The sequence below is a fragment of the Panthera leo genome, chromosome F3 (assembly GCF_018350215.1).
Source record: "Panthera leo isolate Ple1 chromosome F3, P.leo_Ple1_pat1.1, whole genome shotgun sequence".
Taxonomy (NCBI): domain Eukaryota; kingdom Metazoa; phylum Chordata; class Mammalia; order Carnivora; family Felidae; genus Panthera; species Panthera leo.
In genome coordinates this window covers 12,979,160-13,267,517 of record NC_056696.1, presented here as the reverse complement: position 1 = coordinate 13,267,517, position 288,358 = coordinate 12,979,160, and the positions used below count along the sequence as shown (strand labels likewise).

General features: G+C 37.8%; 2 protein-coding genes, 2 long non-coding RNA genes and 2 pseudogenes across 9 annotated transcripts; 1 reads left to right on the top strand and 5 right to left on the bottom strand.

Annotated features, from left to right (window-relative positions):
* Nucleotides 1-17,507: 17,507 nt before the first annotated feature.
* Nucleotides 17,508-37,053, bottom strand: LOC122212154. 2 transcript variants are annotated; one of them, XR_006199037.1, is made up of 3 exons: nucleotides 36,809-37,053; nucleotides 19,220-19,347; nucleotides 17,508-18,636 (listed from the first exon to the last, which is right to left on the bottom strand). It is a non-coding gene; the product is annotated as an uncharacterized LOC122212154 (long non-coding RNA). The 2 variants fall into 2 exon arrangements; XR_006199036.1 differs by lacking the exons at nucleotides 17,508-18,636; nucleotides 19,220-19,347 and adding an exon at nucleotides 30,627-31,097.
* LOC122212526 lies at nucleotides 20,855-20,980 on the bottom strand (annotated as a pseudogene).
* An 11,090-nt stretch (nucleotides 37,054-48,143) lies between the features above and the next one.
* LOC122212153 lies at nucleotides 48,144-50,325 on the bottom strand. Its single transcript, XR_006199035.1, has 2 exons — nucleotides 50,281-50,325; nucleotides 48,144-49,054 (listed from the first exon to the last, which is right to left on the bottom strand). It is a non-coding gene; the product is annotated as an uncharacterized LOC122212153 (long non-coding RNA).
* A 7,659-nt stretch (nucleotides 50,326-57,984) lies between these two features.
* NTMT2 (N-terminal Xaa-Pro-Lys N-methyltransferase 2) lies at nucleotides 57,985-76,160 on the bottom strand. The gene is made up of 4 exons (XM_042926212.1): nucleotides 76,007-76,160; nucleotides 65,383-65,558; nucleotides 59,120-59,369; nucleotides 57,985-58,319 (listed from the first exon to the last, which is right to left on the bottom strand). Exons 1-4 carry the CDS (start codon nucleotides 76,158-76,160, stop codon nucleotides 58,048-58,050), a joined length of 852 nt encoding a protein of 283 aa, XP_042782146.1. The 3' UTR covers nucleotides 57,985-58,047.
* A 29,677-nt stretch (nucleotides 76,161-105,837) lies between these two features.
* KIFAP3 (kinesin associated protein 3) lies at nucleotides 105,838-287,141 on the top strand. 5 transcript variants are annotated; one of them, XM_042924555.1, is made up of 21 exons: nucleotides 105,838-106,104; nucleotides 114,249-114,368; nucleotides 138,290-138,421; nucleotides 141,198-141,352; nucleotides 143,397-143,452; nucleotides 144,001-144,142; nucleotides 152,179-152,278; nucleotides 153,334-153,458; nucleotides 155,388-155,486; nucleotides 179,484-179,662; nucleotides 190,779-190,941; nucleotides 215,917-216,017; nucleotides 223,668-223,776; nucleotides 225,258-225,370; nucleotides 225,896-226,061; nucleotides 226,689-226,814; nucleotides 230,852-230,950; nucleotides 236,196-236,281; nucleotides 249,475-249,664; nucleotides 255,432-255,531; nucleotides 286,940-287,141. In XM_042924555.1, exons 2-21 carry the CDS (start codon nucleotides 114,289-114,291, stop codon nucleotides 287,046-287,048), a joined length of 2,430 nt encoding a protein of 809 aa, XP_042780489.1. In that variant the 5' UTR covers nucleotides 105,838-106,104; nucleotides 114,249-114,288; the 3' UTR covers nucleotides 287,049-287,141. The 5 variants fall into 5 exon arrangements, with proteins under 5 accessions (XP_042780489.1, XP_042780488.1, XP_042780490.1 ...); XM_042924554.1 differs by lacking the exon at nucleotides 105,838-106,104 and adding an exon at nucleotides 112,915-112,994; XM_042924556.1 differs by lacking the exons at nucleotides 105,838-106,104; nucleotides 286,940-287,141 and adding exons at nucleotides 112,915-112,994; nucleotides 272,935-273,052.
* On the bottom strand, nucleotides 109,334-110,253 carry LOC122211431 (annotated as a pseudogene).
* Nucleotides 287,142-288,358: the final 1,217 nt, after the last annotated feature.

Below are 288,358 nucleotides of genomic sequence, written 5' to 3'. Positions count from 1 at the left end.
TATCCAGAATTGGGTCACATGACCACCTGTAATTGCAAAGGAGTCGGGGAAAACGAGGAACACGTTACTTACGAGCGTCTTAGATCAAACATGATTCATCACCTGGGCCTAGGTGTTGTCACCCTGAATGAAGTCAGGACTATGTCCAGAAAAAATTTAAATGTTGGAAAAATTGATCAGAAAAATAAGAAGGGTAAGAATACTGGCTTTGAGTCCAAAAATGCCCAAGCCGTCTCAGGAAAATTTTAAAAGGTGCAGTTACTGACAGTTATCTGTACAATCAATATTGATAGTACATGACATGAGACAGTTACATGGTTTTGAAATAAAAGTAGAATAAATACCACTGTCAAAAAAAAAATTAGGGCTGTGTTATCAAGGAAAAAGAAAATAAAGCTATTGGGAGGGTAACAGATAATGTCTGTCACAATAACTTACCACTTACTGACAACTTATAGGCACAGGCCTAGCCACTTGACATGCATAATGTCCTGTAATTTTCAAAAACACTGCAAAATAGTCATTTGTAAATGCTGGCTATTCTCTGTTCCTTTAAATAAGGAAAACGAGCCTCATTAAAGTTGTAAGTACTTGCCCAAGGTCGAACAACTAGTAAGTGGCAGGCTGGAATTTGAGCTCAGGTCTGATTCCAAGTTCATATTCTTTCTATAGTGTCACATTGCCCGTAATTTTATACGTTGTTCCCTGGCCATCCCTAATTCTATCTGGCTACAACACATACCCTTGACTTCATGCTGTCTCGATCACAAAACTACCCTTCTAAGTCATCTCAATCTTGATTTAGAAGATGGCGTTTTGTCTTTAACTATGTCAAAATGTTGGAAATATAACAGCGAAGAGAACACACAGGTTCCCTATCTTTGAATTTCCATTTTGTAGGGAAGAAAGGCATTTGACATCTAAACCAAGGTAACTCCAGATAGAGTCTTACAGAGAAAATGAAACAAGATAAATGTGGTAGTCGATGTATCTGTGGGCTACATTTGATGTGATGGCTAGAATGGAGCCCTGATTGCTAGAAGGAGATAGTCTGGTCAAATTGGGGGAAAAGAGAACTCTAGGCAGCTGGCTTACGGTGTGCAAAGGCCCTGAGGTGGGAATGTTCCACGGTACCGCAACCTGTGGAATAATGATTGGAGAAAGACATGGTAAGAAATCGGATTTGAGAGGATCTGTATTTTATTCAAAGTGCAATGGGAATTTTGCCGAGTTTGAAATAAGCAGGGCTAACGAGACCTAAATTTGTTTTGATCACCATGGTAGCTGTGAGAAGGTAGCTTGACGAAGTGCATCAAGGAAGTGGGAAAATTTGTTTGCTCATTCAGTCTATTTTACTTGGCTTTGCAGTACCACTGCGTTTTGTCACCTTCTCGTGTTTGAGCTCCGATGAACTGTGGCCACTATTTCCTCCTTAAATGCTTGTAAAATACGTGCCTTAACACGCTGGCAAAATTCGCCGATATTCCTCATCTCCTCCTACGGGAACGGACTGTATCCACAAGGCAGTCCTGAATCATCAGTTCATTCGGCCTCCGCATCCAGAGCTCCCCCACCCTTCCAGAAAAGAAAGAAATAACGGTCAGTCGCCTATCTTTTTGTAGATACAGCCTGTCAGAGGTTTAGCTTGGTATCATTTGCCATGATAAATTACAAGCCCCCCCCCCACCCGCCTTTTTCTCTGGGTTCATGAAATTAGCATAATAGAAGTAAGATTCTCCCAGAAACTGTGTTCTGGGGTTTGACGGTGTGTTCCTAATTGAAATTATGAGTGGAGAAAGCGAGGAGAAACACATGTCCCTTTTGGAAGCCTCCACTGTAAATGTACTATGGTTGAATGCTAACTCCTTCTGGAAAAACCATCTTAATTTAGTTGCAAACTGACATTAGTGCTAGTGTTCCTTCGAGAGAAATCTAAATGCCTATGACCCCGCCTGTCCCGGTCTGTTCTTTCGGTGTCTAAGCCCTTCAACAAAGACTTGCCAGCCATCCTCAGGACGTGCTTTGGGTATCAAGTTTAAGCTTCTCAAATTCTGGTGGAAGGGAGATACGGAGCAGCAGAATGAATTCTTCGTAAATAATTTAAATTTTCGCTTTCATTGATTTGGGTGAAGTTGACTTTATCCACCGATCACAAGATGAAACTGGGGTCTGGCCGTTAGATGGAGACTCGAACGATGGGCGAAGCTAAACCAGGCGACTGAGGACAGAAGGACTCCAAGCAGGAAATCTCGGGCTCATGGATCTTTACGGTCTGAACGATCCTGCTTTAAAGACTTTTAAGGGGGGGGGGGGGCGCCTGGGTGGCTCAGTTGGTTAAGCGTCTGACTTCGGCTCAGGTCATGATCTCACGGTCTGTGGGTTCGAGCCCCACGTCGGGCTCTGTGCTGACAGCTCAGAGCCTGGAGCCTGCTTCACATTCTGTGTCTGCCTCTCTCTCTGACCCTCCCCTGTTCATGCTCTGTCTCTCTCTGTCTCAAAAATAAATAAACATTAAAAAAAAAAAAGATATAAAGACTTTTAAGGGGAAGGCCTGCTTTCGGGAATCTTCAGAGGGTTGAAAACAGACCTCCAGGTGATCAGTGCAGAGAGTGAAGGTTTTCAGTCACAATATCCCTCCCATTCAAGCATTTGTGCACATTTGAAGGAAAGAAAAGAAACCACACAATATTTAGTGCCTTTTAAGCCCAGATCAGTGGAAGCATAATAAAAACACACACCAACCCCTCAACTTTCTGGCCTAATACGCCTCGGGTATGGTTGTAAAGCCTGGTCCAAACTGTAGGAACAATGAACCAGGAAGCCTTGGTGCAATTGCAGGGTTTCTGTAGGTCCCCGATTGTGAGTTAGTCTCAGCGGCCAAAACGGTGATTTATAAAACGTTGGGGGAAATGGGTTTTTTATTCCATTCTCTGGATTCCGAATAAATCCTGGCTATTAGGGATTGCTGACCAGTACTTGGCTTATCTACATCACCTCCTGTTAATTAAACAAACACAAGATTAAGGCAGCTGCGGTTGGTTATCCCACGCATTTTCGCTTTCCTTTATTTGCTTATTTATTTTTAAGAGAGCGCAAGTGGGGGAGGGGCAGAGAGAAGGGGACAGGGGATCCGAAGCGGGCTCTGCCTGGACAGCGGGGAGCCCTCTGTGGGGCTCAAACTCACAAACCGTGGGATCATGACCCGAGCCCAAGTCGGACGCTCAACCAACTGAGCCACCCAGATGCCCCCTATGCATTTTCAATGGCAACGGACTATATTAGTTGCTGTTTTAGGTCTTACTGGTTTGATAAATATATTGGGAGCGCTCAGAATCTTACTGGTTTGATAAATATATTGGGAGCGCTTAGGATCTCATTCCCCACCCATCTGGCTATTATTCGTCTCATCCTTCATCCTGCAACCTCTCCTTCCTCCCCACCCACACACAGCCACGCTGCTTATGTGTTTTGTCGATCTGAAGGCAATAACACTTGTGATCTAACCATGTGACTTTCTCTTTTTGGCAAGCCAAACAAATCACTGCCTATTTCTGTACTTCCCTCTCCTTTTATCAGTGATCGGGCCGGGGGCAGGGGTGGGTGGTAATCATCCTGGCCGCCTACTTTGTTTTCATGGGTTTGGAGAGGACTGACATTCGTGGAACATTGGGAACAAAGAAGAAAGCTGCTTATAAGTGCCTCGAATTACTATTTTCACATGTCTTAACTGCCATAACGAGAAGGAAAATCTTCCCAATTGGGAAGGCTTTCTGAAAATTAGCCCCACTGCACCAAACCTTTGATCCCCTGGTCAAACTGTCAATCTCTTGAGAACTCAGCTTTCTTGTGAAATTTCCAGGCTGTTCCCCAAACAATTGGTTGCATAAGTTTGAGAGCCAGACCCACAGAGCTTCTCTGCGTTTTGGAAAGTTCCCTAAACAGACCTAGGTAACGATAGCACAAGCACGGAGACCAGGGAGTGGGGCCGCCCTGCCCTCCCCAGCACACAGCTCGCTTTTTGCTTTGCCTTGCCACCTCTTGTTTTTATTTTCTCCTCCTACCCTTCTTTCTCCAGTCCCCTCTTCTCTTCTATCTTTTGTTTCTTTTTCAGGCCCTGGACCAGGCTCTGACATCACCTGCTTTGCTTTGGCGGGTCTGCCCCTTGACATGGGGATGAAAGATGTTTCCGCCATCAACGAAAACCCAGATGGGACACCATGTACGACACCTGGAGGTGAAGTTCTTGGTGGCCAGCTGCTCCAAGGACATTTTTTTTTTTCACAATGTTTCTGAACTTTTGCCTCCCCAAGGAGTTAAAAACGGGGCTAACATTATGTAAAGTGCCATGCCAAATAACTGAAAATAAACAGTTGGTTTACCGTCGGACCGTGCTAGTTTTCACTTTTCTGAAGTGGGAGGTCAAAAGTCTGATTCCTTTGTGTTGAAAGCAGGGTTTGTTTGCTAAATTGGAATACATATAAATGGAAAATAGATTGGACAAATAAATTTTAAAAATGTGTAACAAATTATACATTTAACTTTATTATACATTTATAATTTACTTTGGTGTAGACTCCCTCTTGATTTAATAATAAAAGTCACTATGCATGCTATTCTGTGTGTTTTTTATATCAGTAAATAAGCTTATAGCTTGCCAGTTTTATGTACAATTAAGAAGTGTATAAAACTGACTTTTTGCGGTATTTTTGCACTGTTTCCTTTCGATTTTATAGTGTCTTATTTAGACATCAGTCCTAATTGCATGTTCCTTATATTTTCTCCGCCCTTGTCATTGCTGTAAAATGTCTTATATGTGACTACAAACGTGAGATCTTTATTCTAGCCTTTTTTATAAAAGATTATCCATTGATTTCCATATGCAAGAAGCCATTTTAGAGGAAAAAATCATAAATCCCAAAAAAACCATAAATAACAATTATAAATAAATTTTAATAATTACCATAAATAATAATAATAAATATAAAATAATATACATTTTTATTAAATATAAAATCAATAAGAAACATAGGTAAGCAATTATAAATTTAGGAATTGAAAAAATAGATTCAAATATGCAAATTGAGATAAATGGTATTATTGAGACTTTTCATCTATTAAAAGCTTTTGAAATAAATCATAAACTGATTTCAAGGAGCAATCTTAAGTGAGTGATGTTTATCAATATAAATTAACTTAGCGCCTCTTGTTTGGGAGGTTCTTATATGTTCTCTCTTTTTTTTTTTATTTTTTTTAACGTTTATTCATTTTTTAAGAGACAGAGCATGAGTGGGGGAGGGGCAGAGAGAGGGAGACACAGAATCCGAAGCAGGCTCCAGGCTCTGAGCTGTCAGCACAGAGCCCGACGCAGGGCTTGAACTCACGGACCATGAGATCATGACCTGAGCCGAAGTAAGACACTCAACCGTCTGAGCCACCCAGGCGCCCCAATATATTCTCTCATTTGTAAGTGATAGTCTTTGACATTTCATAATTAGTAGGACCTCCTGTATGAGCATAAATGAGAAGCTATATATATACATATAATTGGATCAGAATTCCTGAAGATTAAAACATTTCTAAAAAGAACTCTCCCAATGAGCTCATCCCCACACCAAAGGTTTTAAAGAGGTGTCTATAATTGTTCTGTCACCTCCTGCTGCACTCACCTCTTTCGACTCTGGGAGAAGGCTCCATGGACTAGGTTAAGAACCATATACATCAGCCTGTTCAAATAATTATACTTACTCTTTGCAGACACAGTTTTAAGGAAACCAATTCCAGAGATTTGATTTCTATATCACTCTTCCCTAAAAGCACTTTGCCTACAGAGGTGTCTTCAATGAGATCTTCGTTGGCCTTCTCTTTCCCACGTCCCTTTGTCCGTAGCCTGTCACCCACTGGGCAAAAGAAAGGTACAGCTGTCCCCCATCCCTGTTGGTGCCATGCATCGTTCTCAGGTAGAATAATCTCGGGGGTCCCAAATAAAGCAACAATTTTAAATATTTGTGTCACTTCATTTAACCAAAACACCATAAACTATCACCACCTATCACACTAAGAAATGCAGTATTTCTTTTTCCCAGCACAATTTTATTTTTATATACACTAATTATAAAAAATTATAATTTATGGAGATCGACCTGATCATTTGCATATGAAAAATAGCTGTAGGGATAATACAGAAGAAAATTTGGGCTCTTAGAACTGTAGGGTTACAGAAATCTTATCTTTTCTTTTGCTGGGCTAAGATAACAAAGGGAATTTAAATTTAGACATGAAATTCTTGACAACGGAGATGATAAAAAAATGGAAAAATTTTAATGTTTGTTGCACAGGCATAGGAAAGGGTAATCAATAAAAGATATTTAAATATAAAATTATGTTACAGTGGTATAAAATTCTGAGGAAGAGGTAGCATGGAAATACAATTTTAAGGAGAAAAGAGACTGATGAAAAATATCTAATTATTAAAGAGATTTGTATGCCTTTAAAATTAGATGATGGTTGGGGCGCCTGGGTGGCTCAGTCGGTTGAGGGTCCGACTTTGGCTCAGGTCATGGTCTCGAGGTCTGTGAGTTCAAGCCCCGCGTCGGGCTCTGTGCTGATAGCTCGGAGCCTGGAGCCTGCTTCGGATTCTGTGTCTCCCTCTCTCTCTGCCCCTCCCCTGCTCATGCTCTGTGTCTCTCTCTGCTAAAAGTAAATAAACATTAAAATAAAAATTTTTTAAATTTAAAAAAAAATAGATGATGGTTGGGGCACCTGAGTGGCTCAGTCAGTCAGTCAGGTGTCAGTTCAGCTTGGGTCATGATCTTGTTGTTCATGGGTTTGAGCCCCTCATCGGGCTCTCTGCTTGTGGTGGGGAGCCTGCTTGGGATTGTCTCTCTCCCTCTCCCTCTACCCCTCCCCTGCTGGCTCTCTCTCCCTCTCAAAATAAATAAACAAACTTTAAAAAAATAAATAAATAAAAATAGATGATGGCGTACATAATATTGCTGAGATATATTTAAAAAGAAGACTAATGGTTTTACTTTAAAATTCAATTTGAATGTGCCAGCAACTATATCTTTTGAAACTATATACATTTATGATTGAGCATTTTAGTTTTGAACTTTAAAATGTGCAAAGGGAAACTATAATCTGTCAAAATTATCTTAAGATACATGAGAGAAACAAAGAAGGTCCCTTATAAAGAGAATGGGCTCTGCCTTGTGAAGCTTACATTCCCAGCTGAAAGAAGCCAGACAGGCAGGGAGGGTAAGCACCAGGTGGCATTTTGTGTTCTTTCAGGAAATACATCCTGTCCTTTCTCCTCCCACCTGGAGGCGCCCACCAGGCTAAGAAAAAAGAAAAAAAAAAAAAAAACTCAAGGTAGACTATTTCCCTTCTTTAAAAAAAATAAATAATGTTTATTCATTTTGAGAGAGAGAGAGAGAGAGAGAGAGAGAGAGAACGAGTGGGGAAGGGGCAGAGAGAGAGGGAGACACAGAATCTGAAGTAGGCTCCAATCTCCGAGCGGTCAGCACAGAGCCCGACGCGGGGCTCGAACTCACAAACTGTGAGACCATGACCCGAGCCGAACTCAGATGCTTAACCGACTGAGCCACCCAGGCGCCCCGAGACTATTTCCCTTCTAATCTAAATGGAGTTTAATTTATTAAATGGCAAGAAAATACAAATGGATCCCATAGGTTCCTCTATGTCAAGAGCTTCCAGTATTTCCAAGTGACTAGACTAACCTTGTGCTTCTCCTATGTCCAACCACATGCCATTAGCCAACAAAATACAATGCCTAGCAGCAACATACTAACATTTTATCTAAATGAAATCAGGTTATAAATGTCCACCAACTGACGAATGGATAAAGAAGATGTGGTTTATATATACAATGGAATACTACTTGGCAGTGAGAAAGAATGAAATCCTGCCATTTGTAGCAACGTGGATGGAACTGGAAGGTTTTATGCTGAGTGAAATAAGTCAGTCAGAGAAGGACAGATATCATATGTTTTCACTCACATGTGGATCTTGAGAGACTTAACAGAAGACCATGGGGGAAGGAGAAAAAAAAACAGTTACAAACAGAGAGGGAGAGAGGCAAACCACAAGAAACTCTTAAATACGGAGTACAAACTGAGGGTGGACGGAAGGGGGAGTGGGGGAGCAGGAAAATGGGTGACAGGCACTGGGTGTTGTATGTAAGCCAATTTGACAATAAACTATATTAAAAAAAAATAAATGAAATCAAGTAAAAAGTACATCACAGAGAGATTTGAATGAGAAAGAAAAACACAGAAAGTATTCAAAAGGGAACCATGGAAGAAAGACTACGATCCTGCTATGACAGTATAAAGATCTGGGAACTGATTGGATGTGTATGTTACCTAGAGATGTGTGTGTGTGTGTGTGTGTGTGTGTGTGTGTGTGTGTGTGTGTGTTGGGGGCAATTTTTCCCTGTGCTGCTACCTATTTGCAGTGGACTGAATGGCTGAGTCCCCCAGAATTCAAATGATGAAGCCTTAATCCCCAGTGGGCTTTTATTTGGAGATGGGGCATTTGGGAGTTAATTAAGTCAGGTAGGTGGAGCCCTCACCATTGGGTTAGTGCCCTTATAAGAAGACAAACACGAGGGATGGTCTGTCTCTCTCTTTCTCCGTCTCTCCCCCTCTGTCTCTCCCAGATGAGGGTACAGCAAGAAGGCAACTAACCATTTGCAAGCCCAGAAGAGAGCGCTCACCGGAACCCAGCCATGTTGTGACACCGATCTTGAACTTCCAGCCTCCAGAACCATAAGAAATAAGTGATTATTGTTGCAGGCCCCCAGCGTGTGATGCTTTGTTACAGCAGCTGGGACCAGCTAAGACCTTGACCTCTGCAGTGAAGCATACCCCAAGTCTGCCTGACTTGTTCTTCCCTACCACACGCCTTTCTCTATCTCTCAGGGACAGAAAGCCAAGAGCTAATTCAGAGTGTGTTTCTGCGCCAAAGCCATTGCTAAGAACACCTAATGCCTGAGAAGAGAACAGGGAGAAATGAAGATAAGAGAAAAAAATCTTAAAGGAAAAGGATGCAAAGAAAAAAAGATGAAACCTGGGGAAAAGTGGGAAAAATCAAAACTAAAACCATGAGAGCATATTATCCAGTCTCATTGGAAAGGAATTCTATCCTTAGTTGGATACAAAGCAAATTAATTTTACCCTTCTTGGCATTATTTTAATGCAGTCATTCAATGCTCCCTAAATATCACATTGGAAAAGCCACCTATTGAGTTTTCTGAAGAAACTGCCGGGATGGAGTTTTGGACGATGTCTGATTGCATTAGCTAATTGGAAGGGTTGTGAACTAACTTTCAGTGGAGAACTAATTTTGAGTAGAGTTAGCTCTTTCTAGTGCTCTTGTAAAGATAAAGGGAGAGAGTAAAACCCTTTTCTTAGGTTTCACCCCAGAGGAAGATTTACAGTGAAGTTAATGACACTTAAGCTTCTAGGTCTTCAGCTACATGGACTCTATCCAAGGCCCTGAGAGGCCACATCTGTTTTTGTAAATTTTCAGAAGTAAGATATTTGAGCCACAATCAGTTAAGACTGCCGTCTCTTTACATTCTCACTTTCCTGTCCACACATTTCCATACATTCCATAATTACGGGGTTTGCGGTCATTTCCGTGTGTACACAGTGATGACTGGCCAGGCTGGTGTAGAAATGGCATCCAGGCCAACTTCTGTGGCCACCTGTGCTTTCTGACCATTGTCACTACACAAAGGTGTGGGGCCAGAGGGCATACTGAAATGGGAGCACGTCCTTGGTCCCGGTGTTGGGAGTACATAGGCAGTTGGGAGAGAAGGAAGCTTGCGACTTAAGAAGCCAGAAGCCAGTCTGAAGAACGTTCCTCCAGTCGTCAGTGGTGTAAACCTTCAGATGTGTCACCAATGATGTGCTTTTCATAGATCAAGACAGACCTTCTTCCCTGACAGGGGTATAATGCAGCATGTAGAGTTATAACACGTCGCACATTACCTTTTCCATTGTGATGGGAGTTGTGAGAAATGGAATGTTAGAATTATCAGAGTGCCTATGTTTCTAGAGCACACACTGGGAGCAGTGGTACAAACAGTGAGCGCGACTGCGTTTGAAGCCACAATTGTGTTCATCTAACCCAAAAGGAGTAAAACGACAAATTTCAATTGACTATGCTAAAGGAGAGACTCAGCTATCTTTGTAGTCTCTCTGTAGAAAATATTACAAAAATGTTTTAATGTGAAAAGGCAATCAAAAAGTACGCAGTCAAAAAATGTAGGAAGACAACATCGCCATAGGTCAGGCGGTCAATTAGTAAAAATATTATGTTATTTTCTTGGTTTTGTGATGTTCGCAGTATGGGTCGAAAAAATTTTTTTGAGAGAGAGAAAGAGAGGGTGCAAGTGAGGGAGGGGCACAGAGAGAGAGAGAGAGCAAAAGAGAGAGAAGCAGGGTTCACCGGAAGCGGGTCTCCAGCTCACCTGATGTAGGATTCGAACTGGCGAACCATGAGTTCATGGCTTAATGACAGAGCCATCCAAGCACCCTGTTACATTTTTTCAAGTTATTTTTGGGAATCTCTTTTCTCTTCCTAAATTCTTGTTTCTGCCTACGTCCTTAAATTGCAGAATCTTCAGGCTTCACGAAACCCCATTTGCTCTGCTCCTGAATCCATGCCTCATGGATAGAGGTAAGTGAACGTGCCTCCTCTTGTCTCTGTTCCAAATGACATCATGAGCTTCGCCTCCTGCACTTGAGGAGCGATGGTACAATCGCCCTAAGAATAGGTAGGAGTTATTAACATGCATTTCTTTTTCTTCAACAGAGTGAAACAAGGGCTTACTCTCTGGATTTCCAGATGCACTTAAAATGAAATAATAATGTTGGGCCAGTCTTGCCCTGCTTTAAATTAATCACTCCAGGAAGAGACATTAAAGCTTTCAGACCACCAGTGTGCATAAATGCTTTAGTGCCCCAGACCATACACCCTCTCTTGATTATTCAGGACACAAGGAAAGTTAAGCGCAGTAAATGAGGCTGTTTTATGATCCATTTAAATAATCTGAAAAGGAAATTAATACTTTTATTACTCTTTATAAGTGAAAAACTTCCTTAAAAATCTATAAGAGTTCTTTATGTTAGAGTGGTTAGGACTACTCAAACCAAAACATGGATCCAGAGAAATAATGGAAGGTTAGGGAGAGGATGCATGGCCACACAAATCAAAACGGAATAAACAAGAGAGGCTGGAAAGTAATTTGGGGCTAAAAAAAAAAAAAATCACCTCAAACAGAGCCAAGAAAAGTCACTCGATTAGAAATCAGGTTGTAATTTAAACATAAAATATTTCTTAGTCTTTTTGAATAATATGAATTTTTTCTAGGGCTATGGCACTTTGGAAGGGGATTCTGGAGAAAATGTGGAAATAGTTTGTGACTCTCTGCCCACATTGGTCCCTTCAATACTTCTTTATGTGAGAAACAACCTCTTAGTCACTTTGCAAACACTCATCCCAAACTTTAAGTGCCCACAACAGTCCAGTAGAGAAAGTAAACATGTCCTAACGGGATAGAAAAGTTTACTTCTCTGATGTCATCTTTTATCTACGTCTGCCTCAGTCAGTTCCAGCCATCCTGGCTGTTGCTCTGTTTTTGAAATACGCCTCGCACACTCCAGTCTCAAAGCCTTTGAATTAACTGTTCCCTCTGCCTAGATTCTACTCTCTGCTAGATTCTACAGGGCTTCCTCCTTTACTGGATTTAGATATCTGTTCAAATGTCACCTTCTCTGAGAGCCCCTACCCCGTAATTCTTTGTCGCGTTAGCTTGCTTTATTTTTCTTCTGAGCGTGTCACAGATTTTCAGTTCTCTAAAAGTCCTTAAGAGCTAATAAGCATTGGGAGATGGAACTTAATCGTTGCATAGCTGAAAAGGAACACGGAAAGTAACTTTGCTCTACAAATGTGTCACACAAATGCCAGCTTCTAATCTGAAGCTCCAGCTAGATTTTAGCTGGTTACACCTTGTCAAACTCTTCTGTTAGCTGGACATTATCTCAATAATTTATTTCCTTTTATAGAGGCATTTAGACCACTCACGTTCCCGATAGGCATCAGCTGATGGGACTCAAGCTAAGAAAACTCTAGGAATGTTAAGTGAGGGACTATTTACATGGTGTATTAATTTCCTAGGGCCACTGCACAACAAATTAGCAGGGCTTAAACAGAAGAAATTTATTGCCTCGCCGTTCCAGAGGCCAAAAGTCTAAGATCAAGATGCCAGTGGGGTTGCTTCTTTTTGAGGCCTGTGAAGGAGAATCTGTTCCTGCCTTCTCTCTTAGCTTCTGATGGTTTCCTGGCAATCTTTGACATCCCTTGACTTGTAGATGCTTTGCCCCCAATCTCTACCTTCACTTTTACATGGCATCTCATGTGTGTGTGTGTGTGTGTGTGTGTGTCCAAATTCCCCCTTTTTTCTTTTTTTTAAAATTATTTATTTTTATTTTAAGAGAGAGAGAGAGAGAGCACACAGGGGAGGGGCAAAGAGAGGGAGAGGGAGAATCCCAAGCAGGCTCTGCTCTGTCAACGCAGAACCCGGCTCTGGGCTTGCACACACCAGTGGAACCATGAGATCATGACTTGAACCAAAGCCAAGAGTCGGCCATTTAAATGACTGAGCCACCCAGACACTCCTCTCCTTTTTTTCTAAAAACACAGTCATGCTGGATTAGGGCCCACCCTAACAACTTTATGGTAACTTGATCATCTATAAAGGTCATGTTTTCAAATAAGGTCATGGTTAGAAGCACTGAAGGTAGAGACTGAATCCTCTTTGGGGAAGGACATGATTCAACTCACAACACACAGTATAGATGGGATGTGGGAGAATTGCAGTGTGCAGTGTAGTTAAGACAGGACTCTTTCTGCCTCTGGGCCTCAAAGGGTAAAGGAAGGACACGGATACGAGAAGAGGGAGGAGAAAGTTGTGTATAGAAGCTGCCTCAGGAAAAGCAGTGAATTTTGGTTGAGCAACAGAGCCCACTTTGGATGATCCATGAGAGAGGGAGCCGAGGGATTGATGTCCTGACTTCATTCTCCTCCCTCTTTCCAATCTTCTACCAGGGCTCCTGCTGGGCCAACCCAACCAGAAGCCAGAGAGCAGGGAATCCTTTTGAAATAATCAACATAAATCGATGCTTTAGAAACATTCCTGGGGCACCTGGGTGGCTCAGTTGGTTGAGCGACTCTTGATTTCAGCTCAGATCATGATCTCACAGTTCGTGGGATCAAGCCCTGAGTTGGGCTCTGCACTGACACCATGAAGCCTGCTTGGGGTTCTCTCTTCCTCTCTGTCTGTCCCTCTCCTGCTCATGCTTTTTTATTCTCTTTCTCTCTCTCAAAATAAATAAATACCCCCCCCAAAAGAAAAGAAACACTTCTAACTGTTAGCGTAATCTGATTATTTTTAATTTGGTCTTTTGCATTTTTAAGAGAAACGTATTTGCAGATTAGTTTACATTAGCTTAGAAGATTCCTGTCTTATTTTTCTTTTATAGTGGGGAGAAAATGCAGAGCTTAAGAGGAATGCGTCGATGGATGAAGACGTTTCTTTCCTCACTTGCACTGGCTTGATCAGACCATCTACCAACAGGATCTTGCCTGGAGTCTTGGCTCTACCATTTACTAAATGGTTGGAAACGGTGTGTTTGCCAGGCATGTTTGCTGTTGTGTAAAATGAGGAGGACTGGAGCTGAAGTCAGGAAGTCAGTGATGTTATATGTGATGTGACTTCCCCCATAACCGCAAAGGTCTTCAGTAAAACAGCTAAACTAATAACGGATTTAGGAAAAGCAGGCTTTATGTTTGGACAACACAGGATGAATGCAAAACAAGGAAGAGAAAACTAAGAAGAAGGAAACCATCAGGAATTGACAGAAATTACAGGCATAGTTCCAAACCTGCACAGGCATCAAGTTGGAATCTTAAGCCAAGTTGTTCTAAGTCTGCAAGGGAGAGTAGAACCTCAGCTGACAGTCCGAATACCCCTAAACTTCTCCAAGGATTTTTATGCTTTAAAATTTTTCATTCCACTTCTTTTAATAATCCCTCTAGTCCAGAACTTCACGTCTAAATTTAAGGTCTTATTTCTGTAATTTCAGCTGAGTCTCATAGTTGTAGCAATAACCATAATAGCTGCCAGGTACCAGCAATGGAGTCAGGCTGTCTGGATTTGAGGTCTCAGCTATGCGACTTACGAGCTCAAGCAAATTACTCACACTCTTAACACTATACAGTCTTTTCAACCATAAAATGGGACTATGATGTCTGCATCTATCATAAGGCAGTGGTGACTCTCAAATACATTAACATATACAAAAAACCTAACAGAGTATGTAGCACTGAGGAAGTACTCGATAATGTTTGTTATTAATATCATTTCCATATGTTGAGCGCTGTTTAAATAAATCATCATATTTAATGCTCATAAATAATACCCCTCAGAATTAGCTGTTTTGGTCGTCAGTTCACAGATAAGGAAATTAAAAGTCAGAAAACCTAAATAATAATTAAAAAATAGCTACTTTATCCATATCCTGCTACATTTATTTATTCCTGTGTCAATGTGATCACAGAGAAATAAATGTTTGAATGAATCAATGAATGAATACATTTCCTCCTCTGACCTTTTGTGGACCCAGAGAAGGGAAAGAAATAATTTGTCTCTTAATTCTGCCATTTTTTTTTACTGCTCACTCACACTCTAAAACCAAGGATTTAAGTGCCAATTTCATTAATGTTCTATTTTCTTTTTCTTCCAGAGAAGCAATAAAAATATTTATATGAAAGAGATGTAAACCATATTGCTTCCCAAGCTCTGACACCTTGACGTTTTTCTTTCTTGATTCTTCTACAAGCTGCCTTTGGAACATAATCTATGCCAATTGAAACTATCAAAATAAATTAAAAGTATAATTTTGCAATTTCTGAACCAAACATTCTATAAAAACTCTAATGAATAACATGTACTTTTCCTTTTTCTCGCTAATATAAATTTATTCTCCCAAAAAAGTAATCTAATCTTCTTGGTACAATTTTTCCTACAGAAATCCATACTCTTTATGGCTCATGATTTCCCTACTCTTTCCCAATCTCTCTTCTCAGAATGTAATTTGTGAGTCTTTGAAACTGACATTAAATGATCTAAATGGTCCTGACTACCAGCACTTTCTTACTCTATTTTGGAGTTGGATATGTAACTGAGGTTAGTATTAAGTCCTACCGAATAGAGACAGTCCTTCTTCTAGATATAGAATGCTCTACTGAGGGGCGCCTGGGTGGCTCAGTTGGTTGAGCGTCCAACTTCGGCTCAGGTCGCGATCTCACAGTTCGTGAGTTCCAGCCCCGCGTCAGGCTCTGTGTTGACAGCTCAGCTTCCTCTCTCTCTGCCCCTCCCCTGCTCTCTCAAAAATTAAACATTAAAAAATTCCTTAGAAAAGAATGCTCTGCTGTGACAGTCATTGGAACATAATGACCATCAAATGTCTACAGTTTCCATTTGTCACCTACTGCTGATTCTAATCTTCCACTGGTTTTGCAAGTAATTCTTTACTTGCAAAGCAAGTAAATTTCAGTTCAATTTCTTCCTTTCATTTGATTTAAGGATGTAATGAGAAGTATGCCTATGGAGGCACGTACATACGTACATCAGTCCCCAAACTACGCTCTGCCGGCTCCTAGACTACTCTGTCCACTATTAGTAGGAGTCAACATGTACAATATGGACCCGAGGGCATGGGAACTAAAAGGGCAAAGTATAGATCTGACACCTGTCTACTATTGTGTAGCATTTAGTAAAAGACGGACTTCTTCAAAATTCAGTGGATTCAGTCTTCTGTGATAGTGCAGTGTCCTCTTCTCTAGACATCATAGGCAAGTAAAGAACTGTAACTTCATTACGTAAAAGTGACTGACCATCGATGGCTCCCAGTGAAGGGCTTTTGGTTCAGACTCTTTGCCTACTTGTGACATTGGACACTGGCGGTGCCTTGCTCTCTGATTTGCCTGTCAGTGTGCTCTCAGTTTGCTACCTCCCTTGTACCAAGGGATAGGTCCCTTCCAGAGAGCTATCCATCCTCACGAGTATTCCCTAACTTTTGAACCTTCATTCCCACACTCAACAAACAGGCACAGAAGGGGAGATAGAGAGATGAACAGCACCGTCTTTGTCCTCAAGAGGCTTTTAGGCTTCTATGCAGACATGAACAAGACATTAGATAGTGAACTAATATGTTATCAGTGACTCTGAGTTCCCTGAAGTATGGAATTATTTAACTTTCCCTCAAAGTCTTTGGGGGAGAAAAGGCTGTTGTGTATCTGTGGTTACAATACCTCCGAGCAGGAATTGTCTTTCCCTCTGTCACCGACTGGGCTGCTTTCACAAAATCAGGGGATTTCAGAGCCAACTCTCCTTTCACAGATAAGTGACCTGAACCGAGAGAGGGAAAGCAAGTGGCCCGTGGCCGCGAGGTTTATAGGGGGCGAAGCTGGGCCAGAACCAGACCTCCCCGCGCCCGCTGCTCCTGCTGTCGAGCCTCATAGCAGCTCTTTCGGGGCTGAATTTTCCCTGTGAATCTGTAAATAACCCCATCCTCGGTGACATAACGGGTTGGTATTTCCCTCCAGTTCCACAGCAAGGCCTGCAGATCTGAACAGGGGCAAAAATTCACACCTCTCTGGATGGAACAAACAAATTCTTCAGATTCCATGTCAGTTTGTGGAAGATTCGCTGTGAAAGCCAGCGACCTCTGGCCTGCAGGCTGGAGAAGTGGTTCTAAGCCCATTAAAATTCATGCTTAGAGCCTGATAGATCATATGGGAGCTGCTATAACAGAAATCATTCCTGAGGTCACACGGTGCGTTAACCCCCGTGCTCCCCGACACAGTGATGACGGCTCAGATAAACAATCCTGGATTTAATGAATCCTCAGATAGACAAGTTTATCCGGGAAAAGGGTGAGTGGTCTCCCCCAAGGCTGCCTGATGCAGGATACAGCACAGAAGATCAAACAGTGACAGAAACCTGATGATATTTGCTTTCCCAGTGGTAAAGATGACACACAGATATCCTGTGACCAAGTAGGAAGAGGGGAGAAGTAAACAAGGAAGGGAGGGGAGGGAAGTGGGGAAGGGGAGGATACAGGAGGGAAGGGAGGACAGGGAAGGCAAGGAAAGAAAAGGGAGAGAAGGGGAGGGGAGGGTTCTAGAGGGGAGGGGGGAAAAGAGGAAGGAAGGAGAGAAGGAAGGAAGGAAGGAAGGAAGGAAGGAAAAGAAAGAAAGAGAGAAAGAAAAAGAGAGAAAGGGAAGGAAGGAAGAAAGGAAGAAAGAACGAGAAGGAAGAAAGGAGGGAGAAAATGGCAAGAAGGAATATTGTGTCACCAAACTGACGCCTGTCAGATAAAAGAGACTGGAGCCATAATTCTTCCCAGCGTTTCTAATGGGATTTTAATACAGCATTTGGCCATCATATTTTTTTCATTCCTTCAATGACATACATGCCTGAAGTGTAGCCACGGAGCCTCTGAACTCTGTATATTTCTGTAATACACAAAGAAAACAGCCGTCACATCCATTTTAAGGAACTTTTAAATACATTACAGTGAGGTCCATAGGCCCCGGATCCGAAGGGAACTGCACAAAGCCTGTCTGTACATCATCTGTGACGGGCCTGAATTCCAGCCAAGGCAGGGTTTTTTTCTAAATAATAAAATAAAATACTGTGTTTTTTTAAAGGAACATTATATTTTTAAACTGGAAATCATTGTATTTTGTATCTTATGTGGCATCTGAAAGTGATTTAGTTGAACAATGTGGTTTCTGATTGGTATTTGAATTGGTTCCAGAACATTTTTCATAATAACCATCTTAAAGATCCCAATTATCTGATCCTCTTTCCCCCTTTCACATGGTTTCGTAGGAGGTTTCCAGAGAAAAAGAGAAACCTGCAAGGGCAGGCAAGCCAACTCACATCTAGCTAACCCGTGTTTGCCTGCTAGGTTCAAAGGAAAGGGATTGCTAGTTATTCTGAGTTGTCCAGGATGCATTTATGACTCAATAAAGGAGGCCTTGGCATTACCAGAATAATTACTTACTCAAACAAGCCTATAAAACCAAAGGGTTGCCCCAACTAAAAGGTAAGCAGAGAACTTTTTCCTTTTAGTGCTAACATGTAAACCTAGTAAACTGTATTTAGATTTCTATAAAATCAGCTCTGGATGCAAAATGGCTGCTTGATTTACCAGGTGGGCAGCTGAGTCAATTCCCCAGGGTTCCATAGGGGCTGAGAGAAGGCAGTCCTATTAAATATGAAAGAACGCTCATTCATAAAGGGACCCAGCCTCATTTGCGGCTTGCAGAAATTGTGGCGTGGAGGTTAAGAAAGCAGGTCCTGGAGTCAGCTGCATCTGGGGCTGCCTCCACCGCTATCACCCGGTATCACCCGGGAGCGGTGATCCATATTCTTTGGGTCTCAGCTGTACGGTAGAGATCGCGTGATGCCTGTTTTACGGGATCGTTGGAAGAAATCAATAGAACGCTTCCTGTGACGGGCTTAGAACGACACCTTGCCTAGAGTGGGACACACAATAAACGGTAGCTCATATTATTGGATGTAACAGAATCTTATTGCAATAAACAGAAGCTTTTATTATGACATACATTAATGACAAGAATAAATAGTTCTTGACCACTAACTGTCAACACATAGTGCCCGACGCCATGCTAAGCATTTCAGGTATGGTGCTTCACACAGTCGTCTCCAGGTAAAGTTCTTATTTTAGGTGAGGTTTCTGTTAAGCGGCAGAACTGAAAATAGAGCTATACAACTATAGGATAGAGTACATACAACTATAAATAGTAAACACAACTATAGGATACTCAGCTAAATTTGATTTCAGATAAACAGGAAGTAATTTTTTGGAATGAGTGTGTCCCAAATACCGCATGAGACATGCGCATGGGTGTGGCCACCCTAACTAGAACTCAAGCCCCCAGATCGATTTTATCAAGCTCGTACCTTTTTGTTCCCCGTCACACAAAAGGTTCTATCTAGAATGTCACTTATGCCTTGCGTGTTTTATTCTCTAGCATTTTCCCCCAACCAGAGGGTTCTTAGATTAAAAAAAACAATCCAGGAATTGCGTGTGCTTACCAACTACGAGGAAAAGTGAGATGTTCAAGACGAAGAAGCTGAGGCAGGTCCAGAGTATAAAGCTGGTGCGTCAAGCCCCGTGTCCTCGAGACGATGATCTCAAAGCACATCCGCGGTTACTGAAAGCACTTAAAAACAAAGTGGCAAAATAACATTTTATATTGAGAAAAAATATTTTTTGCATCATAATTTGCAACTACATACGACACTTACCATGGCTTTTTTTTTTTTCCTTTAATGGTATGGATTCATAATCTGATTCACTCATTCAATAAAAATTATGGTCTTTATGTCAAGTTACCGTGCAGATGCTGACGGAAAAAAAAACCAGACACTGTCCCGGGCTTCACGAACTATACACTTTAGTGAAGAGACGTTAAGTAACTAAGTAAGCACAAAAACAAATGCAAAGTTGCAGTCATCACAAGATCTATGAAAGAGGAGTACATGGAGAGATGAGCCTAGAAGAGGGGCGCTGGAGTCCAGAAAAGTTTTCCATGAAGTAGGAAGATGCCCTGATTACCTGAGCTAAGATCTGAAGAATGAACAAGATTTGACCAAAAAGCGTCAATGGAACGATTAATAGCATATTCAAAGTGCCACAGAAGAAGGGAGCATGGAAAATATGAGGAAATGACAGAATATCTCTTCAGCTGGTGTGGAAACGTGGGGCGTGGGCAATATTGGGGGTAGATGGGGCAGGAAATGTAACATACTGGTTACAGAAGACCAGTCCACGGCAACAAATAGACCTAACCCCACCATGGCTCAAGACAATAAGTGTTTATTTGTCTCTCCTATAACATTCCAAGGCAATTCCAGGTTAAAGGTTGTGATGAGGGATCCTAGGGAATCCACTGGCAGAGACTCTGTCATCTTTCAAAGTCAACATGAATATCGCCATCCCAGCCACCTGGTTAGGGTCATGAAGATGCCTCCCAGAGGTTCTTGGAGCCTGGGCCCGAAAAGCACAATTACCACCATTGCTCACATTCCATTAGCGAAACTCGGTCACGTGCTCACGCCTAACAGTAAGGGAGTAAGGGATGCTGGGATATATAAATCATCTATGTCGCAGGAGGAAGGGGAATGGGTATTATTAATGGCCTGCAGTGTCTGCCAGAAGCAGGTAGAGCCAGATGATGCGGAATTTTAGTTTTGTCTCAAGGCCGATGCAAATCCATCGAGGGGATTTAAGCAAAAAGGAGTGCGGTGATCAGATATGTATTTCCAAGAGATGACTCTGGCGACAAAGTGGAGAACAGATCGGAAGGCTGTCAGAACGGCTGTAGGGAGATCATATCTTTGAGGAGGGTGTTCTAGGCCAGAAATCACGACAGCATGGAATGGAGTCATTGGTGGTGCTAGAAACAGGGAACAGGAGACAGACGCGACAGCACCAGGCGACAAAGCAGTGGCTAGGGAACAACAGGCAAATATGTAATAAGCCTGTTGTCTTTGCTTAACGATTTTCTACTTCCTGTTATCCCCTGCCTCTCCTTTTGTACCACTAGTCTCCTTGATCAGCATCAGTAACAGCGGAGGTATAAGAATCATCAGAAGGGATTCCTCGAATTTGGACAGACCTATCAAAAGGGCTTTACGGAACCTCAGGACAGAGTCCCTAGGGTGCAAATTGGTTCAGCACAGCCTGGCCTTTTGTTGTTGTTGTTTTGTTTTAAATACCAGGCGTGAAAAATGTTTTTAAACTGATAAGAACAGATACTACACTTGATCTTAGCCAAAAGGCCGAGAAGCGATTGAAAAATGTTTTTAAAAACAGACACCAAGGGGCGCCTGGGTGGCTCAGTCGGTTGAGCGTCCGACTTCGGCTCAGGTCACGATCTCACGGTCCGTGAGTTCGAGCCCCGCATCGGGCTCTGGGCTGATGGCTCAGAGCCTGGAGCCTGCTTCCGATTCTGTGTCTCCCTCTCTCTCTGCCCCTCCCCCGTTCATGCTTTGTCTCTCTCTGTCTCAAAAATAAATAAACGTTAAAAAAAAAAATAAAATAAAAAAAAATAAAAACAGACACCGAGAATGAGCATAGGACAGGAATCAGAAAACAGAGGACTCTTATCTCTGTTTGATTGTTTTCTGATACGTAAAACGGGGACGATAGTACCTATACCTCCTACTCCTTAAGCTCTGGATGTTGTGGGAGTCAAATGCCATGGAAATCGCATGTACCGGGGCACACAGTGGTTCGTGTTAATGGGGTTCCCTGGTGTTTGAAGTTTCTGTAATTGCTCGCTCAGACTCTGGAAGGAGGCATTCATCAAAGTATTTGCACATAAAATAAAGGGTTGCCTGTTCAAAAGCCTGTTCATTCTTTTCTGGTTTTTACTGCGACCTAATATAACAGTAAGTGAAAGTTATTTGCCTAGTATAACGGCCTACGCAAACACAAGACATATACGAGTGTCGTTCAGCGTGTGGTTTAATTGAAGATCTGGGAGCTCGTTGGTTGAATTTACTGGTGTGAAAGAGGGAGCTGCCCAGCTGGATCTTCCTCAGGACTCCTGAACCTTGGTTTCTCCCTTAGTCATCTAGTAAGCTGAAAAGAGCAATAGGCACACTTATTAACTACAAAGCACTGTTCTAAGTAACGTGTGTGTGTGAATAAATATACACACGTACGCATGCATACGTATCGGTATAAATTCGCCTCTCGCCACAATCCTGTCTAGAAGATCCTGTCATCGCCACCTCCATTTTACAGGTGAGGAAACTGAGGCACTTAGAATCTAAGAAACTTGCCCAGAGTCACAAAACTAGTAAATAGCTGAGCCGGAATTCAAACTTTGGCACCTCGACTCCAGGGTCCCTGCTCCTGAATCCCATGGCGCTGCATCTCTGTAACAGTCTAAATGCTGAGTGAAGGGCTATATTCTACCCCTATTAAGATTATCCTCATTCTAGTTATTGCATTGTTTTCTCGAGAGGTATTTTCACTGACAGTCATCTGACTAAATTACTCCAAGAATTACCACTTGGCCCCACAGCTATTTCAGTGAGGCTGCTAAGATAATCCCAGATGGGTGGGGGAACTGGAAAATTCCACAACGGACTACAGCCAGCTAAAGTCTTGCCCAGCAAGGAGCAAGTTGCCATCACAGAGTTGCTATGTCTGCATGACACATTCCAGGGCCTTCCTTTTCTAGTGTCCACTGCCTTGGGGGAGGGTTATAGAGAAGGCAGTACTTGAACTGAATCTTGGAAGTTCAGTAGATGCTCATCGACTTGACAAAGGAAAAGGGATTTCAACTAGAGCAAAGAAAGAGAGAAATCACCCAGAAGGGACCAGCAAAGGACTAGCAAGAACGGGGAGAGTAGAGGTCAAGTACAAGAGGAGGCTGCCAGAAGCCAGGTCACGCAGGGCTTCATGGAATTAAGTAACCTTATTCTGTGTAGCTCCAGGAATCCACTGCAGGGTTTGGAGCAGATGGGTGATAAGTTTAGAATATCAGAGAAAGTATTAGGTTTAGGGGAACGAGCATGGTGTCAGCTTTGGACTTTCTGGGATCGAGAAAGTCAACGTGAGCGACATTCGGCGGCTGTGTTCTGTGGACAAATGGGCACGAAGGGGACAGTTTAGAAGAGAGATACGGGCAGGAAACAGATTTGAGACATGACACCCTCCCCGCCCCCACCGCCCCCCAGTTCTCTGGCAATTGAAACCAGGAGAGTAAATGACATCTTGCAGGTGAATATATACAAAGAGGCAGAGGACAGAGACTGGGACCCTACGGTCCACATTTGAGGGCGGTGGACAGACGAAGAATGGGCGTGGGGAGAGGCAACGAGTCAGGGGAAATCACATGCTCAGGGCATAAGCCAAGGGAGGAGGGAGCGTTACTGAAAAGGGCGTGGGCAAAAATGTCAGATGTCTCAGAGGGGGTCAAATGAGGTGAGGGCTGAGAAACCCTTCCTACGTCCATGGAGTGACAGGGCCAGCTCCTAACAGCAGGAGGTGGAAAGTGACTGCGAGGTTAGGAAACGAAAGGAGAGAACAGGTGGAGAGGCTTCTGAGGAAGGAGAGCAGAGACAGCAAGTTAACAGCCATCCTACGTTCTGCTTCTCGGTCGCCTGGTGTCTTCAAGAGCCTGGGAACGACACCGCCCTTGTCTCCCCCCTGTCAGCCTCGTAGAACAGATCGGGGCTGCAGACACCTTCCCAGCTGCAGTTTCACGTGGGATTCCAGCCCTCAATTTTTAGGGTCATTTTCCAAATCCCTCAGCCGTGCAACATGAGACACTAGACGCTCCTTTGAGACCCAGTCGCCTAAAATATAATGAGAATGTGTGACCGTCTCCGAATGCAGGGCCTTTCGGTGTGCCACAGGGCACGCTGCCTGGACGGAGTCTGTCTCTTGTCACAAAGCCCAGGTAATTTCACAGGCTTAAAGGACTTTTCGCTGAGCATTTTTATTTTCCTCTAGGGTTTATTAAGTAAGTTTCGTTCATAATGATCATGTCATCTCGGGGGTGTTATTTAAGACAAAAATATTCAAAGGAGCCCGGCCCTGTAGAGGTGTCCCCACTCTCCTTTCACCGTGTTTAAAATGCCCCGCTTTGTTACTTTGACCCCTCCCCTTACTTGTTGCCTCATGTGGGACACGTCAGTTAACCTCTCAGGATCTCAGTGGGTTCGTCTGTGTGGAAAGGGGACTGGACAAGATGCTCAACAAAACCATATCATTCTACACCAGGGGTCAGCAACCCTTTTCTGTAAAGCACCAAATAATAAACACGTTTGGCTTTGCGGGCCACGTGGGCTCTGTGGCAACCACTCAATTCTCCGCTCATAATATGAAAGCAGCTGCAGACACAATGTATACACAAATGAACATGGCTGCGTTCTGATAAACCTTTATTTACAAAAACAAACAGTGGGCCGGATTTGGTCTTCAGCTTGTAGTTTGTCAACTCTTGTTCTAAACTTTAAACGTTAAGTCTTTTAAGAGGTGCCTGGGTGGCTCAGATGGTTAAGTAGCTAACTCGTGATCTCAGCTCAGGTCTTGATCTCTGAGTCACGAGTTCAGGCTCCATGTTGGGCACGAAGACTACGTAAAAGAAAAACCAAAATGAGTCTTCCAATTTACTAAGCTAGACCTCTTAGACTCACCTATTAAAATATTCAGGGGCACCTGAATATTCAGCCACGTGGGTGGCTCAGTCAGTTAAGCGTCCAGCTTTGGCTCAGGTCGTGATCTCGCGGTTTGTGAGTTCGGGCCCGCGTCGGGCTCTGTGCTGACAGCTCGGAGCCTGGAGCCTGCTCTGGATTCTGTGTCTCCCTCTCTCTCTGCCCCTTCCCCATTCATGCTCTGTCTCTCTCTCTCTCTCTTTCTTAAAAATAAATCAACACTAAAAATATTCATATCCCAGGGACACAGGTAGCTCAGTTAAGTGTCCGACTCTTGATTTCAGCTCAGGTCATGATTTCATGGTTCATGAGGTCAAACCCCATGCCAGGTTTCTCACTATCAACGCTTGGGATTCTCTTTCTCCCTCTTTCTCTACCCCTCCCCCCAACTTGCATTTTCTTCTCTCTCTCTCAAAATAAATAAATAAATTTTTAAAATATATTCATATCCCAGAAAAGGCAAATTATTCAGTTACTGTCAGCCATTATGTGACGGGAATCACAATATTTATCTCGCACACTGCAAATAAGAAAAAGCAGAGTCATAGAAGGTTTAGCACTTCATTGGTAAACAATCTAGTCTGCCTCAAAGGGTGGGTGAGAAAAACTAATGATGCTAATAATCCAGTCACACTTAAAATTCAGCTTGATCCTATAATTTAAATCGTCTATTTAAGAAGTATGTAATGTCTTTTTTTGTTGTTGTTAAAAACTCCCAATCTCAGACCACGTGGGTGGCTCAGCCAGTTGAGCGTCCAACTCTTGATTTTGACTCAGGTCATGATCCCAGGGTCATGGGATCGAGTCCCATGCTGGGCTCCATTCTGAGTGTGGAGCCTGCTTAGGATTCTTTCTCTCTCCCTCTGCCCCTCTCCTCAGCTCGCTCCCTCTCTCTCTCTGTCTCTCTGTCTCTCTCTCTCTCTCAAAAAATAAAAATACATTAATTTAAAAAACCTTTTTTTAATCTCAAACCTCTTTGAAAGCCTTCCTTCCCCCTGCTTAAAGGTAGTGATGCACAAATGAATGAGGAGGTTGAAGAGGAGGGAGGTGACTGTGGGACCTCGAGGGCCATAGGGAAAGGCAGGGTCTTTGGAAGCATTGCCCCCTCCTTCCAGCTCTGGGATACCGTCCTTGTCAACAAGGTGCTGTGTACCTTGCTGGCATTCCACAGCTAAGGTCTGTGGTCAGGGTCATTTGCCATCTAGTTGGTCTCCGCTCAGCAGTAACCTTTGGCTGACGCTGCCTCACCTCCACGTCTGTCGGTGGCAGAGACCCCACGGAGGTCCCATTCATTAGGCCTTGGTTTGACATACGTGTGCCTTGCAATCCTCCCCGTGGAACCACTTCAACCCCTCCCCCAGGGCAGTGACACCCCCTCTGCCAGGTTCCATAGGGAGATTCTCAGCTCCTTCTGAAATCTATGCAACCATGGCTCATGAAAATGTCAACTGCAGACCCTTTCTCTGCCTGAGTTTTCTGCATGATCAGGTCGGTGTGACTGTGACCCAGCTTGGTTTAAGGGCAGCCACTAAGCTGGCCTCCGCCCGTGTCAACCTGTTTCTTGGAGTTCTCTTTGACTTACCTACAGGCAAACGAAGTGAGAAATGTCTGATGCCTTCACTGCTTTACTCTCTCCCCTACTCTCCTCCTCCAATCTCCAGAGCCAAAAAAAGAGGATTGGCTTCTTTTTTTTTTTAACTACCCATCCATTGTCCCCCGGCTGCCTGGGAGCTGCCTAGACCTCAAAGGAGAAGAGCTGTCTTATCAACCCTGGAGGAGTCCCAGAGCACAAGCCCACCAGGCTGAGTTGTTCAAACGTTAAAGACAGCAGTGAGGGAGTTCGGGAAAACTTTCCTATTAATGCCTGCTTGGCTCTCCAGACCGTTGTTCAAAACCTATTTTGTGTCCTAGAAGCTGACTCTTTCCTATCTTCCTTCATTGAATTCTTTGTGCAACAAATCATAATCTTTCCCTAGGTTGAGGGATGGATGAATGCATTTGGAGCCCTAAAATGAAGATCTTACACTCTAAGAGGTCAAATAAGGAGTGTATATTTCCAAAGTATTATGTCATTGCAATCAATCTCTTAATTTATTCAATAGGTTTTTTGCCTTTTTCATGAAGACAGCTGCATAAGGGGAAGCTTCTGAGGGAAATAATCTTAGGATGGGTTGGTATTAATGCAGAAGAACATTGAGAGGCAGCTGTCGGTACATCAGGAGAGGCATGCTGGGTGTCCAGGATTCAAAGCATGGCCACGAGGCAGAGGAAAGAGGAGGAAAGTTGTAGAAATGCATTTCATGAATGCGTCCAGGATTAACATAGCCCAATATTACAATGGGAGTAAAAGACCTGATGTCTGCAATCCAGGAAGAAGGTCTGGAGAGAAGATTGGAGTAATAAGCTAGAGCGATGACTTTGCATTATCTGAGCCCTGGGACCTCAAGAGTCAGTACTTTGGGGAAAATGGTGCCAGGGGGTGTAGAACCTTGTTTAGAAACAGAGCAAATTTATTTGATTGTCTATGTGCAGTTCCCTTGACTTTGGGACCAGACTCCAAATTCAGGAGGTGTTGATGGTGAAGGATCCGATAGAATGCCCCAGGGAGAAAAAAGGGAACAGCTCAGGGAAAGCATCCAAATATTTAGTAACTGAATAGATACTTTATATTAACAAATGGATGATTGCTTATGGTCAGAAATGTATACCTACAATTTAAATGCCATCTTGCTACCTACAAAGCCATGGAACATCCATAGGTAATTTACTCTTGACTTTGAAGTGTATTATATAATTTTAGAATTGTATTTTTTTTTCATAATTATGCCATCCCACGGCTCACATCGGCATTTCTTGAGCATGTGCTGACTAGTAAAGGGATGGAAGAAGAAGTTAGGAAAACAAGCCAACCTCACATTAAAACGTTCCTCGGAGAGTGCATTGATTGACTACACATAGGATTCACGAAACAATCCCAGGCACTTGTGTATATGGAATAAAGATTGCGCTGATTCCTATCCTCAAAGAGATTAAGGTCTAATGGGAGGGAAATAAAATACATAAAATTAACATAAATACAGGCAGATGTGCACGGCAATTTTAAGAGTGAGGTGGTCATGTGGAATCAAGAATTAGGCTGATTAGTTGGGGGATGATTAGGTAAACCTCAAAAATATACGTAAAGAAAATAGGCATGCAGTATTCAAGGTGGTTATCAAGGTACATGGTATTCCTTAACTCTGTACCTGTAGCATGGAATCCCCAGCATCTAAGAGACTTTATTTCTAGGACTTGTTTACTACCCAATACCCAAAATACCTGCAGGGTTTAAGGATCTGTTACCAACCCTCCAAATTACTATTCCTCTAACAACAACACCGAAACTAAATATGAGAGCTTGCTATAGGGTGATCGCAGATATATGTATGAAGATACGTATCAGCAACTCAACCTTGTCAGGCACCCACAGTGGGGGCGTGGATAGTGTAGAATATTCTCTTGGCAGGTTGTCTGCGATCGCAGCCCCCAAAACACTTCTTTGGCCCTGCTTCTCTTCACCAACACACTGTGCATCCCAGTGAGTATGTATCTGTGCCCTGGGGCAGCTGAAGAAGAGAATATATTATGACCTATTTTGCAGCTGGGTGTAAACAGGTTTTTAACGAGCTGTTCTTCTCCAGGCCAGAGGAATCAGGAAGAGGATCTATTTTCTGTTTATGAGCAACGCTTAAGACATAATTTCAAAGCAAGGAAGGAATTAAAAGCAGAAGCAAATGAGAAATCACACTCCTTTCCCAAAGGGGGATCCAGAAAAGACATCCCATTAGGAAAGAAAAGAACCAGAAATTTTTGAAAAAAAAACATCAGTATAGCAGAGTCTAGAAAGAGCTTCGAAAGGCTCTGGAATCCTACAGGCTGTGCAGTCATTTGCCAAAAACCACCCAGCAGTTCTCTGGGAAAAAAAAAAAAAAAGCCCATAGGGACTGAAAACATTGACTAATAATTCTTGAATCCATTTCCACAATATTATTCATCTCTGCCAAGGTCAAGTTTGGTCACTGCATGGCTGGAGGTCTGGGCATGCTGTTCCCAGTTTTATTTTTACAGTAGTTATGGAGCCCTTTATATTTCCAAGGGCCCTCCTGTCACTTATTACCCACCCGTCCAGACCACCCACCCACGCTCCCACACACAATATGTCCAGACACACCCACAAATACCCAGATTCTTTAAACCTTATGGTGATTCAGTCTACAGGAATATTGTTTGCCCCAAATGACTTTGTTCTACATACTTGGAGTTTCCCAAAATACATCCGTTTCCCTCTCTGGAGACCAATCTGTGGATCTTTCCACTCCACAAACATTTACAGAGCACCTACTGTGTGTAGGGCACAGATGGATGTAGGAGCTAGAAAAGGCTCGCCAGGGGGCCAGGAAGTGACTGTGACTTCCATCCTGTGAGGAGGTGGCCTCGGTTCCCATAACCAACCGGGTGTGGGGGTGGCGGTGGGAGGCCCTATCTGAATGGAAACCATTTCTCTCACCCACCCTTCCTTCTCCCTCCTTCCTTTTCCTTCCCCTTTAATTCATTTCTGCGTCTTTTGTGTCCTTCTCACTCTGTCCTCTCCTTCCTTCCCCTTTTCTTTCTTCCTTAGAAAATGGGAGGCTTCTAAAACTACTTCAGAGGTTCTGTCAGCCTCGGGAGACGTCACCATGCTTTTCCTGCCTCCTTCACAAACTACCCGTGGAATAGGCCCTGTGGCCATACAAACTCTAAATACATAAAAGGAGGGGGAAATACTTGTCCTAACTCAGAAGAAACTGACTTTGAGGAAACTACTTTCCTCCACACCCTAACACGGGTGCCTGCCTGTCAGAAAGGCCAGAAGGAAGGCCTGTGCTCAGGGCTGACAGCAGCCTGAACCTGCAGCCTTCCCAAGCCCCACCCCCACCCCCCAGGCCCTGAGCCCTTAGGATAATTTATGAGGTGTCAGGATATTCCTGCCACAAGGTCAGAACAGAATGGTTTTTACACTTCAGCTGCCATGAAAGAGAAACAATTTAATTCTGTTTTACTCTGGCACTGTCTGTTTTCACAATGAACAGGGGATTTAGAGCTCCTCGAGATTATTTGTCTAAGCAGAGACCAAGCCTCTTGCTGACTCTCGAGAGGTCTGATTCGACTCTGGCTGCCTTCTCCTTCCTTGCCAGCGAGGGAAAGAGGCACTCGCCTTTCCTGCTGTACCAGAATGAGGTGGGAATCCATCTCACCCAGGCAAGTGAATAGACCAGATACCTTGAGCCAGCCCATCCTCTCAGGGTTAGTGGGAAAGAGTGGTTCGGGCATGGAAGAGGTAGGAGAGGGCCCTCTCCTAAATTCAGCCGGCCCCAGAGTCTCTGCCAAGTCGTGGTCTTGAGTCTGGAGTGGTGTTTCCCTTGGCCCGGAAGCACAGCCTCCTGGCTCCTCCTGTAGCTACAGATACAAAGACATTCCGCTGAGCGGCCTGGAGGCCTGCCTGCCAGCAAAACCCAATGTCTCCTCGGAGAGATCTCCCAGTACGGTCTCCATACTCCCGCGCGGCCGGAGCAGCCAAGAAGACAAATGCAGGGCAAGCCAGCTTCTCAAGACTCCACCCACCCCCTTCTCCAAGCCGCACCAGGAAGGTCATCTGAGAATCAGAGCAGGACAGATGATCCCATTACGGGACAGTCGCCCCGGGTGTTTACGTGGTGGAGAGGGGGCTCCTGGATTCTGGGGCCTAGAAGCATCAGGCCCTCTGGGACCAGTCCATGAGATCTGCTAGGTTAAACTCACCGCTTAGGGTTTGGCCACGTGGCAGGCTCTAGAAAGACAGGAACCGTAATAGGGTGGCCTAGAATTCATCGACCTTTTAAAGCAATTGATGGGAATGAGATAAATCTCTACATGCTGATCGGTAATAATCTTTGAAAAACATGAAGCGAGACAAGCAGAGGTACAATACAGTGAGATAGGTATGCCAACGTGCGTATACAAAGAGTCCATTTTCTATTAATATACACTTACAGGAAACCAGAAGAAGCTTCTGGGGGGTTTTGTCTTTAGAAAAGAGATCTAGAAGCCTCAGAGTCAAAATTCAGGTGGAGATTCTCTTCTCGCTTACATATTCTTTTGGATTTCACAAAAACTTTTTAACCAGGAACTCATATTACCTTTACAGAACAAGTTTTTATTTAAAAAAAAAAAAAAAAGAGTAAAACCCCAGAGAACGGCAAGCAAAGGATTGAAATTTACAATGCCACTTTATGTCGGGCCGGCCAATTCTCCAAAAAAACCACTCCCCTCAATTAAAGTAGTGAATTCTTGGTGGGAAGGGTAAAGGAGCTATTTGGTAAATGACCTCTCCAAGTTCCCTGAATAGTAGTACTTAAATGTGCACGGCGGAGTTCTTCACTTTCTTGTGGGCGAGGAGATTAATCCCCCAAAACAGGGCTCAGTCCATGCATGTAATCTCCTGCAATTTAGCATCCAGGAAGCCTCAGGTTCAAGCAACGTGCCGAGTCAAACTGGCTTGCCCTTGTCACAGTTTCTAATGTCCCTTCTCTATACTACTTGCCACAGTAATAGTTATCCGTTGCATTTCCAGAATGTCATTCATCCAAGGCAGGAGTGTGTATGGCAAAGAGCCTTGGATCCTAGGTCTCGGGCGTAGCTTGGTAAATCTTCTCATCTCTCTGGGCTTCAGTTTTCTTATCTGTGAAGAGAAAGATTTGAGAGGCCCTTGGGTGGCTCACTTGATTAAGCGGCGGACTTCGGCTCAGGTCACGATCTTCTGGTTCGTGAGTTCGAGCCCCGCATCGGACTCGGTGCTGACATCTCAGAGCCTGGAGCTGCTCTGCATTCTGTCTCTCTCTCTCTCTCTCTCTCTCTCTCTCTGCCCCTCCCCCACTCACACTCTGTCTCCGTCTCTGTCTCTCTCTCTCTCTCAAAAATAAATAAGCATTAAAAAACATTTAAAGAGAAATATTTGCATGAGATGCAGTACCTTAAGATGCCCTAAGTGCTACAGGTTCCTCACTCCTTGAAAATACAGTTGTCAAGCTGCTGGAAGCTGGTGGCTGGGACACACGGCAAGCCTGTCACGGGGGTCCACGCCTCCATCTGACCTTCAGACGAATACATGCAGGAAAGTATCTTCTGACGTGCTTCTTTGCTAACTAGAGATCATGAAATTGCTGTCCCAAAGATTCTGTCCACTGGGGCACCTGAGTGGCTCAGTTGGTTAAGCGTTGGACTCTTGGTTTTGGCTTGGGTCACGATCTCACGGTTTGGGAGTTCGAGCCCCGCATCGGGCTCCGTGCTGACAGCGTGGAGCCTGCCTGGGATTCTCCCTCTCCCTCTCTGTCTCTCTGCTCCTCCCCCACTTGTGCTCACTCTCTCTCTTTACCTCGCTCTCTCAAAAATAAATAAGTAAAACTAAAAAAAAAAAAAAAAAAAGATGGTGTCCACCACCAGACCAGGAAAACAAGGTTCTGGAAGTCCATTCCGCCCTTCCACGTGACAGAAGAAACTACTACATTGTGAAGTAAGGCCTCAAGACTTTGGATGGCTGGCCCACTGCCGGCCACGTCAATCATCTGATAATCGCAAGTGGCCACTGAGGCCTCCATCCCTGGGTAGACAAGACTTGCTCCCTAGATGAAGGCCCCTCTTCCCAATCTCCATCCACTGCGGCTGGTCTGGGATATTGGAAAGTACTTTCTCCATGTCAGGACGAGGAACTCTGGTACAGCAGCCTGGTACCGCTGTCACGGTCCCCAGGAGGCAGAGAGGTCGAGGGACGGTGAGAAAGGAGTAAAAGAACCCTTCGGACGGCAGCCCCCAGCGGCCCCCTCTGCTCTAACCTCAGATGGGAAACTTAAAAGAACTCGGTTAAGGCAACACCTGGGTGGTTCAGTCGGTCAGGCGTCGGACTTCAGCTCAGGTCGTGATCTCGCGGTTCGTGAGTTCGAGCCCCGCGTGGGGCTCTGAGCTGACAGCTCAGAGCCTGGAGCCCGCTTCAGATTCTCTGTCTCCCTCTCTGTCTGCCCCTCCCCGGCTCACGATCTATCTTTCCCTCTCTCTCAAAAATAAATAAACATTAAAAAGAAATTTTAATTCAAAAATTTAAAAAAAATAAAGAGCTCAGTTACCAGCCAACCTAAAACGCATCTAATTCGTTCTCTACAAATTTCTCCTCCCCCCACGTTGTTCCCTTTCCAAATAGAACTATTCCTCATTTCTTTCCCCAAATATTCCAATTTATCCTTGCCCTGTGAGACCTATTCTCCTCACCCCTATAACACAGTCTTGATTGGTCTTTCCCATTAGTTGTGCTCTTGAATTTATAACCTTGCCACAACTTCTGTACTCTAATATAGTGGTGAGAAACACAGATTCTAAAGGGATAATAGAGGCTAAGGGTTAAGAACATGAACTCTGGAGCTAGAATGCCTGGTTTAAATTCTAGCCTTGGCCTTGACAAGATAGCAGCAGCCAGATGGACCATCAGTGGCTTTCAACCTGCTTGTCATGGAGGACTGGGCCCTGCCCCTCACAAAAGGGCTGCTGGTCCTTTAGAAAAATCTAACAATGGGGGCGCCTGGGTGGCGCAGTCGGTTAAGCGTCCGACTTCAGCCAGGTCACGATCTCACGGTCCGTGAGTTCGAGCCCCGCGTCAGGCTCTGGGCTGATGGCTCGGAGCCTGGAGCCTGTTTCCGATTCTGGGTCTCCCTCTCTCTCTGCCCCTCCCCCGTTCATGCCCTGTCTCTCTCTGTCCCAAAAATAAATAAACGTTGAAAAAAAAAAAAAAAAAAGAAAAATCTAACAATGAACAGTTTGTGACAAGACATCCAAAAATGTTTGAGCTAGACTGGTGAATGCTCTAGCTGGTAATAATGTAATGAAATTATGGATTCCAGGGGAGGAAAAAGGCAAACTTATGGCTGCCAGCTTTAAGATATTTGGCTGCGGTTCTGAAAATGACCCAAGTTCATTAGCCATTGAGTAAGTTACAGGAAAATAGTTGAAGAATCTATACCAATCAAAAGCATAGACATTCCCAAGGAACTGTACCTTCCTCCCAAGGAGGCTGCATTGCACCACACTAACCGGAGATCACAGTGGCCTTGGTAAACTATAAACTGGAAAAGAATTGTCAAGAGATGAGAGAAAGAGGGGCACCTGGGTGGTTCAGTCTGTTAAGCTTCTGACTCTTGGTTTCAGCTCAGGTCATGATCTCATGGTTTGTGGGTTCGAGCCCCATATCAGGCTCTGTGCTGACAGCTCGGAGACTGCTTGGGATTCTCTCTCTCTCTCTCTCTCTCTCTCTCTCTCTCTCTGCCCACCCCCGCCCGGGCTCACGCACATGCACATGCACTCTCCCTCTCTCTCTCAAAATAAATAAATAAACTTAAAAAAACACTGAAAAAGAAGAAGAAGAAGAAGAAATGAGAGTTAGAGAAGAAATGAGCCAATGGGCAAACGTCCATTGGATCTAGCTCTCCATGCAGCTGCCTTAAATGTCAAAAAGCCTGTGATACTGCAGTTAAGGAGCCATGGGACACATACAACATTCTGCCACTTATAAATCATTGCTCTAATGCAGGTGACAGCTAAAGGACTTAACATAGGTACAGTGCTAAGAAAGATGCCTGACCATAGGAACTATATATCAAAAAAAATTTTTTAATGTTTATTTATTTCTGAGAGAGAGAGAGAAAGAGAGAGCGAGCATGGGTGGGGGAGGGGCAGAGAGAGAGGGAGACACAGAATCGGAAGCAGGTTCCAGGCTCCAAGCTGTCGGCACAGGGCCCAATGCGGGGCTCGAACCCACGAGCCACAAGATCGTGACCTGAGCCAAAGTCTGATGCTTAACCGACCGAGCCACCCAGGTGCCCCTATATTATTGTTATCATCATTCTTATTATTAGCTCTCTAGGATATTAGAGTGTCCTTGCGGACCTTGACACACTGGGCCAGGCTCACCCAAAAAAGTAAGAATGCTATTTCTGAATCTTTCAGCCCTTTCCAGAGCCCCCGACCACTTCATCCCTTCGTCATGACTAGAGTTCGCCCTGTTTCTTCATGCGCCACATGGAAAGCCTCATCCATCTTAAGCGACACGTGTTTACTTACTTACATACCTACCCCTCACTTGTCCATTCCCTCTCAAAAACACAAACCTTGTCTTGCTCTTTATTTTTGAACCATTCTCCTCCACTTTCCTGCTCAAAGTTCTAGTATTTAGATTAGAATGCTAACAGAATATCGAAAAGTTTGAAAGGAGCAGTCAAACTAATGATAATATTTCATGGGATTCTGGTTTCCTCACCATCTTTTTTGCCTGAAAGCAAAATATCCCAGATGTGTCTGCCTTCAGTTGAGGGAAACCGAGGAAGGCATTTTCCCCTGTGAAATGAATAAACTGGTGTAGCAGACGCTGTTCATCATCTACCCAACAGCCATCTGCCCCTCTTACTTACTAATAAACCTCCAAATGTATTTCGGTAGCAAGCCCAGGCTTCCTACTTTTGGGGAAGTTTAGCCCCTTCTCCGGCCCCACCTGCCATTACATTCCCTTAGCCAGCAGTCAGAGGTTGGCATATGACCCAGATCTGGCTAATAAAACAGAAGAGAGAGTCTGCTGGGGGAGCCGGGTGGGACAAGCTTGTAACTATGTTATTGCTTTAAAAAAAGAAAAAACCATCCCACACAGAAAAAGTTGTTTTCCTCCATCCCTAAATGTAACGAGGTGAAAATATGGTGCTGCAGCAGCTATTTCAGCATAATGAGGTACAAGTGTAAGGACAAAAGCCAATATGCTGACGATGGTAGAGTAAAAAAAGAGAATGAAATGAACCACTGTGATCTCCAGACTTCTTTTTAACTTTTTTAATTATTTTAATGTTTACTTATTTTTGAGAGAGAGAGAGAGAATGAGAGAGAGCACAAGTGCAGGAGGGGCAGAGAGCGGGAGACATAGAATCCAAGCAGGCTCCAGGCTCTGAGCTGTCAGCTCAGAGCCCAACGCAGGGCTCCAAACCACGAACTGTGAGATCCTGACCTGAGTCGCAGCTGGACGACTAACCGACTGAGCCACCTAGGCGCCCCTCCAGACTTCTTTTGGTAAAATGTAAAGCAACTGTAATTTGGTCCTCTGTTACTTGATAGCTGATCCTAACTAATACATATGCATTTCACAATATGCATTTCACGAGGAATGTTGAGTCCTTTGCAACAGCACATTCGTTCCTCCTTGACGATCTTCAGGGAGATCTAATAAATAAGTATTTATTCTCACAAAGATCTTTCTATATTTCAAATTATTGTCTTGCCTCTATTATTTTTCTTTATAGATTTTTCCATTAAAAATGATTGCTTATAACATGATGTTATAGTTATCTCACCCCAATTAATTCCAAATTTTCACAAGTACAAAATCATTTCCTTCTCTCAGGCTCCGCGTTTAAATAATTATAATTTTATTTGACTCTTTCTGCCCCCTATATTTATTATTGTCTTCCTAGAGAGGCTTTTATTAAAAGCATGGATTTGGAATCAGAGACCCAGCCATGTGAATGGATAAATTACTTATTTTTTCTGATACTAAACATCCTAAAAATATTGAGGGGGCACATGGGTGACTCAGTTGGTTGAGTGTCCAACTTTTGATTTGGGCTCAGGTCATGATCTCACAGTCATGGGATCTAGCCCCTTGTCAGGCTCTGAACTGAGCATGAAGCCTGCTCTCTCTCTCTCTCTCTCTCTCTCTCTCTTTCTCTCTGCCAATGCCCCTCTCCCCTACTTGTGCTCTGTTTCAAAAAAACTTTTTTAACAAATATCTAGGGCTGAAACCAAGGTGAAACGAGATGGCATAAGAAAAACACTTCCCTAAGTCTTGGCACAGCCTGAAAAGTCAAAACAAAATGTGGAGAAAAAAAGAAAAGGAGGGATCAGGGATGGGGAAGAAGAAAGTGAAGGGGGAAACATAAAAGAAAATGAAGAGGAAAAGGAAGATATCAAGAGAAGAAGAAAAAGAAGGGAAGAGGAAGGAAGAGGAACCGAAGAAAGGGAAAAAAGAGGAAGAGAGGAAAGAGGCAAGAAAAAGAAAAAGGGAAAAAGGAAGTTGAAGTCAGAAAGAAAGGAAAAGAGGAGAATAGGAGGAAAAGACAAGGAAGAAGGACAAGAAGATGAGAGGTAGGGTGCTGATGATGGCGATGGTTTGAGCCCAGAGAAGAACTCTGAGAAACAGGTTAAGGCTAAGGTTAAATGTTAGAACCCAGACAAAGCCCTGACCATCTACACCTTCCTACAGTGCAACTTTTCCCCCTAGAGCTTTGGTATTTATGTGTGACTGACTCTCATGCAGTTCGAATCTAGTTACTCCAAACATCACTACAAAGAAAATTACAAAGGATTACAAACCTTGGGCAATAGTCCTCGTATTTCAAAGAAGAGGTTGATTCATCAAGATTCCAGTGCAATCAAAGAACTTGGAGAAGTCCCTGGAGTCTGTTTCCAGCAAATGCGAGGTACGGCTCAATTAAACCAGCAAAAAATTAAATGAGCGATTCATTGGGCTTCTTCTGTAATGACCAGGTGTCCTCCTTCTTCCGTGATGACAGGACAAGAGAAAAGAGGCTTTTTTTTTTCTGATACAAGGCGGGGGGGGGGGGTCTTCCTGACGGTGAGGGCTGGTAAAAGCCCCATTGGTTACAAGTTATTTCTTACAGAGAGTCTACAAACACTGGACTGATTTCATGCCACTGGGGTCAAGTGGAACACAGAATGAGGATAGGTAAAAGACTAGAAAAAATCTCTAAGGACCTTCTAGACCCACACTTCTGTAGATCGGCCCGTGCTTCTCTGTTTTCCATAATGGAGAATTGGGGGAGGGGTCTCCCCATCACTTCCTTAGGTTTGTCTGTATCAGCTCTCTCCTTGCCTTCCAGTCTCCCTCAAGGGCTGCCATGGGCCCCGTGTCTACAGCCCTGTCCTCCCTGCGATGAGAAGCACGTGCACCCTTCCCATTTTGTCTGTGCTTCCGGCTTTCAGTGGTCTGCTTTCTGAGCCCGAGCCTCTGTGACTTTCCCTAGTGCTGCATTCCCACAAGATCCCTCTCCGTTTCAGGTTGTGTTATCGTCAGCAACGATTTCTCCCACCATCCACGGCTAGAAGCCCCGGCTCTCTTCTCCCCGCTACAAGGTTCGAGCTTGGTCCAGTGCTGTCCCTCAAGGCCCTCAGCCTAACCCCCACCCTCTGGCCCTGACGCCTTCCCTCCCACGCTCAAGTTTTCACTCGAGAACTTGTTACCTCCGACCACAGTTCCAGTAGGGTGACGTCACCCGAGAAAGGCAAAGGAAGGAAACTCTGGCATTGGCCTGAATTAATAACGGAGAAAGGGGAGAAGCCTAATCTTTCCAGTGCAGAAGATGTGTGCATTGTTTGTTGAGAGTAGCCCTCAGGGAGGCCGAGATTTCAAGCTCGGCATTGACGTGGCGCATTTTTCAATTAGACAATATACTGCATGGCATGTCCCTTCCTCCCCCAGCCCCTTGTCTTTTATTACCACATGACTTCATCTCCCCGTGTGACTGACAGAGCCCATTGGGCTCAACACTGATAAAAAACATCTGGGGGAGAAAAATTGCAATTTAGAAAACAATTAAGGACATCAATTTCAATTCATTTAGTTGCCCGGAGAAAGAAAAGTGCTTTCAAAGGCGTAACTTGATCTCCAGGGGTCATGGATTAAAGGGCACGCAGACCCGTTGTTCTCCAGTTGTCGTGCGGAGGAGGGCATCTTAGTTCGGAGGTCCAAACGCAGACATCAGCTCCTATGTTGCAATTTTTAACAAAGGGTAAACCACAGAGAGCTTCCCTAATTTTCTCATTTCTTCTCCTTTTTAAGACATTCTTTCCCTTTTCTTCCTAAATTCCCTTCGAGGAAGGATGCGTTCTCTCTCTCAAATGCTCACCATATGCTCATTTGTTATGGGAGCTCTGTAAGTGAACCTAGGTTTACTGTTAAAGACCCCATCCGTGGGCCTGATTGGGTGTGTGTGTGTCCGCGTGGCTGTGCGTCTGTGTGTTACCGACTTTTCCTTCCATTTTTCCCCACTAGCTCTGTGAGCACCCGCGGCTCCGTTGCTTTAAAGGGCTCGGAACCTTTATGAATCCAGGTGATAACTTTGCATTCGCAAAACCTTAAATAAAGAACTTTATTATGTTTTCCAGCTTCATCGAGGAACAATTGACGTACGTCACTGCAAAGCTTAAAGAGCAAGGCATGATGGTTCGGTTTATGGATACTGTGAAATGATTACCACAGGAGGCCCAGGTGACATCTGTCTTCTCATATAGACACAATAAAAAGAAAAGAAAGAAGAAAAGAAGGAAAAAAATTCTCCTTGTGGTGAAAACTCTTAGGATCCCGTCTAAACTTTCCTACCTATTGCAGAGCAGTGTTATACACAATATATATATATACACGTGTGTGTATGTATATATATACACAGGTGTATATATATATATATATATATATGTGTGTGTGTATATATATATATATACATGGGTGTATATATATGTGTATATATATATATATATACACACAGTACAACTCCTTTACTTTACCCATTTATTCATCGATGGACACAGATTATTTCCCTGTCTTGGCTATTGTGAATAATGTGATGGACAAGGGGTTTCCAAGTCAGTGTTTTTATTTCCTTTGGATATATTCCCAGAAGTGGAGTGGCTGGGTCGTAGAGTAGTTCTGTTTTTAATTATTTTTTGAGGATTCTCCACACTGTCTTCCATAGGGGCTGCACCAATTTGCAGTCTCAACAGCAGTGCAGGAACCAACTTACATTCCCACCAACAGTGCACAGGGGTTCCCTTTTCTCCACGTCCATGCCGGCGTTTGTTATCTTTGGTTTTTTGATGACTGGTAACGAACGGGCATGAGGTGATGTCTCACGGTGGTTTCAATTTGCATTTCCCTAACGCCCAGTGATGTTGAGCAGCTATTCCTGTACCTGTTGGCCTTTCATATATCTTCTTTGGAGAAACGCCTACTCCTCTCCTTTGCCTATTTTGTAACGGGTGGTTTTTGTGCTATACACGTTACTTAGGTAAAATTGGAACCGCTGCTCTCGTGTCTTGAGCACCTGCTGTAGGATAGCCACTATCATCCCACCCGAAACCTAACATCTACTCTACTTGCCTCAGAAGGTGAAGGAGGGACAGTGAAGTAGCCCCCAAACTGAGAAGGCATCTTGAGAGTGGGAAACGAAGCAGGGGACTCCATACGGTTTACAGAGTTGTAGCCAGGGTAGCTTACTGGTGGTGGGGCAGGGGTCCATGGCAGCTGCACAGTTACTGTCCCCAAGTCCGGACATCAGTCCGCAGATTTTATAGAGCAAAGGGACACGCAGAGGGGCACCGTGGTGAGATCAAAAGGCTCGCATGTGCCTAGTTGACAGCTAGGTCTTGTACTACCTGTACGACAGAAAGGGGAAAGACTAAGTTATCTCTAAAAGATTCGTGGGAGGCCAAAGCGAGCTTTGGGAGGCCCCCCAAGCTTTGGCAGGCATTTGTAAGGCATATATGTTAATCTCCAAGGGGCCCAGAAGACGTAGCTCCCAAAGAGGCCATTGATCTGACATGGAAACGATGGAGGGCCAAAGATGGAGTCAGTGTTATCAGCACTCCTGCAACTTGTCACATCAATGCCATTAACCAGGTATTATCATTCCTACATTTTACTTGATTCTCTCATTTTAAAGCATTAAGATTTGTGCCCACACAGGGGCGCGCCTGGGTGGCTCAGTTGGTTAAGCCTCCACCGTGGCTCAGGTCGTGATCTCACGGTCCGTGGGTTCAAGCCCCCCGTCGGGCGCTGTGCTGACAGCTCGGAGCCCGGAGCCTGCTTCCGATTCTGTGTCTCCCTCTCTGTCTGCCCTTCCCCCACTCATTCTCTCCCTCTCTCTTTCTCTCCATCTCTCTCTGATATAAATAAACTTGAAAAAAAAAGATTTTTTTTCTTTAAAAAGATTTGCACCCACGTAAAAAAAAAGGAAAGACGTGAAGCCAGATTTGTCAGCTCCTAGATCACATGCAGAGGAACAACAGACTAGGAAATAAACTCTGGAAGGTAGGATCTAGTAATAGCTCTGAATTGAAAGTCTCCAGCGATGTTTAATTAAGAGAACATATACAAAATAACTAGTTAGTACTTGGCGCAACGTAGTTCCTGAATAAATGATAGCTCTAATTATTACGTGAAACCATCTCCACTTATCCCCCTGCCCTTATCCTCAATTTCCCTCCAACTTCCTGGTACACACTGCTGAAGTTTTCTTACAGTCCCCACTTAAAATCGTCACCTATGCAGTCTAAAGACCTAAGAGCAAGGTCCAGAAGCAGGCATTTGATGTTATCTGACTGCGAAGTAGTAACTGTCAGGAAATCCTACTCCCGGAAGCAGCCAATAGGTGGAAACAGTCCTACAGGAGACCTCGCTCACTTTTTATTAGTCTGCCTCGGCAATCAGCTTAAAACACAGCCACTGCCACAGCATGTGTTTCATTTTGCCCACTGCAGAGAATATAATTACAATAATATATCGTGAGGCCATATGGAAGCGTGAGGTTAGGGCCTACACAGTTTGTAATGAGCCAGAGTTGACTGACGGGATCACTCAACAAGTGGACCACGTTGGCACCGGGAGGGCTCGGGGCCGGGAAACATGAACGAAGAACGGATCTGGTGTCAGAGAATGGATGGTAAAGGAAAGAGAATAAGGACACGTGGGTTAGATGGCATGAAAAGGCAGAGGGGGCTGGCAGAGGAGCCACTGGGGGAGTCGTTCCTTGGTTGAGCCAGGGAGCCTACGGGCTACTGAAACTGAAGGATCTGGGCTCCTGGGTAGGGAATCCAGAGGTGATCTTTCAGCTTAGGAGAGTCAGAAGGTTGCAAGGAAGAATTCATTTGACTTAATGGTAGGGTAAAGGGATAGAAGGAAAAAAAAAAACCAATTCTAGCTGTAGAGTATTTGGGACCCTGGAAAATCTTCACAGTCGAGCGGCGGGGAGATCGCTGTGAACTGGAATGTTTAAGGCACACCTGCTAAGGAAGGTCTCTTGATAGGATGTGGGGAGATGAGGAGAAATCTGGATGACCAGCTGGTTAGAGGTGAACAACTGAACAATATCAGGAAGACAAGAGCGGGCAGGGTAACAGCAAGGAAAAGATTGAACTGAAAATGTGTCTAAAGACCATCCCCTACCCCCTCACCCTCCCCTACGCCCACCCCAAGTCTTGTGTTTGGTTTCTTGATGACAGTAGGAATAAGAGAGCTGTTCCTCCTGGAACCGATGGGCTTGCAGAGAAAGACAAAAGTTGCTCATGTTATGTTGGTTTGGGGTTCGTTTTTATTTTTTGTTTGTTTCCATTTGGTTTGGTTCTCCACCTCTCCAGGTCAGCTCAGGACAAAAAGTCAATTCAAATCCAAAGGTATCGCTGAACTTATCAGAACCATTTGTCTTCCTTGACTTTAAAACGCAGGCAGAAAATGTTGCAAAATAAGATTTCCAGTCCTTCTGGCCCCTGCGGGTGCCAAGAATGCCCCATGACTGCCCTCTGAGAGGCAACAGCCCTTCAGATCATCAGGAAACCCTGGAGCTTGCTAATAAAAAGAAAGTGATTTTCCATACAAAGTAAACAGATCCCTCCTGCACATCTAAATGGACTTGGCTTCAGATGCGGGTGAAGGCTTGGGGTGGAGTTTTAATTTTCATATTACAGAAGCTCATTCTGAGCTTGAATTTTCCCGTAATTCTTCAAAGCACAACAGAACCCCCTGTCAGGATATATCCAGCAACTGCATTCTTGGAGCAGCTATAAATTAGCTTGCCTTCCCTTTTCCCTCTTGACCTTGAGGCTCCTTTCGGGGACCCAACAGAAGCCCTTTAGGAAGCAGGAAGTGAAGCTTAGAGGATCCATTATCTAGAAGGATCTTTCCTGTAGAATGTAGTCTTCTTCAGTTTCCCCCCAAATGGAAGCCTGCTCTCCAGTATCGGCCTATCATAATCGATTCCAAACCCAAAGCATCATCTCTCTGGGCTGAATTGCTTTGTCATTGCACAGCTGAGCAGAAGATTTCTACACTAAAATTTTCCGTGTGAATTAGAAGACAAAAAGAAAGAGAGAACTCTTTTCCCTAACATCATCTTTTTATTTATGAAACACTTCTGAGCTTATTGGCACAAAGGCACAACCTAACGTAGCCTACAGGGTGGTCCATTTAAAACAGTCCCCTTTAAAGAGGATGGCTTTAAGTGTGGCCCATTGTAAGTGGGTCACCAGATGTAATTGTTGTGTCAGTCCTTCCTGGCATTGTAAAAATAGGGAAGACTTTCAGGGGTTGGGAGTGTATGTGGAAAACACAGAGAGGCTGGGGGAGCTGTAGAACCGTGAGAATAAAGGAATCTACCAGGAGGCTTGATAACTGGGAAATAAAATACAAGTAAACAAACGGGAAATGGGTTCAATCTCGATGCTAATATCTTTGTGGTCACAGGTAAGGTTTCTGTTTTTTCTTTTGTTTTCTTTTGTTTTGGATGTTTTTAACCACCCTGATGGTTGTATTTGTGTTGTATTACTCATTCAGTATATATTTACCCAGCATCCACCATGTGATAGCACTCGACTGAAGGCTGGGAATATGATAACAAAAAGGTAAAGGCAATGCCTTCCAGAGCTTATATTCCAGAGAAGAGAGATAAATGTATATATATATATATATAATATATATAATATATAATATATAATATATATAATATATATTATATATATAAATAATAATAATATTATATAATATTATTATATATATAATATATATTATATATGTATATAATATATATTATATATATATATATAATATATATATATGATGTGTTGCTGACGTAACATCAGATACTCATAACGTTTTGGAGAAAAACTCAGAAAGTGAGGAGGGAAGGGTAGAAAGAGGAGAATTGGGGAAGTCCCCTTTAATAAAGGACACAAAAGGGACAAAGTATTTTATTCAGTGTTCCCTCTACTCCTCCTCCCTCCACCCACCCGAACCTGACTCATTGTCTCTCCAGAGCTGGTCAGGTCTCACCTCACTTTCAAAGGCAGTGATGGCAGGCGGAGAGCGGGTCCCAGCCCCCTGAGAAGGCCTGGACCAGTGTTAGTAAGGCTGAAAGAAAAGGCTGGACTGGCAGAGACCTACTGCCTCATCGCAAACTTTAGGCCTCGAATGATGGTTCTCTTTCCTTCCTACTGGTCTTTGACGTCTGCCTTCAGGACCTTTTTCTGGTATTGTCTACCAGTTGTTCATATATTCTCTCGGGCATAAAGGCCCAGTGTGGGATTTACGAGCTGACTCCAACTCCCAAAGTTTGGCCTGCCTCTTACTTCCAGCTTGGTGCTAATCCACTCAAACAGAAAGAGAGAAGCAGAGAAATGTCAGCGTTTCAGTTATTCATTTACTCAATGGACATTCGTTGAACACCTATTACAAGCTAGTCATTGTGCTGGAAATGAGGCTGTGAACCACACAGATCTGACTTCCATAGGCTGTGGGAGGATGTACAGAAAAGATGGAAGTTTCTTCCCCTACGAAATCCACCTTTATCTCCTGATTTTTATGGGGACCCCATTGAGAGAATCTTGTCACAGCCCTCATTTCTTAAATCACCGGTGAGTGAAACCCCAAAGAATCCAGGATGTATGAACCAGGAAAAATCTTCCTAGATCCTCAAATAGAGAGTAGACATCCCACCCCCATTATTCTCTTTCTTGTATATTTGCTTCATGGCTTTTATTACAATGAAGATTACAGTTTATTTGAGTACATGCTCATTTCACATCTGTCCTTGACCAAATTGAAAGTTATTTAAGTCTATTTCCCTCCCCATTGTGTCCCCAGTGCCCGGCACGGTGTTTGGAGTGTATTAGGTGCCAAACAGATACTTGTCAGCTCGGCGAATGAGTGAAGGGTTGGGCAAATGAACCAAGCCCTTCTTATTCATTGGAAGAATTTGGAGTTAACACGAAAGATTAAAACTTATCTTTTATATATTTCTCTGCAAGAGGGATCATGGTCATCACATTCCAGATTAAAAGCAATCCATCATAATTTCTGTCGGAAATGAAAATTTAAATATGCCCCTTTGTACACCTAGTCTCCTGGCCTCACCATCCTTCCTCATCACCATGGGTTAAACCTGACTTGAGTATCACACACCAGACCCCAGACCAAGGACTGTGTGATGAGAGCTCATCTGTCCTTTGCCAAGATTCTAATGTTCCACTCTAGACAATCTGGGCTCCTGGCGCCCAAAACTGCTTCTTCTGTGGCCAGGCCTTGAGGCCCCAGGATCTGCCCACATTCCAGAGAGGGTTAGGGTTTCTCATTAATCTCTGTCTGGACCCTGTCCTCAGATTAGCAGCCACTGAAATGCAATCCCTGTAATGAGAAATGAACAGCCTGACCCATGTTGTTTCTCTGAGACCCGTTGTCTCCAACTTCTCACCTCTCCCAGGCACAGCACGTTGACTGAAAGAAGCCATTACTGTGTTCTCACTGCCGAGCGATCGCCCATCACTCCAGAAAGTGTGCAAAGGAGTCCTTCCTTCACAGCTTGACATCTCTGCCCACATTTGGCACGAACCGAGGAAGCCTCCCAGGGTAGAGAAAGGGGATGCGCTTAGGTTCTAGAGAGCAGAGCTGACACTCTTTCCCAGAGCGAAAATAAAAGAGCAGGGTCTAGAAAGGATTGATTCTTTAACAATTTACCATTTTATAGCTTGTGCTCATTTATTGCCAGAATGTCATACGGTGGCGTTTGAGGGTAGAGGAGGAAAGGGTTATCCAAGGCAGAATATGGGAACATCAGAAAGAATCCAGACATCACACAGGCTTTGGGGTTGGTAAGGGCAGAGGTAACCTCTTCTAGATCATCTTTGATAGTTATTCTACACTATTGTATGGTACTGAAGAGCTTAGAGCTCAACTCTAGCTGTGTAACCTCAGGTAACTTACTTATATCCTTTATGCCTCATATGCCTTATACACTGTTCTGTTAAATGGGAATAAATATGGTACTGACTACCTAGGAACATTATGAGGGCCAAGTGAATTAATACATCTAAAGTGTTTATAGGAATGCTTAGGAAATAGCATCAAATACTTGCTATTATTATTTAACATCAAAAGTATGAATGAGATGTTGGATTGGAAACTTCCAAAGTCAGTTCCACCTCTAAGATTCCAGTATACAAGGGCTCCTTCTTCAGACACACACGTATTTAAAAAAATGAAGGAATCTGTTGAGATGAATCTTAAGCCTGGAGAAGAGACTCAATCTAAATGGAGATAGTTTAACCACTATTATAATTTTTACTATAGCACTTCTCTTGAAGCGATGTGTAAAATTCTTTGCATATGGGTGCATACGTACAGAAAAAGGGCTCATAACTGTTATCAAATTTCAAACTTCAAAAATTTGGTTTACTGAAACACACTGTATAAATCAGAATAATCTGAAATGCAAGTTACTTGTGTGGGTAATTACCCTGTGTGTTTCCTATATGTAAACAAACAAAAAATAAAGGAATTACATTGGAAACATTTCTAAAACGTGCTGAAGTTGGTTAAATGGATTGTAAATCATGATAAAGCAATAAAAGCTTGCCCAGGGCCTCCTTGCTGTAGATTTGGAGCACTGATCTAATAATACACTGTAATAACAAAGAAGAGATGAAAAATCTCATGAAAACAAGCAGAGAGAGCCAAAGCCCAAGGACAAGTCTAGAGTTTGACCAGTGGAGGGTTAGCAGTTCTTTTTGGACAGTCATCTGATGTAGTGAATGTCTGCCTGCGGCCTCTTCTAGAAGGCGTGGGGCGGGGCCCCTCTGGATTATCCTTTTCTCTATAGATCCATTTCTCCAAACCAGGAATCAATGGCAGTAAGAGCATCTTGGGAGCAAGCTCCAAGGCCAGTCCTCTCCAGAGTGGCCACGCCTCTAAAAAATAATCTGAAGGGGAGGGGGAGGAGGGGGGCAGGCACCTGGTGGGCTCAGTGGGTTAAGCGTCCAACTTCGGGTCATGATCTCATGGTTTGTGGGTTCAAGCCCCGTGTCAGGCGCTGTGCTGACAGCTCGGAGCCCGGAACCTGCTTCGGATTCTGTGTCTCCCTCTCTTTCTGCCCCTCCCCCACTCCTGCTCTGTCTCCCTCAAAAATAAATATTGAAACAACTTTTTCAAAAATAATCTGAAGAATCTTCTGACATCATACGTGAGTGGGACAAGGATTTTCTGGAGGCTGGGAAGAAAAAGTCGTTACTCTCACCCAGGCATAGGTGGGAAAATTATTAAATCAAGTTTAGGAAACTCTACTCGCTAACTTACTTACGAGTTTTCCTCATGTAGAACACAATATCTAGATCTATCTACGTAGAGGAACAAACGACATAAATGTATACTTATTATAAACATAATACTTTTATGTTCCCAGACATCATCCCTACAGATTATATCAAGAGCACAGACTTAGCTATCAGGCAGGCCTGGGTTCCCAATTGTGTTTGGTCCTTTAACCAGCCACTGATCTTGGGCTATTCTCTTAAACTCTTAAAACCAGGGGCGCCTGGGTGGCTCAGTCGATTAAGTGTCCAACTTGGGTTCTGGTCACGATATCATAGCTTTGTCGGGCTCTGTGCTGATAGCTCAGAGCCTGGAACCTGCTTCAGATCCTGTGTCTCCCTCTCTCTCTGCCCCTCCCCACTCACACACAAACTCTCTCTCTCTCAAAAAAAAAAACTAAACTCCGTTTCCAAACTTAAAAATAGGAAATCTACATAAAAACATGTAAAACATGTATCTCACGGGGCTATTGAAAAAGTTAAATCGCATCATTGATGTAAAGAACTTAGCATTCGCTGAGTGCTTACTACTATTAATACCCTACATTTGAAAGGAAATTCCCAAAGTGGGAGTGAGGAGGAAACAGAAAAAAGTACTCCTCCTTCTAACTCTGGAGCCAGGGAAATGGGCAAAGGGCTAATTATTCCAGAGACACCCTAACATTTCAAGTCAAGAAATGGTGGCTTGACTGAGAACCACACCCAGAAAGGACTAATGAATGAATGGGACTCAAAATGCCTCTGGCTATTTCATCGTTTGGCGGCCCTGGCTCTCATAATTTAAATTTCAGTTTAACAAGAAGTATTGTCGCAGAACATCTGGCAGACACAGAGGGCCTGTCTGTCGCATTCCTTTTTCTTTCTTGACAAATATTCCTAGAGTGGGTGAGATCCAGACATTCTTCCTTGACATCCTTTTGTTCTTACAATAACCCAGATCCTTTCTGTAAGCATGTTTAATCCAGGGGTACGGGAAAATTGTAGCCTACTTATTCTTGCTAAGGTCCCAAGGGCAGGTGTTGGCTGCCTTTCCAAAACACTTTTTTTTTAATGTTTTTAAATGTTTATTTATTTTTGAGAGACAGAGACAGAGTGCAAGCGGGGGAGGGGCAGAGAGAGAGGGAGACACAGAATCCGAAGCAGCCTCCAGGCTCCGAACTGTCAGCCCAGAGCCCGACGCGGGGCTCGAACAGTGAGATCATGACCTGAGCCGACGTCGGACGCTTAACAAACTGAGCCACCCAGGCGCCCCCCCAAGACACTATTTTAAAGAGTTCCTACCAAGTGACTGCTTAATTGCATTTTATTGCATGGCATAAACATGCTACGTGATTGGAAATTTCCTGAATATTTCCTGATCTCAGTCACCGAAAACACTCAGACGCCGAAGACAATTTTGGAGTATCTTCTCAGCTCACTTCCTTGAACCGCGTCGGACGCAGCCCACAGTGGGGCGGGGTGGGGGCGGGATCTGATATACACAGCCACCCAGCACAGGGGAGTGGACAAGAAACGAGGCTCTGACTTAGGCCAGGCCAGCTGGTGACCCTTTCCTGCGAAATGAGAACGGAGAACAAGATCAAGGGCTACTGGGAAAGAGTCAGTCACTCTGTGAGGCACTCTCTGGGGCTGAATCCAGAACAGGCAAACCACGAAGCCCTGCTCGTCTTTGTTTTCTGTTAAGGAGATGAGGGAACAAAGAAAGGCAAAGAGAAAAGGGAAGCAGGTGCTCCGGGAGAAGCCAAGACTTGAGATGAAGAGGGTCTATTTCCTGGGTTCCCATGGCTTCCTTGACTCTTGTCCCACCCTGAGGCCCAGCTGCACTCTCGCCCTTGAGTTTTATAAGGCACTCTTGCCTCCATGTACTAAATGTTGCCCCTTTGGCCCAGCTAGACCAGTAATCCGGCGTATTTCCCTACCTTCTGTTTCCCTCGGCGCCCTGGCCCTGCACATTGTACACAAGAAGGCGTATTTCCTATTTAGGGCCTCCATATGATTAGGCCGCTTTACCTGAGTTTGTATTTCTACTTTGCCTGCGTCTAACAGAGGCCCTGTCATCAGTAGGGGAAATGCTCCTTACGCTGTTCCTCAGTTTCTGGAGAGAGGCACGGATTTTCTTTCCACTTCCAGGAGAGATCAAAAGGAGAAAGGAGGAAGGAGCGCTTCTCTTTTATCTTCCTTCTCGCTGTAGTTTCACTGGGGAAAGAAAGCATAGATGCCGGACAAGCTTTTCTCGCCGCCCTTCCATCCTCGCTGGGTCAGGAGAGATTGCAGATCTCGGCAAATATGTCTCGGCAAATATGAACCCTTCAGACCTGAGTCTCTCCTGCTGGGGGTGGGGTGGGGGCAGTCAAGCCCCAAGATCTAGACTTGTGGGGTAGCGGGGAGACGGGCACGGGAAGAAGTCTTATTTGGGCTCCGGCCTTGCTTTATAGTTAATTACATTAACATTTCATCTTTGATCTCTGAGTCCATGTCTAAACTGGCTAAACTATTTAGAGGGAAAAATATGATCGGTCCCTGAGTATCCTCACCAGGCTTGAAGATACTTTAAGGAATGTTGAGTTCCGCAAAAGAAACAAATATCTAACTACAGAATAAGGTACTCATTAAGCCTCTGCTGAGTGATTGCCTGTTAAAAGGTGGGTCATCTGCCAAGGTATCTTAGTTATTCTCATTTATTCCCTAAACTCTAACACTTAAAAGTCACTCCTCCCAGTGACTGTGGTTGAAAATCTTCAAGTACTTCATTGATTCCTTTCTTTCTCTCCCTAACCACACCCAAACCATTGCCATCCCTGTTGATTTCACTTCCCCTGAATTTCCCCTGCTCCTTTGGGCACTGCCTGAGTTCAGGCCCTTTGATCTGTGGTTTTAACCACTGCTGTAGCTTTCTGGTTATCTTCCTTGTCCCCAGCCACTTTCTACATTGTAGCAGAGTTCACCTTTGTGAAATAAACCTGGTGACTTCATGCCCTGTCTAAAAACCCTTAGTAGCCCCTTTAGCTAATAGGAAAACCTTAATCTAGAGGATCTATCACAATCTGCCCCAACCCACAAATTTCAGCAACTTCGTCTTCTTCCATCACTGTCATACCTCAGGGTTTCTGCAAAACAGCCACTGTGGTCCAGTCTGATGCCCCGGCCAGATTCATCTACTCACCATTTCTTAAATTCTGTGTCTTGGTACATGCTATCAAATGCCCAACCATTTCACTATGTCTGGAATATTCTTTCCCAGATTCTCCACATTAAGAACAACCACTTATCCTTGGAGTCTTATATAAAATTTAAATCATATATGAGATAGGTTACCCTCCATACCCCTCATTGCTGTTTTCAAACCATTGTCCCTTCCCCCTCTGTCTTCCCTAGACATTCTCGGGATTGAATCTCTTATAACTAAATCATACTGGGGGCACCTGGGTGGCTCAGTTGGTTAAGTGTCCGACTTCGGCTCAGGTCATGATCTCGCGGTTTGTGAGTTCGAGCCCCAGGTCGCACTCTGTGCTGACAGCTAGGAGCCTGGCGCCTGCTTCGGATTCTGTGTCTCCCTCTCTCTGCCCCACCCCTGCTCACGCTCTGTCTCTCTCTGCCTCTCAATAATAAATAAACTTTAAAAAAAAAATCATACTGCCCACTATCCCTCATTGTGATGTCACCAACCAACCCCCCAGTTATGCCCCTTCACTTCCCACTGGTTTTACTTCCTGGTTCACTTTGACTGTCTCCAGTCCTGCTAACGTCTCCATTCCTGGATGATCACCATGTACACAGTAGATGATTCAGTAGACTCTCCATTCCTAGAACTCCTCTCTTCCAGCGATCTGACCCTCCATACTACCTCCACCATTTATCTGTATGTTCAGAGCCCTAGACCTTCTCTTTACCAATAATCCTTCCATAACACCAATTTAATTCATTCCATTCTCTGACCGTAACATCCATCTATCCCTCCATCTCCTCTAGTGACCCAGTTCCAACTTCACCAGGAGCTCCAACCCATTGATCTATCTTTTCATTATCTCTAACCTTCGTGAAATTCTCTCTCACCACCATACTCATCTTAAAGTCCGTGACTAATCAATAGACTCAACCTCTTTGTATATACCCTTAATTCCTTGGTGTACTCACTCGGCAAAACTACAACCCTGGCTAATTTTACCTAATTTGTGCCTTCGTTCCTGCCAAAGAATGAGCCAAAGGCCAACGCTTTTGATCATGAACCTCCAGTGAACCTAAATGTTGCTTGATGATCATATTCTACTTTTCTGGCCTATTCACTCTACCACAAATGCGATGGCTACCTTGTTCGTTCTTATCTCTCCTCAGACCCACAGCACACCGCCTCAGTCTTCATTCTCGGATGACGGTCGTCTTTCCCACTTCACTGACAAAGTTAACGCCAATTCTATAAATTTCGGATTCTGTGTCGGAATCCGAAATTCTATAAATTTCCGTAACCATCACCACCTTTCCGCCAGAATCTATACACATAAACCCTTACCTCCCACCTGCAGCTGAAGAGGACTTAACCACGCACCTATCAAAAGTCAATCTCCCCACTTGCAAATGAGATCCCATCTTTACTCAGTGACAATGCTCTAGAAATCCTCCCATTTCTTTTCCTGAATCACAAATGTCTCCGTCTCTCTACCAAATCCTTCCCATCAATGTACAAACACATAATTTATTTCTCCCATCTTAAAAACAAAAACAAAACCCTTCACTTACCCTTACTTCCCTTGCCTGATACTGCCTTGTTTGCAAATTTGTACTCCTTCCTGGCAAAACTCTTTGAACAAGTTGTCTATATCCATTCTCTATAATTCCTTTCCCCCCATAGTCACTTATAATCACTGCAAGCCAGTTTTTTTTTTTCCTACTCACCCTACCAAAGCTGTTTGTTCGCAGTTTTCCTCTTACTTGACTTATTACAAAGATTCAATGTAGTCAAGCCCTCTGTCCTTGATATTTTCTTCACACGGCTTCCAGAACACTCAACCCTTGGTTTACTTTATTGGTCACTCCTTAGTCTCTTTTGCTGCCTTTTCCCTCTTCTTCCTAAGCTCTTAATGATTACACACTTTCGGGCTCACTCTTTGTTCTCTTCGCTATTTTCACTCATTCTTTCAGTAAACTCATCCAGAATCACAACGCTGATTACCACCTCCATGCTAATTTTCCATCTCCAGCCCAGACTTCTCTCCTGAACTTCAGACTTGCACATTCACTCCACTTCTCAACATCTTCTCTTGGTGTCATCTAAAACCTCAGAAATGTTGAGTTTAAGCTCTTCTGATTCCTGATCTCTCACCATGAAAACTGCGTTGTCACCCACTTTTCATACCTCAAATGATAGCAACTATGTTCTTCCGGTGGTTCCGATCAAAAATTTTAGACTCATCTTTGACTTCTGTCTTTATTACACTCCCACACATACCATTCAGCAAATCCAGTTGGCTTTCATTTCAAACATATCCAGAATCCAAACACTTCTCACTACCTTCAGTGCTATCCCCCTGGCCTGAGCCACCGTTACTTTTCTCCTGAATTACTGCAATGTTCTCATTTAGGAATCAGCAAAGTGATTTTGTAAAGGGCCATGTAGCAAATATTTTCTGCTTTGTAGGCCATACAGTCATTGGGGCAACCAGTCATCTCTGCTGTTATAACGCAAATGGGCATGGCTGTGTTCCAACATAAGTTTGTTTCCAAAAAAAAGCAATGAGCTGAATTTGGACCCCAAGCCATAGTTTACCAACTCCTAATCTATCGGGCCTCTTTGTTTCCATCCACTATGATCTTTTCTCAAGTCAGATCATGTCACTTCTCTGCTCAAAACTCTGCAATGGTTCTCCTTCTGGATCAGAGTAAAAACCAGAATCTTCAATAATCTTCAAGCCCCTACATGATCCTGCCACAGTCATATCCCTAAATCTCATACCCATTGCACTCTCTCCTTAATCCACCCTGCTGCAGCTGCACGGATCCCCTCACTGGTCCTCAAATAGGCCAGGCACACTCAAGACTTGGGGCATCAGCACTGGTTGTCCCCTCCTCCCCCAGATATCCACACGGCCCCTGCCCTCACCCTCTTCACTTCTCTGCTCAAATGTCACCCTCATCAAGGAGGCCAATGCTGGCCACTATTTGAAATTACAGCCTTCCTCCATGACTCTCATGCCCCCTTACTCTTCTCTATTTTTCCCTTTTTCCCCCCCCAAACTTACCACTTTCTAACATCAATAATAATTTACTAATTTACATTTACTGCATCCCTAACCTTCCTGGAATACAAGCTCCACGAGGCCAGGGAACTTTGGATTTTATTCCCTGGTGTATCCTGAGACCCTAGAGCCATGGATGACACATAGGAGGCATTCCCAAAAGGTGGGATGAATGGAATCCGTGTGGCATCCCTCAAATCCCAGAGATGTAGTGGGTCACTCAAGTCTCTATATTACTTTAATTCTTTTTCCGTGTTATTCTTATAGTCCTTTTTGTCCTGACTCATTACTATGTAGGTAACCGCCTTTCCTATCACAACACCATGATCTTCTTGGACATTTGCTATATGTTTGTTTGCCTGTCATGTAGCAAAAGGTCAGTCATGCCAACGTAATGAACCTACAAAGGTGCCACATATGCGTGGTTCTCTGTCACTAAGTCACTCACTCCACGAGCCAGTATTTGAAAGGTCTCTCCCCATACCCCACTCTCGATACATCTATACACACACACCGCTAATTGAGATCCTTTAAAACTCTTTTTCACATATTTGCTTAATTAGCTTGCATTGACCTCTGCAAAAACACTGGCCTCTGACGATCCTAAGAGGTAGTTTCCTGGCATGGACACCAGAGCATCAAAGAGTCAGCTGGAACGAAGGAAAGCATAACACAGCTGGATTTAATTATTCATGACAGGCAGCCGAATATATCTGACACAGGTCTTCTCCCTAACACATCACTCAAAACAGGCCGGTTTCAGGAAACGGTAGAGAGAGAGAGAGAAAAAAAAAAAAACCAGGATCAGGCCAAAATGTGTCCATAATACAAAGCAGATCATCTTTCACACGGATGACCTTATGCATTTTGTTTTATATTTTTATGATGGTCCCACATCTATAAGACTGCTGACCCTTTAAGACTCGGCGTGCTCCTATGCTGGGGCTTAGCAGTGGTGGCTCAGGTTCTTGGAAGAGGAGGTGGGTGAAGATCACACCCATTCGTGAATCATCCTACGAGCCAAGGGTCCTCCAGGGTTCACGTAGAAGTGCGGGCATGTTTGCAATTAATTCATCTGGGAAGCACAGGTGAGCACTTTCTACTTGCCTTCGACATTCACAGAAGGATTAACTATATCTACAATCCAGTTTGTTTCTTTGGGCTTTTGCTTAGCAGGAAACGGGTGAGGATTTTAGGCGTTGCTTTGTTACGACCTACCCATAATTTTAATATTTCTCTTGTATGAAATCACCCTCTCACCTGATGAAACGATGGGCTTTGGGTTGGCCATGCCCTTGGGTTGGCTCCTATTAAAAGAAGAAATTTCCGGGGCACCTGGGTGGCTCAGTCGGTTAAGCGTCCGACTTCAGCTCAGGTCAGGATCTCGCGGTCGGTGAGTTCGAGCCCCGCGTAGGGCTCTGGGCTGATGGCTCAGAGCCTGGAGCCTGCTTCCGATTCTGTGTCTCCCTCTCCCTCTGCCCCTCCCCCGTTCATGCTTTGTCTCTCTCTGTCTCAAAAATAAATAAATGTTAAAAAAAAAGAAAATTTAAAAGAAGAGATTTCCTAATTAGGCAGAACTCAATTTTCTTGCTGCAGTCTCCTCCCAGATGCTCGATCCCTGAAGTCACTGCCTTCTTGTTTCTGTGCGTTTCCCGGTCCTGGTGAGCTTGCATTGTTGGATCACGGTTTTGACCAGTCTTGCACATCCCAGTGCTCGTACAACGGCAGAAACCCTTGTGGTTTTTTTCCTGCTGCTTTGCTCTGATTTACGTTTGAAGCCAGAGACGTAGACTTCCCCTGAGTCTTTTTGCTCGGAACGTCACCTTTTATAAGTTCAACAAAAACTTGGGTTTCAGCTGTACTAGGGCTTACGCCTGTGACTGAGACTCTAACCATGAATGCTCCATTAAAGGGCGCAGAATTTAACAGAGAAAATAGCAAGGAGACTTGATTAGAATGCCACATGATTAGAGCTGTGATATGTTAAGCAGGGAGTGTGAGGGTAGCACGGAATGAGGGCACCTAACCCAGCACCTAGGGGCCGAGGGAAGCTCTCCTAGACTCAGCAACGTCTAAGCAGTCTGTGCCAGATGAAAAAGAATGAGAGATGTTCTGTACTAAGGAGGTAATATCTATAAATGCTGTGAGCTACGAATCATACCAACTTTAGGGAACGCAAGTAGTTAAGTACAGGTGCAGGCGATGTGGCAAATCTGAGGCTGCGGAGGGAAGGCAGGGCTAGATCACAAAAGGCTTTATATGTCATTCTAAGGAGGTGAGGATTCATGCTATCAGTGACGGGGAGTCACCGAAAGCTTACACATGACACGGTCAGGTTTATATTTCAGAAAGACTGGCATCAGTGCGGAGAATAGATTTCGCTCTGTAGCTACTCCCCTGAAACTGGCCCCTACGCCCGCCTTCTCTACCTAATCTTCCTGTGGCTCTGAACAGCTCAGCTCCACACCCCTTTTCCCGTCAGTATTCTCAAACAAAACTAATGATCAGAATCACTTTAAGAGCTTATAGAAATACAGATAATCTGAGCCCACTTTTTCGAACTGGATCCTCATGGGAACGGAGCCTGTCAATCTCTGTTTTATAAAATCTTCCCGTGTGATTCTGAGGCGGTTGGACTAGGGACAGAATTAGGGGACTAACAGAGACTGCTACTTGCACTGCAACACAGATATGTCGATGAACATCAACAGTGAGTTTGGCTTGTTGCGTTAGATTAAAGATGGCTGCCACTCTAAATAGCTTCCTTCTACATGATCTACACCTCTACTCCCAGGACTAGGAAAATCAATCCCTTACTTAAACCCTCCAGAACGTTCTCTTGTTGTTTAAATAACATGTCTAAACCTTAACACAACCCATTAGGCAGCGTAGTCTGGCTCCAATGATCTCTCCTCTCCAACCACCCTTCCCTTTACCTTGTACTTGTTATTTGCGGGGGGGGGGGGGGGGGGGGGGGGGGGCGGGGTGGATATTGATGCAATTTACACCCCAACTTCTACTTTGTCAATTAAATTAAGGGTAGTTATGGAGTTGAGAAATTGTGTAAATCAGTAAAGATCTGAAAACTGTCTGAAAAAGGGGTGCCTGGGAGGTTCAGTCGGTTGAGCATCTGACTTCGGCTCAGGTCCTGATCTCGTGGTTGGTGAGTTCGAGCCCTGCATCAGGCTCTGTGCTGAAAGCTCAGAGCCTGGAGCCTGCTTCGGATTCTGTGTCTCCCTCTCTTTCTTCCCCTCCCTGACTCATGCTCTGTGTCTCTCTCCCTCTCTCTCTCTCTCAAAATAAATACACATTAAGAAAAACTGTCTGAAAAGAATTGGAAAGTGACTTGACTTAGGAAGAGAAAGGGACTGCTGGTCAATCTTCAAGACTCATCTGAGTTAAAGAGCAAATTTCCACATCCACATTATTTCCATATTATTTCCATGTTATTTCCTCCCAAGCTCAAGAACCCAGGGGCAGAGAATATTGATAACTTGTCAACTACCATTTGAGTATTGGCAAAGCAGAAAGCCAAGAGATAAGAGAATTAAGGGTGCTGGTGTAAAAGAAACAGAAAATTTCTGGAACGGGCCTAAAAAGATGATTTGGCTAATTTGTCCCAAGGCACAGAGGATTAAAACGTGAATGCCCGTGTTTAGCCATATGCGGTCTGGTTGGCAATGGTTCACCATTTGATTTAGTTCTGGTCTTAGGCTTGTTCTCCAGTGGCTCTACTGACATTCTGTCGTGTTACCCTAGAGCATGGTGAGTAACAACAGTTAGAAGGTTCCAGAAGCAAAGTAAATCACTTCCCAGGACATAAATGAAACCACCAAGGTAATCCTATAATGAGGTAGCAAATGCTTCATAATGATTGTTTTCCTCCTAAGTTAGAACTCTGACTTACAAACATGATTTTTATGGTTACAGCATATCCATGCGGTAGACCTTCTTTAATTAAACTGATGTGTTGCATTTCGCACAAGACTGTCTCAAAACACAATATATGTCAATATACAAATATATGCCTCAACATGAAGATATTGGAATGCTTCGAAGATAGGAACAGTGACATTTAAACATTCTGCTAATAAAAATGAAATGCTGTGCTTGAATGGTGTTAGATTATTTTTAATTAAACCAATGCCTTAAATTAATCCCATTAGTTCAGTTTTCAGGTTTATCATTTCCCTTCTCTTCCCAACGTACATTCACATCAATGAAAGCAACGGGGCCAGACGCGATGAGGCAAGCGGTGTCGGAGGCCAGTGGCTAAAATTAGATTATCAATGACATTTACTTATCTGTTCACAGCTGAAATTTCAACGGTACAACATTTTCTCCTGAAACGAGACACTTCCTCATCACTGAAATGCAGGCTTTTATCAAATTACACCCATATTACATCACTGGGTGGTGAAACTGACCCCAAATAGAAAGCGAAACCATATATACTTTTTCTGTGAAGAGAAAAGCTAAAGACAAGATTAAGCAATGGGTTTGTTTTCATAAGATTATTTTGACCCGTGCCTTTCTTAATTAGGGGGAGCTTTTACTTCTAAGAGAAATAGTCGTCCCGGAGAGGAAGGGAATAGAATGCATCTAACATGAGGGCAGAGAAAGGGGGGCCTAGACTTTACCCCACCCATCCCGGAATACTCCATAATGCAAATCTTCAGGGACCAGGGCAGTTTTGTGTACAATGTACAGTTTGGGTGTATACGGCAGTCTCTTAAAGCAGTTTTCCTGATGTTTCACTCCATTTATCTGCCGGGAAATCCACCGAATGTGTGCACGTACTTATAAAATTAGTGGAAACTTGTACATACTACATTGAGCATTTCCAGACATGCATTGGATCCCTTCTCTCCATCCCGCCACCCCCCGCCATGAATTATGAGGAGCGTACTTCTGTCCCAAAGCGCCCCTGTGCAGTCCGACCCCATTCCCACCTGCTGGTCAGGACTGTCCATCACTGTGCAGTGCGAACATCCACACCGGGATGCACTGTTCTGGAAAGCCATCCTGCTTCTTCTGGCCCAGCACCACCAGCCCGCTCTTCCTAATGAGGCTCCGGAGGATGTCCACGTCCCGAGTCACACTGCTGTCCGAGAGATCGAAGATACAGCCCTCCCGAGCCACGTTGTCCTTCAGTATGATGACACCGTTTTCCTTCAGGCCAGCTCGGCACCGGGAAAGAAACACAAGAAGGTCTTTGTCGGTCAGGTACCCTACAGGTGAGGCCAAGTAGATGGGGAAACAGGATGGAATATGGTGGGGGGTGGGGAGGGAGGGGAGTAGGAAGGTAGGAAAGATCACAAGGCTAAGAATCAGGAGACCATTGGTTCACTCATTCATGAATTATTTAATAGCCTGAATTGTTCTGGTTGTGGGAGGCTTCATAGGAGGATAGGTATCCTCTCTGAGGAGGCTCAGTGTCCCATCTATAAACTAGATATTATGCCACCTGTTCTATCTACCTCATAGGCCCGAAATAAACTATTGCCTTTCCCATGAATCCCCGCCATCGTCCCCAGACAACCCAACTTTGTCATTACTGCTCTGTCTGTCTGTGTGTCTGTCCCCTAGACACACACACTGAGACCAATATCTAACTCACTGCTGTCTCGCTTCCTGGGAATTTAAATCTAAGGAAGTCCGGTTTTGCCCCTACATGGGGATAAACTCTTTTTGACCCCACTTTTTCAAGTTTTTCAAGTATTTGGTTTTCTTTGCAGGGTTAGGTTGGTCCAAAGGCACTCCATCTCCAAGGACAGGAATTTTCAGGCTCGTGACAGAGGATGTTAGGGGGAGACGGTGGGAGGACCAGAGCTGCGGGGGGAGTTTCCATGACGCCTAAGGCTGCCTAACTATCCTTAGCACAACTACAACTACATCTCCCCGAACGTCCTTGCTCCCTCTCCGCAAATCCTCAAATTAGCCCCAAGTATTGTCTCCTCTCTCTCTCTCTCTCTCTCTCTCTCTCTCTCGGAAGGGGGCAAAGGCAGACGCCATGCCATGCAGGACTGACCAGAGACCCACTGAATCCAGATGACATCATATCTCCCCAGTGGGGGTGCAAATTCCTGCAGGCTGTAGCAGTGGTAGCTTTCTACCTTGTCCCCGTTGACCTGCAGGTAGTTCTGGGCTTCGACGAGGAACGATTCCATCATGTCCACCAGTTCCACGCTTTTGAAAACCGGCAACAAGACATGCTTGCTGACCCTTCCTATTCCAGAGCCACAATCCAAGGCACAGTCTGTCCCAGCTCTCCCGGGGCCCTGCAGAAAGGGACCTTGTGGGATGCTTCGAGTACAGACACGTACCCTGAGTCTCCGGTTAGGATACTCCGGTTACCTCTTTGAACCAACTTTATTTAGGTCAATTTTCATATAATAAAATGTACCATTTTAAGTGTACCATTCAATGCATCCAGGCACGTACCGACTACCATGAACAAGTTATAGAACATCCAATGGCCTCTTTCAAGAAATAGCCAACACTGCTAGTTTTTACTTTCTTTGTTTTATCCAAATAGAGGTCTTGAAAAGAATTACAAAGTAAGATTTTAGAAAATAATGTTTTAGGTCTAAAAACTCAGTAATTTCCTCTAAGAAATGGGTCACAGAAAGCCCTATAAAGTAGAACGTTATTAACTGTAAATTTGGGTCAAGCCCACAGCTAAATGGACGTGCATGGTAGCTTATTGCTTTGTGAAAGAGAGAAAGAAAGAAAGAAAGAAAGAAAGAAAGAAAGAAAGAAAGAGGAAAGAAAGAAAAGGGGAAAGGACAGGGAGGAGAGGGGAGAGAGGAAGGGAGGGTAGGAAAGGGGAAGGAAGGGAAGGGGAGGGAAGGGAAGGGAAGGGAAGGGGAGGGGAGGGAAGGGGAGGGAAGGGAAGGGAAGGGGAGGGGAGGGGAGGGGAGGGGAGGGGAGGGGAGGGAAGGGAAGGGAAGGGAAGGGAAGGGAAGGGAAGGGAAGGGAAGGGAAGGGAAGGGAGAGAGGAGAGGTGAGGTGAAATGAAGCGAAGGCAGAAAACCTTACAGACAGAATTTTACTTCAAACCCACCCCTATGGCACACAGCACATTCACATGGATAGAAGGTGTTTGTGGCAAAGTCTCCTTATCTCTTTTAATGTTAGAAATTGTTTCCTGCCTTTGTAAGAGAAACTGTATGATGTACTGTGCACAAAACCCCCTAAAATTGTTTTTATAAAGTAGGTCTCGGGGACCCTGGGTGGCTCAGTCAGTTGAGCGTCCAACTTTTTATCTTGGCTCAGGTCATGATCTCATGGTTCATGAGATCGAGCCCTGCATGGGGTTCGGTGCTGATGGTGCAGATCCTGCTTGGGATTCTCTCTCTCCCTTTCTCTCTAACCACCCCCCTCTTTCTCAAGATAGAAAAATAAAAAATCAACTTTAAAAAAGTAATAAAAATAAAGTAGGTCTGTACACTAAATTAACCGGAGGTGAAGGATGGATAGATGGTGGAGGAGGAAATCAGCCAATGAAAACTTTCTCAAACTTGCTTCTGTAAAGTAGTATATTCATATGCACATATGCATATATATATATATGGCCAGCTGCACATATGCATATATATATATATATGTATATATATATATATATATATATATATATATATATATACGGCCAGCTGAAACTCTGAGATATATATTATTTGGCCTCTCTATATTATCTGGTCTAAATTATTTGTCCATAATTGGGATGACTGCTAAATAGATTTTGTGCTAGAAATTATAATAATAAGATCTTGCCAATCAAGATCTTAAGGAGAAAGCCTACTCTTGTTTTCTCAGGAACTAAGGATTTAAGAAAAGAGTTGAGCAGAAGGAAACATCAGAAATGCTGCTTTCTAGTCCACTCAAAGGGCCTTCTGTACAGCAATAAAGGCACAGTGAAGAACAAAAAGTGAAGACATTTTGGCTTCTTTTCAAATGGAATCATAATAAGCATGATTTATCATGTGCTTATATATAGAAGCTCTTTGCATCTGTAATAACTAACATCAAAACAACTCCACAAGATAATGATTACCCCCCAGTTTGAAGCTGAGGAATCTTGGGTTTCCACAGCTAATGGCAGACCTAGAACTTGAACAGGGAACTGTGTGAATCCAAAGGCAGTTCTACCTTAGAGCCGTCCCCTCAAGCGCCAACTCCGATTCCCTTGATAGTATCTGTCCGCTGCTACGTTGAAAAATATTTTAAGGCTTCACCGAGACTGAGCAGGAAAGAGCTCTGTGATTGACTAGTGATGTCCCCCTTGAGTATGGGAAGGGGGACGTGGTGGTACCCATACCATGTATTTGCCATTTCCACTTACACGATGCCACCTCCCTCATTCAGATATTATAACGTAAACTAAACTCATTCAGAGAAAAAGAAGACCTAGGCTAAAGGCTTATGCTGTGAGCGCCATAAAGAAAACATCCCTTAAGTAAATCCACAACATAAACACGATGGGTGGGATAAGTATAGGAACGTTATTGTAAGCTGTCGAAATGATCTTAGTAGAAACGTGTATACTCAGAGATTACTACAAATTTTTCTTACCATTACTTGGCCTTCAAGTCTCTACAGATCATGTTGCTCACATTATTGTAGCAAGTGGCCTTAGAATTAGAACCATAGAAGGATAAAGCAAAGAGGGCTCGGAGACCTATGCCAGAGATGTCAGATTAAAATCGCTGACCTCCTTTTTCTCATTGAACAAATAAACCTGAAGCTGCTCTTGTTAAAGTGAGGCAGAGCCTCACCCGCTCGCCCTTCCTGTCATTCTCCCAGTAGGACCTTGAAGGATCTCAGCAAAACCCTAGAGTGCTTAAAGCACTCCTGTCTAATTTCCCTACTTTTTTATACCAAGAAATTGAGGCTCAGAGAGGTGAAATGTTTGAAATAGAATTCCCTTGAAAATTCTCACTCTCTGATTTATATTTTTCACCAACGGAGACGTGCGATATTTGACTATAATTACTTTCGAAACAATGGTCATTTACAAATACAGAAAGGTACCTTTCACCCAAATTGTGTGTACTGCTCACCTCTCACCACTGTGGCTTAGTTGTATTTATTATATTTCACTGCATATGGCTGCCACTGCCTCCCATATTCTTTCTCTCTTTCACATGCAGCTCGTATGGGAAGGGGTATTTAAAGCCCATTCTCGGGGCGCCTGGGTGGCTCAGTCGGTTAAGCGTCCGACTTCGGCTCAGGTCATGATCTCACGGTCCGTGAGTTCGAGCCCCGCGTCGGGCTCTGTGCTGACAGCTCAGAGCCTGGAGCCTGCTTCGGATTCTGTGTCTCCCTCTCTCTCTGCCCCTCCCCCACTCGTGCTCTGTCTCTGTCTCAGAAATAAACAGACATTAAAAAAAAATTTTTTAAGACCATTCTCAGGGACATCTCCTGCCTCCTGGACACCAAGGCTGCCTGTATTGAAATCTGATGTCCTTCCATGAATGTGACTGGACCTATATACAAGGTGTGATTTCAAAGCAAGATGTTTTGTTAATTTCATTCTCATTTATGGTATTGTCTTCACACTTATGGATTCATATAAAATAGTAAAATACTTTTGGGAATTTGGTTTTAGTTTTGATCCTGCCTACATGTTTTGTTTTCAAGGACATCATTGTAAGTTCATTCCTGTGGGATTTAAAACTCAAAAGGAAGTGCTGAATGCCACTGTATAGAAACCGTGAAATATAACAAGTGAGACCCAGAGTTTTTAATCATCCAATCTCTGAGAAATGTCAATAGATAAATACCATCAAATACTGATTACTTTTTACAAATTGCCACTTTTCCCCACTAGAAAGCTAAAATGAGGACCGTTATCAGCTGTGCCATTGACATCACCTTGGTATCATTTGTTTATTTGCTAAAGTAAACATAAACGCAGCAAGTTTAAACAACTCACTGTCCCGTGTCACTAAGTGTTGAAAGGAAAGCAAAACTTTAAATTAAACAATCTGCCTTTTCCCAGTTGACATAAGGATAAATCATGTCAGATACTCATATTCCATAACTCCTTGTATCTTGACCTGGATACTAATTTAGCAGATTATTGAGGTCAAAGTACAAAAATATCATTTCTTTAAAAAGACTGTTTATACTCAGTTAGAGGTCACGGTTTCACAATGAGCCTTGTCTCCTAAGAAGGACTCCTTATATTTGTTTGAAAAGAGCAGGCTCCTCTTTTCCAACACAAATATGCGAGCACAAGGCTGTTTCCTTTCCCAGGTCCATGGGCGTTGTATGGGCTCTGTCTGCCCAGCATCCCTGTGGTCAGCTTGGCACTCCACATGGAGTGACAAGACAGCTGGATTACTAACTAAGCTTCTGAAATGCACTGGGATCAAAGTCAGCCTCACCACGAGGCAGGCAGAAGGGAGAGCTTTCGGCCAGGCCGGAGGAGAATTGAGGTCTGTGGTACACACACACACACACACACACACACACCCCAAGGATTTTTCTGCTTCATGAGACAAATGGAAAAAATATGTCACGGTTAAGAGTAGAGAGTCTGGTGTCAGACAGGCCTGGCTGGACTTCAGTCCCTGCTCTGTCTCTTACCGGCTGCATAACCTTGACGACTTAGCTAACGTCTCCAAACCTCGGTTTCTACAACTGTAAAAAATACAGATGATAATAGTACTTACCTTCTAGAATCCTTTTGAAAGGTAATCAAGACGATACTTCTAAAGTGCTTAGCAGAGGGACTATTGCAGGAAAAGCACTCCGTGAAATCAGTCAGTGATACTGATTTCGAAATACTCCGGGTTATCCTGACCTACAAACATTCATGGACGTCATCTCCAGCTTCATGGTCCTTCGTGGCCACAGCTGATGTTCAGACACGTCGGCCCCGATGGATGCTCCATCCTGATTTAACTTCTCTGCTCAGACACTTGGTGCTCCACGGAGGTTGGATGTGAAGTGAACCTCACCTCAACACTAGGGATATTCTTGATAGTGCACTTGAAAACCTAACTCAGATATTTATAATATTGATAATGCTTCCCTTATCAGGATACAATGGGCTCCAAATTTCAAACAGATGACTTCCAAATGAATTGGAACGAAACCTGGTTGCCAGTTAGGACTTTGTCTTCAGTAGGACCAACAACAGCTTTGTGGTGTCGGCAGCTTTATTAAATCTATTCTAGCAACTAAATGAAGTTCCTGAAACTCTAATGGATGCATTTTATGAAAGCCTGTTATTACTTTTTTTAATTTTTTAATGTTTATTTTTTTTTGAGAGAGAGACAGAGATAGGGACAGAGCATGAGCAGGGGAGGGGCAGAGAGAGAGGGAGACACAGAATCGGAAACGGTCTCCAGGCTCCGAGCCGTCAGCACAGAGCCCCATGCAGGGCTCGAACTCACGGACCGTGAGATCATGACCTGAGCCGAAGTCAGACGCTTAACTGACTAAGCCACCCAGGCACCCCAAAGCCTGTTATTATTAGTAGTAGCAATAAATTAGATTTATTGGGTAATAATTATGCACAACAAAGCAAGCACATTGCTTTGCACATTGGCTCATTGGATCTTCGTATTATCCTCTGAGGTAGGTTCGATGGTTAATGCCCTAGTCACAGGTGAGAAAACTGAAGCTTACAGCATTTAAGGAACCATTCCAAGGTTGCTTGTACATTAAATAGAAGAACCTAATGACTATAGAGCTGAAGATTATTGTCCCTACCCTCTACTGTCTTGTCTCCATCTGACAGGGAAGTGAGGAAGCAGTTTCACCCAACCCCGGGGCTACAAAGAGACCACATGCTTTCAAGGCGAAGTCTGAACGACGTATTAAATAATATAAAGAGATTCTACTGTACTTCTCATTTTCAAGCCAAACATAGGCATGCACTTCCTTACTATATTGCATTTGTATTGCAGGAAATCAGTAAATCGCCCCAAGATCCCAAATGGCATGATCTCTCATCAGTCATCTGGGTGTGAACGGTTTCATCTGGAAGACTATAAAAGAGATGTCTTCTTAATCCCCCAATCGTAGTATTAGCACTGCTAGTTCCCTTTCCCCTGAAGCATGAGAGATTAGCTGAGGCTATAGGATGGTGAAAGGCCAAGGGGGATAAGCCAGTGGTTTGATGCGACCCATCCCTTCTGAACATTTTAAAAGAGGCTTTCGGGCTCAACTCTTGGCTGAGCCATATGGCTTTAATACGACTTAAATGACCACACAGAAGCATGTGAGCTCAATGTTTGTGAGGACTTTGCTTCCTCATCAAGCTGCAGTTGCATAACTCACCCCAACAAACTTCCGAAGAAAGTCCCGAGAAGCCTGGATATCTGAGATGGACAGTTCAATGAAATTTCCCATCATACCCTCTTCTGTAGCTGGTACTTCTTGATAGAAAAGTTTAGCTCTGGCATAGAACTGCATCTCCCCATTGATGATTTGACTTGTTAAAGCATACAATTTCACTACAAATGAAATATTAATATTTATCAATATGTATATGACAGAACAAGTTCAATCTTATCACACATGGAATTGTTTCTCAGAAGCCTGCCCATTTGTCATGTGGAGGAAAGGGCACAGTCAGAAGATCTGGGTCTGAGTTCTGGCTCAGTGACTTACTCGATATGTAGCCTTGAGAAAACTTCTTAACCCCTCTGATCTTTGGGTAGCTCATGCACTGTGGCATTTTCATGACTTAATGACCCTATAGTTTAATGAAACTGTAGCTTATTACTGTATATTTTTTTTAAGTTTGGCAGTATTTATTATCGTAGAATAAAGAATGTCACAAGGACGCCTGGGTGGCTCAGTGGGTTAAGCTTCTGAGTCTTGATTTTTGGCTCAGGTCATGATCTCAGATCATGGTTCATGGGCTCAAGCCCCACTATGGGCTCCTTGCGGAGTGTGGAGACTGCTTGGGATTCTCACTCTCCCTCTCTCTCTGCCCCTCCTGTGCTCTCTCTCTCAAAATAAACTTAAAAAAAAAACCACAGCATGTCACAAGTTTCACAGTGAGTTTTATCTTTGAGCTCCAAGTGTTTTATGAGGATTTAACTGTTAATCTTTACTTCTAATCACAAAGTACATTTGGGGTAGCTATTTTTCACCTCTTTTTTAAGCAACTCACACTGAAATATCTCTTTGTATCAACATTACAGAAAATGTGCTTAAGCTCTATCTTCTGAAAATAAAATAATTAAAAAATGTTTATTTTATTTTTATTTATTTATTTTATTTATTTTATTTATTATTTTATTTATTTATGTTATGTTTATTTTAAAATGTATATTTATTGCGCAACTCTTCTGTAGCAGGCAGTGTGCTAGGCACATTCTCATATACTACGTCACTTCGTTATTTTAGACACTGCATGAGGTATTATTTTAACACATTTATTTTTTGAAAAACATATGTTCCAACTTCTGAGAGGCAAATTTGCATGCATTTAAGTGATCTTTGTAGGTGAAAATACACCTCTTCAGGTATAAAATAGCATTTTATACCTCTTCAGGTATAAAATACAAAAGGGTTGCCATATTAGAGGACATTCAGGAGGAAATGGTAGAGAGTGAATGAAAGGAAGGAATTTCTTGTTCAAGAATGTAAACTGAATGCATTTGTCTTTCCTCCTTCCCCATATTCCCCCCAAATTGTTTTAATAACCTCAACACGTAACTGAAGAAAATGAGAAGGGGGGCCACCGATGGATTCATGACTTCAACAAATGTCTGGAAGACAAAAAAGCAGATGGAACAAAGCTAAAAAATTTGCAGCCTCAGATAGTTGCAAAAGGAAATAAGAGTTAATAAAAAAAAACAGTGAAAGGACAAATGCACCCTCCCAAAAGCAACTGATAGCACAACTGTAATCCTGGGCAGGGAAGTATCTTCTCTTTAAAAAAATTTTTTTTTTAATTAATCGCCTAAGGAGACCTAAACCAGTTAGTATAGGATCCTGGAATACCACTTATTTTGTCATAGAGAGGACTCTAAGCATCACATCTGCTCACACAGGTGAGACTTTAGTAAGATCTACTAAAGACATATATACCAGAAGAAACATTCTCCGTTACCTAGAATCATTGACCCTGTTCTTTATTCCTAACTGTGGATGAACAATGATTTCCAAACACATGGGGCTAAAGTGGCAGTCTGAAAGAAAAAATAGAGATAAACAATCAGAAATGACCCCAAAGGAAATAGAACTAACTCAAGAAATGGATGAGAATTTGGACCAAAACTAAACAGAAAATTCACATATCCTTGGAGAGATATGAGAACTGGTGCATCCATAAATCAATGATAAAAGATGCCAAGAAAGCGATAATTCAACGAATAATAAAGACTTCTTAGAAATTAAAGTTTTGATTACCAAAAACTTTGGAATACAACTTTGAGTAAATTTGTCAGGACGGAAACAAAAAGACAGATGTGGAAAACAGAGGTAAAAAGATAAGAGCTATAAAGACTTAATTCAGGAGGCTCAAACATCAAACCAATTAGGATTTTTAAGAACAGAGAAACAGAAGGAAGAAAATTATCAAAGAAATAATAGAAGAAAATTTCCCAGAGCTAAAAGTGATTGTAGGATCGAACAAGTTCTGAGCAGCATGGATATAGAAAAATAATAATAATGAAATAAATGCCACATTTACACAAATCCTTAGGAAATTTCAAAATGCAAAGAGTAAGAATTAGAAGATTCTAAAGTTATTTAGAGGGGAAAAGGTGGTTGACCCTCAAGGGTTGCCAGATTTAGCAAATAAAAATATGAGACACACAATTAGCTTTTAATTTCAGTTAAACAAACAATTTCATAGTATAAATATACTTGAAATGTTGCATATCACATGAGACATACTTACACTAAAGATTATTTTTTGATTATTTGAAATTCAAATGTATTTGGAGTTTTATATTTTATCTGGTAACTCTATACTCAAAGGACTAGAGTCAGGCTTATAACACAAGTCTCATTAGAAACACTAGAAACAGGGGCACCTGTCTGGCTCAGCCAGTAGATCATGTGGCTCTTGATCTCACGATTGCGAGTTCAAGTCCTATGTTGGGTGAAGAGATTACTTACAAATAAAATCTTTAAAAACAAAGAAGCAATGCCATCAATATTCTTAGGGAAAAGTATTTTGAAGCTAAAACTTAATACCCCATCAAACTGTGAAAGAATATTTACCTACCATGGATTCATTCTTCAGAAGTTTGTTGAAGCAATATTCCAGCCCAATGAGCGTTCAAATCAAGAGAAGATACATGTTAAAAGACAATGAAAGTAATCCAAGAATCCAAAGAAAACAAATTCGCAAATGACAGATACTTATCAGGTCTAGAAAGTTGTTATTACAACAGAAACTATAGGCCTCAGAAACATAAGTTCATCCAGAAGTAGAATGAATTGGATTCGGGCAATAGACAGAGTAGATAAGAAGCAAGGAGACATTAGTGATATTCTAAAGAAGACATATTTTTAATCTCAACCATCACAAATAAAAGATAGGTGGAAACTCCAAGCAAAATACACAACAGTACAATATGTTCTGATCAGGATGTAAAGCAAACCAAAATAGACATAATTGCCAGTAGAAAGAAAAGACACAATAAGAGAGAAAAGAGAGTCTATTTAACCTTCACTAGAAATCATTTTTCTTCAGGTAACACCAAGATTGTGAAATTGGACTAATGTACTATTTGTCTCTGGATTAAATAACAATGACATAGTCCCAAATTGTGATTTTAGAAGTTAAAAATCCAACAAACACCACTTATATTAAAATATTCCATCATAATACATTCCATCTATGGAGTTACATCAGTATTTTCCAACTCAAAGACTTTGGAGCCACTGTTTGCATCTTTTAATGGTCATGAACTTACTGAAAGGGATATAAGAATCAGTTCGATCTACATCATTTCTAGAGACTAACAATATTATATACTATATCTCCCATATATACTATTACACATTGATTGTTTTTAAAATATCTTCTAAAAGTATTAAATATATAGATGCTTTTTGCCATCTTATACACATATTAGCAACCGACTGGGGAAATACAACATTAAAAGGAGAGTCTTCATGTTGAGAACATTGGGAACCACTCATCTACACCAATCTCCCTTCTCTAGCACTTGGTAAAGTGCTGTGTAAACAGCAGGTGGCTCAATAAATTCAACAGGGATGACAAAAATCAAGCATAACTGTCCCCATAGCATGACTGCTCCAAATTCTTCAGTATGTCTCGGAAAACCAGGCTAGGAAATCACAGTTCATAGTCTTCCCCGAGCTCCATGCTCCCCGGGATCACAAGCGAGCCACAGCCCAGGAGTTTCCTTGATCCAACCAAAGCAGCAAAGCAGCCACACTCATCATCACCTTAAGTCAACTAGTTGGTGAAGTCCATTAAAAACCTTAATCTGGAAATGAGAATGGTCCATTATGCCAGCAACGTTTAGACCACAAGTGAATGCCAAGCCCAGCAGGGGTCAGTCTCAATAGGTAGGTTTTTATGGTTATGGGCTTGAGTTCTCATTTTCACCTAATTGACAGGAGCATTTCACTAAAACGATATATGAGGTGTCATGGCCAGCCCAGGTTCTCCCCTCCTGATAGCTCCTGCAATGGTGCAAGTTGACTCAGATAAGGTAATCAGTCATCAGCCTGTGCCTTTTTACTACAGAAACACACCTTGTCGCTCATTCTTGTAGGACTGCAAGATCTCTGTGAAACGTGGGGTAGTCTAAGACGGAGTTCTTGATATAGTTCTATTCGTTCTTGATATGATATGGTGCTTATTTCTTGACCTACCTTATGGGCTGACCTCCCAAGAACCTTGCAATAGTTTATTTGTTACAAAAAAGAAAGTAGAATACTAGTTGATTTGCCCTGAAGAATCTAGATCCTATGAACTCTCTGAGGAAAATGTTGTAAATAGCTAAGTGCTTACATCTGCTGAATATCTTCTTGTCTTTTCATTTCCTTTCTATTCCTTTTTGTTTTTCTAAATGGTTGGTTATAGTTAGTTTAGACTTTATTCCAGACGTTAGAACTGTTTGTCAACTGAAAATTTATCTGAGAGGATGGGTAGGCTAAGTTTAGACGTTTAGTTTGAAATGATTTGTGATAGGATATTGGATCATGCTAACCTTTTATTTATAAGCGAAAGAAAGAAAGAAAGAAAGAAAGAAAGAAAGAAAAAAGAAAAGTTAAAAAAGAAAAGCCCAATTAGGACATGCCCTTATGAAGGATAAGACCTTCCATAAGAGAAATTTGCAGATGAGCCCTTCCCAATTTAGCTATTAAATAATTAATGATAAAAATGAAAGGAAGGAAAGGAGGGAGGGAGGGAGGGAGAAAGATCTAGGTACCATAGAATATTATTCAGCCAAAAAAACGAAGGAATTCCTGCCATTTAAAACAACATGGAGGGGCGCCTGGGTGGCGCAGTCGGTTAAGCGTCCGACTTCAGCCAGGTCACGATCTCACGGTCCGTGAGTTCGAGCCCCGCGTCAGGCTCTGGGCTGATGGCTCAGAGCCTGGAGCCTGTTTCCAATTCTGTGTCTCCCTCTCTCTCTGTCCCTCCCCCGTTCATGCTCTGTCTCTCTCTGTCCCAAAAAATAAAATAAACGTTGAAAAAAAAAAAAAAAAAAAAACAACATGGATACATGGATAGACCCTGAGGGTATCATGCTAAGTGAAATCCATCACCGCAGAAAGACAAATACCATATGATCTCACTTGTACGTGAAATCTTAAAAAAACTGAACTCATATCCATTTTTTTCACCAGCAGGGCTGGGGAGTAGAACTTTATCAATATTTCTGGTGGAATCCAAAGGTCTGGTGTGCCAGAATGCTAGAGTTATCATTATCAAGTCTCAGAATTGCCCTGAGGCGCCCTGTAGGTTTGATTTGCTCCCTGAATGCCTTAGCCATCTGGTGTTTCTTGTCTCTAAAATAATGCACTGCCTACCCTAAAAAAGTTTTAGAGGGATGTTTCCTTTTCAGCTGAAGACGAGTTCAGTGTTTCCTAATTCTTTTCAGGCTTTAACACCAATGAGGTAACAAAAGGGAGGGCGGGAGGGACAACACACTTTTCCCACCACACATCACATCCCCTACTCACTTGGCTGACGTCTTCCCAACTCTCTATTTCTACTTGAGCGTCCTACCTCACCTACTATCAAATTTTAGAAGGCCAGAAGTCAGGCCGAGATAGTGGGGACAGATTTCTGGTGAGAATATCATCGGAAGGGTCAGAAGCTGATTCAGCAAGTCGCCATGCCTCGTCTGCACCTGTGCGGCATCGTGTGGGGGTCTCTGTCACTCTGTTTCCACTTTCCATGAAAACCGCCAGTGTGGGTCTCCCTACACTGAATTCCTCACGAGAAGGCGATATCTTACTTGTCTGTGCCACCCCAAGACTTACCATTATGCTTAACCCATAGCAGACGTCCTTTGACTATTCGCTGACTAAATGAATATTGTCTTGCGTTTTGTTCTTCGAGTAACATACAGGTTCAACAAAATGGAGAGTGGCTATAGGGAAAAGCTGACATAAGTGACACAAGTTACAGTTTTCATATAGTTTGTAAGATATCTATCCTCCTAATTAGGCATACCCATGTAATAAGAAAATAGTAAATATCATTGATCGCACATGGATGTACGCCCTACCTATGCTAAGCATTTATATTAACTGAATAGGTGAGAGATGGTATTATCCATGGAAGAACACGAGGCAGCAAGAACACGACGACGCGGGGCTCAAACTCCCGAACCACGAGATCATGACCCGAGCCCAAGTCGGACGCTTAACCACCTAAGCCACCCAGGCGTCCCTAAACCTAGGTCTATTTAAATCCCAAACCTGTATCTCATCCGTCTCATGCTGTGTATCTGAAAGTCTGCTAAATAAAAAGGGGAGTTATCTGGTTCTCCATTTCTTTAAAGAGAAAAATAATCTTGCAGCTTTGCGAAGGGAACAGTAAACATTTGAACAAAGCATCACTGTTCAGGGAGTTGTACAGCAACACCGGCCACGGGGGTGAAATCAATTTGAAAAATGCCAATGGTTATACACTGAGTTTTATTTGGCAGTCCCACGTGTCTTACAGGAAGTGTTTTTATTAACTCTGGCTTTTAATTGTGATGGCAAAAAGGTGACCATTGTTATCAATTTCCTCCTCAGAGACTTACTCTTCTAGAAAGAGTCAAGTAAAGGGTGGGTACTAAGAACTTGTGGGAACAGTACACCGGGCATTGTACTAAACACTTTCTTACCATCTCTTCACATTTTCTCTTTTACTCCTCACCATGAGAACTCAAAACTGGGATTATGCGCATCATTTTGCAGATGAGTGATGGGTGACGCAGAATGATTTAGTAACTTGATATCACACAGAAACGAAGGGTCATGGCCAGGTCCCGCCCCACCCCGATTCTGCTGAACTCTGTGGAACCATTGTTCTAAAGGTGAAGTTAGACTAAGACTTTAACGAAGTCCGGGAGTGCTAGACTCTTGCTCAATATATAACTAATAAATATTCATTGACTTCTGCGTACTTGGAAATACACGGTGGATAGTGCTAGAAGAATTACTGACTGGTTAACTTACAGGAACGTCTCCATCAGGCCTTGCATGAGCCCCTTTGAGCCCTGGTATATAAACTGGAGATGTATATAATTGTTTTCCTGTTTACTTCCTATCTGTGCACAAACAGCCACCTTTGACAATTTTCATTGGGAGGCAGCAGGATTTTGAGGTTCAAAAAAGGCAGATTTGGAGTCAGACCGCCCGGGTCGAACCCCGCTCCACCACCCAAAGCCACGTGACCCGCAGCAGGTTACTTAACTCCTGCCTGAAGAGGGGATGTATTCAGTGGCACAGCTGAGCCTTCACTGGAGATTTTTAGGATGCACGCTCTTGCTTTTCTATGAATTTCTGAAGCTAGCCGAGGATATTTGAGCAAAGGTCCCCATGACTGAATGTCCCTGCAGAGCGTGCTGTAAGGGACTGGCTACCCAATGCAGGCAGTTAGCAGGAGGGAGGAAGGAAAGAAGGAATCAAAGAGTCTGGTTAGCCACATCCTTCCCATAATTACCCTAAACAACAAACTCTCTGTGTATACCCTGCAGTAGCCATTCCTTAACCTTTTTTTTTTAAGGGCTTTATTTTCATTTCTGTGAAGTTTTGAAATCATCAAAAGGCGGGGGAAGCCAATTCTAAAACACCTGAGTGGAGCTGGGGAGGGAGAACTACTGGCTTAGTTTTGGGTTCAGACTAAAAAGCGTTAACACCCGCGGCTGCTTGGGAAGTCCCATAGAGGGAGCTGAGCTTAACATCTTTGGTGACGCCTATTCTAAGGAAGACCTACATGGTGACATTAAAAGAGGCCTGGTTCTGAGGAAGGAAAAGGAAAAACAAAAACAAAAACAAAACAAAAAAAAAAAAACGAGTCCTTATTGAGCCTTGACTGTTTTCACATATGTAACTGCATTTAATCCTTCCGATTGCCCTGTGGTTTTAGGGAAAATGATGTTCAGAGACTTCAGGAATTTGCATTAACTTTGGTGACTGTTCTATCAGCAGCAGTGCCAGAAGTCGCACTCAAGACTTTAGCGATGTGCAACTGATTATTACTAAGGGATCACTTAATCTGTTGCGAGCAGGTATTGATCGAGTTCTTTCTATGGGCCAAGAACCATGGTAAATGCTAACTATATAGATAAAGAAGAGGAAAAGTAAATGAGTCTCTATTGTCATGGGAGCTAGAGCCACTGATGAGGCCAGGCAGATAGAGCAGAGAATAGACCCTGTCCCCAACCCTAAGCAGAAAATTTACACTGTTTCCTGTTTAACTTTGGGCTTGCATGGAAGACTTTGTCAAAATGTTTGTCTTTTATTAATAATATCTAAGAGATTGGAAATCATTGATAGACTATCAGCACATTCACAGAAGAGAAAAATAGGTAAAATCAGAATGACTCTATTGGGTGAAAAAAGGGATATAGGCAAAATATAAATTATAGCCTACTTGTCCCAGTCAATTTTCATCTGATTTTCAGATGATACGGAAAAGATTCCTTTCCGATTCACCTTCAGCTACTTTTAGGGGTGTGTTCCTTTTCCTCTCTAGTAATTTGGTTAAATTTTTTTAAATGTTAATTTATTTTTGAGAGACAGAGCACGAGCAGGGCAGGGGCAGAGAGAGAGAGGGAGACACAGAATCCAAAGCAGGCTCCAGGCTCCGAGCTGTGAGCACAGAGCCCGACGCGGGGCTCGAACCCACGGACAGTGAGATCATGACCTGAGCCGAAGTCGGACACTCAACTGACTGAGCCACCCAGGCGCCCCTCTAGTAATTATTTTTAAAATCTGGCAGCCATCTGCCCTTAGTGAGTATCCTAGTAATTGTAATTGATATCTTTCCCCTGATATCTTTCTCTTGATAGCTAAGGCCACCAGGCTACCGTTATCGAGATGGGGTGCACACAAGATACTCAAGAATTAGTTCTGGAAAAGCAATGCTCTGCTGGTGTGTGGAGCAACCAGAACATCCTCACCTTCCAAATGGACTGCTCTAGTGTTCTCCAGTTGGATACAAATGAGATGCATGACACATCCTACAAGAATTACTTGTGGGCGGTGTGATCTACCAGAAAGAACCCTGGTCTTGGGTTCTTGCTTTGGTATCTAGATGAGATCTGTCTAGATTAGATCTCATCATCTCTGATTTTCTTTTCCCTGCTTGAAGAAACAAGATGGGGCGGGGGGGGGGGGCGGGAGGGGGAGCGGAGGTGCACAGGTAAGAGGAAAAAAATAATGCTACTTTCCTTTCTATCCCATAATATGGCTGTGAGGATCAAATAAACTTACAAATACGGAAAAATTTTAAGAAACATTGTCTAAGTATGAGATGAATGTATTTGTATGTCGAGAATTAAATATCCCTTCAGGAATGGATTTATGAAAAGAAAATTTCGTGGGCTGCTGGTATCTAGTTTCTTGAACGCAATACAAAGAATTATTAGTTCCTACGACGTCTGGAAAGCCTGGCTACATCAAGGGCACAATGAGGCTTTGAGACAGCCTTAAGAAAACAGACTGGGGCTGATACATACTGTTTCTGCTTTCATTGGGGGAAAATATAAATCAAAGGGGGACACTTCACTCTTTAATCGCCAGTTATTTCCTCTTCAGTGCTGTTAAGAGTTCCTTGAAGTAACCACTTTCACAGAGGCTGAGAAAAGTAGTGGAGACAAACCCGATAAGCTTTTTATTGCCCATTGTCTAATTCCCTGAAAGCTACAGGAAATAACGAAAATGGAGACAGACCACTGCCCCCAGTTTTTTTCTTAAAATTCAAAGACCAAAGTAAAATTTTGCTCCTTTTCGGCTCTCTATTATTGTGACTCAGGGAAGCCAGAAAGGATTGTGTGTGGAGTGTGGGCTCACACACACACACACACACACACACACACACCTTGCTGTATTATGGTTTAGTTTTTTTTCTTTTTTTGGACCCTTAGTTGATATACTACTGCATTAATACTCTCACCTTTGTGTTACCTAACCTGCCCCCCGTCTCGATTTTTGCAGATATTAAAAATGTCCTCTAAAACACAGGAATTGAATTTCTGTGAACAAACCAACACCCTGGGAAGCAAATCACAGTGGCTGAGGGTGCGTGGAAATCCCAAAGCGGAGGCCTGACCTGCCAGGCAGCACCCGGCCTTTGCGCCCTGCAAGAAAGAATGCCATTGAAACATTTAAGCCCACTGACATTGGTCATGGGTTCTTTTTATCTGAAAAGAGTCCTTGTTCTAACTCCTCTTGCGCGACCTCGCCACGGTTCCCCCCTTTCTGGTCCCTTCTCTAGTAGCTCTGACTCACTTACCCAGGGGAATTTTTTCCAGCAGGTAGAGATAGCTCTGAAAGAAGTCATTGCGAATGGCTCTGTGAAGGATGAAGGACATGCTATGTCGACAGAGTTCGTCGTCGGTCTTCTGCCAGCGGGATCGAAAGGCAAAATGGGCTCCCAGGTGGGCCATGGTGAAGGGGGATGAAAATTATTCCTACAGAGGCAGGAAGCTTGCCTGGCCGTTTCTTTGAATTAGCCTTCCCTTCCTACACGAACTTGAGACTGTCATTTTAAACCGGCCCCTGTCCATCCATATCAGGAGAGGCTGTCATGGGGCGTGGGGGAGGGGCAGCAGACACAGGAGGTCAAGCTCCTGGCGCATGTCTCCGTCTGATTGCTTGGGCGACACCGCTCCAAGCCAGCAGGTGCTAAGTAAAGATGAAAACAGGCTGAGTGGGATCCTGCTTCATCCAGGAAAAAGCAGCGTCCGTCTGTAACTTCAAACAGGGAAGAGCACAACCCACTAACACCCTGACTGGTTGCTCTAATTCGATTCCTAAATTGGAATTAGCCTAATTTCCATTTCAAAGCGCTGGGAACATTTTGCAGGAGATCCTGTTTCCTGATTTCCATCACTCCCCCTGGAACACAGAATCCTCAAGTTACAAGGACCCTTCAAAGTCATCCTCGCCACCCAGGCTCCTCTCATCAGTCAGTGCAAGTTTGCCCAAATCGTTTCGTAGAGGCGGATATGGGTTTCCCACTTTTAAGGATTCTCCAAGAGACGCAGTTATATGAAAACCTGTTTTGATGTTCGCTACCCACCTCTGTCAGCAAATCTTTCCTTCTAGATTGCTCTAAACAACACCTCATCAGGTTAGCCTGTTTCTTCCTCTCTGTCTATCGTGGCGATGGTTTTCCTCCTAAGTATTCACTTAGTTTCTGTACCTCTGATAGGCCCTTTACCCTTCCCACATACTTTGTACCCTGGAGGCTGACCTGTATTGAGATCAGCGGACTCTCTTGCCTTCTGGATTCTAGTTGGGTCCAGCCAATGGGTGGTGCCAGCAGGAGACTGGAGGAGAATAAGCCGATGTATTTATTCCCCTGGCACCTTCCCTGTGGAGATGCCATAGGCTGACTTCTTCCTTTGGTGGAAAGTCATAGCTCCTGGCTGGCATCTTCTCATACAGATATCCTGTCCTACTTCTCATAACTGCTCCCTCCTTTACTGCCTCACCCCTCCGGGTAGTGACGTGCCATCCTGTCACAAGCCCGGGAGTGATGCACTATTCCTTGCAATTTTGCTATGCTTACCTATTACCTTTTTAAATAGTCCCTTTATTTTTTTTTAATTTTTTAATTAAAAATTTTTGTTAATGTCTATCTATTTTTGAGAGAGAAAGAGAGAGAGAGAGAGAGAGAGAGAGAGAGAGAGAGAGAACGCAAGCGGGCGAGGGGCAGAGAGAGAGGGAGACACAGAATCCAAAGCAGCCTCCAGGCTCCGAGCTGTCAGTGTAGAACCTGGAACGGGGCTCAAACCCAAGAATGAGAGATCATGACCTGAGCCAAAGTCAGATGCTTAACCAACTGAGCCACCCTGGTGCCCCCTTTTTAATTATTTTAATGTTTATTATTTATTTTTTAGAGAGAGAGAGAGGACACAAGTGGAGGAGGGGCAGAGAGCGAGGGGGGCAGAGGATGCGAAGCAGGTTCTGTGCTGACAGCAGAGCCCGATGTGGGGCTCGAACTGACCAACCGTGAGATCATGTCCTGAGCCAAAGTCAGACGCTTAACTGACTGAGCCACCCCAGAGCCCCATAAATAATCCCTTTATTAAACCGGCTCAAACTCTCAACTTGTGAAGGCTGTCTCTTTCCTATAGGCACCATGACTACCCTTTGATCCCTCTAATGTTCCTAACAGGAGAGTCCATAAGAACTCAGTGCTCCATTGGACCCATATCATGTGGGACCACAGACCACCCACCAACCCCAAACATAAGCGCACACACAGATGCACCGACGCGCACATTATGCTTTATGGTAGGCAGCATCTAAGATGGCCGCCGAAGATCCCCTGCTCCTTCCTGATAGTCACACATCTGTGTCTTCCTCTTTCCTGAAAGTGGGGTAGACTTACTGACTCACTTCTAAAGAATAAAATATGGCAGACACGAGAGGGTATCGCTTCCAAGATTAGGTTGTGAAAAAGACTGTCTTGGACATTTTCCTTTGCTCCGTTGCTTGTTTGCTCTGAGGGAAGCCAGTGCCTGTGGTGAGCTGTCCTGTGGAGAGGCCCACATGGCAAGGAAACTGTCTCAGTGCCACAGGCCTGGAGTCCAACAGGAGGAGCTAGATTCTACCAACAATCCTGAGTGAGCTTGGAAGGTCTTCCCCCAGCCAACCTAATAAATGACCCCGAGCCAGCTAAGCTCTACCCAAGTTACCAGCCTACAGAAATAAATGTCTCATCTTTTAAGCACCTAAATTTTGGAATAATTTGTCTCAATGCAGCGATAGATAGCTAATTCACAAATCATCAGTGGAAGTTTTCTAAGATGTGGAAGATACCTAGTCATGATCCTTCTTTATGTTTAATTGACATGTTAATCTTACTGGCCAAGAAAGTAAGGGTTCTATTTCTTTGACTCTGACTTATTTTCCTTCCTTTTCCTCTGCTTCTATTTTCCCATTTTCCTCACCCTACCTCAAGGGGCAGCTATTCAATTTTGATGGAAGTGTCCCCATCCCTGGCTTCAGGAATTGCCCAAACTGTAATCCAGGTTACCATTTCCTTTGCTGCAGCGTGTGGTTCATGAAGGGGTAAGTCATCCCGCCCTGAGCCAATCAACACACGGTGTTCTCTCAGGTCCAGTTTTCATTTGGAAGATGGTACATTTATCTAAATCTGTTGTTAATTCCAGCTCGGGTTGGGTTTTCTGTGCTAGCCACCCGGAGTCTCATCTAACACAAATACCATCCTGCTTTATTTACACTCAATTTTCATGAGGATGGAGAGAAAGCAGCTGATATCAAACAGAACAGGGAAACCACAGGAGCATTTCATGGTGTTAAGAAGAAAGACTTAAAGCAAATTTCTTTTTCATGTTTATTTATTTTTGAGAGAGAAAGAGTGTGAGCAGGGCAGGGGCAGAGAGGGAGACACAGAATCAGAAGCAGCCTCCAGCCTCTGAGCTGTCAGCCCAGAGCCCGACATGAGGCTTGAACTCACAAACCGGGAGATCACGACCCGAGCCAAAGCTGAAGGCCTAACCAGCTGAGCCACCCACGCACCCCAAGAAGAAAGACTCTTAACTTAAACAGATTTGATGAAGTCAGAAACTCATTTCCACCACTTACATACTGAGCAACCTTGACAAATTCTGGGTCTCTGAGCCTTACTTTCATCTTCTGTAATACGAAGATAATGATAATAGTATATGTCTCATATAATTTTCGTGAGGACTAAATATACTCCAAGTAGAACACCACGTGCCTGGCACACAGTCCATGTTCAATAAGTGGTAGGTATTCTCGTTACAATCTTTGGAAGAAGGCTGATGATAAATTACAGGTCCTGAAAATACTTAGTACCTGTGGCTCTTCTTGGGTTGTTTTCAGTGTGACGCTGTCCCTTCCCATGAAATTTCACCACCTACGCAGGAGATTATTCTCACTGGACACATTGCGAAGTTGAAGAGAAAAGACATCCAAATGAACTGTGCTATTAGAGCTCATTCATCTATCCTTCAGAATTTTCTATTGCTGGAGGGAAAACTAAGCAGCGGCCGAGGAAAACGAAAGGATCCTCTTGTGTTACCTGTATTTGTCAATGCATCTAACAGGAGGCACATTCTTAACCTCAACATCCGTAATGTTTTGACAACCTTTCCTAGGCTGAAAAAAGTCAGGATGTTTGGTCCCGGGAGACAGACTGGCAGCCACTGACTCCAACTGCTCCCCATTCTCTGGCAGTCGATACTGGCAGGTGTCTCGGTTTTTACAGAACTAATTTCTTTCGCTCTAAAATGGACATGAATTACTTATGTTTGGAGAAGGATCATTAAATGCTCTCAGATCTCTATACTGCAGACCCGTATTCCTGAGTGGGGAGGAAAGGCTCACTGGTTTATACAAAATGCTTTTGTCAGCTTTTGTTTATCTCTGTGGGTCGTCTTAGATTTCGCGACTATTTCTCATACGGGTATAGCTTGCACCAGTTTCTGGCTCGTTGCGTTTGTTTCCTTATGCGAATAATTTTTCTCGCCCAGCTGAGACGTTCTGTTTGTTACCCCCTCACAGCACTCACTTACATTCACAGAGTGAGTGAGGTTATGATATAGATCTCCAGTCTACCACAGGCATCTAATTTCCAGGCAGGAAAGGAAAGCAATGAATGTAGAGGAGAGAAATACAACAGTAGCAACAGAAGGTGGGAACTCTTAAGTTTATTCAGATTGGTTTGCCTTGTCACAAGGGATCACTTGGTGAGGAATAAACCACTGTTAAACAGTAAATTAGCAGGAAGAGAGACTCAGAAGTAAAAAAAGGATACAGGGAAAAAAATCTATAGAGAACATATTCATTCAGTAGTGTGATAAGTTAAATACTTGGAAAAATGCACTCAATGTAAACTACCTATCAAATTAAGATTCCATTATACTTTAAAGTGAAAATTCAACAAAGAGGATAAAATAAAGATATTTTCAGGCCAAGATGGAGTTTACCATTCATAGGCATTCAATGAAAGATTAACTATATATATATATAATCATATATCATAAATCATATGATATATATCATCATATATATATATATATATATATATATATATGATGATATATATAATTAACTAAGGCTAAAACGATAAGCCAAAATCAGTGAAATTAAATTTAGGATAAAATCATCAATGTATATTCTTGTATACAGGTTTCAGTGAAAATCAGTGGTGAGAATACAGAATGAGTAATTCTGCTTGATAAACTCAATGTGCCTTTCTGCTAAAATGGGCATGGAAATAGACTTTAAGCTAGGTGAAACATCGCTATGAAAAATAGTGCAAAAAAAGAGCAACTCAAACAGATCACCAGGCCTCAATTTACCTTGTACTTAGAGTATCTGCCTCTTTCTTTATGTTGTTTTGTTTAAGGAAGAGGCACCCAATCAAAATCACCCCTGATTATAACTTAGAAGTCATTGATAAAGCCCATTACCTGATATGTGATTGGAATATATGGCCCAAGAGGAGATTTAGATGACTACTTTCACCCACTGTAGAGCCTCATAGAAAACAGAAAGGCTGTGTGTTAGGTATACGAAGCCATCAGATTCAATGTTAGCAGTCAGGTTTCAACTTCACGTTCACTATTAAATGAAAATGGGGCTTGAGGCAAATGACCCTTTGCAGCTGAAGAAATATTTAAGCCCATAATGTTCAGGTGAAGTCATTCAATTCAACAGACGGGAAGGCTGGAGCAGCCCTTGAAGGACCCCTTCCCGTCTTACTGAGGAGGAGAGAAATCAGTTGGGCTGCCTAGTTCTCATTAGGGGGTTTGATTCCCCAGCATTTAAAAATATATATATTCACATCTCTAATGAAGGGAATAATGTCCCGGCCTAAAGCATCTGTTTGGTGTGTGTATATGTGCATGTATGTGTGTGTGTTTGTACTTATCTCATTTCCCTCATGTTAGTTGATGAAATTATAAACTATAAAATTATAAAACATTACACATAAATTGTACATAGTACATATAAATTATATATTATATATAATTGTATTATTGTGTATTTATTATATTATCTATTCTTAAAATATATTATATATAATACATTATATTACATGTATATTTTATAACATGTTATATATAACATTATAATAAAATATAATATAATAAATATAATAATGTAAGTTATAAAACACTCAACTTCTTATCACACTCTCCTTTAAAATATAATTAAGCTTGATTTCACATAATTTCCATAATCTAATATTTCAATAGGACTTTGGATGGGTAAAAGTGCAAAGAACACTATCCAGGCAAATTAATCTTCACACATTTTCCTTAACCAAAAAAATTAGATAAGTATTAATAAAAGAAAATAAAAGTATACCTCTTTTCTTGATCATACTTAAAGAGTTCAGAAATACGATGAAGTCTCAGGTTGACGTCCTCATATTTCAGTTCTCAACCCTTTTTTCTCCTTTCAGTAGGAAGGCAAGTTGAAAGAAGAAGTAGAAATGTGGGTTGGAATGTGAAAAAGATCTGCCTTATCAGGAGTTATGGGTCTTCTTTATGGATTAGGGACCGAGCACAATGAGATGGGCAAGCAAGTGGGCCTTGGCCTCCCTACCCTCTCATTGGCCAGAGGAGCCGAATTTAATTTTTATATATGAGAATTCCGCGTAGACTTGCCCTTGAAAACGGCGTTGTGCTCCCATCACAATACTTCTCGTGTACCTGATATCCTGGCTCCTACTTAATTTGTCCCTAGTGTTTTACTCAACAATATCTTCATAAGTATATGAGCCTCCCTACTTATCCTACTGTGCATTTAGCCAACTAAGTTTGGAGCTAAGCACTCTATTTAAATTAGCCTCTGATATTGTGAAATTGAACATATGTCAGGACCAAATATCAATTTTTAGGAGCCCTAAATACTGAAAAGAATATGCTGCAAAGAATCTGAAAAGAATATATATATATATATATATATACACACACACACACACACACACATATGTATATATGTATATATATGTATATGTATATATATATATACATATATACATACATATATATATACATATACATACATATATATATGTGTATATATATGTATGTATATATATATCAGCTAATCCTGTGGGACACCATAGTATCAGCTCCAACCTTACATTCTCACTTCGAGTCCCCTTTTTGTTTCTGGGACTTTGAAATTTCCCCATTAATTTTAAGCACAAGAAAGTATTCACAAATTTTAATTGTTGTCAGGCTACTATAACAAAATACCATTGACTGGGCGGCTTAAACATAGACATTTATTTCTCACAGTTCTGGAGGTTGGGAAGTCCAAGATGAAGGAGCAAACCGGTAGACCTATTCTTTATCCCCAATACCTAGTATTCCGTCATGATTTAATCTATTGAAAAGAACTACCTATAAAGGGGGGGGGGGCAGTAATGGTTAAAAAAAAACTGTATATTAGCAGTAAAGCAGCAAGAAATTCTTGCTGTTGCAATTTTCCATCTCAAATTATTTTAATGAGGCTCTTCAGTGGGAGAGGGGAAAAAATATCTTCCATTGTACAAGCCGTACGGGGCCCTGGGAAACCAGACATGAAATAGTTGAGATGGCCAGGTTGTCACCAGGGACTAGGGATTAGAACCTGGTCAAAGCAGCAAATAAAAAAAATTTAAAAAGCTCTTAAAAGAACCTGACAAGGGAAGCTTAAATCTTATTTAAAGGGTTGGGTTGTACTAAGCCTTAAAAAATTCAATCCTCTGGAGGACTATATCTCACTAAGAAAGCTCCATGTAAGTTTATCATGTATCCAACACCTACACATTGGACCTTGGAGACCGCTAGGATAATATTTCCTCTGGATTAGCACTGAAGCTTGGAAGTGACATTCGTACGAGGCACACTTTAAACTCTAGGGATTTTCTGATTACGGAATGATAATTCTGAGGGGGGAAAAAGTGCTTACTGCAGACAGAAGTTGCCATGATTTATATGTGTTGGACAATCTTCCTTTTTCGCACAAGGTAACTTATTAGACCAAGGATGTTTTGCTTTTCCTTTTGTTTTTAACTAACGTTGTCTTTTGATCGATATTAAGGATAGAGCAGATTTGTCTCCGTGTTTTTATTTTTGTAGTTCCAGCACGTCCAGAAGAATGATTGTATAAATCCTAGTTACAGGTGACATCAGCTATTAAATTGTACACATAGCACAGAAGCATTAGCATGAAATGCCAACGTCAGGCCAGGGTAAGCACTGAAGCTTCACTGACTGGCCCTTCTCTGCACAGGCTCAGTGGACCACTCTCCAACGCTGGCTCTGACGAAAGCCAGACAATAACGAAGTGAGGCTGAAAAGCTGTCCCCCCTTTGCTCTTGGCGCATCTATCAAGATCTCTGGGATCACTGTGAAATCTCCTATCTTTCCAGTTATAAAGGTACTTTGGATGAATTCAAAACCTAGTGACAACCAAAGTCATAAATTACTTGACTCCCTGGGGTCGTTTTTTTCCAGGCTGATTTTAACAGTGCTTTGGCCAGCATGTATATTTTGTGCAGTTGGGAACACTGACGGGTTCAGGGACGTCATTTAAAATAACCGGTCTCTCTGCGCACATTTGTACGCATACATCCAGGGTATCTAGAGGATAAGCAAGGCAGACTTGCATTTGAAGCCAAATTAAGCCTTCTAACTTTTGTTCCACTTTATAACCACAGACTGGATTCCTAATTGACTCATCTCTTTTATAAATCTGTGAAACCTGCCAGTGGTAGGACTGAATAACAGATTATGGCCAGATCACAGCACATCCATCACCTCTGGTAGAAAACAACTCCTAGATTTACTGACTAGGTCAGTAAAATAATCATTATACAGAGAATTCTTCCCTCTCAACACGAAAATGAGTCTTGAAGCCAACAGTCATAAGCCAACCATCAGAAGACTTCTTTCTTTCTTTCTTTACACTTCCACATATTCTAAAGAATAAGGAGTAGAAACCTAGTGCAAAAAAATTCCTGGCTGTAATTCACTTATCCACTCTGTCCTCTCTTTGCCTTTTCTTTTTCCCATTGCTCATTCCCTGCTCCTCTCCTCATCGCCTATACTTCCTTTATCTGAACTCTGGAGGTTTTATCACGGCCCAAAACCCATCGTTGGTTTTTGAGGTGTGTGAAAGTTCTGTACATACTCGGAACAGTTTTACCAAATGTTTAAAAAATTAGGACGTGCACATTTTTAGGAAACCATGAAAACTGGTGGGTTTATTTTTTAATTAGTTTTCTTTAGTTTTGAGAGGCAGAGAGAGACAGAGCGTGTGTGGGGGAGGGGCAGAGAGAGAGGGAGACACAGAATGTGAAGCAAGCTCCAGGCTCTGAGCTGTCAGCACAGAGCCTGAGGCGGGGCCCGAACTCATGAACCGTGAGATCATGACCTGAGCCGAAGTCGGACGCTCAACCGACTGAGCCACCCAGGCGCCCCTTAAAGTTAGGCAACTCTAGAACCACATTTAAAATCAGCATTAGCCAAAGAGGGACCAGAATAATAGAAAATTAATCGCAATTTTAATATTAATTAATGTTAATATTCAATACAGTGATTGAAAGCAAAATTCCAGATTTGAAGAGCCACGCGAAGCCGCTGTGAACAAAAGGAGGACCAACGGAAGAGCAGGTGGGCAGATCAGTAATGACTTTTGTAGACTGTATGGCACATCATCTGAGGGAAAGGGAGCAAACCCCAAAGGTTAGAATAGTTGTTTGGGAAAATCACGGAACACTGGCAGTCGGAATGAAAGTTGGTGTCTAAAACTATTCTACACCTGTGTATTCTTTTAAAAATAGTTTTTTTGATCATCTACCATTTTAAAAGGTAAGTAACATAAGTAAAACACTCACCCTGCTGCTATGTGGAGAACAAGCTATCTGGCAAGACAAGAAGGGAAGCAAGGAGACCAGTTAGAAGGTCTCTATAGTAAGCCAGGTGAGGGATGACCGTGGTTCTGACTGTCAGCACTGGCCTTGTGAATGGTAGCAGAGACAGCTAGAAGAAATCATAGGAGATCTTCAAAATTATGAGAAAAAAGTTATTTCAGTACTAAAATGCTGCTACTCAGCTGAACTATCGATTATGAAGAATTTTTTGACATGGAAGAAGGCACCAAAAATTACCTGCCATGCACCATTTTGCAGGAAGTTACTAAAAAATGTGCTACATTGGATTGTTAATTCTAAATGACACAGAGCCCTTAGCATTTTATTTGAGTAGAGAACACAGGAAAGTCATGGAGTTTTTTTTAGTTTATAGTCCTTTTCTAGCTCAACAAATAAACCTCAGATGCATTTATAATTTTTCACCAAAAAAAAAGAGAGACATACCATTTGAATATGTTGTCATGGCAGCAAATTGTTAAGTAAAACAGCCAGTCAGATTTACAGATTTCAGAAGTAACATCCCTAGCTGTGCTATGTTCAGAAGTAGATTTCAGGGGCGCCTGGGTGGCTCAGTCGGTTAAGCGTCCAACTTCAGCTGAGGTCACGATCTCGCGATCCATGAGTTCGAGCCCCGCGTCAGGCTCTGGGCTGATGGCTCAGAGCCTGGAGCCTGCTTCCGATTCTGTGTCTCCCTCTCTCTCTGCCCCTCCCCCGTTCATGCTCTGTCTCTCTCTGTCTCAAAAATAAATAAACTTAAAAAAAAAAAAAAAAAAGAAGTAGATTTCAAAGGACATAGCCACAAATTCTAATGTCCGGGGTCTAAAAGTTTCCCTTGTGCAAATAATGGTTCCTAAACAGTTTTGAACAACTAACACGATAATCAAACCTATTTTTACACAAATCTTAAGACTGCAATCCTTAAGACTCAAGACTTCTATAGGCTTTTCCAAATCATCATTTTATCAAGGTGAATGATAACTTTCCCTGATATGTTTCAGTCAGGGATATACAGTTTTATTGTTGCAGGATTTTCCCGAGTAAATGAAGCAGCCTTCAGTTGTGTAAATTTCAATGGCCTCAAAATGTATTTGCTATATTTTGCTGTTGTTTGAAGTAAGACCTCTTAACCTTCTTTTGTTAATTTTTTTTCATTTTGTCTTATAGTCCAGTTTTCCAAGATAAACTCAGTCTTTTTTCAATGCCACCTTTTTTACCAATACTTTTTCATGAAGTTATGAAACCTGTAAAAAAAAATCAGTTAATTGATTAAGAAAAATGGATTTATGCAACTGAAAAGAATGAGGAAATGGTTGTTCCCCCCCCCCCCCCTCTTTTGATCTTTCTCATATTTCTTTCACCAGCTGTTTGGAAGTTCTTGAGATTGTTAAAGCTAAGAATTGGAATCCTATTAGATAACATTGAGACAAAAAAAAAAAAAACCCTCGTAGCTCAAAGTTCACATTATGAAATAAAAGGATAGAATGTAATTATTTAAAAAGGGACTACAGGGCATGTAGTAGTTTTGGATTTACAAAATCTGGGAAAATGGGGAATCTGTCATTGAAGAAGAAGAACATCCCTAAGATGAAAATGTTGACGAAAAATCTCCCTAATGTCAGGCATGCAGCAGTTTTAAAAACTCACTGGTCCAGTTTAGAACAAGAGGATGGAAGTCTCCAGGAGGAACCGAATCAACTACCTGATGTGTTGGATATAGTGGGAGAGATGAGAAGCGTAAGATGGTGGGGCACCTGAGTGGCTCAGCCAGTTAAGTGTCCAACGGCTCAGGTCATGCTCGCAGTCAGTGAGTTCGAGCCCCGTGTCGGGCTCTGTGCTGACAGCTCAGACCCCAGAGCCTGCTTCGGATTCTGTGTCTCTGTCTCCCTCTCAGCTCCTCCCCGACTCATGCTCTGGCTCTCTCTCTCTCTCTTAAAAATAAGTAAACATTAAACAAAATAATAAATAAATAAATAAATAAATAAATAAATAAATGTTTAAAAAAAGTGTGAGGCAAAATTTGTGATAGGTGGGTATAAACCTTAAGAGACTTATAAAAGGAGGGATTTAGTGATTCCAGAGAAAGCTAAACATCATAAAAGAATAAAAATTGAAATAATAATGACATGGCCCAGCTATGAATGTTACTTATACAATTATAATATTGCAAATAGTGAATATGAATTTAACAAAAACATTGCAATTTAACACCTTGAAAAAAAACAAGAGTAAAGTATGGATAAGAGACAGGGGTGTGAGAAACCTGAACCTTCATTGTCCACTATAAGGATGTCAACAGGTAATATCTAGAGCTGAAAAATAATGACAAGCGGTAGTAGAAGCATGTTATTTAGAGGTCATCTAGAAAGTGCAGAAGAAACAGCCAAAAGAGTTGCCTCTAGAAAGCACTACTCAGAAATAGGTGGCTGGGCTGGGGCAGGAGACTAATGGACCTTTGGTGAACCCTGTTATCACTACCATTAGAATATATCGACCCTCAGGGTCTAAAATAGTGCAAACAATTTATTTATTTCGAGAGATAGAGAGTGAGCAGGAGAGAAGCAGAGAGAGAGGGAGAGACAGAAAATCCCAAGCAGAGAATGCACACTGTCAGCACAGAGCCCCATCGCAGGGCTCAATCTCACAAACTGTGAGATCATGACCTGAGCCAAAATTAAGAGTTAGACACTTAACCGACTGAACCACCAGGCACCCCTAAGATGGTGCGATAATTTAAAGGCAATGGGGGGGGGGGGGTGCTCTAGGTTTCACCAATGCAACAAAGATACCTAGGATTGGAGAGGAGATTAGCAAAGTAGGACAGGCGCTTGATGGCCTTACTTCTGTTCCTTTTCCATGAAGCTTCAGGGGGAAAGGCAGATTAGAAACAAGGCAGGATAAGGGGCAGACAGCATTACTTCCGGGTGTAGCCAAGTATTTAAGGCTCTGAGGCATTCTTCATCTTACTGATGACCTACCTCCTTGATACTATGCCGTCCTTGATGGGAGACTGGATCAATAGACTTTTTGATGTTGACCCTGATGTTGACCTAAAGAGTTCCAGACCTGGGCTTAACAATCTACCTCAGTTGTCCTGTTTTCTGATTTTTCCACAGTCCCCTTCTTGCCTTAACCATCTGACGCTTATTGCTAATGTTCCTATCTGTGGCCCAGAAATCTGATGTTAATTCTCTGCATTCTTGATCTTCTTGCAGTTTGCTGCATCTGTTATGTCCTTCATGCTAATCTGTTTCTCTGGCCAACCTGGTCGCCTAACCTTGATCTTTGGCTGCCACGGTTGACAGAAGATTTGGTTTAGTACTCATGATACGATTTCTGATTAATACTGCCATACGGTCCAAAGCTTTTCTCCTGACAGTGTTGTAACTGTGCCAGCATTGGTTGGCTTCAAATGAAAAGGGGTGGTGGCCAAACCATATATACGCAGTTAAACCAGAAGCCTGGACAGGTTAGATCAGATACTGACAACGAAGAAATTGAAATTTGCTCCTGGGATGAACAAGTCACAATAGGAGATTCTTGGACAAAGAATCTTGGACAAAGAAACCTGCTCTTCAGGCCCTTTTTCCCAGAGAAGGAAAAGAGTCCAAAGAAAGAGCTGGAAAGGTCATACAGGAACGTCAGCTCTCACAGGAATTCCCTGAGTATACTTTAGCGTTGGAAGGCTTGCCTTTCAGCACTCCCACAATGTCTGTAAACCTAATTTCATGTTGGAATTGTTAAAGACAAAGAATGTTTAGGCCTCTGGATAATGCACAGTCTGTAAATATCAGCAACCACCTCCAAGTGGATAAAATAGTTCTTGCCTGATTAAATTTCAGTAGATTAATACTGACACACTCATATTTGACTCTCCGAATTCTTTTTTGGCTTTCTTTTGCCCTTTTGTTCAATAGCCCCTGAGTAAATTAATTGAGATGGGACCAAGAAAAGAAGAAAGTAAAGAGGGAATTTAATAATATACTGGGTCTGGAGGACAGAAATATGTGTAATTTCTTGTTCCTTCTTAGAAAGCCCTTTTAATGGATAGTAACTCTCTTCCTTTCTTGGAAAAACAACAAGGAAGGCATCAAAAAGTAGTGAAAACAATATTTTCCTTGTATTTAATATATATTAGGCTCTGGGTCTTTGTACACACTAATTCAGTTAATTCTTACACCAACTCAATGAGATAAATATTTAATGAATAAGGAAAATGAGATTCTGAGTCGTTAAGTAATTTGCCCAAGGTCATTCGGCTACTAGTTGAGGAGATGGGACACTGAACAGACTATATAAGCCCAGAGACCATGATCATAACTTCAAAGACATATGACATTCCCATCAACACTAGGAATGGAAGGAGATGATAATTCAAAATGTTAGAGGAATGACTAGGGTTTAGATGGTGCTGTTCAAATCCAAAAAGAAGTGCTCTCCTTCCTTTATCATTCAGCCAAGAACCCAAAATATCTCCCAGGAAATCAAGCGAGAATTTCAATTCCACTCAACAGTTATTTTCTTGAGTGCCTACTAATCCCAGTCTCTACAGTACGGTCTGGGGTATATAACAGTGAGTTAATAAAGGCATAATATCTGTCTTCAAGAAAGCTCCAGACATTTTGGAGTAAGATAGCTATTATAAACAGGGAAGGGGAGCAAAAACCTGTGGGAGGGAAAAGCAAGGGTGTTTTATGGTCTAGAACACAGCAACTCTCACTTAAGAAATGAAGGTTGAGCTAAAATGTAAGTGATAATATGAGTTAACTAGGCAAAGACTTCGGTCAGATCTCATAAGGTAGCCTAATGAACTAGACCCAGACGGGTGGAAAGCTCCTCTCAAGAGAGACACGGCTGTTTCCCTTTGACAGAGCAGCAGGATGGAAAGGAAGTTACCACAGCCATGAGTAAGACAAAACAGTGGAAATTTTAAGTGTCAAAAGGCCACATGTGAGCTGGCATGGCATTACAGGATCTCGAGAGTTCCGGACATGAGGAGGGTCTGCAATGTTCGTCCACTCTTTTCATGGTGTTTATAACTGAGAGGTCATGAAATGACTGAGAACAAGGCAGGAGGATAGAAAGTCATCTGCTTTGTCACAGGTATGCAGGGCATGCCAAAACCTGAGGACAGAGTGGGAAAAGTGAGCGAAGCCTCTCTGTGCTCTGGACCCTGCACGGAGTATAAGACAGTGGCTGTCTGCCACTGGAGAAGAAAAACGAGACTTGAAAGAGATTCCCTCTGAGGGTCTTGCAAGTAAGGGCTGCTTAAGTCCAAGGGCAGAGGTGGAAAACAAGATGGAATCCCCTCTACCTCCCCTCTGTCCCTCCTCTGCCCCCACACACACCCCAAGCCTTGCACCAAGCACTAGGCAACAACAGTCTGATGCTAAGGGAAGCAAAGGAGGGTTGAGAGAGACCCCACTCTAAAGACACAAGAACACAAATCTCTCCAAATTTAAGGGATGAGCAGCAGAATTGAGAAAACCCTCCTGCATCCTGGGCACTGACAAATATGAGACAATAGCAGTCTAATCCTAGAGAAGAGGAAAGAAGAGCATTGAGAGAGACCCATCTTTTGGCACAGATGCACAGGCCTGTTAAATTCTGAGGCCAGAGAAGGACAACTGAGATATGTGTCTGGCACTCCAGGTTTTATAGCAAGTACAAGAGAACAATAGCCCACCATGGGGAAAATGCAAAGCCCACGGTGCCCTGAACATAATTAAAGCAACCACTAGACCCAGACCCAGTTCAATTACAGACTACTTTAACTTCATTCTGTAATTAATGACCTCACAGAAAAAGAGAAACACCCTATTCAGAGAGGGAATGTTATTTACCTCATTACAAAGTACACTTCTACTCAGCATCTTCCATTCAATCAACAGTTCAAGACTGGCAAAAATCAAGGAAATATGTCCCATCATGGAACTATAAAATGGAACAAACCGAGAGATGGCCCAGATGTTGGAATTATCAGACAAGAACTTTAAAATAATCATGATAAAAATGTTTTTAAAATCTAATGGAAAAATGGACAACCTACATGAAGAGATGGGAAATTATAGCAAAGAGATTATATAAAATATTCAAATGGGAAATCTAGAAATGAAAAAATATAATACCCGAGATAGATAATACTCTCAATAAGTTAGAAACAGCAGAAAATAGAATCTTTGAACAAACCCAGAAGGATATACTGGTGGATTCTATAAAACATTTTAAAAAGAAATACTATGAATATTGTACAAACAGTTCAAAAAAAGAGGAGGAGGGACACTTAGCAGCGGGTCTCATGAGAATGTATTACCCTGATGCTAAAATCAAAGAAAAGAAAAACAAAAAAGGAATGAAAATTGCAGACCAATATACCTTATGAACATAGATGCAAAATTCTTTAGCAAACATTAGCAAACTAAACCCAGCAATACATAAAAAGGATAGCACACCATGACAAATTGGATTTAGCACCAGAATACAAAGTTTTTTGTTTTTTGTTTTTTTTATTTTTTTTTTCAACGTTTTTTATTTATTTTTGGGACAGAGAGAGACAGAGCATGAACGGGGGAGGGGCAGAGAGAGAGGGAGACACAGAATCGGAAACAGGCTCCAGGCTCCGAGCCATCAGCCCAGAGCCTGACGCGGGGCTCGAACTCACGGACCGCGAGATCGTGACCTGGCTGAAGTCGGACGCTTAACCGACTGCGCCACCCAGGCGCCCCCTAAGTTTTTTTAACATTTGAAAAATACTCAGTATAACTCTCCACATCAACAACTTAAGGAAGAAAAGTATTATGGTTGTTTCAGTAGATGCAGAAAAAGGATTTCACACATTTATGATACAAAAATTTTTCAAGGTGTCCAACTCTTGATTTCGGCTCAGGTCATGATCTCACCATTCGTGAGTTCAAACCCCAGTCAGGCTCTGCACTGACAACACGGATCCTGCCTGGGATTCTCTGTCTCTCTCCCCCCTTCCCTGTTCTACCTTTCAAAAATAAATGAATAAACATTTTTTAATTTCATCAACATAATTACAGAAGAAAACATGTGCAACCTTATAAAAGACATCTACAAAAACCTTGCTATTAATATTATGCCTGATAGTGAAATAGTGAATGCTTTTCCCCTAAGACTGGGAAGAAAATAAAGATGTCCACTCTAATCACAGGAGATCTAGCTTGTACACTAAACCAAAATAAAAATAGCATTAAAATATAAAAAGGAAAAATTGTACATGCAGATGACAGGATTACATGCATAAAAACTCCTAAGGTACTAGAGGCACCTGGGTGGCTCATTTGGTTGAGCATCTGACTCTTGGTTTCTAGTTCAGGTCAAGATCATGGTTTCAGCTCACATCATGGTTTCAGATATCAGGTCATGATCTCCCATGATCGGCTCTGTGCTGACAGTGCAGAGCCTGCTTGGGATTCTCTCTCCTCTCTGTCTGCCCCTTCCCTGATTTTGTTCTCTCTCTCTCTCTCTCTCTCTCTCTCTCTCTCAAAAATAAATAAACTTTAAAAAATCCCAGAAGGCGATAGATAGATAGATAGATAGATAGATAGATAGATAGATAGATATAAGCTGACTATAATATGTATATGAAAATCTAAGGACATTAGAATAGTCAAAAAGATCATGAAAACAAAGAACAACGTTGGAAAACTCATACTACTCAGTTTCAAAACTTTTCTTTCCACCAACAGTACAAGAGGTTTCTTATTCTCTATATCCTTGCCAACACATGTTTCCTATGTTTTTCATTTTAGCCATTCTGACAGGTCTGAAGTGATATCTCATCATAATTTTGATTTGCATTTCTCTGATGATGAGTGATATTGAGCATCTTTTCATGTGTCTGTTGGCCATCTGGATGTCTTCTTTGGAGAAATGTCAATTCATTCCTCCTGCCCACATTTTAATTGGAGTATTTGTTTTGGGGGTGTTGTGTTGTATTTCTTTATGTATTTTGGATACTGCCCTTTATCAGATATGTCATTTGCAAATATCTTCTGCCATTCAGTAGGTTGACTTTTTGTTGTTTGCTTTCCTCTGCAGAAGCTTTTAATTTTGATTGAGTCCCAATAATTTATTTTTTATTTTATTTCCCTTGCCTCAGGAGACATATCCAGAAAAATGTTCCTATGGTTGATGTCAGAGAAATTACTGCCTGTGCTATTTCAAGGATTTTTATGGTTTCAGGTCTCACATTTAGGAAATAGGAAATGGGGATAAGGAGTGCCCTTGTTGTGCTGAGCACTGGGTGATGTATGGAATTGTTGAATCACTATACTGTATACCCGAAATTAATATAGCACGGTATGTTAACTATGCTGGAATTAAAATGAAATAAAATAGTAATTAAAAAAGAATATATATATATATATATATGTATATATATATATATATATATATACATATACAGAGAGAGAGAGAGCACCATATATATATGGCAACTTTTTTAAGTCACAGTAATCAAGACAGAGTGTTATTGGCAAAATGAAAGAGAATAGAACAGAATGGAAACCTGAAATAGACTCACACATGTAGAGTCCAGTGATCTTTACAAGTGCACCAAAACAAATGGTTCTGGAATAACTGGATATCCATATGGTAAAAAATGAAAATCTTATAAAATTTTACTTTATTAGTCAGGATTCCCCAGAGAAACAAAACTAATGGGATGATAGATAGATAGATAGATAGATAGATACTGATTTAGAGCAATTGGCTCATTCAGTTATGGAAACTGGAAAGTCCACAATCTGCAGGGTTGGTCAGCAAGGCTGGAAACACAGGGAAAAGTCACTGTTGCCGCTCCAATCCTAAGGCTATTTGCTGGCAGAGGTCAGTCTTTTCTATTCAGGCCTTCAACTGATTGGATGAGGCATGCCCACATTATGGAGAGCAATCTGCTTTACTCAAAGTCCATTAGTTTAAATGTTAATGTCATTGAAAAACACCCTCACAGAAATATCTAGAATAATTTTTGACCAAATATCTGGGCACTGTGGTGCAGCCAAGTTGACACATAAAATTAACTATCACAGTTACCTTTCCAGGATTATGAGAGGAATAACATAATACCACTGTTTTAACAAGATGACCTGACTGCTGATTGAAAATAGACTATAAGATGACAAGTGTGAATTCAGGCTACCAGTTAGGAGACTACCGCATTAACTCAGATAAGATATCTTGGAGATTCAAGCCAAGTTGTTAGCACTGGAGCAGTGAGAAGCCATCAGATTCCAGATATAGTTTAAAGGCAAAGCTAATAGAATTTCTCAACAGACTGGATGTGAGATGTAAAATAAAGAATCAAGAATAAATTAAAAGTTTGGGGTCCAAACTACTGGGAGGATGAAGTATCCCACAACTAATGGAAAAGACTGTGAGTAGTGCAAGTTTTGAGAAAACCTCAGGACTTTAAGATGTCAGATATATAAGTGGAAATGTTAAGGAAGTAGATGGATTCATAATTCTGGAGTTCATAAGGGAGGTTAGAGATATAAATTTGGGAGTTATCAGCATACATGTAGAATTTAAAGTCCAGAGAGTAGATGGAATGAGAAAGAACTGAGTATGGACAGAGAAAAAATACCAAAAACCCTAAGCATTCCAAAATTAAGAAGTCAAAACATAAGTATTGTTCAGATTCAGTAAATAATCTTTAAAGAAAATGAAATTTTTATTGGAAAGCCATCTTTTAATAAGATAGGTTGAGCTTCATTTTTCAATTACTTAATATATCTGTAGATAAATAATTTATAACTAAAATGAAACAGGAATGATCATAAATGCTATTACAATTTCTTTTAATATGTGTAGACACTGAGAAACAGTTCTTGTGGTATGGGAATAGAAGTTTTATTACACTATAACTATATATTTATTTATACTTATCCTCTATATCAAAAATCCTATATGACCTATTACCAAAAGTTATTTTTAATTAGATATTAGCTAATGTTTAACTTCCTTCTATTTTGTTGAAAGCAAAAAAGCGGAAATTTTATTTGCAGATGCAGCTGTTATCCAGAAGCAACCATTTACTCAATATTATATTAACATTTCACATTGTCCTATTGATTGGAGCCATAGAGATTTGTTTAACCCAAAAAAGCCTGAATCATAATATTATGCTGAATATGATATCTAGATTGGGACATGAGAAAAAAAAAAAAAAAACATCTGTGAAAAAGGAAGTTGGGAAAGTAACACCTGCCCCTCCAAGATAGGTGCTTTGTCAGGCAGATCAATTTTGAGAACAAATATTTGTCAAGGTCAAAGATCTGGTCATCTATTCCTTTAATTTTTTTTTTCAGGCATTTTATCCCTGAGGAGGTCTTCACATACTATCCAGGGTCTCTGCAGTCTAGTTCAAGACTAGGATAAAAGCTGAAAAGGCTTAGAATCCAGACCCAATTTGAAATAGTGATAACAAAATCTTCCATTTGCATAGGAAGTTTTAGTTCATAAAATGTGTTTATATTCATTATCTCAATACACTCTTTCAGGAATCAGGTGAGATAAGTAAGACAAAAGAACAGAACAAAAAACCTTAAAATGTGGCTTTAGATATTCTCCTTTAAAATGCTTTGGCAACAGTGTTTGAAAGATTTGTTTTTTTATTTCTTCTCTTCTACATTCAGATACTATTATCCAATGATCTTCACCTAAACAGACTTTGGAAGAAATATATATAGTGACATTTCAATACTTCCACACTGCATTTCCATTTAGGCCCAAGCTACATGCACATATGAAAATATTCATCCACAAGTAAAGCTAACATAATAGAAAAAAAAACGTTTAATTTTTTTCAAAGTTAGTAACATTAGGTCCACTTAACTCAGAACTTTCCTACTCTAAGCAGCTTTCCTCACTTCTTACTACAAGTATTAAAACTATGTCTGAAAGTAAAAAGTTATCCAACAAGTAGATTTGAGGATGAATATCAATCTACACAGTAAATCTGATTTTCCTCAATGAAGTTCCCTGCCTCTCATGCTTATTGATACCTGTATCATGATTTTCTTGGCTAAGCCTTAATTTTATGAAGTCATCTACAGTCCTTCCACAATTAGCTGTGATAAGAGTATGATGGATAACTACACTCACATTTTAAGTCTCTGAAGAAAAATGAAAAGATTCAGGAATGATTTACTTCAATCTACTCGGTGTTAAGAAACACTAGTTTGGGGAGCCTGGGTGTCTCAGTTGGTTAAGCAGCCGACTTCAGTCAGGTCATGATCTCGCGGTCCGTGAGTTCGAGCCCCGCGTCGGGCTCTGTGCTGACAGCTCAGAGCCTGGAGCCTGTTTCAGATTCTGTTTCTCCATCTCTCTCTGACCTTCCCCCATTCATGCTCTGTCTCTCTCTGTCTCAAAAATGAATAAACATTTAAAAAAAAATTAAAAAAAAAAGAAACACTAGTTAGAAATGGTAAGTGGTGTGGGCATTGATAGCATTATATATAGGCACATGTTAAAATATAATGTATGAAATAAAATTGCACTAGACTGGCACTGATTTAATTTTATATTGTGTGAGACCATATGGCTGAGATCATCCTATGCAATTTAACTCTTCAGCACCATGGTCAGCATCTACTTTGCCTATAAGTTTCTGCATTGGCTAGCAATGAATATCACAGGTATCACTTGCTTTCAGAGGTTAAGGAATCCTTAGGTCAGTCAATCAACCATCCATTTAATCCCTGAATTTTCTCTATTGCCACTGAGACTCTGGCTTGGATGATTAGCATCATTCTATGTTATAGTAATATACACAGTTCACTTTGCTGATGCCATGAACATAAAAAAAAAACAAAAAAAAAAACAAAAAAACAAGACTAATGCAATTCTAAAGCTCAAAAAGAAATATTTATTCTAATTATATAACCTGGTTTTAGTGTCCAGGATATGCTGGTTCATTGATTTACTGATATTACTTCTTACTACAAGCCTCCATTGAGGCAAACTGCTCTAGGTTTCTAGGAACTGAAATAGCTGAGAAGAAGAAAAAAAAAAGTATGTGAAAGATAAAACCCTTTATCTCAGAGAATTCAAAATATGTGGTGCAGACAAGGATGCATCAAGCTATAACACTATAACACTGTAATAAATTCTATAATCTAGATAAAAGTGCTAGGGGAGAAGAAGGAGCAATTCATTTTATTTTGAGAATCAATAACTATTTTCCTAGGACAAGTGGCACTGAAAGATGAGTCAGAATTTTAAAGAGAATAAGCAAGGGAAGAGAAATCCAGGGAAAGCAAACTATATGAGCTAAGTTATAGAGTACCGAAGAAACACTCTTATATGACTTGAAAAGAGAATATGTGGTGGGTAGACTGAGGAGGTAATGAGAAGCCAGATTAGAAAGGTCTTCAAATGGCATGTAATGTATACAAGTCCAATTACTATGCTGGGATTTTGGTTTGCAGAGCTGGTGCAGAAATACGTGCGGTCATTAACCAGTATCTTAAAGAGTAAACACTGAAGAGATCAATAAATCAAAATGTCACATTCCTGCTGGACACATCAGAGAAATGCTGGTTAGCTCACTTAAAAGGAACTTTTTGATTATTTTTAGCCATAATTTCTCCAAATTGGATTTGGTCATTTGGGAGGTTTGGTCATGTGGGAAGAACTCACAGTGAACTGATCTGTGGCATTCCAAAACTGCTTAAAGGTAGCAGTAAAAAGCAATAGGAGGTAGTGGCTTACTTAGCATAATTTAACAAGAACTAGAAAGTCTCATGTCCACCAAAATAGATTTCCTCTACTGAGGTGCCTTGGTTCCTAAAATTATACAATTCATTCTTTTGTTATATTCCTCATTAACATCTTGATATTAACTACTGGAAGATATTCCTTTTTTTAAGTTTATTTTGAGAAAGAGAGACAAAGAGTGTAGAGGCAGAGACAGAGGGAGAGAGAGAAGCCCAAGGAGTTGCACACTGTCAATGTAGAGTCTGACATGGGGCTTGATCCCACAAACAGTGAGATCATGACCTGAGCTAAAATCAAGAGTTGGGCACTCAACCGACTGAGCCACCCAGGTGGCCCCTGTAAGACACATATTCTTTTTTTTTTTTTCAATATATGAAGTTTATTGTCAAATTGGTTTCCATACAACACCCAGTGCTCATCCCAAAAGATGCCCTCCTCAATACCCATCACCCATCCTCCCCTCCCTCCCACCCCCCATCAACCCTCAGTTTGTTCTCAGTTTTTAAGAGTCTCTTATGCTTTGGCTCTCTTCCACTCTAATCTCTTTTTTTTTTCCTTCCCCTCTGGGTTTCTGTTAGTTTCTCAGGATCCACATAAGAGTGAAACCATATGGTATCTGTCTTTGTCTGTATGGCTTATTTCACTTAGCATAACACTCTCCAGTTCCATCCATGTTGCTACAAAGGGCCATATTTCATTCTTTCTCATTGCCACGTAGTACTCCATTGTGTATGTAAACCACAATTTCTTTATCCATTCATCAGTTGATGGACATTTAGGCTCTTTCCATAATTTGGCTATTGTTGAGAGTGCTGCTAGAAACATTGGGGTACAAGTGCCCCTATGCATCAGTACTCCTGTATCCCTTGGGTAAATTCCTAGCAGTGCTATTGCTGGGTCATAGGGTAGGTCTATTTTTAATTTTTTGAGGAACCTCCACACTGTTTTCCAGAGTGGCTGCACCAATTTGCATTCCCACCAACAGTGCAAGAGGGTTCCTGTTTCTCCACATCCTCGCCAGCATCTATAGTCTCCTGATTTGTTCATTTTGGCCACTCTGACTGGCATGAGGTAATATCTGAGTGTGGTTTTGATTTGTATTTCCCTGATGAGGAGCGACGTTGAGCATCTTTTCATGTGCCTGTTGGCCATCTGGATGTCTTCTTTAGAGAGGTGTTTATACATGTTTTCTGCCCATTTCTTCACTGGATTATTTGTTTTTCGGGTGTGGAGTTTGGTGAGCTCTTTATAGATTTTGGATACTAGCCCTTTGTCTGATATGTCATTTGCAAATATCTTTTCCCATTCCATTGGTTGCCTTTTAGTTTTGTTGGTTGTTTCCTTTGCTGTGCAGAGCTTTTTATCTTCATAAGGTCCCAGTAGTTCATTTTTGCTTTTAATTCCCTTGCCTTTGGGGATGTGTCAAGTAAGAAATTGCTACGGCTGAGGTCAGAGAGGTCTTTTCCTGCTTTCTCCTCTAGGGTTTTGATGGTTTCCTGTCTCACATTCAGGTCCTTTAGCCATTTTGAGCTTATTTTTGTGAATGGTGTGAGAAAGTGGTCTAGTTTCAATCTTTTGCATGTTGCTGTCCAGTTCTCCCAGCACCATTTGTTAAAGAGACTATCTTTTTTCCATTGGATAGTCTTTCCTGCTTTAAGACACATATTCTTAACCATGAAAGAGACCTGCTGGACAAACATGAAGACATTGGATGGGTGCCAGCCCTAAAAATACACTTGGTATATACAATATATTAATCATCAAATTTCAATAAATAAACATTTACTGACTACCTACTGTATATCAGGAACACTAGAATAAACTAAATTAATAAAACATGGATCCTTTCTTTGAAGAGTTTGCACTTAATTGGGAAAAATAGATGGTAAAAAAATAATTCCAATATAATACGGAATGTGCTCTGATAAAAATAAAAACAGGGTTCTGTGGATACTTACTTTAACCCTGTCAGGAGGCTTGGGCAATGGTTCATAGAGGAGGCAATAATAAAGCTACTTCTTAAAGAGCAGTTCTTTAAAAGAATGAGAGTGGCAAGGAATATTCTAGGTAGAGAACACAGCATAAGCAAATGCACACCTGTAAAACAGCATCCTTTGTATAAAGAACAATATGCAGGGTGGGTTTTTTCTGTATTATCAAGTCCTAGATAGGTAGTTTGAATATGGGAGATCCTAAAACATGGAAAAATTCAGATTACTCTCTGTTTGCCAATAATATAAGTTTTATTATGGTGGTCCTTAGATTTTGACCTGCAAATTTGTTGGTCAACACTTCAACAGAATCAAACTCAACGTCATACTTATTTATTTATTTATTTAAATATGTATTAAGCTAGTTAGCATGGGAAAAATTTTTAAAAAACAACAATTGAAAAAGTCAAATGACAATATCATTTTATATTTCAAGAGTCAATATCAAGATGTTATTACCTGCATAGGGAAATGTATGTCATTGTAGCTCAGCTTTACTAAAGATTGATCATTCTCCTATTAACTCAACAGTGCACTCCACAAGTAGTTCAACCATTATTAAAGAGGTTTCTTGGAATAAATGATTTCTGCAAATGAGAAGGAGAAAAATCAAACAAAAAGGAGTTAAGTGCATTGATCCTAGTGAAGAGAGGAAAGAGTCGAATTCACTCTTTATTAACTTAATTGAGGATGTATTTGCTGAGGACCTCTGATGTGTTGGGTGCCATTTTCAGAGCTAGAAAAATAACAAAAATAAAATAGTCTGACGGCTCAAAAATATATAGTCTGGACAAAGAGACAGTCACAGGAACAATATGTGCTTGTGACAAGCTACAAAATCAGACAAAAAAATCAGTTAATTTTACTTGAGAAATTGAAGGGTTAGGAAAGTTTTCATAATGATGACATTAAAGCTGAATCTAAAATGACTTCATCAGGTGAACAAATATAGGAGGAAGAAGAAAATTCATGGAAGTTCAAAGTGTATTTTTATTCGAGCACTTCCCCAGCTAATGTGGAATGGCTACAGGTATCCCACACAGGGTTATATATGATATGCTGAGTTTAGCTCTTCTGTAGGTAATGGAAATTTATCAGTAGCTCCTAAACAAGCATATCATAAAGTCTGTGTTTAGAAAGAAAGGTTTAGGGCACCTGGGTGGCTCAGTCGGTTAAGTGTCTGACTTCAGCTCAGGTCATGATCTCGTAGTCCATGAGTTCAAGTCCTGCATCTGGCTATGTGCTGACAGCTCAGGGCCTGGAGCCTGTTTCAGGTTCTGTGTCTCCCTCTCTCTCTCTCTGACCATTCCCCACTCACGCTCTGTCTTTCTCTCTCTCAAAAATAAATAAACATCAAAAAACTTAAAAAAAGAAAGAAAGAAAGATTTATCAGCAAATATTAGATCAGTTAGAGGTGAGGGAACCATCTAGAAGTCACTTCTAATTGCTGAAGTCAGTTCCATTTCGCCAATAGACATCGCTTCTTTTGTACTTGCTACTCTCTCTGTGCCTTGACATTGCTTCTATGGTGAGTTCAGCCTAGCACTTTCCCAGGGAGTGAAAACTCATTGCCCACTAGACTCTAAAACCAATGAGGGTGGGGACTGGGCCCATCTCATTCACCATCAAACCCCTATATAGCCTGGCACATACAAGGTTCTCAAGAAATCCTTGTTGAATGGATGAATGAATTTGGAAGTGTTTAAGAGAGAGAATCTTCATGATTCAGTGATCAGTTACATCTGTGGGATGTGAAAGTAGAAGGAATCAAAAGTGATTCCATTAACTGAGAAAAGTAATTCATACGAGAGAATTCTTAAAGAAGAGAATATATGTTTTTCTTGGGCATGGTGACAATGTGGAATAAAGCAGAAAGAAGGTAAGAACAAGAAGAAAGTTAGGGATAAGTCAAAAGAAGTGCTTGTAATAACAGGTGGCAGCACCCAGGAAATATTATTTCAAAAGATCCATGATTTAGGAACCATGATGGACTGAATGACTAACTTGAAATTCTAGAGAGTGGCCTGGGGAGGCAATTTTAACTTGAATTGAATTTTTTGCCTAATACTCACCAAAAGGAATTTGAGTTTCTTTGGGAAGAGTATAAGACACAAAGTCTAATCGACCTGGGAAGGACAGGGTGGCACTTACTAAAAAAGAGTCCTAAATTCCAAATGGAAAAAAAAACTGGCCTCTACAGCTATGATGTGTGATTTTAAATGGCCTCTCCATATTTCTGCTAGAATTTTGGGATTTTCATGCTGGAATGTGATGCTAGATTGATAATACAATGAACAAGATGATTCTCTCTGACGTATTCTTAAAAATTTCCTTTTAGAGAGGAGGAGAATTTTACACCATAGACTATCTCATCCTGTGTGTAGTAGCAATGGAAAGAACCAGCTGTGAACATGTGAAGGCTTTCTACTAGCTCTCCTATGTATCCAATATCCAGCTCTCCATACCCAACACTAAAAGCCAGAAAAGTTAATTCCAGAATCTCAGGTGACACAAATTTACTTCTTGTTCTGCTATATCAATTTGATAAATACACAGAATAAAATTCTTTATTTAAGATTTATATTCTGAACACTTAACGTGGTCCAGCCCTTTGGTAGACTTTGGGCAGAAATTTTGAGTGGTATTATCTTCCTTCTTAAATGTAAAGATATGGTCATAGTCACTTGACTTCTGTCCCCTTACGATTCATATGTTGAAGCACCAGATCTCTGTCTGTATTTGGAGATGGGGTGTCTAGGAAAGGGATTATGTTAAGTTAGATCATTGGAAAGAGCCCTGATCTTGATGAGATTGGTGTCCTTAGAAGAACAGATGCCAGAGAACTGTCTTTCTCTCTCTTTACATATGAGAGCATCTTGGAAAGGCCATGAGAGGATTCAGTGAGAGGTGGATGTTTATAAGCCAAGAAGAGTGTCCTCACTAGGAACCCACCTTACCTGACCTTGATCTGGGAATTCTAGCCTCTAGAACTCTGAGAAAATTAATGTCTGCTGTTTAAGTCACCCAGCCTGTGGGATTTTGTTGTGGAAGTCCAAGCAGACTAATACAACTTGTAAGTAATATGCTCAAGTCCTCTGTCAAATTTCAAGCTTTTTTTTTTTACAGTTCAGGGTTTTTTTACAAGTATTTTAAAAGCTAGTAATCCAACTAGATAAGAAAAATGCACACGAAATAGAAGAAGACAACAAATAATAAAATGTTCAATTCAATACAGTCAAATGCAAGGAAGAGGGCATTATTGGAGATTTCATAGAAGATTGAAGGACTGGTACAACTTTGACTAGATAGTAGAAAGATGGTTGGGTGGAGATGGTGGAGAAAATATATAAGAAAGAGCAGAAACGAGCCTGGACGATTGGGCAGAAGGCTCTTATATTTCATGGGAGGACTGGGATCTGAAGTTGGGATGAATGAAGTACGTAAGGCTGGTTGTGGTTTGAGATGACGGCAGAGCCTAGGGCAGATGCAGCAGGAGAAGCACATCACAAATGTACTCTACTCCACCCCTGAGGCAGCAGTGGAGATTGGGTTATGCCTGGCAGAATGGAGTACCTTTACCACAAAAGCCAGGGGTAGGCTGATGCCTAACCGTCCGTCATTCAAGGAACTTCCCTGGAACAGGAGTTTTACAAGAGGGTCCCTCACTGAGAAGAAGTGTCTAATAGCTGTAGCCATGGTCCACAGTCAGAAAGTTCTTTAGTAATAGGAAACAAAAAGAGCTAGAGAGAAGACTGGAGTCTACAACAGGAATGGGTGCCAAAGGGTATGAAAATGTACCCAGGATTTGTTTAGATCAGGTATGGCGGGGCCGACAGATCCGAAGATGACTACCATGGAAAAGATGGTTTATGGGGCGCCTGGGTGGCTCAGTCGGTTGGGCGGCCGACTTCGGCTCAGGTCATGATCTCGAGGTCCGTGAGTTCGAGCCCCGCGTCGGGCTCTGTGCTGACCTGCTCAGAGCCTGGAGCCTGTTTCAGATTCTGTGTTTCCCTCTCTCTCTGACCTTCCCCCGTTCATGCTCTGTCTCTCTGTCTCAAAAATAAATAAACGTTAAAAAAAAAAAAAATTAAAAGAAAAGACGGTTTATTATCTACAATTCTCAGAAGAAAGGGGCCCTTCATGGTTTGCAGAGCCACATGGGGAAGCACTTGGATCTGTCAGGAGGCAGAAGGAAAAAAGGGAAAATTAGGGGTTTGAGGGAAGGAATGAGTGAAGCAGGGTAAGTACATTGCATAAGTTTAGGATTGGATAGTCTGAATAATTTCAGTGGGTAGGGTGGTCCCTCGTTGTCTAGTACCTGGCCCTGGGGTGATTTAGGGCAAGGAGACTACTGGCCTGGTGTGTGAAAATTTGAAAATGGAGGGGATTGGAGGTATGAGCTATGATTGGTTGGTTTGCATATGAAAGGTGTGCTCATAGGCCAGGCGTTTGCTATCTTTAGGAACTAGATAACCTCTGGAGGGCAATCTCTCCTCAAGCCACCCAAGATGTCAAATATAGAAAATTAAAAAAAAAAAAAAGATTAATATAAAAAACACTATTTAAAATATGTAGAATGAAAGAGTGAACTGAAAGAATAATTAAGAGTCAGGAGGCAACATGAAACTGATATCTGGATCTTAAAACACTTGATTTAGCCACTTAGGTTCAGATTAGATAGATAGACAGATAGCTTTTTCTCCCTGTTGTCTTAAAAGGGGCACAGCATTACCAAGCTGAGGTTGGGGAGAGGCCCTATGCAGTTATGTAAAATAGAAATAGATTCGAAAACTGCATTTTGGGAAATTTATGAAGTCATTCAGGCCCAAGTACGTTATCCTGCATATGATTGGGGTGAAACAATGCACCTCCAAATTTATAGTTACTATATTCAGCTATCAGCTTATATTACCTCTCAGTCTCTGGCCCAGTAACTTTCAGTTCTGAAGATCTATTTAAAACACATGATTTTAAACCACATTCCGTTAACAAGCTCTGTTTTGAATGAGTTTCTTTGTATAAGTAATGCTACTTTGTGCTTGATTTGTTCAAAAGCTCCTTAAAATCCCCTGAACCTCAAATGTACTCCCGTGTCTTACTGCCACTCTCATTTATGGAAACACATGTAAAGAAACACAGATATTTCATTTCTTTCTTTCTTTGCTTTTTGTGCCCACAGAGCAAGCTAATTGTGCTCCTTTAAAGCAAAGTGACAGTTTTTGATTCAGGTTGATTTAACTTAAAAAAAAAAAAATTACTTAGGACAATCAAACATGAGCATTAATGAGAAACACACGCGAGGCTCCAAATATTCTGAGAATGAATGCAAAGCAACATCCCGATGAACGTGGGGTCGGGGTTCCTGGACCGTTTCTGCACATGCGCGTCGGAGAGCGTGAGAGATTGAGCGTAGGTGTGTGACCGTTCGTGACTGTGAGTGTATCTGCACATGTTGTGAAAGCCCGGCTTCCGCTGCAGCTCCCGGCAGCCTAGCGACGCGATCTTTTACATGTAGCAGGACACCCTCTAGGATATTAACACTCTACCATTTCCAAGGGCCTCTGTTCACACCAGCTCCAGAGTAAACACCATGAAAGAAGGAGCCTCAAGCTGCTAAAAAGCACACAAAGCAACAAGGAGAAACAGGTCCAAATCTCATAAAAAATGGAAAATGTTTCAAGAACAACTGCCGGTTTGTTCAGAGAGTGCCCACGGAGCAGGAGGGTAAATAAAACTCAGTACCTGTTAGATTTATAGGCAAATAACCATTATCTACTATGTGTAGATGAGTGAATGGTAATTTTATGCAAACCACAATAAGTAAATTCAAACAGTATGAACTAAGCCTGCACAGTAAGAGCAGGAAGTTCAAGGAAAGAAAAATAAGGAAACGGTGTTTTCTGTGTGGTGTATCACCAACCTGGGAAATCCATTACAGAGCCAAAAACTGGAACAGGATTTTATAAAAGCGCTAGCTTAAAATAGAGCTATAAATCCCTTAGGACTTGTGTGGTGATTTCATACCTGAAGCAAAACTCTGCTCCCCACGATCTAATTACTGATTGGCTTTACATAGAGGATTATGGAGAATTAGTAAGTTGGAATGTTTATATGACAGAGTATACAGTGTAAATTCCTTGGGAGCCTTCATGGGGCATTCAATTTTTGAATGAATCTGTTTCAGTCAAGTATCATCAGTAGACAAGCACCCTAACCAATGGAGCTTAGAATTTTAGGGAACTGTGTCTGAGAGCTGCATAGCTTTCTACTCAAAATTGATCTTTCAGAAGATTTTTCAAAAGCAGAACGTTCAACTTTGGCCAAGTTTAAAATCTCTTTAAATTCTGTGAAATTTTTAAAAATCTCTTTTTTTAAAAAAATGTTAATTTAAAAAAAAATCTCTTTAAATTGTGTGAAATTCTGTAAATTTGAAAGTGAAATCAAGGTTTTTCAGATTCAGATTTCATTGACTCCTAATCAAATGTAGTTTCCTAGGCCGTAGTAGAAGATAAGAAAGAAGGCTTTTAAAGGATTATATAAAATCTCTATAAATGGATTCATTAAAATAAGGGGACCAATTTACTTCTAACAAACCAATTTTAATGAGGCATGTGTCAAAGAATCTAACATTTGTAGATTCCATTTGAAAAGAATGTGAGCATAAAAACATAGTGGAAAGTGTTCTTTAGAGCAAGATGACTATAGGTTTTAATAAAGTTAATTTTGTTTAAATTTGTTGAAAAGCTCTAGCGACTTCACATTATGGGGTAGATGCATAGCATATTAAATGAGCTTGCAGAGGCTTTGAAGTCAGAAATCACTGGTTTTAAATATAGGCTCTGGAGGGAATGAGGAGAATTGGAGAAAGGAAGGAAAGGAAGAAGGCTGGGAAGAAGAGGGGAAGAAGGAAGAAAGAGCATGCGTTAGGCAGATTATCTGTACCTGGCATTATCAAGACGCTTTATGTATACGTCTATCTTCAGCCGCTAGTTGTGTGATCTTGGACAAATAACTTTATCTCCTTGGGCTTCAGATTCCCTAGAGCATACTCTAGAATGATGGTAGTGGCAGCATAACTTTTTGGGTGATCCTTCCAAATCACATTAGAAAGATAGCATCGAGGGGCGCCTGGGTGGCTCAGTTGGTTAAGCACCCGACTCTTTCAGCTCAGGTCAACATCTCACAGTTGTGAGATCGAGCCCCATGATGGGCATGAAACCTGCTTAAGATTCTCTCCCCCTCTCTCTCTGCCCCTCCCTTGCTAGATTTGTATCCAGTAATATTGAACTTCAAGTACAAAAAGCACAGACAACTGTTATCAACAGGCAAATCCTCAAGGAATATTGTTGCCATGAGCCCTTCCTAAGAAATATACTCAAGCATGAGCTTCAAGCAACCAAAGTGACTACAAAGACATTGAAAAAACACTGGTAGCATTGAGCACTGGGGGTTACTGACAGCAAATAGAAGTGAACAGCAGGCACTGTGTTCCTTGAGTAAATAATACAACACCATTTATTATCTTGCCAAAGGAGTCCAGCATGAGTTTGATCAAGCCTCTGGATTTAGCTGCAAATTAGTACAAAATATATTTTTTCAGGAGAAAGATACTAGACTCCATCATAAGTATGTGCTCAGCAAATCCAGAACGTGGAAAATCTAGAGGTAAAAATCTGCTGTCTCCTCAATAGCTGTAATGTAAGGAAAAGAAGGGGATAGAATAGAAATATGTAAATTTAAACAGAGACTTAAGAGACTTATCAAGTTTTTAAAAATGGGCAAAATCTAACTATGGTATCTAGGGATGCACACGCAAGGATGTGGCTGCTGTCACAGTCAGGACAATGAGTACTTTTGGAGGCAAGAAAGGGGCTGATGTTGGAAGGAGCTTCTGAGGTGGCTAGAAGAGTTCTGTATCTCCATCTGATTACAAGGGTGTTTGCCATACAATAATTCACTAAGGTCTGCACCTGACTCATACAGCTGTCTATATCTGTGTTACTTTATAATAAAAAAGGTAAAAATAAAAAAGGAAAATTTTACGAAACTCGTCTGAGCTCTGCTCACTTATACCAACTATCTCTACTTCCTCATCTGTAAAATATAATTTTCCCTCTTATAATTGTGTTTCTGTTAGGACCGATGTCCTCAATATTCATCCCCCTTCTCTCCATATGACTGCACAGTTGGTTTTTTTTTTTTAATTTTTAATGTTTATTTCTTTTTTTTTTTTTTAATTTATTTTTGAGACAGAGCACAAGTGGGGGAGGGGTAGAGAGAGAAGGAGACACAGAATCCAAAGCAGGTTCTAGGCTCCGAGCAAGCATTCAGCACAGAGCCCGATGCGGAGCTCGAACCCACAAACTGCGAGATCATGACCTGAGTTGAAGTCGGTCACCCAACCAACTGACCCACCCAGGTGCCTCTGAAGATGGGACTTTCTATGGAATGACCAAAACACACGGTTTGTCATCTGTGTAATAGTATGTACAGCATAAGGGCTTTTTGGTTAAAAACAAACAAACAAAAAAAAAGATGGTAAATAATTATACGCATTTGCTATGTTGCTATGTATGCTTTTAAAAAACCAGATATACAAGATTGCAATGATTATGGGGGAGAAACGGGTATTACCCATTCAAAGGAAGGAAAGTTTGTGGCCTGAAGAGAAGAGCGATTTTTTGTCCACATAGCCCAGTACTGACCTGCTCGGTAACGACTGGGGAAATGTCGCTATTCCCTACTGGTGGGTGCTGGGTGGCAAGCCAGACGGTGAGGAAGGCAAGAAGGCTGATCCAAACCGATGATACAGTGGAGCTTCCACTGCAGCTGGTGCCAGCCTCCCGACCCCGACTGCTCTTAGCAGAGGCCAAGATGCCACAAGCACGCAGAGTCAAACCACACCTCTGGGCAGAGAAAGATTAAAAACAAAAAAGAAAAAAAAGGCACAGGAGAGATGGATCTGTTATTTAATTAGGTTCTTTGTAAGAAATTTAGAACACCAATTTGTGAGGGTAAACTCCCTTCGTGAGAGCAAACACAGCGGAGGTAGCCCTGAAGCTGAGGAACGGCTTTGATTTTTGGCAGAATTTGCGAGTCCACAGCTTTCTGATCAACCTTGCGCTGCTCTGTAATCTCGTATTTCTCTTTCTCCGTGTCGAAGATCTCACCTTCCTGGTGTCTGGGCTTACGCAGCTGCTTCTTCTTAAAGTAAGCATCAGTGAGGTGTTTGGGGATTTTCACATTGCTGATATCAACTTTGGTGGAGGTGGCAATGACAAATTTCTGGTGTGTTCTACGCAGAGGAACTCGATTAAGGGACAGAGGTCCAGTCACAAGTAGCAAGCCACCGCTCAGTTGCTTCAGGAAACCCACTCTCTTGCCTCTGTGGCGCCCAGTGAGGATGATCAAAATGGTCCCAGGAGTGATGCTAGCTCGCAGTTTCCTCACATGCTGACTAAAAGGTTTTTTGCCGTGGCTCAACAGCTTCCGAGGCACATCTTCAGTAGGATAATACGTAGGCATTTTGCGAAGTTTAACCACTCGGGTACCACCATTCTTGTCACCACCAACTGGTTTTGTGACAGTAGCAAGAATCTTCTCCTTCTTTTTCTTTTCAATCCTGGATTTAGCTGCTGAATACTTCCTCGTGTACATGGCCTTTCTCGAATACATAGCCAATCGGGAGTATCTGCCAATTCCTCTGACTAGGACAGGGTTTCGGCTGCAGTGGGGCTTCCCCTTCTTTGGCGTTTTAGCCTTGAGGTTACCCTTCTTAACCTTGCCACCAGCATCAGCCTTCTTGGCTTCAGGTCTCTTCTCCTTAGCATCCGGCTTCTCAGCTTTTTCGCCCGCCATCTTGCAAGATGGGAAAGAGAACTAAGATCCTGGCTTCCGGTCTATATCTTTAATGTTTATTTCTGAGAGAGACAGAGTGAAAGCGAGCAGGGGAGGGTCAGAGAAAGAGGGAGACACAGAATCTGAAACAGGCTCCAGGCTCCGAGCTGTCAGCACAGAGCCCGATGTGGGGCTCGAACTCACGAAACGTGAGATCATGACCTGAGCTGAAGTTGGATGTTCAACCGACTGAGCCACTCAGGTGCCCCTGCATAGTTTTTTAATGCAATAGAACAAATTACCTTTGAGCCAGTAGAAACCAACAGAACTGAAACAAAATAAATGTTTACTAAGGTGGAAGTAAATAAAGGACAATCATCCAATCTTCCTCTCCTTGACTACTCTCTCCACAAGGGACAGTATTATTTAATAGAAAAAAAATGCAAAAGCCCCAATTTCTATATAGTCTTCACCCTAATGGCCTACATGCAAAAAATTAAACACAAAACCTACTACTTTATGACAAAGTTTAAGAGTAAGTTTCAATTTATTTGATGATTTCTCTCCTTGTCTATAAGTAGTCATTCAAAACTCATTTGCTGAGAGCATTTCCTGTGGCCTGTTTTGTTTTTTCTTTGCTCTGAGTTAATGAACCAGCAAAACAAAAAAGTAGAATATGAGTTTCTTTAATTGATAGAGTTGAACTTCCAAAGTTTTTCAGATTTATTCAATTTTAATGATATTATAACTCAAATGTATAGGCAACAGAATAATCTTAGAATCAATCCTGGCCCCAAATCTGAAGGTCTATAAACAAAAGGTATTCTGGGAACCACGGAAATATTTTAATAAAGTAAAATAAAATCAATCTTACTAAAAATGTTTAAGTTGTTAATGTTTCCTTAGTTCACATGGAGGAATTTCCATCAGCTTGTCAACTTGGTCATGGTGATTAGCTGACAGAGTTCAGTGAGGACAAGAAAAAAGGGACTAGACTCGGGTCCCCTCAACCCTGACCACAAATCCAGCATTCTTTGGCTGCCTCCGCCAGGGAAGCAAACAAACAAGCAAACAAACACCTAAAACTCTATGTCCTTGGGAGGATGCTTACTATGGAGATTAGGCAAGACCAGATTAAACCAGTCTGCACCCAGGTGGACCCCAGTGCTGAACTTTCACTGACTTTCCCCCTCATTATAATAGGAAAAATCACACCCAGGGCAGAGGTTTAACGTGTTAATTACAGGTGCAATTAACATGAAGAAACATGACCTTTCCTTTAAATGCACAGGTGCTGGGGCCCCTGAGTGGCTCAGTCAGTCAGGCATCAGACTTCAGCTTAGGTCATGATCTCACAGTACATGGGTTGGAGCCCCACACCGGGCTCTGTACTGACAGCTCAGAGCCTGGAGCCTGCTTCAGATTCTGTGTCTCCCTCTCTCTCTGCTCCTCCCCCACTCACACTCTGTCTCTGTCTCTGTCTCTGTCTCTGTCTCTGTCTCTCTCAAAAATAAACATTAAAAAAAATACACAGGTGCTGATAAATCCCCATTTCTACTTGCTTAGGTATCACCCTTTTCCACCCAAGTTTCTTTTAAAAAACTCTACCTTTCCTGGGAGAGTCAGCCTGAGGATTCTTGCTTTGTTCTGCCTCCCCTGTGCTCAAAAGCCCCAATAAAGCCTTGCATGAAACGTCCATTTGGCCTCTTGTCAATTTCTGTTGCTTAGAAAGCACAAGGGCCTGGTTTAATATCAACGAAACGATTCAAAAAGAAATGCACATCACCATGCTCCAAGGAGAACAATTCAGGGAAGTGGACAAGCAGCGTTTTCCCTACTTTGTTTCGACTTTGTTTTGTTTTTGTGATGGCATACTAGCATCTTTTATTCAGAGCAACGTTGACATCCTCACCTGACTCGTTTTGGAAAGAAAAAGCAGTTACCATCCCAATGAGGGGGAAACGCAGAAAGAAGACTGATTTGAGAGAAATATTTTACAACTTGTCAAGTTTGGAATAGGATCATCTTATTTCTCACCCCTCCCTCTTTGAAAAAAAAAAAAAAAAAACAAAAACAAAAGGGCAACCTGGACAAGGTACTGAAAGATGAGCTAACATGAAATGAGTTTTAAATCTGTTTTTGTCACAAATAATTAATTAATTAATTAATTAAAGCTGTTTTGTCACTAACACACACAGGAAAGAATCTGACCTCACTGCAACCATTTCTCAGGGTTGTTGATATATACCTACTCTGTCTCCTGCTACAGCAAAGTCTACATTGAAGAGAGACAGATTTGGTAGGAAATGTTCAAAATCAGATACAATTCTGTTTCCAATGTGGTTGTTTTTATGCCACATGTGCTGTCTACACATGAAAAGAAAGAAAGGAAGGAGGGAAAGAAGGGAGGAAAAAATAGGAGGGGGGGAAGAGAAGGGAAAGGAAATGGAAGAAAAGAAAAGTCAAAGTTAAAAGCTTTAAAGTCAAGTAACATGTGATTTAATGTCAGCCCCGTACTTATGGGACTATGTCACCCACTGAGACATAGTATATTTTGACCCTAGAAGCACAAATTCATTTCTCACCCAACTTCAAAGATATTATTGTTAACTCGTTGTTGCTAGGAACTGACTTGGAATGAACTGGCAGTTCTGGTTCTGTTCTTAATGACCCGGAGGGTATGTCACATTTATGTTACGGCAATACCTTTCTTAAAGAGGTGAGGAAGAGAGAGCACTCCTTGGGGACCAAATAGCTTTCAACTCATTACAGCAGAGGTATGTGGTGGTAGTTGTACCATACACTTTACAGCTCTATACATTTTCTGCTACTAAGACTTCGGAGGAAACATCTGGTTGCTACTATAGCCATTGCCTGAATTTACCCTGTTGGGACTTCTACTTGAGCTCGAACAGTGCCTGGAACACATAATATGCACTAAACAAATGTGTACGGAATGAGAGATTGGATGCACTTAATATCTACAACTCGCACAGAACTTGTTTCACTGTGAGAGATTATGAATTGAAGCAATAAGTTGAAAAGAGATGGTGTGCCATCTACTTATAAGAACAAAATTAATGGGTAAGATGGTTTGAAACAACAGGATCCAGAAAAAGAAAACAAAACCAATTAAAACTTGACTTGGGGTGTAGGTGTGTGGGAAATATGGCTGAGACACCAATTACTTGTTCTCTGATCGCCTATTCATAGACTTTGAACTCCTCCTTTAGGGTAAGGTCTGTATTTCATTCACTTTATAGCCTCAATTCTTAAATGCCTTGTTTGGAAGCGGCATTAAATGCCTGATTAATGATTCCATAGTCGTCTTGATTTCTACAGAGGTACATAATAGCTCTACCACAGAATGTATTTGAATTTCATTTATTCACCCTATGTGTATCCCTACTGGATTTAGTACAATTCTTCAAGTCAGGAACTACGTCTATTCATTTCTGCATACTTAAGTCTAAAGCAATGCCTTCTCACAAATTTTGGTTAAATTAATAAATGCAGCTAATCTGGATGAATATATTCAGATCTTCTTCCTCACCATGCCATGTGCATTTTTCCGAAAGCATAACAACAGCTATGCTACAACAGCTATGCTTTCTTGCAGGAAACTTCCAATTGAACATGTATGTATACATTCACATACGCAAATTCACAAACACTGGGGTTTTGTACGTGAACAAATCATGTACGACTAAATGCGCACATCTTCCACTTACACTGTGCCCAGTATTCATTTGACTGCATGTCTTTAAGAATCACCAGCTTGACATACCACACAACTATTTTCTCAAAGTATGGTTCAGGCTGTAAGAGAACCTGAGGAAGGAGAAAAGCACAGAGTGTCATTATTTATTGTCCTAGTGGGTCACCGGCTTCCTTGTCCTCACCCTTGGAGCAACCCAATGATGTCATAGTTATTGTCTGATGTCATACCAGTTGAAAACAGAGGTTACCACTCTTAAGAAGAGGATGTATTTTAAAGGGTCCTTTTTAATTGAAATCTTCTTTGCTCTAAGATGTGCATTGTGAGCTCAAATTAATTTGAAAAGTGAGAAGATGGCTGCATTAATAGCCAGTGGATGTGGACTCTTTGGACCACCATGGCCATTTGATGATATCCCAAAGGCAGTCACAAGGTAAGAAAGGATTTTCTATGGACTCTTGAAGCATATCAGGAAATTTAAAAGCATCATATTTGGAGAATAAAAATGTAATTCCTTCACCTCTGCCCTATGTTGCTGTGTGGTAAAATATAGAACAATTAGTATTGCCAAAAGTAATCAATTTCAACATGACTTTCCTATAATAAAATAGTTTCGGGCAGCCTAGGTGGCTCAGTCGGTTAAGCGTCTGACTTCAGCTCAGGTGATGATCTCGTGGTTCATGAGTTCAAGCCTCACACTGGGCTCTGTGCTGACAGCTCAGAGCCTAGAGCCTGCTTCAGATTCTGTATCTCCCTCCTTCTCTGCCCCTCTCCCACTCGTGTTCTGTCTCTTGCTGTCTCTCAAAAATAAATAAAAATATTACAAATAAAAACAGTTTTGTGGCTCCCCATGCCTGCAGAAAATATCCAAATATCATATTCTCTTACACCAGATGATTCTCTCACATCATCTTGTCCCTGCTGGCTTTTTCAAAGTTATTTTTACTGCTCTTACTCAAACTTAATTCTCTAAACACCTCAAACTATTTGCAGTTAGTAAAACATCCCTTGATGTTTCAAGCTTTTGTGTCTTTATATGTACTATTGGCTTCTCCTTCCCAATTATGCTCTCTGCTAAAATTTTTTTTCGTCCTTTGTGAGCCTCACCCTAACTCTGTCCACCATGATGAGTGGGTTATTCCCTCCTTTATGCCAACATTCTACTTGTTTCATGCTGCCATTATGACAAGCATTAATATGTTCAGCATTTATTTGTTTACATACAAGTGAACTGGTGATTATGTACCTGGTGATTACAGGCTCCTTGAAGGCTGTAATTATATCTGATACAGTAGCAGTTATCATTTATTAGTTGTGACTATGTGCCAAGCACTATGATTAGAAATGTAATTGGAAATCCATGATTTTATACCTTTTTAAGCACTCTTATTAGAAAAGATAGAAGCTCTGACAATAAATTTCATATATTGGAAAAAAGAAAAAGAAAAAATAGAAGCATAAACAAATTATGCCCTTCATATACAGTAAATGCAGTAGGAGAACGAAGAAGTCACTTTACTAAGTCTGGAGTTCAGGAAAAGCTTCCAGGAGGAAGTTTTGCTTGTCGGGGCAAACTGTGACAGTAACAAGAAGGCCTTCCAAAGCAAGGCAGCCCGACTGTTATAGCTCCGAAGCCCTCCAGGAACCATCCTTGGAATGCAGGTTTATTACGGGGGTTATTTGCATTTAAATGGTTCTGTCATAGAGAGCTTTATGTGCCTTTGTATTCCTTCTCTTCTATGTTAAATTATAAGACTCAAGAAGTAGCAATCACTTTCTTCAATACTTTGAAACTCCTCACTGCTGCTACAGTGTTAAAAATGCAGTTGACCAATTTAAAGATGAAGCTGAAATAATGATTTTCATATAATTGTATGGTCTGCAAGATTAACTCATTTTGTACTCACCCAATCATTTTTTTTTTTTTTTTTTTTTTTTTTTTTTTTTTTTTAGAGGGAGCATGAGTGGGGGCAAGGGGCTGAGGGAGGGAGAGAGACAGAGAGAGAGAGAGGGAATCTTAAGCAATACGGGGCTCTATCCCATGACCCTGAGATCACGACCTGGGCCGAAATCAAGAGTCAGATGCTCAACTGACTGAGCCACCCAGGCAACCCTACTCACCCCAATCTTCTACATTTTGGGTATTTATCCCAATTTTTCTAAATGAAGAAGACACAGCTTAAGTGTTCAGAGTCACATGATTAACATATGGTTTTTGAACCCCTAGTTTACCTAATAACAATCATTAACATTACCATAATCACCCTGTTATAAATTTATGTATGCTATTTCATTTAACATCATAATTAACTCTAAGATACATAAACTATTACCATTCTTATTTTATAGATGAGAGAATTGTAGCTTATAATGTTTAGCTTGCCCACGGTCAAAGAGTAAATAAATGGTGGATCAGATATTCTAACCCAGTTCTGACTCCAAATTCAGGCTCTTAACCATCACCACAGTTTCCACATGCTGAATGGGATTGGTTTCTTCACTCAAAAAATTTATAATCCACTGGGTTGCAATAAGAGGGAAAGATTAAATTAATATATATATATATATATATATATATATATATATATATATATATTTAAAAACAGTGATGGCATCTGAAATCTTCTTTTTATCTTTGTAATTATGTAATTTGATTATATCTAAATATGAATTTCCAATTTCCTTGTTTGTTATACCCTTTAAAACAACCAAATTGAGGAATAATTGATATCCAGTAAAGGAAAGGCATTTTAAGTCTACAGTTTGATGGGTTTTGACAGATGTATAAATAACCCAAATGTTCCCCATCCTGATTCAGTCTGTCTGTCCTCTATGCCTGGCACAAGCAATCACTTATCTGCCTTTTTTTTTAAATATATATATATATTGAAGAATTTCTCATTCATGATATTGATGTGGTTTGAAGTGGGGTTTGGGAGCCAACAGCCAAGAAAGAATTCTTGAGACATTTTCAGTGCAAAAAGGTGTTTTTATTATAGTATGGAGACAGGTCCCATAGGCAGAAAAAGCTGCACTGGGGTTGTGAGGAGTGACTGATTATATAAGATTTTCTTTCCTATGGAGGCAAGGGTGACTTTAGAGTCCAGGAAATTGAATCTATAGGTTTCTGGAGATTGCATTTTTTTTGCTAATCATTAAGACAGTTGTAAACTGATGGAGACTCGTGTCTTGAATGACTATGATCTCTATTAGTTAACCATTTGTTTTTCTCTTTTCTTAGAGAAATGTCACCCATATCATGTCACCCCCACCTGGGGGTGGGGTGGGTGCAGGGTGTTAGCTTGTGCTTTGCCCTCAGTTTGCTTTTTGCTTCTTTGCCAGAATCAAACCATCTGTTTCTTTTATCATAATGTTTAAAAAATTTTTTTTAACATTTATTCATTTTTTTAGAGACAGAAGGAGATGGAGCATGAGTGGGAGAGGGGGAGAGAGAGAGAGAGAGAGAGGCAGGGTCTGAAACACACTCCAGGCTCTAAGCTATCAGCACAGAGCCTGACATGGGGCTTGAACCCACAAACCATGAATGAGATCATGACCTGAGCTGAAGTTGGATGCTTAACTGACTGAGCCACCCAGGCACCCCCATAATGTTTTTAGATTTATTCATGTTGCTGTGTATATCAGCAGTTAGGTTTGTTTTTTAATGCTGAGTAATATCCATAATGTGAATATCCCACCATTTGTATCAATCGATATATTGATGCACATTTGGGTTGTTTCCAGTTTTGTATTATTATGCAAACAGCCATGAACATTCGTGGACACCCATTTCTGTAGACATATGTTTTCATTTCTCTTGGGTAAATATCTAGAAGTGGAATTACTGGGTCACGTGGTAGATCTATGCTTACTGTTGAAGAGGTTGCTAATTGTTTTCCAAAATGGTTGTGCCATTTTGCATCCTCACAAGCAATATAGAACTCTAACTGCTCCATATTCTTGCCAACATTTGGTATTGTCTGATGTTTTAAATTAACCAGTATAGTGGGTGTTTTGGTAGGCAAGATAATGCTCTCGTCCTCCCCCCAAAATGCCCGCATCCTAATCCCTGGAACCTGTAAATATATTACCTTATATGCAAAAGGGACTTGGCAGATATGACTAATGTTAAGGACTTTTTTAAGATAGACTATTCTGGATTATCCGGGTGGGCCCACACAATCCTTAAAATTCTTTAGGGAAACCTTTCCTGGCAGTGGTCTTAGAAAGATGTGATGACAGGGGCGCCTGGGTGGCTCAGTTAGGTGTCCGACTTCGGCTTGGGTCATGATCTCGTGGTTTGTGAGTTCAGGCCCCACATCAGGCTCTGTGCTGATGGCTCAGAGACTAGAGCCTGCTTCGGAGTCTGTCTCCTTCTCTCTCTGCCCCTCCCCACTTGTGCTCTGTCTCTCTGTCTCTCAAAAATAAATAAATTTAAAAAAAAAAAAAAGAAGAAGAAAGAAAGAGAGATGTGATGACAGAAGGCGCACTAGCAAGATGGTAGTTTGAAAAGGACTTGGTCACTGTTGTTGGCTTTGAAGATGGAGAACAGAGGCCATGAGTAAAGGAATGTGGATGGCCTCTAAAAGCTGAAAAAGACAAAGAAATGGATTCTCCTCTAGAGCCTCCATAAAAGAATAAAGCCCTGCTGACAACCAGGAAAATATATAATTATAAATATATATGCACCCAATATGACAGCACCTAAATATAGAAAGCAAACATTGACAGAACTGAAAGGAGAAATAGGAATACAATAATAGTAGGAAATATCAGTACCCCACTTTCAATAATGGATAGAAAATCCAGACAAAATTAATAGGAAAACAGTAGACTTTGACAACACTATAGACCAAATGGGCCTAACAGATATATAGAAAACGTTCCATCTGACAACAGCAGAGAACACATTCTTCTAAAGTGCACGTGTCTCATTCTCCAGGAATGATAGATCACAGGATAGATCACATGTTAGGTTAAAAAATAAGTATTAATAAACTTAAGAAGACTGAAATCATATCTAGTATCTTCACAGTGTAATGAAATTAAAAATCAATAGCAGAAGGGAAGCTGGAAAATTCACAAATATGTGGAAATTAACACAGTCCTGAACAACTTAATGGGTCAAATAAGAAATCAAAAGGGAAATCAAAAAATATCTTGAAACAAATGAAAACAGAAACACAATATACCAAAATGAATGGGATACAGCAAAAGCAGTACTAAGAATGAAATTTATATTCATAAATGCCTACTTCAGGAAAAAAGAAAAATCTTAAATAAACAACCTAACCTTATACCTCAAGTAACTAGAAACAGGAGAACAGAAGAAAAAAAAGTAACAAAGATCAAAGCAGAAAAAAAGACTAGATAAAACAATAGAAAAAAAATCAACAAAGAGGCACCAGTCGATTCAGCAATTAAGTGTCTGACTTCAGCTCAGGTCATGATCTCGCTGTCCGTGGGTTCAAGCCCCATATCGGGCTCTGTGCTGACAGCTCTGAGCCTGGAGTCTGTTTCTGATTCTGTGTCTCCGTCTCTCTCTGCCCCTCCCCTGCTCATGTTCTGTCTCTCTTGCTCCCTCTCCCAGAAATAAACATTAAAAAAACATTTTTTTAAATCAACAAAACCATGAGCTGATTTTTGAAAAGATAAGCAAAATAGATAAAACTTTAGCTAAGAAAAAAAAAGATTCAAATAAATAATATTGTATTGTAACAGCATTATATGGTGACACATGGCAGCTACACTTGTGAGGATAGCATAACTTATAGACATGAAGAATCACTGTTATACACCTGAAACTAACATAACATTGTGTGTTAACTAGACTCAGATTTACAAAATTTTTAACAGTATAGGGTTACCATTTTCTATTTCTTCTTGTCTATAATAAGTGTCTTTCAAGATATTTGCCCATTTGAAGTTGTTGAATTTGTCAGTGTAAACTTATGTACAGTGTTTCCTTATCATTTTTATATATACCTGTAAAATCTCAATTATGGCCTTTCATTTCATAAATCAATAATTTCTCTCCATCTCTGTCTGCCACTCTCCCTGATCAGTTTGACCAATATAGCAAAACCATAAAAATGAACAAAGTATTTGAACAGAGACTTCAAACATGGTACACAAATGGTAAATAAGAACATGGAAAGATGCTCATACCATTTATCACCATGGAAATACAACTTCAATCAAATGGCTACACACCTGGTAGGATGATTACAGTGAACAAACAAACAAAAAACCTTGACAAAACCAAGTGCTGGTGAGAATGTGGGTCAATCTGAACTCCTCCGTCATTGGTGGGAATGCAAAATGGCCCAGCCACTTTGGAAAACGGTTTGCCAATTTTGTAGAGTTATTCATATATTTGCCATAAACTGAGCAGTCTTATTCTTTGGTGTTTGTGCAAGAGAAAAGAAAACTTTGGCTCACACAAAAACCTGTATGTAAATGTTTATAGTGTTTTTATTCATAGTCACCAAAAGTTAGAAAGAACCCAAAAGTAGTAAATGAATAAAGTGCAGTACATTCATAAGTAACATATTACCTAACAATCAAATAGGAATAAATTTCTGAAACACAACATGGATGACTCCCAAATGTATTATCTGAGTGGCAGAAATCAGGCTTAAAAGGCTACATCACATACGATTATATTTAGATGACATTCTGGAAAAGGAAACGTTGTAGGAACAGAAAACAGATCAGTACTTACCAGAATCTGGGGTTGGGGAATAGGATGAATCCTAACGAACACAAAGGAACTTGAAAGGATGATAGAATTGTGTTATATTTTGATTGTGTAGTGGTTACATGACTTATGCACTTATCAAAACGCATAGAACTGCACACCAAAAAGAATCCATTTTATTGTATATGTTATACTGAAAAAATTTTAAAAGTTATATTGTATGTAATCTGCAATTTGCTCTTTTCATTCAGTAAAATGTTTCTAATATTCATCCACGTGGTTTGTGTAGTTCTAGTTCATAAACTTTCTCTGCTGCTTAATACCATATAATATACAATTTGTATTGTATACAAATGATTCAGATGTATTCATCCATTCTCCTGCCAAATTACTTTGGAGCTCTCTTTTGGTTTTTCTTTTTCTATTATTCACAATACTGCTCTGATAAGTCTAGAACAAGCCTTATTGTGCATACGTGCTAGAATTTTCTGAGCTATGTAACTAGGAGCAGAATTGTAGCGATTTAGGGTATATGCCTGTTTAACTTTACAAAACAATGCAACACATTTCATTCTCAAGTGGTAATCCCAATGTACTCACCCCTGAAATATTTAGTAAACAATTTCCAGCTTCACACTTTCACCAGCACTTGGTGTATTCGTTCAGACTTCTTAATTTTTGATTCTGGCTTTAACTGGCATCTTCCTAGCTACCATTGAGGTTGAGCACTCTTCTTGCTTTGTTTAGTTTCTTTCTTGCTATTTCTATCTCCTCTTTATCTTCTTTCTCCATTGTTCCCCATCAGGTTGTCTATCTTTTACTTTTTTATTCATAAGCGATCTTCAAATAGTCTTAATTTAATCCTGTGTTAGTTTTTATGTGATGCAAATTAGGTGTATCTTTTTTTTTTTTTTTTTTGGTTTATCTTTTCACTTTCTCTGTGGTGTCTTGTTGATAATCATAAATTACTCATTTTAATGCAGTGAATTTATCAATTTTAGTGTTTTCTGTATCTTGTTTAAAAAATATGTCTTTAACTGAAGGTCAAAAAATAATTTACATTTGCTTCTGAATGTTTTTAAAGTTTTGATTTTTACATTTAAGGGTTTATTGGATGTGGAATTCGTTTTTAAATGTTTATTTTTGAGAGAGAGTGCACGCGACCGGCCGAGAGAGAGGCAGACAGAGAATCCGAAGCAGGCTTTGTGAGGAGACCACAGAGCCCCATGTGGGGCTCAAACTCATGAGTTGTGAGATCCCGACATAAGCCGAAGTCAGATGCTTAAAGAACCGACTGAACCCCCCCCGCCCCAGGGCGCTTAATGTGGAATCAGTTTTTGCATGTGGTATGAGGTAGACATCCAATTTAATTTGTTATATGTACATAACAAATTGTTTCGAAATTATTTATTGACAATACATTTTTTCCATAATGATCTGAGAATGGACTTGTTTCATACTTAAAATTTATATATATGCATAAGTCTGGTTCTCTGTTTTGTTCCCCTGGGGTTCTCTTCCTACGCTTGTCATTATTATTTTCTTATAATATATCTTGATATCCAATTAAGTATATTCTCTGTTTTTCAGGATCATATTCATTATTTATTACTGGATATGAGATCTAACAGTTTGGTTAGATTAAGGTTAATTTTTGGCAAGAATACTTAACGGATGATTTATTGTGTTTTTATTGCATATACTATCAGATACTGCCACTATTAATGATGCTATCTGCTTATTTGTTTATGATGCTGACAGATCTCTCCATGTAAAGTAACATTTTTTTCCCCTTTGGAATTATCAGGTAAACTGTGGGGTGAAACTTTGCCACATTTCAAATCATTTTGTAATAAATCAATGAGGTATAGGTGAATCCATCATTTGTTGGGGCTTGCAAAATAGTAACCATTTACAATTATTGTTCTCTGTTACTAGTGGCATTTTATATAGAGAGATTTTGCCTACCAAGGGGAGGTAAATTATAGGTGGTTGTTTTTTTTTTTTTTTATGGATTAGGGAAGAAGTGAATCAAATGCTTAATTCTTCCCTTTAATTACCAATTTTCAGAGTAAGGATTTGAGGTAGTTGTTGCCTTCGATGAAAATGAAATTTTGTTTTTCTGTTTTTCTATCAATCATTGCATAATATCATAGACGCCTGGATTCTTATTAATGTGTTAAATCAACCACAGTTATTCCTTTTGGTATAAATTACCCCAAAGTTGACCAGTGTCTTTTGGACACAATCCCATTAGTCTTTGAGTATTTCTTTACCTGCAAGCATAAAATGCCCGGGCTCATCTTATACTTTTCCTGTTACAGACTAATAGCTCCCTAGTTCAGTCCCAGTTTCGGTTTATCTTATTTTCAGCTCTATCTATCTATCTATCTATCTATCTTCCTTTCTGTCCTCTGGGCATTTTGTTTAGATTCTTGTTGTTTTTCCAAGCTCCGATATGCATTTTTTTTCCAGCTCTAAATATTTATATATTGCCAACTATGGGCCAGGTGCTGTTCTAAGGATACAGAGGTTAACACAGCAAAAATCATCTTTGCTCTCAAGAAGCTTACGTTGCAAGAATGCTTGTTATATTATCCATGCATTTTAACGGCTATTGTGATCTGGCAATTTTAGGTATTGTGAGGGTTTCAAGGTAATCTAGACATAAATGATGATTTGTAAAATTTCATATCAATTTCCAGAATGAATATTTAGGAAATAAACCAGAAGATAGGAAGTCCTGTTAGAAAAGAAGTGCAGTTCTGGGTATGAAGTAAATAGATGAATGGAAGTGAGAATGGAGAAGAAAAGCTGGATTGCAGGAGTATCTTGAAGAAAGAAAGCATAGAATTTTGTGATAGTTAAATAAGAGCACATGATCCAGACGAGGATGTCAAAATTATCTCCAAGTATTCTTCTCTGGAAGACTAAGAGAACGACTACAACACTGGCAGAAATAGTGTAGCTGGTGTGAATGTGTAGACAAATAAAAATAATGTCTCTTGGCAGGTATGGACTGTGTCCTTGTATTTAACATTCTATGCACTGTACTGTATCAACTAACTGCATTTGAGAAAAGCAATGAAACAACTGTGTAGACATGGCCCAAGGTGATAGAAAATACATAACTAGAAGAGAGTAAGTGACAAGATCACAGGTGAGGAAAGGAAGTGTTGGTGTCTTCTTTGTAACCCTAGACCGTGGTTTGGTGTTTGGCACAAAGCTGACCCTTAATTAATATTTACTGAATAAATGAACATAAGTCATTTGCATAGATGTGATAGCTGACCCTATGGGCATAGAACTGAAAGCAGGGGACATTTACTTGCTAAGGTTCAAAAACAGCTCTTCTTCCCTGTGGCCTGCATTGCCAACAGGTGCCTGCCTCAGGGGAAACAATTCCGAAAGTACCTTTGGATAATTAGAGCAGAAGTTGGCATTTCAGGAGCTCTTTTGCGTGTGTGTGTTTGTTGGGCCGCGTGGTGGGGGGTGGTGCATTCTAGATTCAGAATACCAAAGTGGAAGTCACAGATTTGCAATGAATCAAAGGTGATATTAATTGTATTCATTTTATATGAAGGTCAGCTCATCTCCACAAATTATAGAGCTTCTCAGTGCAATCAGTGCACTTCCTTTTCCACAATGCCTCCAAACGCAAACCTCACTTTACAGGTTATCAGCGGGGGGCTGAGCTGCTCTATTGCATTCACTAATGAAAAGGTTAATGGATTCCCTTTCTCTTATTTGAAGCTAGGACCTGAAATTTCGTGTAGGCCGACTGGGATGACTCTTCCAATTTCCATCCTCAAGGGGGCGATAATCAGGGAGCCATTCCTGAACCACACCCGCAGAAATCTGCCGCAGAAACCTTCACGCTCTGCTCCTGAGTGCGTCAGATTAGTCCCAGGGGCCGGCGCCTCATACTGAGCCTGCGCACACGGGCGCGCCGGAGCGGACGCATGCGCCTTGAGGCGGGGCTGGCGGAGGCGGCTCTGGGCGGGTCTGGGTCCCTCCAGTGTTTTGGGGCCTGGGAGCTGTGGGAGGAGCCGGCGGCCTCACCGTGGTAACCGCAGCGCCGCCACCGCCGCCCCGCCTTGCAGGCCTCGGGACTGTCATCGCCTTTGGGTGTGGGGATACTTGGGCCACCGTCCCCGGAAATAGCTCCGCCGGCTTTCTCAGATACCCCCATCCTCCCCACGCCACCGTCGCCGCCGCCATGCAAGGGGAGGACGCCAGATACCTCAAAAGGTGACCACTCCCCGAGGCTCGGTCCCACCTTCCTTGCGAGGCCCTGAAGATATTCTTAGAGGTCCTTGGGTTGGCTTTGAGGTGACAGTGGGCAAAGCTAGGATCTTAGAGGTGGAAGCCGGGGGTAAGGCGGAGGGGAGTCACGGAAAGGAAAGGGAAAAGGAGCACTGGGGAAAAGAGGAAAGGGCCCTTCGGGGGTGCGAGGCTCCCCAGCCTCTTACCTGGCTCGGCGGGACCCTGACAGCATTGCAGATGGTTTCCTTGCCACATCCGTCTCGGGAGAGGGGCGAAGGGCTGTGTAAACCGCGTCTTCCTGACCCCCCACCCCGACTTGGACTCCCCATTTTTCCGTAGTAGAATAAATCCCTTGGGAGCCTGAGAATGAAGTCTTCTGGTGCCTCTGCTCTCTGTCTCCTGTTTGGGCTTCACTGCCATCGGGTTTTGAAGCGATGAAGAAGAGAGAAATGGCTTTTACTTTATGGGAGGCTGGGCTGAGATGGTTCCTTCCAGCCTGTTTCTGCTTTCCTCAATCATTTCATCCATTTGACTGCCATGTATATAGTATACTTTTTGTAGGAGATTCATAATTATCAAGAGGTTTGTCCAGGAGCTTGTCCTGCAGCACGCCGTAATTTCTTTAGTTTAACAACATCTGTAGTATCAATTACTCTTTAAAGAAAATTGTGTCTTTGGGGATTATTTATTTGACTCCTGTCAAAGATAAGGTCATCCCTGATGAAAAAGGATACCTGTCATTGGACCAAGAGTTAGCAGTGATCCAATAGAAAACAATCTTAAGTAGGACTCTCCATTGTTTCTCCATTAGTTAAGTCACAGTTAGTGACAGGGTAAAATACACAGGGGGAGTCACATGTATTATTATTATTTTTTTTTTTTGGACACAGTTTCCTTATTTAAATATGGGGCAAATATTACCTTATGAGAAATATGTGGACCAAATATGAAAATACTTTTAAAAGATAAAACATGCCATGTAATGTGGTGGCGTTATTTCAAGTCATAATATGCTTTTACTGAATATATTTATCCTGGCCTGGGATGGCCTTAATCATCACAGGAAGATCTTCTAAACTTTAATCAATTCTTAAAAGGGATTCAAACAATTGTAAAATCCTACAACTGACTGCATGGTCTTTGCAGGACTGAGGCATATATTGCCTGCCTTTCTCATTGTATATGAATATATCTGAAACTGTCAAATAAGAAGACTTTATCAGTAAATTTTTGTAGTAGTATGTAATCATAACTAGTATATAGTCAGTATTTATTTCCTCACTGAATTTTGCCTACATTGATCTTGTAAAATACCTTGATTGAAAATTTCGTGACAGAAGAAAATAGTAAATTCTTTCTCTTTCAACTTCAGATTCAAGATTGTTCTAGGTGAAGAGCTACTATTATACCAGCAGTTTGTTTTCATGTAATACACTGTGGCAAAATAGAGTTTTTATTAGATTCTTGTACCTGTATGGACCCTTAGGCAAAATTCCCAATCTATTCTTTTAAAAGCCGTGTTATCTAAAGTTCAAAAAATAAAACCAAACAAGTCACTATAATGCTTGAAGTAAAATAAGATTAGAAGTTGCAAAGGTTGAAATATACACTTTTCAGTTCCACCTAATTTTGACAATATAAGTAAATTAAAAGGTGGCGTTGCCTGCATTCATATTAGAAATATGCAGCTGACGTACAATCATACAGGCCTGATGGTTTATGATGTTTGGCAGAACCTTCCATTTTAATTATTGGTTCTTTGATAATGATTACATTTATGTATTCCTTTTGTAATATTTTTACCTTCACATTTTGTTTTTAACAGTACAGCAACATAGTTTCATTCTCATTGATTCAGTCTAATTTTAATTAGTCGATTTCCATGGTTTCATGAGGAATTTCTAGTCTTTCTTTAAATGTGTAGTAGATTATAGAATCAAATACAGTTTGATTTTTTGTTTTGATTCAGTAAAACTTAATGAAGACTTACAAAATACCTGGTATATGCCTAGCATAGTTCTGGTCACTGGAGAAATGATTAAATAGACAAATTTTATGTCCTCAATCAGATATACACAAAAATAGACAATTATTTGTGATTTTTTTGCTTCCTCTTAAAACCCTCTGATGGCTTTCCATTGCTTTTTACTTTTTTGAAAGTTTATTTAAATAATCTCTATTCTCAACGTGGGCCTCGAACTCATGACACTGAGATCAAGAGTCATGTGCTCTTCCCACTGAGCAAGCCAAGCACCCCTCCATTGCTTTTAGAGTTAGAGCACCTACCTTTTCAGCTCTCTCTCTGCCTCCCTCCCACCCCCAGTAATTTCATACTTGAGCCTTACAGAAATAACTTCTTTTAGATTCCTGTGTTTTGGTGTAAGGTTCCAAATGCCCTTCCTGTTGTCTGGAACTTGCCCCATTCTTCACCCAGCTCGCTCTTCATTTTTCCTGTTTTTGCTTAAATGTCACTTTTTCCAGAAAGCCTTTCCTGAGCTGCCCTTTTTTCATCCCACAGTCCACAATCCAGGTCAGATATACCTGCTAGGTTCTCATGATACCTAATACCTTGTCTTTACTTACTCTTATGACCATATTATTATTGTTTGTCTTTCCTGCTGGTCTGTAAGCTTCAGAAGGCTAAGGAACTATATATCTTACTTCTCATTGTATCCTCAGCACACAGCACAATTCCTGGATCATAAGTACTCACTAAATAGTTATTAAATGAAGTAAAAATGAGGTTACAAAGAAAAATGGGCCAAATCATACTGGACTTATAAACCGTAGTAAAGAGTTGAGACTTGTAAAAGCAGTGGAGAACCATTGAAGGATTTTAAGAGTAAATGACATTTATTCATTCCTTCAATAGTTATTTGAAATTCTACCATGTAAAAGTCACTTAGTCAAGTGATATAAAGTATTGGATGAATGACATATACTTTCTCTGCCTTTATGTGCCTATAATGTAGTGAGGAATACAGACTTTAATTAATATATAATCAGAAGCAACTATTGTATTTATGGTGAGTGCTATAAGTACATAAGCAAAATCAGTGGATGGCCTTCATGTAAAGCTCTTTTTTTTTTTTTTTTAATTTTTTTAATGTTTATTTCTGAGAGGGAGAGAGACAGAGCATGAGCAGGGAGGGGGCAGAGAGAGAGAAACACAGAATCTGGAGCAGGCTCCAGTCTCTGAGCCGTCAGCATGGAGCCCGACACGGGGCTTGAACTCATGAACTGTGAGATCATGACCTGAGCCGAAGTCAGACGCCCAACCGACTGAGCCACCCAGGTGTCCCTAAAGCCCTTTTTTTATACAGTATGTTTTCAACATTCATCCACATTTTAGCATTCAGCAGTAATTCATTCCATTTAATAGCTGAATGGTAGTTCATTGTGTGGATATAGCACATGTAGATTATCCATTCATCTATTGATAGACATTTAGATTGTTTCCATCTATTGGCTACTGTGAGTAAAACTGTTTTGAACATTCCTGTACTAGTTTTACTTTGAATACCTTTTTTCACTCTCTGGTACGTACCCAGTTGTTTCTGGGTCACGTACTAATTGTGTGTTTAACTTATTGAAGAACCACCAAACTTTTTCAGAGTGGCTGCACCATTTACATTCCCATCAGCAGTGTATGAGAGTTCCAATTTTCGACATCACCAACAGTTGTTATTTATTTATTTATTCATTTATTTATTTACATTCTGGCCATTCAGTGGATGCGAAGTACTATCTGTGATTTTATTTGCATTTCTCTAGTTACTAGTGACATCGAGTATCTTTTCATATGCTTCTTGGCCTTTATCTTCTTTGGGGAAATGAGTTCTTTATACATTCTAGATACTAGACTCTTACCACATAAATGATTTACAAATATTTTGCCCCACTCTGTGATTGTTTTTGCATTATCATCATAGTGTCCTTCCTTATGCAAAAGTTTTTAATTTTGATGGAGTCCAGTTTAATTTTTATTTACTTGCTTTTGCTACCATTATTTTGGAAACCATTGCCTAATAGTTTATTTTTTCTTTCTTTCCCTTGCCTCAGGAGACATCTAGAAAGATGTTGCTAAGGCTGATGTCAGAGAAATTACTGGATATCTACACATAAAAGAATGAAATTGGACCCTTTATACCACGTAATTAACTCTAGGATTTTTATGGTTTAATATCTCACGTTTAAGTCCTTAGTCCATTTTGAATTTACATTTGTGTATGGTGTCAGAGAGTGGTCCAGTTTCATTCTTTTGCATGTAGCAAAATAAAAAGCATAGCAAAGCAAACAATCAACAAAGCTTAAAGACAGACTACTGAATGGCAGAACATAATTACAAACAACATATCCGATAAAGGGTTAGTATCCAAAATATATAAAGAAGACATGAACAGACATTTCTCCAAAGAAGATATACAAATGATCGACAGACACATGAAAAGATGCTCATCACTCATCATCAGGGAAATGCAAATCAAAACCACAATAAGATATCATCTCACACCTTTTAGAATGGCTGAAATCAAAATCACAGGAAACAACAGGTGTTGGTGAGGATGTGGAAAAAAAGCAACCCTTGTGCACTTTTGTTGGGAATGCAAACTGGTTTAGCCACTGTGGAAGACAGTATGAGGTCCCTCAAAAAGTTAGGAATAGAACTACCCTAAGATCCAGTAATTGCACTATTAGGTGTTTATCCAAAAAATACAAAAACACTAATTCAAAGGGATAGATGCACCCTATGTTTATCACGACATTATTTATAATAGTCAAATTATAGAAGCAGCCCCAGTGTCCACTAACAGATGAATGAATAAAGGAGAGGCAGTATATGTATTTAGATATATTGCATATGTGTGTGTATATATATAGAATATTATTATATAGGTATATCTATAATAAAATATTCCGCCATAAAGAATAAAATCTTGCCATTTGCAACATCACTAATGGATCTAGAGAGTATAATGCTAAGTGAAATAAGTCAGTCAGAGAAAGACAAATACAATATGATTTCTCTCATATGTGGAATTTAAGAAACAAAACAAATGACAAAGGAAAAGAAACAAATTGAGAAAAACACTTAAATATAGAGAACAAACTGATGGTTACCAGAGGGGAGGTAGGTGAAATAGGTAATGGGAATTAAAGAGTATACTTATAGAAGAGTGCTGAGTAATGTATAGAATTATTGAATCACTATATCATACACCTGAAACTAATATAACACTGTATGTTAGCTATACTGGAATTAAAATTTAAAAATTAATTTTAAAAAAACATTGCCAAATCCAAAGTCATGAATATTTGCCTCTTTGTTTTCTAAGGGTTTTGTAGTTTCAGCTCTCAAATTTGTTTTCAATCCATCTTGAGTTAATAGTGTGATATAAAGTAAGGGTCCAATTTCATTCTTTTACGTGTGGATATCCAGTTGTCCTGGCACCATTTGTTAAAGAGATCATTCTTTCCCCAGTGAAAGGTCTTGCTGCCTTTGTTGAAAATCCATTTATGGTAGATGTAGGGGTTTATTTCTGGACTCCATTCTCCTTCATTGATCTCTATGTTTTTATGCTACTACTTCACTGTTTTGATTATTGTAGCTTTGTAGTGTATTTTGAAATTGGAAAGTATGTCTTAACACCTTTGTTCTTTTTTGGGATTGTTTTGGCTACTCAGGGTCCCTTGTGTTTCCATATGAATTTTAGGATCCCTAAAAGAGGCTTTTGGGATTTTGATAGGGATTGTATTAAATCTGTAGATCACTTTGGGAAGTATTGCCATCTTAACACTATTAAGTTATCAATCTGTGAACAAGGGATATCTGTCCATTTAATTCTTATTAATTTCTTTCAGCAATGTTTTGTAGTTTCACTAAGTGCTACACCTCTCTGCTTAAATTTGTTAGTATTTTATTCCTTTTGATTGTAAGTGGAATTGTTTTTTTAACTTCCTTTTTGGCATTTTCATTACTAGTATATAGAAATGCAACTGATTTTTTTTGTGTGTTTGTAGTGTGATCTGCAAATTTGCTGAATTTACTGTGATTAGCAGTTCTCAACATATGAGGTCATGTCATCCACAGATATAGTATTACTTCTTTTCCAATATGGATGCTTTTATTTCTTTTCTATATGTCAATGCTCTGGCTTGAACTTCCAGTAGTATGTTGAATAGAAATGGATGACAGCAGGGCGCCTGGGTGGTTCAATCAGTTGAGTGTCGGACTCTTGATTTTGGCTCAGGTCATGATCTCCCGGTTCGTGAGATCAAGCCCCATGTACAGAGCCTGCTTGGGATTCTCTGTCCCTCTCTCTGTGCCCCTTCACTGCTTATGCTCTCTTTCACTCTCAAAATAAATAAATAAACTTAAAAAAAAAAGTGGATGAATGTAGGCATACTTATCTTGTTCCTATTCTTAAAGGAAAGCTTTTATTCTTTTACTATTGAGTATATTATTAGCTGTAGGTTTTTCATATATGCCCTTTTCTTATATTCCTAATTTATTGAATGCTTTTATTTGAAAGGGTGTTAGGTTTTGTCAAATGCTTTTTCTGCATCAATTGGAATAATCATGTACATTTTTCCTTCATTTTATTAATGTGGTGTATTATATTGTTTTTCATATGTATAACTTCTTTGCATTCCTAGGATAGAACCTACCTGGTCTTGGCTTGTAATCTTTTAATATGCTGCTGCATAGTGTTTGTTAGTATTTTGAGGACTTTTGCATCTATATTCATGAAGGATATTGATTTCCATCTCTTTATATAAGATATTTATAAGAGATATTCTATTTTTGTGGTGTGTTTGTCTCACTTTGGTAACAGAGTAATGCTGACCTCATAGAATGAGGTCTATTTTTCAGAGGCATTTAAGAAGGATTGGTGTTAATTTTTCTTTGGATCTGTGGTAGAAATCACCAGTGAAGTCATCTGATCCTGGACTTCTCTTTGTTTGGAAGTTTTTGATGACTGATTGAATTTCTTTTTTTTTTTTTATTTTATTTTATTTTTTTTTTTTTTTTAATTTTTTTTTTAACGTTTATTTATTTTTGAGACAGAGAGAGACAGAGCATGAATGGGGGAGGGTCAGAGAGAGGGAGACACAGAATCCGAAACAGGCTCCGGGCTCTGAGCTGTCAGCACAGAGCCCGACGCGGGGCTTGAACTCACGGACCGCGAGATCATGACCTGAGCCGAAGTCGGCCGCTTAACCGACTGAGCCACCCAGGCGCCCCTGAATTTCTTTATTTACTATATAGGTCTATTCAGAATTTCTCTTTCTTTTGACTTTATGTTGTTTGTTTATTTCTAGGAATTTGTCCATTTCATCTAGATTATCTAATTTGTTGGCTTACAATAGTTTATAGTATTCTTTTTATCTCTGTAAGGTCAATAGTATCCCATTTTAATTTCCGATTGTAGTAATTTCACTCTTCTCTCTTTTTTTTCTTAACTAAAGGTTTGCCAATTTTGTGAATTTTTCAAAGAAGCAACTTTTGATTTTTTTTATTTTGCATATGTATTCTCTATTTGTTTAATCTGTCTTTATGATTTCCTACCTTCTACAAGCATGTGGTTTAGTTTATTCTTTTTCTGGTTCCTTAAGGTGTAAAATCAAGTTATTGATTTGAAATCTTTTATTGAGCTGTAATAGACATAACATTATATTAGTTTCAGGTGCATATCACAATACACTTGTGAAATGATCACCACAATAAGTCTAGTTAACACCCATTACCACATAGTAATAATGTTTTTTTCTTGTGATGAGAACTTTTAAGATTTAGTCTATTAGCAATTTTCAAGTGTACAATACCTTGTTATTAACTATTGTCACCATGCTGTACGTTATATCCCCGGGCCTTATCTTATCTTAGAGAGAGTTCAGAAATGGGGGAGAAGGGCAGAGGAGGAGAGAAAGAGAATCTTTTTTTTTTTTTTTTTAACGTTTATTTATTTTTGAGACAGAGAGAGACAGAGCATGAACGGGGGAGGGGCAGAGAGAGAGGGAGACACAGAACCGGAAGCAGGCTCCAGGCTCCGAGCCATCAGCCCAGAGCCTGACGCGGGGCTCGAACTCACAGACCGCGAGATCGTGACCTGAGCTGAAGTCGTACGCTTAACCGACTGAGCCACCCAGGCGCCCCTGAGAAAGAGAATCTTAAGCAGGCTCCATGCTTAGCATGATGTGATGAGATCATGACCTGAGCTGAAATCAGTAGTTGGATGCTTAACCGACTGAGTCACCCAGGTGCCCAGGACTTATTTATTTTATCACTGGAAATTTGTGCCTTTGACCACCTTCACCTGTTTTTCCAGCTGCCACCCCCTGCCTTTGGCAACTACCAATATGTTCTGTGTATCTGTGAGTTTGGGTTTGTTTTGTTCTTAGATTACACGTACAAATGAGATCATAAAGAATTTGTCTGTCTCTCTCTGACTTATTTCGTATAGCATAATGCTCTCAAGGTCTATCCATGTTGTCACAAATGGCAAGATTTTACACATATACACGTACATACACCACATTTTCTTTATGATGGACACTTGGGTTGCTTCTTTGTATTGGCTGTTATAAATAATACTGCAGTGAACATGGGGGTGTGTACTATATATCTCTTAGAATTAGTTCCTTTGGATAAACACTCAGAAATGGGTTTGCTGGATCATATGGTAGGTCTGTGTTCAGTTTTTTGAAAAACCTCTATACGATTTTCCATAGTGGCTGCATTAATTTACATTCCCATCAACAGTGTAGTAGGGTTCCCTTTTCTCCACATTCTTGCCAACACTGTCTATTTCTTGTCTTTTTGATAATAGCCATTTTAACAGGTATGAGGTGATACCTTATTGTGGTTTTGATTTGCATTTCATTTATGAGTAGAGATATTGAGCATCTTTTCATGTACCTGTTGGCCATCTGTATGTCTTCTTAGAAAAAAATGCCTATTCACATCCTCTGCTGATTTTTTAACCAGATTGGCATTTTTTCCTTTTTCTTTCTTTTTTTCTTTTTCTTTTTTTTCTATTGAGCTCTGTGATGTCTTTGTATATTTTAGGTATTAACCCATTCTCAGACATATTATTGCAAATATATTCTCCCACTTAATAAGTTGTATTTTTTTTTTCTTTTGCTGGGAAGAAGATATTTAGTTCGACTTAGGCCCACTTATTTATTTTTGTTTTTACTGCCTTTGCTTTTGGTGTCAAAAAAAACTTGCCAAGATCTATGGTGAGAAGCTTACTGTCCTTATTTTCTTCTAGGAGTTTTATAGTTTTAGGTCTTATGTTCAACTCTTAATCCATTTTGAATTAATTTTTGTATATGGTGTAAGATAATGGTCCAGTTTCATTCTTTTTCACGTAGCTGTCCAGTTTTCTAAATGCCATTTATTGAAGAGACTGTCCTTCCCTATTGTGTATTCTTGGCTCCTTTGTTGTGAATTAATTGGCCATATATGTGTCAGTTTATTTCTGGGCTATGTATTCTGTTGATATATGTGTCTTTTTTTATGCAAATACCATACTGTTTTGATTACAACTTTGTAATATATTTTGAAACCAGAAAATGTGAGGCCTCTAGCTTTGTTCTTCTTTCTCAAGATTGCTTTGACTATTCAGGGTCTTTTGTGGCTCCATACAAATTTTAGGATTGTTTGTTCAATTTCTGTGAAAAAAGGCCATTGGGATTTTGATAGGGGTTGCCTTGAATTTGTAGATTGCTTTGGGTGATATGGACATTTTATCGGTATTAATTCTTTCAGTCTATAAACTTGGAATATCTTTTCATTTATTTGTGTTCACTTTCTTTCATCAATATCTTATAGTTTTCAGGGTATAGGTCTTGGTTAAAGACCTTGGTTAAATTTATTTCTAGATATTTTATTCTTTTTGATGTAATTGTAAATGGGAATATTTTCTTAATTTCTCTTAAGATAGTTCATTATTAGTGTATGGAAATGCAACTGATTTTTAATGTTGGTTTTTTTTAACCTGCAACTTTCTTCAGTTTATTAGCTCCAGTTTTTTTGTGTGTGGGGTCTTTAGAGTTTTCTCTATAATAATATCATGTCATCCACCAATAGTGGCAGTTTTACTTCTTGCTTTCTGATTTGGATGCGTGTTATTTCTTTTTCTTGACAAATTACTCTGGCTAGGGCTTCTAATACTGTGTTGAATAGAAGTGGTAAGAGTGGGCATCCTTGCCTTGTTCCTGGTCTTTGAGGAAAAGCTTTTAGTTTTTTACTGTCGAGTATGATGTTAGCTGTGTATTTATTATATATGGCCTTTATTGTGTTGTGGTACATTCCCTGTATATTCACTTTGTTGGCAGTTTTTATCATAAATGGATATTGAACATTGTCAAATGTTTTATGCATCTGTTGAGATAATCGTATGACTTTTATACTTCATTTTGTTAATGTAGTGTATTGATTGATTTCCATTTATTGAACCATCCTTGCATCCCTCAAATAAATCCCACTTGATCATGATGTGTGATGCTTTTAATGTAAACTTGATGCTTTTAATGTAAACTTGAGTTGGTTTGCTAGTATTTTGTGAAAATTTTTGCATCTGTGTTCCTTTTGGGTATTAGCCTGTAATTTTTTTTTTTTTTTTTTTGGTGTTCTTGTCTGGTTTTGGTGTAACGGTAATGCTGACCTCATAAAATGAGTTTGTAAGTATTCCCTCCTGTTCTGTTTTTTGGAAGAGTTTGAGAATGATTGTCATTAATTCTTTGAATATTTGGTAGCATTAACCAGTGAAGCAGTTGAGTGTAGACTTTTGTTTATTGGGACATTTTTGATTACTGATTCAGTGGCTTACTAGTAATTGGTCTGTTCATATTTTCTGTTTTTTTATGATTTGATCTTTGCAGATTGTATGGTTTTTAGGATTTTACCCATTTCTTCTATGTTTTTACATTTGTTGGTGTATAATTAATTGCTAAGTTTCTTGTGATCCTTTGTATTTCTGTGTGATCAGTTGTAAATGTTTGTTCTTTTGTTTATGACTTTATTTGAGTCCTCTCTCTTTTTTTCTTGGTGACTTTATTCTTCATACAGGTTTTCTTCTTTTTTTTATTTATTTATTTTGACAGAGAGAGTGCGAATGCATGCATTAGACTGGGGGAGGGGCAGAGAGGGAGACAGAGACAGAATCCCAAGCAGATTCCACGCTGTCATTGCAGAGCCTGAGGTGGGGCTCAGTCTTATGAACTGTGAGATCAGGACCTGAGCCCAAATCCAGAGTCAGATGCTTAACCAACTGAGCCACCCAGGCACCCATAGTAAGTTTTAAATGTGTTACTAAACAGTATAATGAGGGATTAGTTTTAATATACGTATCTTATATATTCAGCCACAATGCCAAGGAGAACAGGCAAGGGGTTTATCCATAATTTCCATCAGCCCCCAGGTTATATAAGCAATTAATAACTTGTATTACTCTTATGTAAAGTGCTATTCAGTGTAGTTTCAACCCTACCAAATTGCCACCCTTAATTAAGCCTCTCCTATAAAGAACTTCTAGAGCTGCCACTCTATTATTTATACATGAATTAAAAAAATACCTGAATGTATATGTGCTAAAATTGTAACAATTGGTTTCTTCCAGGTTTTTGAGTTTATTTTTTTCTTTGCAATTTCTGTGTTCTACTTTTCCTATAAAAACATAACTTGCTTTAGTGATAAAGAAGCTATTAAAAAACTTAATGAACATACTTTTTAAAAACATACATGCACACAAAAAAGCAAACAAAAACAAAAACAAGAACGGAGTGGTGAGATTCTTTGATCAATTTGATTTCTTTGAGAAATGCATGATATCAGACCAGAAGACAATTACGCTTTTCTTTACCTGTAGAAGACCGGCTGTGCAAGTGGTGGTAGGGGACTACTCTTAGGATTGCACTTGTGTTTTATCCTTATAATTGTCTTCATTGAATTGGATACAGTGGTTACCCCCTTCTGTATAGGAAATTCACAACTGGGATTGCTCTCCATCTTAAGAGGAAGCACGGAACTAGTTTGTTCTATAATTAAGATGCTTTCTGTAGTGATTGCTATAGTACATCTTTTTTTTTCTTTTTTCTTTCTTTCATTTTTTTTTTTAACTCTTCTTAGTTCTTTTGATTCCTGTGATTCCTTTAGTTTTTGATTGCTAGCCTCAGCTTGTACCCATTTATCCTGCCTTTTGGAGTCTATGCCATCCTGTTTAATATATGTGTGTGTATCTAATTTCCTAATTATCTTTACCGGCCTGCCTGGTTTCTAGCTGCTTTAATTCCTCACAAGCTTTGTTCTGTACATCTTACTGTCAGTGTAGTTGCTGACCTACCTAGACTCCAGCATTGTATTTGATTTCCTACCCTATCTCTATACTTGACTTTTAGTCATGGTCCTAGTACAGATTCCATATTTCATAAATAATTCTGATGAAAAGATCATTTTAAAACTTACATTGAGAATATGCATAATAGGGCATTAATTTCTAACTAAAGAAAGAGCATTGAGTATCTAATCATTGGAATTTTAATTTAAGATATTGTCATATTTCTGTTCCTTCTTGTCAGGCTAAAATATCCTACTAGCCAACTTTGACTATAGTGAGAAATTTTTCTTGTTCTCTTTGCTTAATCTCTTTTAATATCACTTGTTTTATCACCTTCTAATGTGGCTAAGTGACAAGTAGTGATAAATTTGTCATTGGTTTACTATAACTAAAGATTCATTGTATAACTTTAGAAGCTTGGGGGATGAGGTATATAGAAACATTCTATGGAAACTACTAATGACATCATAATTTGAAGATGCAGGACTGTAAAACATAACCTCTTAATGTTTTTTTGTTATGTAATTTGAGTGTGTTTTGAAGATTAGGTACTAATGCTGCAGTGTATATATTTATGTAAAGTGATAGGTAATAAATATTGTGGTTTAGATAATTTCGTGTCATTCTGTGAGCCAGTTAATGGGCTAATTGTTAGGCAGTTGTTTTTTTTTTTTTTTTTAATACAAATTTGGGGGCAGCTACTTTATTTTTGAATTACTGATTTTTGTTTGAGGTTCTTCTCTCCAAAACATCTTGTTTTATTCACTTGGAAATTTTCTATAAGCATGATTCTTTGTGTAAATGTATTTTTTCCCAGGTATAGCTATTTATTAAGGTACTTTCTGCAAGATCAAGAAATATGTATAGTACAGAGTTTACAGAGTTGGAGAAAAAGTTATTTTTTGGTCTAAGTCAAAAGTAAATCTAATTTAAATGTGTATGTTAATCCGACCCACATGCCTTTAGAACTAAAAACTAGATAAAAAGCATGGACATTTTGTGAGTTTTTAATCTACCTATGTCTTTTTTTATTTTATATTATAGGAAAGTTAAAGGAGGAAATATTGATGTACATCCATCAGAAAAAGCACTCATTGTTCAGTATGAAGTGGAAGCTACCATTCTTGGAGAGATGGGTGATCCCATGTTGGGAGAACGAAAGGAATGCCAAAAGATGTAAGTTTTCTTCATTGGTGCATAGTTTGAAAGTGGTGAATTTTATGTAAACTGTGTAGAAATCTGACGTTATTTAAATCAGCATAGATTACAAATGGTTCGGCCTTCTTCTAGGCATACTTCATCTTAGTGAAGCAGAGACCATATTAAACTATAAATACAGAGTATATTTATTCCAGAGAAGATCATGTTTAGCTAAGCATAGTGGAAAGTTGCTGAAAAATATCATTTCTAATTTATGCCATTTAGTGAATGCATATAATAGAGTATAAACTACTACAACTTGTGAAATCAGAAATAAAAGAGGTTTATATGAGACTTTTTAGCTTAATTTAAGAAATTTCTATTTTAGGGGATCCTCTCTGTATTATTCTTTTTTCCCTGGAGCTGTAGAAGATAGTATGCATTCCAGAATTCCCAAGTGGGGCATGTACTTTGAATTCATCCCTTCAAAGTCTAGCCCTGTGAAAGATGTTGGTAATGTAATAACTCAATTTTCTGACTCAGTGAATTGAGATTACATCTCTTGACATCCTACACTTTCCTTCCTACTTTTATAATACTTTCAGGAGCCCCTTGGGAACTGGCCTTTTTCATTATTCTATAGTTGTGCTGGTGATTGTCTTGCCCTCCTTTCATAGTATTGTGGAAGTAGAGAAGGTCGGAGATGGCCTAGTGTTCTCTCCCAATCTTCTCCTTCCGTAAAAAAAAAAAAAGTTTATTTGGGAGCTAAGTAAGAAGATTTTAACTAGTTTAAAAGAGTGTTAGTATGTTTTGGTGATACAGCACCCTGAAAAGTACTGTATTTAATTTTTTTTTAATGTTGTTTTTTTTTTTTTTTTTTTTTGAGAGAGTGTGAGCGGGGAGGGGCAGAGGGAGACTCACAATCCGAAGTAGGCTCCAGGCTCTGAGCTGTTAGCACAGAGCCCGACATGGGGCTTGCACTCACGGACTGCCAGACCATGACCTGAGCCAAAGTTGGACACTCAACTGACTGAGCCACACAGGCGCTCCCAAAGCACTGTATTTTAAATATATAGCAGTGGTTCTCAACTGGTTGTGATGTTTTTCCCCCAGAGAACATTTGGTAATGCCTGGAAACAGTTTTTGAGGTTGTAACTGGAGGGATCCTATTGACAATGTAGTGGATAGAGGCCAGGGTGCTGCTAAACACCCTAAAATGCACAAGGTCAAAGAATGGTTTGGCTTCAAATTTTAATGGCGCTGTAATTGAGAAACTTTGGTGTATAGCACCCTGAAAAGAAAAGCTGCCTAGTATCTTAGTAAGATCCCTAATCTGTCTTCTTTTTTTGTGTTAGGAAACTAAATTCCACATACAATTCATTGAAATAACTAAGTCCTTGGGGCACCTGGGTGTCTCAGTCAGCTGAGTGTCTGACTTTGGCTTAGGTCATGATCTCGCGGTTTGTGGGTTTGAATCCCGCATGGGGCTCTGTGCTGGCAGCTCGGAGCCTGAGCCTGCTTCGGATTCTGTGTCTCCTTCTCTCTCTGCCCACCCCTCCACACCCTCCCCCTGCCTCAAATAAATAAACATTAAAAAAAAATTAAAAGAACTAAGTCTTTGGATAATTCACTAAATTGAAGAAAAATACATATATGCACACATACGTACTTATGTGTCCTCTTACACGTTCTCTCTTCTATTAATGTGTTGTGATTACTGCCTGAGTTTTATACATTTTGGGAGCATGTGAAAATCTCTTTAGATCTTTTTTTTTTATGTTTATTGATTAAAAAAATTTTTTTTAATGCTTATTATTTTTTTTTAATGTTTATTTATTTTTGAGACAGAGAGAGACAGAGTATGAACGGGGGAGGGGCAGAGAGAGAGGGAGACACAGAATCCGAAACAGGCTCCAAGCTCCAAGCTGTCAGCCCAGAGCCGGACGCGGGGCTTGAACTCACGGACCGCGAGATCGTGACCTGAGCCGAAGTCGGATGCTCAACTGACTGAGCCACCCAGGCGCCCTAATGCTTACTTATTTTTGAGAGAGAGACAGAGCATCAACAGGGGAGAGGCGGAGAGAGAGGGAGACACAGAATCCGAAGCAAGCTCCAGGCTCCGAGCTGTCAGCACAGAGCCCATTGTGGGGCTTGAACACATGAACTGTGTTGAGATCATGACCTGAGCTGAAGTCAGACGCTTAACTGACTGAGCCACCCAGGCACCCCTTGAGATCTTATTAATTTGACTTCCAAAGAAAAGCTAGCAGATCAGTCTTTCCTTTTAGAACCTCAGATATCCACATTTCAGGCAAAAGATTTAGTTCTTAGTTCTTTAACACGTATTTGTTTGTTTGAAGTTTACTTTTGAGAAAGAGAGAGAAAGTGAGTGAGGCAGGGCACAGAGAGAGGGAGAGAGAGAGAATCCCAACCAGGTGCTGCACTGCCAGTGCATACCAACCGTGAGATCATGACCTAAGAGAAAATCAAGAGTCGGATGCTTAACCAACTGAGCCACCCATGCGCCCCCTAGAAAGATTATTTTAAAACAAGATTTCTGAATATGCTGTCCTCCCTAGAAGAGTCAGATACAGATTTTATGTTCTTTTTGTTATCTCATTTGTTCAGTTCAAAGAAATCATTTCTTTGCATTTTTCTAAGCCTAATCATATCTAATACTTTATTATATTTTACTAAAAGAGTCTATGTCAGGTACCTTTCAGTGCTTTGTGAACTATTTATAAGAAGTATTGTTTAAGTTATCACTTACTTTTATAATACCTGAGTTGGAAAATTTCTGATGTGCTCACAGCATTCGTCTTAAGAGTCTCAATGCCAACACGGATATAACTTCCCTGGCCCGGAAGGTGGTTGAAGAATGTAAACTTATCCATCCCTCAAAACTAAATGAGGTAGAACAGCTATTGTACTATCTACAGAATCGCCGTGATTCATTGCCAGGAAAAGGTAAGTAGAATTCCTCACTTTTTAATGTATAACCAGAACTATTTCTATAGTTCGTGCTTTTGATATTTGGTGGTGTTTTTTGTTGTTATTGTTTTATTTTGTTTTGCCAGTGCTGTGCATAAGTAAACGAATGAAAGAATAAACCTATTAGTTTTCTCCGTGCCAGGCTCTGTATTAGATGCTTCCACAAAAAATGATCTGTTTCTATTTCATACTGTGGCATGTGTGTATGTTTGTATGTGTACATTTGTGCTGAAATAAGGAACGAACTCAAATGTCTGTCATATTCTGGAATAATAAAAGGAGAGAATTTGGGGCAAAAAAAACCTATTTTCTCTAACCCAACCAGATTTATATTTTCTAAATTTCTTATTGGCAACTTATAATTTGAATAGATTACTAAGTATTTAAATGTTAAAATATGTCATATGCTTTAGACTGTCCTAAAGATACAAGTTATATGAATCTTTCTTAAGAAAATATTACTTTTTTATTCCTTATTGTCTGCATTGTTGCCATTCTTCTACCTTCAATTTCTTCATAAGGAACCAAGTCATTAAAATATTAGAGCTAAGGAATTGATTATTTTTAGAAAATATCATCAAATAATCTAAACCAAATATGAAACGAAATAAAAACACATTTTGCTGGAAAGTCATCTCAGATTATTGAATGGTTAGTTATTCCACTTCATGGTATTGATTAGGTTTACATATCTTTCATCATTGGTGAGTTCTAAAATATGGTACCTTTGAAAAACTTTATAAATGCTTATGTTTTGATTATACTAAATAGAAAAAATGAGAGAAAATTTGTTTTGACTTTTTTTGAATTACTCAGTCTTTTCTCTCCAACCACAGCAAATAAAATGCCTTTTTTCTAATATCACTTTTATTAGTTAATCCTGAATATATTATCTAACATATATTATATGATCAATATATATTTCTGAATGAATGAAGTGATTGTGAATGTATTTATTTAAAAGCAAAAATAAGCAGTTTGAACTTGTATCCAGCTACATAACTGGCACTCAATGTATATTATTAATTATTAATTATTAATAATTAGTGCTATAAGGAAAATTTTATCAAGAAACACTTTTATTAAATGTTTCATGATAGACTATTCCTATTAAGATCCCTGTAAATGATGAGAGAGAACTTCAATAAGTTAAATAAGTTCAAAGTGAGCAAAGTAAATCCCATACTCTTGTAAGGTGTGTATGTACTTATTTTGAGTACAATATAGTGAAAATTGATCTTTCCTAATGCCTAATTAATATAATTCCAAATGCATTTATATTAATATCTTAATAAAGCCTTGCGAGTTTTCAAGGTAGATCAGTCATCTCACCTTCTTCCCCAGAAATTAGATGAATATGAGAAATTTTCATGTCAACATACATGGATAAATCCATTTGAATCAGTCTGTTTATATAGATACTAACGTTTGGAGATGTAAGAAATGCTGTTACCATGTTAAATCCATACTTAACTAAAAAAATTTCCATTTTTCTTTTTAACTTTTTTTACTTGGAATTCACTATTTCAAAACCAGAAACATTGCCCCCCAGAAGTGATTGAAACAAAACAGTAATACTTATTTATGTAATTCATTACTGTAAGTGATTTTTTTCATTTTGTTTTTTCTAATATTCAACTCATTAATGTATCTTTGCTTTATTGATTTCCCTATTCCCACCTTAAATGTGAATCAGGAGGGGACTCTTTTGCTTCTTGTTGGCAAGTCTGGCTATTTACCTCCCAAAAAGTTAACCTAGGAGGAATTAAAATTGCTGCATAACATAACTTTGGGATTATTTCTAGATTTTATTCATATATACTCTCCTTGATATCTCATTATAACAGATTATAGATGAACATTTAAAAAATTTTTTATTTATTGGAAAAAGACCATTTCATAAACTAGTCAGTTGTAAGATCCCCAAGTTAGCTATAAACTCAGCTACTGAATATAAAAATTACCCAGAAACTCTAAACACCTAGTTCTTCTCATTTAAAAATAAAAAATCTTTTTACAGAAAAAAAAGAAAAATCGAGCAAGCCTAAAGATCCACCTCCTTTTGAAGGAATGGAGGTAAGACCTAATTCTGATCTAATAGAAAACTGATTGATTGTAAGGTTGTTGCCTTTTCCCATCAATGATTCATGTACTAACATTAAGTAGAGGTGGAAAGTTTATTGAACTTAGAAGCACCTAGAAAAGGTAGATAATGAGTGTTTTATATAGTCAAAAGTTAGTGGCATATTTTTCAGATATAATTTATTTTGATAAGTTTTGAAATGTTTTAAATATTCTTATATTTAAACATATCCAGTGTGTTTTGAAATACTGTTTAACCTATTATAGTAGACACAAATTATTTTGCATTACATTTAGGATGCTTTATATTAATAGACCCAAGTTTAGCGTTTATGTACATCCTATTTTCATGTGGTTTGTAACTACTTTTGTATTGGAGTCCTAACACCCAAAGGTCTAATTTCCTCCTGGCTACTATGAGTCCTTTGAAAACTTGTCTGTCATTAAAAGGGCAATATGTTGACCACACAATATCATTACTTGGCAGTAGCTTTGAGGGACATCATTGTTTTTTAAGAGGACTTCCTCTTCCTTTCTTTCAGATTGATGAAGTGGCTAACATCAATGACATGGATGAATACATTGAGTTACTATATGAAGATATTCCTGATAAAGTTCGGGGTTCTGCTTTGATCTTGCAACTTGCTCGAAATCCTGATAACTTGGAAGAACTACTATTGAATGGTGATTTATATCTATAAATATTAAAAATAGAAAAATTGTTGTATAATATGTTTCTGAAACTTATTATAATAGAGGACAAAGCTAAAATTTTACCGAACTTAGGAATGCATTTATTTCCTAGACCTTTATTACCATCTTTCTTCTGAAAATTATTTAATTTTTGAGAGCATAACATTAAATATTATCTGAAAAATTCATTTAATTTAAACAACAAATATAAAGCACTAATGGTACTGTGTCTTCTATTCTGGAAGATTTTTATTCTTTCAGTTAGGATACAATGTCAACTTTGTCATTTGCACACATACGTATATACTTTTACTAAATTAGGGTTCCAATATTAGTTTTCTTTCAGTAGCACAGCAAAAAATATATTAATCTCTGTACCTTCATTTAGATTAAATTTTGATCCTCTCCTTTCATTAGATGTGCTAGGTAGTTAGAAAAAAAAGAGATAATGCTCTTAAAACCTTTTTTCTCAGTAATACCCCTATAGAATAATTTTATTTTATTTTATTTTATTTTATTTTATTTTATTTTATTTTATTTTATTTTATTTTATTATTTTAAAGTTTATTTGTTTTGAGAGAGCGAGTGCGAATGCAAGCAAGGGAGGGACAGACAGAGATAAAGTTTATTTATTAATTTTGAGAGAGTGAGTGCGAGGAGGGTAGGGGCAGAGAGAGAAGGAGAGAGAATCCCAAGCAGGCTCTGCACTGACAGTACAGAGCTCAATGCAGGGCTCAATCTCACGAACCATGGGATCATTACCTGAGCAGAAACCAGGAGTCAGATGCTTAACCAACTGAGCCAGCCAGGCGCCCCTAGAATTATTTTAAATGTGTGGTTTTCTGACTTTACTTTTGCCAAAATTAAAATATAGAAGATGTCATTATTATCTGATTTCTATCACATGAGGAAGAGTACCTTTTTGTTTGTCGTCATACTCCTTTTATGGAGGCTGCACAGTACACACCAGTACTTGATAACTTGGAAAATATATACAAAAGAACTGTCCAGAAAGTCCTAGAACATTACCAATATTCCAAGTAGAAAATGTGTACATTTTAAGTATTTTCAAAATTATATAACTCATATATTAGTATATTCTTTATAAAGAATTAGAATATTAGTAATTTGATCATTATTATCTGAGTTTGGAGTGCATTCATTCTTCTAGATCTTTTTCATACTTTTTACATATATATATGTATAGGATTTTTTCCTATATTAAAATATAGAGTATTATTTTGTAAGAATTTTTATATTAATAATATTGTACTTACTTCTTGGTAATTTTTTCTCCATACAGTAATATTTTGAGATTACATGCATATAGATACATTATAATGTAATTAATTTTTTAACTATGATTGTTGTTTTTATGAAGCTTTCTATAAGTTTTAGCCATTCCTCTGTTGATTAGTCATTAGATTGTTTCCAGATTTTTCAGTAGGGAATATTGCTTCAGTGAACATCTTTGTACATATCTTCTATATACACAGTATGGGGTTCTTTAGGGTATGTGGACAGAAACAAAGGTCATACATAAATACAGATGATAATGTTTTAAAGGGTATTGCCAAACTGCCTTCCAAAATGGTTGTGCTGCTGTATCCCCAGATCAACAGAATATGAAAGCCATCAAACTTTAAAATTTTTGCCATTGTATTATGGTAACAAACAAGCTCTCTTTCTTTTAAGTTGCATTTGCCTGATTTCTAATGAATTTGCTATCTATCACTAGACTTTTGGAATTTCCACCCTGTGAATTTTGTATTCCTGTCTTAAGTATTTGTGTGTATGTGTATGTGACTGTACATATATTTATATATAAATGTACATATCCTTTTTATATATAATTTAGTACGTAAATTTATATATATCATTTATGTTCTTTCTCTTTTATGTACTTGGAAATGGTTTCTGTCAGTCTATTGTCTCTTTTTTTTGGTATCATATCCATTTCCATCTGTTTACTTTCACTCTATTTGTGTCTTTGACTCTAAAATGTTTGTATTGTACAAAGTATATAGTTGGATCATGCCCTTTTTTTAATCCATTCTGCCAATCTCTGCGTTTTGATAGGAGAGTTTAGTCTATTTACCATTAATGTAATTACTCATAAAGTGGGATTGTCCTCTAACACTTTGTTTTCTGCATCTTTTATCATTTTTATTCCGTTAACCCTCTATTACTGCCTTCTTTTATGTAAAATGGATATTTTTTAGTATACCATTTTAATCCTTTTCTTGTTCTTTTACTGTGTTTTCCTGAATTATTTTCTGAGTGTTTGCCCTAGGATTACAGTTACTATCTTCTATTAAAATAATTTAGTTCAAATTAATAGTAGGGTTCCAATATTTAATTTTAGCAGCATGCAAAAACCGTGTTCTGACTTACCTCTCTATTCCCTCTCCACTTCTTTGTACTATTATAGTAATGCAAATTACATCATTACACATTACCTGCCTGTCAGCACAGTAATTATTGATGTGTGAATTTTTTAATTAAATAGAAGAAAAGACTGCAATCAGAAATAATGTTAAGCTGTCATTTTATTTATATAATTACCTTTACCAGTGCTCTTTATTTCTTTGTGTGGATTTACATTCCTCTCTACTAGTTTTTCATTTAAGCTTGAAGGATTCCCTTTAGTATTTCTTATAGGGAATGCTTACTATCAGCAAATTCTCTAAATTTTTGTTTGCCTAGGAATAGGAATGACTTAATTTCTCCTTGGTGTTTGTGTGCATAGTTTTGCTAGATGTTGAATTCTTGTTTGGCAGTCTTTTTATTTTAGCACTTTTACAATGTTATCCATTGTCTTCATGTCTCCATGGTTTCTGATACGAAATTGGATGTTAATCTCATTAAGGATCCTGTGTAACTCTTGAGCTGCCTTCTTGCTACTTGTAACATTTTCTTTGCATTTGGCTTTTGCCAGTTTGACTATGATGTATTTAGGTGTTTACATCTTTTAGCGTGTCTTCTTGGAGTTTGTGAAACTCCTTGGATCTGCAGATTAATGTTTTTCATCAAACTTTGGAAGTTTGGGGCATTATTTTGTTAAACATTCAAGTATCTCCTTTTTTCTCTCCTTTTGGGAATTCCATGTTAATATGTTTGGTGGTGTCCCATAGGTCTTTGAGGCTCTACTTGCTTTTCATTATTTTTTCTTTCAGTTCCTCAGACTGAATAATCATAATTGACCTGCCTTTTAATTTGCTGATACTTTCTTTTTCTAGTTCACATCTGCTGTGAAGTCCTTCTAGTGAATTTTTTCATTTCAGATATCTATTGTACTTTGTTAACTCCAGAATTTCTATTTGGTTCATACTTTGTCATTTGTATCTCCTTATTGATATCATTTGGTGAGGCAGCATTCTCGTACCTTCCCATACTTGTCTTTAAATCTTTAGATATGGTTTCCTTTAATTCACTGGATATATTTACAATAGCTTATTTAGTCATATAAGTTCAACATTTGTGCTTCCTCATGGACAATTTCTATTGAATGCTGTGTTTCCTGAATATGAGACATCACGTCCTGTTTTCTTGCATGTCTTGTAGTTTTTATTGTTACGATAATATTGTACTCTCTCCAGAGCTTGTTATTTTTGCTGTTTGTATAATGAGTTTCTTAGATGAATTCTGAAAAGTCTGTGATCTTTGTGCAGCCACTGAAGCTTCTAGCTCAGGTAGTTTAGTGGTAACTAATGATTAGATAGAGATTTTTTATTTTACTTTAATTTTTTTTAATGTTTATTTTTGAGAGAGAGAGAGAGAGAAAAAACACAAGTGGGGGAGGGGTGGAGAGAGAGGGAGACACAAAATCTGAAGCAGGTTCCAGGCCCTGAGCTATCAGCACAGAGCCCGACCTGGGGCTCAAACCCATGGACCGTGGGATCATGTGAGCCAGAGTCAGACACTCAACCAGCTGAGCCACCCAGATGCCCAGGATAGAGATTTTTTAAAATGCCTGGCCCTAAGTGTCCCAGCTTTTGCTAAGTGACTGTGTATGTGTGTATTGGAGCATGTCTTCAGTGTTTAAGCAGGTAGTGTACAAGGCTAAGTTAGCCTTTATTTATTTTTTATTTTTTAAATTTATTTAAGTAATCTATACACCCAAAGTGGGGCTCAAACTCATGACCCTGAGATCAAGAGTCGCATACTCTACCAACTGAGTCGCCCAGGCATCCCCAAGGCCTTAGCCTTTAATTCCTGCTTGTACAATGCCTCAGGGTTGGCCAGAGATGAGAGATGAGGTCCTCCTTACGTCTTTTCCTGGTATCAACACATTCCTGCACATGTGCATGGCCTTCTAGATTCTCAGGAATATATTGGAGCTTTTCAAAGACCTTGTGAATCTCTCATTTCCCGGTTTTTCCTTTTTCAAGTTTTTTTGTCAACCTCTTGTTAACCCCAGCTGGCAAGGCTGCTGCGTGCAGTTGCAATGTTGCCACCAGTGGTTTTCAACAAATGCCCTGGGTATAAGGCTGTACAAAGCAATTTCTGAGTCAAGTCAGATAAATGCAAACCCTGGAAATGCAGCAAATATCCAGATATGTCAGATAGTGACAGTTCACTGGAGTGGGGGTTTTCAGGAGTGCCAAATTGTTCTGCCCCCTCCAGTTGCTGCTCTGCTTTTGTTTTTCACAGATACTATATTTGTGATGCTGTTCATTTTCAAGGCTTCTGCAAAGTTGCACAGAGGGGATGTACTTATGGCAAGTAGAAATACCACAGAGTTTACTGGTTCTACTAAGGTTCAGCCATATTTCTTATTGTTGCAAAATGTAGTTCCAGGGTTCTAAAAAGGTTGATTCTGACCATTTTTACCAGTGTTCTCATTCACTTATGGAGGAGTGGATTTTTGGAGGTCCTTACTTTGGTTGTTTCAGAAATCCTTGCCCCTGGAATTTACTTTTCTTAAGTTTATTTATTTATTTTGAGAGAGAGATTGAAAGTGTGAGAGGAGAAGGGCAGAGAGAGAGAGAGAGAAAGAAAATCCCAAGCAGACTCCATGCTGTCAGGCTAGACAGAGCCTGATGCAGGACTTAAAATTAGGAACCATGAGATCATGCCCTGAGCTGGAGTCAAGAGTCAAATGCTTAACTGACTGAGCCATCCCAGGCGCCCCTCATTTTTGTTGTAAGTAGGAGGTAGAGATATAAATTTTTTGCATATTAATAGCCAGTCATTCCAATCTAGTTAATGAGTACCCCTTCTTTCCCCAAAGATTTTAAATGGCCTTTTCTGTTATTTGCCTTCAATTCTTTTATTCATTATATACTTGAAAGCTTATTTTGTGCCATGTCTTGTTCTGATATATTCATTGATATGTTTTAATGCTTTCTTTTTTTTCCATTGATCTATTTGATAATTTCCATGCCAGTACCACACTGTTTGTTATGTTTTGTTTTATATTTTGACTAGAGTTTTAGAATTGGTAAGAGAAATGTTCTGATTTATTGATTTTTTAAAAATAGGTGTTGTTGGTCTTACATGTTTTCTTATATATTATTTTGAGATCACTTTACCATATGCTCTAAAAAATTATAATTAAATTTTAATTATGACTGCATTTAACTTACAGATTAATTTTGGGTTATATTTTGACCTTCATTAGACTTCATAATTTTCTTTTGGCTATTTCTTTATAACCTACGTACAATTCCTATAAGCTGTATTTTTATTGAGACATTTTTCTATTCTATACTAAAGGAGAAAATTGAAATAAAATTTGAAAAATAAATCACTAGCCCTATGCCTAAATTCATGACGTTATAGTACATCATTTTCCAAAGTACAATTAACCCCTGAACAGTGGAGGGGGTGGTGGTTTAGGCATGCCAGCCCCCCACCCCAGTCAAAAATACACATGTATTTTTTGACTCTTCAGAAACTTATCTGTGTACAGTAATAGAACAGGGCAACACCCTGTTACTTGTCCAACCCCAAGTTAACAAAGCTGAATCCTAGAGTGACACTTGTTTCTTGCTCCTGTACTCAGGAAAGTGGGAAATCTTTTTACACATGGAATCTGAGAGAAGGCGGAGCATCTTTACCTGTCTCTCTAGGTTGCGAGCTCCATCAGAACCCCTTTATGAGGTTCTAACGCAGCTTCTGCTTACAGGAGATGCTGGGAGGTGGTGAGCTGCCGTTCCCTGGAGGTATTGGTTCCCCCCTTTGGAGAGCTTTCAGCACCACGGACAGCACCACCATTGCCGTCCACTCTAAGTCTCAGGCTCCTGCTTGGTGTTCTTGTCCCTAATGTTCTGGACCTGTTACCCTGGGAGGGGGTGAGGGTGGAAGGCAGGTTATTTTGTGATCCTTGGCCAATTCTGGCCAGTGACTGGCCATGCTCCACCACTTCAGCAAGACTCTTTCCCCAGAGCTGGTTCCTTTGCACCTCCCAGTTCAAGACCTCAGTGAACCTAGCTTCCCCACAGATAGTAAATGGGGTGAGAAATGTCAGGAGCAGGCAAGAGCCCTGCTATTCCAGGCTTCTCTGCATCTTTCCTTTGCCTTCCCTTCTGAGTCACTGGGCGACTTCTACCTTATTTTTCAATCATAATATGAAATACATATTTATTGAAAAAAATCCAAATCAAATAAGTATGTTCAAGGGTCAGATGTACATTCTAAGAAATACTGTTTCCTCTGGATTATAGTGATAAAATGCCTTTAGTAATACTGAATTAAACAAAGTTACCAGATGCTTTATTAAGTAGGGCTTTGTGGAACCTTTACATGTTAATGTATATTGACTACCCATTTACTTTGAACAAATAGTTTTGTTCAAAGCATATGGTATACCAGTGCTCTGCATTGTGAATATGAATAACATTATGAAAATATAGGATTGGAGTGCCTGGGTAGCTCAGTCGGTTAAGCATCCGACTTCAGCTCAGGTCATGATCTCATGGCTCATGAGTTCAAGCCCCGCATCAGGCTTTGTGCCCACAGCTCAGAGCCTGGAACCTGCTTTGAATTCTGTGTCTCTGTCTGTCTCTGCCCCTTCCCTGCTCATGCTCATGCTCATGCTCTGTCTCTCTCAGAAGTAAATAAACATTTAAAAAATTAAAAAAAAAAGAAAATATAGGGTGGATGTTTTTTAGTTTGAAAAATTCTTCACTAAGTAGATTAATAATACTTGTTTCATAATATGAGTGGTCAAAAAGCACAAATAAATTGAACACTTTCATTACTATAATAAATAATAATGCAGTCCATGAAGTACTGTAGATCCTGAGTACCTATTATAGAAAGTTGAATTATGATATTTATATAACAGGCAGATACTTTGTTTAATGTTTTAATATTTTAAGAATTGGTAAGCCACATAACAGTTCTAATTTGAAACTGGTCTCATTACTTTATGTTTACTTAGCATATGGTAGTTCTCAATCAATTCATTAATTTTTACCTTTCTCAAGATAAAAATCTAGTGAAGATGTTTATTCTACCCTAAAGCTACGTTTGTGGAAGATTTTTTGTTTTATTTATGTTTGTTGGCATTAATTTAACGTATTAAAATAGATTTATTTTTGTGTGTATAAACTTTATTTGGTTATTAATTTGCTTAATGAAGCTAGTGTTAACCTGGTAAACTCATTATTTTTTAGACGTATTCTAGTTTTTTTCCTTCTTCACAAACACATTAAATCAGATGTTAAAAAACAAACAAAATGGCACTGCAGTAGCCATATTACAAGTGGAAATGCAAATCAAGAAATAAATGGTCTTTTTATTATTTTGTCACCCATAATATACTTAATATGTTACTTTAAATCAGATTTTACTTTTCTGTTTATAGCTATAGGCTTAAAGTTATATGTTATAGGTCTTTAAGTAAAAGTTATATTTCAGTTTTAAAAACAGCTTTCTGTGTTGGAAAGAACCACCCTCCTTTTTTGACCCAGTTCTATCTGAGCTTTGTTATTTATTAATAAGTAGACATTTAAAACCAATCACCCTTTATACCACAGGCAAGGCGAATGATCATTTTTATATGTTCCTTTTTTCTTTAGAAACTGCCCTGGGTGCATTAGCAAGAGTCCTGAGAGAAGACTGGAAACAAAGTGTTGAGTTAGCTACAAACATAATTTACATCTTTTTCTGCTTTTCCAGGTAAGTATAAAAATTAGGAAATAAAAGTAGAAGTCTATCTCTGTTTCTCTGTCATTGGTTTGGATTGTAGATTACTGGTTTGCCCAGTCTTCCTGTGTATCTGCCCATTATTTGCCTCTGAACTCTTACTCTCTTTCCCATTTTCTGTCCTCTCTGTTGTTCTTTCATTCAGTCTGTCCTAAGCCATGCATGTACATGTATATACTCACAAAGTAGAATAGTAAAATGGTTTAGAATGTAAGAGTATGGACTCTGGAAATGGATTTGAATCCAAGTACTGCTACTACCTCTGTGTTCTTGATTATATTACTTCTCTGTGCTTTAGTTTCCTCAGCTGTCAACTGGATAGTCATAGTAACACTGTTTGGGGATGGTTTTTAGAATAAAGCCTAACCCAGAGTAAGTGCCAGTAATGTTATTGTTATACATTATATGTACACGCATATATATAACTTATGTATCCATGTATGCTATTTATACATATATACTTTAGAAAGATGTTTATTGAGATAGTGTGAAAAGTTTCTAGCCAGTTTCCCAGAAAATTACTTGCATCTATTCCAAAAATGTGCCAGCATTAGCAAATAACTATTTATCGAATAAATACTTGTATGAATGAATTGTGTAGGAAACATATGTAAAAACCTGATTACTGATAACTTTGCTGGTCTATTCTCTGGTATCAATTTTATTCAGTATTAGTATTGTTACATTATTAGCTCTGTTATATGGTAGCCCAAAAGTTTATTTTGAGAGTATCTGAATAGTTAAAATGGTCGTTAATTACAAAAAAAAAAAAAAAATGTGTTTTATTTCATTTCTAACTTAAAAATAATTTAATTTCAGGGAAGGGTTTTTTTAAAAATTATATTTACAGCATATATTTAAAGTAATCTCATAATTTCATGTCTTTCTAGTATACTGTGGGTGTTTTCGTTTATTGAAATAAATATATCAAATTTATTTTCTACATTGACAAGTGTTTACCCAAAACAAATTTCCTGATTCTACAAATTGTATTGCTTTAAATACATACTAAAATCTCTTTTTTAAAGCTTTTCTCAGTTCCATGGACTTATCACTCACTATAAAATTGGAGCTTTATGTATGAATATCATTGATCATGAGTTAAAAAGACATGAGCTTTGGCAAGAAGAACTCTCTAAAAAGAAGAAAGCTGATATCCTTTTAGAATGGCTTTTCACCCCAGTGTTGTTGCTCTGAGCTTTGGGTAGGTGGGATAGTTTTGTTTTTTCTTGCCATTCACATTATTTGGAAAAATGAAAGAGTGTTGAAGGTTAAGATGAATATTGAAACTATCAGAGTGAATATAGTTTGACATACACTTTTTAATCTCTTTAAAACTTTGGTTGATAAGCTAGAAGGAGCAGATAATAGTGGTCTAGATCATTGAACTGTGAGTCTCCAAGTGGAGACTGAGATCCTTTGGTCAGCTGAAGTGTGGCTCACTGCTGTTGTTTATGTAATTCTATGTAATAAGGGGACTTTGATTGGAATGGGTATGAATTTGGTGAACATAGTTTTAAATTCTATTTTACTAATTAAGCACAAAAAGTCTTTTAATACATGCAAATTTGAGAGGCCTGCAGAATGATGGAACCTATGAAAGGAATCTTTAAAAATGACCTATTTTAACCTATCTTTCAGCACAGGAATCTTCTGCAGCCTCCCTTACAAATCGGTTATTTAGTATCTTCAACAATGTCACTGCTTATTGATTTAGTTCATTGTGTAGTTTGACATTCTATTTATTATAGTGTTCTTTTGCTTAGTGTACTAAAATCCACTTGTCAATAACTTCTATCCCTTGAATCCAGTCTTGCATAATAAAACCATATAGAATAAGGATGAAGTCTCTTAAACATCACTTTTCTTATATTTGAAGATATTTATCATATTGCCTCTACAGCTTAGTTTTTCCTAGATTGAAGGCCCTAGCTTATTCATATGGCTTATTCAGCAAGCCATGCTGGTAATTTTCCTTTGAACCCAATTTTTATTGGTCTCTTTTAAAAAGTAAAAGTATTATTCCTATTGTGAAGAATATCATATGTTTCTTACCTCTCCTTCATGGAATCCCCAAGACACTCTAAAAATATACTCTCTCACACACACAGGCTTTGACTTTTCCTAATTAGGATCTTTCCACGTTTAGAAATTTTCTGTTGCTCTGTACTTCTGACATCTAGATTGGTGTTGACTTAAACTGTGTGGACAGCTCAATAATCCTGGAGACTTCAGATCATTTGTGGAGTCACAAGTCTCCTGAACATGCCCAAAATTCCTTAAATAGAAGGGGTATGGAGAGAACCACTAATGGAACTTTTAGCCATCAGTAATTTGTATTTTGTGTTTGTTGGGTGACAGGAACTGATATCTTAGAATATATCGTATTCCTGTAAATATTGGATACCATTGATTGTAAGATGCACTATTATTTTTTTTTTTTTAATTTTTTTTTCAACGTTTATTTATTTTTGCGACAGAGAGAGACAGAGCATGAACGGGGGAGGGACAGAGAGAGAGGGAGACACAGAATCGGAAACAGGCTCCAGGCTCTGAGCCATCAGCCCAGAGCCTGACGCGGGGCTCGAACTCACGGACCGTGAGATCGTGACCTGGCTGAAGTCGGACGCTTAACCGACTGCGCCACCCAGGCGCCCCTAAGATGCACTATTATTTATGAACCACTAAGAATGGAAAAAAATGCTTCAATTAAATCGTGACATATCATGGATTATAAGACATATCAAAATTTGGTTCGTTAACCCACTTGTTAATCTGTTGAAATTTAGGGACCTGTGCACGTACATAAGACATTTGCATAAAATTTCTGGGCATTCAAGTATTTGATGATACCCAAACATGTGTTCATCCAAGATCTCTAAGAACATCCTTGAACACTTGGTTAAGAAGTTCTAACACAATTATTGTACAGAGACAAACATTTTAGTTTCAAACTACTGGTTAGAGAAAATAACTGGCTAACACTGCACATAAAATGTAATAGTACTGTCCTTCATAATATTTTTCAGTAGATTTTCTTTGCTTCAGTGAATATGGATGATCCTTAACTTAAGTTGCTTACTTGATGAAGACCCCGAAAACCAGACCTTGAGAAAAGATTATGAAAAAACCTTTAAAAAATACCAGGGGCTTGTGGTAAAACAGGAACAGCTCTTACGAGGTATGATTTCCTAAGCAAAGAGATACACAACAAAGTGCTGACTCGACATTAATTTTGTTCAATTTTTTTTGTCACATCAGTAAAGCTAATATCATAATAATTGAAAAATCTGTACATTTTCATATGCTACAAATTCTTTTGTTTTTAGCATGGGTAATGTTTTAAGTTTCGTTCCATTATTTTTTCACCAAAAGACCCTATTCAGCTCTTAAATGTATATACACTTATAATTCATTTATTCAGAGAGGATTTGTAATCCAGTACTTGTCCTTTTCAATAAGAATCTAGTCTCTCAAACACTAATATTAACTAATATTAGTTATAATAATACTAACATCTTATTTAGTAACTTACTTTGTTGCTTTCCTAGGAAATTGATGTAAAGATTTTCAAAATATTTCTCTTGATTAATAAAAAATAGTCTCTTTCTGAGGTTTATTGAGAGGTCTAACAATTCAGTAGTCTGGATTCACAGTCATTGATAAGATACAGTGTTAAGAAGGTTAATGAGAATGATGTGGGGCTTTTAAGTATGCATTCCACCCCTGCTTTGTAGTTGACTATTGATTTTTTTCCAGCCTTATTGAAATATAATTGACATATAACACTGTATTAAGTTTAAGGTATACAATGTGATGATTTGGTACACACATATATTGCAAAATGTTTGCCACAATAAGGTTAGCTAACGTGTCCTTCACCTCACATAAATTACCATTTTGTTGTGGTTATGATGAGAACATTTAAGATCTATTCTCATAGTAACATTCAAGTATACAATACAGTATTGTTAACTATAGACACCATGGTATACATTAGATTCCTGGAACTATTCATCTTTTGTTGACCAAGGTCTTCCCATTTCCCCCGCAACACGGCCTCTGTCAAGCTTCAATCTGTTCTCTGTTTTTATGAGTCCCGTATTTTTAGATTCTACATGTAAGTGAGAACATACAAGATTTGTCTTCTTCTGTCTGACTTCACTTAGTATAATACCCTCAGGGTCCATCTATGTTGTTGCAAATGGCAGAGTATCCTCCTTTTTTTATGGATGAATGATATTTCAGGGTGTGTGTGTGTGTGTGTGTGTGTGTGTGTGTGTGTGCCAGCCACATCTTCTTTATCCGTTCATCCATCAATGGACACTTCAGTTGCTTCCCTGTCTTACCTGTTGTGAAGAATGCTTCAGTGAACATGGGAATGCATATATCTCTTGATTTTACTTCCTTTGGATATATACCCAGAATGGTATTGCTGGATTATATGGTAGTTTTATTTTTATATTTTTGAGGAACCTCCATATTTTCCATAGTGGCTGCACCACTTTATAGTCCTACGAACAGTGCACTAGGGTTCCCTTTTCTCCAAATCCTTGCCAGCATTTATCTCTTGTCTTTTTAATAATAACCATTCTGACAAGGTATGAAGTGATCTGTCATTGTGGTATGGATTTGCATTTCCCTCATAATTGGTGATGTTGAGTACCTTTTCATTTACCTATTGGTCATTTGCATCTCTTCTTTGGAAAAATGTCTATTCAGATCTTTTGCCCATTTTTAAATTAGATTTTTTTTTTTTGGCTAGTGAGTTGTATGAGTTTCTTAAACCTTTTGGATATTAACCCCTTATCAAGTAGATGATTTGCAGGTATTTTCTCCCATTCTGTAGGTTGTCTTTTCATTTTATTGATTTTTTTTTTTTTTTTTGCTGGGTGGAAGGTTTTAATTTGATGTAGTCCCACTTGATAATTGCTTTTGTTTCTTGTGATTTTGGTGTCATTTCCAAAAAGTCATTGCCAAGACGGATGTCAAGGAGCTTTTTCCCTATATTTTCTTTTAGGAGTTCTACAGTTTCAAGTCCTTAATCCTAATTTTATTTCAGTCCTCTTTCTTTTTTTTTCCTTTGTAGTCCAGTTAATTTTTGTGAGTGGTGTTAGGGGTACCGTTTCTTTCTTTCTTTCTTTTTTTTTTTTGTATGTGCATATTCAGTTTTCCCAGCACAATTTTATTGAAGAAACAGTCCTTTCCCCTATTGAGTATTCTTGGCTCCCTTATCAAATATTAGTTGACCCTTATATGGAGATTTGTTTTGAGCTCTCTTCATTGATCTATATGTCTTTTTTTATGCAAATACCTTACTGTTTGATGGCCATTGCTTTGTAACATATTTTAAAACCAGAAAGTATGATGCCTCCAGTTGTTTTTTTTTTTTAATGTTTATTTTATTATTTTTGAGACAGAGAGAGACAGAGCATGAACGGGGGAGGGGCAGAGAGAGAGGGAGACACAGAATCGGAAGCAGGCTCCAGGCTCTGAGCCATCAGCCCAGAGCCCGACGCGGGGCTCGAACTCACGGACCGCGAGATTGTGACCTGAGCCGAAGTTGGACGCTTAACCGACTGAGCCACCCAGGCGCCCCCCTTTTTTTTTTTTTTTTTTGATGCCTCCAGTTTTAAACTTTTTCAAAATTACTTTAGCTATTTTGAATCATTTGTACTTCCATACAAAGTTTTGTACTTTTTTTTCTCCATTTTTGTGAAAAATGACATTGGAATTTTGGTAGAGAGGACATGGCTCTATAGATGTCTTTGAGTAGTATGGACATTTTAATGATAGTAACTCACCTGATCCTTGAACACAGTACATCTTTACGTGTATTTGTGTCTTCGGTTTTTTTCATCAGTGTCTATTATAGTTTTCAGTGTATACATTGTTCACTTCTTTGGTTAAATTTATTCCTAAGTATTTTATTGATTTTGATGCTATTGTAAATGAGACTTTTATTTCCTTTCAGATGGTTGTTAGTGTATAGGATTTTTGTGTATTGATTTTTTTTTTTTTATCCTGAAACCTTACTGAATTCATTTATTAGCTCTAACAATTTTTTGGTATAGGCTTAAAAAGATTTTCTGTACAAGATTGTGTCTTCAGCAAACAGAGACAATTTCATGTCTTCCTTTTCAATTTGTATACCTTTTATTTCTGTTTCTTGCCTAAATGCTTTGGATAGTTTTTCCAGGACTATATTGAATAAAAGTGTCAAGATGAGCTTATTGTGAATCTTACAGTAAAAACCTTCAGAATATGATATTGTTAGTGGGATTTTCATATGTGGCCTTTGTTATATTAATTACTTTCTGTTCCTAAGAGTTTTATCATGAAAAGACGTTGAATTCTGTCATCTGCTTTTTCTGTATCTATTGAGATGACCATGTGATTTTTATCCTTTTTTGTGTTAATGCGATTGTATTTTTTGATTTGTGTATGCTGAACTATCCGTACATATTTCCGTGGGATTTATCCCACTTAGTCATGGTATGTGACCCTTTTAATGTGCTATGCCTTCAGTTTGCTAGTATTTTATTGTGAATTTTTACATCTCTGTTCTTCAGGGATATTTGTCTATAGTTTTTTTGGTGTTTTGTTTTCCTTGTAGTGTCCTTATCTGGCTTAGATAAGGATATTTAGATACTTAGATAAGTACCCTTATCAGGGTAACTCTTCAATTTTTTGGAAGAGTTTGAGATGGATTGGCATTAATTCTTTAAATGTTTGGTAGTTGTCCATGTAGCCTTCTGGTCCTGGGCTTTTCTTTTTGCAAGGTTTTTGATTGCTGACTTAACTCATTATTGGTCTGTTCAGATTTTCTCCTTTATGATTCAGTCTTGATAGGTTGTATGTTTCTAGAAATGTATCCTTTATTCTAGGATATCCAAATGGCTTGTAATTGTTTATGTTAATCTCTTAAGCTCCTCTATATTGCTATTGTATTCGTTGTAATGTCTTCACTTTCGTTTCCATCTTTATTTCAATCCTTTTTTTTCCTTTGTAAGTCAATTAAAAGTTTGTCAGCTTTGTTTATCTTCTTAAAAACCCAACTCTTAGTGTTGCTGATCTTTTCTATTGTTTTTCTATTCTCCATTTCATTTATTTTTGCTCTGATCTTTGTGATTTCCCTCATCCAACAACTTTAGGCTTCTTTGTTCTTTTTCTAATTCCTTGAGGTGCAAGGTTAGGTTACTCATTTGAGATTTTTCTTCTTTTTTCTTTCTTTTTTCTTAATACACATTTCTCTTGGCACTGCTTTTGCTGCATACTTTAAGTTTTGTTATGGTATGTTTCATTTTGGTTAGTTTCAGGATATTATTTGATTTCCCTTTTGATTTCACCTTTGACCCATTGGTTATTCTAGAGTGTGTTGTTTAATTTCCACATATTTGTGAATCTTCCAGCTTTCCTTTGGTTATTGATTTCTTGTTTTAAGACATGATAGTTGAAAAAGATACTTGGTATAATAGCAACTTTGTAAAATTCGCTAAGACTGTTTTGTGACCTAACATTTGATCTATTCTAGGGACTGTTCCACGTGCACTTGAGAAGAATGTGTTCTCTGCTGTTGTTGAATGGGATGTTCCGTTTATGTCGCTTAGGACCATTTGTTCTAAAGTCTAGTTTATGTCTGCTTCCTTATTTATTTCTCTCTGAATGATATATCCATTGCTAAAAGTGTGGTATTGAAGTCCTGTAATGTTATTATATAGATGTCTCTTACTCCCTTCAGATCTGTTAGTATTTGCTTAATATATTTAGGTGCATCACTACTGGGGGCATATATATTTACAATTGTTATATCCACTTCATGAATTGACCCCTTTACCATTAAAAAGTACTTTCTTTGTCTCCTGTTATAGTTTTTAAGTCTGTTTTGTCTGATACAAGTATAGCTACCATTTTTTTGTTTCTATCTTTTGGTTTCCTTTTACATGGAATATATTTTTCCATCCCTTCACTTTGAGCTTATGGTATGTGCCCTCTCATAGATCATGTTACTGATTAGCATCCTTTGATTTCTGCTTATAGAATTCCTTTAGCATTTCTTGTAAGACAGGTCTAGTGGTGATGAACTCCCTCAGCTTTAGTTTATTTGGGAAAGTATTTTGCTTTTATTTTTGAAGGACAACTTTGTTGTGTAAAGTATATTTGGTTGGCATTTTTTTTTTTCTTTCAGCACTTTGAATATATCATTCCACTTAACTCCTGGGCTGTAAGGTTTCTGCTGAGAAATCTACTTATAGTCTTATGGGAATTCCCTTGTAGGAAATAATTTTTTTCTCTTCCTGCTTTTAAAATTCTCACTTTGTCTTTGATTTTAAATGATTTTGTTATAATGTATCTTGTAGAACATCATTCTACACGTTCTAATGTATTATACATATTATAATGTATCTTATAGAACATTATTCTTCATGATTGAAATTTTGGGGTGAATTATATCATGATGTACATATCTCTCCCCAGATTTGGGACATTCTCAGCTATTATTTCTTTAAGTAAATTTTCTACCCCTTTCTTTTTCTTTTCATTCTGGGACTCCAGTGATATATAGATTGTTTTTCTTAATACACAAGCTTTAGGTTAGCTCCTCCTGCTATGCATCTTCATTTCCAATGCCCTGTGCACTTGCATTACCTGTGACAATACCATGCAGGCCCAAGAATGCACATTTACAGCATAATTAGAGATTCATCCATCTTATATCCATAGTTTTTTTTTTTTTTTTATTATTAGGATGGCCTTTCATTCATTAAGGGTTAGTGGAATGTTTCCAGTTTTTTTTTTTTTTTCAATTACAAATAACGTCGCTGTGGACATTCATGTGCAAGTATTCACATGGACATTTGCTTTCTTTTCCTAAGGTAAAATACTTTGTGATGGAATGCTGGGATCATAGGTGTATGTTTATCTTTCTAAGAAATTGCGAAATGGTTTTATGCATGATTGTACTATTTTATCTTCTCATAATCAGTACCTCAGGGTTCCATTTGTTTCACATCCTCACCAACAGTTGATGTGGTCAATTTCGTTAATCTTAGCCATTTAAAAATGTATGCAGTGGTATCATATTGTGTCTTAATTTTCATTTTCATAGCAACTAATTGTATTAAATATCTCTTCGTGTGTTTATCTGTCATTTTGTATCTTCTGTTATATCATCTGTTAAATCTTTTGTTTAATTTTTTTACTGGATTGCTCTCTTATTGAATTTTGAGAGTTCTTTATTTGCATTGGATAAAGACTTATAATTTGCAGACATTCTCTCCCAGTTTTTGGCTTATCTTTTTATTCTCCTAAAAGCATTTTTTGGAGATAAGAATTTTTAATTAAAAAAATGTTTTTGATGTTTATTTGTTTTAGAGAGAGAGAGAGAGAGAGAGGAAGCACAAGCAGGGGAGGGGCAGAGAGAGAGATATACACAGAATCCAAAGCACGCTTCAGACTCTGAGCTGTCAGCACAAAGCCCGACGCGGGGCTTGAACTCACAAACCATGAGATGATGACCTGAGCTGAAGTCAGATGCTTAACTGACTGAGCCACCCAGGTGCCCCGAGAATTTTTAATTTTTATGTAGTACAATTGATTTCATATTTTCTGAATTACAATTTTGGTATTGTATCTAAGGAATTCTTTTCTAACTGCTAAGATTTTATTCTATGTTTTCTTTTACAAGCTTTATGTCTTAGGTTTTTATAGTTAAGTCTAAAATACATTTTGAGTTAAGTTTTGTATGTGGAGTGAGGAATGGATCAAAGTTCTTTATTCTTTTTGCTTATACATATACAATTATTCAAGCATTATTTGTTGAAAACACTATCCTTTTGTCCTTTATCTATTGGATTGTTTTCTCTTTTTGTGAAAATCTTTTATCCATGTATGTGCATTCTCATTTCTAGATTCTACTTTGTGCTGCCCATCCTTTTTATAGATCTTGATACCAACAGCACAGTATCTTCAGTATTGTGGCTTTATAGAAAATATTGAAATGAAGTAGTATTAGGCCTCCCAATGTTTTTCTTTTCCCCAAAGGTGTTTTTGCCATCTAGGTATTTTGCATTTTCATATTACTTTATAAGCAGTGTATTCATTTCTACCAAAAAAAAAAAAAAATCTGGGATATTGATTCAGGCAGCATTGAATATATATATTAATTTGGGAAGATTAATAAGAAGAATCTTAACAATATGAGTCTTTTGACACAAGGATTTGTCTCTACATTTATTTAGATCTTCTTTAATATGTCATAGTGGTATTTTATTGTTTTCAGGTTTTTCATATCTTTTGTCAGATTTACCCCTAAGCACATTTCATATTTTTCTTGCCATTCTATATGCTCTTTTTTAAAAAAATCTCAAGTTTTGATTATTTGTTGCTAGTATATATAAATATAATTGGTTTTTATATATTGGTTCTGTATTGCATAGCCTTGGTAAATTCACTTATTAATTACTTCTAGTAACTTTTTTTAAAGATTCCATTATATTTTCTATGTAGATGATTATGTTTTCTATAAATAAAAATAGTTTTATCTTTTCAAATCAGGAAACTTCTTATCATTTAGTTTCCTTGTCATTAATTGCATTGATTGATTTTTCAAATGCTATATCAACCTTGGACTCCTGTATTAAAATTCACTTGTATTATCCTTTTTATATATCAGTGGATTAAATTTACTAAAATTTTGTTTAGAATTTTTGCTTCTTTTTTTTTTTAAGTTTATTTATTTTTATTTTGACAGAGAGCAAATGAGGTACAAGTAGCAGGGGAGGGACACAAAGAAGGACAGACAGAATCCCAAGCAGGCTCTGCACTGTCAGTGCAGAGCCTGATGTGGGGCTCGAACTCATGAACCATGAGATGATGACCTGAGCCGAGATCAAGAGTTGGATGTTTTAACTAACTGAGCCACCCAGGTGCCCCTAGAATTTTTGCTTCTATATTCACAAGGGATATTTGTGTGTTGTTTTCTTTTGTTGTAAAAATTTCATGAAATGCTGGCTTCATAGGTTGAGTTGGGATTTATTCCATCCTATTTAACTTTCTAGGAGAGTATGTGCAGAATTGCTATCAATTCTTTAAAGGTTGGATAAGATACTCCAGTAAAGCCATTTGAGCTCTTGAATATTCTTTATGGGAAAATTTTAAGTTGCAAATTCAATTTCTTTAATAAGTACTGTTCACATTCTCTTTTTCTTCTTGAATGAGCTCTGGTAGCTTGAATCTTTAAAGGAATTTCTACCTTTCAGGTTGTTTTATATTATTATTCCCTTATCATCTTATTAATACCTATAGAATCTATAGTGATGTAACCTCTCTCCATGCAGAAATTGATGTTATGTCTTTTTTTTTTTTTTTACTCCTGATCTTTCAAGTTGGAAGATTATCATTTTTTAATCTCAAAGAACCAACTTTTGGTTTCATTGATTTTCTGTACATGTATATTTTTTATTTCATTGATTTCTGTTCAGATTTTTATTATTTCCTTTTCTGAACTTATTTTGGGTTCAGTTGGCTATTCTTTTTGTAGTTTCTTAAGGTGGAAGTGGGATCATTTATTCAAGATCTTCTATACTAAAGGTGTGTAGGGCTATAAGTTTCTCTTAAAGCACTGTTTTAGAACTATCCCACAGATTTTAGTATGTCCTGTTTTTATTCTCATTTTTATTCAGTTCAAAATACCTTTTAATTCCCTTTTTTATTTCTTCTTTGACTCATAGGTTGTTTAGAAAGGAGTTATTTTGTTTCCAAATATTTGGGGATTTCTCAGAGACCTTTGTGTTACTAATTTTGAATGTAATCCCATTGTCATTAGAGAAAATACTTTTTTTAAGTTTTTATGCAAATTCCAGTTATCATACAGTGTCTTATTATTTCAGTTATATAACAGTGATTCAGCACCTCCATACATCACCTGGTGCTCATCACAACAAGTGCATTATTTAACCTATCCCCACATCCACCTATTTAACCTGTCCCTCTATCCACCTCCCCTCTGGTAACCATCAGTTTGTTCTCTGTAGTTAAGAGTCTGTTTCTTGGTTTGTCTCTCCCTCTTTCTTTTCCCTTTGATCATTTGTTCTGTTTCTTAAAAATTACATGAGTGAAATCATAGGGTATTCATCTTTCTCTATTATGCTTAACATTATATTCTGCAGCTCTATCCATGTCATTGCCAATGGCAATATTTCATTCTTTTTTATGGCTGAGTAATATTCCATGGCATATCTATACCACATCATCCTTACCCATTCATCAGTCAGTGAACACTTGGGGTGTTTCCATAATTTGGCTATTGTAGATAATGCTGCTATAAACATCAGGGGGCATGTATCCCTTTGAATTAGTATTTTTGTATTCTTTGGATAGTGCAGTTGCTGGATCATGGGGCAGTTTTTATTTTCAACTTTTTGAGGAACCTCCATACTGTTTTCCAGAGTGGCTGCACCAGTTTGCATTTCCACCAACAGTGCAAGAGGGTTACCCTTTCTCCACATCCTTGTCAACACCTGTTGTTTCTTGTGTTTTTTTATTTTAACCACTCTGATAGGTGCAAGGTGATATCTCAGTGTAATTCTTTTAAGTGTGTTTATTTTGAGACAGAGAGTGAGCAGGGGCGGGGCAGAGAGAGGGGGGATAGAGGATCTAAAGTGGGCTCTGCGCTGACAGCAGAGAGCCTGATGCGGGACTAGAACTCAAGAGCCGAGATCATGAACTGAGCCAAAGTTGGATACTCAACCGACTGAGCCACTCAGGTGCCCCTCAGTATAATTTTGACTTGTATTTCCCTCATAAGGTGTGATGTTGAGCATCTTTTCATGTGTCTGTTGGTTATTTGGATGTCTTCTTTGGAAAAATTTCTCATGTTTTCTGTCCATTTTTTACTTTTTTTTTAATTTTTCTAATCACTAACTGAAATTGAGTCTTTTATTATGAGTTCAGGCTACAGATCCCCGTAAGATTAATAGGACTTGTAACTTCATTGCCGGTAGAAACATCAGAAGTTTTCATACCACATCATAGTTGATGTAGATACCTTGAATTACCATTTATGTTCCTTAGTATTTAGAAAATTATGGCAATTATCAGATAAGCGTCTATATCTTGTTATTAAGTATGTCAGTAATGCAACACATTTATTTCTGTATTGCAAATTGATTCTTTTTTTTTTTAAATACGAAATTTATTGTCAAATTGGTTTCCATACAACACCCAGTGCTCATCCCAACAGGTGCCCTCCTCAATGCCCATCACCCACTTTCCCCTCCCTCCCACCCTCCATCAACCCTCAGTTTATTCTCAGTTTTAAGAGAATAAAAACTAATTCTTATGGTTTGCCTCCTTCCCTCTCTGTAACTTTTTTTTTCCCCTTCCCCTCCCCCATGGTCTTCTGTTAAGTTTCTCAGGATCCACGTAAGAGTGAAAACATATGGTATCTGTCTTTCTCTGTATGACTTATTTCACTTAGCATCACACTCTCCAGTTCCATCCACGTTGCTACAAAGGGCCATATTTCATTCTTTCTCATTGCCACGTAGTACTCCATTGTGTATATAAACCACAATTTCTTTATCCATTCATCAGTTGATGGACATTTAGGCTCTTTCCATAATTTGGCTATTGTTGAGAGTGCTGCTAGAAACATTGGGGTACAAGTGCCCCTATGCATCAGTACTTCTGTATCCCTTGGGTAAATTCCTAGCAGTGCTATTGCTGGGTCATAGGGTAGGTCTATTTTTAATTTTTTGAGGAACCTCCACACTGCTTTCCAGAGTGGCTGCACCAATTTGCATTCCCACCAACAGTGCAAGAGGGTTCCCGTTTCTCCACGTCCTCGCCAGCATCTGTAGTTTCCTCATTTGTTCATTTTAGCCACTCTGACTGGCATGAGGTGGTATCTGAGTGTGGTTTTGATTTGTATTTCCCTGATGAGGAGCGACGTTGAGCATCTTTTCATGTGCCTGTTGGCCATCCGGATGTCTTCTTTAGACAAGTGTCTATTCATGTTTTCTGCCCATTTCTTCACTGGGTTATTTGTTTTTCGGGTGTGGAGTTTGGTGAGCTCTGTGTAGATTTTGGATACTAGCCCTTTGTCCGATATGTCATTTGCAAAGATCTTTTCCCATTCCGTTGGTTGCCTTTTAGTTTTGTTGGTTGTTTCCTTTGCTGTGCAGAAGCTTTTTATCTTCATAAGGTCCCAGTAGTTCATTTTTGCTTTTAATTCCCTTGCCTTTGGGGATGTGTCAAGTAAGAAATTGCTACGGCTGAGGTTAGAGAGGTTTTTCCCTGCTTTCTCCTTTAGGGTTTTGATGGTTTCCTGTCTCACGTTTAGGTCCTTTATCCATTTTGAGTTAATTTTTGTGAATGGTGTAAGAAAGTGGTCTAGTTTCATTCTTCTGCGTGTTGCTGTCCAGTTCTCCCAGCACCATTTGTTAAAGAGACTGTCTTTTTTCCATTGGATATTCTTGCCTGCTTTGTCAAAGATTAGTTGGCCATACTTTTGTGGGACCAATTCTGGAGTCTCTATTCTTTTTTTTTTTTTTTTTTAATTTTTTAACATTTATTTATTTTTGAGACAGAGACAGAGCATGAACGGGGGAGGGGCAGAGGGAGAGGGAGACACAGAATCGGAAGCAGGCTCCAGGCTCTGAGCCATCAGCCCAGAGCCCGACGCGGGGCTCGAACTCACGGACCGCGAGATCGTGACCTGAGCCGAAGTCGGACGCTCAACTGACTGAGCCACCCAGGCGCCCCTGGAGTCTCTATTCTATTCCATTGGTCTATGTGTCTGTTTTTATGCCAATACCATGCTGTCTTCATGAGTACCGCTTTGTAGTAGAGGCTAAAGTCTGAGATTGTGATGCCTCCCACTTGATCATGGTGAATAATTCTTTTTACATGCTGTTGAATTCAATTTGCTAGTATCTTGTTGAGAATTTTTGCGTCCATATTCATCAGGAATATTAGCCTGTAGTTCTCTTTTTTTGCTGGGTCTCTGTTTTGGGAATCAAAGTAATGCTGGCTTCATAGAATGAGTCTGGAAGTTTTCCTTCCCTTTTTTGTTTTTTGGAAAAGCTTGAGAAGGATAGTTATTATCTTTGCTTTAAATGTCTGGTAGAATTTCCCAGGGAAGCCATCTGGTCCTGGACTCTTATTTGTTGATTCAATTTCTTCACTGGTTATGGGTCTGTTCAAATTTTCTATTTCTTCCTGTTTGAGTTTTGGAAGTGTGTGGGTGCTTAGGAATTTGTCCATTTCTTCTAGGTTGTCTATTTTGTTGGCATATAATTTTTCATAGTATTCCCTGATAATTGCTTGTATTTCTGAAGGATTGGTTGTAATAATTCCATTTTCATTCATGATTTTATCTGTTTGGGTCCTTTCCCTTTTATTTTTGAGAAGCCTGGCTAGAGGTTTATCAATTTTGTTTATTTTTCCAAAAAACCAACTCTTGGTTTCATTGATCTGTTCTACATTTTTTTTAGATTCTATATTGTTTATTTCTGCTCTGATCTTTATTATTTCTCTTCTTCTGCTGGGTTTGGGGTATCTTTGCTGTTCTTCTATTTCCTTTAGGTGTGCTGTTAGATTTTGTATTTGGGATTTTTCTTGTTTCTTGAGATAGGCCTGGATTGCAGTGTATTTTCCTCTCAGGACTGCCTTCTCTGCATCCCAAAGCATTTGGATTGTTGTATTTTCATTTTTGTTTGTTTCCATATATTTTTTAATTTCTTCTCTAATTGCCTGGTTGACCCATTCATTCTTTAGTAGGGTGTTCTTTAACCTCCATGCTTTTGGAGGTTTTCCAGACTTTTTCCTGTGGTTGATTTCAAGTTTCGTAGCATTGTGGTCTGAAAGTGTGCATGGTATGATCTCAGTTCTTTTATACTTATGAAAGGCTGTTTTGTGACCCAGTATGTGATCTATCTTGGAGAATGTTCCATGTGCACTCTAGAAGAAAGTCTATTCTGTTGCTTTCGGATGCAGAGTTCTAAATATATCTGTCAAGTGCATTTGATCCAATATATCATTTAGGGCCCTTGTTTCTTTATTTATTTCTCTGTCTAGATGTTCTGTCCATTGTTGTAAGTGGAGTATTAAAGTCCCCTGCAGTTACCACATTCTTATCAATAAGGTTGCTTATGTTTGTGATTAATTGTTTTATATATTTGGGGGCTCCCGCAAAGACATTTGGGCATATAGACATTTATAATTGTTAGCTCTTCCTGATGGATAGACCCTGTAATTATTATATAATGCCCTTCTTCATCTCTTTTTACAGCCTCTAATTTAAAGTCTAGTTTGTCTGATATAAGTATGGCTACTCCAGCTTTCTTTTGACTTCCAGTAGCATGATAGATAGTTCTCCATTCCTTCACTTTCAATCTGAAGGTATCCTTAGGTCTAAAATGAGTTTCTTGTAGACAGCAAATAGATGGGTCTTGGGTTTTTTTTATCCATTCTGATACCCTATGTCTTTTGGTTGGAGCATTTAGTCCATTTACATTCAGTGTTATTATTGAAAGATAGGGGTTTAGAGTCATTGTGATGTCTAGGTTTCATGCTTGTAGTGGTGTCTCTGGTGCTTTGTGGGCCTTGCAACATTTCACTCACAGAATCCCCCTTAGGAGCTCTTGTAGGGCTGGTTTAATGGTGATGTATTCCTTCAGTTTTTGTTTGTTTGGGAAAACCTTTCTCTCTCCTTCTATTCTGAATGACAGACTTGCTGGATAAAGGATTCTTGGCTGCATATTTTTTCTGTTCATCACATTGAAGATTTCCTGCCATTTCTTTCTGGCCTGCCAAGTTTCAGTGGATAGGTCTGCTACTACCTGTATGTGTCTACCTTTGTATGTTAGGGCCCGTTTATCCCTAGCTGCTTTCAGAATTCTCTCTGTATCCTTGTATTTTGCCAGTTTGACTATGATATGTCGTGCAGAAGATCGATTCAAGTTATGTCTGAAGGGAGTTCTCTGTGTCTCTTGGATTTCAGTGCCTGTTTCCTTCCCCAGATCAGGGAGGTTCTCAGCTATGATTTGTTCAAGTACACCTTCAGCCCCTTTCTCTCTCTTCTTCTTCTTCTGGAAATCCTATGATATGGATATTGTTCTGTTTGATTGCATCACTTAGTTCTCTAATTCTCCCCTCATACTCCTGGATTTTTTTATCTCTCTTTTTCTCAGCTTCCTCTTTTTCCATAATTTTATCTTCTAATTCACCTATTCTCTCCTCTGCCTCTTCAATCCATGCTATGGCCACCTCCATTTTATTTTGCACCTCATTTATAGCATTTTTAAATTAATCATGAGTATTTTTTAGTCCCTTGATCTCTGTAGCAATAGATTCTCTCCTGACCTCTATGCTTTTTTCAAGCCCAGGGATTAATTTTATGACTATTATTCTAAATTCTTGTTCCATTATATTGCTTAAATTGGTTTTGATCAATTCATTAGGTGTCACTACTTCCTGGAGCTTCTTTTGAGGAGAATTCTTCCGTTTTATCATTTTGGCTACTTTTCTGTCCCTTATGCATTTTAAAAAGCTTGTATGCTGTACACTTGCGAGCACTGCTGTATTAAAGGAGGGTCATACGCTGTCCAGGGCCTGGTCCTTCAGGAAATGTTTTTTCGGGAATTGTTACTTGTTCTCTGTTGTTGTGACTTTGGTTATTTTATTATCCTACTCATAGTAATATTTTGTACCCTCCACCAGGTGTGCTTTGATTTGTTCCTTGGAGTAGTCCTGTAAAGGAAAACATATAGACAAACAGGAGACAGAAACATGCAGACACACAAGCAAATAACACAAATAAACAAAAACAAAACGCTAAAGACTAAAAACGAAACACTGACTACAAGTAGAGGAGGGTGGAGGCGGTGCTGATGGAAGAGCATATCCAAGGAGAGAAATGACAGGGGCAGGGTGGGGAATTCATGTTGATTAGGCAGAGAGACTAAAAGGCTTAACCCAGAGAGAGAGAGAAAGGAAAATAAAGGAGGCAGGGAAAAGGAGACGAGATAAAATTACCCAGACAGAGAAACTATATGGCTTGATTAGACAGACCAATAACCAGAGTAACCAGCCTAGGGGAAGGAAGAGATAAGGAGGAGAAATGGGGGGGGGGGGGGGGGGGCGCGGGTAGAGTATATCTATATATCCAGAATTGACGTAGAGTTAATCCAGGCAATGCTGCATCACTTGTTGGGAGGAGCTGTCCACAGTGTCTGTGCTGCTCAGGTGGTTACACAGTTATCCACTGCAAGGGGGCGTGGTTTGGCGTATTCTGAACCCACCTCCACTATGGGCCCCAGGAGTGATCCCTGAGGCCCCACTGTGGTGGTGGTGGTGGTGGTGGTGGTTTGGTGTGGGGGTGTGAGGGGGTGTCGGGGGGGAGGGGGTATGGTGATCTCCCAGTCTCTTCTCCACAGAGCCAGACCCAGTAGATTCCATTTGAGTCGTTCTCACCGTGCCCTGGGGTGCAGACGGGGCAGTCCTCACTCCACCAACTCCCCTGACCCTGTGCTTGGCTAGGATTCAAAGTCGCCCCGGCTGGCTTGTTCTGTGCCACTGCGCTTCAGGGAAGACCGACTTCTATTGCGGACTGAGAGCTGTCGCCCTCACCGCGAGCCCCCTGGTGGCGGATGCCGGCAGCCTTTGTCTTTTACCAAAGCACTCCAGGGAAACGGCCGCCTTATCCTCCTGCAGACTGAGCCCTTAGCTCAGCCACTGTTCCGGGGGTGGCGGAAGCAGGCAGGTTCTGTGCTGTCACGCAGCCTTCCAGGGAGGGAACCACTTTCTCCAGCTGCAGACTGAGCCTCTGATCTACCACTGCACCCAGGGCTGGCTCCCCTCCTCCCCAGGTGTGTGAACAGGGAGCCAGGCCTCAGTCTGAAGAAAGCCCAGCAGTTAGAGATGGGATCCCTCTCAGCCTCAGTCCAAGGTCTTTCTCCTGTCCAGTTCCAGGCCTGCACTTCCCTAGCCGCTCTTTCTCTTCCCTTTGTTTCTCTGCAGAAGGGGGTCCCTCCCCTCCGTGCCCACGTGGCCTTTTTTTTTATCTCCTCCAGTTCGCAGTTACCCACCTATCTTTTTTCCAGCTTTCCCATTTTCTTCCTAATAGTTTCAGTCTCTTTTCCTCCCAGGCTCTGGTGTTTAAAATTTTTTTTTTTTTTTTTTTTTTTTTTTTAATTTTTTTTTAACGTTTATTTATTTTTGAGACAGAGAGAGACAGAGCATGAACTGGGGAGGGTCAGAGAGAGGGAGACACAGAATCCGAAACAGGCTCCAGGCTCTGAGCTGTCAGCACAGAGCCCGACGCGGGGCTTGAACTCACGGACCACGAGATCATGACCTGAGCCGAAGTCGGCCGCTTAACCGACTGAGCCACCCAGGCGCCCCTGGGCTCTGGTGTTTAAAGAGAGACGTGGGACTTCTGGATCCTCCTACTTCTCCACCATGTTGGCCCAGATCCTCCAGTCTTTATTTTAAAGTCGTTTGTCCAATATAAGTATTGCTACTCTGGCCTTCTTTTGACATCCATTTGCATGATAAATTTTTCTCCATCCCCTCAACTCTCAATCTGGAGGTGTTGTTAGGTCTAAAATGAGTCTTTTATTGGCAGTATATAGATATATCCATTCTTATACTCTGTATCTTTTGATTGAAGCATTTCGTCCATTTGTATTCAAAGTAATAATTGATATGTATTTATTGCCATTTTATGATTTGTTTTGTCATTGTTTCTGGAGATTTTTTGTGGTCCTTTCTTGTATTTCTCACTTTTGGTTTCTCCTTTACACTCAAAGAATCCCTTTTAATGTTTGTTGCAGGGCTTGTTTAGTGATCCTGATCTCTTTTAGTTCTTGTTTGGCTGGGAAACTCTTTATCTCTCCTTATATTCTGAATGATAGCCTTGCTGGATAGAGTATTCTTGGATGCATATTTTTCCTATTTGCACTTTGAATATATCATGCCACTCCCTTCTAGCTTTTGTTTTGTTGAGAAATCATGCCACTCCCTTCTAGCTCTAAGTTTTGTTGAGAAATCTCTAGCTACCCTGATGGCTCTTCTCTTGTAAAGTAAGGACTTCTTTTGCCTTACTGCTTTTAAGATTTTTTTCTTTTATCACTGTATTTTATATATTTAATTTTAATATGTCTTGGTGTTGGGTCTGCTTTTGTTGATTTTGATAGTTCTCTGTGCCTCCTGAATCTAGATGACTGTTTCCTTCCCCCAGATTAAGGAAGGTTTCAGCTATTACTTCTTCAAATAAATTTTCTGCCCCCTTTTCTCTCTCTTCTTCTGGGATGCTTTAATACAAATGTTAGTATGTTTGATGGGGTCACTGAGTTCCCTAGTCTATTCTTGTGTTGCATAATTCTTTCTCTCTTTTCTTCTGCTTCATTATTTTCCATTATTTTGTCTTAGGTCATTAATTCATTCCTCTGCTTCTTCCAGCCTGCTCTTCAGTGCATCAAGCCTGTTTCCAATCTTGTTTATAGCATTCTTTGTCTCTGATTAATTCTTTTTAACTCTTTTATGTCTGTTGTAAGGGTTTCACTGATATTTTCCATTCTTTTCTCAAGCCCAGTGAATATCCTTATAATCATTGCTTTAAATTCTCCATCAGGCATGTTACTTATATCTGTTTTGCTGTGACCTTGTCTTGTTCTTTCATTTGGGATAAGTCCTCCATTTTGGCATTTTGTCTAAGCCTCTGCCTTCTTCTGTATATTAGAAAAGTCAGTTCCTCTGTTCCTCTGTTCCTGAAAATAATGGCCTTATAATGAAGTGGGCATGTAGTGCCCAGGGCCTGGCACTTCAGGGAGTGTCTTTGGTATGTGGTGCATGTGCTCTGCTATTGTGTTTTGGCTGTTCTGTTTTTCAGACCACTTGTCTGTAGAGGCTTTCCTTGCCTGCAGTGGGTAGTGTTTGGTACCTCACCTGAATGTGGCAAGTTTTAACTAGATGTGCTGCAATCTGCTTGTGAAATGAGACCTGACACCAACTCCACCAGAACTGAGGCCCCTGCAGAACTCTCTGGTCAGGAGTGTGTGAGCAGGGGTTTGTGTGGGTCTTCTGCAGGAGGGGCCCCAATGCTGCACTGGGCTGTGCTGGAACTGAAAGGCAAGGTTGACTGAGGTGGGCAGTCCCACTGGACCACAGTGGGGTGGGGCCTGGTTTGTGCAAGTTAGGCAGTCAGTGTCAGTGTTTCTCTGTTTCTTGCAAATGGCTCTGTGTTTATGCTGAGGGGTGGTGGGAGGGAAATGCTGCCATCCAACTCCTTTGTTCCCATAGAGGAGTCTCCTTGAATGCTGCTTCTCAAGGATGTGCTCAGAGAAGAGGGAATAATCTCCCATCTGTGTGCCCCAGGCATCATACTCTGCTCCTGGGTTATTTGCCTGCCTTCTCTTCAGGAGTAGGGCAGTGCCCTAAGGGCTCTATCCTAGCCAAGCCCACTGACCTTTAAAACTCCAGGCTTTAAGTCTTGTTTGCAAGAACTCACAAAATTCAGCCCCTTTTTGTTTTCCAAGTCAGTGGCTTTGGGGAAATATTTGCCTTTTGTGGGTGTGTACTCTCTCTCTATCCCTCTCCCTCCCTCCCTACCTCTCTTCCTCTCCCTCTCCCCTGCTCCTGTGCCTCTCCCTTCTCTGTGACCATGGCTTCCTCCCCTCCATAGCACCCATGGTCCAGTTCTCCCCTAAACTACATCTCTGCACTTTCTACCTTTTTAGATGTGGCCTCTCCTCTCCTTTTAGTTGTGGAGTTCATTCTGTCAGTCTTCAGGTTGATTTCTGGGGTATTTAGGATGATTTGATAGTTATCTAGTTGTGTTCATGGGATGAGACAAGCCTAGGATCCTCTTACACCACTGCCATCTTCCGCACTCTTCTGAGAAAATACTTTTTATGAATTGAATTTTTAATTTATTGAGACTTGTTTGATGGTCTAGAGTATGGCCTCAACAGATGTTGCATATGCAATTGAATGTGCATTCTGATCTTGTACTGTGGAGTGTTTTGTAAATGTCCCTGAGAAGTCAGTTGCTAATGTGTTCAAATCTCTACATCTTGTTGATTTTCTTTGTATTTGTTCTATTAATTATTCCAAGAGTAATATTATAATATCTGACTATATTTATGGATTTAACTATTTTTCCTGCAGTTCTGTTAGGTTTCGCTCCATGAATTTTAAACTTTTTTTTCTTAAGGATGGAAAGATACAAGATTGTCACATCCTCTTGATCCTTACCATTATGAAAATGATCTTCATTATCCCTGCTAATATTCTTTTATCTGAAATCATTTTTCTCTTGTACTAATACAGACACTCCAGCTCTGTTCTGACTAGTGTTAGCATGCTGTATATTTGTCCATCCTTTTAAGATATTTATATCTTTATACTAAACTGTGTTTTTTATACACAGTACATAGTCTAGTCTTGCTTTTATTTATTTATTTTTTATATTTTTCCCTCTTTGTCCTCCTTGTCTGCATTCTTATGGTTGAAGGAGTTTTTTTAACTCTGTTTTATCTCCATTGTTGGCTTAGCTATAACTCTTTTGTTGGTTGCTTTAAGGTTTATTAAATATATAAATATTTAAATATGTTAAATATTTAAATATATTTATATTATATATCTTTAATTACTCATAAGTTGTCTGCCTCCAAGTATACATATTTAACCTATCAGAAGTTAATTCTGCCTTCAGATAATATTGCACCACTTCATCTGTGGTATGAGAACCATTACTCCTGTTTCTTCCCATCTCAACTTTATGCTATTATAATTAACATTGGTTATATTTATATATTACAAACCCTACAATACATTATTATACAGTTACATATAAATGATTTTGTTTTAAAGATATTTAAATATTCACAAAATAAAGTTACCATTTCCATTGATTTTGTTTTTTTGAGTAGATTCATATGCCTGTCTGGTGTTTCTCTTTCTTCCTGAAAGATTTCCTTTAATATTTCTTGTAAGACAGATTTGATGATGATGAATTATTTTAATTTTTGTGTTTAAAATTCATTTTTTTCCTTTTTTGAAATATTTTTACTTGTTTAGAATTTAAGGGTGACTTTTCTTTTTGTTTAGTAAAGATGTCGTTCTACCATTGACTTGTTTGCATTGTTTTTACTGGTAACTCTTCTGTCATCTTTTTTTCTTTTTTGGTCTGCATATAGAGTTTCTTTTTCTCTAGCTGCTTTCAGATTGTCTCTTTATCATTTGTTTTGACCAGTTTGATTATGATGTGCCTTGGTGTAGTTTTCTTCATGTTTCTTGTTCTTAGGTTCATTGCCCATATTGGAACTGTGGGTGTATAATTTTATCATATTTGGAAAATTATTGGCTAATTATTGGATAATTATTTCCAAAATTATCATATTGGAAAATTATTTCTTCTGGGACTTCAATTACAGGTACATTAGGCCACTTTATTATTTTTTTGTTTATTTATTTATTTATTTACTTACAGCATGCCTGAGCAGGGTAGGTGCACAGAGAGGGAGAGAGGGAATCCCAAACAGGCTCCACACTGTCAACGCAGAGCCCAGTGTGGCACTTGATGTCATGAACCATGAGATCATGACCTGAGCCGAAATCAAGAGTCAGATTCTTAACTGGCTGAGCTACCCAGACCCCCTGTTAGGCCACTTTATACTTTCTACATAATTCACTGATAATCTTTACATTTTTGCTGTGTTTTTTTTCCTTTTTTAAATTTGGAAAGTTTCTGTGGCTATGTCTTCAATTTTATTAATCTTTTCTAATCTCTAAATTACTATCCCACTTAGTATATGATCTCAGTCATTAGAGTGTCCATTGCTAGAAGTTGATTTGAATCTTTTTTATAGCCTCCATGTCTCTACCTAAGTTTCAGAACATCTTGAAAATGGTTGTCTGTTAATGTTTCTATCTGAATATTCTAACCTTGGTGTCAATTCCAGGACAGTTTCAGTTAGCTGAGTTTTCTTCTCCTTACAGGTTTTATTTTCCTGCTTTTGTAAATGGCTTTTAATTTTTGATTGAATTCCTGAGAGTATGAAATTTACATTGTTTGGTGTTGGATATTTTTTTATTCCTATAAATATTTTTGAACTTTCTGCTGGGACATAGTTAAATTACTTGGAAGCAGTTTGATTCTTTTGGATGTTTCTATTATGATTTGGTAGCATGGATATAGCAGCGTTTAGTCTAAAGATTATGATTTCCTACTTTCAGGGCAAAACCCTTCTGAGTACTTTACCTAATGCCACATGAATTATGAAGTTTCTACTATGGCTGGGAGAAACAAGCATTATTTCCAGCCTTGCCTGTTCACCATGTACTTTGTCTTCCAATTCTGTTACTTTGTTTGGCTTCCAGCCTCAGATTCCTAACTCACATGGCTAGTTAGAACACAAGGTAGTTCTCCACAGAACTCCAGAATTCTCTGTGTGTACAGCTTTCTCCTCTCTGGTACTCTTTTCTGTGAACTCTAGCCACTTTGGCTTCCCTGGTCTCTTGGTTCCATCTCTTCAACCCTGGGTGTCTTTTGGGTTTGGCCAGGATTTTCCCTCTCTGTGTCATGTCTTAGAGACTCTCAAGGCAGTATTCTGGGGCAATCATAGAGCCATCTCATTTATTTCTTATCTGTTGGGTCACTGTCCTTCATTACCTGATGTTCATTGCTGTGAAAACCTTTATTTTGTATATTTTAATCAGGTGGTGGTTGTGGTTGTTACTGTTTCAGGTAAGGGTTTAAATCTGGTGCCTGTTATTCTGTCATACTAATTTCCTAGAGCTGCCAAAACAAAGTATCACAAACTGGCTCATTTAATAAAACAACAGAAATTTATGCTGTCATAGTTTCTGCAGGTTAGAAAGCCAAAATCAAGGTGTTAGCAGGACCGTGTTCTCCCTGAAGGCTCCATAGAAGAATCCTTCTTTGGCTCTTCCTAGCTTTTGGTAGCTTCCCATAATCCTTGGTGTTTCTTGGCTTATGGCTGCATCGCTCCATTCTGTGCCCCCATCTTCACATGGCTGCCCTCCCATTGTAGCCGTTTCCTCTACCATTCTTACAAGGACATAAGTCGTTGGATTCAAGGTCCACCCTGACCCAATATGACCTCATCTTAACTAATTACTTCTGCAAAGACCCATTTCCAAATAGGGTCAAATTCTGATGTTCTATGGGACATGAATTTTGGAAGAACACTATTTAACCCATTATATCTCTTTTGGTTGCAAGCAGAATTCTACTATTTGCTTTTTCAACACAATTTCATTAAAAAAAATTTTTTTAGAGAAATCGATTCATTGAGTGCTAAAACACTGTTTAAATCAGAGAGTATACAATACAAATTTTTTAAGTTCCAGTTTTTTAAGTGTATTTCTTGGTTTGTTGTCATGAATATTAGGAGAACAGAACTAAAATACATCAAAGATAGTCACACACATCCCACAATATTTACAGGGAATACCTTCTGTCTTTCCATGGAAAGACATCATGGAAAACAGGGTCAGAATGATCCTGTAGAAACTTCCTAATGAAAACAACCCAGTCAGCTTATCTTAAAGTTGAGCATGGCTGCCACAGAACCCCATCCAGGGCTCCCGTGCTTCCTTTGCTACTCCAAAGATACTGTGCCAATTGGGCAATGCTTGTGTGCAGCCAACATATGGGACGCAAAAAGTCCAAGGTCCCTAGAACAGGACTAGGTCCTGGGGACACTCCCCTCCCTCCCAGATCCATCTGAAAGATACTTTAGATTTCAACACAACTTTAAAACGTTTTAATAGTACCTTGCATGGAGAGTCAGCATGATGCCGTAGTGTAAATATGTGAGCTTTGGATTCAGATAGGCTTGAATTTTAATTTAGCTCTATCACATTCTTACTGTGTGGCTAAGGTAAGTTATTTAACTTCTCTGAACCTGGGACTGCCTGTCTGTAAAATTTATAATACTTCTTTTCCCACAAAAGTTTCTTAGAGATAAAATGGTTTGCTGTTTATATATCAACTAGTACAGTGCCTGCTATACAGTAGCCTTAATTAGTATGAATTCCCTTTACATCTCCAGTATTTGTTAAATAAATTACATATTTACAACTATTGCATATATTTCTTATTTTCGTAAAGATATAGAGATGGTTTATAAGAACACATGAAATGCTGTAAAGTAATGAGTAAACCAAGGCCATAGTACTATGTTGATCGTAATAGCCTAAAAATTCTGACAAACCTTTCAAGTCTTAACTCTGAAGCTTCCTGTCAGTCAAGGCAAAATGGAAAATATTGTGTGTTACAAATTCTCACTGTCAAAAGGGATGAATCATAGGAGTTTCTTAGGAGAACCTAAACATTTTTATTACAGTATCTAAAAGAAATTTTACTTAGAATTAGTAAACAGTGCCTTAACTTTGTCTAGTGTCACAACTGTGTTACTGAATTTAATATGACCATTATCTATAGTAACGATCAGAAAATCAGTTTGAGTATGAAAAATAGATTTTAGTATCCTCACACTTAGCTCTAGCTATATTAGATGTTTTGGATTATAGTTCTTTCTGTTATTATTACTGAGCATACACTTTTATATTAGTTTCAGGTGTGCAATATAGTGACCCTATCCACACAGTATTTCCATACATCACCCTGTGCTCATCACAGGTGCACTCCTTAATCCCCATCACCTATTTTACCTGTCTCCCCCTCCCCTCTGGTAACCATCAGTTCGTTCTTGGATTATAGTTCTTTTTAACGTAGCAGCTCCTAGTTGTTGAAGTTTTACCTTGTTTTCTACATGTATAAAATTATTTTTCCATCTACCTGTCTTATTATTTATTAACATATACCTTTAATGCCATTTGCTTACAATTAAGCTCTAAGCTCCGAGAAGGTAGGAATCATTATCTTGTTTTGGTTAGTGCCCTTCTCAGGATCATAAGAAAATGATTTTGTGTGTGTGTGTATGTATATAGTTTTAATTTTTATAACATATGTATTTCTCAGTAATAACAAATGTTTTCTAATGAGCCAACTAATAATAAATTAACAATTTGTAAATATAATCTTCTTAGAACTACATCTGTTACTATGCTGAGTAGAAATGATTTATTAAATTGTTGATTCAGTATGCCAGTCATTTTACACTCACCTGTTTTACTCTTTTAGTTGCTCTTTATCTGCTTCTGAATCTTGCTGAGGATACACGTACAGAACTGAAGATGAGGAACAAGAACATAGTTCACATGCTGGTGAAGGCTCTTGATCGGGACAATTTTGAGCTACTTATTCTAGTTGTGTCATTCTTGAAGAAACTCAGCATTTTTATGGAGAATAAAAATGATATGGTAACTTACATTTAAATAGTCCATGTTCACCATTTTCAAGTTAGAAATATTTTGATAAGAAATAAACACTGAGATTATTCTGAATGAAAATTTTACAATGGCAGGAACTGTCTTAAATGGCTTCATTAGGAAGTATATTCCTTATTAGTTCATACTACACTAAATTGAAACTATCAGAATAAAAAATGGTTCCTAATATATTGTATAGGGTGAGTCTTTCCATATTAAACATAATACGTAGAAAGTAATTTAAACTTAACATTGTCCTTCAGAAGCATCTGGTTTGTTATTTTCCTTTAAATTATTTTTTTCTCCCGCATTTCTGAGAATGGTGTGCGGAATTGGAATCTAGCCCAGTCTTTCCTTTTTCACCTACCATCCCAGGTGGTGGCCACAACTTGTTGATTCTACTTAAGTGTCTCTTGAAGCTGTACCTCCTTTTTATTCTCAGTGCTGTCGTATTAGTTCATGCCATCTTTATTTACACCCTCTTCCTTTCTTGTTGAATGTTAGAGTAGGCTTCTACTTGCCATCTTATATTGTGTTGATGGGTGATCTTTCAGAAATTCAAGTTGATTATATAGTATTTCCCCTTCTGAAAAGTATACACAATTCAGAAATAATGTAAAGGTAGAGTAGAAATTATCTGCTTTTTTCCCACATCATTAAAAAAGCTTTGTAAGCACAGTGTTACACTGTATAGATATTACATTAACCAGAACTTGTTTTCAGATATTTAAGTTGTTCATAATTATAGCTATTTTAAAAAACACTTGAGTGGACACATTTGTACATGCATCATTGTCTATATTTCTGATTAATTTCTTAGGATAGATTCCTAGATGTGGAGTCATTAGATCATTGGCCTTAACTGTATTGAGGACCATTTTAGAAGTATATGCCAATACAAGTCATTATATGACTGTGTATTATTGGTATAAGTAGATTCTCTTTCAGATAGTCTAAATATATAGTATTTCTGCCTGTTTTTTCCTTCTTTTGAAGTTAAAAAGTACTTCTTTAGGAAGTACCTTATGCTTATTGAATGGCACAGCATGCTCTTTGAAAACCTGAGACTGATACATCAGATTTAATAAGTGCCTTGAATTCTGATACTTGAAATACATGAAATTTTATTTTAACCACAGATATTTAGTATCTGTCATTTTCATCATTAGTATATAATTATTGATGATCACTGTATGCCTGATATTAAGATTGAATTTACTTAGATTAATAAAAAATATGTTTTTTGTTTTCATTGATATTATTTTAAAGAAGAATATGATGAGATGGTGATATATATACTCTTGAGTAGAGTGTAGGTAAATAATTGCTTTCTCTTGCTACAAGTTGAAATAATTCTTCCATTTTTGTGTTTAGATTAAGTTCACCTTTAGTACGTTTGCAAAATTCAAATTAATTTGCCATCAGCACGTATCTACTACATTTTGGTTAGATTTGTATTTAGGAAATAAACTTCTTATGTGTTCATTCTATCAAAAGTGATCTCAAAATTATTATTAAAAATAATTTTCTGGTAAGGTCATAGATTTGGAAGATACCATATAAATTGTCTCATCAAATCTCACTTTTTATTGAGGAGGAAAAACTGAGGTTCAGAAAAGGTCATTTATCCAAGGTCATAAAAATGATGCAATTAGCCAGGTTTTTACCATAGATGACATGCATTTCATCTTTCACTGTGGAAGAAGTACATTTTATTTAAAGGCATTGGTAGAATCAGGATTTTCAGAGCTCGACTAGACCTTACATCTATGTCTAGATCTAGCTAATTTTGCAGATAAATTAGCAGAAAATCAGAGAGGTTAAGGAATTTGCTCAAAGAAACGCCTCTGGGTATTTGGCTTCCTACTCTTTCTCTCTGCTCCCAGGGCAAAACAAAACAAAAAATCTTTATGTTTTTTAAAAAGATATTTTTGTCAAAGATTAAGTATCAGCAACTTTTAAATGTTGGCCTCTAGGAACACTGAAAAAGAATTGGCTGAAATAAATTTGCTGATAGATTGTTAATAAACTGTCACTTTATATAAAACATTTAGTAAAAGTACTAATTAATTATAAATTCCATTTTATAGACATAGATTTGAAAGGGCATTGCATGTTGAGATAATTATTAAATTTAGCTTGTGGGATTGGGCTTTTATCAATCAAAAACACATGATTAGAAGGCTATGTCTAGTGTTTAACCATCTGATTGGACCACATGGTACATACTTCACATTCCATTCTTTGCAATGGAAATGCAAATTAATTTTTTAAAACTCTCATTACTTTATTAGGTTTGCTATAACAACCATTGTGTAATGTTCTTATTTCAAAAGAAATATATTAACTTGATTTAATTAGTAACAGATGAAGCCTGTGGCAATTTTATTTAAAAGGGGTGGAGAGGAGGAATTGTTGCTCTATTTTTGAGGATGTATTATTTGTCTAAATAAAGTGTTCGTTTTACTGTTGATGTGAACTAATACTGACCTTTTTAGGGTTAATATATTTTAAAGGAAATTTAATTTACTTAAAAAAGTCTTTCAATTAATGATTTAAATTGACTTGGCCTATTTACTAAATAAATACAACAAAAAGGGAATAAGAAATATTAGAATATGATTTTAATAGGAACAAGAGAAAGGGTATATATTCCTTAGATTTCTTATTTTCTTACTAAGTTTGAGAGGTTTTTTAAAATATTTTTAAATTTTAAATAGGTCTTTTAACAGTTATTATGTTTTGTAAGTATTTTCTCCTTTTCTATGACTTGTCTTTTCATAAAGCAGAAGGTTTTGTTATGAAGTCCAGTATATCAAAAAGTGTTTTTAATAGATTGCATTTTGGTGTTGTACCTAAGAAATATTTGCTTAACTCAAGATCCCAAAAAGTTTTCCCCATTTTCTCTGAGAAATTTTGTAAGATTTGTGTTATTTTTGTTTTAGTTTAGGATATCCATATTTAGTTAATTTTATATGTGGTACAAGGTATGGATCAAGATTCATGTTTGAATATAGATGTCCAGTTGTTCCAGCCCCATTTGTTGAAAAACCTGTCCTTTCTCCACATAATTGTCTTTGCAATTGCTTTTGTACTTCTGTTGAAAATCAATTGGCTATCTATGTGTGGTTTTATTTTTGTACTCTCTCGTATTTAATTTATCTACCTGTCTGTGCTTTCACTGATATATCTTTGTCTTTATTACTGTAGCTTTATAGTAAGTCTTAAAATCAGATAGTATAAGCCCTCAAATGTTATTATTCTCTTTCAAATTATTCTGGCTATTTCATATTGTTTACCTTTCTATATACATTTAGAATCAACTAGTCTATTTCTTAAAAAAATAAAAATAAAAAATCCTGGAATCTTGACTGGGATTGCATTAACTCTATCGGCAGGATTCAATATATTAACCATAGTGGATTTTTCTCCATGAGTATGGTATAGCTCTCCATTTATTTAGAAACTTCTTGATCTCTTCCATCATTTTATGGCTTTTAGCACATATATTTTGCACATATTTTGTTAGATTTATACCTAAGTGTTTTGGCATTGGAAATAATAGGGGTTTTTTTGTTTTGTTTTTTATTTTAGGGAGAGAGAGCATAAGCGGGAGACAGGGGCAGAGGGAGAGAGAGAATCTTAAGTAGGCATTATGCTGAGTGTGGAGCCTGACATGGGGCTCAATCCCATGATCCCAGGATCATGACCCGAGCTGAAATCAAGAGTCAGACAACTCAATGACTGAGCCACACAGGCACCCAGCTATAGTAGTTTTTAAAAAAATAAATGGTTTCCTGTTATTGACAGATAGCATACAGAAGTTACATTTGACTTTTGTAAATTTTCCTCGTGTCCTATGACCTTGCTGAGTTCAGCTTTTCAATTATAATGACTCTTTGTAGATTCTTGGAGATTTGCTAAGTAGACAATTATGTTATCTATAAACAAATTTTTATTTCTTTAATTCTAATCTGCATGTCCTTTGTTTCTCTTTCTTTCTTCCTTTCTTTCTTTCTTTCTTTCTTTCTTTCTTTCTTTCTTTCTTTCTTTCTCTTATTGTACTGGTTAGGTCCTCTAGTATGATGTTAAAAAGGAATGCTGTAAGTGGATACCCCTTTCTTTTTACTGATCTTAGGCAGAAAGCAATTCTTTTACTATTAAATATGATATTAAGTAGGTTTTTTTGTAGATACTGTATCAGTTTACTTAAGTTCTATTCTATTTCTGGTTTGCTGAGACTTTATCAGGAATGGATGTTGGATTTTGTTAAGTGTCTTTTCTACATCAGTTGAGATGATCACATGGTTTTTCTTCTTTAGACTGTTGATACAGTGAATTGTGTTAATTGACTTTAGATAGAGCCAGTCTTGCATTCCGAGGAGAAACACCACTTGGTCACGATATATTATCTTTTTATATATTGTTAGATTTGATTAGGTATATATTGTTGAGGATTTTTGTATATGTGTTTATGAGGGAATACTAGTTTATAGTTTTCTTATGATGACTTGGTCTGGTTTTGCTATTAGAATAACAGTGTTCTTATAGAATGAGTTGGGGGAGCATTCTGTTTTTAATTTTTCTGGAAGGGTTGGTGTAGAATTGGTATCATTTCAATCTAAATATTTAAAAAAACAATGTTATTTATTTCTTTTTGAGTGGTAGCTTTGTAGTTTTAATCTTTCAAGGAATGTATCCATTTCATCTATGTTGTCAAATGTATGGGCAAACAAGTTTTTGTACTTTTTCCTTCTTACGTTTTTAAAGTCCAAAGGTGTGAAGTGATTATTCCTCATATCATTACTGATATTAGTAATTTGTTTCTTTTCTCTTTCTCTATCTCTTTTTTTGTAAGTTAGTGGTTTGTCAATATTATTGATATTTTCAGATAGCCAGCTTTTGGTTTGATTTGGGGAATATATTTTCACTGAATTGAAAATTCTAGGTTGACATACTTTATAAATATCACTTCATTATTTTCTGGCTTTCATAGTTTTTGACACGAAGTGTGAGGTAATTCTTATCTTTTGTCTTCTATATGTAATGAGTCTTTTATTTTCTACCTGCCTCCAAGATTTTATCTTTGCTTTTCAACAGTTTGAACATACATCTCTCTAGGCACTTGTGTGTGTGTGTGTGTGTGTGTGTGTGTGTGTGTGTGTGTGTGTGTGTGTTGTATTCTACTTGGGATTCTCTGAGCTTGTATGTGTGGTTTGATTCTTTCCTTGTTTTTAGAAAATCCTTGGCCATTATCTCTTCAAGTATTGCTTCTGTCCCTTTCTGTGTCTCTTCTGCCGGATTTCAGTTATACCTGTTAATCCATATGATATTGTCTCATGGCTTTTTGATACTGTGTTGTTGTTTTATTCTTTTTATTTTTAAAATTAAAAAAATATTTAGTTCAATTTGGAAGATTTCTATTAATCTACCTCCAGGCTTACTTATTCTGTCATTAGCTATATCACATCTGCTTTTGAGCCCATGAAGGTTTTCTTCATTTCTGTATTGTGTGTGTATGTGTGTGTGTATTTAACATTTCCATTTAATTCTTTTAGTATCTTTTTCTTCAAAATTCTCTGTTCATTCATGTTACCCATTTTTTTCCAGTAGAGCCTTTAACATATTAATCATGTTAAATTATTACTAAATAATAATTCTCTGATATGATTTTAAATTCTCTGATAATTATACAGGTCATATCTAAGTCTGGTTCTATTCACTGCCTTCAGTGGGATATTTTCTTGCTCTTCATGTATCATAATTTTTTATTGAAACCTAGACACCATGTGTTGATTAGTACAGATTGAGATAAATATTATTTATGTCTGGAAATAGGCAGACTTTATTTTCTAAGCCTTTAGTCATTCTTGTCAGGAGTTACCTTCCACGTCTTATGGGCTCACACCCACGTAGCATTATGCTGTCTTTGGTACGGGGTATTGGTTGCCAGAGGGTTTTTCTCAGTGTTCATGTTCCACCCTCCACTTCAGACTTTCCCGGTGTGTCTGTGCCTCAAAGAGGACCTCTCACTTCATTTTAACACTCTCTCAGCAATGTACTGCTATTACTTGTTACTTGGCTTTTGCTAATATGGTGCCGGGTTCAGAGAGGGGGAAAGAGGAGATTTTTTTGTTGTTCTGATTTAGCCTTCAGGCAGTCTTAGGCTGGTCCCATGTCCATAGTTATACTTGTCAGCAGTGGGGCTTCCGCAGTCATCCCGTCAACACCTCTCCTCTGGAAACAGAGGAACGGAAAAGAACAGAAAAGAACCGTTTCTTTCCCCCAGCTGCTGTGGGTCTTTACCTGTGTTTTGGATGTGACAGGTTTTGTCATATTTACCCAAGAAGCTTAATTAAGTCTTTTGTTTTTTAGGGGAAATAGGAGGAAAAGATCTGGGCAGCATTTTATGCCTCTTCCCTAATGGCAGCCGTTCCCCTCCCTGAGGCCCCCTCGACTAAGGGGGAAGTTTTCTTCCATGTCCTGTTCTGTCCCCAGTTTTTCTTGTGACCTTCCGATCAGGTCCCAGAAAAGACCTTGCGAGTGGTTGCAAACACCCTGAGCATCTGCAGCGTCACATTTCTATAGTCAGGCTTCTTCACAATTTATTTAAAATCTTCCATGCAATCTTCTCTCCCAGTTCTGTGGCAACTCTGGTTTTTTCCAGTGAACCACCCTGTGTATATAAACCAGCGCTCATGGCCCTTCTCTCCTTCAGGGTACCTACCTTCCTTATATTTCAGGCCGGTTGATTTCCTTGGAACCTCAGCTCTTTGATGTTTTGTTTTGTTTTTTAAATGTTTATTTATTTTTGAGACAGAGAGAGACAGAGCATGAATGGGGGAGGGTCAGAGAGAGGGAGACACAGAATCTGAAACAGGCTCCAGGCTCTGAGCTGTCAGCACAGAGCCCGATGCGGGGCTGGAACTTACGGACCGTGAGATCATGACCTGAGCCGGTCGGACGTTTAACCGACTGAACCACCCAGGCGCCCCAATGTTTTTTGTTTTTTTTTTAAGTTATGATTTTATATCTGGAATTTTCTTCCAGTTAGGGTGGGAACCACATCTTGTCCAGATTTTTATATCCTAAAAGTAAGTTTGAAGTTCTGCCTTTTTTTTTTTCTTTTTCAGAAGATGGGATATACTTTTTATTCACTTTTATATCTCCCACCCTGTCCAGCACAGGGCCAGACACATAGCTCTGCCTATTTTTCTTAATCACTATGCCTCTACTTGACTACTTCCATAGCATTTTAATTAATCTCCCTGTTTCTATTCTTGCCTCCTTCCAATACATTTTCCACTTTGTAATCAGAAGGATAGTTTTTAAAGAGTTCCTTGAATGCTGAATCTTCCATATCACCCCAAGGCCTTTGCACATGCTATTTTTTTTTCCATCTAGGCCACTCTTTCCTCTGCCTCTTCAGTTACCTTTAGATAACTTCTGTTCATCCAGGAGATTATTTTTCCTTAGAGAAGACTTCTTTGATAACTCTTCACATTGAGATTATATCAGATCCACTCATATTTTTTCATGGTACTGGCTTTTGTTTAAATCTTAAGTAACTGTATAATAATTTCTTTATTTCACTCCTAGAATATAAGCTCCATGAAGACAGGTATCATTTCTCCCTTGTTCACCAATACATAACTGGGACTTAAGAAATATTTGTTAAATGAATAAATGAAGCTTAAAAAGTTGTTATTTACTGTAATCAGTGAAGCTAGAGATAGAATTATGGTTCTGTATAAATTTGACAAATCTTTTTCACTGGCCTCTATGGAAATTGTAGGAAGGTAACAAAATATTTACCTGGCCTACTCAGAAGATTAAACTAGGAGAAAGGGAGAACCAAAATTAGAGTCTTTGGAGATGGATTTGTACTTTTTAATGAAGAGCTCTAGATATGATTACAGTGTGGCTGTGGAGTGAAGATAGAGGTCTGAAGGAAAAATCATTGTTGGTTTGTCAATTTAGTATTTTTTAAGAAAACCAGTGTTCACCGCTTAGCATGGAATGAGAGGGAAAAAGGTATATTGAGGGCTCAGTTAGCAATGTGACTTTTATGAGGTCAGTGAAAGATTGCAATAAAGGTATGGCAAGGCAAATAAATGCTTTAGTTTTCTAATACAAGAAAAGTAGAGCAACATCACTCATAAGTCTTTCGGTAATGATCGAAGAAACATGTAATGTTTCTCTCCTTTTTAGCCATTGCTTTGTGACAGAGGTGTGAGATATTTTTATAACCAACTTGTTCTGATTGCTACCTTAAGAAAAGTGAATATTGGGGCGCCTGGGTGGCTCAGTCGGTTAAGCGGCCGACTTCGGCTCAGGTCATGATCTCGCGGTCCATGGGTTCGAGCCCTGCATCGGGCTCTGTGCTGACAGCTCAGAGCCTGGAGCTTGTTTCAGATTCTGTGTCTCTCTCTTTCTCTGACCCTCCCCTGTTCATGCTCTCTGTCTCAAAAATAAATAAATGTTAAAAAAAAAAATTTAAAAAGAAAAGTGAATATGGGGCTTATGTTACCAAAAAAGTTCTGTCTTCTATGAGTTCTCACTGTAAAGCAGGCTTCTCTCGAAACAGTTTTATGATCACCTAGATTGAGGGTGAGCAAACTTCTGTGAATGGCCAGGTAGTCGATATTTTAGTCCTCATTTGATGTATTTATTTTTGGTTCATGTGGTCTCTGTTGCAGCTTCTCCTCTCTGCTGTTGTAGCATGATAGCAGTCATAGTCTGTAAACGAATGTGAGTGCGCTCTAATAAAACTTTATTTACGGAGACTGAAATTTGAATTCTAAACATTTTCATGTGTCATGACATATTATTCGTTTGATTTATGTTCAACCATTTAAAAATCTAAAAGTCAAAACCATTTTTAGCTCTTTAGCTAGTTTAGCAAACTAGCGATAGTTTGCTGACCCCAACCTGGAGTTTCCACTGTTACTCGTAGACCAGCTTCTCTCCTGAGGTTTTGTTTGTTGTTTTTTGTTTTTTTTTTAAGGTTTATTTGTTTTTGAGAGAGAGAGCGCAAGTGGGAGAGGGGCAGAGAGGGAGGGGGACAGAGGATCCTAAGCAGGCTCCCCGCTGACGGCAGCAAGCCGGACATCGTGGGTCTGAACTCCCAAACCGCAAGATCATGACCTGAGCAGAAGTTGGAAGCTCAAACTACTGAGCCACCCAAGTGCCCCTTCTCTCCTGAGTTTTATAAGATTTTCAAATATCAGATGACTACCAGGTCAAATTAAACATGACAAAAATAAATTTTTTTTTTGTCCTCTTTGTCCTATACCCGCTTTTCAGTTTACAGATCTTAGTTAATGAACCCACATTATCCTTATTGACTGTGCAGAAAAGGGCTTGGGATTGCTCTCCTTAGATAGGCCTTCTCAGGAGGCTGACCCGTGGCTGGCATCTGGGAACTTGGATTTCAGGCGTGTTTCCACTGTTCCCTAACTGATAAGGGTCGTTTACTGTGCCTGAACTGTTTGCACAAGCAATGTGGTTTTTGCTAAACACCTGCTTTCCTTCTGGGAATCTAGAATTTTAGTTTGTGCTGGCATAGGGTTCCTGTGTGACCAGCCCCCAATAAAAACCTTGGGCACTGAGTTTTAGCCTCATTTCAATATTGAAGCACATCCTGGATGACTGTGTGGGGAGAGGATTCTAGGAAATTTACACCTCTGGACTTTGCCTCCATGTGCCTTTTCCCTTTTATGATTTTGCTTTGCCTCCTTTCATAATAACAAATGACAGTCACGAAGGTGACTGCATGCTGAGTCCTGTGAGTCCTTCAGCAAATTACTGAACGTTGGGGTACTCTTGGGGACCCCCATCACATTGACCAGGACACAAACCTGAAAGTCATCTTCAGTGCTTCTACTTCACTTCTCATTCAGATGCTTTGACCATATCTCCTAAACATCTCTCACATTATTTCCTCTTCAATCTCATTGTCCTTTCTTTGATTCAGACTCCAATCACCTCTCACTTGTCTACTGCAAGATATTCTTAAGTGCCTGCTTTCGATCTCTACCTATTGCAGACTATCCTTATATGATGTCCCTTACTCATTTGTTTGTGTCCTATTCTGTGTATGCATATGTGTATGTATGTATTTATATATTGATCTTTATGCTACTAGTCTGACCACATCACCCTCTGGACTTAAAATCATTCAAAGCATTCTTCTTAGCACTAAAAGTTTTTTGTGATTTGTTCAACATCTATTTAATAGGCTCCTGCCATTCCCCAACTTATATTTTATACTATGTCCATACCAAAGCACTTGCAGTGCCCCAAATAAGCTATTTTATGCCTAAGTGTCTAGCCACTAGCTTTTCTACCTGGATCTCCATTGCCTTTCTTAACCAGAGAGTAAATTATTAGACAGTTTTAAAAACTTTATTCCTAATTTGAAGTCTTTTCTACTCTTCTAGATAGCTTGGTATTCTTTCCATGTTGCTTCAAGAAGACTTCATGCATTCCATTTTTATTACATTGGTTTTTGTTTTTGTTTGTTTCTTTAGAAACAGCGTGTGCACATGTACTTACAAGAGGGAGAGGTACAGAGAGAGAGAGGGAGAAAGAGAATCTCAAGCAGGGTTTATGCCCAGCGCGGAGCCTGACTGGGGCTTGTCTCACGACCCTGAGATCATGACCTGAGCCAAGGTCAAGAGTCAGACGCTTAAGCAACTAAAGCCACCCAGGCACCCCTATATTACATTGTATTTTAATTATTTGTTCTATTTGTCTGCTCTGTTTTTAGACTGTGGAATCCTTAAAGGCTAAGACATGATCTTGTTTGATCTAGCACAGGGCCTGGCACTTTGTAGGTGGCATTCAAGAATGTGTTTTCAAAGTCTCAGTGTCATTTGGCTTCCAGTTGACACTATTAAGTGAAGGAAGGATGGGATAATGTAGAAATATGTGTTTTCTCCTCAAAAGTTTGATTTTACAAAAGTTTATAGATTAAAATGAGTAAACAGATTAACACGTAATTATAAAATAGATCTACCTAAGGGTAAAAAAATAATTATTTGTAATCTTTTTTGTCGTATTGTACAACTGAACCTCACTGCATTTGTATTATTGTATTACATAGGTGGAAATGGATATTGTTGAAAAACTGGTAAAAATGATACCCTGTGAACATGAAGATCTGCTGAATATCACCCTACGACTTTTACTCAACTTATCCTTTGACACGGGACTGAGGAATAAGATGGTACAAGTTGGACTGCTTCCCAAACTCACTGCACTCCTAGGTATGTCTTTTAAAATCTAATGATGGGGTTGCTTGGAATTTCCAACACCATTGGAAAATTGAGCTCTGTGTTGAAGTCTGCTGAGCAAAAATCATTCTGTATATGTTCTTTGATTGGGAACTCAATACTAAAAATAAGCAGAATGAATGAAAAATGATGTGAGCCAGGATTTCCATGGTGCTATAGAATGAAGGAATAGAAACTTTTAACTCTTACTTCATTTCACTTCATGTGAAAGTGAAAATATAAAAGTACTACCAAGAAAGCAAGAAGGAAAAATTACTTTCTGTTTAATAGTATTTTTAAAAGCAGGTATCATTTAAATCTTACATTCTGCCATACTGTTAAAATATTGCTTTTGAATACACAAATTTGTGGAGCCTTTTTGTCATTAAGTTGAAAAGGGCATTTTTTAATAGCATGGGTTAGAAAATATTGCATTGGCAGATTTAGTTAATAATACATTGTTTTCTTTTAACTGTTAGCAAGATAACTATATAGCAAAGATGGATTGAATAATTAACTCTTAATGCTCACACATAAGGCTTCTTGGAAGAGGATTAAAAAGTCCTTTATGATCTGTTCAATGTCTGTCTTCATAGGTACTTGCTACTCCCCAACAGATACTTTATTATGTTTATACTGCACATATAACATATATTGAACATATATTATACTGAACTATATAGTTCTCTAAACAAGCTCTTTATACCTAAGTACTTGTCCACCTGCTTTTTTTCTCTACCTGGAATGCCATTGTGTTTTTTAACCAGAAAGCACAATTCTTACCCATCTTTTAAGACTCCGTTCCTTTGTTCAGCACTGCGGTTTCATTTTTTTTTTTTTTTTTTTGTAGCTTTATCCTTGTTTTCAAATATTTTTTTAACTGTTAACCACTAGTAGTGTAATAGAAGAGAATGATTTAAAATTAAGTTTATTCTTAGCTGTCTAATATCTATGAATCTAGTCTCTCATTGATATCATTATTTTCTTTATAATACTAGCAATAACATTTATATTGAATGTTTACTGTGCCAGTCATTTTGTTTTGTGCTTTCTTTACATTATCTCGTGGGATCCCTGAGATCTTTACTCACATCTACACAACTGATAAAAGGCACAGCCCACATTCAACCTCAGTTGTGTCTGTTGCCAAAGTTGGATTTCTTAACTACTACATTAAACTACACTGTGTAGTATATTAAGTAGACCATGATTAAGTAGAAAATCCAATTCTCCAACACCCCTTAAAATAAAGGAAGTTTTCAGGAAACTTATTTCTTAATCCTTTTCTCAGAATAGGAAAACCTTTCACCAGTCAGTCCAAGAACATTTGGCCTGTTGACCAGTCCACAAATATTGCATAGGACTTTTATTATACAGTGTAGAAGGAACTCTATTGAGAAGCACTTTCAAAAATTGCTTTTGTGGAACCAAAGCAATACATTTAACAAGGAAACAGGAAAACTTGAAAAGTAAAATTGATGGCACTTTGAATTTAATTCATGTAATCCTTTATCTAGCATGAATCTAGCAGAATTATGTATCAGATATTTGGTTAGATTCTCATTGTATGCAGATGAGTAAGTTATATTTCTTGTCCTGAAGGAGTTCATAGGCTATTTGGTTTATTCTGTATTTAGTGACCTACTTTTATGAAACAAATGATTTAAGAGAGATTTGGGGGAAATTACGAACAGGATACGCAGTCTATATTTTATTAACAAATAGTAAATTTTGTGATATGAGATATAGCATTTAATAAAATAATTTCTTTCATCTCTTCTAGAGCTCGATTTCTGGAGTCAGATTGTCTTATTAGAATTATGGCTGTCTTTACTTCTAACTATGTTGTGTTGGGCAAGGTACCCAAACTCTGACCCAGTTTTTGTCCATCTCTAAGATGGGGATAATAATTATAACCAACTTAAAGTTCTTTTGAAGCTTAAATGAGGTATTGTATTACAGAGTGCTTAAAATAGTACTTGACACATAGTATCTTCTTAATAAATATTAGCTATAAATCATTTTTTTACCATCATCACCATCATCATCATTACTTAAAGTGGACATTCTATAAGTGTTGCTGACTTACCTTGATCTGAATACAAATACCTTCAAATAGGTATTATGTCTTTATTGACAAACTAGGTAGCTTATTTATTTTTACTCTCCTGGGATGTGTGCGGTTTGATTCAATTTCAATTCAGTAAAATGTTGAAGATCTACTATGGCAAAACCCAGTGTTAAGCACTATAGGAAAATATTTTTCAATCTATGGATATGTTGAAATTCAAAAGAGAGAATGTTTCCTTACTGGTCCTTCATCGGCAAAATGCCATTTGAGATGCACATTGACTTTAACCAAGGTGATGTTTATAAAGGAAGAAGAATAGAGGCTGTAGAAAGTATTTCAGGTAAAGTGACCAACATTACCTAAGGCATAGATGGTGCTAAGCCAGTGTGAGGAACAATAAGAAGATAGTAGGAGATAACTTTGAAAATAAATGGAGTTTATGTTCTTTTGTGGTATTATGAAGGTTAAGACTATGCTAATAAGTTATACTGAATTTAGCTGATGGTGGGAATCATTGCAGGTTTTTAAACTAGTTGGGTCACAGAGTACTGCTCTAGAGAAATTAATCTGACATTATTCTATTGGATGGACTAGAACTAGAGTCTGCAGAAGAGCATAATAGTCTATTATAACAGCAAGACCAGAAGTACAGGAAACATGGACTAGGAAAGAGGTAGTATGTCAGATGTGAGGCAAAAGAAATACATATTACAGGTAGACTTAATGTGACATGCTTACTTTTTGAATGTAGGTGATGATAGGAAGAATTCATACCCCATGACTGTTAGAAGTCTAGTGCCAGGGACAGAAAAAGAGAAGTGTGAGGGAAGTAGTTTGAGGAAGCTAGCAATAGATTCAGTGTGAGACATTTTGGAGACAAATAGAAACATAGGTCTATAGGTCCGGAGGAGTAAGGGTTAAAAAAGGAACACTTACCTTATAGAAGAAAAGTGGGAAGAGGAAACCACTAAAGGAGACATAACAGCCAGAGAAATGTGTTTATTTTTTGACAAATACATAAAAAGTATATCAAGTTTAGGCCGTTACTGAGAAGCCATGATAATCTAGAACTCGTCATGCTTCAGAGATGAGGAGGTTTTGAGTAGGAAGAGCAACTGAAAAGTGTTTACCTCGTTTGAGTTATTCTTTCAAAGTGTTGTTACTTCGTTATTTTCTTTGAAATATCATGAATTCCTAAGGCATCGGGTTTTACTACACCAAGGAAAGTAAAAAGCTAGTATTATTCAAATCTTGCATTACATAGGTAGAAGTAGAAGATCTGAAAAATTTCTACCTCTGTTATCTGTAAAAACAGATTAAAAGCAGAATGATTTTGTTGAGATGCTTATGGGTAGCTTACCTTCATAACTTCTTGGCTTACCTTTGTATGGTAAATACAATAGGTTGATAGTTAAATCCTCACAAGAACAGCCACAAAAATTTTCTGGGAGAACAAATTGAAAAAAATATGGAATGGTGTTGTGATTTGAATAATTGTTAAAAGTGAACAGAAATTTGGGTACAGCTCAACTTTTTTGCCATTTGGGGAATCAGTATACTTTGTAAACTCATGACAACTTTGATCTATCTGAGGACTAATAAGTAGGCTCTAAAATCCTTCCTCTTTAGGTAAAGATTATGTCCCATCTTTTCTTCCCTTTTTGTTCACTGCTCACAAGTTACTGAATTTTCACCTAAGCAATTTCTTTCTTTTCAAATGTTCATGTATCTTTTGCTTAATAACTTTGTTTAGTTCCACCTTTTCATTCTCCACTTACAAGCCATGGAAGCAATGGCAACCATACATAGTAAACAAAAGAGAATATCTACTGATATTCCAGGATCAAGGAAAGGGAGAAGATGTACATATTGAAGAGAAATTAAAATATACTAGAGAACAGTGACTTCAGCTTCTGTAAAATGCTTCAGAATGCCTATAAGTATTTAGAATATACAGGTTACATCTGTTTACGTATCATACATTCTTTTAATTATTTTAAAGACACTGTTGTTTTCTACTTTTTCATTTAAATTATGAGTTAAATAAGCTTCTGTGGGCCTTTTATAAGGTGAGCCTATGGGGAAAGAAAGCATTTCAAATTCCAAATAACTGATTTCAGTATGAGTTTTTAGAACATAGCCATTTTGTAAACTTTATAATTGTTTGTATTTATCATCGTCCAAAAATGGCCCTTTTATTCATCACTTCCCACGAAAAACCTGTCAACTGTATTAGTGGAAGACAAGGCTATGATTATTAATAAACAACCTTAAGATCCCAGTACGTTAAGACACATCAAAGATTTACTTCTTCCTCGTATTACATATCCATAATAAGTGAGTACCAAGTGTTGGTCCGTGTCACCATCAGAGACCAAGACTAACAGAATCTCTGGGTCACCATGGCACCAGGGAAGAGAGAAAGAGAAAATGCAGAGTTGTAAACTTCTCTTGAAGACTTCCACTCTGAACTGACAAATATAATTTTTGCTTACACTTGGCACTGATAACAGCAAGTCACATGGCCATGCTGAACTTTAAGGGGTTGGCAAATGTTTGGAAGGATTAGAACTAGAATATTGGTGCGTTAGCAACCTAACAATCCTGAAAGGTATTTTCCAGTTTTTATGAATTTTCTTTTACTTATTTTTTCAGATTTTTATTTTTATTTTTTATTTTTTAATGTTTATTTTTGAGAGAGAGAGAGAGACAAAGTGTGAGTGGGGGAGGGGCAGAGATAGAGGGAGGCACTGAATTCAAAGCAGGCTCCAGGCTCTGAGCTGTCAGCACAGAGCCCGATGTGGGGCTCAAACTCACGAACTGTGAGATCATGACCTGAGCCAAAGTTGGATACTTAACTGACTGAGCCACCCAGGCGCCCCAGATTTTTATCTTTAAGTAATCTCTATGCACATGTTGAGGCTCGAACTCACAATCCTGAGATCAGGAGTCACATTCTGTGCTGACTGAGCCAGCCAGGCACTTCTGAATTTTATTTTAGCTGAGTTTCCAGGATTACCAGAATCTGTTAAAAAAATACATCCTGAGACATTATAGCAATACTACCATATGTAGTGTATCTAACTACTGTAGTACCACAGAGCACATTAATTAAAAGCTAGAATTCTGGAGCCATACTATATGACTTTGAATATTGGCTTCATCAGTTATTAGCTATGTGATACTGTGTAAATTATTTAACCTATGTGTCCATTTTCTCATCTTCAGTATATAGATAATAATGCATGTTAATAAGGAAAGGTTAAATAAGAGTACAGCGTTAGGAAATTATATAGAATACAAACTATAGATATCCAAGGAATGGGTCTTTCTGATAAGAAAGTTTTCTCAGCTTATAACATTAAGGGTATTTAATCATTTTATATAAAGTTCTTTAAAATTGATTACATGTTTCTTTTCATAAATGTTTTCCTAAATGTACTTTTAATACCATAAACGTAATTTAAATTTTTATTGAGAAGTATAGTGTGGTGGTTAGTACGATGGGCTTTGGAACCAGAGTACCTGCGTTCACCTGCTATATGAGTTTTTTTAATCATTGAGTCAAGATAATTTATTATACAGGAATGTAAATATTACTGTGCTCAACTATTTCCCCTTACTAAATGGCCTCAGAATTCCATGTATTTAAATTTTTTATGTACAGGTTTTCTGTTTTCCCCTCTTATTTTTAGCTGTCACTTCTCATTTCTTCTGTTCCAGAAGCAATTCTATAGCAGCAATTTTCCTCTCTCTAATGATATATTTCTAATCTCTTGTGGTCTTGGAAACTGACAACTGAGCTTATTTGAAGTGTATATTTTGTTAAAAATGAATTCCAAATGAATGCCCAAAGGGTTCTCTTCCCAGTAACACACTCCTCTCAGTAAGGTTTATTGCAGACTTTGTAACATTTCTTTTAACTGTGAAGAAACCTATTTTGCTTGTTCTCTCTGCTGTGTCCAAAGAAATTGCATTGAGTGTATAAATGATTTGCTGATAAGCTATTAATAACAGAATAGTCATTTTTATACTTGTTAGTGTATATGTTACTTGTGTGGAAAAATAAATCCTTAACTCCTAACACAATAAACTAAATTTCTCAATTGAGCAATTCAGTGATATATTTAATATCTCTGGTGTTTGGCCACTACAATTATATAGAAATTGTAGTAAGGAAGCATTACACAGAGCATAGACTTTAAAGGGATAGGATATAATTAGTATAGAGCAATGACTTTCAAACATCTTTACCCCAGTCTATAGTATAGTTTACACTACAACCTAATACTCACATGTGTATGTGATATATATATGAATGTGTATATATCCATATGTGTGTATTTATATACATTACATTTTACTTCTTACATCTATTACAGATTTTAACATATGTAATTTTTAAAAATGTTCACAAAGCAGTATTTACCATTTCTGTGTGCAGTGAACTGTATTTTCTATTTATTTTCTGATCATTGTTTATTCTACTTATGACTTATATTAATTTTGTGTTCTGATTGATTTGACATTCATTTGGAAAACATTGAACTATGGGAAAGTGATTAGATTTCTTTCCCATCGAATGTTCAGAAATCTTAATCACTGTCTCTGCTGGATTTTTTGTGTGTTGAACAGTAGATTATCTAAATTCTTCTAGGTTATTCTTGGCAAGCAGTGATGGGAGTGATGCCATGGAATTGAAATTTTTTTTAATGGAAAAAACCTTTTGTAAATCAAGTATTTGAAGAATTTGGGGTACATTTTCTTCATTGTAATCACGGAGAAGGAATTAAAGAGCATAGAGTAGAACATGAGTGGTCAGGTTGGTTTTTTATTAGAAAGAAACTCAGTTCAGGTTGATAGAGGACTGAATTAAAGAGTTACCTATTTTATGTATAGAAATTGTTTATTTTTTAAAAGATGCAAAAAATGTAAAGCCACTTTTGTAGGGCTACACACGTGGAGAACTTTGCAGAAGTGAATTTTAAGGGATGCTGTTTCAACTGGAAATGCTATCAGATTTTAAGTAGGTTTTCTTTACTATTATTTGGGGACCCCATAACTGAAAAATCTTTTTATATTTAACGATAGATTATTTTAACTAGAGTACAATGAATCATGAATCTTTCAGGCTCTAATAAAGCTGTGCTATATGAACATTTAATCCCCTTCTCTTGCATCCTGAAACATTTAACTAGTACATTGCGACCCCTGCTGTTGTCAGAATTGCTGAATAACTGAGAAAAAAAAATGTAATTGAGGAAGATTTTGTGATTTGACTTACTTTTAAAGGCAGAGACGTTTTGTTATAGCTCATCTGTTTCGCCATGTGAGGCTGAGTGAAATGTTACTCAGTAAAACCAAAAATTATTTAAAAATATTGTCATATAAAGCATTTCATTTAGGGATTTTGAATTTAGCTTTTCTTTTGACATCAGGGACACAAAAAAGGGATTAATAAGGAATTTTAGAAATCATTATTTAAAATTTTCTTTCTCCACTTTTCCTGAAATTGATTTATTTGAATAGTTTTGATCCTTTGCTAGGCATAGAAATTCCCTCAAGGGAATAAACCTTATAAAATGTATAGGTCTCATCCTACGTATATGAATTTTTGCATTTGTTAAAACAAAAATGGACTAGTCACAGCCAGCCTGATGGTTAAAAATGTTTCAAAATTTTTGTTTGGATCCATGAGGACCCTTGTATCTAAGTATCCCTTTGTTTTTTTTAAATGCCACCAAAATTATCCCATTCTTTTTTTTTTTTTTTTTTTTTTAAATTTTTTTTTAACGTTTATTTATTTTTGAGACAGAGTGAGACAGAGCATGAACGGGGGAGGGGCAGAGAGAGAGGGAGACACAGAATCAGAAGCAGGCTCCAGGCTCTGAGCCATCAGCCCAGAGCCCGACGCGGGGCTCGAACTCACGGACTGTGAGATCGTGACCTGGGCCGAAGTCGGACGTCTAACCGACTGAGCCACCCAGGCGCCCCCAAAATTATCCCATTCTTACTTCATTTTTGATAATGTTACTTTCCTAAGATTTCATAAAGGATCCTAAACTTACCTCTGCTTACTATTTCAGTATCAGTTATAAAATCTTTTCAGTGTTATTCATTCCCGTGCTTGACACATCATTTCTTAAGCATAGAAACTTCATATTACCATCTGGGAGACCTGTCATAGCCGGGGGTTTCCGCAAATGTGATTATATGCAAATTGAATTGGACCTAGAAAGTTTGGCTTTATTTAGCCAATTGTTAGTTCAGTCAGGTTTTTTATGATATAGAGTTAATTTTTTTAAATGTTTAGAGATTTTTGGCTCATCTAAGAATCAAATCACTATAAAAAAATTCTCTGTCATAAGTTTTTAAGCCATTTGACCTTGATGGGTCTCAAGAGTGCTTCCTTATGTCAGAATATCCTGGGTTGGGAGTTGGCAAGGAAATGCTTCGTCATAGTGTGTTCTTCAGTTTCCTGGAGAATGCACTGATAGTGTTTCAAAAGTGACTTGAAAACTAAATGTTCCTAGCTTTTCATCTGATGCACCAGACAAATGTTTTTGCACCTCTCAGTTGCTCTGGCTCCGATGATTCATAAGCTAATAAGAACTGCTTGATGTGCTTGGGGATGATGTTAAGTAAAGGAGCAAGCATAAATCCCCAACTGAAGTGCATTCTTTGGGAGAGCCTACCTAGTTCATCATGAAATAGTTTGTGCAGAAAGCTTTAAACATCACATAATGGGAGAGATACTTTATTACAGAATGCATAATCAATATTAAAAAAAAAAAACTACCGTATTTCACTGGTAAACTCTTTTGAACAATTTTGAGTTTATTTACAGTATTCTTTTTCCTTTTTGAATGATATTGGTATGTATTTTAAAGTGAGTAATGTTCCAAGTTTTCCTGTCAGCTTTTCAATTTTTAACTTGATTTTCAAAGGGACTTAAACTCAAGGGAATAAACATACACATAAAATGTGTAGGTCTCATCCTACATATATGAAATTTTGCATTTGTTAAAACAAAAATGGAATAGTCATAGCCAGCCTAGTGGTTAAACAGATTAGATAGCTACCTATAAATTATAGGCAATCCTCACTTCCCACAGTTTCTCTACTATTTTGTAAGTTTTCCGCGTTTATCAGGAGACTGTAGGAATTCAGTGGTTAGAGAGCATCAGTTTTCAAACTTTGGTCTCAGGACTCTTTTCACTCTTAAAAATTATTAAGGACCTCCAAAGCACTTTTGTTTATTAGAGATTATATCTAGAGATATTTACTATATTCATAATTGAGGAAAAAATTAAATATTCATCTTAAAATAACAAAGTTGCTACACTTTAACATAAATATGTTATGAAAACTCTTTCCAAAACAAGACAAAAATTAGTGACAAGAGTAGCATAACTTTATATTTCTCAAATTTCTTTTTTTTTTTTTCATTTTGCAAATTTCTTTAAAGTCAGGCTTAATAGACAACAGCTGGCTCTCCTAGCTCCCTCAACACTCTGTCGTGGTATCATATTTCGTATATGTCTTAGCCTCTTATGAGAGAATGTGAATTTTAAAAAGGAAAGTAATATATTAGTATTTTATTAATACTAATATATTATTGTTATAAAAATGTTATAAAATGGTGTGACTTTGGGGATCCCCTTTAGGGATCCTCAGGCTGCACCTTGAAGACCAGTGAATTAGAGCATTCCTTTAAAGCTTTTAATTCCTGTTAAATGCATACATTCCTGATTGTAATAATACACCAGGAGTCTCAAATTAGCAGCTTAAATCCGGCTAGAAGACATGTTCGGCTTTACCAAAATATAGTCTCTTAATTTTAACTTTGGATTTCTAGGCATGATCCAAACTCACCCATTCCCCTGAGATAAACCTTACTTTCTCAGAGACAGTTCATTATATTTCTTGCCTTGCCCTTTAGACATTTTGAGTGTTCAGCCACTCACATCTTAGAATCATTTTTATCACTTTCTTTGGTGCTTTGTGAAGAAGGGTGGGGAATGTATGACATGATGTAGGAGAGTGGAAAAGGAAGACCCTGAGCACAGAGGGACAACAGCATACAGTACATTCTGGATAATTAACCAGTACTAGACTTTTCATGCTGCCCAGCAGTCATACTACATTTTCTTCTTTATCTGGTCCTCCCACTCTCCTAAGTGAGAGTTTCATTCCTATACCTTCTCATAAATCCAACACCTCATGTTCATCCTAGGCTCATTACCTTGTTCTGTTCCTATTTCACTATAGGAGCAGTCAGAAAAACTTCCATTTTGTTCCTGTTGCCACACTTACCCTCCTACCTCTGTCTGTACTTGGCTTCCCTCACATTATTCTGGATGAACTTGCTCCTAATCTCATCATTGACCAACATTCCCTCTCCATCCCATTCCCTGTCACCTATTCAAGGTTCTTGCTCCAGCAGTTCTCCTCCCTTGCATTAATTTTTCCCTCTCTGGAAGATCATTCCCATCGACATATAAATATGCTATCTTAATATTCTTCTTTACTCTCACTTCACTCTTTCATCTTTCAACTACCATCCCATTTCTCTTCTTCCCATTATTGCAGAATGCCTCAAGAATTGCGGTCATTTCCTGCCTCCCAGTTTCTCTCTTTTTTGCATGCATTCATATCCCTTCTTGTCTGCTCTGTGCTCTTTGCATCCCACTCCCTCTTTCTCCTCTCTTCTCTATCCAATCTCAATTCCCCCCTCCCTCACTGTTCTACACTTTTTAATCTTTTCCAGTTGGACTTTCACATACACACACCCCCACGGCATCACTGTGGTCAAGTTCCAGTGACCTCTACGTTGCCAAATCCAGTGGTCAATTCCCAGCACTCCTAGTACTCCATCAGTAGTGAACATTTGGTAGTTTCTCTCCTCTTCTTTTTTCATTGATTTTCCAGGACACAGTACTCTTCTGGTTTTTCCTCTAAGTACCCAGTCCTTCTCAGTCTCCTTTTCTGCTTCTACCTTATCTCCCCAGTCTCTAAACATTAGAACACCTTCCAGGGCTTAGTCCATAGAATTTTTCTCCATCTATACTTGCTCCCTTGGTGACTTCATCCATTCTGTTTAAATACTCTGCCTATATGGACGACTCCCCAGTATAAACAGAAAGATAGATAATTTCCACTGTTTTCAGTCTTTTCTCTCTCCATAAAATGGAAACTTTGTAATTAACCAGCCAAAACTGGGGAAGTTCTCCTTAATTTCTCTTTTTCCCTCTTACCCTCCATCCAGTCTGTCTGGGCAGTCAGCTCTGTCTTCAAAACATAGCTGCTACCACCCTGTTGCCAGCCCCATCTTCTCTTTCCTGGCTTAATAACAGTAGCATCCTAACTCGTCTTTGTGCTTCTACCCTTGCCCCACATTCTCTCCTTAACACAGCACACAGAGTGATCACGTTAAAATTTGAGTTAAATCGTGTCATTTCTCTGCTCAGAAATCTTCAATGACTTCCTATCCAGAGAAGAACCAAAGTCCTAACAATGGCCTACAAGCATTTATATGTTCTCTGTCAGCTCCTTACCTCTGTAACTACATCTTCTAGTACTCTTGTTTTTGTTCTTTCTGCTGAAAACTCATTGGCCTCCGTGCTATTCCTTGAACCCAGTAATGACACGCCTACCTCATGACTTTGACACTTCCTGTTCCTTCTGCCTAGCATGTCCTTTTCTAGTTGTTTGCACAGTTCATTCCCTCATGAAAGGGCTTTGCTCTCAGGTTATTATCTTTTTCCTTTTATTTTTATTCATAGCACTTAATCACCACATGATCTATCTTTCATGTAATTATCTTGTTTATTGTCTTCACCACACACCCACTATCACCACCATTCCCATTGGGTCCCAAAGACTATAAGCTGCATGAAAATATGGATTTGTATCAGTCTCATTCACTCCTACATTTCCAGTGCCTACAAAAATGTCTAGCACATTGTAAGTTCTCAGCAAATATCTGGTAGGTGGTTAGATGGATTAATGTATGAAAGGAGCACATGAAAGGAATGACCATTAAAAGAACTGAGCTTGAGTCTCCTTCCTTCCCTTCACCCCTTATTGGTTGGGTGACATTAGGCAAGTCAATAGGTGTGAGCCTTTTGTCCTGTTTAGAAAATCCATCCCACGGGATTGTTTTGCAACTCTGATGAGAGAATTGATATCTGTTTATTTCATAACTAAAAGGCCTTATACAAATTTTAGTTTTGATAAGGTGGAAGAAAAAGAAGGGAAGGTTTGAGGGTTAATGGTCCCTAAATGAAAAAAGATGAGCACAGTAAAAAGTCTTCTTACCTCATAGTTTTGACTATTCTATGCCTGGTTATAGGGGCTTTGTTGTAAACCGTGAAATAGCACTTGGATTTCACTTATAAGGTACAGATACCTTCAGTGAATTTTGTGATTCAAGGCAGGAATCTTCTAATACAGTGGTAACTCCAAGTATGGTCCACCGACCAATGCACATTCATAAACTGTTTTTTACTTGTCTGAAATGAGTAAATCCAGAAATTAAGAATCAGAGTTTAGACAATTTACAGCAACTTATGTATATAATATTATGTCTGCTGAGTATAATACATTTTTTGAACTTCTGTGTTGCATATATTTTCTTTAATTTTGTTTTCAGTATAATTTATAAAAGTGTTGGTCTCAGACACATGGGAGGAAAAATAAAAACTTGACCCTAAACCACAGGTAGTTTGAGAAGCACTATTCAAATAGATGAAAAGACAGGTTTGATCTTAGATTAGCATGCTGTTCTTTTAAAGTATTCAAAAGCCCATACATGCCCCTCTATGTTTATAGCAGCATTATTTACAATAGCTGAGATACAGAAGCAGTCCAAGTGTCCATTGATTGATGAATGGATAAAGAAGATATACACACATATACAAACACCACACACACACACACACACACACACACACACACACACACACACACACAGACACAGTGGAATATTTTCCAACCATAAAAAAGAATGAAATCTTGCCATTTGCAACAACATGGATGGAACTAGAGAGTATAATAATAATATTAAGCAAAATAATTCAGTCAGAGAAGGACAAATACCATATGATTTCACTCATATGTGGAATTTAAGAAACAAGACAAACAAGCAAAAGGAAAAAAATAAGAGACACATCAAGAAACAAACTCAACTGTAGAGATCCAACTGATGGTTATCAGAGGGAAGGGGGTGGGGGGCTGGGCAAAATAGGTGATGGGGATTAAGGAGGGCACTTGTCCTGATGAGCACAGGGTGATGTATGGAAGTATTGAATCACTATATTGTAGACCTAAAACTGTACCTTAACTAACTGGAATTAAAATGGAAACTTTTTAAAACCACCAAAAAGCGAACAAAATAAACAAAATAAAAAAACAAGCCAAAAACCCAAATGTTGAATCCAGCATCACAAATTACCCTGTCTAGGGATACTTCTTTAGTTCATTTATGAGCAGACAGGAGAATGCTTCCTAAAAAAACTGAGGAATTCGTAGTGTTACCTAGAGATGTTGGTAGCTTTTCAATATATATATAGTAATATAGTAATAGCTAAAGATCGAACTCACACGCAATAAATATTCATCATGTGCTTAACTTGCATTAGGCACATTCACAGGTGATTTATGAATCTCTGTGCAAGTTAACTAAAAAAGTTAACTAGCCCAGACATCTTTTTCAAGTTGCCCTTTAATCACCAGAGGCATCAGGTCATTGATACGTGTATAGCACTGCATACAACTAGTGCGAAAGTTTGGTCTGTAATTTAAATCTTGACTTAAATTTCTAGCTGTATAACTTTTGACTCTTCCAAATTTGAAAGTTGTGAGCATGCTAATTTACATGACTGGTTTGTGCTGAAACTAATTTTATTGGTTATGGCAGGAAAATTAGGATTCTGAGATTCAGTAGCACATCGTCACGCCTGTTTCACAGTTCCACATGAATCATTTCAAAAAGGACCCAAATTTCAGTCACAGCGTTGCTGGACCATATTGTCTTCACTGCAAGATAAATTAGGGTTTCTAAGGTGTTCTAAATGGATATAAATGTTTCTGCATTCTGTGAGTAGACCCAGAATGGTTTTGAGAGTAGGAATGGCACCTGATTCATCTTGGTCTAGATTACATTAGGTAATCTGGGTTTCAGGGCATTTTCCAAGGCTGTAGAAAGATTTTATCAGCGTGTAGCAAGTCAGACCAGGTCAAGAGTTAAGTGATAAATGTTTGATTTCTTCCGGTTGAGACAAGTCTGATTTCCCTTATTGTGGGAGATCACCAGAGCAGAGACTGTTGGACTCTAAACTTTGATCACTTAAAAATTAAGGGTTATTTCTTTTGACCATTCTGTCATATGTCCTTAAAAGAAAATTGAAACAGTTAGGTTCTGAACACCTTTGAAAGTCCCCCATAATATTATTTTTCATTATAATTAATGGCTTCATTTTTATTTTATCAAAAGGATCCTAAAATTAAGAAATAAAGCACGTCTTTATTTTGTGGAGAGAGTAATATGTAGTACACGACATTTTTTTGGCCTGTTTTATTAAAAATTGGTGGGAAATTGTCAGAATAATGTTTTCTAATTAGGAGGTGTTTTCCAGTTTTTAAAAACTAGGTTGCCTTTATGATGGTTTAAGAAACTTAAAGGAGACTTTTTAAAATAACTTCATTTGGCCTGTTTATTACAAAACTGTTATGGAATTTCACACATCTGTTTCAGTATGCAGCTCCTCATAGACTACTGCACTGTTTCTCAATTTTAATAGGCCTCATTTATCCTATAAATAAACCTACATTTTCTTACCTGATCAAGTGAGCAAACAATAGGGGTCAGATGTGGCAAACACTTTAACAAAAAGCACATGTTTAGCCGTCAGGGTGAGGTAGAGTCATATCAAGATTGCTTGAAGTTATTAATGGCAGTAAAATTTATGCTTCCTCCTGTTTTCCCAATTAAATCAAGAAGCCTTTTTTCTTAGGATTCTTCTATCACCAGCTGGTTCCAATACTCTGTGTGTGAATATTGCCTGGGGTGTCTCCATTTCTACAAGGTAAAAGCTGACTGAAGCACATTAAGTCAATGGTGTGGACCTGTAGGCTAGAAAGCAGTCATTGTTAAGGGCTTTATTTTGGTCCCTATCGTTGGTACCATAAGAGTGCACATTTTGTAGGGTGTATTATAAGTTGTTATAGTATGCTTTAGACATAATAAAAGGCCACTATAGACCAGGTAATAAAATAATTAAAATATGTTGCAAATATTTGAAAAAGGAACTCTATGGCAGAATGTGCGGTTGTACGTAAAATGAATGAAAATGCATCAAAAGTATTTGATTTTAGAGTACTTAGTGAATATCTCTTAATGTGACTGAGCTGTTGAGCTTACTGGTAGCTTTACAATTTCAGTTTTTTATAGTTTTTATATCAAGTCATTGGACACAAAAATCATTTATCCATGAAACCCTGTATCACAAGACTATTGTTACACTTGTTTTCATACTGATCATTGTAACCTACATTCTGTAATGTTCCCCCTTCAGCTCATGATTAAAAGCTCTTGGTTTTTATCTATTCATCTCAAATCTTTATACTGTGAACAAATGTATTCTAAAAAGGAGACTGTCCAGTATAGTTGTAGTCTTAAAAATGATCTCCTCAAATTCAAGTTTAAACTAAGGCTGTCTGATCATACTGAGCATATATATCTTATCTTCTCCTGGGGCCTTTGTGACTTCAAAGGGAGTTTTCTACTTTGAATGAAGACATGGAGTGCAAAAGAGAATGAGAATCTGGCTAATAATGTGGCCCATAACTTGTGTTCTCACTCTGTTTTTACAAAGTGTTGGGCTGGGTCTACTGCAGAAGCGGAAATTTGGCTTTGAGTTCTGGTGTTCAAACTCATATTTCTGCTTGACTGAACTGTGAATGGAAAATCCCAAGTGTCTTACAAAATTAGTAACTAACTGGTGTTTTTACTAATCACTTCGGAGATGAAAAACTGAAGACATTTTAAAATTCAAAACCCATCAGCATGCGTTTGCCCTTTAATTGGCAGAAAATCGATCATGAGAGCAGTCCAGAGAACGTTTTTTTTTCCTCCTTCAGCTGCTCCAGCTGAACTACAGCTGCAGATTTTTTAAAAAAGAAAAAAAAAAAGTCTTGAATGTACTTTATAAGTGCAGTAATTCCCACAAATCAGTTACTGGAGTTAATGACCAGTTTGTTAAGGCATTAACTGCCCTCAGCTGGGAATGACCAATTTGGGGGGAATGGCTGCACAACTGCTAAGATAATTCACTAACACTTTCAAATAATGATCCAGCTAATTAACGGTGAATTCCTGTGGAAATCCTATCGAAGTACTTATGACCTCTGCGTTTAATAGCCAGTGAGTTCATCATGATTCATGTTTATTACCGTAAATACCAAAGGAATCATAATGACTAGGCCATTTTTTTTCCACCCTGGTCTTATTACTTGAACAGATTTGACTAATCCACCTCTAGTCATTAAGGACCTAGTTCTCAAAAATATTCAGTCTTTTCACTGCTCTGCTCAAAATTCACAGGGCCTTTGGTGCTATGCCAGCATACGGACTATTGGCAGCCTGTTTTTACTTGGGAATAATTGATGTCTGTAAGTCTTAAAGGAGCCCTTTTGAAATGCCTGCCATTTGTAGGATGTAGAGGAATCCTAGCTGGTTAGCTGCAGTTTATGGTTCTTAGTCATGAATTCTTATGGGAAAATCATACCCCCAAACCCCAAATTCATTTAGGATATACAAGATTTTTTTTGAGGTTTATTTTTTAAAAACTCAGATATCCTTTCTTCCAATCAAAGAAGATGATTAGCTTATAATGAAGGATAAGCTCTTAATTTTACTTGGACTATTTAATCTCTCTTAATGACTGTTTATGGCTATGTGATCTGCAAATTAGCCTTTAAGTAATAATAAATGTTGACTGCCAGAAAGCCATTACTTTTTGTGTGCAGCTGTGTTTGAGGAGATGAATTTAGGTTATTTCCAGACATCTTCCCACTCCGGGTATGCACTTTTGTCCTAAAATATTTTGTCCTTTTTTTACAGCTGTCAGAATATCTGCTAGATGCCATAAAGTTATAGGCTGTATTTTCATCAAGCAACTAATCATTTATATAATAATTAATGCTTCAGTGAATAAAATAATTACGGTTATATACTGCAATATACTGCAATCTTCATTCATATGTTGCAGTTCTTTAGTGGAGAAAGGAAATATGTGATTTGCAGCAATAAGATGTAAATTAGATTCGTCAAGGTAACATGGGTTAGAAGATCATGTATAGGATATTTACATCTTTTTTCTGAGTTAAAGGGCAAATGTCAGTTTCTGTATTTGTAAATTCCCTAAAAAAATACCAAAAAAAGGAAGAAAATCAATTTTTTTAAAAGTTTTTAATGTTTATTTGTTTTTGAGAGAGACAACAAACGAGCATGGGTGGGGGAGGGGAAGAGAGAGAGGAAAACACAGAATCCAAAGCAGGCGCCAGGCTCTGAGCTGTCAGCATCCAGAGCCTAACGCAGGGCTTGGGACTCATGGACCCGAGATCATGACCTGAGTCAAAGTCAGATGCTTAACTGACTGAGCCACCCAGGCGCCCCAGAAAATCAATTTTTTTTAATGTTTGTTTATTTTTGAGAAAGAGAGGTCATGAGCATGTGAGTGGGGGAGGGGCAGAGAGAGAGGAAGAGAATCCAAAGGGGGCTCTGACGGCTGACAGCGCAGAGCCCAATGTGGGGCTCGAACCCATGAACCGTGAGACCATGACCTGAGCCAAAGTTGGACACTTAACCAGCTGAGCCACCCAGGTGCCCTGAAAATCAAATTTATAGGTATTTGTAAATCACGTGATTGGGTTCCAGGGAACATTTACCCAGACAAAACCAGAAGACATATCAGCAACTTTTGTTATATTGACCTGTGAGTACAATATTGTAGTCCCTTAGATCTGACATCACCTCCTTTCCCCCTTTTCTCAAGGAGAAAGAATACCTCTGGTGTAATGCCTGTCATATTTCAGTTTCTTTTGTTCAGTTGTGCTCGGCCTAAACAAGGGGGGAAGCATGGGACATGCCACTTGAAGGTAAATAAGTACTGTAGCTAATCGTGAGCTTTGTCTGCAGTGTTCTCAGACTTCTGCCTGAGTCCTTTCATCTTCTTGGTGGCCGATCACCTGTATAGTTTCCTACTCCAAGACTGAGTTCAAGTTCTATTGCAGATGCAGAAGCATGAAAGAGGGGTGAGAGATTCACAGTGTGTTTGTGGTAGTGGTGGAGGACGAATGTGTACTGAATCTGTATTTTGATTATGTTCTTTTCTCAAGTTGCACTCTTATTAAGGAATTTATAACCCTGTAAGAATGAGAGAATGATGAAGGGCTCCTATCAGATAGGGGTCACTTAGTGGAGCCTTGTAGTAAGGTAACTCTCTTCAGCCCATACTTTGGGAATAGTAAAGCTTTACGGGAAAGTGACTGAATAGGAGGACAAGTGGCTTAGCTGCAGGCTCAGAATATACCTCTGGACCCTGCCTAGCTCATCTTGGAGAAATCTCCGCTGCTTCTCAAGCCTGCTTTATTTCTGACTATGATCCGATCTTGAAAAGAGAAAACCCCACCGTGTGTGTTAGGGGCACACGATAGTACTGTTCTGTTGGTAAAACAGAAAAAAACATTCCTGTTCACATAATAATTATAGTAAGAAATGATATGTATTGAATTGGTTTATTACTGTGTCAGACTCAGTACTACTAATTCCTTTACCAGAATTCTCTTAACTAATCCTTACGTAACAACCCTTTGAGTTAGGTACAGTTGTTATATCGATTCTGCTGATGAAGAAATTGAAGCACGGAGAGTTTAAATAGCACTCACAGGCTCTATCTCAGGTGCAGGAGTCACAGATTGAACCCAGCCTGTCAGAGCCCGAGCTCTGAACCACAGTGTTATGCTACCAGGGCCACTCATCTTTTAAGCTTCTGTAGCACCTTGTGTTTTTTCATAAACTCAAACACTGCCTGATGGTAGCTCTGGTCCAGTTTAGTGAAAGTGAGCTTCAGAACTGCTGAAGATCTAGTCCCCCACACTGCTGGGGGGATAATTCCTTTTGTCCCTGTCAGGAACTTCTTTGGCCCTTCAGAACCTACTGTATCTGGGCACAGGTCTTCCAGTAAACAACTGGTTGTCGTTGTGCATTTCATCTTCTCTTCCCCTCTTCGGCCACCTTCCCACTGTCTTCTCTAAGACTCCCGGGTCTCATAGAGTCCCTTCTAATTTCATCTCCTTCCTGTACTATGCTACTAAGGGATAATGATAATAACAGGAAGCCCACAAGCAGGCTTTGTAGTCCCATCCAGATTTGAGTCTCAGATTCATGGTGGTGTCTCCTTTGGAAGGATTCATAACCTTAATGAATATCATTGCCTCATCTCCAAATCAAAGATAGGACCTACCTCCTCACAGGGTGAACAAGAAAACATATGCCTAACATACAGTAGGAACAGTATCACTGTTGGCTTAACCCTTTCTCTTTCCCCTTTTCTCAAACAACTACAGCTCTAAAAAGATTGGCTGTCTGCCAGGCTTTCAGGACAGCACTGCTTCCCTGGAGATTCCACCGCAGGCCTTCAGTTTTCAGCATGCATTGGGGCATGGTTAGCATTTTAGGTACATATTATGGGGGGGAAAAAGATGATGGGAACTGGGGACATGTTCAGAGGTGTTTTGTTGTTTTTTTCTTAATAGTGGGTCACGATAGAGAAGAATTAGGAAGGCATTAGAGAGCTGCAAGGAGTTTTCACCTTGGGCACGAGTGTGGAGAGAGGAGAAGAGACAGCACACAAGAGCAGACGCAGGACTGGCTGAAGAATGAATCTTTCTGTTTCTTGAAACTAGATATTTAGTTTTGTTGTGAAAAAAAAATAAGTTATTGTCATATCTGAGATCTGTTTCTTACATATGTGATTCATCTGCTTTTCAGAAATTATTATAATTTTAGGACTCTGCTCCAGGCTTCCTATTCTATCACGTATCCTATATCTTTGATTTATCCTTAGGATATATTGCCATTATATAAATTGTATTATCAGTGTGTATTATCATTAGCTCTAAAGGAGCTTCCTTGTTACCTATCTTATCGAGTACAGATCTCTTAAAAGTGAATCTTTTCTCTCATCTTATATGAATGATATACCACCTTAGAACAGTTCTTAGAATTCTTTTCATTGACACCATCAATAGACTCTCCTCAAGCATGGACCGTTTTATTCCTGTTTCCACATCGAATTCTAATTTGTTTGGTGATGTACTTTGATCTTGAAGAATCTTTTTATTGGTTATTGATTCTTTGTTTCTTTTACCATTTACCAAGTTGTGTGCTTTGGAATCCTACTTTTCAGTGAACCCACTACATAGAGAAAATATCTTCAAATAATATTTTGTTAAAAAAATATTTTGTAAAAGTTAAGTAGGATTAGAACATACCCACAGCTAAACAACATATAGAAAGAAACTGGAATAGCAGGGAAAAAGAGATTTGCCTTCAGAATATGAAAGTTTGTTGGGGTGCCTGCGTGGCTCTGTCGGTTAAGCGTCTGACTTCGGCTCAGGTCATGATCTTGTGGCTCCTGAGTTCGAGTCCCTCATCGGGCTCTGTGCTGACAGCTCAGAGCCTGGAGCCTGCTTCAGATTCTGTGTCTCCCTCTCTTTCTGCCCCAGCCCACTCACACTCTGTCTCTCTCTCTCAAAAATAAACATTAAAAAATTAAAATTAAAAAAATATGAAAGTTTGCTGAAGGACCCTACTTGAAAAGATTTAAAAATAACTCAATACCTAGAAAAAAAAGCTAAATACTGTGAAGTATAATCTGACCAAACCATAAGGATACCCTCCTCCTTGGAGAATAAAGTTGGAATTTTTCACTTAAAAAAAATTTTTTTTTTAATGTTTATTTTTAAGAGAGAGAGAGGGAGAGAGAGAGAAAGAGAGGCGGGCAGAGAGAGAGAGAAGGGGAGAGACAGAATCCAAAGCAGGCTCCAGGCCCTGAGCTGGGGTTCAAACTCACAAACCATGAGCTGAAGTCAGACGCTTAACCAACTAAGCCACCCAGGCGCCCCAGATTTCTTCTCTTTTAACCTATGTATTAGAAAACCTGTACAGGGACACCTGAGTCGCTCAGATGTTTAAGAATATGACTCGATTTCGGCTCAGGTCATGATCTCACAATTGGTGAGATTGAGCCCCACCTCAGGTTCTATGCTGACAATGTGGAACCTACTTGGGATTCTCTCTTTCCCTCTCTCTCTCTGCCCCTTTCCTACTGTCATGCGTGTGGGTGCACACTCTCTCAAAATAAACAAACATTAAAAAAAAAAAAACTTGTACAAAGATTTGTTTGCCTATGACAGGTGTGTTTTATACTAGAATAAGTGTAAATGCATGCCTTCAACAGTGGGAAAATATGCTTTAGTAGTATCTGTGAATCTTTTCTATTTCTATATTTCTGTATTTTCTATTTCTATGGATTTCTATATTTCTATAGATTTCTATATTTTCTATTTCTATATTTGCTTTGATCCCAAGAACAAAATGTTGGAATTGGTGGTATACCCAATTTGTCTATACTTTTCTCATTTTGGAGTAATTTCACAATTTCTGCCTCACATCTTCCAAGTAGAATTCTTACCCCTAAATACTTAGTGTATATATTTTCTACAGCTAACTTGTGTTTCTGAATTTACTAGTCTTCATCTTCAGATTAAGTGTACTTTCTCCTCTGTTCTTATATCTCACCTTTTCATCTAAGCCTAGGGTCATTATCCTTAGAGCTTATCTTTTGAATTCAGCGTCTGTCTTCTCCACAGATTATGTAGTGACATTTTTCAAATAGTAGAAAGGACCTGAAATTTACCCAAAATGATTTCTCCTGCACTCTTTATTCTGCAGATTTTCTATAAACTATAATGCTATAGAGAAACAGACATAAAACATGAGATAAAATAAGTGTTACTTCACATATAAAATGTAGTTTCTGCATGTGTTGTGTTCCAAGTGGTTGAGTTAGTGAATTCACAGATTTTTAGTTAAAATGAAAATGTATACTAGTATGTATTCATCAGATAAGGAATGGATTTTTTTTTGTTGTTTTATCCCAGGGAGTCATTTTTATGCTGATATTGAAAGCCGAAGGAAACAGGCTTTAGCCAAACTATTTTGAAAGATGCAGAAATCCAGCTTTTAAAAAAGTGTTTCAAAAATGTGTTTTATTCTGTCATATGTCTGTCAGTATAGATCAGTCTTTCATACCCAGTATTAGAAGGCCATTTCATCTTATCAATTACAAAAGTATTTGAGTGTTATTGTAACATAACCTGGTGAAGATTTTAGAATCAGAGTTTAAATCCCTGCTTATTTACAAGGCTGTATAGCAAATATATATTTTTCTCTAAGCATTAAGTTCCTCATCTGAAGCATAGGGATAATATTTACTTGACAGATTATTGTTTTGAAGATTCATTTTGTTCTCTCTCTCTCTCTATATATATATATATATATTTTTTTTTTTAATGTTTATTTATTTTATTTTGAGAGAGAGCACAAGCAGAGGAGGGGCAGAGGGAGAGGGAGAAAGAGAATCCCAAGCAGGCTCTGCGTTGTCAGCACAGAACCCAACAAAGGGCTCAAACTCATGAACAATAGGATCATGACCTGAGCCGAAGTTAGGAGTCAGATGCCTAAGTGACTGAACCACTCAGGTGTCCCACCACGTGATATATTTTTATGTAACATATAAGCTCAAGGAAAACAAAGAGTTAGAGCTAGTCGCTATATTTTTATATTTACTTGTAAAAGATCTCCTATAACTTTTAAAATATTTGCCTCAAATCTGAAGCTCTTGTAGAATTTAGTAATTTCTGTCTTTGAACAAATGTGTTTATTTCTTCTGTTTTAGCCTCTGATTTTTTTTAATTTTTTTAAATATTTTATTTTTAACTAATCTCTACACCCACCATGGAGTTCAAGATCAAGAATCACATGCTACACCAACTGAGTGAGCCAGGCATCCTTAAAAATGATTTTTAATATTTATATAACGTTATATAATTATAACATGCAAAACATAATAATTGCATAATGTTTAGATAATATTACCTAAGCATATCACCATTTATTTTATGATTTTCTAAATGTTGGTTATCTAGATTATTTTCAAATTTTCAGTTATAAATAATAACCCATACCTCTGAAATCACTGTTGCACTATAAGCTAACTAACTTGGATATAATTAAATAAATTAAAATATAAAAAAAAATACTAACCCAGTGGACATGCTAGTCCATTTATTTATTTATTATTATTTATTCATTCATTCATTCATTCATTCATTCATTCATTTAATTTCCATCCAAATTAGTTAGCATATAGTGCAACAATGATTTCAGGAGTAGATTCCTTAACACCCCAACCTCTGTTTTTTTAATGTAACACTGCTCCTTGTTTTCCAGCTTTATTGAGATCTAAATGACATATAACATGATATAAGTTTAATGTATGTGATGTAATGACTTGATATATGTATATATTGAAAAATAATTACCACAGTAAGGTTAGTTAACACATCTGTCACCTCACACAGTTAAGTGTGTGTGTGTGTTGGGGGGTGTGTGGGTGGGTGTGGGTGTGTGGTTAGAATTTCAAGGTTTACTGTCAGTAACTTTCAAATATATACAGTACAGGATTGTTAACTATAATCACTATGCTGCTTAAATATTAAAATCAGTCAGTGGATATTTAATAAGATACTACCATGTGTTCTAAGCCTTGTGAGAGTACCAAAGTTCACATGGTCTAAGAATTTCTAACCATCTGGAAAGATATGCCTAATATATCAAAAAATTCAATAAGAATCTAAAACAGAATTTTAAAAAACACTACATATTTTAGTAATTTTGTGGTATGGTAGACACAAGGTTAAAGGTGCTAAGTTTATCCTCCATGTTTAAACTTTTAAAATCTTCATATATTATTTATCAATTAAATTCACTTACCTACTTGATTCTTTTAAATTCCAAATATCTTCAAGTATTTCTCATAGCCTAGAATTTTCAAAAAGGATATTGTTTCTTGATTTAAACAAGTTTTCTAATTCTAGTTCTGTCACTGACTTAGAGATCATAAATAGGACCTTAAAATATGACCTATCTGAAAGAAAGAAGGACTGCATGATACATAGAATCCCATTTTATTGTTCAATCTATGATACATCATTTGTTTCTCTTTCTCAGTTTCGAGGTGTATTAGGCCTCAGTACTGAGGCGGTCCTTAGTCTATTTGTAGGCCTTAGTGTTTTATAGTCATGTATTTTTTTAATGTTACAAATACTACTGTACTTCTTTTATCATTTAGATTATTTTTCCAGTTTCTGACTCATAAGAATTAAATATACTTTCTGTTCGCGATTTTTCTTATATCATCACTGTTAGGAGCTGTGTTAATCACATATTTTCATGGAACATCAGGGTGAGGATGCCAGTGATCCAATCTGGTTCACAGTAGGCTACTGAAAACAATAAATTCTTTGGTTTGTGGTTAATTTTCTTTTTACAAAATGCACGTTGTCTCTTGGAAATTAATGATATTTCACAGACAGTATATTCTAGACTATAAAATTGAAATAGGGAGGTCAAAATATTTTCTAAATTAGAGGTGTATAAGCATTTGATTCAGGAGGTTAAAAGTCTTAATGTATTAATTTGAGTGTGTTATACCAAAAAAATTAATTATATCCATGATTTAATCATGTCCATGATTTCTTATTCCCAGGTAATGAAAACTACAAACAAATAGCAATGTGTGTTCTTTACCACATTAGCATGGATGATCGCTTTAAATCAATGTTTGCATACACTGACTGTATACCACAGGTAAGTGGTTTAAGTGTTTTTTAAAAGCATTAAAAAATTAGGTATTTTCCATTTTCTTCTCTTGATTTTCCAGATACATTTTTCCCTAAAAAAAAATTCCCTCTTAAAAATAATATGAGTTTGTGATAGAAAATTGGAAAATAGGGAGCAGTATAAAAATGAAAATAACTTTGTTATCCCAAACTCAGAGATAACCATTTAACATTTTGGTATATTTCCTTCTACAGAGTTAAAAAATAACATATTGAGATTATATACAGTATGTAATTATATATTACTTTATTTACTTACTAGATCACAATGTATTCTCCCATGTCATTGAACAGTCTTCAAAAATTATTTCTCATAGTTATATGATATTCTGTTGCTTAAATGTATCATTATTTAATTATTGTTAAATTGTGTGTTTTTTCCAGTTTATCACATAAAAACAGATGTAAGTAAACTTAGGTAAACAGATGAAATAAGGTGGAATAAATATCATGGTATATAAATGCTTATCCACATCCCTGTGTTTTTCTTTAGTTTAAGTTCCTAAAAGTAGAATTACTAAGTCAAAAGGTACAAACACTTGTGTATTTGACATATTTTCTTCTAAGAAGGCATGTTTGTATTTCCAACTAGCATGTCACTTTTTTCCTTTTTTTAAATTTTATTTTAATTCCAGTATAGTTAATATAAAGTGTTTTATTGGTTTCAGATACACAGTAGTAATTCAGTATTTCCATATACACCCAGTGCTCATCACAAGTGCACTCCTTAATCCCTATCACCTATTTCACCCATCCACCCACCCACCTTCCCTCTAGTAACCATCAGTTCTCTATAATTAAGAGTCTCTCTGTCTCTTTTGTTTTTCCTTTGCACATTTGTTTTGTTTCTTAAATTTCACATATGAGTGAAATCATATAATATTTGTTTTTCTCTGACTGCTCTTACTTAGCATTATACTCTCTGGCTCTATCCATGTTGTTGCAAATGGCAAGATTTCATTCTTTTTTATGGCTGAGTAATTTGTGTGTGTGTGTGTGTGTGTATAGAAAAAATTTACAAATTATTTATTCATGTCCTTTGCCAATTTTTCCACTGGCACGTTAATATTTTTAGTATTAATAAATGAGATTCAAATATGAAATAACTATTTTAATTCTTTGTCATATTGCTAGTATTTCCTAACTTTGCCTGTTCATTTGGTTTATGTTCAGTGATTTTAAATGATTTATCAAAATTCTTTTATCTTTAAGAAAGATTTTGCTATGACTCAGTTGCTTGATATATTTCATATGTTAGGCCTTTTTATCTTGAAGTAGTTCAGTGATTTTTTTTTTTTTTTACATGGACTATGTTATAAGGATAGAGATTCTATACATATTATACATATTTTGCTCTTAGGGAATATACATTCACAGAATCACTATTTTGCCATCAATCTTTATTAAACTGAGCTCCACTAATTTGAATATCTGATGATTGGAACACTGGTTGGGCCAGTTTTAAATATTACATTATTTTTTATAAAATGGTTTCCTAAGATAGAAAAAGCAAACTTGCAGGGTGTATGGCAAACAATAAAAATAACACTTTAAAAAACACTTTAGGGGGCATCTGGGTGGCTCAGTCAGTTAAGCATTCGACTTCGGCTCAGGTCATGATCTCACAGTTTGTGAGTTTGAGCCCCGCATTGGGCTCTGTGCTGACAGCTCAGACCCCAGAGCCTGCTTCAGATTCTGTCTCTCTCTCTCTCTCTCTCTCTCTCTCTCCCTCCCTCTCTCTCCCTCCCTCCCTCCCTCCCTCCCTCCCTCCCCCTTCCCTGCTCATGTTCTCTCTCTCTCTCTCAAAAATAAAGACTAAATCTATATACAAAACAAAAAAACAAAAACCCAACACTTTAGAAGAGTATGAATAGTAAGTCACACTTAGAAAAGTATTTCCTCTTAAGACTCCTGCTGGGCAATTCCTCATTAAGCTAATATAAGTTATTAAATGTATGTTACTTGAGAATTAGTTAATGTATAGTAAAAAAAATCAGCCATAATTTCTCTTTTTATTCTTACTGACAATCTTTTCATTCATCCAAAATTAGTGAGATAGTTCTAAATTTGAATTTGCTATTCCAGAATTTTAACACTTTATCTACATGCAATTAAAAAACTGATAAACTCTTAAGGGTAATTTCTTAGCCTTTTATATCAAGTGGATAAACTAATTATGTTTATAGGAAATAGACATTCTTCAAAGAATATAGAGCATATCTTATCTAACAAGGCAAGGCTTCTTATAGAGATAACATATGTCAGAAGTGTAGCCAGTGCAAAGTGTAATCAAATTCTTTGTCAAACAAGTTTTCAATAAAAGAGTAGCCATGTCAAAGGGAGATTACAGGTGATTTACTACAGTCTCACTCCATATGTTCCAAGGGTTTCTGCTTTGCGGTTTCAAAGGGTGTTCCTTTTCCAATCCCATTCAGTGTCAGAACTTCATTGACTACAGGATATGAATTGGAAAGCAGCCAAAGAAGAATAGTATTCTTGCCTAGATTGACTGTTTTTATCCAGATTAGACTTAAAGAAAAAAACATTAAATAAAAAAGAAATAAATGTAAAATAAAAAGGGATAGAAAACTTACTCTTGGTGAGTCTTCAAATTGGAGTTATCCTCTTTTAGAATATATAATCTCAACCATAAGACATAAAACTTTATTTTAAATAAAGAATTGGAAGTAAGAGCCTCTTTAGGTTGTTTCTGAAAAATATTATCACTGCACTTGAAAACTTTGTATGTAGAAAATTCTCCCATACCTTTTCAAGAACAATATTCATGCATGTTTTCTTGACTAATGATTTTTAACTCAAACGTTTCTGCAGTGGGGTTTTCAGAACATTTCATAACATTTATGAACTATATTTCATAAACAAAACCTTCCAAAACCTATTTAGTAGTCAATATTTTTTTTTTAATAAAATTCAACCCTTATAGGAACGGTGAGATGATGTTACCAAATTACATCATAAACATCCTGAAGCTTTTTAGTATGAAGCCATATTTTGAGAAACCAAATGGCACGCTCACATGTATTTGGTCCTAACATGCTATCCAGCCTATGACTTATACTTATAAGGCTCAATTTTGAAATAGTTATGGAAAAGTTGACATGGCTTGATTCCCACCCAGTGTGACATGCATTATTGAATAACACAATTGTGGAAAGCAAGTCTGGGATTAAATTGCAATTTCCAAGCTTCCTTCCTAAGTTAAAAAGATACTCCTTTCAGAGGTAGAGGCTGCTCAGAGTAATGTTTTTAAATATAGCAAAGCTTTAAACTACTGGCTGGGGCGCCTGGCTGCCTCAATGGGTCGGGTGTGTGATTCTTGATCTCTGGGTTGTGAGTTTGAGCCCCATGGTGGATGTGGAGATTACTTAAAAATAAAATCCTTAAAACAAAACAAAAGAAAAAAACTTTGTGACAGCAGCTGATTGTACTTATTAAATAAAGCTATATCTAATGTTTGGATCTTAGAATTAATGTAATACTTGGTTAACTTTGAAATTATGCACATTAATATTTGTTTAGTAAAGACTGTCAAGGAGCACCTGGGTGGCCCAGTCAGTTGAGCATCTGACTCTTGATTTTGGCTCAGGTTATGATTCCAGGGTCATGGGATCGAGCCCTGTGTCGGGCCCTGTGCTGAGCGTGGAGCCTGCTTGAGATTCATATTCTCTCTCTGTCTCTGTCTCTGTCTCTGTCTCTCTCTCTCTCTCTCTCTGTGTGTGTGTCTCTCTCTCTCTCTTTCTCTCACTCTTTCTCTCTCTCTCCCTCCCTCCTTCTCCCTTTCCCCCTCTGCCCCTCTCCCCTGCTCTCTCTTAAAAAAAAAAAAAAGAAGAATGTCAAGCATTATAAATGAAAAGCCTAAAATAACTTTGAAAGAAGGAAAGCAGTGGTTCATTAGTCACCCATATTCATTTTAATGACAAAAAAAAGGTGGAATATGGTCTTGTTCTTTAATTACATTAGATATTTATGTAACGGACCTTTATAAACCATAAAAGACTATACAAAAACACGGTACTCTTAGTAAAATATCAAATCATTCACATTATTTTGGATCCATTCACTGTCCATTTTAAATACTGCCTTATATGCATTTTATAAGATAAACCTGTAATTAGACTTTTTGTAAATTATTTAATACTCAGAGTAGGTGCTTATATGTTCAATATGCCTCATAATCTCTCCCAGTATTATATTGCTTTTCTTCTTTTGTACTTTAGTGCCTCTAATTACCCAATATATTGTAATTTTTTTCCCTATTATGTCACCATTCTGCAAAATTTGGGGTCCAGGGCTAGTCTGGCTTTATAGATGATCTTAATGGTCTCAGTGGGTGAATTGTTTCAGGTAAGCATTCTTGGGGATAACCAGGAGTTAATAGTTGTATTCTAATAATAGTTAAAAGTACACATTAACAGTTCATTGTTATTTAGACCTCTAAGTTGCATGTTTTGTTTAAATAGGTGTAAATGCCATCCAGATGCTTATAAAAGTATTTATTGGTATTAGAATGGCCAATCAAAGTGCATGTTTAGGTAATGATGTCATGGCGTTATTTAATATTTTACCCTGGAACAGTGTGTAAGAATCTTCATAGCGATCCACATGTTTTCTACCACAGTTGTCCTATTTGGCCGCTCTTTGATCTACATGCTTCTTTTTAGCTGAATGCTGGTAAACGTCCTTTCTGACAGCCCCCTTTGCTCCTGCCTGCCATTATCTGCTGAAGTTCAGAAACCAGAGCATCACTTCAAACAGCACAGTTAGGGAGTAGCCAGTCAGAAGAGATTCCTGAGGCATGCAAAGTTCTGCCATAATCATTCAAAGATGTTTGGGTGGGGGGATGGGGGTAGTAGAGGTGTATGTGAATTCAGAGAGCTGTGGGGGTTGGCCTCTGGTCACTGGTAAATAAGTGAAGTCAGGTGCCAGAGAGTCTAGACACAGTGATTTCAGTCTTGAGTCTTTGGTATCTGATACGCAATATGGGACCTGTCTGATTGAGCACTGTTGCCTCTTCATGGCACAGGCTGAAGCCCTTTTAGTGCTTTCCTGTTAAATTAGTAAAAGATGACAATGGACATAGTTAAAACAGAACAAATCTAGTTTTAATATTTCCTAGTTGTCAGCAATTACACTTACTTTTGAAGTGCCAGGGGTAGCAATCAAATTAGAGACATAATGTTGCCCATGGAGTTTGAAGGAAACTATTATTTTAAAATGTGAATGCTTTAATTAAAATTGAAGTGTTTCTCTTTCCTATTATGAAAAACTAATTCTATATCATGATACATTTCATTCACATTTAGTCCTAATTTCTCTTGATTTTAGGGGGGGTAGTTGGGTAAGATTTCAAACTGTGCATTATTTTTTAAAAATCTAGCCCCTGATTACTTCACCACAGGATTTAACATAGAAATTACCAAAAGCAAACAACACCCCTCAGCTTCTAATAGATCACCTCTAACCCCATTTGCAAGGGCAATTTTCATACTACAAGGTCAATTTCAAGTAAATAGCAACAGATAATTTGCTTTTGTAACAGATTTTTGTTATTATAAAGAAGTTTGTTACATCAGTAAAAATTTGGAAGAAATCTATAGTAAATTTTTAATTAGAGTATGAAAAACATACTAATTCGAGGATTATCACATACATTTTTATTGATTTGTACTTTTAATTGGCAATTAGCATATAGATAGGTAGCAAAATCTATTAAATGTATATCCAATAGATTAAGATTATTTTAGTTTTGCCATAGAATTTTTTTGTTCTATAATATTATTAGATGTTAATGATTCCTTATCTAAAGATTCCATTAGTAGCAACATTTGTGGTTAAAGAGCTGCCCTCTGGAAAAAGGCATGATATATTGCTAACTACTCACCTGTTACAGTGTTTTGTAGTTCTCAGCATATATATAAGTATAGTTTTGTTAGAATTGTACTTAGGTATAATTTTTTGGAGCAGTTGTAAGTGGATCTGTGTTAATTTTGGTTTCCAGTTGTTCACTGCTAGCACATAGGAATACAATTGATTTTTGTATGTTGACCATACATCCTTTTTGAAACTTAAGTTATCTGAAATTTACAAAGAGAATAATTAAAACAAGATTTAACAGAAGAGGGTCTAACGAGTCAACAAATAGCTATTATTCACTTCCTGTATATACAGTGCTGTGTTGGATTCACAAAGGCATGTTGATCTAAAAAGGTATTGTAGTGCCCTGAGGCAAAACATAAGAAATTCTTAGGTAGCAAATTTTAGGACTGACTTTCCTATGTCTTAGCCATTTGACTTAGAGAAAAATGTCTTTACATAGTATACACTCAGTTAATCTGCTGATTTACCAGTCATAGAAGACTAGCTTCTAAAAACTATAGCATAAAGTTCATTTCTCCTTTATTATAGCAACCATCTTTCATCATGACAAATCTGGATTACAGATAGATGGCATAGGTAGCCTACCTTTTCCTAGATTTCTGCTTTTCTGTCTGTTGCCTTTCAGACCCAACTTCTCTTTCTTTTATCATTAAGTAGAGTTCTTTTCTCATTTTATACCCATGCCCATATGATTGGATCCAGCCCAGAGCTTCAGTAATCAACCATATGTAACAATTCCTAAATCTCCGGTGCAAACATCTCTTATAAACTCAGGGTTGCATTTATAACTTCTACTGAATATCTGTACCACACTATCACATAGGCAGCTTATTAAACTCAACACATCTAAAACCAAAATGACTGTCTTCCCTTTAAAGTCTTTCTACTCTAGTTTCTCCTGTTTGGTAAATGTGGACACCACTGTCCATGTTGGTGCTCAGTGCAGAAACCTGGGAGTCATCTTTGACCCTTCCTCTCCCTTAACCCCAACATCTAGTCAGTTATTAAATCCCATTTTGATTCTCATTTCTAAATACAGCTTTAATCTATCCTTTTATCTCCATCCCCGTGGCCCCATGTAGTCCAAGAGTCATCGTCTTACCTGGACTTTTCCTCTAGGCTCCTAGGTGGTTTTCCTACATTTTCTCACTCTGTTTCAGTCTGTTTTCCACACTGGCCAGACCTTTTTGAAACACAGATCTTATCCTGCCATTTTACTTACTTAGAAGCCTTTAATGGCTTCCCATTATCTTTACAATGAAGCCCCAAATCTTTAACATGTACTTCAAGACCCTGCATGATTTGGCTTTTACCTTCTTATATCTGAACACTATTTCACTCACTCCCAACCATGCTTGCCTTCTTTTCTTCTTTCTTACCTTGTATCCTTTGCACAAGCTATTTTTTTTTTTTTTTGCTCAGAATGCTCTACTTCTACATAATATTTTAAATTCCTTAAATGCAAAGGCTGTATCTAATATTCCTCCTGTATTTTCCATTGTACTCAGTAGTTTACCTTTAATAGCGAACATCTAGTAGTTAATCAACCATTTATTCATTCAGTAGTCCATAGTGAGAGCTTACCACTTATATGTTGAAATGTATTATATTATTCCCATCACAGAATCTAAGATAATACATTGTAATAAAATACATCTGGTGTTTTTGATGCTTTTTTGTGTGGTTTTTTGAATAAAATATTCCATGTGCTTTTTGCTAGTTAATGAAGATGCTGTTTGAATGTTCAGATGAACGAATTGACTTGGAACTCATTTCTTTCTGCATTAATCTTGCTGCTAACAAAAGGAACGTACAGCTTATCTGTGAAGGTTAGTGCCTTTGAGCTTCATAGATAACCTTTAATCATATGGCAACTGGCAAATTTTGGAAAAGAAACAAGGAATTAAGAATTATAGTAGCTGTGTAAATCCTATTTTTAAGTAGTTTTAAAAATTATAGCTTTAATCTTTAAAGGTCAGATAGATTCAGAACAAATACTCTTATATCATGAGTAGAAATACTTACCTTTAGTAATATTTTATAAACCAGGGTTTAGTTACCCTTAATTAAATTTCATTTTTAAGAACATTTCTAGAGGAAACAAAACTTTTTATTTACAAAACAATCTGTTACAGTGTAAGATAATAACAATAAAAATGTATCAGATATTTGTTTCTATAATACCTTCGTAAAATAGCTTGTCATGCATTATGATATTTCAGAATCTGCTCAATAGTTTTTTTCTTATTTGGAAAGTATACATATTTGTTTTCTGTTTTTTGTTTTTTTAAGGGACAAATGAGCAAATAGGAAAAAATTAAAATCTTTTCTTCCACTATCCAGAGATAATCATAGGTAAAATTTTGGTACAATGCTTCTGCAGATTTTTAAGATAAAATTTGGTTTTTGTATCTATATATGGTGACATTTTTTTAAGTTATATCTTGAATCTCATTCCATGTGATTAGATATTTTATATAAAATAATTGCCAATAGTGGCAAAATAATCCATTAAAGGATTTTCTATAATTTAATCAGCTATTTTGGATATTTAGTTTGTTGCCACTTCTTTTCTGAAACAAACCATGTTGCAGTAGTTTTCCTTTCTCTGAAACTTCATATTTCGATTTTTATGTTCTTAGGATACATTTTCTGGGTCAAAAAGCATTTACATTTTTAAAATTTGTGGTGCATATTCCATACACAGAAGAGCACATACTGTGTGATACCATTTATATGAAATTCTACAGCAGGTAAAACTAATCTATGTTTAAAAAGAAGAAAGAGAAGGGGCGCCTGGGTGGCTCAGTCGGTTAAGTGTCCGACTTGGCTCAGGTCATGATCTCACAGTCCGTGAGTTTGAGCCCCGCGTCAAGCTCTGTGCTGACAGCTCAGAGCCTGGAGCCTGCTTCAGATTCTATGTCTCCCTCTCTCTGCCCCACCCTTGCTCATACTCTGTCTCTCTCTGTCTCAAAAATAAATAAAAACATTAAAAAAAATTTTTTTTTTTTAAAAGAAGAAAGAAGGAAAATAAGATGAGGAAGAGGAAAAGGAGAAGTAAAGTGATTACATTTGGGGATGAAAATTGAGAAGGGACACTTTCTGGAATGAATGGAAATGTCTGTATCTTGATATGGGTATGAATTACCCAGGGGCACACATTTAATCAAAATTAATCTATTGTACACTTAAGATTCAGGCATTTTACTGTATGTAAATTGGGGTTTTTTTGAGAACTGTAAACTAAACAAATTTTATTAAACTTAAATGAACCTTAATTCTATTGGAGGAGTTTTCTGATTTTTTGCAGGAAATGGGCTAAAGATGCTCATGAAGAGGGCTCTGAAGTTTAAGGATCCATTGCTGATGAAAATGATTAGGAACATTTCCCAGCATGATGGACCAACTAAAAATTTATTTATTGTGAGTATAGTTTCTTTCTTTCTATTAAAACAGCCTGAGAATTGAAGCTTTAAAGTCCTACATTTGGAAATAAAACTCTTACTGAGCTCTTATCAGTATTAACTCATGACTCAAGTTGGTTCTTTTGTTATAAACTTTCTTGTAAGTTTAGTTTCCAGAAGTCCCATGCTCAATTTTAGAGTTGTTTTCGCTTTATGATCCCAACCCCTAACACTTCTGTCCTCACTCTACTTGTCTTGGCTTTTAAGCAAATGACTCCTGAGGCACCTGGCTGGCTCAGTTGGAAGAGTATGCAACTCTTGATCTCAGGGTTGTGAGTTTGAGCCCCACTTTGGGTATAGAGGTAACTAAAAAAATATATAATAAACTTTAAACCGATGATTCCTATAGCAATTTGGCTCAAGATTATTAAAACAAGAGAATCACATTTGATACTTACTTTTTCTTCCTGTGGATTACATTATTAGATTGGTTCTTCTGCAGAAATCATATTTTAAATTTGTATTAAAATTCTGTTTTATTTAGGATTATGTTGGGGACCTTGCAGCCCAGATCTCTAATGATGAGGAAGAGGAGTTTGTGATTGAATGTCTGGGAACTCTTGCAAATTTGACCATTCCAGACTTAGACTGGGAATTGGTTCTTAAGGAGTACAAGTTGGTCCCATACCTCAAGGATAAACTAAAACCAGGTCTGTGCTAAGTATTTCCATTTTGCGTAATCATTAAGTTATTTCTATTTCTTTCTGTTGCGGCTGACAGCAACTGCTAGAGCAGTATTTTGTGACCATTATACTAGGTAATGTGTTTTCTTCCCACACCTCAGCTTTCAGCTCTAGTTCTAGTTTCTTCCTCCCAGAAAGGTGATCACTAGGTCTCCTGTTAGATGTATGTACTCTTTTTCCTAAAAACGTGTTATCTTAATATTGGTTTCCTTTCCCTACCCTGCTTATTTTTTTATCCTGCCTTTTAAAAATTACCAAATACCATATCCTCTTTGCATGCATGCATACCTGTGAACACACAAAGTTCTTTGAGCCATTCAAATGACTCTTCGGTTTTCTGTATTTACATTGTCATTCATTTACATTTTCAGAGAGGTGTTATCCTTCAGTGCTGCCCTCCCTTACTATTATGAACTATCTTCTTCATTGAGCATAGAAATGGGAAGAAAGGACAAAGTTACAAGCATGTTAAGGATTCATAAGAACTGATTTAATAGCTTACAGTATATTCTCTGTGCATCGAAGTTTTGGCAGTATAAATGGATTTGGATCAGGACATTTCAATGAAAACTTTCTGTGGTTTGACTTTATTAGGTGCTGCAGAAGATGACCTTGTTTTAGAAGTGGTTATAATGATTGGAACTGTATCTATGGATGACTCTTGTGCTGCATTGCTAGCCAAATCTGGGATAATCCCCGCACTCATTGAATTGCTAAATGGTAAATTATAATTTGTTTCAGTTTACTTTTGTTAGTATATGAACAGGCTATTTACATTTTTAAATATAAAAGATCTGCAATGATGAAATACTAATATTCTGTCCTTCTGTTGAGCTTTGTGTTGATTGAATTGGATCTCCTATCTTTTTTTAATGTCTTGATTTCTAATCAGGAAGGTTCATTTGGAAGCATCCTATTCCCTTCTAGGTCCAATGTCCTCTAAACGTTCCGTGGTGAAGAAAATGTTCTCTATTTGTACTGTCCAACACATGTGGCTGTTGAGTACTTGAGATGTGTCTATTGGGACTGAGAACTTGAAATTTGTATTTAATTTTTAATTCAATTAGCCACAGTGGCTATGGTTACAGAATTGGGCAATGAGGCCTAGATGGAATTTTTCCCTTAACTTCATATTGCTTTTAAGGGGCCAGGGTTCATTGTTTTCCACACTGCATACAAAATCTATCTGAACCTAATATTATTCTATTAGCGTCAAGTTCTCTAGGACTTTGTGTTAGTCTACTCAGGCTTCCATAACAAAATACCATAGACTGGATTGCCTAAACAAATACATTTATTTTCTCATAGTTCTGGAGGCTGGGAAGTCCAGGATCCAAGTATCAGCCAATTTGGTTCCTGGTGAGCCCTTTCTTCCTGACTTCCAGAAGGCCGCCTTCTTGGTGTGTCGTCACATCCTCACGGGGCAGAGAGTGTGAGCTAGCAAGAGCGAGCACACACGCAGTGCTCTGGTATCTCTTCTTAAGGGATACTAATCCTGTGGGATCAGGACTCCACCCTTATGACCTCATTTAACCTTAATTACTTCCTTATAGACCTGTCTCCAAATTAGAGTCACATTTAGGTTAGGGCTTTAAGGTAGGGATTTTGGAAGGTATGGGAAGCCTAAAATAACATTCTAATCTCAGGCTTTCCTGCCAGGTATAATAAATCTGCATTTTGTATTATTTTTCATAGATTTTTTTGAAGTATAACAAGAAAAATACAAAAATATAGCTCAATGAATTTTCAAAATGAGCACACCCATGTTACTTCCACTCACATGAGGAAATAAAATATCACCATCACCCTAGAAGTCCCTCTTCTGCCATTTCCCAGTCATTATCACCCTCTCCAAACTGGTGTCTATCCTTTCTTTTGTCACATGTAGATTTCTTTTGCCTGGTGCTGAGCTTTATATAAGTAGAATCCAGGGTTTTTTGGTCATACGTTATAAAGTGAGATTCATCTATGTTGTGTTAAGAAGTGTGTTTCTTCTCGTTGCTCTGCAAATATACGACTGTTTATCCCTTCTACTATTGGCAAACAATAGGGTGGCTTTTGGGGTTGTTTTTTTTTTTGATAGGAGAAGGGCTATTATAAATATTGCTTCTATGAACATGCTTAAACTTTTCATTTGATGAATATATGTATTCATTCCTTTTGGACATATGACTAGGAGTAGAATTGTTAGGTCATAGAGTCTACATAAGTTTAGCTTGAGTAAATAATGCCAATCTGTTTTTCAAAGTAGTTGAGTCAGTTTTCAGTCCCACCAGCAATGTGCAAAAGTTCCAGTTGTTCTACATCACCTCCATGTCTGGGCAATATCAGTCTGTTTAATTGTAGCCTTCAGAGTGGTGGTTTTAATTTGCATTTCCCTAATGACTAATAATTGAGTACCTGTTTGTGTTTATTGGCCAGTTAGTTATGACTAATAAAGTTAAATACCTATTTAAGTCTTTTGCCCATTTCTCTCTTTTGAATTTTTAAGTTTGAGTTATAAATTCTTTAACATAATGCATTTAATAGGTCATCTAGAGATAATACCTCCATATTTTGAAGTGTTCCTACATGTTGTGTGTGTGTGTGTGTGTGTGTGTATGTATATATATGTATATGTATATGTATATATATATATAAATTTATATATTCTTTATAAATTTAAAGATTTATAAATTTAAAGGTTAATAAATTCTTTAACATAATGCATTTAATAGGTCATCTAGAGATAATACCTCCATATTTTGAAGTGTTCCTACGTGTGTGTGTGTGTGTGTGTATATATATATATGTGTATGTGTATATATATATATGTATGTGTATATATATACATATATATATATATATATATATATATATATATATATATATATATATATATATATATATATATTTACTTTGGTCCACCCTTCTCCCAGCCAGGAGTTTTCCAAATGAGAAACAATTAAAGGAGAGACTAGGTGGTTGGGAGGTGTAAATGAAGACAATGTAGTTGGCAGAGTGAGAATGAAGATTTTGTGATGAGCTGGAGAAATCTGGAACAGAATGACTGGTTTTCTTGAATTGCTGTTCCCCCTTGATTGTGATTGAGGGAGCTGAGACATGTACAAGGCAAGCTGACAGAGCCAGCTCACAGTGTCTTACTGTGTCTTAATGTTCTCTGCCATGAGGTTGTCATGAACAGAGGCTATATGCTTCTCTTTTTAAGAAATACATGGATTTCCGGGAATATAGTCAATAATACTATAATACTTTATGATGTCAGGTGGTGACTAACTTACCATGGTGAGTATTGAGTGATACGTAGAATTGTTGAATCACTGTTGTACACCTGACATAATTCTATTAAAACCCTTGTGGTCAAGTAAGGGGATACTGTATACCGAGAGAGTAATTAGTAGAATTTTAGCCCAAGTAGTCTGGGAGAGTGGCGCATTGGCAAGTTAGTGAGGGAAATCCTTTGGAACAGATTGGACTTTAAGGGTCCCACACTTTATTCTACACAAATAGCTAATGCTCTGTTGACCTGTAAATCTGTGTCTAACAGGTATCATTGAACAAATGCCAGGAGTTGATACAAAACTATTAATAAATGAAATTTCATAACCAGTACCTAAAAATTAGATTTCTATAAGTATTTGCTTTTGCCATTATATATTAATCAGTGGATATCAGCTAACCTATTAAACTATTCTTTATATAATATTAAACATTTATTAGCTTATGATATGCAACATTCCTTTTACTATTTATATAATCAGTTACATTAAAACTAAAATAACTTATTTCATGACAATAAGCAAAATTTAATGTTGTTAACATTATTCAAGAATAATACCTCTTGGGGTGCCTGGGTGGCTCAGTCGGTTAAGCATCCGACTTAGCCTCAGGTCATGATCTCACAGTTTGTGAGTTCGAGCCCTGCATCGAGCTCTGTGCTGACAGCTCGGAGCCCAGAGCCTGCCTCAAGTTCTGTGTCTCCCTCTCTCTCTCTGCCCCTTCCCCGCTCACACTCTGTCTCCCTTTCTCCCTCAAAAATAATTAAACATTAGAAAAAATTTTTATAAGTTTTTCTACCAAAACCTTAGAATTTAGAAGGTGTGATTTTTTTTTTAAGAACTGTTTTTCTCATGAGGAGTCAACATTATACAGACAAAATATAGAACCAGATTTATTTCATAAATTAAAATTATTTAAAAAATTCTTACGACGGACAAAAAACAAGTGTTGGTAAGTGTCGCCATTTCACATTAGGGCCATAGAAGTTAATTTAATCAAGGTATTTATACCTGGAGGCAAAATCTGGTGAGAATTAATTACAGAGAAACACTGGTACTGTGTTCTTACACCAGTCTTGTCCTTCAGTGCTTCCTAAGTCCAGCCTGATCTTTTGAGACCATCTCAAGTAGTCTGATGTAAACTCAGAGCAGATATAATTTCTTTTTTACAAAATCTTAGTTTTATCTTTGTATTTCAAAGTAATTTACCTATGTAGTTTAACTATAACCAAATTTACTAAAACTTCTGAAATTGTGTTATAAAATTTCCTGATCATCATCATGGAATTTAGAAAAATATCTAAATAAAGATATAAATGATATATGCCACCCATATATTATAAATAACTCAAATTGATTACCCTTTACTTGTCTCCTGTCCCTTTTAGTTTTCTCATTCTCCACTATTCCAATCGATGTATTTCACTTTTGTGTAGAACTATAGAATTCTCTTATTTGACGTTTTCTGCTTCCTTTCAGCCCAACAAGAAGATGATGAATTTGTGTGTCAGATAATTTATGTCTTCTACCAGATGGTTTTTCACCAAGCCACAAGAGATGTCATAATCAAGGAAACACGTATCCTTTTAATGTTTACAACAGATAATGACATTTCACATATTCAGAAAAGATGCATCTTTACATATTTTTTCCTAGCAAATGTTCAAATGATGTGGGAAATACCAAGCCCCAAAATAATTTCAGAGGGCAAGCTATTTTTCATGGAAGCTCTTGACCCCAAGTCAGCGTACAGGTAGAATAGCACAAGCGATTTTATTAACTTATTGGGCTGTGATTCCTAAGAACTTAACAAACATACCAGAACTTTCTTCTGTGTTAACATAATTTAACTATCAGATGTTCCTGGTACTATTCTTAGTACTCTTTCAATCTTACCGTGTTCACTCTACAAATCTATTCCCATGGCTTCAGCTACCAACTATATGCTAAGTATTTAGTATCTTCAAATTCTCTTTCTTGAGTCCCAGGCATTTGTTTCTAACTGCCATCTGGATGTCTTCCACCTGTTGAAAGAGCTGTTACATGTATTACAATCAAAGAACCCGAATTCTAAGTTACCTTTGCCACTTACAAGCTGCAGGACCTTGGATATGTTATTTAACCTCCCTTGAGTATAAAATCTTGCATCTATAAAATGACCATAATCTGATAAAAATGATGGGAACATCTCCTGCCTTGTATGATTGTTATAAGTACTGATGGATTTAAAGTGCCTGTAATTATTTCCAACACACAGAGATACTCAATAAGTGAGAGTTTATCATTATTGCATTGAAAAGGGTACTTGATAATGCCAACATCCTCCCCTGTATCCTCCTTCTGTGTTCACAGTGGATAATAACAGTACCATCCATCAGTCTCGTAGCTGAGCATTTTGTCTGCTACCTCTTTTATGACACATAATTGGACATTCATAATGCAGACATCTGCCAAGTTCTAATCATTAACAGATAGTGTTTTAAGTGCTAGATTTATAAAAAAGTCAGTCCCTGTACTCAAAGAGTTTATAGTCTAATTGGAGAGACAGACAAGTAAATAAGAAATATTAAATTATAACCCAGTGTAGCAATGTCATAAAGGTATATGCATTGGGCACAGGAAAGAATATGTATATCCAAGGATATATATAGAACCGAGTCTGGGGATGTCATGTAATGCTGGCAGCAGAAGTGATATCTAAGCTGCATCTGTGTGTGTGTGTGCATGTGTGTGAGTGTGTGTGTGTGTGTGTGTGTGTGTGTGTTATTGTGGTCATCTGCATGTTTGTGTACCCCCCCAAAAAAAACTATTTTTGAACTTCTCTAGTAAAATACTTATTTACCCATGTGAAAAATCTAAAATTAAGATAACCTTAATCTGTTTTTCTAGAGTTCCCCCTTTAACTCTACAGTGCACAATTTTCTCTTAGCACACCCAAATTTTTCATCATTTATCAGATAGGACCCATCTTCTTGCCTCTTCGTGTGCCTTATCAACCTCAAATGCATTTCTCTCTTTCTTTACCTAATAATCTCCAGCTCATTAAAGGTAGATTTATAAGCCATCTTTAAAGTTAAGCCTTTCTAATCCTGTTAAGCCTCCCTCCTTCCCAGTAGGAGTAATTTATTTTCACCTCCAGTAAAGAACTTTAAATTGTATATTTATATGCCTGTCTTTACCAAAGGTTTTGAGCTCTTCAAGCTCGAGGACAAGCTTTTGTTTTCCTCGTCTTTATCTATACTCAAAATTTAACATAGCACCTAGCATGTGGGTAGTACTTAGGTCAGTGAACACGTGTCTAAAATTAATTAATTTTAAAATTAATACATTGGAAGACTTTTTTTTTCTTTTGCATGATGATGGGCCATCGCTCAAAACATTATTTTAAAGTCCTCTGATCTTACATTCAAAGTCAATGACACATGCTTTAAGTATCATCTTTGGAGAAAATTGCCTTGTTTTTGAGATTAATTACTGGAGTCTCTGAGAGTCAAGTCTGAGTAACAAGTCTAAACTCAGAAATGTTGATTTCAATATGGGCTATCAATAATGCAAACACTGTTTTGCCTTAACTAGAGAGAGCTTCCTTTATCATAAGTAATATTTTTTAAATGTGGCTTATAAACTGACTCAGGAAAATAAATTCTAGATACACTCTTTTGAGCAGTATTAACATTAGAGTAAATTCCTTCTCCCCAGTGGTGTTCCAGGGATTTTTTTTTTTTTTGTATTAATAGTTGCTTCATGAAAAAAGGTTCTGTGATAAATGAATTTGGAAAACACTGAATTAAACAGGTTTTCTTGCTACAGGGTCTTCTTGGAAACCTTAATATGCTTTTCTGGGTTGAGCGAATCTGAAATGATATTTTATAATAGAATATTTCTATAACTACAGAAGACACTGTAAGAAACACATGTTAGAAAATATGAAAGTGAAAGCATAGCTTTCCTAAGGTAGCTTCTTTGAAGGAGACCTTTGTTTACATGTCACGCCGTAGGGTTTTTTTTGAAGACTAAGGAATTAAGTATTTATGGTACCTACCAAATGCTAGTGCATAGTGAGTAAGTGTCTCTACCCTAGTCTATCTATTTAAAATGTACTCTCAGTACCTTATTGTCAAAGTTCACAGTATTAAGACCACTTCCATTTGATTTTTCTTGTGAGTGTAACTTTATTTTCTCCCAAGTTCAGTTTCTGTGAAGCCATTGAATCTGAAGTGAGTACTTTTTAAATAGTTATTCTGACGAATATAACATGTTGAAAATGGAAGGAATGGGACAGAAAAGATCTGCTGATTTAAAATTTTTACAAAAGCATCAAGGAATACTACTTAGATCCAATGCTTTCATCCATGCCTTGAGATTGTAAAGATTGCTTGAGTGCTTTTGCCCAGTGTTTTGGTGTCCAAAAGCCGGGATTTTTGTTGATGTCAATGATATCTAAATATGTCTTGTTGTCTTTTGTCACATAATTAGGAACTATTAAAATATTTCACTATAATTTTAAGTACTTTATCGTGATTTTGGCTATACTTAAATTTTTAAGTGAAGATTTATTATATAATTATTTCCTTTTCCCGTTTTTAAATTTAGATTAATGATCAACATTATTTGATATAATTTTAAACAGAATGAAAGAAACTTGATGTTTGAGAAGGCTGGTATAGACTTATATTAGGTCAACATATGATTTATATTAAAATGTTTGGGATATTAAAAATAGCTCTCTGCACAATGCATAGAAATTGAGAATCTGAAATTGAGAACCAATGCTATTGTAATAATTTTCATACAATCCCAACAATGGCAGCATGGGAAAATAAGTCAAATTTGACTTGGTCCTTTTAGATTCTCTCTGAGAATATATTATTCTGTATTTTTTTCTACATTTTAAATGTATCCTCTTTTCCCCTCAAGAAAAATAGTAAGTAGCACCAATGAGTAGAAGATTAAGGTTAACCTCTGTCTTTGCAATTGCTGTGAAACTTGATAAAATTTTTTTCGGCATTGTAATCAGTGCTGCAAAGAATGTCATTTGCTTGTGTACATGTGTGCTAGAGTTTCTTGGAGGAAACGTCCGGCTTCTGTTTCAAATACAATTTTAACAAAGATCGGCTGTAAATATTGGAGATCAAGAAGTTTTTCTTCACTGCCTTTTTTGGATTCATTGGGGTTTCTCTGTTAATTTGAGTTTTCTGTTTTTCCTCTGTTTCCCCCTACTTATTTGTAGGAGTTAAACCCAATTTCAACATGTATTCTCTCCAGTTTTAAAGGACTGTATTCTTCTACTTGTAAGTCTAACGTCCCCACTTACATCTTCCATGGTATGTGATAGTGTCATCATTCACCTCATTTTTGTAACATTTTTCTAACATTTGAAACTGAATTATTATTTTAACTATTGCCTTTTAAAAACTAGTACTTATTCAAGACTTAGAATATGTTGACCTATTCCCTGTTTGCTATTTTTTTTCTTGAATTCCATTTCTCTATCTCTCTGAGTTTCCTTTCATAATTATGTTCTCTTATACTGCTAAATGAGTATCTATGAATAATAAAATATATCTGAAAATAGCTAGCATGTTCTCTTTAATAATCATTTAGCAGAATATGGAGTTTTAGATTGCCAATTATTTTTCTCCACAATTCGAAGGTATTTTTCCGCTGTCTTCTTGCCTGAATTGATGACAGTGTGCCGTCTGTAGTCTGCTAATTATTGATAGCTGTCAGTGTCTGATGACAATTTACTTTTTTTTCCCTTATAAATGACTTGATATTTTGGCCAATAAGACCAGAGGAGCATTTCTGTATTTTTAAAGCCAAATAGCTTTATTAGAATTTGAGTTGGTATTCATCATCCTTGCTTGATTTCTCTAAATATCATATGTGATCCTTCAGCATATAGTTTTGTCTTTTTTTCCCCTAATTTCAGGAAAATTTTCTTGAATTTTAGTTTTTAGTATTTGTTCTCTTTTATTAAAAGCTTTTATTGTCTTCTTTGGAATTTCTATTATGTTGGATCTTCTTTGCCTATCTTAAATAATTAGTCATTTTCTAATATTTTCTCTTTTTATTTGTTTTTAAATTTTACAAGTTTTCTTCCTTTTTAGCTTCCATTCCTCTCGGAGTTTTATCTGTTTTTATTTACTCATGTGTTACTATAAATTTAGTTCTTATATATCTGGAATTATTTTTACCTTTATTTTTGGTTCTTTCCTGAATTATTTTATTTCTTTGAGTTCTCTAACTTTGATATATATTGTTCCTATATGTATATTCTATTTTTTTACATTCTTTTATTTCTTTTTGAAGTATTGGGTTACAGCTTTCATCTTTTATATGAAAATGTTATATTTTTCTCATAATCATCTACAAAATTTGACTGTGATTCTTTTCTGTTGCTATTTTTATGTGAAATTAATTTTCTGGAACTTTTAGGTGGGCCAGCTTTCTCAGGAAAGCTTAATAGATAGCTGTGTGGCTCTGGAGCTCCCTCTTCAGTTATTTTCATGAAGATATTTTCAAAAAGATGGCCTTGAAAATAATTTCAGTTATTTTCAAAAAGATGGCCTTGTACTTTCTGAGACTTACTGGTTCTGTTTTCCTTGCCCTTTTTTATTTAGTGTTTTTTTTTCTTTCTTATTTCTATTAATGAAATGAAATGTTAAATGTTTATGGTCAGCTTTTATTGATGACTCAATTTTACAACTTGAAGTTAGATTTCCCGGGGCAATTTGAATTTAGAGAAATGTGAGATTTTTCTAATATCCTTGAATAGGCTCAATCTCAAACACAATTTGCATCTTTAACCACTTTTATTCAGAGGCTCCAGCGTATCTTATAGATCTGATGCATGATAAAAATAATGAAATCCGAAAGGTCTGTGATAATACTTTAGATATTATAGCGGTAAGTAATTCTTCTTCTTATGCAAAGTGTAATAATAGTCTTTATTTGGTAGAAAAGAAAACTCTGTACATCTTTTTAGAATTTGGCATTTAATACAAATGCAAATTTGTATTTTGAGGAGTCTCTGAAAATACAGTGATATTAAATTCATATTTTAGTCATTAAAAAATGATTAAAGGCTTTCAGCCTTTTAAGTATAGGCTCCTTGAAGAGGTCTACATGTCTCTCAGAATCATTTGTTTTTCAGGGAAGTTATTACATTGGAGCAGGGGTTTGATGAGAATTTCTACCAGAATTTAATAGTCAGTTTTGCAGTTTGACCATTAAACTTTTTTAATAAGACAAATGTTATATCAATTATTTTTTCAGTGCTTTGATTTTTTTCATATGCATACACTTGTTTTGTCAGTTGCTTTGGAATGACGAAACATACAAAAATTGTGTTATTCATGACCTTAGAAGTTTTGAAAGGATGTATAACTGAAGGACTATAATCAGAAGGGTGATCTGAGTCCTGGATTAGAAACTTGCTCTCTGTACAGACTTTTTTCAGAAATCATGCTCCTGCTGACCACCTAGTCTTCTGCCTGGACTTGGGCCTTGCACCTGGGATGTGCCATACACTAGATTACTTTAAATGTTTTTCACCTGTGGCATACACAAAGTGCTTCCTTCTTTGAACTGGATTTATACCTTCTATTTTGGCTCACTCGATAAGAAGTTTCTTGAATATACCCTGAATATTCAGTAGTTTTCAAAGTTTAACTTAAGCTTTTTAAATGATCAGAATAACATTTTTAATGTTTGTTTGTTTGTTTGTTTGTTTTGAGAGAGAGAGAGAGAGAGAGAGAGAGAGAACATGGAAGCAGGAAGCAGGGAGCAGGGATGGGTGGGGAAGAGAATCCCAAGCAGGTTCAAGCAGGCTCCAGGCTGTCAGCACAGAGACCAATGCAGGGCTGTCTCATGAACCTTGAGATCATGGCCTGAGCCAAAATCAATAGTCGCATGCTTAACCGACTGAGCCACCCTGGCCCGCCTTAGAATAACATTTTAAAGAATCAGTTAACAACTTTAGTAGAAGTCCTCTAAGTTGGCATTTATGCTAGTGATTTCATTATGAAATCAGACAGTCACTATCAGGTACTTCCTTGCCAATTTCCTGGATTTTATTTCAAAATTCATTTTATTTTATGTCATCTATTTTTCGGATTGGACTGAGTATATCATTACTGGCTTAAAACTAAATGAGTATGTTGACATTTTTAGCTTTGATCTCTAAATTAAAATAAGGAAACTTTGCATATTAAATCCTTATTCCAGTAAGATGTTTCATACATGTAGACCCCTGGTGACAGGGTTTATGAATAGAGAATATTTATTTTCCTAGGGAATAATTTCATGGCTCATATACTATTTTCTAGTAGATCACTAAATTTAGTGTTGTGTATAAAGTAGGTAGTGTAAGAAAAAACTTCCTCAAGTTCTATTTGTGATTATCTTACCTTAAGCAATGAAGAAGGGAAAGAGATGTCAGTTTGTTAGAGAATGCCTTTAGCATACTTTTAAAATTGTCTTATTTGAGAAAAGTAGATGGAAGGCAGTAATGTTTGGATATGTTTGGTATAGAAAGTAAATTTGTGATAGTTCCAAAATGCCAGCTCAGTCTCATTATTAAAAAAATTAGTATAAAATATGAATATAAAAATATTTATTCCCAATAATTTCTAAACTCTGGGCTGAAATCTCTCATCTTTTTTTTTTAATTTAAATTCAAGTTAGTTAATATATAGCATAATAATGATTTCAGGAATAGAATTCCGTGTAAAGTCTCTCATCTTAAACGGGAATTTTCCCCACCCTGTGTCTACCTTTCTTTTCTATTCTAGATGGCTGTCCTAGCTCTCTCTTTCTCTCTAGAACCAATGTTTTGAAAAAACTGTCTACATATTGCTTCCTTCATTTCTTCAGTTCCCCTCATCCACCTTTCAACCTATATGAATTCTAGCTTCTGCCTCCTTTGTTGCACTGATATGGTGCTCACTAAAGACACCTGGCCTTCATTTTTCTAAATCCAATGAACATTTTTAATCTTCATTTTACTTTGTTGATCTTACTGTCCTTAAAGGAACTTATAAATCCTAGTCAGAGTTAAAAATGTAAAATCACAAAGAAAATTATTTTAGGTTATTATATTCATAAAGAACCTTGTTGGTAAGGCCTCTAAAGAAGAACAATCAATGAAATGAAACTGCTGATATATCAGCTACCTATATATGGCTCCCTAAGATGCCGTCTGATCACTTGACTTAGTATAACAAAAATTTGAATAAGTATTCTGAAGGTTCACCTAATCACTCTATGACTCTCTACACGAGATTTAACAAAGTAAGAACTTGATATGATGCCAAGTAATTTTGGACTGTTTCATTTCACACATTGGGAAACTTTAGTCTAAAAAGATACTTAGAATTATTAAACAGAATATTTAAAGATATTTGTGTGTGAATTATATGATTTAAAAGTCCTGCTCTGCTACCCAACTTCATCATATTCACAGCTGAGTTTCTTAGAAGAAAAGAAGTAGTCTAATATAGATGATAAAAGGGCTAGAAACACCCCGCATCCTGCTGGAAGAATGTTTCCTTACGTTTCTGCTACTATACACGTATAAGTGTCCAGGCCCTGGTTCAGTTTTGGCTTGATAGTAAGGAACTGCACCATTTCTCAGAACTTTTTCTCCCCTTCTCAGTTGGGTAAGAGTTCTGATCTTCAACTTTGGCCTCTATGATGTGACAACTTGGTCTAATAGAGTATTGCATCTAGAATACAACTAATTCTAGTTCTTTCACTTACTGAATAATCTCAGACATTTTATAACTTTTTGAAGATTCAGTTTACAGTGACACTTTTGAGGATTAGTGAGTTATTGTTAGGGTTAGAGAAAATATATATGAAGCATCTACTACATGATGGTCACTCTCTGTTTTGTTCAAACTAGACCAAAACTCACACCTAGTTGAGAAGTGAATTTTTTTGTGTGTTTATTTTTGAGAGAAAGCACGTGTACGTGTGCGTGCACATACACATGGGGGAGGGGCAGAGAGAGAGGGAGACAGAGAATCCCAAACGGGCTCCAGCTGTCAGCACAGAACCCGATGCGGGTGTCAGACTCACAAGCCATGAGATCATGGCCTGAGCCAAAATCGGGAGTTGGATACCTAACTGGCTGAGCTGCCCAGGTGCCCCGAGGAGTTTATATGTTGATTAAATTCATGGACCAACATTTTCTTTCCTTGGTACAGTTAATTATCTCTGTTATTTTCTGTCCATTTAAATATTTTAAATGGTATTGGAAAATAATCTGTTCACTGTTTGGATTTTAACTGTGGAAAATTATTTGGAGTATGTATTTTGGCCAGATATATTAATATTATTATTTCTATTTTAAGATTATTCTCCAAAATGGCTGAGTTTGGCATTTTAAAGCTCCATGTCACAGCAATTCTAAATAGGGTAATTAACCAAAAGGCCTTGATTAGGACAGTGTGGTAATCAGGAATCTGCCTCTTCTAGTGTAGAAGTGCCTTATCTGTTAAATTACCCACGTTCTGAATCTGCAGTAACTTATTTTAGTTCGGACTCAATTTATCGGCTAACCTCAGACCAGAGTGACACTCCTACCTGTCTAGGCCTCCTTATTTGGGAGAAATTTGAGGAGTGGGCTTTTTTAATGCATCAGTAAAATGACAGCTTCTCAGGTTCACTTGAGACGTAGCTGCCAGTCCGGTTCTTTGAGCTCAGACTCTATTACTGATCATGACTCAGGGTGCTATTTGCTTGTCCTGAATCTTTTTCAAGAGTAAAACAAGAGGAAATTGGCTTAATTCAAAACAGGAGAGACTTTGATTAGACACAGCAGAGATGATGAAACACTAGAAATAAGCTGCCAAGGGAGAATGTGAAGCCTCCATCCAGTAAGCATTAGTAATAACTACATAACCAACTTTCTGAAATCGTTAGAAACCTGCCTAGAATGGGAGTGGATGATCTCTTAAGATTCTTTTCACCACTAGGCTTTGATATCCTAGTGTTCTCAGCATGGCTGTGTTCTAGAACAATAATAAATCAAAAAAAAAAAAAAAGAAAGCAAAGAAAAAGAATGAGAATATTTGTAGTTTAAGGCAATTTGTCTTTAAGAAAACAAACTTCATTTTTACTCAGAACAACGTGGAATAGTTAAGAAAAATTCGATACCTTGTGGTGCTTGGGGAAATATGCCTTCTGCCGTAAAGAACTTGTCCCCCAAATTATGGAAATGTTACATTAGTGATGACTTGTTTAATGAATTTGGGCCTAATCCCTCAATTGGCAACTTAAAACAGATGTGGGGTGGTAGTACTCTTTGTACCTGGAGGGTTATATGGTTGGTGATGTGGTCTCTATGGCCTCATGAGCAAGTTGTCACCTGTCTGACTAGGCCTTACGTGTAGCTTTGGGAGGCAGGGATTGGAGTAGCTGCAGTGAGTAGGGACACGAGGAGAGGAGCCTAGCTTCGTTTTCCAAGGGGATATATGGCAGTTGATCGTTGTCTCTTCTCTTCCAAGCCTTGGGAATCCTGAAGGGAAGAACAGAACCCTCTACACATAGAGAGCTTCTAAAACCCCAATTAGATTTTTATCCTTAAGTACTTCCTCAACTTTGCGTGAAGCATTTGAGGACCTCAGGAATTCTTTCCCAGTTGGTAAAAAAAAAATCCCTCCCCTGACATTATTGGGTTGTAAAACATTTAATACATGTTTATTAAGGACGTACTGTGTCAAAACACTAAGGCACTGGGAATATAAAACTCAGCAACACAAAGTCCCTAGAATACAAAAGTTTACATCCTAGACTCTAGAGAATACAGGGTACTGTCATCCAGAGGTGAACTTGCCTTCCAGGAGCGGTACTACTCTATGGCCCTAGCAAAAGATGTTCTGCACTAATGGTACATTGTATCTACAAGGTGTTTATGGGAAAAGGGATGTCCCTAGGTTCTCTGGTAAAGGATTAATGTCTGTTGTCTTTCTGACCAGCCACAGGCCCCTGTGATCGGATACTAACACAAGTTTGTGTCACTGAGATTTTGAAGGACAGCCCTTTCTCTTTTAGTAAGTCTGTGATCATGGGAAAATTGTGTATATTTTAGTAACCTGGAATTAATATCTAGTTTTGGTATTTTAAACTTGAAAAATTAGGTGCTGTCTTTATTCCCGGATAGTCAAAATTATATTTAATAAGACTGGTGTTTTAAAATGAGATAAACCATTGTAGGTTTACATATAAACTCTAAGACATCAATTGGTATGGTCCCCACAAAAATTGCCAGGCCAGCCTGTGTCCTACAGAAGTTTATTAATCTTGCCAGCAAGGGAAAGCAGTTTAAAAAGATGTCTTATGACATCTTGGAAGGGACAGTTGGAGAAACTTTCATAGGATTAGATTAGGATTAGACTTCATAGGATTAGATTAGAACCGGGTTAGAACTCAGGTTATTTCAGGGCTGGCTTTCAAAAGCAGGGAATGGGTGGGGATTGGGTAAAATGGGTAGACAGCAGTCAGTTTTAATTGACTTACAGGTTGAGTATGGGCACAGAGCAGAGAATTTTTAAGTGAGTAGTTGACAGAAAACTACTGAGGTGTTCTTTCCAGAACAGGTGGAGTTGGTTCTTGCTTCTTTTATAGTTTTGGTACCAGTTTTCATTGGCTCGGATTTGTAAGTGAGATTTTTTATTTCTCAATTCTTATAATCAAATTGGGTTTAGAGAGATAAGTTTGGTTAGCCCTCTTTTGGAGTTCATTTTTATATTGTATAAACCTGAAAGGCATAAATTTAGGGTGTTCTTCTAGCTCATTAGAATATAGAGTATATATATGTATGATATGAATGTGATCGTATGTATATGAATGTATATGTATTCCTTGCTAGCTTTATGCATGTTGTTGCTTTATTGTGTGTGGTTTTCCTTTGATTGGCAATACTGGATTCAACAGAACCCAAGCATAGTACAAAAGATAAAAATCATGATTTCTTAATTAAATAAATTTCATTTAGTTCTATCTTTAACTTTGTGGCCTGACTGAACATGATATTTGAAATGATATTGCACAGATGAGCCTCCCCAGCACTTTAAACAGAGGTCAAAGAGAGCATTGTATTTGAGGTCCTGTTAGAAAATGTCATTCATAGTCAAGACTAAAGGACAAACTTGGGATAGCACTGTTGAGAAGTAGGTAGTATGTGCCTAAAAGTCAACAGTTCTGTTATGTATGTGTTTAATTATGTGTATATCTATATTTACTTATCCTATATATATCATTGGGGTAAGTATTTTCTACGATATAAAAGGCATCTGTTTAGCGACTATTACCTTAACCTTAATGAGCAACTAAATTACTCTAGATCTGCTTTAATTTAGTATGAAGAAGTGTATTAAATAAACCATATTACATTCTCAATTAGGGGGCTGTCACATTAAAGGAGAAAGGAAAATCTGTTTTCCATCAGCTGTGTCAGAACACAAAGCAGATCTATGTAGCTCTATGTTATCCTATAGTGTGTTAATCAGATACAAGGTGTGACGGAAGCCAGTTACAAAGAGTTTTTCTGATAGTGAACAGGCTCTGATAATAGGCTGGGTGAGGCTTCACAATGTTTCTATGGTTAAGTAGTAAACAAAATGATGTAGGACTTCAAAAAGGATGGCACATTCCATTTAAAATCAAACCATAAGTCTTTCATGACACGTAGTTTTTATGGAAACTGAGTGCTTAAGATCATGTCAGGAGCTGAGAAGAAAATAAAAAAGCATGTGTACCTTTAAATACAAGACAAACTCAAGTCTCAGAGCAAGGCTATCAGGGTACCATTTTTGTGAAAAGAAGTATTTCAAAATGAAGAAAAAATAACTGTATTCCTGGTGTATTTCCACAACAGCTTGATAAATTTTTATGACGTATCTTGGCTGTGGTTGAGCAGTAACATCCCTGAATTCCCGGTTATTTCCTGACAATGGGGGGAGGGGATATTTAAGAGGGAAGGGGATTTGGGTGAGAGGGGTTAGGGAGAATAGATTTTAATTGATATATGTTGAATTTATTAAATGTTTGACACTGGATATTCATTTGGAGTTGATATTTAATTTTTAAAAATAAACTCCTTAGACTGCCAGTATTCTTCAGTTTGGGGGGATAATTATTTCAAAAGCTTTATGAAATAAGGGTATTAATCATACATTTTTTTGTTTATAGAATGTTAGAACTTTAGTAAATCTTACCTAGATTTGTTTCATTTTAGAAATGAAGAATCTGAGACTAAAAGGTATTAAAATGCCTTTAGAAGGTTGTTTGTATCAGACCTGGAAATAGAACCCAAGTCCCCTGATTCCTAATCCACTGTTCTTTGTTCTATACCATACCGTAATACCATCAATTCCTATAAATTCAGACTCCGAGACACAATGGAACTGGCTTTGCCATGGCTGTTGAACTCTACTCATTGAGGTTAGATACAGAAGATAGCTAAGTGCTGATCCATTGGAGCATGATAAAGCTTTTACTGGTTTTCACTAAAATGGGAGAGAGAGGAATTAAAAAAATAGTGACAGGAGGTCCAGGGAGGGGCACACAGAGAGAGATGTTAGGGCTGGGGAGCTGTTACAAATGGAAGGTTGTTAACATGTTTTGTCTTGGATAGGTAGATCTTCATTTTGAGATTGTCTTTCTTACATTTATAGTCTTAAAATGGTCTTTCTTCTCTAAGTCAATAATAGGTAGTAGTTGATTTACATACAACATCAGTCCCCCAGATTTGTTTTTGAAACTTTCCTGAAATCTAAAACTCTTGGGACCACTGCCCAAGCCTATTAATTTAGTACTAAATAGACTCTCAACAGGCATAAGCTAAAATAATTGATTTTTAAGAAATCTGGAACATAGGGGCGCCTGCCTGGGTGGCTTAGTCCGTTAAGCGTCGACTCTTGATTTTAGCTCAGGTCATGACCTCCTCATTTTGTGGGTATGAGCCTTGTGTCAGGCTCTGCGCCTACCTAGGTTTCTCCCTCTCTCCGCCCCTCCCCTGTTCACACTCTCTCTGTCTCTTTCAAAAATAAATAAATAGATGACAGAGAGAGAGAAGGAAGGAAAGAAGGAAGGAAGGAATAGGAAAGGAAAGGAAAGGAAAGGAAAGGAAAGGAAAGGAAAGGAAAGGAAAGAAAGAGGGAGGGAAGGAAGGAGGGAAGAGAGGAAGGAAGGAAAGGAGGGAAGAGAGGAAGGAAGGAAGGAGGGAGGGAGGGAAGGAAGGAAGGAAGGAAGGAAGGAAGGAAGGAAGGAAGGAGAGAAGGAAATAAGGAAAAGAAGGTAATCTGGAACATAAAAATCAGTGTTTCAGAAACATAAAAATCAAAACCCAGCATTTTAGTTGAAATAGTACTATCTCATTTTCACTCATGTTGACTATTAAGGAAAAGGAGAAATCAATTATTTAAACAAATATTGTGTTCCTCATTCCATGCTTCATTCCAAGATGCTGTATTTGTTAAACATTCAAATACCTAAGGCCATATTATCACAAACTAGAGAAAACTTTTATGGTACAAGTACTACATATTAATAATATCTCATACTTAGCTTCTAAATTTTAAAAATAAATTTAAAAAGTATTTCCTAAAGTTAGCTATTAATATTGGGCTTAAGAAAGTCATCGAAAACCGATAGTGTATATAGAGTATTAGGATTCTAGCTAGCTAAAGGTATGGGTATTTTTTTCTATAATTTTCAGCTTTCAATAATGAAATAGTTTTATGGTTATAAATATTTCAAAAAGCTATGTTATAACTTCTTGAGATTTTAAGGGCTTGATACTGGTTGGTCAAGGGTTTTTGCCATTTTCTTTGCAATGATCTATGACAAAACGCCACACATAGTTGCTAACGGTTACCTCATGAAAACTCCTCATGTCATTGTAGTGGATTCATTATAGTAGGAATCTGTAATCATTGGATCATCTGCAGAACATAGTTTTCTATATCTTAAATGATTAAACAGCTTGGTACAGAATAACATATTTTGTCTCCTGTTTCCTGAGGGAGAAACTGTTGTTTTCTAAAGACCTAAGACAGCCATAGCGTTTTCATTGCGATCCTGTAAACAATAATCTGCACATTAATCATTATGTTAGTAATAGAAAATCAAACCTATAGTTTTGTAGTACAAAAATACTTAAAAATTTTTATTTTTAATAAAATGACAGTATAATCTGCATCATTGCTGCTATACTCTTGGGCATTATAATGTTAAGATATGCCTTGGTTCTATGAGTTTATTCACTCATAAAGTGACCAAAGAAATATGGTGAAAACTGTAAAGGAATTCAGATTAACATAAGGTAGTCTAATTACATTTAGTGCTAGGTCTGTGCCAATTCACTGCCTTGGAAAATCAGCTTCCCCAAGACACTAACAAATCAAACTTTAGTATCAAAAGTTAGCTGTAGATGCTTATGGATATTTTTGGTTTGTGTGTATGGACTTCTGTCAAATGGATAGATAGTCTGTGGATAGGTGGTCTTTTTTATTTTAGAAACTAAACCTTGTATGTGTAGGCTCATTAATGAGAACATTGCTCTCAGCTTGAAAGGTGATAAGAGGCTTAAGTTTGCAGGGCATTTGTGAAGAAAATAGCATCTTTCTACATTTATTACTGTACTTTTATTAGAATAGGGAAATCTTATGAGGAGCATGTAAAATAGTAATGCCTAGAATAAGCATGATTTTTTTTCCCTTGTGCAGAGCATTATTTACTAGATTAAATACACTTTATGGATATGTAATTTACTTTTTAAATTATGTTTATTTTTGTAACATTTCACAGAAATTTGTAAGAGGCAAGTTTTACTCTCAGTAAAATAGCAAACCCCATATTTTAATATGTTTTGAGCACTTGACTAGGTTTTATATCCTGTTCTTACACTAGGAATCCTTAAGCCTGAACCTAAATTAAAACAATCAAGTCATACATCTTTCTGTCATCTTTCTTGAACACTTCTTCATTCAGATAATCAGATTTAAAGTATTTCTATCAAAATAAAGTTAGTTTCGGGGTGCCTGGGTGGCTCAGTCAGTCAAGCTTCAACTTCGGCTCAGGTCATGATCTCTCCGTTCGTGAGTTCGAGCCCCACGTCAGGCTCTGTGCTGACAGCTCAGAACCTGGAGCCTGCTTCCGATTCTGTGTCTCCCTCTCTGTCTATCTCTCTCTCTCTCTCTCTCTCTTTCTCTCTGCCCTTCCCCCACTTATGCTCTGTCTCCCTCTCTCAAAAATGAAACATTAAAAATTTTTAAAAAGTAAAGTTAGTTTCATACCTCTTGCCAAGTGAAACAAACTAGTACTCACAAAAGAAACAGTACCTATCAAATTAGCTCCAGTATTTAATGTAGATTTAATAGGATTATAAGGCATAATGATATTATAAGGCATATTCTGGGAGTTTTGATGACCTGTAACTAACTTATCTTTTAGAAAAAAAGCCAATTAGTATGGAGAATTTCTTCCCCAAAATACCATTTTACTTTTTTTATGCATTAAATTTTTTTACCTTAATGGACAATAAGTTCATCCTTTTTTTTTCTGTAAGTATATGTGATCATTCTTCTTAAATCATCTAGCCACTTCTAATATGATAGTAATATATTTTTGCAGCCAACTTTGCAACTAATACATTCACTGTGCTACATAGGGAACCAAAAAGTATACTCGCGAAGTCATGAATTTTAAAGAGGTTCAAAATTATATTTAGCATTTGGGCTAAATTATTTTAAAGCTAATCACACTGCTCATACTACATAATTAGCACAATTTAGTATTCTGTCTAATTTTGGAAACCTAAAGTGAACCACTGAAACTGTAGCCAATGAAACTGCTTGTAACAACATCACTGTGCCATTATTTTTTCAACTCCCTCTTTCCCTAACATCCTTCTATGTACAGCCAGGTCAGAGAGCACATGATTGAGAATATAATGTGTTATGTAATATACTTAACCAGACCAGAGCCACTTCTCTCCTATCACTGCTTGGTCAACAACTCAACACATTCATAGACTCTTAGAGCTGAAAGTTGACTGTGGAGTTCATTTATTATATTCTCATTACTGAAGAATCCATTCTACAGTGACCCTGACAAATACTCATTTATCCTCTGCCTTTTTCACATTGCCAGCCCAAGGTTTACAAAGCTGTAATAGCCACAACTAGCAGTGTGCACTTGATCTAGTTAATTCAGTGTTCTGGAGCTCATTTTCTCATTTGTAAAAAGACGATAATTAATAGTACCTAATTATAGTACCTACCTAATTCAGTTAATTAGGTACTTCAATTAATGTACCTTCTTCAATTAATTAACAGTATTGACTAACATTAAGTGTTTTCAATATAGATTTTCGAAATGCTTTATGTGTATTATGTCATTTTATCAGAAGAACTTACATGTGATCAGTAGATGAATGATTGTATAAATTATATTTAGATGATACGATATGATCTACTCACTGTAAGCATATCAACAAGATGGCATTTGGATTTAGAATTTATTGTTTATATCTAAATTGTCAATTTCAAATGTAGGTTAAAATTGTAGATTTAACTCGGAGTAAAAACTTAAGCAATTTAAATATTGAAATTATAACAAGTGGATTAATACGTTTATTTTTAAAATAAAATACAATAATGTTTATAATCGCTTTTTCATACAATTAAATTTTAAATAATTATATTAGGAAATAGATTGAGAACTAATAGGAATGTTAATATTTAACTATCAAAAAAGAAAGCTTAGGGGCACCTTGGTGGCTCAGTTGATTAAGCCTCCAACTCTTGGTTTCAGCCTGAATCATGCTGTCATGGTTCATGGGATTGAGCACCACGTCAGGCTCTGTGCTGACAGTGACAGTGTGGAGGATGCTTTGGATTCTCTCCCTCTCTCTCTCTCTCTCTCTCTCTCTCTCTCTCTGCCCTCACCAACTCACACTTGATCATTTGCGCGCTCTCTCAAAATAAATAAATAAACATGAAAACAAGTTAAAGAAAGCTTAATAATTAGGACATCCCAGAAATTCCTTCTATGATGACAGTTTTTTACTTGAGCCTCAGCTTTCTATGAAAATTGCTCATTATTTAACTACAATGTGTATTTGGTCCATCTGTTAATTATCATGGTCATCTTGACTGTTGGAGGACAGTACTATTGCGTGGTACCTTTCCAACTCTTTTAGATAACTATAAACAAAAATGTTAAAGATATGCCAGAGGAATTTAAAACTAAGACTCTAGAGTTATAATGACAAGAAATGCCTGAAATCTTTTTTTTTTTTTTAATCTATACCATCATTGGTACTGTCCATTCATTGTTAAGTGAATACACTAGTCAGAATAACTACAGTCTTTGGGAAAAGTAGGGAGCTAGATAGGTTGATCTGTAGCTAATAATAACTTGCCTATATAACTTGCCTATATCAGAAATGTTCACCAAGGAGGTTCTCTGTGAACAAGTATTATAGATACAGCAGTGAAGAAGACAGTCTTGCTCCTCGGGAGTTCATGATCAGAGGAGGAGACAGACATTTAAAGAAATAATTATGACTAAATAAGATAATGTTATTTTAGTGTTGAAACAAAATTAAATTAAACTCTGTTATTTTAATGGTAAACCATTTCAGTAGTTAGGAGACATTCTTTTCAAGTGCTTTCTTTCCTATTAAGAAGTACTATGTAAAATAAGGTATCATGAAAGATACCATTTTGATGCTTAACCACCTATCATTAGTGGTAACTAACATTACAGGTAACTATTGCCACAAATTTCTTTGGGAGCTGAAGTCTGACTGCTTACCTAAATTCCAGTAATAGAGAATTTGTGAAGTTTAAACTTTTCCAGTTTTTGCCGTTACCATTCGCAATTGGTAATTCAAACAGACGCCTTTAACATACGTCTTTAATTGGTTTTATTGATTATTGTATAGAATAATTCTGAATGGGTATTTTTAATGTTTCCTCTGACCCAAATGAAGAATCTCCAAATTATTATTATAACCTGTTATCTGAGGGCCAAGGGAGTAACTTTATAAGCTTATGCAGTAATACTTGACTATTTGTTTTCAATAGGAATATGATGAAGAATGGGCTAAGAAAATTCAGAGTGAAAAGTTCCGCTGGCATAACTCCCAGTGGCTAGAGATGGTAGAGAGCCGTCAGATGGATGAGAGTGAGCAGTATTTGTATGGTGATGATCGAATTGAGCCATATATCCATGAAGGAGATATTCTCGAAAGACCTGACCTTTTCTATAACTCCGGTAAGACGGTAACCAAGGCAAAATTAAACAGTTTGTGTGCCATAAATAGGGATTTTGGTCTACCAGCCTTGCTCATTCCCAAGCTTTGGAAGCACTTCTTATGATATATAAATAGACTTCTCCGAATGATTTCAGAAGTACCATCCATACACACCATACAAACCTATTAACTCACCATTATTTTTTTCCAGTTAGTCTTGGATGTGCTCTCCAGAAAAAAAGGTTGTACCTAGGAAAATTAATTACTCTTAGTTTATTGCTTTCTACAATGTATAACTTAAAATGACATCCTCAAGGTTTCTGACCTCTGTTGAAAATGTAATATTTTTTCTGTATCCTGTATTCATTTAAATATGTAACTTAACTAATTTATGTTTTGTTTTCTAACGTATTTCATTTGCACAGTCTAATTTTGCCATGGGTTTGCTTTAGTCTTGAACTAATAAACTCTGCTTGGTTGGGAAGATTTAGACACTTTACAGTAATATTTTTTTTCCTTTGAACTCTGCTAGTGTTTTCAGGGTAAAATTTAATTTTTACATAAATCATGCATATATTATAACTTTGTTGATTCTGCTATGCTGCCTTTTTCCAAGGATGAGTTTGGCACAAAGACTGGTAAGCTCTTGCATATTCTGGTTTTTGAAGTGTTGCACTGTTGCCAATATTATTACTTCATTGAAGTCATTTCGTTGAGAGGAAGAAAGGATTTCTAATTAAGATCTGTAGCAGATTGGATATAAAAAGCATCAAAGTAATTATGTCTGAATTGGTGGCTTACTTTTTCCCCCTGCTATGTATTCATTCACACTTTATTTTCATAATTTTGTTTTGTGCAGATTGCCCATAAACTATATTATTTTTATATTTGATATAGATACTAGAAGCTTGTAAAATTGATACTTTACTTTAAAAGTTAAATGAATTTCTTCCTAACCAAACTCTACAGTAGTTATGAAATACTGCTTTGTGTTTTAAACCAGATGGAGTAGATCATTAATTTCAGCCAACCAGAATGTCTTAGTTCAGTAATAGCAAGCAGCTGTTCCTTACATATTCAGATATTCATGAAGTGAAATGATGTAAAATATATATGATATAAATTTTTTTGTTAACGGGAATCAGAATGTTTTGGAATCAGGTTTCTTGCTTTGAAGATTGATAGCTAGTTTTCAGTGTGAATCGATTACTAGTTTCCACAACTGAAACCACCTCGGTATTCAACTTTGCTTTAGTATAATTAGAACTTCAGGACAAATTTCTAAAAAATTATACTATATTCCCAAAATTGATTCATTTACATTAACCTCTTAAAATGAAAATCATAAACATTTTTCTGAGGTGTTTTATAATTAAAATGTACAACTTCTGCTTTTGTGGGAGATCTGAATTATATATATATATATATATATATATATATTATATATCAAAGTTTAGAAATAGCCACAGCTGATGGAAAAAAAATCAAATTTAAGCATATGAGAAGTGGAATATTATCATTAGATACCCTCATGGTTGTTTTTTAAATCCCTGTAGCCTGATGACATGGTAGACATTTGATAAGGGCGATTACATTGCTGTGAGTTTAAAGATAAAGATCTCGTATCAAGCCATCTGTATTATTTTAGTCCATTATTTTACCTAGTTCATTTTCCATGAATAGTTCAGCTAAATGAGTCTTTGTGCTCTCTCTCGATATGTGTCATTAAAATTTAGATAATACCAGCCTCTTGTCTTTTATTGTGTGTGGTTGTATCTTCAGAAACATCAGGTAAATTTGTAAAACTGCAGATTCATTTGAATGCTTGAGCCATCTTATTTAAGTCTTTGGTCTCCATGGAACTGTAGGGGGTTTCCGATAAAAGCAGCCTTAGTAGCTTTTCAGCCACAGAGGTTAAGCTAAATCACCTGTGATTCCCTGGGTCTTGTCTCTCACTTTAAGATGAAATAGCATTTGCTGCTTCCTAGTCATTAGTATTGCCTTCTATATTTTCAAACTGTTAAATATGTCAAAATATGTGTTTCTCTCTTGCTTTTATTTTTTTAAAGGATCTTGCTGTTGTCCTATGAAAATAGGAATCTAGTATCTCCTTTAGTTACAGTATTTTTTTCTTTAGAGTCTAGAATTATTGTGATTATAGTCGCTGAGTAATTTCCTCTTCCATCATGAAAATGCTGCTTTTTGCTGAAAGCAAATTTACCCACAGAGAAAGTATTATTTATAAAGCTGAATCACTACTACATATTTCTAAATGACTTTTTACTTTTTATTGTTTATCAGTTTGCTGAATCTTATTCTTAGCATTTAATATGTGGATATATTTCTGGAATGTGAAGTTGACAGTACTTTGTTTCTATCTCAGGATTATTGTAAAGCCATAGTTTTATAATAATAGTTTATACTAATATTTTATATAAACTATTTTCATAGCTTTTGTGATATCTCTTATCAGGTATAGCCCAATAAGTTATGGTTTATTTTAGTCATTTCTTTTTCTCATTCTCTTCATTACTGATACCTATTTTCTGCCACACAGCCACAATTTCATTTTTGCCTAGTTCACTAAGGAGCCCAATGTTATGTTTTCTCTTGACTTAAAAAAATAAAGTTTATTTTAGTAACAATATATAAGAAGATATTGAGGTTTTGTATTTTTTACCTTTCTTCACAATGTCTATAAGTCAGTTTTTTAACTGACTTTCAAAAATCAGAAAGTTCATAAATTACCTGTGCTAACAATAAATGTGCTTAGATCTCATCTTTGTTCCAGTACCTACTCCATTTTACTCATAGTCCTATTATCATCATTACTAGGAGCACCTCAGAAAGGTGTGTTGTATAACTGTGGTCTAAAAGGTTTCATATAATTTAATAACCTAAATGGGTATAATGCTCTACAGCTTACAAAGTGCTCTGGTGTAGATCATCTCGGTCTTCTGTTTGTTCTCTGGTAGTTTAAATGTTACCTGAAATTCTTTGGCTCCTTATTGCTATCTTTGAATCAGTGTTAGAGTAGGAGCTTTGGAAGGGCACTCTTAGATTTATCTGGACTTGGAGTCAAGAATATACGATTCCTTTTTATCTTTTCTATAAAAGAATTAATTTGGAATGCAGAATGCTGAGAAACAAATAGGGTAGCTCCAAACTACCAAAGTTCCAACTTCCAAAGAAGTTGAGGTGTTTGAGTTGAGGATTTTATTTATTTAGGGTGTAATTTAATTTTTATTCCTCATTCTAGTAAAGAAAGGTTGCCCATATTATCAGAGCTGCCTAAATTTTGTTAAGGCATTAGAGGGCACAAATAGAAGCTATAGTTTACTGAATGAATTGCTGTGCCCTAGAATTCTTAGAAATTAATTTCAGAGGTATAAATTTACTGTTTCGTACTTACATAATGTCATGTTTATTATATCATCCTTATTGTATTCTGGGTTTATAAAATTGCTGACTGATCTTTAAACTCAGACATTTTTAGTTTGATCTCTATTTGATGAGCTCCCAGTTTGTAGTCTCCTGTATTCCATTTAGCCTTTTGCTACTCTTTTTTCCCTTTGAAGACAATGGGAGCTCCGGGTCAAAATGAAGATGTTGAGAAATTGACAACAGTTTTTCATTTAATTTCTTCTTCTTAATCTGGCTTACTTCATTAGGTCATGTAGTATAAACTTTTAAAATTTAATTCCAGTATCTTATTGTTTGTATTTATTTTCTGGGTGTGAGAATCTTTTATTCTACTGGCAGGCTGAATATCTTTGTATTCATTTTCAAAGTGTGATATGTATTTTATCTTGGCATTTTACTTAGCTATGTTCCTCTGAAATTGGCAGGTTTCTTAAACCTTGATCTTCAGTTATTTGGTTTTAATTTAACAGAGGAATTTGTTGATTTTTGTGATCTTACCCTTGTTAATTTTGGCCATGCTCCTGAGAAGTCTTCAATCCAGATAAAATTGTTTTTTTAACTGGTTAACTGTCAATCTGTTGTATCCTGGCGTTTTCCATAATTTCATTTTTTTATAACTTTTTGTGTTTAACTGGTCTTTTTGATTTATTAACATTTAGAGGACAGAGAAACTGAACTAAATATTAGATACTTTTAAGCTACCTCTTAAGCATTCAAAATTTACTAAAGCAATAAGAGAAATACCAAAGATATTAACACTTCAACAATTATGTAATAATACAAATCTTTAGTTTGTGAATGTAACAAATGGGTATATGTAACAAGTAAGTATACTTGTCATATGGAAGTACAAATCAGCTCACTCATTCATTTGCCGACACTATTACTTAATTCTGCCATTCACTTGATTTGTAGTAACCTTACTCTTCAAACAGATTTTGTCATTTAATTGCTACCTATCTTTCAAGACTCAAATCAGTTATACTGCTTCCTCCCTCCTCTCCAAGTAAGATTTTCTAACCCGTGCAGAACACAGTAATCTCTCTTTAGCTTCCTCTGCCTCCAGCACTTTCAGTACATACATTCATTCCTGTTGTATATCATTTATTAGTGAAATGTGCTATTTAATTGCATCTTAAGTGTTTGTCTTACATTTCACTTAATCTAAAATTCTTAAAAACAGAAACTGCAATTTTTTGTATTTCCCACAGAACCTAGTAAAGTGTTTTATGCAACTGGTAGGTGTAAAATGATCATCCGGTGACTAAACAATTTTGCTTACTATGTGCCAGGTTTATAAACAATGTTGTGAGTATGACCTAGCCAATATTTATCTATAGGTCACTTAACAACCAAGAATACTTCAGAAAAGGAAACTTTAAAAAGCCTGAGCCCTTTTCAGATAATTATTAAAAAGCCATATACTGAAATATATTTGTTCTATGCCTACGATAGTCCTGATGCCATCACTTAGAACTTTTTTCCTCAAATTCTTTTCTTATTCTTAACTTATTCATCATTCTATCAATAATACGTTATCTTATTGCTTAGACTGGAGCAAATAAGAAAGTAGTATCACTCTAAAATCAACAAGAAGTAATAACAAAGACTTAGATATAGGAAAAGAAGCACTTTATAAGCAAAGAAAAAGAACTCAAAAACTAAAAACTAAAAAACTACTAAAACTAATGAATGAGTACAGTAAGGTTATAGACACAAGATCATTATACAAAAAACAATTGTACTTCTTTTTTTAAAAAAAAGGTTTATCTTGAGGGGGAAGGGGAAGGGCAGAGAGAGAGGGAGAAAGAGAGAATCCCAAGCAGGCTCCACACTGCCAGTGCAGAGCCCGATGCAGGGCTCGAACTTGATCACTAACGCTGAGATCATTACCTGAGCCAAAATCAAGAACTTAACCAAAATCAAGAGCTTAACCGACCAAGCCACCCTGGTACCCCTGACACCAGGCTATTTAATGTCTCCTTGTCTGTATTCATTTTGTTTCTCTTAGCCTGGACCATCCTTACTGTCCCATACTACCTTACCTCACCCCTTATCTTTTTTCTTTTTTCTCCAAACACTATTAAGTCCCTTGAAGGCAGAGATTGTCTTATTTATCTCCGTGCTAGTATTGTACTACCACATAGTAAATGCTCAAGAAATGTTCAGTTGTGCTGCGTTGTTGTGAGCACTTAAGTGTATATGGTCTTTTGCTCATATTTCCAGCGAGAGCAGCATGTCGTGCTAACATTTCTCTTTCCAGATTAAACATATAGATTATTTTCTTCTGTTGCTTGATAGAATAGTTTCCTTCTTATTCCCTACAAATATGTTTCACTGGTTACCAATTTTCCTTCTTTCTAGATGGATTAATTGCCTCTGAAGGAGCCATAAGTCCAGATTTCTTCAATGATTATCACCTTCAAAATGGAGATGTAGTTGGGCAGCACTCATTTCCTGGCAGGTAAATAGTCATCCAAGAAAAATCTAATATATGGTGCCTCCCTTGTTTTTGAAAGGCTAGAAATCTCTTCACTCCCCATTTCTCTATCTTTTTTCATTAAAGAGGAAAAAGTCCTCAATATTTTCAAGAACATGCTTGTTTTATTTTAAATTAACTTATGAAGTCACATATTTTATATTTAAAAAATGGAGATGGCAGATCTGAAAATAAAAATGCTTCATCACTTTGGAAAATACAGGCTGTCCATTGAAATACTTTTGCCAAATTAATGAACTCGGATTGTTTCCCTAAGTGCTCCCCAAAGCCAGTAAAATACAAGAACACGATTCATGTATTTTAATAATTATTCAAACATCACTTTAAAAGCTGATTAAATTAAAGACTGTTCTTCCCTGCATGGCATTCAAGTAAAATATTTAAGAAATATATGGCATGCCAGTGTTGTTTTACAGTTATAATAAAGATTCCCCTGGCAAATATCCTACTTCATTACTGGTGTCATAGATTTTTCAGATGTTATCAGAAAGTATGTACATTATTTTCTCCTTCCTATCATTCCTAGAGATGCAATAGTTTGTTGAAATTTCACATTACACTGGTTTGATGAATGTTTGGGGTTTTGTTTAAATTATTGATTTAATTTCCTCTTCTAAAATTCTACTTTTCATTAATATCAATTATTTTCTCTTTGAAGGATGTGTTTAATGTATTTTTTTACATGAAAGAATGCAGTTGTGACCAATATGTTATGATTTTTAATGATCACGTATAGTAAGCCATTTTAATCCAATAATTATTACTGCAAGCAATATTGATCATCTGTGTATAATCTATTTTATGAATATTCATCATATTTACTTTAACCTGCACAGCAATGTTTTAAAGCAAGTATTATTATAGCCATTTTACAATTGAAGAAATCAAGGCTCTAATATTTTAGCTTAAATGACCAACTATCACAGGTAGGGTGGCAGAGAAAAAATTTGAACTCCAGTCTATAGGTCTCAAAGCTTATATTCTCTCTGGTAGAACATGATGCCTAATTTGGAAGAAAACACAGCATACTATAGTGACTTTTAAGTGTGTGTGTGTGTGTGTGTGTGTGTGTGTGTGTGTATGTGTTTTTAACCACAACTCATATTAAGCAATACATTTTATATTGCAACTTAGTGTACACATACAAATTTGTTTATATATGTGTGTGTATATATATACATATATATACACATATATTAATATATACACACACATACATATGTATATTTGTTTATATACATATATATACCTATGCCTGTAAGTAAGACAAAAGTTTTTAATGATAGTAAGAAGGAATTCTGTTTTATCCTATTCTATTTCATTTTTCAAATGCAGATTGCAACCAAATATGTGATTTCACAGCTCATTGATGGTTGTGACCCAAAGTTTAAAAGCATGGTGGAAAAACATAGGAGTATTACATGAAATGTGATATAACATTATATACAGTTCAGTATTCTGTAGTGGATTTTAAATAAATAATATCACTTCAGAAATAGTTTCATTGGTGACTGGATTGTCATGGTAGGAAACTCCTTGCCTTAGGACATAAAAGTTAAACATATTTAAACATCAGAAAGCATACGGCTTTTGATTGCTTCTGAGGTTTCTGTCTATATTAGCTATAATTATTTCAATAGAGGCTCTGTTTAATCATTGTAACTACTATACTCGATCATGTGACAATTCACTGTAAAAATGTTTTCTGAAACATAATTGGAAAAGGAAGAAATTATTTGGGTATATAATCCTAATTATTTATATTGAAGATTTTTGCCGATAGCATCACAAGATTAATTATGCTGGCATATTTGTTTCACTATGGCACATATGTGTTTCACTATTTTGTTCACTATGAACAAAAACATTATTTTGGTATCTCCTGCAGATATTGCCAGTCTAAAGAAAGCAGACTGATATTATTCATACGTTACTTATTTCAGAAAGACTTGCTTTCATTTTTTTTTTACATAATTATATGATTAAGAACCTGAACACTTTCATTAAAATTGAGCAGTCAAAACAGTGAACTTTCTGTGCTCAATTCAGCAAAATCTCTCATTTCTGGTTTTCAAAAATGGTCATTTTATAAAACAATGAAAATTTTTTGAGAGATGGTGGTACCCAATGAATAAATTATACACTGTTCAAAGATTTCAGGATTTTATTCCTCAATTCTGTTAGTAACTTTTTTAAAACATGACTTCAGGGAATCCTCTTACCTTTGTACCTTCAGTTCCTTTTCAAGGGCAAAAATATTTAAGTAGCTTCTTTTACATCATAAAAGTCACAACACAGTAATGTTGGTTTAAAGGATTAGCTAACAAAACTTACTGTAGACTCTTTTTTCAAATCAAAAGAGTGAACTACTTATTTATTATAATCATTTTGACTTGAGAATTGTTTGACCTGTAAAAAGAACTTCTCCTGAGAAAGTTAAGTCTTTCATCTCTTGTCTTTTGTAATTTTTTAGGCCTTAAATCACATAACTGTATCATTTTCTCTTTTTATTTCCAGAAGAAATAATTTACAATGAATTTCCTCAGTTTTTTAATAGGTAATAGATCAAATAAAAAGGGACTCAGTTGTATCAGCAGAGATACAGAGAAAGTATACAATATAGCCAAATACCCATAGTTGCTTTTTATTTTATTGACCTGCTCTGGAATCATTTACTTTGTTTTATTCAATCATTTTTGGTTGGTTAGGATTCTATCTTAATAGGATTTGTAGGCTCTTCTTTGATAGTAACAAACCATGCATCTTAACTCTGGCTTACTTTTTAATTCTGCAGAGATTTAAGTATTTTAAAGTGCTACATAATTATTCACATATTTTGGCATAATTTTGCTGCATAATGTCCCAGATGTGAAATTTTAAACTAATGGCTACTTTCAGCTTCTGATATCCAATAGGTAAATTTAAAGCCTATTAGATCAAATAACATTGACTTACAATACTACTTTTGAAACTTTTTACTTTAACAAAATAGGAATATTTTAAACAAAATAGGATTTTTTTAAAAAAAAATGTTAACAGAAGCTATTGGACTCTGTTCTTCATCGCCATTGGAAAGATTCTTGAGAATATGCAGACTTAATGGGCAACATGAAGAATTTGGGTTAACTATGAAAGTGTAATGTCTTGATTGATTTCTGAATGAGAGGAAACATTACCTATTGGGGGGGGTCCTTTTAAATCAGGGAGGTTGTCCAGATGACTTACAAATTCTTTCCCTGTTGTTCTTTATCACATGTGTTTGATAAATAAGCACTGTCAAGTTACCTGGAAGAAGAATTGTTTTTTAAGTTTATTTATTTATTTTGAGAGAGAGATAGAGAGAGAGAGAGAGAGCAGGAGAAGGGCAGGGAGAGAGGAAGAGAGAGAATCCCAAGCAGGCTTCATGCTGTCAGCGCAGAGCCCTGTGTGGGGCTTGAACTCACAAACCGTGAGATCATGACCTGAGCCGAAATCAAGAGTCGGATGTTTACCCAACTGAGCCACCCAGGCACCCCTGGAAGAAGAATTTTTTTACAGTTAATATAAAAAATGTGAGTTTTTATCTTTATTATTGTTTTTAATGGTTTGAGAACATGAAGCAAAAGCATGCTCTTCAACCAGTATTCGCGGCTTCTCGGTCTTTGTGGTTTTATATGTTTGTTTCAGTGGGTTCAGGTAAAGTACATGATCCCAAGTTCCTGAAAGACAAAGAATACGTTTCTAATTTGTATGATGCAAAGTTTTAATTTTTTAATTGTTCAAAGAAAAATTCTTCCCTTTATTGCTAAAGTGACAAAGTTTAGTAATAGGACAAATCTGTTAAAATGGGGACACTGAGCCAGATTTAGAAAATCGTTTAAACCATTTAAATTGGTATTTTTCTCAAAATCCAAGTCAGGAGGTCCTTCTTAACCTGAATGCCTGCATTTTTGTAATATAGCAAGGCAGTTTAATTGGAAACAGTGAAAATTGTTAAACTCATCTATCCTGTTCTACAGGGGAGACTGAATGTTTGATAAAATAGATACTGGCAGTTGGAGAGCAAATCCTGGGTTTTAGACATGTGTCACTATCAGTTTGAACCTTTTGGCGCCAGAATTTCCCAACACTTGGAGGTGATGCAAAATACATTAGGGCTCTCAGGTTAGCTATAGAGTTGCCAATCCCAGAGGGTTAGATGTAAATCTTCCCCCCAAACACATCTGAACTGGTGTTAGAAAGTAAAGTGGAACTTGCTATTGAAGCTAATTAAAAATAATAGGAGTAGGACTAGCTTTTTTCCCCCTTCTATACAATATATCCGTACCATATTTTTGGACCGTTTTTTTTTATTATAACTCTTACTTTTCAAGACTAACAAGAACCTCATGTTGAGTATTTTTAAACTGCTTCCAGCTTTTACAAATCAGGTTTTGTTGCAGTAAAAATGGTCCATTTTTCTTTTATAGGAATCCAATTTTCATAAACTGGAAAAAAAATTGCAGAGACTGCTTAGGTTTCCTTGGGGCTTTGAAAAATATTTTTCAGGCCTGGAGTTCTTCTTTGTGGTTGGCACACTGATGTCATTGACTGACCATTTCACTGGAGTCAAAGCCATTATCTGAGCATCTGATTCTCACACTTTCATTTTCTGTACATATTTTATGTAGCCTGCCTCTTTTTCTCCCCTTCTTAGCATCCTTTGACATTAACTTTCTGTTCATTATATGTATTATATATTATACATATACATTTTTTATTCTGTTCTAATTTATTTTTTTCAAACATTAAATCACAGTTGGAATGGCAGTTACACTTTAAAATCCTCCTGAATAGAACTGACAAATTATTTTCTCAATATATAAAAAAATATCTTTTACCCACGGTTTTAAATGTATAACTTTTTCCTGAGACAGGGACTCTACATGTGAAAATTAGGCTAATTTCTTTAGTTCTAAGGCCAGTATGCTCAGCCATTCAGCCAGTTTTTTCATTTGAAAAGAGTAACCTCAAAATGACATGTTCTCAATCTAAAAGGCATTGTGTGGTGTTCACAGAACTACATATTACGCTTAGAACTGAATATCATGAGATTATTTCAAAGCAGTTATTCAAAGGAGAAATCAAATTATTGTCTTTGTTACAACCCTTCACTTGGCTAGTCAGGAAGTTCTTTTCTATTGAGAGGAATGTAAATATGCCTATAAAAATTGATATCAATTTTGAATGATAACCCAAACTCTTCCATTCTAATAAAATTTTAGTGATCTTCATTATTGAGTAAGTAGTATAGAAAGTATATGGAAGGATCAAAAGAAAATGAAAAGAACCTCCTAGAAGTAGTTCCTTTGATAGACATTGAGACCATCCATTTGTTCAGCAGTATTTTAGGAACGAAATGAATTGGTATATACTTATGAAATCTTTTAAAGATAATCATTAACTAAAATACTGCTTTATTTAGTGTGTTATTAAATTTTTATCAAAAATTATTATAGCTTGGGGCACCTGGGTGGCTCAGTTGGTTGAGTTTCCAACTTCCACTCAGGTGAGTTCTAGCCCTGCATCGGGCTCTGTGCTGACAGCTCAGAGCCTGGAGCCTGCTTCGGATTCTGTGTGTGTGTGTGTGTGTGTGTGTGTGTGTGTGTGTGTGTCTTTCTCTCTCTCTCTCTCTCTCTCTCTTTCTCTCTCAAAAATAAATAAGCATTAAAAATGAACTTTAAAAAAATTATTATAGATTATTATTTATAGATTTCTTTTCCTATCAATTTTGCCCAGAGGAGAACATTTATGAGAAGCCTTTAAAAAAACTCCTGACTTTAGTAATTTTTTCCAGATATGGTGGTTACAAAATAAAGCAACCAAATTCCATTTTCACCTATCGATTGCCAAAATTTTTTTAATACTAATTCCCACACATAGAAGCAAATAAGTACTCTGATACACCTCTGTGGGAATTTAAATGGATAAAACCTTTGTGGAATGCATTTGGTAATCAAGAACAAGATCCTTAACATTGTTCACTTCCTTTAGCTCTGTGATTTCATTTCTAACAATTTATCCTTAATGAATCAATAAAAAATAAATACTAGATAAATGAACTGTTAAAAAAATAAGTGATTGGGGTGCCTGGGGGGGCTGTCAGTTAAGCATCTGACTTTGTCTCAGGTCAGGATCAATCTCGTGGTTTGTGGGTTCGAGCCCTGTGTCAGGCTCTGTGGTGTCAGCTCAGAGCCTGGAGCCTGCTTCAGATTCTGTGTCCCCCTCTCTTTCTTTCTCTCTCTCTCTCTCTCTCTCTCTCTCTCTCTCAAAAGTAAATAAACATTAAAAAAAAATCCTTTTAAAGTGAGTGTGTGTCAAAGAAAATAAATACACTGAGTTTAGTGAGTGTAGTGTACACCTATCTAATTGTGGAGTGAATGTTATTTTTAGCAGCTGCTTTTGTGTCACATGATATTATCCATATATTAGATTATATTACTCCAGGGTTCTGATTTAAGAGCATAAATATGAAGGGGGCGCCTGGGTGGCTGTCGGTTAAGCGTCCGACTTTCGCTCAGGTCATGGTCTCATAGATTGTGGGTTTGAGCCCCGCATCGGGCTCTGTGCTGATGGCTCGGAGCCTGGAGCCTGCGTCGGATTCTGTGTCTCCCTCTCTCTCTGCCCCTCTCCTGTTCGTGCTCTGTTTCTCTCTCTCTCAAAAACAAACAAACATTAAAAATTTTTTAAAAAGCATAAATATAAAGGTCAAAATAGGTAAAAGCAGATCCATTTAGCAATAGATAATCACTTTACATTAAATTCTCCACTTTTTAAAGAATTGACCACAGAGAGCTTTTCATTTGGTTTTTCCTTATAGAAAATTCTGTTTAAAAAAAATGTTATTTACCTATAATGTTTTGGTAGCATAAAAGTGAGTATACTACTGCCACATCTATGATTTCTAGTAGTGAAAGTTGACGGTATTTTTGGAGTATTTGGTCGTTCTATTTATATTCAGTTGTATGTATAAAACATGACAATAGACTCACTGATTTAATCTTAATATGTAAACATATTTTCATTTTAAGACAAGCCTATTATTAAAGAATGTATAACATTAAAAAACAAAAACTTACTAAATGCTTTGTATACACAAGGCACTATTATACCTTTTATCGACTCTATTCTTGGCATACACATTTGTATAGGTCCCTAATATTTGTTCTTAGCTGTATCTAGTTTGAGATATTTGCAAGAGTTGCTTCTCAGTTTAAATGCAATTATGTTAAATCATAATTAAAACAGTTAGAGGAGAACTTCTTTATAGAAGCCAGTGGGGTTGGGTAACAGACAATATTCTATTTAGTTTTGAAAGTTGCTCTGTTTCAGGGTGTATTATTTGGTCTAAAAATATCTAGATCTGTGAAAATTTTTATTATAATTGTATTAAGTTACCCAAATAGCATTGTTTTTAATATATGTAAGCATGTATTTCAAGATTAGTAATCAGTGTTAATACCTAGTCATTTTAAGTTCTTCCTCCTTTCACCAATATTAACCAAACAGAAAATATGGTAAAATTTCTTAAACCATTTATAAGAAATAACACTATGTGACAGGTAAAATTATATCTAAGGTAATGAAATTTTACTCTTAAGCTTGTGGAATGGTGAAAACAGGAGAACACAAGATGCAATAGCTGTGTAACACAGTTCTGATGGGAACGTTAAGTCAATGCAAATAAGTGACTTTTACACTATGAGACTCGGGCTGTAACATAATTTGTATTACACTAAATTGCACTTTTCTTTTTAAATACATAGCCATTCTTCCAGTATATTTTTTTTATTTCAGGAGGTGACATGTCTTAGGAGCCTCCTAAAAGTTTCAAGGAAAAATGTTTAAGGCTTTTTTTTTTTTTTTTGGTCTAAATCAGAGTGTACAAAAAATAGTAACTTGCACTTATGTATATATCATCATGTATTTCATTTGATCATCGATAGTGTGTGAAGTAGATAAGGGAAAGGGTAGTCCTGTCTCTATTTTAACAAAAGTAGAAATGAAGGCTTAGAGATTTTTAAGGGAGTAGTCCAAAATAGTGAAGCCTTTACTATTATACCAGTATGGCCTCCAAAAGGCAGGCAGATTTATTAGTCTAACAGTGAACTGTGCTTTGTAGTATCTTAGAGTAAATGTTATTAAAATTCAGAGTAAGATATGTAGTTTCTGCTGTGCAGCACAACATTGTTTACCTACTTTGCTTTCATATATTTCACATAGTTGATTGCAAACTGATGCTTCAGATTGCTTGGAGGCAAGTTGCTAAAAATGTATGAACACATTAAGTAATTAATTACTTAAGTAATTAATAGTGAACTAATAAGTAATTTAACTACTGTTAAATTCTCTTCAGTACTTCTTAGTTCATTAAGTTCTCCACAGAATAAAGAAAAATAAAAACAAAACAAAATAAAAGTTCTCCACAGAATCCAATCATATAAAAAATGAGGGTGAAATGAGCAAAATAATCTGTCTCTAAGGGTTAATATCTCATGCAAATCATTTATTTAGCTAATTAATGTACATGTTTATATACATGATGCTGTTGTTTTCTACCTATATATGAATCCTCATATGTTAGTCTTAATTGTCTTATTTGTTTAGACATTTTATAGAGACAACAGTCTTCCTAGCCTTAAACAAAGGCTTATTCTGCTGCTGGGACACTAATGATTTGCATTTCCCAAGGAGAATTGAATTAGGTTTTATTAGTAAATTGGGCCTATAACTTTTAAGGCCAGATTTTTATTAGATTATCACACATCAGCATTAGCAAATTGTAAACTTTACTGAAATATAGAAATACAAGCCAAAATTCAAGGCTTAGAATTCTGGAAACTTGGGAAGATGTTTTATCCTAGAGAAATTATACTCCTGACTTGTAAAAATATTTTAAGTGATTTACTTTCCTTTGGAAATTTAGAAGCAAGAGAAGAAGTTGGCAACAAAACTGCTCTCGTTAAGTTTGTGGTAATTTTCAGTCTGGTGATCTGAGCAATACGTGTTAGCTGTATATAAGGCCCAAAGATGCTCCAAAGGAAAACGAAATTTACTGTCACTTTATTAGGACTTTTATTTAGAAGAAATGCAGCATAACTGAGTCTATAAATAAAAAAAGTAATCGGACTACGACTGGATCCTATAAAAATGTTAACACATCAATTATGGTGTAGCTTTGTACTAGAAGAAATGACATGGAAGTTAATCCAGTCGTGGCCGGGAAGTTAATTATATCGCCACCTTTTAAGAAGGATTATCTAGTGCTAAAGTTTATACATTTTCATATGTATTAATTGTATTTCTTTGATTATACAAATATATAAAAATTAGTTGTAAATTTAAATGTAAAGAAAATAGGAAGTCCATAAGCAAAGATGACTGCTTTTGTGACATGTTTGACCTGTGAACAATGCACTTATTTAAAAAAAAAAAAAAAAAAAAAAAAGTTTTTTTTTTTTAAGGGAATAGGATGTAAATTGCCATTATAAAGCCTTGCTTATTGACATTCTAATGAGAATAACAAAACCGTAAGCAATTTGTTTGATAAACACAACCACTCCCTCCAAAAAAATAAGAGAGGAAAACACATCATGTCTTTTATTTCCTGTAAATCTGGATTTGGTGATATTGAGTTTACTCCTCAACTCAGAGATACTCTCTAATTTAAAGTTGATTTATTGTAACCCATCTGTGTTTTGATTGATTTAACCATGTGATTTAAGTATTTATGAACAATTGTTAAAAAAATTCCTTAGGTTAGAAATGTTAAACCAAATATTTTTATTTGTTTTAAAAAACATGAAATCTAGAGCCTATAGGTTTTTAAACATAATATTAATTAATTCCCATATTTTCCATATTGCCCATAGTCCTTCCAGATGTGCTGTTACAAATAGCTCACCCCTCAGATATGAGCCATATGGGTTCTGTAAACTGATTTGCACTTATTTTGAATAGGAATTGTATAGATTGCAGATGAATTATTAAACTATATTTATAATTGCCAAATAAATCTAAGAGCAAAATATTAAACTGTAGTAAATGAGAAAAGAATGTGCAATGAAGACCTGCCTGCTTTAATAAGTTGAGTGGGTTACCTTCTCAATTTCAACCAAAAGAAAAGAGTTGCCTTTTTTTTTTTTTTTTTTTTTTGGTTATTGTGTTTTTTTTTTAAAAAAAAAAGGGTCTATAAAACTGCTTACAGAAGTATCTAAGACAAAAACAAGGAAATATAATGTTCTAAACTCAGCCGGTCCAAACCACTTGAGCTGCTATGACAGCTCATAAAACTGAGAGTAGTTTTTAACTGGGCTCTGTTTTACATTGCCAAAGTGAATTTTCCTTGCAGGAAGTAGCCAGAGGGTTTATTTAGTTTCCAGTCCATGGCTTTGATCTTTCTGTACTGTCACATCTCGGGTTACATAGCCCTTTTTCACTGCAGTAAATCTGCAACAGTTAATGAGAATAAAATTTCCTCCTTCTTACTGATCGCATGCTGTTAAATGCCAAACCACAGCCAACTGCATATTTGCAAAATTTTAGCTACAATGTATGAAAACAGCGCAATCAATTTAATCTTGTTGTCTTTGTAATTCATTTTATTGGGCTTTCTTCCTTTTTAAGTGACCTACTTTATCAAGTAAGTGGTTCCAAAGCCAAACCTGGGAGGAAGATTTAGAATGTTTAATAAACTGAGAGGAGAAAGGTGTGTGTGTGTTGGGGAGGAGGGGTGAAGCGGTGGGTGCACGTGGACCTGTACCACCGTTGAGATTCAAATTGGGTCTACTTTAATGCTTTCGAAAGACCAAGCCTCTTTTCCTCCTCAAATAACAAGCTGGTTTATTATTACTTTGATTATGTTGTATATTCCGTTTCAACATAAATTTGTACCTAATGAGTTTATTTAATAGGTTAGAACATTGTTTTTCACTTTTGATTGCATACATTTCTTTTGAGTCTATAGTATTTAATGGAATTTAAAGGATTTCAAAAACTTTGATCCCTACATTACAAGAGCTGTCCTTAAAGTAAAAATAACATTGTTACCAGCATCTGCTGAACCATCTCATCAAATGGGTCCTTACACATACTGGTGATATATAAATATCTGTTGAATAAACCAATGGAAATTAAAAATCACATAAAGCAAGCTGAATTTTGTACATTATTAAATACATATATCTTCATACTGAAGTACAAGAAAATCTTACATTTTTTATTTTTCATTTTTGGCTACAGTGAAATCTCTCAGTTGAGGCATTATTTGATTCAGTTAATCTATGTTAAATTTCTTTCACTCACACCTTTAATCTTCGGTCTTGTTTTGTAGTTGGCAACTGGAACTTATAGCTCAAGAAATTCACACTTAGAGGCCATTTTAGATGATAGCCATTGATATATGTACTTTATTAATATTATGTATTTATATAGATCATATATATATATTATAAAATTAAATTAAATATAAAAGAAAGCTGGTTTTAGTTCCTCATCATTGAAGTCACAGGACTTCTGCTTTCACAGGACAAGGTATTTCTAGTCTCATAAAAATCAAAATGTTGGGATAAATCAATAGTGTGTAACATCCATTCATTGATTTATATAACTCTCATAAAAACAATGACTAAAAATATATTGAAACTCAGAATATTTCTAAATTGGAGGCAGTAAAGTCACATCTCCCGATAAAACCGAGAGAGAACCCACTTTTGGGACAGTACCAGTTGTTAGATACCACAGTAAGAAAGGAGGGTTGGAGGGGCGCCTGGGTGGCTCAGTCAGGTGAGCATCCAACTTTGGCTCAGGTCATGATCTCACAGCTCGTGAGCCCAAGCCCCGCGTCAGGCTCTGTGCTGACAGCTCAGAGCCTGGAGCCTCCTTCAGAGTCTGTGCCTCCCTTTCTCTCTGCCCCAACCCACTTGCATTCTGTCTCTGTCTCTCTCAAAAATGAGTAAACATTAAAAAAAAATTTAAAAAAAAAAGGGGGGGGGTTGGAAAGGAGTGGTTTGAAAATTTTAAGAGAGGTACCTTACTGCCCAAGGCCTTTTTCAGCAGGTGTTAAATATAAGGTAGAAATGTTGAACTTTAAAATTTTAGTTCTCTTAGAATTATTATGTTTTCAAATAAGCCTATCTAGGTGTACTTTCACTGTAACATCATAGTTTGAATGTGAAAAAAATGAGGCTGAAACAAAATTTTAGACTCTATCTGTGGGGAAGACTGTTCTATAGTTTGTTTCTTTGTTTTTCTACAACTTTAAATCTGTATCAGACCATTAGTCCGTAAGCCCCCCAAAATTCTGGATTTGAAAGTCCACAGAAAATTTCTGCACAAAACAAACATTTTTTTTTTTCAGTTTTTGTTGTTCTTTAAAAAAAATTAAAACCTAGGGACGCCTGCGTGGCTGAATCCATTAAAGCGTCCGACTCTTGATTTAGGCTCAGGTCATGATCTCGTGATTGATTCCTCAGTTTGAACCCTGCATTGAGCTCTGTGTTGACAGTGTAGAACCTGCTTGGGATTCTCTCTCTCCTTCCCTATCTCTCTGTTCCTCCCCCACTGATGCTTTCTCTCTCAAAATAAATAAATAAGCTTAACAAAAAAATTTTTTAATAAAATAAAAATCTTAAAGTGACGCTGCCCACAAAAGTTTGTTTCTGGAACATGAATAGTCAAGTCCAGTTTTAAATGAAATTACTGGAAAGGAATGGAAACAATGCAGGCTTCAATACCATATAGACTTCATCTTTATTCTAATTGTATTGTTTGGAAAGTTATTCTCTAAAATGATTTTGCATCTGTCTGCAGTCAGATATGTTGATTAATAATTATGATATGTATTGAAATATATTTGCTGAGTGCCAGGCAATATGCCAGTTGCTGTTTATTACATTCCTTATCTAATTTAATCTTAACAGCTCAGGGAAGAAGACATTATTATTAAGGAAACCAAAGCTTATCAGGTTAAGCAACTTGCCCACAGGTAATCATTCCACCACCTAATCTCTTCTCTTACTTTTACCCATCTTTCTCTCTTCCTTTCTGCTAGAATGAAGGAAATGTCCTTTTTTTTCAAAGTCCAGTCAGTTCATTTTGCTCCGAATTCCATCCCTTCTTGCCTTCTCAAGGACTTCTCATTATTTTCATCATTTTTCATGACTTTTCATCATTATTTTCCCTTCTTCTGGATTATTCCTGTCAGCTTACAAACATAATCTGGAATCCCCTCGTTAAATTCTCTTGGGCCCCACAGCACACTTCAACTACTGTTCATGTCTCACTTCTCTTCACAGCATACTCCTCAAAAGACTCCCATGTACTCTTCAGTTTCTCCAGTCTAGTCAGAATCCTCGGTAATCTTCATGTTGCCAAATCCAGTGGACCTTTCTCATCTTTAACCCAGCAGCATTCGGCACAGATGTCCGGGCCCTGCTTTTTGAATCTCCCTTCTTTCATCTCAAAATACCCCATTTTTCTGATTTTCCTCTAAACACTTCTCCATTCCTTCCCAGTGTTCTGTGCTGTATATTCCTCCTCCCTTTCCCTTTTAAACACTGGTTACTTCATGGGGCGCCTGGGTGGCGCAGTCGGTTGAGCGGCCGACTTCAGCCAGGTCACGATCTCACGGTCCGTGAGTTCGAGCCCCGCGTCGGGCTCTGGGCTGATGGCTCAGAGCCTGGAGCCTGTTTCCGATTCTGTGTCTCCCTCTTTCTCTGTCCCTCCCCCGTTCATGCTCTGTCTCTCTCTGTCCCAAAAATAAATAAAAAAAATTAAAAAAAAAAAACACTGGTTACTTCAGGGCTTCGGCCCTGTTCTCTAACAACACCCTTTTGGAGGGCCCTCTCTTCTACCTACATCCACTACCTAAAGGATTTCATCCAGATTCCATGGCCTTAAATACGATCTTAGCTTAAATATTTATCTGAGACCTTTCCTCTGAGCACCCACCATTCCTGTCACTGTTTAACTACCCAATTGAATGTTTACTAAGATGATCAAGCATAAGTTTTGATTTCCTCCATGCAAATAGGTCCCTCCCCTAATCTTCATCTCAGTGAGTGTCACCATCATTCATTAGGTCAAGGCATAGACTTGGGAGTCTTTCCTGATTCCTCCCTTTTCCTCATATATTCCTTCCTCAGAGAGTCTTTTTCCGACAAAACTGTCAAAAGTAGCACCTTCTCCCCGATCCTGTACTTACTGTCGGTTTTAGCACCCTAATCATCTATTTGTTGTTCCCTTGTTCATCTCCCTCCTTCCACAAGAATGTCGTCTCCAGAAGACCAAGAACTTAGACTTTCTTATTCAAAGTAGCATCTACAGTGCCTGGCATACACTAGCTTCTCAGTACATATTTGTTTAATAAATGAGTTATAAGGGTCAGAGCCATTAGTTTAAACACATATATGTCTTACTCTATTTCCCATGCCGTATTTTACTTTCAGTGTTGTTTTGTTACAGTGTCTTAGTTTTATATTTAATCTTTACTTTTTCAGTATTCTTTCAAATGGGCAACATATTAAATATGCAATCAAAATATATTATGTGCTTATATTATAAAATTTGGGATAGGAACCCATGCTGTATGGGAAAATTCTATATAGGATAAAAAACTGTCTTCTGAATTGCAGTATTTTATAGATAAAGATACTTGCCTTTGTAGTTAAGACGGAATTAAGAAATTCTCAGTTCACATGTATTCTACTACATATCTGTTTGAATCTACTAAGAAGTACTCATCTCTACTGACTGTAAGCATTCTGTACCATAAAAAAGTGTTAATGCCAAAAGAAACTTTAACGTCCCAGTATTACAAGTTTTGCATTAGTTTTCATTACCAAATAGCGTATGTTGTTAGAAACAAATTTTATGTTATACTTAAAATGAATAAAGGTTTTCTTTGATCTTGTTTCATTCCTATTACTGGGTCTTAATAAAAATGACCTGTTAGCAGTCAGTAAATCAGAAGTATAACATGTTGGAGGTTATTTTGTTATTTCCAAAAGATACCTTTAACTTTTACTTGAATTAAAGACATTTAATGAAATTAGCTTTATAGAGTAATGATAAATGAAATCAACTTTATAGAGTATAAAATAAAGATACAATCAAGGTAAGGATGTGCATTAAATGTTTTAATACTTAAATTTCCCTATACTCAGTAACCTTTTTGATTGACGAGCACTGGCTAGTTTCTACGGATAAAGAGATCAAAATCACTTCCCTTTGAGAAGCTTATAGTTCAGGGTTAAAATATAATTTTTTGAGATAACTTACATTATCCTATTTATTATTCTTTATATCAACTTTCTTTTTTTTTGAAAACGTTTAAGGGTAATAGCAGGCTTAGAAAAGGAATTAAGGAATTAATACTAAGTACGCTGTCAGTATTTGGACATGGTTGGTCTAATACATGTTCCTGCCCATTTGAAAAAAACATGAGAGAGAGAGGCAGGGGGGAATGGTAGAGAGAGGGGGAGAGAATCCTAAGCAGGTTCCGTGCAGTCAGCACAGAGCCTGACACCGGGCTCCATCCTACGACCCGAAATGTGAGATCCTGACCCGAGCCAGAGTCAAGAGTCGGCCACTTAACAGACCGAGCCAGCCAGGGGTGCCCCATTCCTGTATATGTACATTTCTGTACATATATGTATTATACATTTCTGAATTGTCCTTAATCTTTAGAGGACACAATCTTTAGAAGAGAATGCCACTCTACCTTAATAAACAGTTTTTTAAGAGTATGCTATTTAGAATATTGCAGTTTCTTAACTTCCATTACAAAAGTATGCCTTTAGAAATTTTTTAAGGAAAAAAATCTGATAATCTGATGATGTTTTATGTCAATTATATCTAGAAGCTGGAGAAAAGTAAAATTTTAAAAAATGTTAAAGATACTGTGAAGAATTTTCTTAGATAACAAAGTAAATAGAGTGATAGATTCAGATTTTTTGCATTTTAAGCTAAGCATTGCAATACTTGACAAAGAGTCACATTATTATTGAAATATAGCCCCTGAATTATATAGACCGTTTAATTAAACATTATTCTTTGATGGTCTGGTAATTCCCTAGAATTTAGTTACTTCATTAGAACAATAAGCACTTTGGAAAGTGTCCAGACAGCAGCTTGTTGTGGCTTTGTAATAGAGACAATGCCTCTTTACAAACACATCAGTGTCCTACAAAACATACTTTGAATAATTGTGTGATTTTAGGAAAGGCATTGTATCAGAGTTTGATGTGAATGTTTATTTCTGATGCCACCTATCTCTACTCTTACTGAATAGAAACCTTTCCTCTTACATAGTAGGTAGGTGGGTAGGTAGGTAGGCAGATAGCTGTTCCCAAGGGAATACATGACCCTACATTTTAGTCTTTGATTTACACTGATATCATAGCTATTGATGAATTCTCAAAGCTTTTAATTGAAAGAGTTTCAGATTACACATGATTTGTTTCAGGTTTTCTCATTAAAAAAAAAGACAATAAACCTCCATTGGTAGTTGTTTGGAAATGGAAGAGATGTCTGGAATTAAGGGGATTGATTATGTACTATTATCCTGCAGATTATAATCGTGTAAGGATTTTAGGCCAACATGCAGTCTTTAAGTAGTAGCCCAGACCACTTAGTAATTTTATAACTGCTTAGTGCCTCTAGCAAATAAATAGAACTCAGACCTACTTCAGAGAGACAAATGGGCCAGTCTGTAATAAAATCCATTTTCTTTTTAAAAAAAATTTTTAATGTTTATTTTTGAGAGAGAGAGAGCACAAGGAGGGGAGGAGCAGAAAGAGAAGGAGACACAGAATCCCAAGCAGGCTCCAGGCTCCAGGCTCCGAGCTGTCAGCACAGAGCCCAATGTGGAGCTCCAACACACGTACCGTGAGATCATGACCTAAGCTGAAGTCAAACACTTAACCAACTAAGCCACCCAGGCACCCCTGTAATAAAATCAATTTTCAAATGTTACTTTGTTTTTATATTTGAGAAAAAATGATTGGTAATTTTCTAAAATGTATATATCTATTTAACTGTTAATTCTTAGTGAATTTAAAATCTGTGTATGTCTATGTTGGTTTTCATGTAAAAGTTATATATACCTTTCTACAGTCTCATTTCAGACTGGAGAGGTACGATCAACAAATTATTTCTTACTCCCTTTGATTGAGTTAAATATTATAAAATAATTAGTCCTTTGAATAGACTTATAAACAGGAGCATAATTAATGATTTCCTGAATATCTTCTCTTTTGTGAACATATATCTGCATTCTGTTTCAAGTAATATCTAAAGTTTATCTAAAGTTGATACATCCCATTTTTTCAGAAATTCTTTCCATTTCAGGTTCTTCCAGCTAAAAACAAAGCGCCTTGGCCTGTCAGAAATTAAAAGGCAATACAATCTTAAAAAGGAATCCAGATTTGTGTGGACAGTATCAGGTGGCTAATTTAGAGCCCCTCAAATGGGAAAGGATGGGAGGAGGCTTCTATGAACATAGTTAGGCAAGTAAATTTTTAAGTTGCAACTGTAACCTAAAACTTACATCTTTTCAAATTGATACAAGAAACCCCATAAAACTATATTTACATGGGTGTTCAAACTTAATGCTAGGATCTTTTTTTAAGTGGTTAAAAAAAAAACCCACAGGAATTCTTAAAAGTCTCAAAAAGTTGTGTTGTTTTTTTTTAAAGTTCTCTGGGTTTTAAGGACTTTATAAATATTGGACTATTGTAATTCAACTTGTTCTCTGTATACACTAAGGGGAAAAAAGAAACTATTACACTTTCTTACAGTTGCATCTTGCCTTTTTCCCCTCAAGTCTTAGGGTGGGGGGTACTGTTTGCCATCAGCAAGTGGGCACCATAGTCATTTTAAAGAAGTCAGTTTGTAATCTTTCCTTGTCCTGCATACTTGAAAAACCTAATCTAGCTATACCTATATGCTAGTTTTAAATACTGCCTAAAACTCTATACTGCCTATAATCTCAAAAATGTACAGTCAGTGCATTACCGTGTCCCTGAAGATTTCTCCTGATAGTTGCCCAACTTTGCTTATAAGTCCCAGATTGTCGGGCTGGCACAACCCCAAGATAATGAACATCATGGAATGAAAATACCCTATCCTAGACACGTCCGTGACCTGTGCCCTTTTCTAACAGCAGTAAACCTGAGTACAGAAATGTATGCAGTTTGGGAAGTGATGATTTGTGTGGAATAACTAAAAACCTTACCCTTGATTTACTGCTTTCAAAATAAACTCACTGAATATAAAATAAGGTAGAAAAGCATGCAGAGAGACATTCGCGGTATTTTCATCCCAACATGTGTTGTATCATTTGCATCAATCATGATATAGAATCTGAAGGGTTTTGCTTGAATAACCTTATTTATACAAGCAGTCGAGTCTCACTATGGTAAAAGGAAGATATGATTGGCCTTGGCATTATTTTAGTGCAATAACAATTAGTTGCCTACGTATAGGCATAAATCTCTATGAATTATGTAACAGCCCTATAAAAGCAAACGGAAAGCATGTGTAAGAAGCATGCCAAATATGATCGAGTGTCTTTTAACTGTCTAGATCATGTGGCAGGAGCCAGAATTTCATAAGTATTTTTAGGGAAGGCTCTATCATTTTCATATGTCATAACACTAACAACACCAAATGTATAATCTCTTAACTGTTCTTATAAGAGACTTGGATGTATAATAATCTCAAGGCAGATGTTAAAAGGGATAGCCATTATTCTTATTTTACAAGAAGAAATTATGACAGTTACAAATATAGGCTGAAACAAGTTATATCCGTAGAAGCAGAAAACATATCCAGATATTCTGGGTTTGAGGTCATTGCACCCCACTAACTTTAATAAAATTCGGGAGTTGTTGATAAGTTTATACTTAAGTTAGTTTTGCTAATAAATATACTTTCCATTTCTTAAATTAAGGGAGAAAAATGCCCATGTACATCAGTGATTTTAAAAAAAGTATGGTGTTTTCTTATGTTGCTTTGAAAATAACTTTAATTTAAATATGGCAATAGGGTACAAGTCAGAAAAGTAATTGTTAGAATCGTATACATTCCAGTCTACACTGAATTAATTTGCTTGGTATCATTGCAGCATGTGCCCAAATTGTGCTGGCCCCGTTCTGTGAAGATGGTATAGAAATACCTGGCTGTATCATCAGAACACTACAATCTGGTTGAACAGAGTGATTTAAATCAGTCCATATCTTGACAGTCATCTTACAATTAGCCGTAGACATAAACAGAAAATGATTTTGGGTTTTTTGTTTTTTTACAGACCCATGACATAACAAACATATTCTCAAGGACAAGAGAGCTCATAAAAACTTAAGAGTAGAGATTTACTTTAGTCCCTGTTTTTCTAGTGCTAAATACAGTGTTGGTATATTATATAGTATACTGAGATTTTAAATGCTCTAGAAGACACTAAATAGCTATGAAATATTTATCTGACCTGTAGTGATTCCTGACTTAGTGGCTGAAAGTATTTATGTAACAGTGTCCAACATAGATGTTTTAAAATATCACAATGTAAGGCAATGTCTTTTGTTGTATATTTAATATTATAAACTTATTTTGGATCATATTTTCACACTTCCATGCTTAGCTATTTAAAAATACACACTTTTGGGCACCTGGGTGGCTCAGTCAGTTAAGCGTCCAACTTCGGCTCAGGTCATGATTTCATGGTTTGTGAGTTTGAGCCCCATGTCGGGCTCTGTGCTGACAGCTCAGAGCCTGGAGCCTGCTTCAGATTCTGCGTCTCCCTCTCTCTCTGCCCTTCCCTGCTTGTGCTCTCTCTCTTTCTCTCTCTCTCTCTCTCAAAAATAAACATTAAAAAAATAAAATAATAAAAATACACACTTTTAATTTGTCTAAACATAGTTTCTATTATATATATACTCGTGCCCTCAATTTTAGAAAAATGTCACTTGGTTTGATTTTAGGTACAAAAAAAAGTCTTTACTTATCAACCACCATTTGATTTTTATTAGCCTAAAAATTATTGAGACAAACGAATAAGTAGAGTATGACATATATTGGAAACTTTACACTAAGCTTCGTATATTTGATAAGATTTTTGAGATTGGTTTTTTTTTACAACACTTATCTACCTCTTTTGTAAGGTAGTAAAAGAAAGTGAAAATGTTTAAAGTATATCAAAATATCCCCAAACTGTATTATTTATTTGGGGATTTGAGAGACAAGGTATTAACAGAAGCTTAACATTAATTTTTCATGTATGAGAGAGTGATCTGTAGCATGCATGTTAGATAGCCCTGTTTACTCTGATTGTGTCCATATGTCGGATTTCTGTCTGTTTCATAAAGAAAGATGGGGAGTTCATATAGCCCATTTTACATAGTACTCATGATAATTTTAGATTCTATTCTGTATCTTGAACTTGTTCGTTTTGATAGTGCATTATCACTTTAAGATTCTGGATTGTGCTTAAATTACAGTAACCGAAGGTCATTATTCATATTTTTACTGGACTGAAAAGTTTTGAGTACTAGCATTAACGTTTGAATTATGCTCAAGGTCTTAGACTTTGCAGCATGTTTAGTTTCTTTTCATTTCTTATTAGTATTTTTCAGTACTTAATAGTCTCCTGCTCTCACCTCCAACAAGAACTTCTCTCTGTTCAACATCAGAAACATTTTCCTATTTGGCATGTGCTTTCTAGTTCCCCAAGCAGTATAAGCAAATTGGAAAGTTCAGCTGTCATTCTTGGAAGGTCATAGATCACACTAGCAGCCTGAGTAATCCAAGAGGTTTTAAGTATCATAGCATTTAGTTTAAAGTGAAATTTGCTCTGACAGGGCTGGCAGACCAATAGGAAAAAGAAATATTTGTGCTTGGAGAAGTGCATATGTAGAGACCAAGAGTATAACTGATGGCTGGAAGTGATTTCAGTCTAAAAAAACAAATCATTAAGAGAGTGCATAGGGGTAAAATACACAGTTCATATTTTAAAGAGTCTCAAAATGAACCAGCAACTAAGGTTAGCATTACATAGTAATTAGCTGTGGTGTTCAGGCTTTAACTCACTCAGTACCAGACAATATGGTTAAACTATCACTGCGAAAACATTGCTACTTATGTTATATTCACTACTTTAAGCCTACAGCAGTAATTTTTGTACCTTAAAAAACCAAGGTATTATGACAGATTATATAAATGTTGAACCAGTAACAGACAAACAATTATTCAAAGGAGGTGCTAATGACTCGGTTTATTGACCTAGGGGTTACTTAAGCAGCTCAGTGGGTTCCCTGAACATTTGGTGTTATGAAATGAGGTACTGCTTGATAGTATAGAACTGACAATTTCAAGAAGTCCTTGCACTTAATTGAAGAACAAGTTAAAGATGACTAGAATGGCATACTTTCCCTAAAAGATTATTATTAAAAGTTCAAGACCATTATAGGTTTGAGTAAATACTCACTGCAGCTTGATAATCACATTTGACAGCTGCCATGAGGCACCTATGAGAGTATTTTTCCTGTTAATTGCTACAAATAAGGAAAAAGAAAATACCTTCTCCTAGCTCCCGTTATTTCTTTCAAGTCATTGTTCTCTTCAAGCGGGCCAATTCGGAGTCACAGGAACACAAGGTTGATAAATTCTTTTCTTGAGTGTGCAGAGCAGATAATGAGTAAAGTGGAAGGGACTTCCAGCACCATGGTAGACCCGGCTGACTTAGAAGGCGCCCCCGTATAGATATATTAAAAAGGTGGACTAAATGTTAACAAAAATTTACAGTTCACAGCCAAATTCACAAAGGTAGGACACACACACACACGCAAAATAACCACGCATGAGAATAATGATGAACTCGGTATAGGTTATATAGTAAAGGAAGATGAAACTGAATTCCTGTATAAGGCCTACAACTGCAATGGGCTGCCTTTTTCTCATCATTTGAAAAAAGGACTAGATGATTGTAATTCACCAGCCTAGAGAAATGGCCAAAACTTATCTTCTGCCCCAAGGCCCTAGGAGGAGAGTTACCCAGGAGAAAGAAATCACAAGCTTTCTCCATGAGCGTGTGTGGGTTCAGAATTTATACTATTCATCCAATTTAGTGAACCCCAAATCAAGTAATTATCATTAAAAATGTTTTCAGGACAGTGGAACCCCCTGGAGCCTCAGTGTATTATAAACAAATACAGAACCTCTCTATAGTAATATTTTCAAGTTCAAGGACTAACAGACAGGCAAAAGCAAATGAATAAATAAAGGCAACTTGAAATTGAACACAATAAAAAAATTGCAAAGCTCATGAAGAAAAGTATTCTCACAAAGGAGAACTGTCAGGCATAACAGTAAGAGACTTAGGATGCCCAGGAACTAGAATTAATAGAAGACTCTCAATTAGACCATAACATTTTTAAAAAGACAAAGGAATTTGGAAAATTAGTGCAATGTCATAATATGAAAAAGTGCCAACTATAACATCTCAACATAAAAAATGCAGTCATTAAAATAGGTCCTGGAGATGGGTTAAACAGATTAAGATGCATAATAAGAGAAGTGTGAATTAAATGAAATTAGAAGAGCATCAGTAAAATTTGTACCATTTGGAACAAATCAGTGACTGTTTTACACATGCTTCTCCCATCATTACTACAAATTAGTTTTTATCTGAAGCATCATAGTATTGTAACTAAATTGAAAGGATCTGTCCCTAAGGTGGTATATATCCCCTTAGAACTGACAGATGTCTTTTAAAAAACTTTTTTAAAATAAATTCCAGATGAGTACTTTAAGTACAACCTCCCGCTACTCGTATCATTTGCCCTTGATTTGGGGGAAAATACTACTTGGTTCGATTTCACTAAAATATTCTTTAAGAGTCATTAACCATTTAGTTTTATCATAATAAAAGGAAAATTGATACTTATGCATGTAAAAGATTAAGAATAAAAACTAAATGGGAAATGACAGCTGAACTTGATATATATTGGTAAAGCTCATCAGAATGCTTAATTGTGTTCACCTCAGTAATACAAAGGCTCAAGTTCAACAACTAACACCTATTAGCAACCTAAAAGATGCATTTGTCACATATAAATTTAGAGAGACAAGGTGCTTTTGACAGGTTCAGTGAAAATGTTAGAAGCTGTGCCTATAGTAGTTGTACTTAACATGCACGCACATTACATTTTTCAGTGTCCAAGACTCATAGGCCCCCACCTTCGCAACATTTTTGCATATGAATGACATTCCTATTTAGCTCTAAATTATTTCACATTTATAAAATGAGAACATGGACTATATGATAAATGCAATGGAAACCACGTTCTCTACATGTTAAGTATGCTAAGAAGTTTCAATTTGATAAAACTTAAAACTTGCTTTAAAACTTTGTAAAAGTAAATGATGCTCAGTGATAAGACAAGCTCTCCATCTAGTGTTTGGTTTATAAATTACAAGCATTGAGATCTTGATTTAACCATATCTAATGCTGGGTGCAATTTTATAGGCTTTATCCCATTCAGTTTATACTTCTTTTGTTACTATATATAAGAATTTCAAGAAAAATATGTTCTCTTCTGCCAGAATAGTCTAGTTCTTCCTACTGAATTCAAAGGCAAGCTATTTCTACAGTCTGTGGTATTCATCTACATGGAATACTATGGCTTCTTATTTTTTTTTTATTATTATTATTATTTTTTTTAATAAATTTTTTTTCAACGTTTTTTATTTATTTTTGGGACAGAGAGAGACAGAGCATGAACGGGGGAGGGGCAGAGAGAGAGGGAGACACAGAATCGGAAACAGGCTCCAGGCTCTGAGCCATCAGCCCAGAGCCCGACGCGGGGCTCGAACTCACGGACCGCGAGATCGTGACCTGGCTGAAGTCGGACGCTTAACCGACTGCGCCACCCAGGCGCCCCTTTTATTATTTTTTTTAACATTTATTTATTTTTGAGACAGAGGGAGACAGAGCATGAACGGGGGAGGGCCAGAGAGAGGGAGACACAGAATCCGAAACAGGCTCCAGGCTCTGAGCTGTCAGCACAGAGCCCGATGCGGGGCTGGAACTCACGGACCGTGAGATCATGACCTGAGCCGGTCGGACGCTTAACCGACTTGAACCACCCAGGCGCCCCAATGTTTTTTGTTTTTTTTTTAAGTTATGATTTTATATCTGGAATTTTCTTCCAGCTAGGGTGGGAACAACATCTTGTCCAGATTTTTATATCCTAAAAGTAAGTTTGAAGTTCTGCCTTTTTTTTTTCTTTTTCAGAAGATGGGATATACTTTTTATTCACTTTTATATCTCCCACCGTGTCCAGCACAGGGCCAGACACATAGCTCTGCCTATTTTTCTTAATCACTATGCCTCTACTTGACTACTTCCATAGCATTTTAATTAATCTCCCTATTTCTATTCTTGCCTCCTTCCAATTCTTGCCTCCTTTGAGCCGCGGGGCTCGAACTCACAGACCGTGAAATCATGACCTGAGCCGAAGTCGGCCGCTTAGCCAACTGAGCCACCCAGGCACCCCTCTTAGTTATTTGATGAAGCACATTTCTATGGCAAAATTGTTTCATGCCAGTTAGCTATAACCTCTAAAATTTCAGCCAGTTTTGATATTCTTTCTTCTCATTCTTAGTTCCTAAATGGTAAAAGTATAACTAAAAAACCCATTTCAAAAGAGAAATTGATACCATTTTTTTTAAATGTTTATTTATTTTTGAGAGAGAGAGAGAGAGAGAGAGACAGAGTGCGAGCAGGGAAAGGGCAGAGAGAGGGAGGCACAGAATCCGAAGCAGGCTCCAGGCTCGGAGCTGTCAGCACAGAGCCCCATGCAGGGCTCAAACTCACGGACTGCGAGCAAGATCATGACCTGAGCCAAAGTCAGCTGCTTAATGGACTGAGCCACCCAGGCACCCCAGTGATACCATTTTTTTTTTTTATCATGAAAGGTAGCATATTTGATTATCATTATTTCTGCTGCTGCCTCTATGGGCTCTCACTGTTTCACATATGGACAGCCGCAATATTCTCTATTAAATGCTCCCCATGTTTTTGTCTAACACCATTAGTGACCACAGTTCTCTTTCTAAAACACGTAAGTTGCTCCCCTTTTTAAAAAATCGTAGACAGATTTCCCAAAGTATATAGTTAGCATGGCATATGAAGAGCTTTCAAAATCTAGTCTTAACATCCCTTTCTAGCCTTATCTGCTGCCACTTGGGTTGAGCTTTCATCGTAACCCTGACTTTAACCATAACAAACCAGAGGCTGTTCTTCAGTGCCTTCTCTCTCTTGCTCAGGCTGCCACATTAGGAATACTCTCTCTTCACTTGTGAAATCCAATTTGTCCTTTTAGATTCATCCATTCATACAATAAAATACTTTTTGAATGCCCACTGCATGTCAGATACAGTGCTAGATGCTAGTGATATAGCAATGAATAAGACAGTGACAGTCTTTAACTTTATTCATGGTACTTATAGTCTCATAGGAAATAAAGTAAAAAGATACATAGATAGGTATAGATATAGTCAGGAAGTGACAGATGCATTAAAATAAAAATATTTTCTGTGAAGACTTTCTAGTCCCCTAGGTTCTTTTGGAACAATTTGTACATACCTCTATTATACTCTAACTTTATACTAAATATTTGTTCTTCTTCTATTCTTTTGTAGCAATTTATAAATGTACTACGGGTAATACAACATCATATTATTATCAGAATTTTGTTCCATGTTTATTTGCTTCCAATGCATGGCCAAGGGATCATGTCTTACTTATTGCCTTTCCAGTACCACATCTTTTTTTTTTTTTAACATTGACTGTCAATACTATACTTAACACATTGTAGGAACTCATGTACTATTTGGATGGATGGATGGATGGATACAAAGGATCACTATTACATTTCACTACCACAATTACGTATTACTAAATTTCTCATGACAAATCATAGTAAAGCTGAAATTACTCTGATCAATTTATAATCTACTTAGGAAGATAAAAATACTGATTTTGATTCTATGATAAATATATTGGAATATTTGATAAAAAGAATGAACTGTTCTAGAAAACTATTATCAGATCACATTTCACACAGCTCTACAATATCCTTCCTCTGAAAAAAGTTAGCCTATGTTAAGTCCTTTCACTTGACAATCCCAAAAGAATTCTAGCCTTCGATATTATCCCATGGATCACAAAGGTAGTTAATAAGAATCACCACCCTCTACTTATAAATATATTACTCTGAAGGATTTTATCTTAGGGAGAATAGAATTCCTTAAAAAAAAAAAAAGACGCAAATCAAAAAGATGAAATTCAGTGTGAAAATTTCATGTGTGTGTCTCTGTGTGTACATACGCACAACTATACACACACATATACATTCAATGTGAGCCATTTTGTGGTAACGACTCTTTAAAAAATTTAAGATCAGTGCATTTTTAGCCTACATTATTAGAGAGTCAGAAACAGGATCTCATTGTATTCTGTGCTGGTTTCAGACCACATAATAAGTACAGTATCACATTATTTTCAGCTTCATTTTAAGATAAACATTGAAAAAAATCATTATTTTATTATTTTTTAATATTTTTCATAGAGCATGTGTGCAAGTGGGGGAGGGGCAGAGAGAGAGGGGGACAGAGGATCTGAAGCAGACTCTGTGGTGACAGCAGAGAGCCCAATGTAGGGCTCAAACCCACAAACCGCAAGATCGTGACCTGAGCCCAAGTCGGACGCTTGACCGATTGAGCCACCCCAGCAGCCCTCAAAAGTTATTTAGAGAGCAAATCAGCTAGTAAAGATTTGAGAAACCATGTCATGAGGATTGAGTAAACAAGAGTTGTGAAGTAACCATATTAAAGAAGAATTGGATTTCTTTTGTGGTTCCAAATGGTAATTCTAGAACTAATACAACCAGATTACAGGTCAAGATATAGAACTTTCTAACAGTGTGACGGACCCACAATGGAAGAACTGCCCTGTGAGTACTCCCATTCCTGGAGATGTTCTGCAAAGAATTCGATAGACCCTGTCAAGGATGTGGTGAATGGAAGCACAGTCTAGCTTATTTCTAAAAATATTTCCAAGCCAAAGATTCTGTGACCTGTGAAAAGAGAACTTGGCTTGAATTTATTTTTTATTTTTATTAACATCCTTTAATATTGTCATCATTTGCTCTGCATTCATTTTGCTGACTTGGAAATTTCAAAGAAGATAAAGACGTGTGTTGCTTTCATCGAATTTTAATAAAATAATAATACTTTTCACTTATGCAGCACTTTCCATCCAAGGATTTCAAAGTGCTTTACAAATATGCACTAATTAAGCCTCACAAACAGCTAGAGGTAGGTGATTTTCTTCCCTTCCTACAGGAACGTCAACCCTGGCACAGAAGTCTAAGTAGAGCCCCAGAGTGCTTACGATTCTTTACTGGCTGCCGGTCCCCTTGTGATGTGCTGCATGTGAAGGGCCACTTGTCATGCCTCGATTCCGTTTTTCCCCCCTCTCTGAATCATCGCAAGTTTAGAAATATAATGAATGCTGTTAAAAATTTGTTTGAAGCCTTGTAAATATTATAGCAAAATTCCGCCTCCTGCCTGCTGAATGCTAATTAGGTTTCTAAATGTTCATGTAAAAATGAAATCCTGATGTGATTTCTATATTTGTTGTTGAATTTTAAATGTAATTTCTTAGTTACAAAGAGTTTGTCATTTTCCTTTCTAGGCACCTCCAAATCATTGTTCTTGGGACAGAAAACTTAGTAGCAGATGGATTTGGGGGGCCCTTACCTTTCCTAGTTGTCTTTTCACAACACACAGTAACCATTTTCTTTGAACTAGAAATAAGATATTTTTAAGAAGAGATTGCATTTTGTTATTTTTCTAATTTAAAGGTCTAAAAATGATATCTAGACATTGAGGATAATGGTTAAATGACACTACACAGTCCTATTAAAAAAAAATAGTGGTCTAGTAGTGGCATTTTCTGATCTAGAGGACACACAGCTTTTTATGTAGGTTAGGAATGCCTGGAAGAAAGTATGTACACATGGAAACACATGTGAGCTGTTAGATTAAATTCCAATATAAATAGTCAAATGTGCAAACTCTCATCTGAAGAACAGTCATACAGGGCAAGGGCAGGTGCACCGTATCACAGCTTAGTTTCTCTGGGTTCTCAGGGTCCCTAGTGAGGGCATGCAAGTTACTGTGTACTCTGAGTCCTTAGTGGATCAGGAAAGCACAAGTTTTGCTGCCACACTTCCCTTTTATATTCACATTTCTATCTCCTTCTAGACAAACTTACATAAAGAATCTGTCTGTTCCTGTTTCAAGGAAAACTTATGATTAGGTGTTCCTGGTTTTGAACCAGATTCAAAAGTAACAAGGCTACATCTTTATTCCGAGGGAGAAAGCACAGCATGTATCCACATATCCCAGAAGAATATCTAGCTTCAGGTTGTAGCATCCCGAATAGTCCAGTGTCCCCTCTGTATTAGAACCAAACGAGAGATTAGAAAATCAAGCTATTCTGTTTCAGAGTGAATTTTATTTAGAAGATCTTGTGTACATATAGCTGATCTTTCATAATACAAAAGGACCTAGGACTTCTGTCAAAGTACCATTCAAACTGGTCATAATGTTTCAGATATTCTTTTCTTTAAACAGCAAGTTCATCTGTGATATGTGATGGATCATTACAGAAGAACTCATTGTTAGAGTTTCTAATTTTTCTCCTTAAAATTTTTTTGCAAATGGTATCTGTGGAAGTTCAAACAATTTGGCCAGAACACACAGATGTCTCTGGGTGAACTGTTGACTGCATAAATAGAACTTTATCACAGTAAACTTGCAGGCTCAGAAACTGAAACTCGCCAGTGTTCAAGGTTCGATCTTACTTTAACTTGACTTGGAGTGCAAATTCTTACCAACAGTGTGACAGAGAATGTCCTTAAAAAAACAGCTGAATGTCCATTTGTCAATTTACATCAGGCAGATTGGATAATGTCCGAGTGTATTCTTTACCCTCTTGTCAAGCCACATGGAAATACAATGATCGGAAGTTTGCCTACTGATCATAGAAATCAGTTTTGCAGTTTGCATGTATAATGACCTCACACTCTCAGAACCTTTTTTAAGGTCCCTTCCTCAATGAGGACAAGCCTGCCAAAAATCAGATATTCCCAATAGTGTTATAGGTCACCCCAAGGAATTGCTTGGGTTGGTACCAACATTGCCACTGGGGAGCATCTTGTTCTGTGCCAACATGGCCGACAGTCTCCCTTCTGAGGCTTCTCTTCTTTTCGATAGAATTACAGTAATAGTGCTACGAGTTCCTCTGTGAGATGTTCTGTTTTTAAGGTGTCTTTGTGTATTCTCTTTACTGATCTACTCTGTGCCTCTTGTTTCCAAGCCCTTGGAAGCCTCTAGATTGATTGAGAAACAAAGATAAAATTAACTCGAGCTTAACCTAAGTCTCCTGCTATTAGGCCTCGGAAGAGATGCTAAAAAACATAAGCAGTGTCTGAAGGCAGGTAATAATTAGATGAAAAAGGAAGGAGTTGAAATGCATAAGCTATCCAGTCAACTTTTACGTAATTGAGAGTTGTCTGGATACATGAGTATTTGTTCGCCTTAATGCTTCAGAAGAAAAAAATGTCAACGGCCGACTTTTCCTCTAATTTTAAACTGATGCAGGTGTATCTGTGTTCATGGACTGCATTAATTTCTGTAACATCTTTAAAGCTACCTCTAGAGCAGTGTTTCCCTTCATCATAAAACTAATCTTTCTTCCCAGGAGGCCAAGGTAGGAAGGATGTACTTCTATTTTGCCATTTCAAAATAAAACTCAGACTTAAAAATTGCAACCAATTTTTGGGAGAATCATAGACACATGTTTAGAAGAAGCCCAAAAAGTTTGTTTCCTTCAGGATCACTCACTACAAATGCTGACCTAAAACTTAAACCTCAGAAATTCCATTTCCCTGAGCAGTAGATTCACATGAATAATACGCCCTATATGTGTTAGGTTTTTTATATTTACTATTCAGTCCTATCTCAGTATACACATGCACATATGTGTACACGCATACACAAATCATTTAAAACCTTTAATATTTTAATTGTTACTTCTATTGTGTTTTAACTTAACCTCGTTTTGAGTTTTGAGAGGAAGGTAGTGCCTACATGAGTACATTTTTTAATCATACTGAGATTTCACTGATAAAGTATGTTTCCATCTAGTATATGCCTCAAATAATCTTAAATCATTTAAATGTGTTATTTTTTTCAAGGTTCATGTTTCTATATTCTAAATTGTTTTCCTTTGATTGCAAATAAGCTCAGAAGCATTCACTGCATGAGCTGTGCATGAGCATGTTCTAGCTGCCATCTTTGCCTGGCCAGATAAGGACCTTGTCATTTGGCTAAGTGTTGGATAATTCTCTGATCCTTAAAAAGTGCCTTGGAGAACAGATTTTCTTTTAAATTTACTAATAGATGAAAGAATAATTTTTAAAGCAATAAAGTTTATCCATGTATCAAATGTCATTATAACGCCGAAGGTCATCTTTAGGCTTCTATTATTTCCATAGAATAAACTGACAAAATTTATAATTATCTTGTTGTAATTCAAAAGAGATGTATGACTTTTTTTTTTTTTTGAGGAGTCAGAGAAGGATTTGCAGATCAAATCTGACTAACTCAAATGTTGTAAAATTCCTTGTCCTGTTCTAGTCATAGGCTTATGGTATGATTTGACCCTGAGTGAGAGTTTTACTGCTAAAACTCAAAATGCATGCATGATTATTAACAATCCTATATGAAAAAAATTGTATTATCAATAACAAAACTCATTTTACAAGTTTTAGTGTTGTCGTTCCCTAACAGTACTATACTGATAATTGCTAGCACATAAAATCTTTTCATATTCTGGCATAAAAGCCATATATAAATGTAATTTATGAAAACTTTTCTGATCTGTCCTCCTCTTTGTCTTGAATACTACCTGATGACAGAGGTTTCCAACATTTTTAACACACACTGTTAGAAATATTTATTCACATTTTTGTGGCTATGTTAATTCAGTAAAATTAGTATTAAATATATATTATATATATAACGTGTGTGTGTGTGTGTATATATACACATACATACACACACACACATATATATGTATATATATATGAAGAAGAAAAATGCTTAATGATAGCCGCATTAATCACTTCTGCTGCTAGGAAGAAAATCTTGGAGGTGTAAAGTTCCCGGCCTCCCGTGTGGATGTGTGATGAAAAATATAACTTATCATTCCCTTTTCTCTTTTCAGCCTTGGAATGGATGGCTTTGGCCAATCAGTTGGCATTCTTGGACGCCCTGCCACAGCTTATGGATTCCGCCCTGATGAACCTTACTACTACGGCTATGGAACTCGATAAAGTCATCCCTTTCCATATGTACTCTCAGCTTAGAAGAAATCTGTGTGGGTTGGGCTAACTTTGAATCTTGACTAATAATGCATGTTGATATTATTGTGGGTCTGTGCTTCTTTTTATTTTTTCCATGTTGTTAGCTACAAATTAACTCTGACCCCTCTGTCCTCTGTTAAGTATAGTTGATGTTTGACTTTGTTCACTCATCAAACCACATCTTGATGATGAATAACATTGCCCATGTTATTCAAAGAGACGCAAAAGAAAATGCTGAAAAGCAACTAGACTGGAAAACAAACACTACATTATGTACATTAAGTGACTAATTTAATTTCTATTAAAAAGAAGGATAAAGTACAAATGAATTAGCAAAAGTCATGTGTTTCCATTTAATGTGTATCATTAAGAGTTTCATGCTTATATAGGGTGCGTGTGAATTTTCTTTTCCCCTGCCCTTTTTCCCCCCTCGTAAACTCTTAAGTGTTTTGTGTGACGTGTGCTACTTTAAAGTTTATAAAAAGAATGTCACCTCATCTTTCCATTCCATCTGCCTTTTCAGGGTTGCTTCCCAAAGTTAACAATGAGTTTTCAATCTACAGTGGAACATGTGCCACAGGCTGTGTTATGTATGCGTGGAGTCTCTTCGCGACTTGAATTCTTGTCTTTCTGATTTTAAGGCAGAACACCTGAGACATCTGTTAGTGCACATGAACCTAGATTCGTATTGGGCTTTTAAATTTTATTACTCATGGAATCTAAAGTATGGAAAAGCTGTAAGTCTCATTGAGGACAATTAAGGGATAGAATATTTTTCTCACCCATTTCCCATTTGTGTACTTGTCTTCATAAGATTTAGGTAGTTAGAAATAGACATTATAATTAATAATGAGGTTTGAAAGTGATTCATATTACAGTGTTGGAGATTTACTTGAAAAACAAAGCAAAATGAATAACTATAATCTAGAGAGATTTGCTTGAGTGCCTGCTATGGAAGGAATTATATGAGGCTTTGAAGGGAATTTATAGATCAAAGATAAGACTTCTGTCCTTGAATTGAAAATCTCATTGATCTACTACACAATTTATTTGGCTTGATTTATGTTTTTAGTAGAATAATAGAGCTGGAAAGGGCCTTTTAAATAACCCAGTCTATCTATGTATTTGAGAAACCAAACACATAAAAATTTTAAATATCATAAACAGATTTTCTTAATTACCTGCTATGTATAAGGAAGTATATATGCTTCCAGGGAATATGTGAATCTAAGATATGATTTGTGTCTTTGAACTCAGCAACCTAATTGATCTTTCTGAAA

Bases quoted from the DNA above. Each gene is read 5' to 3' on its own strand.
- NTMT2 (XM_042926212.1), bottom strand. From the start codon at position 76,160: ATGGCCCACCTGGGAGCCCATTTTGCCTTTCGATCCCGCTGGCAGAAG. The intron at 59,370-65,382 runs GTGAGTTATGCA...CCCTTTCTGCAG, and splicing joins TTCTTCGGAAGTTTGTTGGG to GGCCCCGGGAGAGCTGGGAC. The intron at 58,320-59,119 runs GTCAGTCCTGCA...CCTCACCTGTAG, and splicing joins CTGGATTCAGTGGGTCTCTG to GGTACCTGACCGACAAAGAC.
- KIFAP3 (XM_042924555.1), top strand. From the start codon at position 114,289: ATGGCTGCATTAATAGCCAGTGGATGTGGACTCTTTGGACCACCATGG. The intron at 138,422-141,197 runs GTAAGTTTTCTT...ATGTGCTCACAG, and splicing joins CGAAAGGAATGCCAAAAGAT to CATTCGTCTTAAGAGTCTCA. The intron at 226,815-230,851 runs GTAAATTATAAT...GCTTCCTTTCAG, and splicing joins ACTCATTGAATTGCTAAATG to CCCAACAAGAAGATGATGAA.